Source organism: Sceloporus undulatus, chromosome 1, assembly GCF_019175285.1.
Source record: "Sceloporus undulatus isolate JIND9_A2432 ecotype Alabama chromosome 1, SceUnd_v1.1, whole genome shotgun sequence".
Taxonomy (NCBI): Eukaryota; Metazoa; Chordata; class Lepidosauria; order Squamata; family Phrynosomatidae; genus Sceloporus; species Sceloporus undulatus.
Genome location: NC_056522.1, coordinates 169,229,503 through 169,517,860, shown reverse-complemented (window position 1 = coordinate 169,517,860; position 288,358 = coordinate 169,229,503). Strand labels below are relative to the sequence as shown.

At 41.3% G+C, this 288,358-nt stretch overlaps 7 protein-coding genes and 1 long non-coding RNA gene across 18 annotated transcripts in view; 5 read left to right on the top strand and 3 right to left on the bottom strand.

Annotated features, from left to right (window-relative positions):
• The window catches only part of SLX9 (SLX9 ribosome biogenesis factor), a 48,786-nt gene extending 38,325 nt beyond the window's left edge, over positions 1 to 10,461 (top strand). The window contains exons 4-6 of one of the 2 annotated variants that reach the window (XM_042471602.1): positions 3,204 to 3,357; positions 7,182 to 7,247; positions 9,074 to 10,461. In XM_042471602.1, the coding sequence (XP_042327536.1) occupies positions 3,204 to 3,357; positions 7,182 to 7,247; positions 9,074 to 9,200 (347 nt within the window). In that variant the 3' untranslated portion in view covers positions 9,201 to 10,461. Of the gene's footprint in view, positions 1 to 3,203; positions 3,358 to 7,178; positions 7,248 to 9,073 lie in introns of both variants that reach the window. The other variant, XM_042471593.1, reaches the window with a different exon arrangement.
• A 64,455-nt stretch (positions 10,462 to 74,916) lies between these two features.
• On the top strand, positions 74,917 to 157,271 carry ADARB1 (adenosine deaminase RNA specific B1). Of its 5 annotated transcripts, none has more exons than XM_042471285.1 (11): positions 74,917 to 74,986; positions 101,636 to 101,672; positions 102,533 to 102,607; positions 116,429 to 117,357; positions 126,819 to 126,933; positions 129,343 to 129,511; positions 138,330 to 138,478; positions 139,113 to 139,281; positions 147,425 to 147,603; positions 152,600 to 152,778; positions 153,986 to 157,271. In XM_042471285.1, the coding sequence occupies exons 3-11, from the start codon at positions 102,580 to 102,582 to the stop codon at positions 154,160 to 154,162; spliced, it is 2,094 nt and encodes a 697-aa protein (XP_042327219.1). In that variant the 5' UTR covers positions 74,917 to 74,986; positions 101,636 to 101,672; positions 102,533 to 102,579; the 3' UTR covers positions 154,163 to 157,271. The 5 variants fall into 5 exon arrangements, with proteins under 5 accessions (XP_042327219.1, XP_042327251.1, XP_042327208.1 ...); XM_042471274.1 differs by lacking the exon at positions 74,917 to 74,986 and adding an exon at positions 75,779 to 75,916; XM_042471317.1 differs by lacking the exons at positions 74,917 to 74,986; positions 101,636 to 101,672 and adding an exon at positions 75,700 to 75,916.
• Positions 157,272 to 161,370: 4,099 nt separating this feature from the next.
• On the bottom strand, positions 161,371 to 182,087 carry POFUT2 (protein O-fucosyltransferase 2). 2 transcript variants are annotated; one of them, XM_042471486.1, is made up of 9 exons: positions 182,058 to 182,087; positions 176,328 to 176,578; positions 174,883 to 175,027; positions 172,512 to 172,619; positions 170,312 to 170,378; positions 166,945 to 167,070; positions 165,167 to 165,347; positions 163,894 to 164,017; positions 161,371 to 162,554 (listed from the first exon to the last, which is right to left on the bottom strand). In XM_042471486.1, coding segments are annotated over exons 1-9 (1,158 nt in total). In that variant the 5' UTR covers positions 182,060 to 182,087; the 3' UTR covers positions 161,371 to 162,400. The 2 variants fall into 2 exon arrangements, with proteins under 2 accessions (XP_042327420.1, XP_042327410.1); XM_042471476.1 differs by lacking the exon at positions 182,058 to 182,087 and adding an exon at positions 179,864 to 179,932.
• A 4,166-nt stretch (positions 182,088 to 186,253) lies between these two features.
• YBEY (ybeY metalloendoribonuclease) lies at positions 186,254 to 195,998 on the bottom strand. The gene is given in 4 exon segments (XM_042457834.1): positions 186,254 to 186,324; positions 186,511 to 186,583; positions 191,970 to 192,269; positions 195,820 to 195,998. Coding segments are annotated over 3 exon segments (354 nt in total). The 5' UTR covers positions 192,180 to 192,269; positions 195,820 to 195,998.
• An 81-nt stretch (positions 195,999 to 196,079) lies between these two features.
• LOC121930369 (minichromosome maintenance complex component 3 associated protein) lies at positions 196,080 to 238,852 on the top strand. 2 transcript variants are annotated; one of them, XM_042466594.1, is made up of 29 exons: positions 196,080 to 196,168; positions 197,296 to 198,559; positions 198,758 to 198,981; positions 200,770 to 200,848; positions 202,943 to 203,090; positions 203,735 to 203,931; positions 204,917 to 205,056; positions 207,718 to 207,915; positions 209,178 to 209,446; positions 210,155 to 210,317; positions 211,557 to 211,717; positions 213,433 to 213,674; positions 214,125 to 214,288; positions 215,155 to 215,255; positions 217,246 to 217,377; positions 218,113 to 218,226; positions 218,952 to 219,104; positions 220,370 to 220,567; positions 222,249 to 222,317; positions 224,825 to 224,959; positions 226,390 to 226,543; positions 228,107 to 228,365; positions 228,613 to 228,710; positions 230,005 to 230,395; positions 231,168 to 231,425; positions 232,602 to 232,731; positions 235,804 to 236,007; positions 237,229 to 237,379; positions 238,335 to 238,852. In XM_042466594.1, exons 2-29 carry the CDS (start codon positions 197,377 to 197,379, stop codon positions 238,476 to 238,478), a joined length of 5,859 nt encoding a protein of 1,952 aa, XP_042322528.1. In that variant the 5' UTR covers positions 196,080 to 196,168; positions 197,296 to 197,376; the 3' UTR covers positions 238,479 to 238,852. The 2 variants fall into 2 exon arrangements, 1 of the variants encoding a protein (XP_042322528.1); XR_006103923.1 differs by lacking the exons at positions 235,804 to 236,007; positions 238,335 to 238,852 and adding an exon at positions 236,308 to 236,631 and having other exon boundaries at positions 237,229 to 237,357.
• A 12,901-nt stretch (positions 238,853 to 251,753) lies between these two features.
• Positions 251,754 to 282,091, top strand: LSS (lanosterol synthase). The gene is given in 22 exon segments (XM_042446887.1): positions 251,754 to 251,795; positions 251,797 to 251,836; positions 255,659 to 255,735; positions 255,737 to 255,768; positions 259,120 to 259,241; positions 262,526 to 262,622; positions 263,211 to 263,346; positions 264,212 to 264,320; positions 265,560 to 265,678; positions 267,235 to 267,332; positions 267,937 to 267,964; positions 271,335 to 271,391; positions 272,295 to 272,366; positions 272,789 to 272,839; positions 273,329 to 273,478; positions 273,755 to 273,851; positions 274,977 to 275,082; positions 275,422 to 275,487; positions 278,602 to 278,682; positions 279,399 to 279,569; positions 280,477 to 280,555; positions 281,445 to 282,091. Coding segments are annotated over 22 exon segments (2,043 nt in total). The 3' UTR covers positions 281,658 to 282,091.
• A 139-nt stretch (positions 282,092 to 282,230) lies between these two features.
• On the bottom strand, positions 282,231 to 286,428 carry LOC121919770. Its single transcript, XR_006101580.1, has 3 exons — positions 286,370 to 286,428; positions 284,010 to 284,374; positions 282,231 to 283,380 (listed from the first exon to the last, which is right to left on the bottom strand). It is a non-coding gene; the product is annotated as an uncharacterized LOC121919770 (long non-coding RNA).
• A 987-nt stretch (positions 286,429 to 287,415) lies between these two features.
• The window catches only part of SPATC1L (spermatogenesis and centriole associated 1 like), a 9,099-nt gene continuing 8,156 nt past the window's right edge, over positions 287,416 to 288,358 (top strand). For all 4 annotated transcript variants that reach the window (XM_042446673.1, XM_042446672.1, XM_042446671.1 and 1 more), the window contains exon 1: positions 287,416 to 287,721. In XM_042446673.1, the coding sequence (XP_042302607.1) occupies positions 287,526 to 287,721 (196 nt within the window). In that variant the 5' untranslated portion in view covers positions 287,416 to 287,525. The remainder of the gene's footprint in view (positions 287,722 to 288,358) is intronic.

The following is a 288,358-nucleotide window of genomic DNA, read 5'->3' as shown; positions in this document are numbered from 1 at the left end:
GAGCACCCTTTGGGTTCGTCCGGTCAACCAATTACATATCCACGGAACAGTTGCCTTGTCTAGCCCACATTTTACAAGCTTGTTTGCAAGAATGTCATGGGGAACCCTGTCAAAGGCCTTACTGAAATCAAGATATACTATATCCACAGCATTCCCTTCATCTACCAAGCTAGTAATTTTAGCAAAGAAAGAGATCAGATTTGTCTGGCATGATTTGTTTCTCTGAAACCCATGTTGACTTTGTGATTATGGAATTGCTTTCTAGATGTTCACAGACTCTCTGTTTAATGATCTGCTCTTGTGCTGGCCAAATGGCCGTAATAAAATTATTATTATTATTATTATGATCTGCTCTAGAATCTTTCCTGGTATCAATGTCAGACTAACTGGCCGATAATTGTTTGGATCCTCTTTCTTCCCCTTTTTGAAGATGGGGACAACATTTGCCCTCCTCCAGTCTGCTGGGACTTCTCCTATTCTCCAGGAGTTTTCAAAAATTATTACCAATGGCTCCGATATTACATTTGCCAGTTCTTTTAATACCCTTGGATGTAGTTCATCTGGTCCCGGAGACTTAAATTCATTTAGATTAACAAGGAATTCCTCTACTATCTCTTTACTTATTCTGTGCTGAAATTCCCCTGTTCTGCCCTCTGCTCCATTATCTTCAGGTTGAGCACCCTTTGCCTTTTCTGAGAAGACTGAGGCAAAGAAGGTGTTGAGTAATTCTGCCTTTTCGCTGTCCTCTGTTAGCATTTTGCCATCTCCACGCAGTGGTCCTACCGTTTCCTTCTTCTTCCTTTTGCTGCGGACATATCCATAAAAGCCCTTTTTGTTGTTCTTAACCTCTCTAGCAAGCCTGAGTTCATTCTGTGCTTTAGCTTTTCTGACCTTATCTCTACACTTGCTAGCTATTTGTTTGAATTCCTCTTTGGTGATTTCCCCATTTTTCCATTTCTTATACATGTTCCGTTTAAAATTTAGCTGAGCTAAAAGTTCCTTGGTTATCCATCCTGGGTTCTTGTGACACCTCCCATTTTTCTTTCTCACTGGAACTGTTTTAATTTGTGCCTTCAGTATCTCCCTTTTGAGAAACTCCCATCCATCTTGAACTCCCTTCTCTTTTAGTATTCCTGACCATGGGATCACCCCCAGCATTTCTCTAAGTTTACTGAAATCCGCTCTCCTAAAGTCTAGGATGCATGTCTGACTATGCCTGGCTTCTCCTTTCCACTGTATAACAAACTCCAGGAGAACATGGTCACTTCCACCTAAGGATCCCACCACTTGCACCCCATTAACCAAATCATCCTTGTTGGTTAGGATCAAATCTAAAATAGCTGACCCCCTTGTTGCCTCTTCCACCTTTTGGACAATGAAATTGTCTTCGAGGCAAGTGAGGAATTTACTAGATCTTGAGGATTTGGCAGTGTTTGACTTCCAACAAATATCAGGGTAGTTGAAGTCACCCATCACTACTACATCTCTCCTTTCTGAGTGTGTGGTCATCTGTTCTAGAAAGGCATCATCCAATTCCTCAGTCTGACTTGGGGGTCTTAGTAGACTCCCATCATAACATCCTTGTTGTTTCCCTGCCCTTTAATTTTTATCCAGATGCTCTCCACCTGGGTTCCAGGATTGAAGTCCTGGATCTCTTCACTGGTGTAAATGTCCCTGACATATAGGGCTATTCCTCCTCCTTTCTTTTTTGGCCTGTTTCTCTTAAAAAGGTTATAGCCTTCTATTTCTACATTCCAATTATGAGACTCATCCCACCAGGTTTCAGTGAGGCCAATTATATCATATTTGCTTTGTTGTACTAGGATTTCAAGTTCATCTTGCTTATTTCCCATGCTCTGTGCATTAGTGTAGAGACATTTAAGACCATTTGTTCCCTTTACTTGCTGCCTGTGCAAGTTTTTTTGCCTCCCACTTTTGGGTCCTTGCACTGTTTGCCTTGTTCCCTCTATGACAATTTGACTATTTTCTCCAGCCTTTTTGCCTTCCAGAATACTGTCTCCCCCCCTTTACATATCTCAGTTTAAAGCCCTCCTGATCAAATTCTTGAGACTACAGTATTGGCAAAAACGTTTCTGCCAACTGGCGTGAGATGCAACCCATCCCTTGCCAGAAGTCCTTCCTCATGGAACCACAGCCCATGGTCCAAGAATCCAAACCGTTCTTGGCGGCACCATCTACGGAGCCAGTTGTTTACATCCGCTATTTTCTTCTCCCTTCCTGGCCCATGCCCTTCGACTGGGAGAAGAGAGGAGATGACAACCTGTGCATCCATCTCTTTCAACTTCCTACCCAAAGCCTCATAATCCCTTATGATATTCTGAAGGCTATGCCTTGCAGTATCATTGGTTCCCACATGAACCAAAAGAAAGGGGTAATGGTCAATAGGATTGACAAGTCTTGTCAGCCTCTCTGTCACATCACGGATCTTTGCCCAGGGAGACAGCACACCTCCTGAGACATCAGATTACAAAATGCTGGACAATTAGAAGGACACTCGATAGGGAGTGGGGTCTTAGTCTGGTTTATGCACTGAGCAGGCCTTCAAACAAGCTCCCTTGGGAAGCTGTTTTTTAAAAATCTTCCTTGTTTTGCTGCAGGGATGTGTTCCTCGGGGGAAATGCAGCAAAGGACAAATCCCATTTCTTTGCAAAGCCAGATGGGGAATAAGAAATGTGTGTGCTTTTGATTGGCAACCCTGTATTCCTCGGAACAGTTCTTTAAAGGGGGAGTTTGCTTTTGGCTTGGCTTTAATCCAAGATGGAGCACAATTTGCAGGGGATTCAAATGCTCACCCCTTCTTTAAATAGAGTTTGGATGGTCATCTTTCACATGTACATCCCTGCATGACTGGGGAGTTGGACTAGGTGGCCCTTCCAGCCCCTTCCAGTTGTGATTCTTTATCAGTATGTCTAATGGCACCACATTGAGGAAATGTCAGTATTTCTTTAGTAATGGCTATATTAAAGCGAGGTATGGCAAAGGGGGCCTTAGTGGCCATTTTAAAATGAGATATTTTATTGTTAAAATATAAGATATTTATGTACAGAATAGAGTTTTATTTTTGTTTTGTTTATTGTTAAGAGTTATAAGAGTGCAAATTCCTGCCTTGGACCCTACTGTTAAGTAGAATGAGGTTGCCAAACTTTGTCTAATCTTCTAACAGTTGTTTCCTTCTCCATTAGAAATCGAAGGCATTAAGGTGGCAAAACAGCAACAAAAAGCAGAGGCAAAGCGAAAAGCTACCCCAATTGTTGGAGATATGCATCCCTTGATGGATGCCCTGCCTGAGCTCTCAGACCTGGTATCCGTCAGCAAGTTCCCCAAACATTGTAAAATGTAAGTATCTGGCATGGTCTGTGACTTTGCACCTAGCTGATTTGATGGAACTGCAGTGGCAAACTAGAAGGCTTCCAAGTCAATCCTTCCTCAGTTAGATCAGCTTTATTGCAAAGAATGTTGGCTTATACTGAGTCAGATTTTTGGTCTATTTAGCCCAGGTATTGTCAGTCTGACTAGTAGTATGTGTCCAGGGTTTCAGCAGGATTCTTTTCTTGTCCCACCTGGAGGTATCTGGTATTCATTGGTGGTTTTCCACCCAAATACAGTACTAACTAGGCCTGACCTTGTTTCAAAACCAGACAAGATTGGATAAGTTCAGGATTTGTTCAGATTTGTTTTCTGTATTAGTTCTTGATCAGAATTAAAAACATTACTGTTTCTTGCCCAATTCATTGGGTCACCAGAAATTGGCAGCTGACTTGAAGACATGCGTACATACACACATAAGGTAAAATCTGGGAGAAAGCTTCCTTCCAGTTTTGTCTAGGTCCTGCCAAATTCTGTTTTTGTTTCAAAGGAACATTTCCCACTCACATAGCTTGCAGAAGAAATGTGAGAAGATATCTCTGTATTCATGAAGAATCTTGTTTCTGAGTTCTTGTTTTACTGAATAGTCTTGGTAGTCATACAAGTCACCATAGAAAGTCAGGAAAAACTCAAGAAAATTTGTTCTTTTTCCTGAGATGACAAAGAAGTTTCTTTTTGAACAAATATCAGGCTTGAATAATGAAGTTGCACTACTTCAATATAAAATGTAAGATTTTCATTCTATAAAACTTCATACACTTGAGGGAGCTTCACCCAGGATGGAAAGGACCTTTAACAATGTAGGAGCTCTATAGACCGGCATGTTGTGCCGGCCTGTAGGCATGGTGAAGGCTGGGTGTCCGGATGCTCTGAGCCCTCATCGGATGCCATCTTGGTGCGCCTCATCTAGATGCCGCATACCACGATGACGCTCATCGAGCACAGTGCCTAAACAGCACTGCGTACAAGGGGTGTCATCATGGTGCACGAACGTGCCTGTGGTGCTCCTTCCGGGATGCAAAAAGAACCCCCTTTTGGGCTTCTTTTTGCTCCTTCCAGAGGCCGCAGCATGCGGTTGCCACAGCCTCCATTCGGGGTGAAAAGGGATGGCTGCAAACCGCCCCAAAGGGGTGGTCTGATTTCTCCTTTTATCTGACACAGGGATAGAATACATAAATCACTTCAGAACATCTGGCGGGACATATGATTCTCATCTTGATCTAAGGACTAAACATTTTATTGGGGACACAGCATCCAATGAGCATCCACAAAGCAGTTTTTGTTGTGGCTCGTGTGTTGCACCCATAACCCTTGTTGGGACCTATGGAAATGACGCTCAGTGTCCACCACGACCACCTGCAGAATTCAACCACGTCGACAGGACGCCAAGAAGAAGGAGTCTGTGAAGATGTCTTCAACTAATAATGACTCTTACAAGTCTTCACTCTAAACGAGGACTTTAATCTTCCTTTGCAGTATTTACAATATAGACATACACAGTGTATTGGGCATCCGTCTCTAATACACACTATTTACACCAACCAACAATAACACAACTTCTGAGGCAGCCACATTAACACACAACCATCTCACTGCCTCTCAGTAACAGGCACAGCCCACTCTCTGAGGCACCAACTGTCTCACTCTCTCTCAGTGACAGTTGAGAACTGACAGTTGACAGTTGCATCAACATTCCAATGATGCCCTGTTTGAATGCTGACACATTAGCTGCCACTGGAGCTCCAAATTATCTGCACAGCAGCTCCCCCTAGTGGCCACACCAATGTCATTTCCTGACAGTTTGGTTGTGATCTGTTAGCATTTACCATCCTTACTGAGTGATGGCCCCACCATTTCCTCCGTCATTGTCTTCCTTAAAATGTTTACTGATTCCCTATCAGTCTCAGCTCATTCTGAGCTTTAGCATTCCTTACACTATTTCTACAATCTTGAGTACACTTTCTTGGTGATTTGTCCTTTCTCTTTCTTTTCTTTTCTTTCTTGCTTTCTTTTTACATACTATTTTTTATTTGCAATTCCTTCTTGAGTTTGCTATGCCGCCACATTGGCTTTTTCAGATGTTTCCCATCTTTCTTCTTCCATTTGTGGATTATTTGTGATTTAAATTAAATCAGTCATGAAAGAGTTAAAGCAGTCATTAAAATGACTATAGATGGCAAAGTGAAGTGTTGAAAGGAAGGACCAAGGGAGAGGCTTCTGACAATTATGATATTTAAGGTTCGCAGTGGTATGTATTAATTATATACTGTATTAATTTATATCGAAGCCAAATACATTTATTGTGTTCCATACTGAATTCTGGAATTATCTGCTCAACAGTTCATGGCTTTATCCCTTCTATTGGTTAACTTATTTTATGACTCAATCTCTCTCTTGTACAAGGGTTTTTTTCTGGTTCTTCACAGTTTGAACCTGTTGCTTGTGTGCACACAGCTATTTAATGAGAATATGTTTTTATAAGATTAGCACAATTGCATACACGAGGCATTATGCCCCCAATGGTTTGCCAGCTTTTATTCGTAGAAGATTAGATTCTCTAGAAACTTGATCCCCTGCTGGGGATCAGAGCATTCAACTGAGGTTTTCATTCTGATACATAATGAACGAAGTCTTCAACATGTAATGAAACAAGGGTGCCATTCATTCGGAATCACTAAACTTGAGAGCACTAGCATCCCAGCAGCATGTCACTGGAGCTGGAAGCAGAAGTTTCCACAAGTTCTGTAAAGCATTTATATAGTGGAATAAATTTGCATTCCTTGCATTCCTTATATGTCATATGCAATTTTCTCATACTAATTTTTTAGCATTCCTTAATCCTTGAGAATCCATTCATTCAACATAATGAGAAGGTTAAAAAAATCTTTAGAAGTTAATTACAGAGGTCTAAATCAAATAGTTATTCCTAACTAGAGGAGATCTGTTGAACCAATTGGAGCTTGGTAAGAGAGCATTTAGGTAAGTTGTATTGATGCAGAAGGTCTGCTTCAGTTGAGACTAACAATTGGATTTATGCCAAAGATAATGGGTGGTGGATCTGGCATTATTGCATGAACATTGATGTTTGATATTCCTAGAAATAAACTGAAGGGAGATTTGTGATAAGTCACCACTGCCCTTAAAACATTCAGTTGTATCTGTTGTTTCTTGCTGTCAGAAGATTTATCACTAATTAAGCATAAGATGATGCTTTTTTCTTACTCTTTTGTTAGTTTGGCCATCTTCCACAACATCCTTAGTACTTCCAGCTGACCTGTCAGGTCTATCTTTTACAGGTGCATATGAAAAATATGAGGCTTCTGTTTGAAAAGAATGGCTGTCTATTGATGATGCTGAAAGAAATAAATCTAACCCAGCAACTTAAAAAGAGCAACCACCAGTTATAAGCTGCCCCCTCCCTTATTTGAAAAATGCCAAGATCTCCTAACAACATTGATACCCATTTGTGAGAGGCTGTATATCATCCATAAAAGCAGGATGTTCTCATTTGAAATGCAATTCTCTTGGTGCTGGTGCCACGTTCAGGCCAAAATGCATCATAGACACACCAAAGGGGAGCTATTGGCATGCTTGGAGAAGCTCGAAAGTTTGCTAAAGTACAAGATCCTCAGCAGACACAAATACAAATACAGATTGCTGAGGAAGAAAGAAACTTGACGTGATGGGAGAGATACAGGAGTAAAGCAATTGAACAAGACTGCAAGATTTATTTTTTGCAGGCTCTGGCGCCAAATGCATATGTTCAATGAACCATTCTTTTTTGTTTTCAGCAGCCAGATAAAGAAGAGGGTGCCAACAAACTTCAACCAGATGAAATCAGCCCAGAAAAGCAAAGTCATGTAAGCATCAATGGCACAATCACAGGAGATAAGTGCTCTTGGGCAGCAAAACCTAAAACCAAGTTTCAACCCAAATACCTACTGCAAAAAGGAAACCAGGCCCATTCCATAGTTCTGATATACTGGCAAATGCCACACCATAGTACCACTGCCATCATAGTCAATGATCCTTATGCTTGACCAGCAGCAGAGCCAACAGGGCAACACTGACACGCATCCATAGCTTCCTTAGCAACTCTGCCACTGCTCATCAATCACTTGTTGCCATTGACAATGTCCTGCAGCAAGACATGCACTGAGGGGAATAATGAATACATAGTGACAGTGGGAATGCCACAGTGTTCCTTGCCAATATGTATATAATGCAGACCCATCCTATGGCATGGGATTGCTTCCCAGGAACAGGCAGTAGTACCTATTCCACTGAAGGTCATACTTGCTAAATACGTGAAAATTATATCCCTCAAAAGGACACCACCACATTATTTAAGGAATGCTTCTTCTACACTTCCTGACCAAATCTGAGGATCACGGCCTGTAAGCCACAAAATCCTTGTTTGAAAACAGCTGCTTGAAGAGGCACCCATATTGGTCTCTTGAGCACTGGGGTGGCAATCAGCTTCTTCGGGCTTCACATTTGGCTGAAAGAATTCTTCTTGCCATGATATTGCAGAAGCTAGGGTAAGTCAGGCTGTCCTTGGGAGATTCAGTTTGTGTTCCAGTGATATGATGAATCATTTGCCTTGAGGCCAAACACTCTCCTTCATTATGTGGGTGTTACTAATACAAAATTTGGCACTTGGCTTTTGTTACTCTTGACTGTTTTGTTCTCTGGCTGCAGGGGGATATGGGTTGGTACTTCCTGAAAATTCACCCAAGGCAATTCTAATATCCTTTTGTTATCTCCCCCCCCCCCCCCGGCAGCCCTTGTTTTCTGACCTAAAGTCCTATTTGTGCCATAGAAATGTCCACAAGTCAAGCAGACACTTGTGTGAGCCATTGCAGCTCTATCCTGTTTACTCAAAGGATCTAATTTAAGAAATGTTAATACTGTGCATGAGGAATAAAAGCTGAGAATTAACAGAAACAGAGAAAGGAACTTGTGTGCTGGAGAGGGCTGGTAGATTTTGAGGCACTTAGAGAGTTCTGGAGATAGCATTCTGATTTGGTTTCTTTCTGTGAGGAGTGCTATTGCCAGATGCATGGAGCACTTGGGATTTTTCTTTCTTTCTCTCCCCTCCCCCCCCCCCAGCCTGGTTTATACTGTGTCATCAGGTAATTAATGTTCTGAGGAATAAAGCAGAGGTCCTGCATGCAAACTCCTGTTTGCTTTGGTATATATAAATGAATGGAAAGGGAGCACTCTAATTCAACTTAGAGGTAGGACATATAATGGCATTTTTTTTTTTTTTGGCATAGGATGAAATTTGAGTCATTCAGGGGAATGCAAGGGGGGGGGGGGAGACACACACTCAGTCACAGCTGCAACAGCCAGGATATAAGGTCCAGTGTTTGGAGTCCTGTGTCCCCAAATGGTGTTTCCTGAAGGGGTCTCTCTCACTGATCCTCTTTGTCTTTATAGCTGATGGGGGGAAATGTAGACTAATGAGTGTGCATGGATGGCTTTGTGCCGTACATGGCTTTTTGTGCTAGCAGCTTGCTCAGAGCCATGGTAAATGAATGTATGCTGAATACATTGTTACATTAATCAAAATACTAAGAATACTTATTTTTATTGGGAGATTTTTGTCTTTCATGGCTTTGCATAATTACTTTACCTGCACAGCGCCAGCAAATAATCTTTTTTCTCTTTCCTTTTCCTCCAGAGTGGAGGAAGTAGCACAGTTTCACAAGACAATATCTGACCCTTTCTTCAAAGCCAACCCGCTGGCAGTCATCAGTGAACAACTTTCCAAAAGACTGATGCAGGAGAGGGAAGGAAAGCCACTGTAACATCATCATTGGAGTGGTTTTGAAAGCACAAAAGACGGAATTCACAAGACACACTGCCCACTAGGCCAGCGTAACTTTCAAGTGTTTGCAGAATCATGATATCCAATAACCTTGTTTTCTGTCAAAAGAAATATTGCTGCCATCACTGATGTTTATGCTACAAGTGCTAGCTACAGTTATGCCCACTACAGTATTTCACTAGAAGCTCTGTAGATCTAATTGTTTGCATTTCTCACTCTGTGCTAAATCACGCACCAGATGTTACTACTTCTCTCTCTCTCTCTCTCTCTCTCTCTCTCTCTCTCTCTTTTCCAGCTTTTTCTTAAACTGAAGTCTAAACCACCATCTTCTCCACTAGGAGGAATATAGCATTTGCATCTACATTTTCCATGGGCGGTAAAAATGCTAGTTTGAGGGGGATTTATTTTGACATGTCCAAATAATTTTATTATTGTATCAAAGGCTAGAAAACCTCAGTATTTCACAAGCTATAATTTATCTAATAATTAGTGGTTGTCTCCTTGTGAGGCTACTGTTATAACATAGCAATAAAAGAGACAGTCCCATCTAAACCATTTCAATGAAAATATGATGAGGGACACTAATCAAAGAGCCTCATTTATTTGAATACACAGCTTTATTAATTGCAAAATTACACTGATTTGTGCAATACACCGTGAGGGCCCTACTAACATAAAACATGCCAAGAATTCTATAGAGAGATGTGTTACAAAGGTTTAAAAATGCAGGGGTAAAATCACAAAGCCAATTCCATAAAACAAACCCAAGATATGTTCAAAGGCAGCTCCACATAGGAAACATTTGAATAGTCACTTTTGGATTTTATTAAGACTTTGTTGATGGTAGCTAGCCTATCTTTCCAGGGGGTATATTAGCTTAATGTGGTAAAACATGCTTTTTTGCCAAAGATGCCAGTTGGTCATCAGAAGGTAAATCAGGTTATAACAGCATCCTAAAACATATTTAAGAAAGAATGTGAACTCTCCAGGCACCTCCTTGTTCAGATCAGCCACCTATTGGTAATTAAGCTTTCATTTCTTAACTGAACAAACCAACTGATAGCATGTCATGTGTCCAAATGCCTCAGTTGTGTTGACTGCAAAAGAAAAGCATTTGGTGCCATGCGCATAACCATAATGCATCTCTGTGGATCTCTAGATAACCTCATCTAGCATTTTCATTTTTCTCGAATTTCAGATGCTTGTGAATTTTTGATTGCCTTAATAAATCAATTTGGGTATTTTGTTTTGTTTTAAGTATCAAAAAAAGCTTGTGTATAAAAGTGTCCAATTCTACTCTTCAACCTCACTTGTGCCCAAAATCTTCCATAGAAACATGCATGTGTGTTGAAATGTCTTGAAGTTCACCATTTGCTCCTTTTCTATGGCAAGTTCAAGACTGTGATGGCAAGCAAAATTGTTTTTGAACAGTCTTCTTCTGGGAGGATCTCTTCATTTACAGGTGGCTTGGCATGTGGTTTCCTTAATTCTCATTTCCCAACAAAATATTTCAGATGGATACCATGAGGGAAAGTGTTAAAAGCCACTGAGAGATCCAGAAGAATGAGCAAGGTTGCAGTCCCTTGCTCTTCTCCCATCTCAGGTGATCCAGCAAGTTCACCAAGGCAGTTTCTGTTAATTTTGATTACCTGATGAGACAGAGAGAATAATGTTTTGAGTTGTACAGCCTCTGCCCACTCTGAGAACTTTGGCCAGGAAAAATCAGTGACTGGCTGAAAGAATAATCTTGGGTGACTACAAAATTTTCTTTGTCAGAAGTAGTCAGGACTGTTTCTTTTCAAATGGGGTGCTGTTAGTTCTCTTCCAAGATGTGGTAACCCCAAGTGAGGGGAAAAGTCAAAAGCTGCAGCGTTTCAAGCACCTTCTCCACATCCTTGGGATGCAGGAACTGAAAGTCATCCAAACCACAATGAATAAATGGGTCTGTGGACATCCTGTAGCTGAACTGCCAAAATAACAGAGGACAAATCGAATTTGAATGGTTTTATTTATTTTTTTATGTGCTTTGCAAATGAATCGCTACAGGCTAGTAAGGTTTTGAGCTGTCATAGATTTCGAACCATGCAGAATATTTCTACCGGACACCATTTGAAGAGACACAGTGGTGGCATGAAAATGTTCTTTGTAGCCACAGCTTAGGCTGGTAGTTGAACTCTCACTTTGGTTCCATTGGATTCATTCTCTGTCTTGTTTAGTTTGTGTTCCAACCATTATCAAACCATCGCTTTCACTGCCCTCAGAAACTTCTCATAATACTGAACACTTTAATTAGCAAGAGAGGGTGCCTTTAAATAATTGTGCTTACAGGCTTCAACTAAAGCAACCATGTCCATGGGAGCACTAGTCGCATCAATTACAAGCTTCACAAACACCAATAGGATCTATCCATTTATATGGGGAGACTTTCATCAGTCCAACTACAATGGATTTCCCAATTTTCTCCCAATGGAGAAAACAAAGTTATTTGACCATGCCAATTAAGTCAATAAGGAGCCTTTCGATTGAGTTCATGGTTATTGCCGTTCAAACCCACCACATTAACGATGTAACCTGCATAGCTTAGAATGCCAGAATTTGTTTACTTGGGTCCCAAAGCTTAATATACAAATAAGAGCAACAAGCTGTGTGAAGCCATGAGAGATTACTGCCTCATTGTAGAACAGATTGTGGAATATCCATTTACTGAAGCCCAGTTGGCAAAACTTGGGTTTTTATTAAAGCCTTTGAGGCCTAATGATTTCATCAAATTCTGTACACTTCCAGGGTTTTAGACTGTTTTAACCTTTTAATCAACTTTTAAATTATGCAATTGTTTAATATGTTTAACTGATTTTATTGTAAGCGGCTTAGAGATCTTATGATACAGGGAGGGATACAAGTAAATTAAGGAGCCAACCCATGATTTAGTGATTTGAGCGTTGGACTAGGATTCTGAGAGACTTGAATTTTGAATTCCCACCCAGCCATGGAATTGACTGCGTGACCTAGGGCAAACCATACTTTACCCTAAGAGGAAGGCAACAGTCAAACATGTCTGCTGGGTTTTTTTTGGGGGGGGGGGGGTTGTAAAAAAACAACCCCTACAATACTGTGAATAAATCAGACTTCGTATTATCACTAGTGAGGAAATTTTCTTATTCATTAAATTTTGAAGAAATTCTAGGAGAAAATTACTTAATATAGTTACTGTTGTCCTTTGTTGTGCCAATTTGTTTGCTTGATTAAATTGATCTTTTTTTATAATTTAAGTTGCTTTCTTTGACTTAGCCATTTCCTGCTCTTTTTGACTATTCATCTCAGGTTTCTTGCCTGGGAATTATTGGTTTTGTAATCCAAGACATCTGGAAATGACCAGGTTGGGAAAGGTTGTCCTTAAGCATCATATCTGTCATGACCCCAATTACATTTTAGCACTGATCAGCACCTTTCCTTTTTCACCCAACATGTCTGCTCTTCTCTGATCCATTATTGTTTTTTCCAGTGAGTCATGCCTTCTCGTGATGTGTCCAAAGTATGACAGTCTAAGTCTTGTCATCTTGCCTTCGAGGGATATTTCTGGCTTGATCTGCACTAGGATCCATTTGTTTGTCCTTTTGGCTGTCTATGGGATCCTCAGCACTCTTCTTCAGCACCACATCTCCCTATCTTCTTTCTTAACTGTCCAGCTCTCGCATCCATACATGGTAATAGGGAATACGATGGCTTGTACGATTCTTTTTGTGCTGAGTTGTATATCTTTGCATTTTAGAATCCTTTAGAATCTTTTCTTTCATAGCCACCTTCCCCATTCTTAATCTTTTTCTGATTTCTTGACTGCAGTCCCCGTTTCTATCAATGTTTGATCCCAGGTATGGGAATTCTTTTACTATTTTTAGGTTGAAGTTGTGAAGGTCCTCGATAGTCATTATTTTTGTTTTCTTTATGTTCAACATTAAGCTTGCCTTTGCACTTTCTTCTTTGATCTTCCTTAGTAGATGTTCCAGGTCTGTGAGGTTTTCTGCTAGTACTATGGTGTCATCGGCATATCTTATGTTGTTGATATTCCTTCTTCCTATTCTCACTTCTCCTCCTGTGTCCAAGCCTGAGTTTCTTATAATATATTTACCAGAAGAATCCTTCTTTTGTTTGTATTGATCAACACATACAGATATTCAAACCTGTAGATGACAAGACTATAGCAGCACAAGGCTGACCCAAAACATTTTACTGCCAGCTGCAAAAGACAAAATAGTGCTTCCTACTCCTAGCCCAAATTCCATGTACAGAAGCCAACCAGTGGCATACAAATGTTCTTTTCATAGTGATAGGAGAGTAGCCTCCACAGCAGCAGAGAAAGCCAATGCTTCTTAAGCTATCTAATTTAGTGAATCAGCAGGCTTCCCCCCTCCCAATATACCATGGGCCAACACCATGTTTGTGCCCATAGGCTACAGCTGTTTCTTCATGGAAACTTACCACAGACTGGCACTGGCCCATGGACCACCACTTGGAGTAGCACATATGTAGAAGACACAGAGTACATATACAGTCACCCTTCTAACTTGCAGATCTGGGATCTGCACCCTTGAATATCTGTGAAGGGGTGACGTCCGCTATTTCCAATAGCGCTTGTACCCAGGCCATATGCACAGGGGCACACCCCATGCAAGCCTATGAGGCTAGAATATCTACAAGCCTCCATTTTTGCAGTGGGGTCTGGAATGGATCCACCGTGAAAACGGAGGGCCAACTGTAGTACAGTTCATGCTGCAGAGCCATGTTGATGTGCTTTTTGTTAGGCCAGGCTTTTGGTAAATGGTTGGACGTTGAGGAAGGAGCTTTTAATTGAGGGGCCATGTTATGTTTTTAAAAAATTATGATCTTTACAAATTGATTTTAATTCATTTGTATTTTACTATTGTAACATGCCTTTTTATTTGTGTCTTTAAAAAAATCTTGTTATGAACCACTTGAATTCTAGCCATGGGAGAAAGGCCAGTGTTTAATTTTTTAAAATGTATTTTCCCCCCATTAGTTTGTCCTCTTGTTTTAGATGCACTTAGCACAAGGCAATTTATGTAATGCAGTAAGAACACAACTTCTCCCCTAATTAATTTTTGGGGGGAACCTTTTGAAAAATTCCCAATCCATTATTGCTCCATTAATTCATTTATTATACTTTATTTATCTTGCGTACATATTCTGTTGTTGCATACATATACTGTCATTCCCTCCCTTTCTTTGTAATCCCATATTAATGGTTACAATTTTCAAATTAGCCCCTCTTGTAAAGCAAGCAGGGCACCATGAATCTGCACTTTTGTCCTCTTCTGTCCTAGCTTCTTCCTTGGCCCTAAGTAAAACAACAAACCCTGATCCTACTACTGTAAAATCTAAGTGTGATACTTAGTCTGCCATGGCCTTTCTTCTACCTAATGCCCCTTATTATCTGTTCTATTATTCTTTCTCTTCCTATTCTTCTCTTCCTACCCTTCTAATCTAACTGCTTCATCTCCTTCCTATAGTCCCTGCAGTTTTTCTGTTGTCACGTCCAGAGTTTTGGGGTGTGCAGTCACCAGTATGTGGATGACACCCAACTCTATCCTTTCTATCTGATTCCAAGGAATTATCTCTGTGCTGAACCAGTGTCTAATGTCAGTAATGGACTGGATGAGGGCAAACATTGAAACTCAATCCAGACAAGACAGAGGTGAACCTGATGAGTCAGGAAATGAGACGTTGCCTGTGCTGGATGGGGTTACACTCCCCCTGAAATGTCAGGCTTGCAGCTTGGGTGTGCTCCTGGACTCAGCTCTGAGCTTGGATGCCCAGATTTCAGCAGTGTCCAGGAGTGCGTTTTTACAGCTAAAACTAGTGCACCAGCTGCACCTGTTTCTTGAGATGTGAGATCTGGCAATGATGACACACATCTTGCTGACATCCCATTTGGACTACTGTAACACACTCTACCTGGGACTGCCTTTGGAAACTTCAACGGGTCCAGAATTCTGTGGTGAATCATCAGGCTTCCCCCTCCCAATATACCATGGGCCAACACCATGTTTGTGCCCATTGGCTACAGCTGTTTCTTCATGGAAACTTACCACAGACTGGCACTGGCCCATGGACCACCACTTGGAGTAGCACATACGTAGAAGACACAGAGTACATATACAGTCACCCCTCTAACTCACATATCTGGGATCTGCACCCTTGAATATCTGAAGGGGTGACCTCCGGGGTCCTGTTCTCTGGAGCAGCAGAAAACAAGCTTGCTCCCTCCGCAATATGACATCCCTTCAAATATTTAAACAGGGCTATCATATCACCTCTTAACCTTCTCTTCTCCAGGCTAAACATCCCCAGCTCCCTAATATAACTCCCTTGCTGAAACAGCTTCACTGGCTACCAGTTCGTTTTCCAGCACAATTCAAAGTGGCCTTTAAAGCCCTACATGGTTTAGGTCCAGACTATTTGAGAAACCATGGCCCATTACCAACGGGCCATATAGTACGCGCAGAGCTCATACTAGGGTTAGGAAGGGGTGGTGTTTCCGCACCCCCCTAACCCTAGTACGCGCTCTGCACGCACAAAATGGCGGCAGCCGTTCCACACGGCCGCCGCCATCAATACGTCACGACCACGCCGCCTCCAAATGAGGCGGCGCGGTTGTGACGTATTGGGGCCACGCCACGGCGCCTATGGCGCCCTTTGCGCGACCCCGGAAGGAGCTCCGTTTCGGAGCTCCTTCCTGCTTTGTGTCGCTGGGTACAGCCTTCAGACGGCTGCGCCCAGCGACGCAAGGGAGAAAGGGGCCAAGTGGCCCCTTTCTCCTCCTCCCTGCCGCCGCGGGGTGTCCTTGGAGCTTGAAGCCCCAAGGACACCCCTTTTCAGGCTGCGGGGAAGCGGCCTTTTGCCGCTTCCCCGCAGCCTGCAAAGCGGCGGATCGGGGCCTCAGCAGCTGCCATTGTAGCAGCTGAGGCCCTGATACACCAGGGAAAGCAGTGCCTACAGGCCGCCTCAAAGGGGCGGTCTGTAACGCACCCATATCTCCCCATAGGAACCTGCTAGATTCCTAAGATCTTCAGGAGAATGCTTTCAGTCCCACCACCATCACAGATTCACTTGGTGAAGACACCAGAGAGACCCTTCTAAGTGGCTGCTCCCATCTTCTGGAATGCCCTTCCATGGGAAATGAGTTGGCCCCCTCCCTGCTTTCCTTTCACAGGCAAGAAAAGGACAGGCTGCTTACCTGTAACAGTATTTCTTCGAGTGGTCATCTGCGAATACATACAAATGGGTTTCACTGCGCCTGCGCAGTGCTGCTCGGAACCTACTGGAATCACTGGGCAGAGTTCACTCTGCAACATATTGAAACTTTTTGGCGGTAACTCCGCCCACCCGTTATAAGGCCCCTGCCTTCCCGCTCTTTTCCCCAGTTCCGCAATTTTTCCGCCAAGCAGGCGATGGAGAGAGAGCCAATGTGAGCAGGACACTGAGGGGACGGACGGGTGGGATTTGTATGTATTCGCAGATGACCACTCGAAGAAATACTGTTACAGATAAGCAACCTGTCCTCCTTCTTCGTGGTCTCTGCGAATCATACAAATGGGTTTAGACTGACAAGCTAAGGTATGCGGCGGAGGGAGTGTCCTGAAACCATAGCTATGGTAAAACAAAGGTATTTTTATTACAATAAACACCTTGAACCATAAGAGTCAGTCTTTTTGTTCGTGCACAGATCACATAGCAATAACTTTGCTAAACCTGAGAAGGGAACAGAGGTCATGCAAGACCGATCCCATAGGAATTGTGCAAATCAACATTCAACAAAATGTAAACAGTGTAAACTGTATAACACAGAAAACATCAGTAGCGCAATCAATGCAACCCTGAAACCAACACAGCCCTCCCAAAAGCTGCGTCTCGGATGGCCCTGGTGTCCAACCTGTAATGCTTGATGAAAGTCAGAGGCTGGGACCAGACAGCAGCCTTGCAGACATCCTCTAAGGGGATCCCCGACAGGAATGCAGAGGATGCTGCCATTGATCTTGTGGAATGAGACCGAACCCTGCCAGGGAGAGGTTTGCCTATCAGCTCATAGCAGAGGTGGATGGTACCAGCCACCCATTTGGACAGCCTCTGCGCAGACACAGGCAACCCCTTCTTCGGTTCCGAGTAGCATTGGAAAAGTCTCTCGGACCGACTGGAGGCAGCAGTTCTGTCCAGGTAAAAGGCCAGCGCTCTCCTGACATCAAGAGAGTGCAGGCGTCGCTCCTCATCCGACGTCGGGTTGGATGCGAGAGTAGGCAACACAATGTCCTGGCACAGGTGGAAGGCAGACACCACCTTCGGCAAGAAGGTGATATCCGTACGGAGGACCACCTTGTCCTTGTGAAACCTCAAGAATGGCTGGTCTCTCCGCAAGGCACAGAGTTCGCCCGCACGGCGGGCAGAGGTGATGGCCACAAGAAAAGCGGTTTTCCAAGTCAATAGTCTCAAGTCCGCTGTGGCCATCGGTTCAAAGGGCTTGGATTGGAGGGCGGACAATACCGACTCCAAACTCCAAGCCGGCGTTGGCACCGACACAGGAGGATACAGGTTAGCACAACCCTTCAGGAACCCCTTCACCAAGGGGTCTTTGAAGAAAGAAACCCTCCCCCCGAACTATATTTGGCACAGATGGCAGAAAGGTAGCACTTGATGGACGTTAGGGACAGCCCTCCATCCAAAAGTGCCATCAAAAACTCCAGCACCACTGGAGTGGACACCTGTGCAGGAGACAAGCCTTTTTGGTCTAGGAAGAGGCAAAATCTCCTCCATTTCAGGGCATAAGAGCGCTGGGTGGAAGGTTTCCTCGCAGCCAGGATCACCGTCCTCACTGCCTCCGGCAGGGCAGTCAGGGCTGAATTCTCCAGGCTACCAGCGGCAGGCTGTCGATGTCCGGGTGGAGAATCCGTCCGTCCTGGATCGACAGCAGGTCCGGGCGTGGGTCGAGGCGGAGGAAGCATCTCCTGGAGAGGTGGAGAAGGGATGCGAACCACGGCTGTCTCGGCCACCACGGGGTGATCAGGATCGCGTGCGAGCGATCTGTTGTCATCTTGGACACCACCCTGATGATGAGAGGGAACGGAGGGAAGGCGTAGAGGAGGGTCGCGAAGAGGTCGATCCGGGGGGTTCCCCACCGGTCGAAGAGGTCGCTGACCGTCTCGGGATGGAGCCTCCACTCGTGGCACACCGAAGGAGACCTGCTGAGGCGGTCTGCCAGCTCGTTGTCCTCCCCGGGAAGGTGAATCGCCTGGAGGAGGACGCGTCTCTGTATGCACCAGTCCCAGATGCGGAGCGTGAGATCGAGCAGGGTCCTGGATCTGGTACCACCTTGTTTGTTGATGTAGTACATCACGGTGGTGTTGTCTGTCCTCAGGAGGACTACTCTTCCTGTGACAGCACACTCGAACGCCCTCAAAGCCTTCTCCACTGCGAGCATCTCCAAGGCGTTGATGTGGAGAAGCTTGTCTTGTGCGGACCACCTGTCTTTGACGACGAGGTCGAGCAGGTGGGCGCCCCATCCCTCCAGGGATGCATCGGTCGTCAGCGTCAGTTGTGCCTGGGGCTGATGAAAAGGCATCCCGGTGCAGACGTTGGAGCTGTCTAGCCACCATCTGAGAGAAGCAGCCACCGGTCTCGGTACCGTGAGCCACTTTGAAGGAGGGTCCTCCAACGGAGAGAAGACGGAGAGGAACCAAGATTGGAGAGGTCGAAGACGAAGCCTTGCCCAGGGGGTGACGAAAGTCGTCGATGCCATGTGGCCCAGGGCGACTTGGACGTCTCTGGCTCTCACCCTTCTGTGAGAGATGCACGGCCTGAGGGACGTTGTCAGGGCCTGAAACCGATCCGGAGGGAGGAAGGCTAAGCAGTTTTTGGAGTCGAGGATGGCCCCGATGAACTTGACCTGTCTGGTCGGTGTGAAGTGGGACTTTTCCCTGTTGACGACCAGCCCGAGGGAGTCCAAGAGGCGCAAGGCGAAGAAGACTGCCTCCTGCAGCTTCGTCTTTGGATTCGGCTGCGAAGAGCCAGTCGTCCAGGTAGGGAAAGACCATGAAGCCCTTCTGATGAAGGTATGCCACCACCGGTGCCATGCACTTTGTGAAGACTCGTGGAGCCGTGGCCAAGCCGAAAGGAAGCACGTTGTAGTGGTATGAATCGGCGCCGACAGTGAAGGCGAGGAATCTCCGGTGGGGCTCCCGGATCCCGATGTGGAAATAGGCGTCCTTCAGGTCGACGGTCGCAAACCACAGGCCCTGGTGGAGCAAAGGCAGAATGGAAGCCAAGGTTACCATTCGAAAGCGACGGTAGTCCAGGAACAAGTTCAGTTGTCTCAAGTCCAGGATGGGCCTTATGCCCCCATCCGCTTTCGGTACCGTGAAGTACCTGGAGAAAAAGGCCCGAGGGCATTCGTCGGGCGGCAAAGGAGAGATTGCCCCTTTACCAAGCAAGGTGCGCACTTCGTCGAGAAGGGTGTCCGAGGGTGGAGTGGACATGAAGGCTCCAGTTGGAGGGAGCTCTTGGAACTCGAGGGCATAACCCCTACGGACGATGTTGAGAACCCACGAGTCCGATGTTATCGAGGCCCAGGTGTTAACATAGGGCCTCAAAATGTCCAAAAAGAAGAGAGGTGGAGACGAAGCGCGCTGCGTCCCTTCAGGCTCTCTTCTTCCCCTGGTCGGTGTCCTGCCGGCGGGACTTCCGGTACCGGGGCGGGAAGTTGCGACGGCCAGAGGAGGAGGAAGACTGCGAGGGGTAGCGCTGCCTCTGGGAGCCCTGCTGCTGGGACTGCCGGTCCCGGGGGAAGGTCCCCTGTGACTGACCTTGCGGTTGCCACGGGCGCTTGCGCTTCCGGAACGGAGAGGCCGGTGTTGAAGACATGCCATGCTTCTTAGCTGCCGCCTTCATCCTGAACTTGCGGTTCAGGCGATCGTCGGTCTCGGCGTGGAAGAGCCCGGTCCCGTCGAGCGGCATGTCCTCGATGGCAGCTCTGACCGTAGGGTTGAGGTCGGAGGCCCTCAACCAGGCGTGTCGTCTCAGTGCCATGGATGCTGACATGGCCCTCCTGGAGCAGTCCGCCATGTTCCTGGAAGTGGTGATCAGCCAGCTTCCGATGGAATGGGCCTCGTCCCTGATCTCCACCAGCTGCCTCTGGATGTCATCTGGGACGTCCGGGACCAGGGGGGAGATCCGTTCCATGAGGGTCTGGATGTAGGCCCCCATGCAGGCGGTGTAATTGGCGGCCTTGACCCCAAGAGCCGACGCCGAGTAAGTCTTCTTGGCCAGTCCGTCAATCTTTTTCGCCTCCCGGTCGACAGGGGAGGTGGCCTGCTTCGGGACGAAGCTGTGCTGGGCTCCCTCTACGATGGCCGAGTTGGGTCTGGGATGTTCAGCCAGCCAGGAACAACTCGCCGGGGCCACCCTGTAGAGCGACTCCACCTTGCGGGAGGGTGCTGATAGGGCGGCCGGAGACTCCCAAGACCTCTTGACGATGGTCTGGAGGGAGGGAAGGAGGGGAAGGCACGGCGGGGTCGGGACCCGTCCATGCACCCGACGCTCAACCGGGTCCTCGGCGTCGTCCTCCGCGGAAGCGAGCTCGATGTCGAGGGCCCTCGCCATCTTCACGACGTGCTTGGTGAAGGAGCGGACATCGTCCGATGGGGAAGAAGGCTCCGGGTTATGCATCCTCTGGGGAGAGGCAGATCCCGAGAGGACATCCTCGTCCGAGGGCGCCTCCGAAGGCAGCAGCGGCTCGTCGTCAGAGTCCAGGTCGGAGGAGAGGGGATCCGTCACCCTGACCTGGGATCTCGGGCGGGCTGGTGTGAAGTCGACCGAAGACCGGGAGCGTCTGCGGGATGGAGACGGCAACCTCTCGCGTCTTCGGGGTGGAGACGGCGACCTCTCGCGTCTACGGGGTGGAGACGGCGACCTCTCGTAGACCGACACGGTCGGGACCGATCTAGACGGGTTAGCCTGGTCTCCAGGATGAGGGTTCAACTTAGTGAACTCCCTCAAGGCTCTGTCCTCCGGGACCGACATGTAGTAGCGGCGCGACTGCATGTCGTAAAAGAGGTCCGGACACTCCTGTCCACGGGTGGGGTGTTCTTCCTCGTCGGATCGATGGTCAGAGGAGCGACCCGGTACGGTGTCATCCGTCCCGTGGATGAAGTCCATGGTCGGAGGAGGCAGAGGTGTATCCGGAACCGGGGTCCCCCGGTCTACCGGCATCGGCTCCTGGTCGCAGGGAACAGCCGAAGTCGCGGCGGGAGCCTGTTTGGAGGAGGAGCGCTTCTTCTCCTTCGCCCTCGGTGGGTCGGTGGTGGGCCGATCCTTGGAGGGCTTTTTGGAGGCAGAGTCACGACCCGCCTCGTCGTGGTGCCTCTTCTTCCCATGCTTGGGAGGCTCCTCCGATGGGAAGAACGGGTTGTCCGGGAGGTCCAAGGGGACAGCAGCCGCTGTCGATGACGAAGGCCTCGGCTCGGTGCGGTCCTTAGGTCTCGCATGATGAGATCCCTTGGACGCCTTGGATGATGGGGGCGAGGCGAGATGGACCTCCGGCTCGGTCGCCTCCTTCGAGCGGGAGCCCTCCGATCCCTTCTTCGGCTTGGAGGCCCGCTCGGTACCCTCAGTCCCCGATGGTTTATGGGGGCGCTTGGAGGGTTTGTCGGTGGCACTGGGCGGTTTGGAGCCACGGGCCACATCGGAGGTGGTGGAAGGGGTCCCGGCCGGGACACACACCACGCTGGGGACGGCGACTCTCCCCGATCCCACACTGGAAACACTCGCCCGAGATGATGAAGCGGGGGGCGCCAACGGCGGGACAGAGGAAGACCGCGAACCTCCCTCCTGCACCTTCCCCAGGGCGATCGCCGAAGTGAGCCGGGACTCACGGTTCTTGCGAGCCTGAGAGGAGAGGGATCTGCAGAGCTGGCAGGCCTTGGGATCGTGGCTCGGGCCAAGGCACAGCAGGCAGGAGGAGTGCGGGTCCTGAACGGGCACCTTGCCCTTGCAAATGTCGCACTTCTTGAAAGCCGCAGGCATTTCCGAAGTCGTCAAAGCCGATGGGGAGATCCAAAACGAGGTCAACAGTCCGAAAGTCCGAAGTTACCAGGGGCGGGAGACAAAGAATGGTAAAAAAACAGTCCGAGGTCAAAAAGCGAAAGTGATTCCAAGCAAGCAAAGCAAGCGAAAGTTCCTCTGAAGCAGCTAGCACGGCGGAAAAAAGGAACTGGGGAAAAGAGCGGGAAGGCAGGGGCCTTATAACGGGTGGGCGGAGTTACCGCCAAAAAGTTTCAATATGTTGCAGAGTGAACTCTGCCCAGTGATTCCAGTAGGTTCCGAGCAGCACTGCGCAGGCGCAGTGAAACCCATTTGTATGATTCGCAGAGACCACGAAGAAGAAGACATTTTTTATATAATTGCTATTTAATTAATATCAGAATGGTTTTTATGGAACAGGTGGGTTTTAGTTATGCTATTAACTTGTATATTTTTCTGTGATTTTATATTGTCCAGGATGATTTTAATTGTTTTGAATTTTACTGAGATTTTTTTTAATGTTTTATCTCCCTCCACCATATTTAACATAGATCTGTTTAAAACTAGTTCAGTGGTTGTGGAGACCCATGTGCAGGCAAATAAGCTTATTTGGAGGAACTATAGCCATGAAAGCTACAAATCTACCAACTTAGCTGGGATCTCATTGAGATGCATGGCCTTGCTATTGTCAATTAAATCACTAATCCACTAAAAATTGAATTTTCTAAGGACCTTAAGCTGGTTATGTGTGAAGTTTTGAGGAAACGGAAAAATAGAAAATGGTTGTGCAGAAGACAATTGGCCTGTCAGATATTTCACCCACCGGTGCCAGTCAGCCAGGGTTTCTTTTAGAAAAGGATTTTGTATTCTGCTTAAAGCTGTTAAGTTTTTGTTTAATTTGATACTTTACTTTGCATCTTTTCAACCCAGTCATCCTCTACATCTTCTCTTTCCAGGCTACTGACAGTACCATCAGCATAATCTTGTTCCCATGCCTTGTGTTGCCTTCGCATTACCCATTGACCTATGGTGACCCCATACATTTCCCAAGGTTTTCTTAGGCAAGTAATGCTCAGAGGTGGTTTTGCAAGTTCCTTCCTCTGAAATATAACCTACAGCACCTATATTCATTGGCAGTCTCCCATCCAAGTACTAACAAGGGTATTCATGTAAGTACAAAGCCATGGTTTTCTCTGATTTCTCAATTCAGTTGCTGGTGGTGGTTTATATGTTAGAGGGGTGATGAATCTATCCTCAGTTTCTGTGTAAATGGCAAAGGAGGGATCTGAAGTGCTGATCCTGTCCACCAAATAATAGTTTCAGCACCTTGACTATTTCCTTTAAAAGTCAGACTAAAACCTGGGACAGGTTTATTGCCCAGCCAACATGGATGGCACCAGCCTGTCTTTCTTCCTCATATTCAGTTTGTAGCCAAGTTGGGGATACTACCCTTTTACAGTATTGGAGAGATAGGGCCCTCTCTGGTTCCCAGCAAAAACTCTGGTGCATGCCCTGGGTCTTTTCACACCACACAGTCATCGCACTATGACATGATTATCATGCCATGGCAACTTTCTGTGGACTCTTTGGATTATCCATTGAGAGAGGGAGCTTTGAATAGACAAAGATTTCTTCTTTGGGGTCCCTGACCAAATTATACAAACCTCAAGAAAATTCCATAGGGGGCTGCCATGGCTGTTCAAAGGGAATCATAGTACTATAATTCTATAGTAAGAAAGGACCCCTGGTCAGTTTTCACCTGGTTTGGTCAGCTGTCACCTGGTCTGTTGCATTCTTGTCGCTAGTTTTCCATTTTTCACCTTTGTCCATGCCTTTTCAGCACTCTGCTGCCAAAATCATCCAAAGGAGGGTGACTAAAATGGTGAAGGGTCTGGAAACCATGTCCAATGAGGAACGCCTTAGGCAGCTGGGGATTTTTAATCTGGAGAAGAGAAGGTTAAGGGGTGATATGATAGCCCTGTTTAAATATTTGAAGGGATGTCACATTGAGGAGGGAGCAAGCTTGTTTTCTGCTGCTCCAGAGATCAGGACCTGTAACAATGGATGCAAGCTCCAAGAAAAGAGATTCCAGCTCAACATTAGAAGGAACTTCCTGACAGTAAGGGCTGTCCAACAGTGGAACACACTCCTTCCTCAAAGTGTAGTGGAGTCTCCATCCTTGGAGGTCTTTAAACAGAGGCAGGATGGCCATCTGTCAATGAGATGCTTTGACTGAGAGTTCCTGCATGGCAGGAGGTTGGACTGGATGGCCCTTGTGGTCTCTTCCAATTCTATGATTATATGATACTTTCTAACACTTCTTTAAATTTTTCGCGCTTGCAAGAAGCTAACAACAGCTTGTTCTTTGGCAGTCTCAGATTTTAATATTTTTAGAACATCCCACAACATTCCTCTCTCTCTCTCTCTCTCTCTCTCTCTCTCTCTCTCAGTAAATTGAGACTGCTTTCTCTCTGCCTGGTGAAGGAACCTTTTGAGTTTCATATTGTTCCAGACCCACTTTCCCTCATCATTCTTATTTGATGCCCATGAATGATTTCTAATAGACTTCTACAGACTCTTCTGGCGTCATGAATGGCCTTTTCTGGCCACACAATCAGGCAAGACTTGTAACAGATGGCTGACTTGGGGGAAGGTGTGTGTGTGTGTCTGTCTGCCTCCTTTAACAAATTATTATCATTCCTAAATACAGCATTTAAAAATCTGGAGTGTGATGGGTTGCCTTTTCCCTTCTGTGACCTGTATTAACTTTGCCATTCTTACAAGTATGCAGCAGTCTCAACCTTTCATAGGTCTTTGGGTGCTATTCATAAAAAAGTATTTCACTCAGCAGCTATCAACCACACATTATCCTTGATATTTTGTTCAGATATAGAACATGTCTAAAGTTCCATAAGCACAGTTTATCTATAGTGTGTTTTACTACATCCTGAAATACAATAGGAAAATAAGTACTGTAGAACCTGCAGTTTTACTACGCTGTCGGTAAAAAAAACTCCAAACAGCTTGCAGTTAGAATATATCTTTCAAAGTGGTTCTTCTACTTAAAAATATTTCAATGAATGGCCTACAGAGTTCAACCATCCAGTCAAAACAAATAGTTTTCTTACATCCATAGAAGAAACACCACAAAACAGCAAAAAAAAAAAAAAAACATGCAAAATGTTTTGTGTGTTCTTGCTGCTGGAGAGAAAATAACAGACAGGAAAGTCCAGAAATAGCCATGGCTAGGAGAGAAATGAAGCTTAGTTGTGCATTGACCCTGAAGCTTCAACGAACGAAAGGGAGTCTGTGGTCCAAATCCTGATTTCAAAGAGCATAATAATAATAATAATAATAATAATAATAATAATAATAATAATAATAAAAATGTGGAGAGAGTCGTGCTTTTCTGTGAGCATTATTTCAATGAAGTCTATCCATATTGGGGTAAGAATGCATAAAGACTTTAGTATTTTTCCTCCCCTGTAAAAGATGGGAAATGGACCTGTAAACGCCAGCGCTAACATTCTTCAAGAGAGGAAATAATATCTAAATCATTTCCCCCTGCTCTCAGAGGCTCCTTGCGACTGTGCGAGAGGAGAGTATGTGCCCCTGAGTCCTCCCAACTAAAAATAGCGAAATGCCATCCTGCCTTAGTTTCTATAGAGACAACCAGTTGTCGTGCTCCAAGTTCAGCCAGGCAGCCTGGGTATCTCCGGCTGCCACAATGAAGTGCTGTTGCTCAGACAGTATTATCATGATGCGCTCATAGGTCAGGAGGAAACTGGCTGCTAACTGAAGTCTTGTTAAGCCCCTGCGTAATGAGACCTTTGGCTTAATTTCCCAATAACTGGACAGTGTGGCTATTGTTGGTCACAGTGGGATAGCCTCTGTGCCATTCAGATGGAGTGGGCTGAAAGGAAGAGGGGCTGATTAGTGTGGCAAAGAAGTAGCTGGGAATCTGACTGTACTGTCAGGTTAGGTTATCCTCACACTGTTTAGCAATTTTATAGAATCATAGCGTTGGAAGAGACCTCAAGGGCCATGCAGTCCAACCCCCTGCCATGCAGGAACTCACAGTCAAAGCAGCCATGACAGATGACCATCCAGCCTCTGTTTAAAGACCTGTGGAAAAACACTGAGTTTAGGGGAGAATGAAGCTAAAAAAACTATAATTTTATTAGAACAATATGTTAAATACTAAAATAAGAGCTAAAACCTGCTGTGAGGCTTATTCTGGCTTATAAGCCACCTCCCAGTTTCTTTCTGTTTAAAGACCTCCAAATTCAGGATCCTTCTAACAACAACAACAATAATAATAATTTATATCCCGCCCCTCTACAAGATGAGATCGGGGTGGCTTACAAAAATTTAAATAACATACAGTCCAAATTCCTCAAAACCCCCCCCTTTAAAATACAATTAAATAATATAAGAATTAAAACATACTTAAAAATAATATAATAAACAATAAATCGTGACTGTGGTGAGGTCAGAGTTCAACCGTTAGATTTTTCTTCTAGTGGCCGGGGAACTATTCAGGAAAGGCTTGCCAGAAGAGATCTGTCTTTATAGCTTTTAAAAAGCTATTTAGGGTGGTAATATGATGGATCTTGTCCAGCAGGCCATTCCACAATCTGGGAGTGATAGCTGAGAAGGTCCTCTGAGAGGTTGAGGACAGCCTTGTTTTGTAAGGCTGTAGCAGATTCCTCCCAGAGGATCTAAGTGTGCGGGGAGGATTATATGGAAGGAGGTGGTCCCGAAGATAGGTTGGACCTAAGCCATTTAGGGTTTTAAAGGTAATCACCAACGCTGTGTACTGGGCCCGGAAACTGATAGGCAGCTATAACTGAGTGGTGTGTGGTGGAAAGACTATGGCACTTGACTAGCAGCAGGTGCACATAGCCTTTCCTTCTGAGGGCTCCCTGGGTGGAGGTGCCTCTTGGGGCAGAGACCAGGGCTGGAGTGAGCTAGTTCTGTGGGGCAGATGGAGGCAACCCCTGAGCCCCCACATCCCTAAAGAGGCTTCATTTTTCCCTGGAGATTCCTGAAGCAGTGGTTCCTAAGAACACATTGGAAACTCCTACAAGATACTGTTGTGTGTACACAACACACCACTTTGGTTAGAGTTGTATTTCATGGTGTTTAGAATCCTATATAGCATGGGCAGGTAACCAGGTATCATTCAAATCTTTTGGATGGCAACTCCCTGATAGTTGTCCATCCTGGCTACAGTTTTGGGGGAGCTGCAGTCAGAAAAACTACACCTGCTTTATGGAATGAGAGAAAATCTTCAGAACATAGAAGAATTTGGCCGTACTTTGCAAAAGAGGGTTCTCTTCAAGCTTCCAACAGAAGGCATTAGGAACTTGAACAGGGGGCAAAAGCCTGAGCTGATGTCCTCAGTTCCTACCTTTCTTTACTGTATCAGATCCTGCAAAACCTGAAGTCTTTGAAATAAATTGTCATCTTCACCACACACTCCATGTCACCAAGAGAGAAAGTAGCAGTACTTCAAGTCTGTGGAAAGTTTAATTCACTGCTTGTCTTTCCTTCTTTGGTAGGCATGCCAGTAACAAGGATGGACAGTTACTACCTTCTCTTCCTGAAAACAGAGGGCCCTTTCCTTCTCTTGATCATGTGTTCTTTTGTGGACAGTAGGTTCTTTCTGAGAGCTTTGGATGCTTCCTTCTTTGGAGGCTTTTGGATAGCTCTCTTGGAAGTACTTTAGCTGTGGACTTCTCCATTGGCAGGGGGTTCAACTACATGGCTCTTGCAATCCCTTCAAACTCTATGTGCTACCACAATGGTGGTACCTAATAAACCAGCAGAAACAGTAGGCTCCACTGTGGGAGCATGTGTACTGGAGTGGCGGAGTCTTCCTACCACACATCATTTCACGTCATTTAGTTATAGAAGGATCCTGAATGGGACTCTGTAGACACAGAACCTATATGTGCAGATTCATAGTTGATCATGCAAAAACAACTACCATGTAGCACGCAACATGTTTTTCTACTAATGCAACCTAGAATTGCATTAGCTCTTTTTGCAGCCGTATCACACTGCTCCCTCCTGTTCAGCTGGGGACTGACTGGAATCCTGAGATTTCTCTCATACATGTATTAATGCCAAACCATGTGTCTCCCATCCTATACCTGTGGACTTGATCCTCCCAGGGGATGTTCCCACTTGCCTATAAAGCGGATCATGAAGCAAATTAAGAGGTGTTGTTCCCACTGATGCCCGAATTAGTTCCTCAATGCCCCGGAATAATTTCCACTGCGATTTGATTCAAAATCGAATTATATTCTATAATTCGAATTAGACGCCTATAAACCGGTTTAAAAAAATAGTAGGTTATAAAGCGGGTTATTTTTGAAAGCGGGGTATGATTCGCTGTATCCGAATGGGAACGACAAGGGTGTCTGATGCAGGAACCTGGAGATGGGAGGAGCAGCACTCAAAGGGCTGGCCTGGGGGTGTCACCTTCTTTATTCTCTTTCTGCATCGCCAACGCCATTTTCTTCCATTCGCATAGCCTTTCCCCTGGTGGGTTGCAACCTCCCCTCTGCTCCACATTCATAGATCGATGTGTGAGAAGAGCCATTGAACACCATTTTAAACTTTTCTTTTTTCGCCTCTGCCTGAGCAGCAGATGGGCTTTGCAGAACATGCCTACTTGATCGCCCCCCAGACAGCCCAGGGAGCAATGGGGGAGGCAAAGTGATTTGGGGGAGAGCCTGGATGCCCAGGAATCTGAGGGGGGGGAGGATCGGGCCTTATCTTCTCTCTTCCCCAAAGATTCTCTCCCCAATAATGAAGCCCGCTGCCTTCTCCTCCTTGATTCGATTTGCCAAGCCTCCTTCTAGTCTGGGGAGACACAACAGAAGAGCCTTGGATGCAGCCAATTTTCATTGGCTGCCCTAAAAATAAAAATAAAAAAACCTAGACTTGTGACGTCTGAAGCCTACGTGCTTGATTGACAGCTTGTGGACACAAATGGGAACGGGGAGCAAGTTAATCCGCTTTAAAATAAAGTGATTTAAAATAAATGGGAACGAAAGCAGGGTCTAAATGAATAGAGGTAATTTGCTCCTTTTGGTAATGGAAACGATGGAAAAAAATTTGAATTATTCCCGGAACATAATCTGAATCAGAATCGTGCCAATATAATCTGTTTTATCTGCCAAGTGGGAACACCCTCCCCCATGCTCTTAAATGCTGAACCATTGCCATTTTCTCTGTTGAATTTCATCTTGTTACATCTTGTTCACATTCTCTGAAGATGCCAGCCACAGATGCTGGCGAAACGTCAGGAATAAACTCTTCTAGAACTAGGGTTGCCATAAGTCTGGACCTCCAAACCAGGACAAATGTAGGACAAAATTTTCAAATGGAGGGCACATTTTTAAAAAATGGAGGACACACGAAAAAATTTGATGGTTTTAAAAAATGTTGATATAAATACATGTTTCTTAGGCATGATTAAAATGGAGGACATTTGGACATTATTCCTAGACAGATGGCAGAAATGGATTTCCCTTTCTGGCCACACACACACACACACCCCCCATTCCAAACAGCACATTTGGGCATTGAACATGGCAATCTCTTACATATTTCAGAGGCTTATTCCATAACCAAACTCTTTGGGTTTCACACTGAATATGTCAAGGTGGTTTAACAAGAAGTGGGTTTGCCCTCGGATTCAACTGTTCTTCTCAGAAGTGTGTACTTGGTCAAGGGACTTTGGTTTTTTTCCACTGTGCATGAGTTTGTAAAAATGAGAGTAACTTACATTGGTCGTGCCTCAGAAGCTGGCTCATTTCATCATCATCACTATCCTCTTCCTCCTCCTCCTCCTCTTCTTCCTCCTTGTCCTTCCTCCTTCCTCCCTCCTTCCATCCTCCCCCTTCCTCCTTCCTCCCTCCCTCCTCCTCCTCCCTTCCTCCCTCCCTCCCTCCTTCCTTCCTTCCTTCCTTCCTTCCTTCCTTCCTCCCCCTTCCTCCTTCCGTCCTACCTCCTTCTCCTCCCTTCCTTCTTCCCTCCTTCCTCCTTCTTTCCTCCCTCCTTACTTCCTCCCTCCCTCCTCCTCCTCCCTTCTTCCCTCCTTCCTTCCTTCCTCCCTCCATCCTTCCTCCTCCTCCTCTGCCTCCCAGCCCAGGCCCAAGTGGAGGAAGAGGTGGGTGGCTGCCTTGACGTGCTCCCCCCGCCTGCGCGCCAAGGCAGGAGGCAGGCAGCCACCCACCTCCGCCTCAGCCTCCTCCTCTGCCTCCGCCTCCTGGGCCCAAGGAAGTGCCCAGCGCAGAGGCGCGCCAGGCGGAGGAGGCGGTGGGTAGCTGCCTGCCAGTGCCTGCTGTCTTGGCGCGTGCGCAGGGAGCACCAAGCCAGGCAGGCACCTCTGCCTCCTCCTCCACTTGGGCCTGGGCTGGGAGGTAGAGGAGGAGGAGGAAGGAAGGAGGAAGGAGGGAGAAAGGAAGGGAGGCTTGGAACGGAGGAGGAGGAGAAGGAGGTGCGCCTCCTGCGCACACCCACGCCCCCTCCCCACCTCCCCGCCACCCTCCCCCCCACGCACTGCCTCCTCCTTTGCTTCTGAACGGAGGAGGAGGAGGAGGTGGGTGGCGCAGCCACGCGGGGAGGCAGGGGAAGGTGGATTGGCGCCGCGCGGGCCCCAAGCCAGGGGCAGGGGGCCAAACTGGACCGTGACCGTGACGGGCCCCCCAAAAGCAGGTTTGTCATGGGGGCCACCGGGTTATGGCATCCCTATCTAGAACACGGTCACATAGCCCAAAAATCCAACAAAAAACTATGGATGCCAGCCATGAAAGCCTTTGACTTCACATTCATCTTGTTAGTTTGGGCTCATTTCTCATTCAGCAAGAGTCATGCTTAATTTCATTCCTGTCTTCTGAGGATATCACCCTACCAATAGTGTTATCTGAAAATCTAATAGGGATCCCTCAGCCCCTTCATTTGATAAAAATGTTTGTGTACAAGGCCCAGAACAGAGCTCTGCAGCATCCCTCTCAAAACACCCTCTGGTTTGAAGAGGAACCACAGGTGAGCACTCTGAGCATCATTTCCCAATGAGTTGTGAATCTCTTCCATAATGTTATTCTGTAGCCTGTATCTGCCACAAAAAAGACAGGGAAAGGGAAATGAGCAATAGCCAGAGGAGATTTTTACACACCTGAATCATAACCCACCATGCCTTTCACTTGGCGTTGCTTGTCCTTTAGCTGCTTGACTAATTTAAACAGCGCCTGAGCTCCATGGCTCCTTTTCCACTTGTTCCCTTCTTGGAGTCTGGTCATCAGTTGTGCTTCCCACTGTTTACATTAGCTGAGGCTAGATGTTAGGAGGATAAATATAAATGAAGTTTAATGTGCACCATAAGTCACGTGTTTAGTGCTTTGCTGCAGAGGTTTCTTGGCAGCTGTTCCTGCTGTTCGCAAGTAGTTGCAGACATGGAACTCACTATGAGGCTTTGGCAATCTATTTTCTCACCAGCTCCAGCCTGAATTTGTTTATACATTTACTTAAGATTTTAATATACCATGACTTCATTCCCAAATGGAATTCAGGGTGATATACATAAACATTAAAAATTCAATAAAAAGACCTCAAATCTAAACATAAATGATAAAAACAAGAAGGATAAAACTGATCTTTTTATTTTAAAAATTAATAATACAAATTTAAATCATTTAAATTTAAAAGCACCTGTGCCAATAGAAAGTTTTGACCTCAAGAAGAAAAGAAGATAGCATGGCTGTATTCAACTGGCAGAAGCAATCTCAGAACCATTGGCAATAATCTTTGGAAACTCTTGCAGACAAGGAGAAATCCCAGCAGACTGGAGGAAAGCAAATGTTGTCCCTATTTTCAAAAAAGAAAAAGAAAAGAAAGGACCCAAAGAATTATTGCTCAGTCATCCTGAAATCAATACCAGGAACGATTCTAGAGCAGGTAATTAAACAAACAGTCTGTAAGCAGAAAGGAATACCATGACCTTTAAAAGTCAACATGTGTTTCTTAAAAGCAAGTCATATCAGACCAATTTTATTTTTTTTATTTTTTTATAAAGTCGCAAGCTTGGTAGATGAAGGGAATGCTGTGGATGTAACATATCTTGATTCCAGTAAGGACTCTGACAAGGACCCCCATGATATTATTGCAAAGAAGCTAGTAAAATGTGGGCTAAACAATGCTATTGTTAGGTGGATTTGTAGTTGGTTGACTAAACCCAAAGGGTAGAGAGAAGTGACTAGTGGGGTGCCACAGAGTTCTTTCTGGGCTCAATACTGTTCAACATCTTTACCAATGATTTGGATGATGGAATACATACTTATCAAATTTGCAGATGACACCAAATTAAGAGGGGTAGCTAATACCTGAGAGAGGACAGGAGCAAAATTCAAAATGACCTTAGCAGGTTAGAGAGCTGGGCCAAAATTGAAGAAGAAGAAGAAGAAGAAGGTAAGGTACTACATTCAGGCAGAAAAAAATGAAATGCATAGATACAGGTACAGTACATGTGAAAGGGATCTAGTAGTTTCCATAGAAGCTGAACATGAGTACACCGTATGATGCAACAGATAAAAAAGCCAATTTGACTCTATGCTGCATCAATAACAATACAGTGTCTAGAATCTAGATCTAGGGAAACAGTTGTGCCACTCTATTTTGTTTTGGTTAGACTTCACCTGGAATATACTGTATCCAGTTCTGAGCACCACAATTCCAGAAGTGTACTGACAAGTTGGAATGTGTCCAAAGGAGGGTAGAAGGTCTGGAAACCATGTTCTATAAAGAGTAGCTTAGGAAGCTGGATATGTTTAGCCTGGAGAAGAGAAGGGTAAGGGTTGACATTATAACCATGTTTAAATATTGAAAGGGACATCATATTGAGGACAGAGGAAGCTTGTTTTCTGCTGCTCCAGGGCAGGACCCGGAGCAATGGATTCAAACTGCAGGATCATTTCACCTAAACATTAGGAAGAACGTTCTGGCAGTAAGAGCTGTTCAACAGTTCTTGGACCAAGTGTACTTCTCAGAAGTGTGTACTTGGTCAAGGGACTTTGGTTTTTCTTCACTGTGCATGAGTTTGTAAAAATCACAGCATTTTACATTGGCCTTGCCTCAGAGGCTTTCTGATATCAATATCACCATTAAAGAACCAAAAACACACAGAAAAGGCACTTTGGAAAGTCATACTCTCTCGGCTTCAGAAACAGTGCATGCATGCCCCTGAAGCTGACTCATCTCATCATCATCATCATCACCACCACCACCACCACACTATCATTGTCAAAACAAGGGAGACTTGTTAGCATTAAAAGCACCCCCCCACCCAAAAAAATAAAAACACCTTGAGGCCTCTGGCCACTCACTCACTCACTCACTTCCTCCTCCTCCGCCTCCTCCTTCTCCTCCCCCCTCTTCCTTTTCCTCCTTCTCCTTCTCTCCCTCCTCCATTCGCCGCGCGGCCTGGGGTGGAGGGGGCAGAGGAGGAGGTGGTGCGGCCGCGCGGGGAGGAGGAGGGCAGCGAGGCCCCGTGGGTTGTGGCAACCCAACTGCAACCGGGGTTGTCCCGGTTTTTGGTGGCACCCAGGACGGGAGGGGGACGGTGCCGCCAAAACCGGGATAATCCTGGTTGCAGCCGGGTTATGGCAACCCTACCTTCATCCAGCTGTTTACTGAGAGGAGGTGATGGTGCAGCCTCAGAAAGCACCCCTTACAGTCATTCTGATTTTATCTGCAGAATTGCTCTCACTCACATTTGCCATTTCAATCGGTTGGCATCTCATAGCAGAGAACCCAAGATTCTCCCCATTTGCCACTTGTTTCCCTATCTGCAGAAGCATGGGAGGGAATAAAAGTTGTATTTGGAGATGGGGGAGCATCTCCTGGCACTCTATAGCCTGGAAGTTTCCCTTCCTTTGATAAATGGATGCCTATTCAGAGACTTCAAAGAGCACTGCAGAAGACTGCACTCTTTCCTTCGATCATGACCTTCCCCATCAAAGAGGACAGACATGGGGAGGAGATGCAGATTGTGCCAGCTGTTCCTGGCCTGTTTCCTCCAGGATATATCCCAGGAAAGGGTTGATGGGGATCACATCCTATGCAGATATAATATATCACATTCGATGTCTACCGTTTCAAGAAATAAAAATGGAATTATTTTAAGTGCCATTGCTTCAAAACCAAGTCTGCGTTCATACTTTTATTTTCTGTAGCAGCGCACAGTCTGTAAGTTTCCCCCCACCTTGCCTAAAAGCCTGCCATGACTAATCATTCAGAAGTGGTCGCCTGGCAAGCAGAGAGGGTGCTCACAGTCATCCTTGTCAGTCCTTGGAAGGACACTGACAGAAAAGGTGAGGACAGAGAGAGGCTTTTAGAAGGAAGCTGCTTTATACAGAATAATCTCTAGTTTAAGTCGCCCTTTTGGAGATTTTCCCCTCGTTGCTGCATTATAAGAAAATGCAGTGTCATGGCAAGGTAATGCTAACCTACATATTTGTAGATAAGTATTTCACTTCAAACCCAAACTCAGCTGAAAATTAAATTTCAAACTGCATTGAAAATTAAGCACACTCCTTGCATACATCTGTCATTCAGAGATTTAACCTAACACAGAAAGGCAGCAAATTGCTGGTGATTAATTTATTACTGTATTTTTACTGCCAGGTAAGAGGAAGGGTGTTTGGAAGATCTACTTAGGTACCAATTTATCTTGGCTAACTAAGCTTGAACATATACATGACCCTGTACAGCTCCATCCCAGTTACTGTGGGACTCATCCAAGTTCAGTGGGCTAATGAACCAAGGCAGCTGGTAAAATGCCACATAACTTTGGACCTTATTACACATGGGGGGGGGGGGTTGCAGCTCAGATCCGCAGTCACTCCTGTTCTAGCAATGCAAAACGTGATGCTTTTCCACACCAGATCCAGAGTCACTCCTCTCTAGCAATGCGGATTGAGGTTAAAATGTCATGTTTTTCCACACCTGGTTGTCTTTCTGTTGTCCTTCCGAAGTGAGGGGCAAGCGGAAGTCAGTTAGATTCCAAGCAAGTCACGTGCTGCGGACTCAAGCAAAGGGGAGTGAGTGCACATTGTATTACCACACCAGAGCATACTGTGAGGGGTCAACGATTCGAATCTGCCCCCTTGCACATGCTCAGTGGGGCTCTGGACGCTGCCCTCCTTCCCTGCCCCCTTAGCTGTCATCCTTCATCAGGGTCTAGGAGAAGGCAGGGGATGATGGGATAGCTCTCTGGGGGTTGCTGGGGCCAGGATCAGGATGCAGGAGCAGTCAGGGGCCAGGACTCGGGCACTCAGGTCGCACTGGGGCGTTGCTCGGGGCCCGGCATCAGAGATTCAGACGCAGTCAGGAGATGATGGGATAGGTGGCTGGGTGTTTTGCTGGGGCCCAGGATACCCACTCCAGCGAGACTGCCAACCTCGGCCCCCAGGCAGTCAGGAGATGTGGGATAGGTGGGGGTTGCTGGGGCCAGGATCAGGATGCAGGAGCAGTCAGGAGATGATGGGTTAGGTGTCAGGGTGAAGGAGAGGAGCAGATGGGGGTCTAGGAGAAGGCAGGGATGATGGGATTGGTGGCAGGCTGAAGGAGGGGTTTTTGCTCAGATTTGTCCAAAATGTCAAATTCCAAGTCACTTAGAAATGCCTATTCAGTTTATTACAAAATACAGTTTTATTATATTGGCCCACAGTGTTTCAGTCTATTTTTCAAGGTCTTTTGCTTTCCAGAGATGTTTCTGTCAAATAAGTTGAAATGCTTCCAGCTTTCTCCATTCATATTCATATTCTCCCTCCTCTCTCTCTCTCTCTCTCTCTCAATTTTCCTTTTTTGGCGGGGATATCTACTTATATTCCTTTAAGTCAAACAGATTGTGCTTGGCTGATTCATCATTGCTTTCTCTTAGCACCAGTTCTCATTATAGTTACTTGGTATAAATTGCATGGTGTGATCTCACTTAGTTTTCCTGTGTTAAGAATTGCACATGAAGAGAGCATTCCTGTGCTGTCTGATGCTCCAGTCTGAGAACATAGCCCTGAGTTATCCTATCGTTAGGTAAACTTAGGCTGTTGCCTCAAGTAGCAGACACTGGAGGGTAGGCAGCAGGAATGTGTCTCCTAAGGTGGCCTGTTATCTTCAGGTTGTGTGGTAAAGACCACTGTCCTCTTGCTAGTCATGAAGTAAGTCTCATCTGACAAAGTGGTTGACATCTGTACACAATAGTGCACATGCACAGGTGTATGTGTATCCAAACAAACACACATAAACTCCATCTCTCCTTTCTCCCTCGGCAGGGACGTAGCTAGGATTTTAGGAAGGGGGGGTCCAGCCGAAGTGCCACCATTATAATGGGGCTTGGGTGCAGTGGTGAAGCAGCACACTCCATTCATTTTTCTAATGGAAGGAGGGGTCCAGACCCCATGAACCCCCCCCCCCTTGGCCACGTCCCTGCCCTCGATTTGGCTCTCTTGATGGAGTGTGCTGCCATGGCTGAAGAGAAGACACATTGGCTTTTGGGTCACAACCCTCTGACAGTCCATGAGACTTTTGCTCTAGAACAAAAAATCATATTCCAAACATTTATTTAAATCAGCTCTATAGCAGTTATAAATGTTATCTCATGCTAGGGACATTTTAGCAGCATAAATTAATCCAGCTCACTTGAGCACAAATACATGTCTTACAGTTACTGAGAATAAGAAACTCTTGTGTGTGTCAGAATCTAAATTTCCTACCAGACTTTAAAAATCATTTGTAAAATACAGAGATAGAATCTATTCATGGTATTCCACTACCTTTTTTTATTCTGCTTACTATGAAGGTGATCTAAGATAATAGCTAAGAACCTGGCATGACACAAACACAAGTCATGCCAGACTAATGTTATCTTTCTGGTTTTGATAGAGTTATAAGCTTGGTAGTTCAGGGGATACAGTGATGTAGATAACATGTATGTTGGCTTCAGTAAAGCTTTTGACAACGTCCCTCATTATATTCTTGCAGACAAGATGGAAAATGCAGGCTAGACCATGCTATTGTTAGATAGATTTCTACAAGATTAATAGGCCAAATCCAAAGGTTGCTCAAAAATGATTCTTCTTTATCTTGGAGGGAAATGACTGGTGTGTGTGTTGTGGCATTCCCTGGGAGACCCAGGGGATGCGCCCCCTCCCAGGATAGCAATGTTTACTGAGATTGAGATGTGATAACCCCGCTGGCAAACCATGGGGCTATGACTCACCTTCTGGTTGACAATGCTTTATCCATAATTGGATAAGCCCATGTTGATTCGGCTGAGCCAGTGTACACATCCTTCTCCCTTTGCTAATTGGAATTCTCCTGAATACACATTGGTCCCTGATTCCGCAAATTGCCTTTTGATGTACTATGAGATAATGTAAACCTGATGTAACCCTGATGTGAATAAAAAGGGCTGGCCAGGACCTGGCCAGCTAAGTTTTGCACCCCCATTCCTGTCTCTGCGTCTCATTGCCGCGACAGTGTGTGTGTGTGTATGTGTGTGTGTGTGTATGCTGCAGGGTTCTCTGCTGTTTTTGTTTAACATTTTTATATATTACTGGAATGATGGGATAGATGATATGCTTTCAAAATTGTAGATGACACCAAATTAGGAGGAGTAGCTAATACTCCAGAGGACAGATTCAGATCTCAGACCATAGCATACTGGAGTGATGGATGAAACTAACCAAATGAATTTCAACAGAGATAAATGCAAGGTTCTCAAATTAGGCAGGAAAAATGAGCTGCACAAATGTGGATGGGTGGTGTCTTACTTGATAATAGGACAGGTGAAAAGGATATAGGCAACAGTATTTTTTTATTATATGTAGAGAGTATTTATATCCCACCCTATATCAAGAGATATCAGGGCAGCTTACAGTAGCATTAAAACAGGTCATACAGGCTAAAAACAGTAAGAATATTTAAATAAGTTTAAAACATATTAAACTATGTTAAAACAGATTTAAAGTTGTTAGAAGTATAAATACAATGGGTCCTCCGTACCCGCTGGGGTTTGGTTCCAGGACCCCCAGTGGATAACAAAATCTGTGGATGCTCAAGTCCCATTAAAAACAGTGGCATAGTAAAATGGTATCCTTTATATAAAATGGCAAAATCAACCTTTGTTTTTTTTTTGAAATTTATATTTTTGGGGAATATTTTTAAGCCATGGGTGGTTGAATCTGTGGATCAAACATCTATGGATATGGAAGGACGACTGTAACACTCTTTGGGTTCCATAAATGGGGTCCAAAGGCTTTGGTGAACAGCCAGCTTTTAACTTGGTGCACAAATTATGAGTATCATAGGAGAAGCATTCCATGGTTGGAGTGCCATGACTGAGAAGGCCCTGTCCCACATCCCGACGCAGTGTGTTGATCTCACTGGTGGGACATAGAGAAAGCCTGCCACAGCAGCTCTTAATCATCAGGCAGGTACATAAGGGGAAAGTAACTCCCTCAGTTATCAAAGTCCCAAGCTATTTAGAGCTCTAAATGTCATCATGAGCCCCTTGAATTCAGACCAAAAATGTATCTGCTGTCAGTGTAATTCTTTTAAGACTGGCATTGCATACTGTCTATATGCTATTCCAGGCAACAGTCAAGCTACTGCATTTTGTACTAACTTCAGCTGAGTCTTCAAGGGGAGCCCCACCTAGAGCACATTACAGTAGTCTACTCGAGGTTCCCAGTGCATGGACTATTGCAGCTAGGTTATCTCTGTAAGGAAAGGCCATAGCTGGTGCACCAGTCGAAATGGCTCTCTGAGTCCACAGAGTCCACTTGGACCTCCAGTGGCAGGAGCACTTCCAAACTACATAGGTGCTGTCAAAGGCTTTCATGGCCGGCATCCATAGTTTTATGTGGGTTTTTCAGGGTATGTGGCCACGTTCTAGAAGAGTTTATTATCTCCGAAGATGCCAGCCACAAATGCTGGTGAAACATCAGGAATAAACTCTTCTAGAACATGGCCACATATCCTGAAAAACCCACATAAAACTATATATATAGGTGCTCGTTCAGGGGAATGCAATACCATCCAGCAGGCAGTTTACTCAATTCCTTCATCCAGCCCATTACAGCATCCAGGCACAGGTTCAGCACCTGCACAGCCTTAGCTGACTGCAATGACAAGGAGAGGTAGAGCTGAGTATCATAAGCATACTGATGGCACCCCACTCCAGTATGATGAAATGGCAAAAAAACTAATGCTAATCTAGAACCATTGGTAGATATATAGTGTCCAGATCAAGAGAAGTAATAGTACTATTCCATTAAGCTTTAGACAGACCTCACCTAGACTACTGTGTCCTAGGCACCACAGTTTAAACTATGAAGGAATTACACATCACCATGGGGCATGTCCGGAGGATGGCAAAGGTTCAAGGGGGAGCAATCATCTGGACTTGACTTACAGGAAATATGCTGATAGTGAAATATAACAGAAAAATTAAGTCCATCAATCATGGTAAAACATTACGATTGCAAGTTATCATTAAAGAAATTTGACAGGAGAAGGAAATTTATCCTATATTGGTTCTTAGTTGCCTTTGAAGAGAATAATAAAGTTATTTCTTTAGGGAAAGACAACATGCCATTTTTAAAAGAACACTTGGGTTAACTTTGGAGAAAATGTGTATGGGCCTTTCTGTTAAAATGGTCTGCATGTACCTAGCTTTACCTCTTGAGGAAGATTTCTGTCAGGCTGAAATCTTTAATCTCCAGATCTCAGTGTGTAATGTCACTGTTCCTTTTTCTTCCTCTTCTTATACTGATACTCTGGTGTGCTTCTTCTACTGATATGATCTGACATAATCTTGCTGACACAAACAGGAGCAATAGCAAACACAGGAAGAATGTACAGATAAAAGAGTTTATCAGACGTGAGTTTTTGGACCCTCAATTCCGCTAAGGAAGTGAAACAAACGTTGTGCAATGACCTTATAACGTGATGTTCTACTACATTGCTTGCTTTTCCGTCAATCCCCCGAAACGTTATGTTAGCACTACAATTGTGTAAAAGTTGCGATTTGCGTGATGCGAAACCATGCATAGTGGAACTTTTTACTACACCAGCGCCTTCCTTTTGTCTTGAACATTTCGCATCAACATATTTGCGCATGCTCCTTGGAGGTTTTGGTGGCATCCTGACCTTTGTGCTTCCAGGGGAGACAGGGGAGAGGGGAGAAGCTCCTTCCAGTTCCTAGCCTCCTATGTATTCCTTCAGGACAGAGTACGGGGCAGGAGTGGAAGGCTCTTTGGGGCTCCTTCAATTTCTAGCCTCGTAGGTGTTCTTGCAGGGCAGAGGAACGGGGCTGGAATGGAAGACCTTTTAGGGTCCCTTTAATTTCTAGCCTCCAATGTTTTCCCTCAGGACATAATAAGGGGCTGGAATGGATGACCCTTTGGGGTCCCTTCAATTTCTAGCCTCCTAGGTGTTCTTGCAGGGCAGAAGAATGGGGCTGGAATGGATGGCCCTTTGGGGTCCCTTTAATTTCTAGGATCCTATGTATTCCAGCAGGTCTGAAGAAGGGGCTGCATCGAATGGCCCTTGGGGGAGTCCCTTGCATACATTAGTTGTACGTACCCCCCCTCTCCCACCCACCCCCCTCCCCTGGGGTTGTCCTGAAAAAGGAAGGCCACTGGAAGGGAATGGGGTGAAAAAGCAGCTCAGCATCATGGGAATTTTGCAATCAGTAACATTTGTGTCGCTTTGCGTTGCTGCCTACCACACCAAACCATTTCGCAACGCATTCACAAGGGTAACGGGAGACAAAAGCCTATTTCCCTTTTTTCCTGTAGTGCACAAAAAGGGGAGGAATGACGCTTAAACTACGGGAGCGTTGCACAACGGGCTCCCATAGAAATGAATGGCATCTATGAATATATCTATGTACAAAGCTGCAAGTAGCTGGAAGTGCATTTAATGTTAAATGTATTTTACAAAATGTCGGAGGGACATGTAGGTATGTAAGTGTTGATGGGAGGTGGGATGGGGGAATGGAGAAGGTGTGTAACGTAAGTATATAATGTTATGTTATGCTTTGTAATGTAATATGTCATGTGGAAAAATTCGAAAAAGAAAATATTAAAAAAAAAGAAAAAAGAAATGAATGGTGTCTGGAAGAACATCACGCTATCACGTTATTGCTCAATTTTGGTGGTGCAAACATTGCATGATAGGCAGGAAAAATCACCAAAAACTCACGTCCAAAGTGTTCCTGATCACTTCTTCAGATGAGAAATGAAGGCAGCCAATGCTTAGCCTTAATTTCCCTACTTGCCTATTTTACAGGCTCTTGAGGAAATATCTTTCCTCCATGCTCTCTCTAGATTGTTAACAGAGTAGGCTCTTTGCCTCACTGTTGCAGGGAAGCATTCTTGGGTTTGATGTGGTTAACCAGCTACTACCATCTTTCAGACTGGGGCTGGTTAAACTTAACCTGTGACATTTCTGAAATGTCTGGAATGTGTATACATTGTGTGGAGAGTGTAAACAGGAATCCGTTTTGTTTCCAGGGCATTACTATTGCTGATTTTTCTCCTCACATGCAGTCGCTGGTCTGTAGTTGCATCTTACCATAAATCTTTCAAAGAAAATCACAACTCGATTTCTGCAATGCACTCTACATGGGGCTACCCTTGTGCTTAGTTTGGAAACTTCAATTAGTTCATAACATGGTTGGTTACTGGTAAAACCAGAAGCAATCACATAACACCTATCTTAAAATTGCCCCACTGGTTGCCCATTGGTTTCTGGGCGCAGTACAAGGTGTTGGATATGACCTATAAAGCCCCTAAATGGCTTGGGTCCAGCCTATCTTTGGGGCTGCCTCCTTCTGTATAATCCACCCCACACACTCAGGTCCTCTGGGAGGAATTTATTACAGTTCATAAAACCTAGGCTGACCATAACCACCCAGAGGACCTTTTCATCAACCGCTCCCAGATTATGGAATGGCCTGCTGAAGGAGATCTGTCACATTACCAGCTTAGACAGCTTTAAAATTGCTGTCAAAACCTATCTCTTCCGGCAGGGCTTTCCTGAATTGAACACCTGTCCACCAATTGGAATCCATTACCTCTCCAAATCCGCTACAGCCGTTTGTTTGTTTAATTGTTTATTTTAATGTATGATTTTAAATTGTTAATTGTTTAATTGATGTTTCAGGGGAGGGTGGGATATTGGGACATGGGATTGTATGGAATTTTAACTTGTACGTTGCCCTGATTGTCATTGACAGAGAGGCGGAATGTAAATAAATTTTTATTTATTATTATTATTATTAAAAACCTAAAATAGGGTTGCCATAAATCAGAGATTGCTTGAGGAAATATAACAACAGTGTTACATGTTAATCAATATAGTACAGTGCCTGCAATACACAATCAAGAATCACAGAGAAGTGGAAGGAGTTTGAAAGGTAGATTGCTTTATCGTTTGTGTTTGTAATGTGAGCATATGCTATTCTCCACTGCAGTATTGCAACTGTGGCAAAAGCAGGAGGTGCTTGTGTGGTATTGTCTGTCTTCCTAACAGGATACAGTATCACAAAACTATGGTTAGTTGTGTATGGTATTACTTATACTGTGTAATAATACACCCTAATACAATATAATTCAGTATAACCCTATGTGGTGAGTCAAAACATAAACTGATACACAGGTTGAAATCTCCTTGATCCAAAATGCTTGGGACCACAAGTGTTTTGGATTTTGGATTATTTTAGAATTCAGAATATTTGCATATACACAATGAGATATCTTGGACATGGGACCCAAGTCTAAACATGAAATTCATTTATGTTTCATATATATCTTAAAACCTAGCCTGAAGGAATTTGATAAAAAATATTTTTAATACTTTTGTGCATGAAACAAGGTTTGTGTACAAGAAAGTAAAAATGTCACTATCTCAGCCTCTCATGTGGACAATTTTGGATTTTGAAATTCTGGATAAAGGATAATCGACCCATAAAGTGTTTGTTTGGGTGTTAGTTGTAGACAACTGAGAAATGCATCCAGGGATCGTGTGTAGTGTTTAACCTGAGTTACTATTTTGATATTGTGACAAATACTTTAATGTAATATCATTTTAAATGTATAAATGGACAGTGCCAAAAAGTCAAAAGATCTCTAAAAGGTTACATGCAGATTAAATATAGGCAGCCTCTTCTTCTTCAGACCCTCTCACTCTCTCTTTCTCTTTCTCGGTTGCTGTCTCTCTCTCTCTCTGTAACTGCAGTCTCTTCTGGTTTCCGATGTCCTATTTCAAAATGGAGCCTGCAGCTATTGCACAGTCACTGGAGCTTTATTTTTGTCTGGCTATTTTAGTTGTCAGATCTCTCCTGATAACACTGTATACATATGCTGATTCAGAAATAATAGTTTTCAGAGAGACATAGGATCAGAATCATTATAATTAGATGTTAAGATAGGGGAACTGAATTTTCTCTCGCTTACTGAAAAGCAGTGGCATGTTGGTTGAAAATGTTTTGCATCGCTGATAACCCCAAAGATGCATTGTTAGTGTTGGGTGTTTCTTATAGTTCACAACTGGTAAAAGAACTCTGTTCTTCATTTTCTTCTATCAGTTTAGAGTGAGAAAAAAGGATGTGATATTTTGGTATGACCAGGAACATTCTGTTTGAAATTATGTCTTGTGTGATGCAAAGGGAGAAATGACACTCATCTATCACACGTAATGACATCCCATAACACCCTGAACACATTCAGTCTCATACACAGGAGGAACATGTTTGTAAAAATGCAATTGTACAATGGAACTAAAAATGGGGAGGGAGGAATACTGTCTCAGAAGTCTAAAGAGAAGAAGAAGAAGAAGAAGAAGTTTTATTTATGTTTTCCTGCCTCTACTACTGACGGATCAAAGTGGGATTACAGTCAATTTATGCCGTTCAACAATAATTCTAATAATAGTTATTTCAAATCACAGTATAAAACCATATACTATCTAAAAACAATTACTACAATATAAAAATCCCATTAACATCCTGAGGTAGACTCCCATTTGAGAGGTAGAATTTTTCTTCAGCTCTATAAAAGATCAGGAGGGTATACTTTCCAGAAGAGGTAAGTTTTCAATGCCTTCTTAAAGGCATCCAAGATAGAACTGAGTCAGACTAGCGCATGTGGACAACCAATATGATACTGTTCAAAGATACATCCATGTTTGCTTCAATGTAAAGCAATGTAAAATAATCCAGTAGCACCTTTGAGGTTGAGAAGAAGAATGTTCTAGCAAAAGCTGTTGTGGACTCTAGTTTGCCTATTTCAGTGATGGCGAACCTATGGCACGCGTGCCAGAGGTGGCACTCAGAGCCCTCTCTGTGTAGGGTTGCCATAACCCGGCTGCAACTGGGATTATCCCGGTTTTGGTGGCCCTGGGCCCCTCCCATCCCGGGTGCCGCCAAAAACCGGGACAACCCTGGTTGCAGCCGGGTTGCGGCGCTTGACCGTGCTACCCTCCTCCTCCTCCACTGTGCGGAAGGGGAAGAGGAGGGCCGCGTGGCCTGGGGTGGAGGAGGCGAAGGGGGAAGCCCTGCGCCGCCCTCCCTGCCTCCCCACATGGCCCCACGCCACCCACCTCCTTCTCCTCTGCCCCGCCCCCAGGCCGCACGGCGCATGGAAGAGGGAGGAGGAGGGGGAGCAGAAGAAGGAGGAGGAGGAAGAGGAGGAGGGGGGAGCAGAAGGAGGAGGTGGTGAGTGGCCAGAGGCCTCAAGGATTTTTAAATTTTATTTTGTGTGCTTTAATTGCTAACAAGTCTCCCTTGCTTTGACATTGATAGTGTGGTGATGATGATGATGATATGAGTCAGCTTGAGAGGCATGCAGGCACTGTTTCAGAAGCCGAGAGAGTGTCACCTTCCAAAGTGTGTTTTGGGTGCTTTTAATGCTAATAAGTCTCCCTTGCTTTGACAATGATAGTGTGATGATGATGATGATATGAGTCAGCTTCAGAGGCATGCACACACTGTTTAAGAAGCCGAGAGTCACCTTCCAAAGTACCTTTTCTGTGTGTTTTTGGTTCTTTAATGGTGATATTGATATCAGAAAGCCTCTGAGGCAAGGCCAATGTAAATTGCTGTGATTTTTACAAACTCATGCGCAGTGAAGAAAAACCAAAGTCCCTTGACCAAGTACACACTTCTGAGAAGTACACTTGGTGCAAGAACTATGAAACCACCTTGACATGTTCAATATGCATAGCCATGTTAAACCATGCTAAGTGTTAAACCCAAGGGGTTTGGTTATGGAATAAGCCTCTGAAATACAGGGCTCCCCCGGGTTACGAAATTAATTCGTTCCGCGGCGCCATTCGTAACCCGAAAAGCATTCGCAAGCCGAAGCCCCATAGGCGCTAATAGCGAAAGCCGCGATTTGGTGCGAAAAAGCGCCGAAAAGCACCAAAAATTTCTTTCGTAACCCGAAATAACCTTCGTAACCCGGAACAGTTTTTTTTAATGGATTTTTTTCGTAACCCGGAAATTTCGTAACGCGGCGCATTCGTATCCCGGGGTACCAGTGTATGCAAGAGGCCATGTTAAGTAAAGCCATGTGAAATGCCCAAATGTGCTGTTGTGTGTGTTTTGGAATTGGGGGGTGGGTGGGTGTTTGGCCAGAAAGGGAAGTCCATTTCTGCCATCTGTCTAGAAATAATTCCCAAATGTCCTCCATTTTGATCATGCCTAAGAAACATGCATTTATATTAACATTTTTTAAAAAGCACCAAATTTTTTTGCGTGTGCTCCATTTTTATAAAAAATGTGTCCTACATTTGAAAATGTTATCCTACATTTGTTCTACATTTGTCCCGGTTTGGAGGTCCTGACTTATGGCAACCCTATCTCTGTGGGCACATGTACTGTCGCCCCACACAGAGTTTGTCAGTGTTTGTTACTAGAAAGCCAGAGGGACATGGCACTTTGCAATAAATAAGTGGGTTTTGGGTTGCAATTTGGGCACTCCCTCGAAAAGGTTTCCCATCACTGGCCTATCTGATAAAGTGGACTGTAGCCTCTGAAAGCTTATGCTGAAAAAGTTTTCTACTCAGTTTGAAAACTTGCAGGACTCCTTTATATCTCATCAGCCAATATGATGATGGCCTTGTGTTTCACTTTATTATTAATATAATCCTCGTGCATACATTAAAAAGAAAGAAAGAGAAAATAACAACAGCAAAAATAGGGAGGCAGGGATCAATATGTTTAGCAGAAATCAAGGAAAGGCAGAAGATCTATTATATTTAGAATATTAAGGAACATTATGATCTGCCTTCACTTGTCTGAGACACATTGATTCAATGGGTCCCCTTGAGTCACAGGGATAACAAATTGAGTTTGTAATATGTAACTTGCCCTTTCTCCTCTCCTCCGCTTAGGCCATGAGAAAATGCTTGACAAGTACACATCAATTCACTGCATCTATAACATAGGTGGCCACCCATACAGTACTTGCATATTGGAAATATGAACGCACTAGCTGGTCGTCATAATTCCAGGAGCCTTCACGTAGCCAGCCAACAAAAAAGGAAGAATATTCCCAATTTCCCATAGAATTTTTCCAGGTCACTTCCTGTTCCTGCTCTAGAACCTAGAATCTTTTTGATATTAACGCCTTGAGAAGGTGGTAAGGAATGATCTTGGTTAGCTGGCTGGCTAACCAAAAGCTGTTATTTCTCTCCCTTTATTTCACTAACCTTTCTGCAAGTGCTGTAACCCTTCTCTCAGGGGTTTTCCTTATCCCCACAACATTATGATCGAGATTAGGAGTATAGTAAATGAAGTTTAACCCTAATTTCTTAGTTTATTTATTGTACAGTAAGTATTTATTGTATTTACTTGTACAGTAAGTACTTACTGTACTTGCTTGTACAGTGCCTTTAAGTCGCCCATTGATTTATGGCAACCCCATGACTTTCACTGGGTTTTCTTTGGCAAAGAATGCCCAAGAAGTAGTTTTGCCAGTTCCTTCTTCTGAAATACAGCCTACAGTACCTGGTATTCCTTGGCGGTCTCCCATCCAAGTACTGACCAGAGCAGACCCTACGTACCTTCCAAGATCAGAAGGGATCTGGTGCCTTTAGGGTATTTAGGCCCTTTGGAGAAAACAGTATGATTATGGAGAGTTATTCTGTCCTCAAGAGTCATCATGATGTAGTGGTTTGAGCAATGACTCTGGAGACCAGGGTTCAATTTCTCCCTTTGGCCCTGTGAAGCCACTGGGTGACCTTGAGCAAATCACACACTCTCAGCCCCACAAAAACCCATGCCATATGTTGAGTGTCACCTAGTGAGGTCCACACCTCCCACACACCCCTAGTGACACCACTGGCCCTCACCCCAGTCCTTATATATGATTCAGTCTTAACCAAGTTTCTGTGTATTTATGGTGCAGTTCAGAAAACTATGAAACTCACAACCTGAATCCTTCCTGTTTCACAGGGTCAAAAAGTACTTGAGTAAGTCAGTTGCTGTCTTCCCCTGTCAGCTCTTTTGTTCATTCTGATTTATAAGGAGATAATGACATCCTGTACAGACATTTTATTTCAGGATTGTATAGGAAGAGTAAGGAAGACCATTTTATCTGTGGTTAGCCTACAATAAGTATCAGACGGTTAGAGTAGATGAATTTCAATGTCAGTTCCAACTTTCAAAAATGAGAAACTCAGTGGAAAAAGAAACGAATGTATGGACCTTATCACAGGGAGGCATTTATGTGGGTAAAACATTGCTGAAGTGTTGCAGAAGTGCGAAGGTGGGATCGTCCATCACACTTCTAAAATGTGATTGAGGCTTCCCGCTTTCCTTTCGTCTATGAAGCGTTCATGGAGAAGCCATTTTTTGAATAACGGATGATCCCATTATTTAAAAAATGGCTTCTCCTGGCTTCTCCGTGAACGCTTCAACACCAGAAGGAAAGCGGGAAGCCTCAATTACGGTTTAGAAGTGCAATGGACGATCCCACCTTTGTGTTTCTGCAATATTTTATCCACATAAGTTCCTCCCTGTGATAAAGGCCAATGTATGTCTTAATTATCAAGAACAGCTTTCATGAGGGCAAGAATTCACTATCACCTTCTGCATTCTGATTTATTAAATCAAAATAAAGAGTAAAAAATCTGATAAAGATGTCAAAGATAATTGACAACATATTTGGGAAAGTCCAAAATGTCTTTGCATTCCTCTATTGCTAGTTATTCCTCCTCCTCTTGTTATTCATCATCCAAAACTACAGGAAATACAGTTTTGTCCTGTTTCCCCATGAAAATCTCTTAAATTATATTCACTGTTTGTGTTTATCTAACTCTTTCTATTTCTATCTCTCTGTTAGGAAAGTACAAACGAACAAGGTTAGCAGGCAAACAATGTCTGAGTCATTCAGTGGCCAAAAAGGAAGAGTACCTCAAATGGCATGCACAGCTCTCTGCACTGCTGAACACAGAGTACTGATAAGATGGGTGAGTTTTTGGTAAAACAATAAAATCAGGTATGAATACATTCTGCACATGTTCTATATAACTCCCCTCTCTTAATAGTTTACTTTGTTAATTTTCATCTGCAAAATTATCCTGTATCCAGACTCTGTCCTCATCCATTTCTTTTGACATGTAGGTAGGTAAGTAAGTCAAAAAACCAAAGGCAAAATATTCTTTTCCAGTATGGAGATTAAATTTATGAGGCTGATGATTAATCTTGACATTACTAGAGCCACATATCAGCCAACTGAGGTACTAACCAGTTCTGTCTTTCTCCTCCCCAATGTCCTCATTTTACCACTCTGGACACTCAGCTCCTTTACCTGAAGTTGTTGCTCCAAGTTGCAAACAAACATGTGCCACAACTAACTCTATAACTTATCGTAGGCTAAAAAAAGGCTGCTGAAATGTATTTTTACTTTTTTAAAAAAAGGTTGTCTATAATGTTGACATGGAGTTTCACTCCAGATGATCCTTACTTTTCCTCTTCAAGTTCTATCTATTCAATCGTTGCATTATTACTGCCTGCCTGATAACTTTGAATATAGGAATAACATGAAAGCTATAGGAAAAGAGATTTCCCCTCAACATTAGGAGGAACTTCCTGACAGTAAGGGCTGTTCGACAGTGGAACACACTCCTTTCTCGGAGAATGGTGGAGTTTCCCTCCTTGGAGGTCTTTAAACAGAGGCTGGATGGCCAGCTGCTGGGGATGCTTTGATTGAGAGCTCCTGCATGGCAGGAGGTTGGACTGGATGGCCCTTGGGGTCTCTTCCAACTCTAGGATTCTATTATTCTAACTGTCCCGATTTCGCAGGAACAATCTTCCTGTCAATTATCGGTTAATTCTCTGTCCTCCCACTTTTTCAGCAGATTTTAAAATGTCTCAATTTCTCTCACCTTCTCTCATTTCTCTCTTTGTCTTTAGCTTACTTCAATTGCTGAAAAGTGACCTCAAAATGGAGATGTAATTTGCACTTAGTTAATTCAGCAGGGGAAAGAGGAGCAGAGCGGACAGAGTCTTTCCCTTCTCAGTAGGATCAGTCAAAAGCAAAGTGCTGCACCCTCTCCTAGCTTGTGTGTTCTTTCTCATTAATAACTTTTGTCATCTTGTCCACGCTTGGCTGTTTCTCAGAAGTTTGAGTGGATTTTTCCAGGAGGAAGAATGGCCAGAGCTGTATGGATATGGCAGGGCAGTCAATTTAAATGCCTCACACAAAGAAGTGTCATCTCTACAGGGAAGTGCCCTTTGATTCCCAACCTTTTGGGAGGTACCTGGTGCATTGCCCAGAATCACAGTCCTATGTGAATGGAATATCCAGATCCCAGCCTCAATGGACCTGTCTTATCTATGTGCGCTAGCACTTCCAAGCTGAGCCCACCAGATCACTTTCTTTGGGCAGACTATTTTCTTGCATTGGGTGCCCTCAGTGACTATGTGACCAAAACCTCCCTTTTCATAGCAAATCAATATCAAAGGTCGACTGGGGTGACAGTAGCACCAACCTTGAGTGAAGACAGTAGCACCAACCTTGAGTTGTATTACTCTTACTTGATTTGTAAGAGTTTGTTTGTTTACCACAAACAAACTCTCAAGAAAAAGGAGGGAGTAAAGACAACAAAAGGTATTAAATTGATTAGGAACACAAGTAAGGAGCATATCACACAGGCTCTGGGGAACGGGTCTGGCACGGAACAGAATGGAGATATCACCCATTTTACCACACGGGAGAATGCCGCCGATGCCACTGGGAGTCCTCGTTCCATTCCCCAACCGTCCCACAGAGGCTGATTTTCAAGAACTGTTCTGAATTGGCCTCTGTGGGACAGTTGGGCAAAAGAACAGGGACTTCCGGCGGCATTGGTGGTGTTCTCGCGCCGTTCCCGTGCGGCAAAATAGGTGATATCCCCGTTCTGTTCTGTTCCCGCCCCCTTCCGCTCTGCACCGGACCCATTCCCCAGGGACTGTGCAATAAACTCCTAAGACTGACAGAGTATAGTGGCCAATGGAAGATGAAGCCAAAGATAATAATGGATGGAGACAAATAATTCTGTTTTGTTGTTGTTGTTCCCTCCTCATCCCTGCTGTACAACTGTTGACCATTTAAAATCTCCCTCAATGGAAAATTGTTCACACAGCTTCCACAATATCATACTTCTCTGCTAAGAGCAGATGTGAGGCCAGTATCACAATTTCTGTTGTTGTGTTGTTAGCTGCTTTTGAGTTGATTTTAACTCATAGCAATGCCATGAATGACAACACTTCCAAGTTCCTCTGTCTTCAGCCGCTCTGCTCAGGTCCTGCAGGCTCAGGGCTGTGTTTCCTTGTTTGTTTTCCACTCTTTGTACTGCTCCCCACGTATTCTAGCATTATTGTCTTTTCTAATCAATCTTGCCTTCTCATGATGTGGCCAAAGTACGACAGTTTTTGGTAAAACAATAAAATCAGGTATGAATACATTCTGCACATGTTCTGTATAACCCCAAAAGCACCATATCCTGTCTGATCTTGGAAGAAAAGCAGGGTCAGCCCTAGTTGTACTTAGATAAGAGACTGTGAACAAACTTCCAGCTGCTGTAAACTATAATTCAGGGGAAGGAACTGGCAAAACCACCTCTGAGTATTCCTTGCCTTTTTCATAGCGTTGTTATACGTTGGCAGGAGATTTGAAGGCACATACACACACAATACATCAAAGACATGTGTTATTTTCACAAGTGCAATTTTCCCAGAGAATGGGTGGTTTAATTCACTTCACTCATTGAGCATATAATATATTTCTCTATATAGGGACATGCAATGTAATTTTATGAATTGCTTTATGGTTTTCGGTATGTGGACTCCTAGATATTCAGTAGCCTTCTACTATGTTGGTATATTTGAAGAACTGTAGAATTTTGTTTGTTCATTCTTTGACAGTGAGACATCCCCAATGGTAAGAAAGAGCTAGGTGATCTACAAACAGATGGAGTAGCATGGGTTTAGTATTCATTAAGATCTCTTTAGCTGAGCTTATTTGCCTCAGAATGTTTGATAGATATTCCAGGAGAAAAGCAAGCAAAAATGGGGATAGCTACCAATCCTGCCTTGTTTAATTGGTTTGTTTAACCGAGCTAATTCAAATTCTTAAATTCATTTTAATAACAGCATAATTAGTAGTATATATTAAATGTTATGAAATTTTGTATCTAAATCAACCAAATTATTTATTTAGTCATTTTTAAAAAATCCAATTTATCAAAAGCTTTGGTGGCATCCAGTAAAGCAGCTATTTTTAAAAAACAAATTTTGGTTTCCATTTAATTACCAGAACACAGCATATATATTTGCCTGAATATTGGGCCTGCTGTTTGGCTTTAATAAACCTAAATTGGCCCTTCAATATGTATTTTGGTGCCAAGCTACTGATGCCATTGTTGAGCTAAAATTCCAATTAAATTTTTGAGTTGAGTAAATGTATTTGGCAAGTATTTATTTATTTATTTATTTATTTGGTGCAATAAATATATTGTTATTTATTCTCGCTGTATTAAGTTTCTTGAAGCCAACTCCATCCTAGACCCCTTCCAATCTGGCTTCCGCCCATGGCACTCTACAGAGACAGCCCTCACCAAGATCTCAAACGATCTCTTGCGGGCCAAGGCAAACGGCCTCTACTCTATTCTCATTCTTCTCGATTTGTCTGCGGCCTTTGATCACTGTCTCCTGGTCGATTTACTTTCTGACCTTGGGTTCGCCGACTCTGCTCTCGACTGGTTTAAATCTTACTTGTCAGATAGATCTTTTGCAGTGGTCACGGGTGGTCAGACTTCATCCTCTGTTCCGCTATCAGGTGGAGTTCCCCAGGGCTCTGTCTTGGGTCCCCTTCTGTTCTCTCTATACACACTGTCTCTAGGTAAACTCATCAGTTCTTTTGGTTTCTCCTATCATTTGTATGCCGACGACACTCAGCTGTATCTCTCCACCCCTGACCTTTCGACGGGGCTTGAACAGCAAGTTTCTTCTTGTCTGACTGCCATCTCTCAGTGGATGCGGCTTCGGCGCTTGAAGCTCAACATGTCTAAGACTGAGCTTCTCGTCTTTCCACCTAAACCCACCCTTCATTATTCCTTTTCTGTTTCTGTTGACGACACTTCTATTCAACCGGTTCATCAAGCCCGCAGTCTTGGCTTCATTTTTGACTCTTCTCTGTCATTTATTCCCCAGATCCAGGCCACCGCAAAGACCTGTAGATTCTTTCTCCACAACATTGCCAAGATCCGTCCATTCCTCTCAATCTCTACTGCCAAGACTCTAGTCCATGCCCTAGTGGTTTCGCGACTAGATTATTGTAACCTCCTTCTAACAGGGCTTCCTCTTTCACACCTCCATCCTTTAATCTCTGTCCAGTATTCAGCTGCCCGTATTGTCACATCTGCTCGCCGCTTTGACCATGTTTCTCCTCTTTTCTCCTCCCTTCATTGGCTCCCCTTCCCCTTTCGCATCCGGTACAAGCTTTTGTTACTGACTTTCAAAGCCCTCCATGGGTTGGCCCCTCCTTACTTATCTGACCTTCTTTCTCCTTACATTCCTACTCGCACCCTCCGCTCTGGTAGTCAGGGTCTCATGTCACAATGTAGGACTACCACTGCCCCCTCCCGAATTCGTCCCTTCTCGCTTGCTGCCCCTTACTTCTGGAACCTTCTTCCCCCACATGCACACCTCATCACTTCTCTGCCCAGTTTCAAAACTGAATTAAAGACTATATTGTTTAGAGAAGCATTCCCAGAGGTGAGCCCCTCTCTGACCCAGGAAGCCTCCTTCTAACCATCCATCAAGAAGCCAAGCCCTTCCTCCAGTCCATCTGCCTTGGTCCAGGCCTCGGAGGTGGAAAAGATCTGCTGGACCTGATCCTATTCCCCACCCTTCTCCTTTTGTGTCGTGTCTTTTAGATTGTAAGCCTGAGGGCAGGGAACCGTCTGACTAAAAAATTGATGTACAGCGCTGTGTAAACTTACAGCGCTTTATAAATAAAGGTTAATAATAATAATAATAATAATAATAATAATAATAATAATGTTATGCATGAGTCTGGAACCTGTGGATTTTTACCTTGTTTGCATGGAAAGATAACCCAGGAAAAAGAAAAATCCTAAACAAGAACTATTTTTCAACTTTGCACACAGTGGTAGTAGTTGTTCTTCTTACTATCTGCTTTAAAGTCATTTCCAATTCATGGTGACCCTAAAGTGAATCTACCACGGGATTTCCTCCCACATTATCCATTCAGAGGTGGGTTGCTATTACTTTCCTCTGAGACCGAAAGAGTACTTACATAGTACACAGTACTTACATATAAAGAACAAGCTCAACCTACTTCCTCTGTCATAATTTTTGAAATTTTGAAAAATAAAGGAATCCAGAAGCATCTTTCTTTGAAGAATGTTTGATGCAGGTTTAACATCAGGAATAAACTCATCTAGAACATGGCCACATAGCCTGAAAAACCCACAAAAAACAATCCAGAAGCAGTTTTAACTGGGTGGAAGAGATTTCTAGCATATAATGCCTTACTTCACTACCCCTTTATACAACATTAATCCACTCCAGCCATTTACTGAAGAGTTGCTGATTGTAGATTAACTTTATGGCACCTTGGCACCTTTCTTCAGTAATCTTACCATTAGCACACTCTACAAACAGATTTCTTTTCCACAGTACCATGCCATAGTTCCTTCCCTATCCTGACCCTCCCTTCACAACTGACCTGGGTTTTGGAGGTTTCGATTTTTTTCGTGGTGGAATGATGTCCTGCTAACACTGGGTGATGGAATAAATCCTTTCTTGCAAGAGGCCAGACAGGAAAAGAAGATGGACACGCCACCTCCTGCCATTTATTTCCATTCTTTTTTTATTAAACTAAGTTTCAGATTTTTTTTTCTTGAACATATTAACATGACTGAGGATAGAGAGTAACATGACAAATATTCAAGTCTTAAGATGTAAGGCATTAGGGAGTCTGCCTCTTTGACAGCCGAAAGGAATTTTTGGGGTAGTTATCTGAGATGGGAGGAAAAGTGTTTATTTCAGTCCAGATTAACCTCTTCTCAAGTAGAGCTTGGAAAACTAGTTTGAAAAAGCTACAAGTTATCCTTGTAAGTTGATGCTAATAGGTACTATTTTAAAAAAAACAACTCTATACTTCTCCATTTGCAAAAACAGCTAACAGTTACTTTAACAACCCATCTGACTGCTACAAGCCACTGGCCTACATTACAACATACACTCTCCTTGGCCCGTTACAGATGGGCCTTAAAGTACGTGCTGAGCACGTACTAGGGTTAGGAAGCGGCGGCGCTTCCGTACCCCCCAACCCTAGTACGTGCTCAGCACGTACAAAATGGCGGCGGCCGTTACACATGGCCACCGCCATGACTACGTCACGACTGCACCGCCTCCAAATGAGGCGGCGCGGTTGTTACATAGTGGGGCCGCACGAGGGCGCTTAGTGCACCCTTTCTGCAGCCCCAGAAGGAGCTCTGTTTCGGAGCTCCTTCCAGGTTTGCGTCGCTGGGCACAGCCTTTAGATGGCTGCACCCAGCGACGCAGAGGAGAAAGGGGCCAAGCGGCCCCTTTCTCCTCCTCCCCGCCGCCGCGGGGTGTCCTTGGGGCTTGAAGCCCCAAGGACACCCCTTTCCAGGCCGCAGGGAAGCGGCCTTTTGCCCCTTCCTTGTGGCCCGGAAAGCGGCGGATCGTGGCCAGGAAAGCGGCGGAAAAAAATCCTGATGGAGTCAGAAGTGTAGTAAGTCATCTAGCATTTTCCCTATTCAGAATAACATATCCTGCCTAACAGATACTTTTTCTGTTCATAGATCCACTTAGAAGTAACTGGCAAATGTCAGGTCTAGTGCACAGTCACTTCATGGGTTCAGGGCTTTCCAGTCTCTTTACATTCCCTCCATGGAACAGTAAGAGTCATTTCATATTTCCATTCATCTCCGATCACTCCAAAGAGAGATCACAGACAGATGACAAAAAAAATGACAGGTTTATTGAGCTCTTTCGTCTCGCTCTTCCATATCTCATTAGCAACTATGCATCTTGGAGTCTCTAACTTGGGATGTGTATACAGCCAACATGTCACTGGAGTGGAAGGCCCATCTTGAAGGGCAATTATGCATTGATTGTGGCACACACAGCCATTCTTAGCATGAGGCTTCATGAACTAACACAACACATAACATTTTGTTTCAAATCCAGGAGATGCAAGAGATCTTTTATATTTGAGGGCATGAGCCCGTACAACACTCTTCTGAGAAACACTAGAAAACCAAACTGAAAAACACACCATCTCATTGCAAATAGCAAAGCCTGCTACTGTTGTCATTACCTGAAATAAAACACACATCTTCAAAAGATGTTGTTTATACATATTGATTGCTGTTGCTGTGTGCCTTCAAGTCGTTTCTGACTTATGGCAATCCTAAGGCAAACATATAATGGGGCTTTCTTACATAATATTGTGGCAGGGTGCATGTTTTAGTTATGTTTTGGTTGTTTGTATGTTTTTAATGTTAATTTTATATTGTTTTAATTAGATGATTCAAACTCTTTTTAAATTTTTACTGTAAAGTTTTAAAAAACGATTTTCTTTTGTGAGCCATCTTGGGTCTCTTTTGGGGGAGAAAGGTGGCATAAAAATGAATAAATAAATAAATAATAAATTTTCTTAGCAAAATTTGTTTAGAGGAGATTTGCTATTGCCACCCTCTGAGGCTGAGAGTGTGTGACTTGCCCAAAGTCACCCAGTGGGCGTCAGGGTCAAGCTGGGATTCGAACCCTGGCCTTCACAGTCCAACACTCAAACCACTGCACCACACTGGCTCTCTTACATAGTCATACTATCTTCTATTTGGTTTAATTGAGCCATGTAACCAAAAACTGAATATTATTAAATGTTTAGTTCCATACATTTGCTAAACTTACATACTTGATCATGATTATAAAAGTTCATATTTTATTTTATTGAGCAATGGTTTGTTTACATTAAGTTATGCAAAAAGGAATAGGTAGGGAAGACCTACTTATGGAACTCTGTGTTAATGGATACAAAAGAGCAGGATCTATAGTATGGAGCGTTGGGAGAGAGTGGCACGAAATAAGAAATCCTCCTTTCTGATCGCTAGAAGTCTAGTCTTCAGTGTCTTAAGCTCTCAATATGAATTGTTCAACCAGCCATGAAGAATGAAAGCTAGCTGTTATTTTGAAAGTTACTATAAACCATAATGATCATAGAATCATAGCATCATAGCATCGTAGGGTTGGAAGAGACCACAAGGGCCATCCAGTCCAACCCCCTGCCTTGCAGGAAATCTCAATCAAAGCATCGCATGGCTGCTGCCAAAGAAGGCCATACTGCATGATTTACATATAGTCATATGCAACTACCTTTAATCCCAGTTTGGGAGAAAGGAGGGATATAAATTCAATAAACAAACAAATAGATTTATATGAGAGAGGTTTTAAATTTATACAAGAGAAGTTTTGGAGGCTCAGTTTTGGGTATTTGGTCTTCTCAATAGCTTGAAGACAAGGATATTTATCTGGGAGTACCTTGTTTCAAACTAAAACATATAACATTTGAACAAGAAATGCAGCATGTGAACCAGAAATGTATTTATTGTAGAATTGTGAATAAAGATGTGACAGGTTTACAGGTTATGGAGAAGTACTGTATATACTCATGTATATGTCTAGAAATATTAGTCAAAAATTTGACCCCAAAAAACTGGGCCAACTTATTCATGGGTCAAAAAAAGGAACCACTTTCTTTCTCAGAGTAGAGTGGTGAAAGGCAAGAGCTTAGTCCATTCCAGGAGCACCTAAAAGAAGCATGGTTCCACTTCTGAACCTTTTGATTGCCTGGACTGGAAAAGCACAAATAGTTATCCCTGCTAGAATTTTGTAAATTCTTTGGCATCGTTTTCCTTAGCTTCATCCTATCATTATCTATCTATCTATACCTTGTTTTGTTCCTCTGAGTTTACCCTTGACTTATCCACGGGTCAGATCAAAATAGATAATTTTGGCCCCAAAACCTGAAGTCAACTTATACATTAAGTCAACTTATAGTCGAGTATATATGATAATTGTGTATTAAAGTATTTGTATCTAGCCCTACATAACACGCTTTCCATTCAGAACAACTGAAAATAATAAGAAATAATTCAAACAGCCTAAAAAACAGATTAAACTATTTTAGCAATTTAAAACAAAATCAAAATCCAAAACAAAATCAAATACAGCTTGTTTTTATTCTTTAAAATAGTCGGTGATTACTTATATGTCATTGCTGTATCATCATGTAGTGGTTTGAGTGTTGGATTATGACTCTGGAGACCAGGGTTCAAATCCCCACACATCCATAGAAACTTCCTGGGTGACTTTGGGCAAGTCACACTTTCTCAGCCTCAGAGGAAGGCAAGGGCAGCTCCCTCCCCAGAACAAATCTTGTCAAGAAAACCCTGTGATAAGATCACCATAAACTGGAAATGACTTGAAGGAACACAATAAAAAACCCCTTTTTTATAAGTAAATAAACAAGTATAGTAATTCAGTTTCTTACATTTGATGGCTTTATTGCACCGTTTAAGATGTATATAAATATTTGAAGAGACATTGTTGTGGTTAACCTTCATTCAAACTGATGGGATATTTTAGCATAAGGTTTGATGCAGGAGTCATACAGGCATACAAGACCTACAAAGCAGGTATTTTATGACATTGTCACCCGAAGGTTGAGCATGTATACCCAAGTTTCAGCCACCTTAACATATATTGTTATTTAAAACAAGTAAACTAACTAAAAATGGCTGGGACAAAAATTGTCCCAGAAAACCTATTATATTAGTTTGAATTAAATTTCTGCCAAATAAGAAATTCTAACCGCTGAAAGGAAACATTCTGCCTTGTGTAGACATATATTTTCTGGATCTTTACCCTCAATTATGCACTTACCCCTGTGGATCTGCGGCATATTTATACCTTCCAAAAGACTGGAATTTTCATCTGGTTTTAAAAAAAATCTCTGCCTTAATTATGATTAATCACAATATATTAGATAGCCTTATATATTCTGAAAATTTAATCTAGAGCAGACACATTAGGATTTTTACAGATAAACACAGTATGTAATTCTCAGCATTCTGAGATGTGGTCTTTCCCATGGCTGCTTGCAAAAATATGCTTCCCGGGTCCCCCCCATCCTTTTGCTGAACTAAGCCTGGTGCCACATTTTTTTGGTTCTGTTATTTCTTTCCATATACCCCCACTTCAACTCTAGGCAGCATATTATGCAAATTATAATTATGCATATTTTAATTTGCATTCTAATTATGCACATTCAGCACATTAACTGCTGTATTCCTTGCTTATCACTCTATTGCAGTCTTTGTGCCACTTTTTTGATTACAGCTCTTTGGAAAGAACTAACACAATATGCTGGACTGGGAACACAAGAGACCTAATTGAAAATTCCTGTTTGGTCATGGAATTTGCCATGTAATCTTGGGCCATCACTAACTTTCATCAAATCTACCTTTCAGAATAGTTGTGGAGATTATCAGCGAAATAAGAACAATGTAAAATGGCCATGTATGTTTCTGGTGTAGGTCATCATTCTCATCCATCCGTACCAGACAGAATATTTGTATTCCACAAAATGGCCTGGAATACCATCTTTCCAGATAGTTAGAACCACCAAATTCATCAGTTGCAAAAGACTAGGTTAGAGAGATGCTCCACAAGAACCATTTTATACTACCAGGCAAAACATCTACATGCATATCTTAAGGGATATACAGATTGCCCCTAAGGGGTGGCATGTAGCCACCCCTTTCCTGGTTGGATAGGGGCCACAGCAACCTCACGCTGCAGCCCCGAACTGGCTTCTGGAGAGTGCAAAAAGAAACCACAAAAAACAGCTCCGTTTTGCACCCTCCAAGGGGCACCATAGCCATGGCAGCGCAGCTTTATGACACTCCTTCGACACTGCATCATGTGGATGCAGCACGGGAGGTGCGTCATGATGGCGCACACCATGTGGACCAGCGCGCACCAAAGCAGCATCAATGGGGCAGAGTGTGAGGATGCTGCGTCCTGACTCTGCCCACAGGCCACTGCTTTCTGCTGGTTTGTTGCATAGGGCCTCAGTTAATAAAACATCTGATAAAGTAACTCCTTTTTATAACATCTTTTTATCCCTGCTCAGCCCCGTTTTTATCCTTTGTCTATCTGGAAGCTTCTTAGCAGCAGCATCACTGGGAGGGTAGTGAAGGAGGGGTAGAGAAAAACAAATTTTCAGTGTTGTGTTGCAACGCCATGTCCCAATAAACAGTGCAATAAGGCTTGAGATGGGAAAGGGTAGGATTTTGCTCTAACTGATCCTACAATACATAGCTGTGTGTGCCTGCATACCACAGGCAAGGTAAACAGTAACTGACTCCAGAAACCCATACTGAGCATGCATAAACAGCAAAACAGAAGGGAGTTGTAGGTAAGCCTGTCTTGCCCAGGGTGACCAGATGGCCGAACAAGGCACTGCAAAGGGTAGGGCTTTTAAGAAAAATGGAGGACATTACAAAATAAAAACCAAAAACACTCATAAGAATGTAAATTCATGCTTCTTGGTCATGCTCAAAATGGAGCACATTTTGGAATTCTTCCTAGAAAGAAGGCTGAAATGTAGGACATGTCCAGGAAAAGCAGGATGTCTAGTCACTTTGCTCTTACCAGATCCTCTTACCAGGTTAAATAAAGCACGGCTGTATGTGTTTGGCTACTAGTATGAAAATCATAAGAAAAGTGAAAGAAAAAATTATCCCAGGAAGAAGTTTTCAGGTGGACGCTAGAAAATTCAAATTTTTGCTATTTATGCAAGACTTACCTGATCTGGTGGTTTCATTTCACATGTTCATATTGTTATTTTGAATAAAACATTTGCTAAAAATGTTCTTTTTTATGTTTCAGGAATCTGTCCCATATTTCTGCCTCTGGTACCAAATTTTCTGATAAAGAAGTTATGTTTAGGAACACACCTGCTTGATTAACTGAGATAGGTCTGTTTATTCCAAAAAAGAATAACACAGCACTAAATTTCCATATAGCTATACCCGCTAAATTCATAAAGATAGTTTCACAAAACTAGATGATAGTGATACAACAGATCACAAATTAATGACTACAATGACGGAGAAGATGATGCTGCACACTGTGAAATTATAATAATATAGACTGTGAAAATAATAATAATAAATAATAATAATAATAATAATAATAATAATGCCTGACAAATTGACCAGTTGCACAAGACTTGCTTGATAGCAGAGATGCCATAACAAGCCACAAAAATTCAGCAGGAACCACTTTCCAGGCAAAACATTTGTATTACAGGAAAAGGCAAATCGGAAAGCTTCTAGCTTCGGAATAAGGCTGCCGGATCTCACCTGGGACCTGGGGTTCAGCCGGGCTCTTCTCACACAGTGGTTTTGGTGGCAAAATCCTTCGGCTGCCTCCTGATTTAGGTTTGAATTTGGATGAGGTAAGTGGAGCAATAAGCTCCCTGTCAACTTTTCAAACAGCCACACTCACCAAATTCGTGACTCATAGAAGACTAGTTGCGAGAGATGGAAGAAGCCACACAAATTCGACAGAAACTACTTTTTTTGTAACCATTCTATATAAAACATCTCTATTCCAGAAAATATAGCCACATCCACTTAATTTCCTAGTTGCACAAGACTAGTGGGAGTAATGCAAGAAACCACAAAAATTTCACACTAACCATCCTCTTGTATCAGGTCCAGGCAAAACATCTTATTCTGGAAGGCGGCCTGGAGAAGAAAAGTGAGGATGTTAAAGTCACAGGCCAGTGAAACCTCAAAAGCTTGCATAATGCATTGTGCATTTTGGACGTCAAATAAAGGTGAAGGGGTGCTGAAAGATTCTTGGCTCAAACAAAAAAGGAATGACCTAGAGCCACGAAACCTATATGCTATTCCACATATTGATCTTGATGTTGTTCAATGTACTCAGCACATCATTTCTCAAGTTTCTTTAACACTTCAAAAGAAAAAAAATCTGCTCTGCTGCTGTTATCACATCAGAATCATTTGAAAATTTCCTTCCTTTCACACTCTCTTTAAAGTTTGGAAACAGGAAATAGTCAGATGGAGCAAGATCAGATGAGTAGTATGGATGAACGTGACCTCAAACCCTAAATTCTTCAAAACATTCATCATCTTGCCAGTTCTGAGAGCAGATGCATTGTCCTTCAAAAGAGAACACCTTTCCAAGCTGCCCTTCAATGTCTTCTTTAATTGACACAGCAAGTTAGAGTAGTATTCTGTATTGATTGTTTAGCCCTTCTGAAGACAGTCAGTCATCAAAATATCTTCCTTATTCCCCCCCCCAAAAAAAACAAAAAACTGTGGCCATGAACTTTCCTGCTGACTTTTGAGTTTTGAATTTCTTCAGCCATGGAGAACCCAAGTGCTACTACTGCAAGGACTGTTGTTTGGTCTCCAGATCATTATGATGCAACCATGTTTCACCAACAGTGGTTAAATTGCTCCAAAAAATGATCACTAGATCACTCAAAATGCTGCAATGTAAACTTGCAGGTATTTGTTGTTGCTAATTGCCCTCGAGTTGATTTTGACCCACGGCAACCCTGTCGATGAGACATCTCTAAGACTCCCTGTCTTCTGCTCAGTTCCTTCAAACTTATACCCATGACCACCCTAATAAAATTCATCCATCTAGCATGTGGTCTTCCTCTCTTTCTACTTCCTTCCACCTCTCCTATTATCTTTTTTTTTCCAGAGAGTCATGCCTTCTCATGATGTGTCCAAAGTACAACAGCCTGTTTTGTCATCTTGGCTTCCAGGGCTTGATCTGCTCTAGGACCCATTTGTTTGTCTTTTTAGCTGTCCAGCACCACATCTCAAATAAGTTGAATTTCTTCCTATCTTGTTTCTTAATTATCCAACTCTCACATCCATACATGGTAACAATGGCTTGTATGATTCTAACTTCTGTGCTTATTTGTATATCTTTGCATTTTAGCATCTTTTCTAGTTCTTTCATAGCCACCCTCCCCATTCTTAATCTTCTTCTAATTTTCTGGCTGCAATCCCCATTGCTATCCAAGTTTGATCCCAGGTGTGAGAACTCTTTTACTGTTTCTGTTTCTTCATTGTCTAGGTTGAATTTATGTAGATTCTTTGTGGTCATTATTTTTGTTTGTTTTTTATGTTCAACAGTAAGCCTGCCTTTGCACTTTCTTCTTTGATCTTCCTTAGTACAGTGGGCCCTTGTTATCCGCTGGGGTTTGGTTCCAGGACCCCCGTGGATAATAAAATCCGTGGATGCTCAAGTCCCATTCAATACAATGGCATAACAAAAAAAGGTGTCTCTTATATAAAATGGAAAACCAACGGTTGTTATTTGGAATTTATGTTTTTTTCTGAATATTTTCAGGCTGTGGATGCTTGAATTCATGGATAAAAAATCCACTGATAAGGAGGGCTGACTGTAGTTGTTCCAGGTCTGGGCAGTTTTCTGATAGTATTATGGTGTTGTCTGCGTATCTTAGATTGTTGATTCTCCTTCCTCCTATTTTCACTCCTCCTTCTTGTCTGAGCCTGCTTTTCTTACAATATGTTGTGCATATAACTTGAACAGGTAGCGTGATAATATGCAGTCTTGCCTGACCCCTTTGTCAATGTGTTTTCCCATGACCTGTTCTGACAGTAGCCTCTTGTCCTGAGTACAGATTCCTCCTCAGGATTATCAGATGTGTTGGCATTCCCATGTCTTTAAGAGTGCTCCATAGCCTTTCATGATCCATGCCTGTGGTGGCAAAGCTATGGCATGCGTATTGTCTCTGGCACACGAAGCCATTTCTGAGGGCACATGGAGAGACAGAAGGGCAGGGGAAGAGTATGAACAGGCATGCACTTGTTCTTCCTCTTCCCCCCACCCTCCCAGGTCTTCAGCTGCCTCCAGGGAAGTCCTTCCCCCAGAAGACAGAAGTCCCGTCCCTGGAAGTCCTGTTCCCCCCGAAGTCCCACCCCCTGATACTGGGTAACACATGGTGCGGGAACACCTTTGAATTTGGGCACTCGGTCTCTAAAAGGTTCACCATCACTGATATGCAGTCAGAGGCTGCTTTTCTTACAATATGTTCTGCTATAGTCTATAAAGCACATGCTGATTTTATTTTGATATTCATTTGTGTGCTCCATTAGCCTTCATATGTTTGCAGTGTGGTCCCTAGGGCTTCTTCCTTTCCTGAACCGTGCTTTGACTTCTGGGATTTCTCTCTCCATATATGGTTGGAATCTATGTTGGAGAATCTTGAGTGTGATTTTGCTTGCATGGGAGATTGGTGGTATGGTCCTATAGTTGCTGTAGTCCTTTGTGTCTCCTTTTATGTGTATGGGGATGTATATTGATTCTTTCCAATCTTTTGGCCATCGTTTTGTTCTGCTGGTATTCACTCAATCATTTCTAATCAGCATTCATACATTTTGGCACCCACTTGACTGACAGCTTCTGCATAACCAATTGCTCATGAATTATAAACCCTATTCTTGGGATATCTCCAGTGATTCAGCAATTGTTTTATCTGAGTTTTACCAATCTGCCAATATCAGGTAATGAGCATGCTCAACAATTTCAGGAGCTGACACTATCAAAGATCTCCTAGACCTTGCTGCATCTTTGGTCTCAAAATTTACACACTGAAAGTTAGCACACCACTTTTTCACAGTTAAATGTGATGGGCACCTGTGACTCAGTGTTTGCACCATACATTCATAGATGTTCTTTGCAGTTTTCTTTGATGGCCCATTTCTCCACTTGAAAATTCCACACTTTTCATTGGAATGATTCTATCTATGTAATTAGAGCTACAATCCCGCAAATTGGCAATTTACAATACAAAAGAATACTCATTTCAAGCTACAGGGACAAAATTACACCTAGATTTTGGGATTTATATCAGGACACAAAAATTTCAGCTCCCCTTCATATTGCTATTTTGTGGATTTCGGATTCTGTTTTATTTTGCTGTAGGCCAACATGGCTACCCTTGAATATGTTTTCCGGATTTAAAGGTACAGGATTTTGCTGTAACAGGGGAAACTTTAACAAGAGGGGGCTAATAGTCTAACCTCTTTTCTGTGGACTACCATTGGCACATAAATTGGACTACACAGCACATAAATGTTTTTCCAGATGTAACAGTACAGAAACTTGTTAAGAAATTATTAAATGTTCTCTGCCTAAGAAAGGGGCAGTTAATTTCTCACAGCACAGAGACAGCGTGGCTCTCAAAGGAAGTTACTTTTCTGGTGAAATGTAGTTGAACTTTTATTGTGTGTGTGTGTGTGTAAATGTGCCTTCAAATTGCCTGTTGACTTATGGTGACCCCATGAATTTCATAGGGTTTTCTTAGGCGATGAATACTCAGAGGTGGTTCCTTCCTCTAAAATATAGTTTACAACATGTGGTATTCATTGGTCCAAAATTTTATTAGCTGCATTTTATTGTCTTTGAACCCTAGTCCCCACATAGTCATGAAGAGAAGCGGCCTCTGCCTGCAAATCCATGCTATATTAACTAACTACAGAAGTAACATCTGAGCCTATGAACAACATTACCACTTTTCTTCTCATGTATGATTTTTAACATCTTTTCCTGATGAAGAGGCCAGGGAAGCTTCCAATGTTTGCATGATATACCGAATATACTCAACTATAAATCAACCTCAGGAAGACGGCAAGGGCAGGTTTGGGGGCTAAAATTATGGATTTTGATATGACCAGTGGATAAGTCAAGGATAAAACTTAGAAGTTTATCAGACAAGGGAAATTGGAAGTATAATCCAGTGGCAATCTGAACGCAATCATGGGGCTTCATGTTATTGCGTGATAGACTACCACACGCAATTTCAGGCAATGGCAAGCTATTTTCGGGCAATGGGAAGTCAGTTCGAATGCAATTCGAATTCACGTAAATTTGATGAACTAGCGAATTCACGTGAATGCGTTCTGGCCCCACTTTTCATTCAAAATTAAGAGAAATTTCTCACATGTGATAAACTCCTTTGAGTCATGAAACAAAGGGTGTAAAGAATATAACAAAGGACAATGATGCCAAAAAACAGAAAATTTCAGCCGCTATGACTGTGTTCACTCTAAAGGCTGGGTGGATTAGGAAGAAACTATGGCCACATAGCCCGAAACCCTCACAAAAAACTATGTAATCCATGGCTGTGCAATGTGTGGGGAAGGCAACCAGGCACAGGCAAGGCTAAGAAAACACACACAATCCAAAAAGGATGAAATGACAAATTAAAGAAAATGGTGACTTTGGGCATGAACAGACAGGCCAAAATAAAGCTTCTTCAGGTCGCTTTGGAGGTATGCCGTTTAAATGACATATGCATCTTAAGAGGCCAGAAGCTGCACCTTTAAGTATAATATGATAACTTGCTTGATTTTAATTGAGAAATTGAGGGTAAGCACCAAAAAGCTTCTGCTGCTGCCATTTTCCCACCCAGGCATTCAAAAAGGTCAGAAATGTTGCTGCTGAGGAGGGTAGAGTGCTTCTTATGGGTGCTCCTGGGATGGACTCCAGCTCTTGCCTTTTGCCACTCCACTAAGAGAAGGGGATGATTTCTTTAAAAAAGAGTTAAAGTACAATACTTACATTGACTGGTGGATAAGTCAACCCAGGTTTTTTGGGTCAACATTTTGAGTAAAATTTCTAGACTTGTTTATTGGACAAACAAAATGCACAAAATATGTATATGCTCATATACACACACACACATATACAGCATTTTGTTTGTCCAATAAAGTATTATTGTTTTGTGGATTCTTTGTTTTGTTGTATTTTGTTGCCTGGGAAGCACAACTACCCTTGAGTATGTTTACAAGACTGGATAGAACTGATTCCGTGAAAACCACCTTCTTTTACTTGTTGCAGGCAAAATATCCATAGTCCAGAAAATTGTCCAGAATACAAATTTTCCAGGGAGCGACACCCATACAATTCACCAATCACTCAACTAGATGTGATGATTTTAAAACTCTGTCAAGTTCATATAGGGAGATACAGCCTTTCAAATAGTCTGGACCTAAGTTGTATAGGGCTTTATAGGTCAAGACCAGCACTTTGAATTATGCCCAGAAATGAACCAGTAGCCAGTGAAGCTGTTTCAACAAGGGAGTTAGGTGCTTCCTATAACTAGCTCCGGTCAGCATTCTTGCTGCCATGTTTTGAACTTGCTGAAGTTTCTGAACTTTCATGTAAAGTTGGCATTATAGGCCATATTCTGTAATACAGATATTTTGTTCTGAATGAGTACTCAGAAGTGGTTTCTCTGAATCTTCTTCCAGCTTACTGCATCCTTTCCACCTGTTCTTCTGCACCTGATCAGTTTGGTGACTCCCTGAAAAGCTGGTGTTACTGGACATTTTCTGGAATACAGCAGGATACAAAACAGTAGTTTTTGTAGAATTTTTGTGGCTTGTAACATTTCTCCAACCTAGTCTTGTAGGGGTGGTGAATTTGGTGGCTACTTCCATGTCAGGCAGTAGGCCAAATTGGGCTAGTGCCATCAAGTAAAAGATAATGCCCAGTGAAACCTGTTAACCTTTAAGCTATCAAAAGCTTTTTTGTCATTTTTCCTGTAAAGCCTAACGTGCCTAATTCCCTGTATGGTTTTAAAGGTGTTCTTTTGTGTAAGAATATAAACATTATAAAATTTCAAAACAAGAAACAATCCAGTATGGCAGACCTCTGTTTTCCCCTTAATACTTCTTTTTTATTTCCACCTCTTAAAATAAACCCTTCCAGTCCTATTCACATTGCACTAGGGAATTATATTAGATCCTAATTAATACAAAATGTATAACTTGTATTTACTTTTGACTAAGGCTGCATTTGCACTGTAGAAATAATCCAGTTTGACACCACTTTAACTGCCATAGCTCAATGCTATGGAATTCTGGGAATCTGTTTGTCTGGGTTCTCTGTGCAGCAAAAAAACAAGGCTGTGGAGGATATCACATGACTGAAATTGAGAGTATAATCCAGTGTCATCCTGAACACGATCGTGTGTATTCACGTTATTGTGCGAAAGGTTACAACACGCAATTGCTGGCAATCTGAACGCACTCCGAACCACTCTGAACGCAATCACGCGTCAATCCACATTTAAGTAAATTCGGTGAACTAGCGAAGTCACAAACTCTATTCCTAGGCAACTTCGCACTCAGTGCACTATTGTTTGGTATGATGTGCATGTCTCCTTTGATCCTGGTTCAACCCCCCCAATCCGGAAGGGGGGTTTCCCAGTAAGCCATGCTGCAATTCCAATTTTGCTTCCGCTTGTCCTTCAGCATTGCTGAGGGGGGCTGCTGCCTGTTAATTAAGAGGCATGGACCGGGAGCTACTGGATAGCCATTATATTCACATTTTAACATGACAAGAGTGAATATATGCTCATTTTAACGTGAATAGAGCATGTTCTTTCAACCATTCCTCCCGCCCCTCCTTCAACCTCTTTTTTAAATTGTGGGGTTCCTTGGTTCCTCTCTCTCACTCGCCTAAATATGCTATGCTCCAGTCATCTGGAGTCTCACTGAGTATGTGCAAGGGTGCCAATCCGCAATTAAGAACCCACCGATGTGATGGCTTACTTTGCACAGAATATGGGTCGTGTTTGGGGAGGCCATTACAGCAAATTTAAGGTGTGATAAGTAATCACGTAATTGCGTGAATTTTTGAATTGACCTCGCTATCTTCTCTTTCAAAATTGAGAGCCTCCCTTCCTGTGTGAGAAACTCCATTGTGCATGTATATGTGGGTGTGTGAATGTCTGAAAGTTGGTGATACATTACAGGGATTCTCTTAGTGTGCGACTCACCCTAGTGCTCTACAATCAACCTTTCTTCTAAACGGATATTAAGAATAATAAATATATTAAGCAATAAGTATATTAAATCTATCTTATATAAATAATTAAATAAGTGTCAAATCAAACTTTCTATTAGGCTTTCTCTAAGAGCTAAGGCCATAATTTTACCCTCATAATGTGGGATTGCTTAGAGTCTAGTCAATCAAATAACTATGGATAAAATGGTGGTCAGACAAGCAGTCCATAAACTACAAAAGCCAGGACGTAAAGGACAACTTTCAAGGTATTTAAGGGCATAGCCTAGTGGAAGATTTTTTTTTCCTGATTGAACACCAGATTGCCATGCTGCTATCACAGTTGACTTTGCTGTGTTTCAAAATGGACTTGTCATCTAACCTGGAGTGCTGTTGTTTGAGAAATGTAAGCCAAGTGGCCTTGCGCCATATAACTAGTTGAGGAGTTCTTTGGATCCTGGCCACATGTGGAAGTAAGTCCAATTGATTTAATGTGTTTAGAATCAGAGAGCCTCCTGGGTGTATTTAAAAGTACAGTAAGTACGCATAGCAACTACACATTATTTATCAGCCAATAAATACACTGCCACTGACAAGGAGTTATTTATTTATCTGGAATCATATCACATAATAACTCTATGATAAGGACCAGTTACATAAACATTTACAATTCCATATTAAAAAGCAACATAGACAGCCAGAAAATGTTCCCATCATGATCACAATCCTAGGACATTACCACACAATCCCCATTCTCACCGCAGATTAGTTAAAGAAAACAGAAAGACACTGGTTTGGGAGCAGTCATTATCACACATCTCTGCAATAGTGCTACTGGGTCTTTTTCTCCTGTCGCTGGTCCCTTGTGCTTGCTTTGCACTCACCCTTAATTGTGCCCTATGCCCTGCCCAACATGCTTTTCATGATTTTTAAAACATTTGAACAGAATCCTGGAGTTATGCTAATACGATTTAAGTTAAAGCAGTAAAAGAAAAGAAATAGATATTTTTGGAAACGAAATCAGCCTGCTTGGGAATAGTGAGACAGAGAGGGGATGGAGAGAGGAGGAGATACTGACATCACTTGAATTGCAGTTTTGGAACGGCAGTGGCAGCAATGTTTTGCACCTGAAGACTAATGGGACTGCAGTGCAATTGGAAGCTTATTGACAAGTTTTACTTGGCAATGAAAAGGGACACTGAAACAGTGGAATAGCTTTATTTTTCTTTCAGATGATCAGATATGTTTCTAGCTAAGCAAGAATATGAATACATGCTCCCCTCCTACACAAGCTTTCTGCCAAAAGCAAGACATTTAATCTAAATATGTTTTTTAGCTTTGTTTCTGGACTGGCTCCTATGCTGTTAATAGCAACATGACACACAGATTAAAAGAAAAGGTTCACCTGTTTAATTTCTCTGCAGCAAACACTGTTTAAAAAGGACAAGCACACCTAGGAGCAAAGTGTGCAACTTCAGTCCTAACCTATTGTTTTATAAACTCAACTTTAGTTTCTGTTTTGTTTTCAATATCAAATGCAGATTAGTTTCATAAACATGAATTGTAAATGCTACCTTAATTTAAGGTAAAACTCTGGCAATAATTGCAAGTAGAGAGAGATTTTACGAACCGTAAACCATTGTTTAAAAGTTAAATCAAAAGCATGGAATCAGGTTCCTTAGGATTCTCTTGATAGAGGTCCAAAGCACACTGCAGAAATAATCCAGTTTGAGACTGCTTTAACTGCCCTGGCTCCATGCTAGGGATTCCTGGGAACTGTAGTTTATTGTGGCAGCAGAGCTCTGTGACGGAGAAGGCTAAATGTCTCACAAAACTATAGTCCCTAGAATTCCTTAGCATGGAACCAGGGCAGTGAATGCAGTTTCAAACTGGATTATTTCTGCAGTGTGTTTTGGACCACAATCTAGTCTGCAATAATAGTCCTGAAAACCAAAAAGCCTTTCCACACTAGTTTTGGATTGTGGCCTTCAGAGTTGGTAACAGTTCTGAGGATAAAACTAAACACTACAATGTATATTAAGCTCTGTCATTTGCATTTTTATTTATAACATCGCCTCTTCCTCCAAGGAAGCAAGCAGGAAAAAGTCCCCCTAACAGGATAAAAACAAAACAAAACTTGAAGGAAATAGCCAAAATTGTGAAAGAAAAGGAGATCCTTTCGTTCTATGACTCTTGCCCAAAAATAGAGAGCTATAATATATTGTTTTTGGAACACAAAACAATCTGGATAGCAATCTGCAACTGTCCAGCAATTTCAAGATTATTTTGAATCCCCAGAAACATTAGTATCTGGATGTGTGTGGAATCCTTATGTAACTCAGACCTTACCAAAAAATAACCCCAACAGTCATAATTTAGTAGCTATCATAATTGATCTGGCACCCTGTTTAAAAACACATTTCACTGGCAATAAGTCTCACTGCTTGCCAAGCAGAAAGAAAAATAAATCAAAATTGTGAGTTGTTTGATTTAGGTCAAAACAAAGCTATTGCAAATGTTGACTGCTTAGGGGTGATGACATTTCCAAGCATCAGTAGAAATTACTTTAGCAGCAGTAGCAAAACACTTAGGAAAATGAAGTATTATCAAAATAAAAAGGTACGCACAAAGACTAACCATGGAAGAGACCATATCAGTTTGCCCAAAATACTGAGACAATAAAACGTGACTTATAGGCATAATCCATCCAAATTAAGTACTTTTCTCTTGTTGACTTCAACAGGAGACATCCAAGCCTGTTTTTAAACTAAAGTGGTCAGCTTTGATTGAGGCGTATCCTACGGTTTCTTACCCAGCAGATTTGTCGTTGACCCAAGCATGAATATAAAGTGGAAATATAAATAGGAAAAAGTGTCTACTTATGTACACACATGATTACAATCTGCACTATTAATTATCCCATGAACTAAAGGGATTAGGCCAGGGGTAGGCAACCTGCGGCCCGCGGGCCAGATGCAGCCCGGCGAGGCCTTGGGACCGGCCCCAGCCCTGTCCTGCCGCCAATTGCCACCGGGGCCTTTGGCCCCTCATGCGCAGGGGCAAGGGGGGCAATTGTCTATAGAAACCTCAGAAACATGCATTTATATTAACATTTTTTAAAAAATCAGCGAATTTTTTTGCGTGTCCTCCACTTTTTAAAAAAAACTATCCACCATTTGAAAATGTTGTCCTACATTTGTCCTGGTTTATTTATTTATTTAAATTTTAAAAAAATTATTTAATTATTTATTTTTTGGCTTCGGCCCCCCAGTTGTCTGAGGGACAGCAACCTGGCCCCTGGCTCAAAAAGGCTGCCTACCCCTGGATTAGGCATATGAAGCAAAAAGGTGTTAGAATTTTGTAGTTCAGTTAATTTTTTTTACATTTACGTCCTGCTTTTCTTTCATTATAGATATCAATGTAGCATGCATGCCACGTCAGCCAATTTCAGCATCAAGCAAGATGGCTGTGTATCATGTACCTTAATCACTACTTGATGGAATAATCAAATGCCACAGTGCAGGCGCCAGAAGCTCTCACGTTCAGAGAGATGGATTAGGAAAGTGCTAATTGTAAAAAAACAATTAGCACTTTCTTGACAACAGTCAAGATTGCACTCTTATATCAATCTTAGTGCAGCCACAACATTGTGAGTTCAGTCCTGCAGGGCCCCAGGTTAACTCAGCCTTCCATCTTTGTAGGTCAGTAAAATGGGGGCAATTGGCTAACACATTGTAAACCGCTTAGAGTATACTTAGCACTATAAAGCGGTATAGAAATATAAGTGCTATTGCTATATATATTTAATATAAAGTAAGTAACTCTGCAATCATTTATTTTCTTAAATGTTACATTTTATTGCTGTTATAAAAAACTAAAGTACAGTGGTACCCCGGGATACGAAATCACCGCGTTACGAAATTTCCGGGATACGAAAAAATTAAATAGGAAAAAACTGTTCCGGGTTACGTTTTTTTTTTCGGCTTACGAAAAAATTTTTGGTGCTTTTCGGCGCTTTTCGCACGAAATCGCGGCTTTCAGCGCTAGCGGCTATGGCTTTTTCGGCTAGCGAAATCTTTCGGGTTACGAACGGCGCCGCGGAACGAATTACATTCGTAACCCGGGGTACCACTGTACAAGTTATTGAGCCTGATGGTAATTATGGTGATTTATTGTCTTGAGTATTCCTGTTTAGGACAGGAGCCAAAGAGGGGAGGGAAGCCCCCCCCGACAAAGGAGAGAGGCCTACACAGGCCTCTCTCTTTCCCCTGCCACCGCTGTTGCAGACTTTGCAACAAAGCCCGGGGGCGGGGGAAATCCCAGGACAAAGGGTAAACCGGGGCGGGACCGTGTGGACCCGCCCAAAACTGGGAAAGTCCCGCCCCCAGGTGGGATATGGCAACCCTACTCCTGGACATAAATGTAGGATGTGTCCTGGCAAAGGATGACCTCTGGTCTCCTTGAACTCAATGAGCTTCTTAGGGATGCTCAACATGGCAGACATTTGGGGATTCCTCCTGGACATAAATAGAGGATAGGCCCTGGAAAAGGAGGACGTCTCTCAATGGTCTCCTCAGTGATTATCATAATGGAGAACATTTTGGAATTCCTCCTGAACAGAAATGGAAAACTGGTTCTGGAAAAGGAGGATGTGTCTGGTCACCCTGTACTCAATAGTCCCTTCAGTAATCCTCAAAATGAAGGACATTTTGGGATTCCTCCTGGACACAAATGGAGGACAGCCCCACTGTCAGTCCTGTACTCAATGGTCTCCTCAGAGATACTCAAAACGGAGGACATTCACTGCCAGTAGTACCAGAATTATTCTTGTTAAATATAACAGAGGCAGTTAATGATTATCTAAACCAGGAAGATAAAAGCATACTATTATATATGATAACAGCTGTACACATGGTATATGTGAGGTATTGGAGAACTAGAATAGTGCCCACGATTGATGAATGGAAAGCAAAACTTCATGAATTAGCTGTAATGGGTAATCTTTCTATGTTCGCTAGTGGGAAAACAACACAACAATACACAAAGAAATGGGGAAAAATAACAAAATTATGGACCAAAGAATCAAAGATTGAGTGTTTTTTTTTAGAGTAAAGGGTTTAATGTAGTATCTGTATAAGAAATAGGTTTAGATCTCAGATAAATTAGTTATGAAAAATGGATATTTATGAAAAAATCAAGCAAATATAACAACTGAGTTAAATTTAGAAAAAATATGTATGGGAAACTGTTGAAGAAGAGATAACCTTAAAGGAATTGGAAGATGTAAGGTCAACTCAACTGTTATTTGTTGATGTAAATATTTTATATATACGTATGAGTATGTGTGTGTGTGTGTGTGTGTGTATATATATATATATATATATATGTAGGTATAGTTATATCAATTCATATATTTGTGGGTTTTTTTATTTAAATTGCTGGAAAATAATAAAAATTAAAATGAAAAAAATGGAGGACATTTTTGGGATTCCTCCTGGCTGTAAATGGAGGACAGGCCCTCTGTTATGCCTGTACTGAATGGTCTCCTCAATGATTATCACAATGGGGGACATTTGGGGAATCCTCCTGGAGAGAAGGTCCAAATGAGGACCTGTGTGGTCATCTTGAGGGGGAGGGTTATGGCTAGGGATGCCATATCCTGGTGGCCGCTGGGAAAATCCCGCTTTTGGGGGCCCCTCCCGGTCCCGATCTGGTTTGGCCCCCAACCATGCATTTGTCCTGGTCTGGGGCCCGCTTCAGTGGCCATTGCTGCTGCGGCTAATGCGGCTGGCCGCGGCGCCAACCCACCTCCTCCTTCCCTTCCTTGACTGATGGGCAGTGCCAACCCACCTCCTCCAACGGCTCCGCCTTCCTCCTCCTTCTCGGCGGCAGCAGCGCCGCCACCACCGCCGCCGCACCTCCTGCGCCAGGGCTTTCCCGCCTGCGTGTGCAGGGGGCTCTGAAGCAGGAGCTCGTCCCCTGCATTGGCCAGCCAGCCATTGGCCAGCTGGCCAAAGGGGACGGGCTCCTCAGCATGTGCCGCCCAGGCCTCAGCAGGGGCCAGCAGCAGTGCATGCTCCTGCCCCACTTCCCTGCATGCGGGTGCCTAAAGAGGAGGAGGAGGAGGAAAGGTGAGTCAGTGGCCATTAGGTCTGCCTTGGGTTTTTTAAATTAATTTTTAAAAATATAAGATACTGATTTTGTTTTATTAATTTTATTATTGCTTGTTTTATATTTTATATCATTAATTTTAATTATTTCTTGCTTTTATTTTATTAATTTTTATTATTGCTTTTTTCATTATTTTTATTATTATTATATATATAAATATGGCCAGAAAGGGAAGCCCATTTCTGCCATCTGTCTAGGAATAATGCCCAAATGTCCTCCATTTTGGTCATGCCTAAGAAACAGGCATTTAGATTAACATTTTTTAAAAAGCATCAAATTTTTTCGCGTGTCCTCTATTTTTATAAAAACGTGTCCTCCATTTGAAAATGCTGTCCTACATTTGTCCTCCTGCTTTGGAGGCCCTGGCTTATGGCCACCCTAGTTATGGCAGTGCTTTAGTGAAACCATGAATCCATCCTCCCTATATGGGTGCTCTCTTCCTGCCCATACACACACTGAGAGAGAGCAGGTATAGAGGGAGGGAGGGAGGGAGGAGGAAGCAGCGTCCCTCTCCTGAGGGCTCTGAGGGGAAGCGCGGAGAGAAAGAGGAGAAGGCCTCAGCCGCCTCCCTCCTCGCGCACGGAGACTGTCTGAGTGAGAGAGCCCTCCCGCGCATGCGCAACGCGGCCTCCTCCTCCTCCTCCTCTCATTGCTGCTGCTGGTGCCGCTGTGCGCGAGCCTTCCTCCTTTCTGTCGGCGGCTCCTCCTCTTCCCTCAGTCGCCTCCGTCCGTCCCTCCTCCGCGCCTCTGCTGCCAAAGCGGTCCCTCGGAGTCCGCCCGGGAGACGCCGCCGCCGCTGCCGCCGCTCTTGGCCAGAGGATCCCAGGGAGAGGGAGGAGGAGGAGGAGGAGGAGGGCCAGCGGCGTTGGTGGAGACTGGAGCCCTGAGAGGTAGGAGAGAGAGAGAGAGAGGCCCCTTCCCTCCCCTGCGTCTCCTGTCTCCTTCCTCCGCAGCCCCGGGAACAGGAGGAGGGAGGGAGGGAGGGGGTCCCTACAGGCGACAGGTGCAAGGGGAGGAGAGAGGAGCCACAGCCGCCCCTCCGTTGCTCCTGCTGCTCCTGCTGCTGTCCAAGGTCTGCTCTTCTGCTTCCCTGCAGCCCCCCCCCCATCGCCGCCCTCTCCTCCTGCTTCAATGAGGGGCCAGGAGGGAGAAAGGCCGCCTCAGGGCTCCCCGGAGTCCCCTGGCAACGCTTCTCCGCTTCCCCCTCCTCTGCTTCCTCCTTTGCTTCCTCCTCCTCCTCCTCCTCTTTTCCTCCTCCTCTGCTTCCTCTTCTTCTTCCTTCTCATTCTCCTCCTCTGCATCTTCCTTGTTCTCTTCCTCCTCCTCCTCTTCTTCTTCCTGTGCTTCCCCCTTTTCCTCCTCTTCCTCCTCTTCATCTTCTTTCTTTTCTCCCTTCGCTTCTTCCTCTTCCTCTTTCCTCTGTTTCCTCTTTCTCCCCATCTTCCCCCTCTTCTTCCTTCTATTCCTCCTCCTCTTCCTCTTCCTTCTCCTTACCTTCCTTTTGCCCCTCTTTCTCCTTTTGTCTTCTTTCTCTGCTTCCTCCTCATCTTCCTCCTTCTCCTCTTCCTCTTTTTCCTCTTCCTCCCCATCCTTGTCCCTTTCACTTCCTTTGCCCAGCTTGGCAGTCCTCCTGCCTCCCTTTTTCTCTTCCTTCTATAGTGACCAAGTGTCCTCACCACAAAGGAGGACAAGGCACTGAAAAAATGTAGGACATTCAAGAAAATGAAGGAGATGACCAAATCAAAGCAAACACACACACACATACAGAATTAATATTAAATTCATGCTGCTTGGTCATGCTCCGGATGGAGGGCATTTTGGAATCCCTCCTGGACAGAAGGTTGAAATGTAGGGCATGTCCTGGAAAAGGAGGACAGCTGGTCACTTTGCTCCTTCCATCCCTACCTGACAGCCCCAGTAGAGGCGGTGCTTTCTGGACGCTGGGGTGCATTGGGGGTGAATTGTCCTGCTTTCACACTGCTATTTTTAATGCTTCCCAAAGTAAACACAAACCTTTTACAAGTAGAATAGGATCATCACACACCCAAATATATAGGGTCTGGGGGGCTGCTTGGGTTGAATAAAAAGAGAGAGAGAATGAGGCTTGGCTGTAATATCCCCCTCCTCTCTGCAGCACCTGGTATACTCGACTCTGGCTGGATCCACACTGCAGAAATAATCCAGTTTGACACCACTTTAACTGCCATGGTGCACTGCTGTGGAATCCTGTAATTTGTAGTTTGTACAGCATCAGAGTTCTCTGACAGAGAAGGCTAAATGTCTCGCAGAATTACAATTCCCAGAATCCCACAGCATGAAGACATGGCAGTTATAGTGCCAAACTAGATTGTTTCTGCAGTCTCCATCCTTTTAAGATTCTGCCTGTGTGAAGGAGGCCTCTCTTGTCGGATGTTTCCCTGGAACAGGGGGGGAGCCATTCTCCTTGCCTCTGAGGGGTGAGAAAGGCCATCCTTGGCAGTAGACAATGTCTTTACAAGGTGACAGTTTTCACGCTGTCTGCTTTGAAATTATTTTACACAGTTTTGCAGTTCCGTCCTATAGAGAGGCACATCCCAGTGAGTTCTTTGAGGCTTCCTCCCAGTAACTGCACTGCAGCCGCACTGCAGAAATATTCTGGTTTGACACCACTTTAACAGCCATAGCTCAACACTATGGAATCCTGGGAATTGCAGTTTATGAGACATTTAGACTTCTCTGTCAGAGAGCTCTGGTGCCACATTAAACTACAATTCCCAGGATTCCCTAACACTGAGCCTGGGCAGTTAAAGTGGTGTCAAACCAGATTTTTTCTGCAGTGCAGATGCCTGATGCATGTGTAGCATTGCAGCCTGAAGCAGTCAGCCTGGTCTGTATTTCTTGCATTCCATTTTCCTCACTGCTGCCCAGTTTTCCCCTGGAGCTGCCAACTGAGAATGACGCCTCATATATTTGGTGGAGTTCACAAAAGCTTGCACCATAGTCATTAAGATGCCAGAAGGCTCTGCTTCAAACTGAGTGTGATATAGTGACTTGATTGTTGGACTACAACTCTAGAGACCAGGGTTCGATTCCTAACTTGGTCCTGAAACCCACTGGGTGACCTTGGCAAGTCACAGTCTCTCAGTCTCAAGGGAGGGCAATAACAAACTACCTCTGAACAAATCTTGCCAAGAAAACTCTGGCCTTAGGGTCGCCATAAGTCGGCAACAACTTGAAGGCACACAACAACAACAAACTAAAACCACTCTGGAAAGTGTTTTGTTCTTAAAGTCCATTGTAGGCTGAAAAGGTATGAATCATATCCTTAGGGATTTAATGGGCAGACCATGCAGTTTAGGGCAGACAGTTGACTGTTTACTTCTGTCCTTTACATATATTCTTCCAGTCACAGACCAGAAATCTTTGTTTTTACATATGCAGGTTCACTTCCCCAATTTGAAGCTGGTTTTAGCATTTAACCTTGATAGATACCGTATATACTCGACTATAAATCAACCTCATGTATAAGTCGAGGGCAAGATTTAGGGCCAAAATTATGGATTTTACTATGACCTGTGGATAAGTCAAGAGTAAAACCTAGGGATATATAGCAAAGGATCTAAAAGCAAAGCAAAACAATGTCAAAAACTTACAAAATTCCATCAGATATAACACTTTGTGCTTACTCTTAAGGCTGGATGAATGAGAGACTAGAGGGGCCAGTGCTTCCAAGTCAGATCATACTCTTGCTTTTCATCAGGGGATGGTTCCTTCTTTTAAATATGAGTTAAGATACAGAACTTACATTGACCCATGGATATGTCGACCCGGGTTTTTTGGGTCAATTTTTTGCCCAAAATTTCTAGACTTATACATGAGTATATACAGTATATCAGAGAACTAATGACTTTTTATTTACTTACCAAACAACAGCATGTTTGCAATGTGGATTATAAAAGAGTAACAGTTGGTCAGATTAAACCTCAGACGCAAAAAAGATCAAAAAAGCTTAAAATTACTTATACTTTGTTTAGAATAGGATTAAAAATGAAACATGGGTTTAGTTGACTTCCATGGTGATAAGTTCAAACATAAACTCTTTGGTTACTTACTGAAGTGTCAGCTTCCAGTGAATGGAAGCTGATAATCATTTGCTTTGAGGCAAAGAGAGTTACATACACAATTTGCTGCCTTTAGTTTCTAAAAACTTTTGTTGGACACCTGCAGAAATTTCCATGGTTGATAGGCTGTTTGGCAGAGAGAGCTCATTCACAACAGATTACAGAATTGTTAGAGAGGGTCCTGAAGTATAAGTAAGGCTCTTTCAGTAGTTAATTAGGAAATTAATTAACAGGACTCTATTTTGTGGAGATTCTCAAACTAGCTGGTCAGAGCATTAAAGGTTTCAGGTTAATTGGTGACTGATGGAGTCTTCATGGAATTACAGAGAATTTCTTTCCTTTTTTTCGCCCTCGAAGAATGGTAGGGCAACAGCGATATAAAATAGGAATACTTAAATAGATATTTTTTCTAGAGAAATTGTGGGATCACACTGTTGACTGTAGTTTAGAGACCATATGTTACTGGTGTAGAACCAAGTTGCTTACACTTTGTTCCAAACATCAATTCAGCATGCTGGCTTGGATTTACAGACCCCTTAAAAGCCATGGGTTAGATTATCGGGGGGGGGGGGGGGGGGTCCTGCCACCTTCCATAAGCTTCCCTAGAATATGAGATTCTGGAAAAAGGCCCTGCTCCATGTTGATACATGATTTCTATAGAAGGCACACTCTTAAACATGGCATTGTGAACAGAGGCTATATGACTTATCCCCCTGCTGACATAGGTCCAAAACACACTGCAGAAATAATCCAGTTTGAAACCGCTTTAACTGCCTTGGTTCTGTACTAGGGAAGCCTATTGCGACACCAGGGCTCTCTGGCAGAGAAGGCGAAATGTCTTCCAAACTAGTTCCCAGAATTCCCTAGCACTGAGCCAGGACAGTTAAAGCTGTCTCAAATTGGATTATTTCTGCAGTGTGTTTCTGTGAATTTGAAGTTTTAAAGTTGAAGATAACCAATACCTTCCTTATAGCCCAGAATGGCACAGTATCAGGATATGCCGAGTGACAGGAATTACATTTGGATATGAAAATCTGTATTTTTGGAACCTCAGCAAGGGAAAAATTTAAATGAGAATGTGAGATTGAAAACATTATTCTGGCAATCTGTTTAAACAGGATCCCTTTTTTCCAGTAATCTTCTTGCTTTTAGTCTAGATGCAAGTGAAAATCCTTCACACTCTTAATTTTAGTGGATCAAATGATCTAGATCTCACAGTACTTCTCTGTATTACTGTATTACTTTATTACTGTATTAATTTAATTTCCATTGTGATTATGATGAGCCATGCCTGAGAGGAAATTACTTGTCTAAAGATCTTTTTTTACATTTCCTTAATCCTTGTTTTACATTGTTTTTAATTACCTAACACTTAATATTATGGGATGGATCCAGACTTAGTTGTAAGAAGATTGGTTTCAGTGTCTGTCCTGATCGTCAAGTCTGGATCGGGACTCATGGTTTACTACTTAACTGCAGCATTTAGTACATTTACCAAATATTGTAAGTGCTCTCCCATTTGGGAGAAAAAGAGGGATAAAAATCAAAGAAATCAATAACCCTGGCACAGATTTATTAGGAATAAATACTGTGGCCTGTTCAAGGAAAAGATATACAGTGAATAGTCTGCATTAAATAGTCTGAACCAGCTGGCCTTGTTGTAGATGCCCTGGTTATGCTCACAATCATTGTTTACATAGGTTGCAGTGTATTCTGCTTATTGCTAAGTGTATAGTCCCGTGCCTGTTTTGCTTTTAGAGACAAGCCCCATTGTATTTAGTAGGCCATATTTATCAGTTACAATTCTATCTGGCCTTTCTTCTAGTAAGCTCAAGGCAGCATGCATGATTTTGCTCTTTCCCACTTTATTCTTGCTCTTTGAGGTAGATCCAGCTGTGAAAAGTAACTGGCCCAAGGTCACCCAGGGAGTTTTATAGCTCAGTGAGAACTAAAACCCAGATCTTCCAAATTCCTGTCCCTCACTCTAGCTACCTCATCTCATTGGTTTTATAAGAAAGTGAGCATAGGATGATAGCCTAATTTTCTCAAGTGTTTTTCTCCCTAAGACATCAGGGGCCCTTCTGTTGTACTATGTGAACATCTAAGCTATCTTGGTATATAGTGTCTACTTGCTCCAACTGGGTTTTGAAGCCAAAGTATATTTTTGAAAGGGTGGGGGAATGCGTACATTTGTTATTTGTGTGTGTTTATAAAGGCACAATAGTGTCCTTATTAGAAATTGATTTGTCCAGAGTTATTACTTGACACGGAATATAGAGGATCTTGAATTCCCATTTATTAGATCGTAGAGAAAAGCAAGACTGAAAAGCAATGACTGTACAGTATATAGACAACCAAACAAAAGGTATTGTGAAGCTTTCATTTAAAGGCTTCTGAAACATCAACAGTAAATAAACCTCTAAAATGGATGGTTTGATAGTTATTGCTACCTTATTGCCAGCCTCGTCTGTTTCTAGGACCTATCACAAATCCTGATTATTGGAACTTCCAAACTTCTGGGATGGATTCTTGCTATCTTTAGGGAACAGGCTAGCAGTTGATGATGAGACACACAGTTAGAACAAAATTTTCTTAGTGCTCCTTCATTTAAGCTTATGACGTTCTAATGAAACTTTCTATCAAGCAGAATAGGAGATTTTCATAATTCATCTGTGTGGGAAGAATGCTTATCCTGCATTGTAAACAGCACTGTTGTGTTGCCCCTGCTGTTAGCTACTTACATGGAGGCTTTGCTGACAAAATGTGCAAAAGTACCAGTAACAGTTATATCAAGCATCTTTAATAATAGTAGAAACAGCAAATGTGCTTACAAAGTCAAAGTAATTTAATGAAATCTTGGAGCAAGTTTAGTAGGAAGAAAGTTTCATTCAGTGGGTTTTAGTTAATTCTAATAAAGAAACAAATGGAATTTCAGGTAAAACACCAGTCATGTTCACTTTGGGAGTTTGGGAGTCAGCCCCATTGAACACATTGGGATTTAATTTGTTATAAGTATTGGATTTAGCTGCATGAGTTTTTGAGATTAATAGCATGTTAAGTTTTGTTTGCTGTTAATATGTTATATTGGTGACCCTAAGTCTTTGAAACGAAAAATCTGAAATTAGGGTTCAGTGATAGTTGTTAGTACATGGACATGGATGACCTAGGCTGCATCTGCACTGCAGAAATAATGCAGTTTAACACTGCTTTAATTGCCATGGTTTAATGCTACATAATGCTGTGAAATGTAGTTTGGTGAGATAGTTTGCCTTCCCCGTCAGAGAGCTTTGGTGCCACAGCATACTCCAAAATGTTTATTTTATTTACTAGGAGCACCTATGGGAGTTGTGATTTACACAAAGCAGTGTTGTTCCCATTCTGGCACAATTGTACCCCACTGTGAGGGACAGGACCAGGCTTTGCATGAGTTTACGATTGACTGTTCCTTCTTCAGCCTCCTCCACCCCTATTTTTGTCACTCTTACTAGCAAGGTTGTGCTGGAGTTGGGATATGCAATGTAACATTTTGCAGGCTGTGCCTTGTATTATTCTGATCAAACACTCTCTAGTGGCATGGTTACTGCTGACGTAAGGAGTCCTACCAGCACCTAGAGAGTTCCCATTGATATAAAAAGGAACAGAGATTTGCACTTTACAGATCACAATTACATCACAATATGTTGTCATGTGGGGGCATGGGGTGAGAAAAGTGCCAATGGCCCATATTTCCCATAATTTTTTGAGACTAACTGAAAGAAAGAAGCTGGCAGCCTGACCTTCTGTAGACTCGAGTCTACTTCCTCAGATGCATGAAGTGGTCCAGGGGCAGACCATAAGGAGGCTGTGTGTGAGAATAGCAGTAGAAATACAAAACCTATGGAGATGAAGTGACAAGTTAGGGGATAGGTCAGGAAGATGGATGTTGCCTAAAGCCAAGGTGAATACATAACCAAATGAATGGTGGTATGAGCATTGGACTGCGATTCTGAAGACCAGGGTTCAAGTCCCTGCTTGTCCATAAAAACCCCACTGGGTGACCTTGGGCAAGTCACACTCTCTCAGCCTCTGAGGATGGCAATAGCAACCCCCTCTGAAGAAACTTGCCAAGAAAACTTCATAATAGGTTCATCTTAGGGTCACCATAAGTCAAAAATGACTTGGAGGTAAACAACAAATACTGGGATATAGTAAGGGAACTACAAAAGAGTTGTGGCCAAAAGAGCCTTCATGAGGCTGGAGAGTTAGCTAGTGTTACAATGTGTGTAGTGTGCCAGGAAACCATCATCTCTATTCAACCCTCTGTTGCTAGACTGGAGTTTGTGGATATGTGTTCTGCTATTTCTCTTTATTTTATTTTATTTATTGGATTTATATCCCACCTTTCTCCCAAATTCAAGGCAGCTTTCCAATCTTTCTTTGAAGTTTTGTTGTTATTGTTAGTCAAGGACTGCTGTTCTGAGATCCAAGATGGAATTCCCAGGAAGATTGAAATGTTCTGCAACTGATTTTTGTGTATTCCCTTTCCTAATGTCCCTTTCCCAATTTAGAGTGCTGAAAGGCATTGCTGACAGAGTATGGCATATATAACATTGGAGGATGAGCACATGAAAGTCCTTCTAACTTTCTGGGTGATTATTATTGGGTCCTGCGATGACATTTCCTTAATAGATTCTGTGCAGAATTGGAATTCATCCATAAATTACAGTCCCTCATCAATGGACTGAACAGAGAAAGTGGCTTCCTTACTCACTCACACATTTCAACACTATCTGACCCCATCCTCAGGGGATCGTCCTATTGTTAGGGAAACATTCCCAACATGTTCATTTGAAAGGGGAGTCCTTGAGTGAAGACACAGGAGACCAAAAATGTCCAAAGCAAAACGCAGTTTAATAATAATAATAATAATAATAATTTTTATTTATAGACCGCTATTCCGCAATGATCATAGCGGTGTACAGTAAAATTGCAAAACAATACAAAAAATTGCAAGGCCTCTCTCCCCCTCAGGATGGTGGTTGGAGGAGGGCTCTTTGTCTTCCAGGCCAGGCCTCTCTCCCCCTCAAGATGGTGGTCAGGAGGAGGGCTCTTTGTCTTCCAGGCCAGGCCTCTCTCCCCCTCAAGATGGTGGTCAGGAGGAGGGCTCTTTGTCTTCCAGGCCAGGCCTCTCTCCCCCTCAAGATGGTGGTCAGGAGGAGGGCTCTTTGTCTTCCAGGCCAGGCCTCTCTCCTCCTTAAGATGGTGGTCAGGAGGAGGGCTCTTTGTCTTCCAGGCCAGGCCTCTCTCCCCCTCAAGATGGTGGTCAGGAGGAGGGCTATTTTAGTTTATTTGGCCAAGACGACAGCACGCCAGTAGATGGCGATGAAATTGCTGCCACAACTCTTCTCATTGTTCATTGTCATTTATACACCGTTATATATTGTTACAAAGTTATTCAGATGCAACTCTCATGACTAACCTTTCATTGGCTTATTGAATGGCAGCAGTTAATTGGTTGCATGCACTTTACACACGTTGATCACACCACTTTTTCATTGCTCATCATCTCTAAGCACATTCCGGATTTCCTTGCTACCTTATTTGGTCCGTTAACCTCTAGGCCTTAAAGCAAGCGGGTTACAGAAGCAGAAAGCAATAGTTACTCCATTTTGACTCCTCTCACTATGCTCATCTTTTCTCTTAACCTATAGGCTAGTTTCCATTGCAAACTGATCTTGCCTCCTTATTTCCATACACATTGGCCAGTTCACTAACAACCATAGTTAAAACTGGACTTCCATACACAAAGGATTTTGAATTGACATTCTCACATGCCAGTGGCATATATATGTCTGTCCCTGGTTTCCACTCCACTAAATGCATCTGAGGAAGTATACTGAAGTCTACGAAAGCTCATGCTGCCAACTTCCTTTTTTCAGTTAGTTTCAAAGGCGCTACAAGATCTCTCTACATACTGATTCTACAGACACTAGCCCTTATCAGATGAGTGTGGAACTGGGGGTCTTCCGCACTGGGTGGTTCGAAGTCACGTTATTTCGCACAATACCATCATACCAGCATTCAAATGGCCCAATCCACACTCACGTGAATGCGCGAGCTGCCGAACTGAATGCGTACTGGCTCCTCTTTTTGGAGCGTGTTGGCCAGTGCGCTGATAAGGGGATTGGCAATATCCTGGATTGGGGCTCTGTTCGATCTCAGTGCGAATGGGTCTGGTGTGACTACCCAGTCCTGAATTCCATCGCAAGACCCCCAGATTCCAATTTTTACTTCCGGTGGGTCTTTCCTCTTGCCGGTTCCAGGGAAGCGGGGGGGGGGGCGGTTCCAGCGGCCTCCTCCTCCTCCTCCCGGCTTGAGAGGCATCCCTGGCTGCATCCCAGGCAGGGAAGAGGCGCGGGGGCCGCTGGAATCGTGGTTCCAGCAGCCTCCTCCTCCTCCTCCCGGCTTGAGAGGCATCCCTGGCTGCATCCCAGGCAGGGAAGAGGCGCGGGGGCCGCTGGAATCGCGGTTCCAGCAGCCTCCTCCTCCTCCTCCCGGCTTGGGAGCCAGCCTAGGCTGCCTCTCAAGCCAGGAGGAGGAGGAGGAGGACGTTGGAACGGCGGCGATCGCCGCGATTCTAGTGGCCCCGCGCCTGTTCCCTGCCTGGGATGCAGCCCGGGCTGGATCCCAAGCCGGGAGGAGGAGGAGGAACTCTTAATCAAAGCATCCCCATTTACTTAGATGGCCATCCAGCCTCTTTGACAGCCGCTGGAACTGCTCCTCCCCCCCCCAGAATACATACTCACACACTCACACACACGTAGAACCGGGCATTTCATTGCTAATTTGTTGCAAGGGAAGGTCATGGTAACATTAAAACCAAGCAGGAATGTAGAGAGGAAACAGTAATGGGCACGTTGTATCGCGATTGTTAATGTGCATGAGCTGGCTCTCCAGCTGTTTACCGAGCTGTCATGACGGGACCTCCCCTTTCACCCCGGAAGCGTTTAAGGTCGCAACCCATGCAGGGCACCACTGAGCATGTGCGAGGGGGCCGATACGAATCGGCCAATCCTCATGTTGAGCACCGGTGTGACAAAACATTCTGCACTGAATGCACTTCGCGCGAATGCGGATTGGCCAATTTGAATCATGCCAATGCGGAGGGACTCCCAGGTATGACAGTACTTTGCGAAATAACGTGAATTCGAACCGCCCAGTGCAGAAGACCCCCAGTTCCACACTCATCTGATAAGGGCTTAACATGGCTGTATCTTTGAATTTCCTGAATAGATGTGTAGGTAGAATTGGAATCTGGGTTTGTGGCAAGGTCTCGTGCCTGTGTCTACATCTGTGTTGTGTGTCCCCCTGTAGGTAAAGTAACTGTTTGAGGCTGTGAGGCTGTTGATAGGTGAGTAAAGGTCTGCCACCAAGAGTCCTTGAGAGCACAGCATTATTGTCCAGATGAGTTGTAGTTCATTGATAAACTAGTAGTCTCAGTTGGGAACTGTATGTCATCACTACTGAGGTTCTGTTGTTTTGTGTCATCAATGTAATAGATTAGTCCTGGGTACAAATCTTGCCTTGTTTATTTGTTGTTGTTTTTTTACTTCATGTGGTGGGTACTATAGCTTGAAGAATACGTGTTGTAATTCCATGAGTTTAGTGTCCTGTCTTGTGGGTCTGAGAAGATGTGATTGTATTGGAGCGCTTGACTGTAGACTATGGATCTAGTAGTGTGTTCAGGGTGGAAACTGGAGGCATGTAGGTATGTGTAGTGGTCAGTGGGTTTGCAATATAGTTTGGTGCTTAAATGTCAGCTGTGCAGCTGTACAGTTGTGTCCAGAAAAATGAATTTCTTCTATTGATAGTTCCAGGCTGAGATTGATGGTGTGATGAACTCCAGTGGAATGTCTTGGGTTAGTCCTGTCCATGTGTCCAAATTATGAAGATATCATCAATGTGGCTCAGGTAGAGGGGCGGTTTCTGGCTGCAAGAGTCAAGGAAGCATTGTTCTTGGTCATCCATGAAGATGTTGGCTTATTGTGGTGCCATGTGTGTGCCATTAATTTTAAGATATATGTTATTACCAAAGGTGAAGTACAGTCAGCCCTTCTTATACAAAGATTTCTTATACACAGATTCAAGCATCCATGGTTAAAAAAAGTATAAATTTCAAATATCAAACTTTGATTTTCCAATTTTTATAAGGGACACTATTTTGCTATGTCATTATATTGAATGGGGCTTGAGCATCCACAGATTTTGTATGCAATTTAAGTATGTGAACAAAGTGGGAGATCTTGGTGACTAGAATTGGTGTGTTCCCATCTGGAATGATAGATAATAGCCAAGTAGGAGTGAGAGGATTTTGTTTTGTTTTGTTTTGTTAATGGTGAATGGTAATATTTTAATGGATTTAATATTTCATGAAGAATTGTTCTCAGAGGGGCGGGATACAAATAAATTTTATTATTATTATTATTATTATTATTAAAATTACTTCCAACTAATTTTAATTTATGAACCAGCACAGTGTAGCAATTTGAGTGTTGGATTAGGACTCTGGAAGACTAGGTTTTAAAATCCCACTGCATGACATTGAGCAAGTCCTACTCTTTTAGGCTAAGAGGAAGGTAATGACAAATTTTCTCTAAGGAAATCTTGGCAAGAAAACCCTATGGTAGGTTTGCCATGTATCAGATTTGATATGAAGGTACATAGCAGGAGCAGCATTTTAAAAATCTAATTTATATATATATCTAGATGACTTTAATGTATTTTAAAACTTGAACCTGAACCAAAAAAAGTAGCCCCTGAGCACTTGGCCACCCTGAAAAGTGGTCCCTTGTCAATGGTATTTCCTCACCCACTATAAGGGTTATTTTGTTCGTATGTGCATTTATTTTAACATGTAGGTCATGAAAAAGAGGTAGCAACCCAGTCCAGTAATAATTTGGATTTCTGGACCATATGTGTAGGCTCACTTATACCAAGAGATATGATTGTTTCATGTATCTCAGTACAGGCTACATAGACTGAACGCATGCATCCCTCCAAGATTTCAGATGGAGTATTTTCGGGTGATTCCTAATTATTCTGGGCACTGAACCTGGACTTTCGGAATGCTGAATGTGAAAGACAGCCTCAAAAAGCCTTTGAGGAACACTGTAATAGCTTGGCAGGTTTCTGTGGAAGAATACAGTCCTTAAGAAACCCTGGCCCTGAGCCATTTAGATTGGATTAAACTAGCACTTTCAGTTGTGATCAGAAATATAGCAGGAGCTTAAATTAGGCTGGGGAAGCTCAGTTATTTTCTTCATTTTTTGATGGATGGAGAGAGATAAAAATCTTCCTCCACGTGTGTTTTTTTAAATCTTCAGGTTTTGGAGAAATTGTAATATATTGGGGGGCTCAGATTAGTGTGTTAGACCATGTGGCAGAGGGTTTTATATCATTTTATTCAAAAAGCATTGGTCCCACTTGAACCAGTGGTGCAGTTCTACTTGATAACTGCATGATCTGATGAGGCAACCTTCTCTAAAATGTTTATTTTATTTATCAGGAGCACCTCCTGGAGTTGTGATTTACATGAAGTAGGGTTGTTCCCATTGGGCCATTGCTGGCAAGAAGAAATACCATTGTGCTGCTACTTATTGCAACTGGTGCCAGTGGAACCATAGGTGAACCTTTTTTAAAGGTAAAAGACTGAGGGCTACCTTCTGGTAAGCCATCTGTCTACCTGAAAAGTACTAGCATTTCTTCCAATACACTTTCTTTTGTGGGGAAACAAATGTTGTTGCAAAAGTATGGGAGGGCATTTTCAGTTCAGAACTGTTTTTAAGACTAGTATGGTGCTCATTTCGAAGTAGCTATTGTATTTGGTTGTACTTAGTGCGATTCTGAACCAATTTCAAGAGGAGACCCACATACAATGCAATGGTGATAACAAATTACAAGACTCCATGTCCTGGTGGATCAATCTTGTTCATTTATGTCAATATGCCATTGACTTGCAAATGACATTTTGCTGAAACAAAGCACCCTCATTCAGTAGGACATTGTGTATTGGCAAATATTAGTGTAGTGGACAGGCAGAACAGATTGATTTATATTCCTGACTCCAGTCCTTCGATCAGTGCTACAACTTGCCAGATACACTAATCAATTCTGCTTGGTAATTTAAAGTTTTCCATTTATACTATGTTGATTTCTCATGGTCCCAAAAGTAGCCCTTGAATAATTAAAATACGTTTTTATAATGCTGAACTAAATATAGCATTCTCTTGCACTTTTTGTTACTACTGAATTTCCTTGTCAGTGAATTACAGAAAAGGGACTTGGTCCAGAATGTTTTGAAATGTCTGAGGAATCCCTTAAATCATCGATCACTATGGTTATGGGAGCAGTTTCTCCCTATATTTTTCCTGCCCAAGCTATTTCAGACCTTTATATAACTATAATGTAAACCAGAATTTGACTTCTTGTTTATTCCCTGGTTAATAAATGACTGCTCTTGGCCTACAACAGCCCCAGGAGTGTTTAAAAAGTGGCAGAATCCCCCCCCCATACTCCCTAGGGGCTGTGGGCAACATGTAAAACCATTTCTATTTCTTTTTTTTAAAAGGGGGGGGGGGGGCTGAAACACCAGGAAAGATGTTCTCCTCTGAATTGTGTTTCGACCAGTCTGCTGTGACCCTTGGTGTGTAGGAAGACTGTCGCTGGCAGTGAGAGTTAGTGGTGTTCCAGGGAGGAATGGCAGGGTAATTTCACTTCGACCTTATATGTGTGGCCTTATATGTTGACTAATTTATACCAGCATCAACTGAATAATTTCTGACCAGCCTCCAGTTTGCTCTTATAGGGCAGGTTCATGAACATGAACTGGCATCTCAGCTCCACAGGTTCTTGAATGATATGCAAAAGGGGATAGAGTTGTGTCAGTTGTATAACTCATCTGTTGCCTTTCCTTCATAATCGGATTTGGGACTAATGTCCTCAAAGAAGACAGTGGACATATACCTCTATTAGCTCTGCTGGGCCTTTCAGCCATGTTTGATATCATTGACCAGTTCCTCTGGACTGTCTGGGAGGCATGAGTTAGTTAAATACCATTTTATGATGGTTCTGGACCTATATGGAATTGCTCTAAGAGACCATCTACATTTACATGGAATTGCTGGAAGAGATCATCCAGGTTTCAGATGTGTTGGTGTGAGGATTTACCTCTAACTCGCCAATGCTTTGCCACCAGGTGTGAGGCTCAGCCTAAGCCTTCCTTCCACAAATCCGATGGTTACCACCAAGAGTGAAGGTTTTCCCTTGTCTACCACAAATATAAATATCATACTGCTGTGGCCACCAACTGTGGGGATCTCCTATATGCCCACAAGGTACCTGTGGAAGATATTATGCAACTTATGGTCTCATTGGACATCACCCCTCTTTATTCACTGCTGCCTCCACAGACATCTTGTCTGAATCCAAAGCCAAAAGTATATAAATACAAAACAATACTGTATTAACAGAAAGTGAACATAACAAAACCGAGTAATTGCTTAATACATTTAGAACACAGCTCACATTCTCTCACACTGTTCCTAGCTAATTCAGATTCTTAAATACCACTGATTAATTCCTAAACTTGACTGACTCCTCTAACCCTAACCCTAACCCTCACTTCACTCATTCCTTTCTCTTTTCTAACTGCCCTAACTACTCTAATTGACCACATCGACTGTCATCCCAGTTATCATTCACCAACCCAATTCAAATCCACTCAGACCAATCACCACTTGGTCTCAGCATTTCATTCTCTCACCACGTCTCAAGAGCTCCTTACCTTCTTACCTCTCAAACACATTGCATACATAACAAAATTACCTTAATATATATACTGAATTAAACAACATTGACATCACAGTTGGTACCAGCATGCAAACAACATGTAACTCTATTTCCCCCCTTTTTTATCTAGGAAACTTTAGGGGCCGCCACCTCCAGGGTCATTTTGCCTGTGCAGATTTGAGAGAATGCAGGATTGGTGTAACTCTGTTCCTCCCTTAGCACGCGCTGGACTCTGACATAAGTTTCTTATTTTGAATTTCTCTGTCAGGAGAGCTGTGCTGACATCATACCATGGTATTCAGTGTCACTGGCAGAGATCAGAACTAGGTGGTAACAAACTTTCTTTCCCAGGTAACAAGGATAACTGCTTCAGTGCAGTGATGCTGTTAGAGACCTTTCCAACTCTGTGATTGATGATTATTTCCTCTTAGTGTAAATGTGTGTATTTGTATGTGTGTGTAAATACATTATAAATATATGATTACATATTTGGGAAATGTTTACAAAGTGGGCATAGGAGTAGCCTTTGGCACCCACACATTCCCTTTTAAATTGTACTAATGGTAACAGCAATCAATGAATTGCTCTGCTGAGGCCCATAACAGTTTGTGGAATTAATAACAGTTTTAAAGTAACATTCCAAGTTCTAACAGAGATGAATCTCAATTTATGCTAGTGCAGGGCACTTTTACCAAACCCTAAGTCTTCTCATCTGATGTATCTGGAAAAAAATGAGTGTGGCTTTAGATATGTATACATTTGGCACAGTTCGAAACAGTTGTTCAAATGGGAGGATCTTTGCTGGTTCCAGACAAGATTGGATGAATTTGTGAAGTAGTAAAGTTTTAAAATTTGCTGTCCCTCTTGCGGGTGATATGTGTCTAACAGTCTGTTGCTTGAATCTAAAATTTCAGTTCTGTCAGCCTTCAACTCGAAGTCATTGGGAACCATTACATTTTTTTCCCATGAAAGGATTTGATGAACCTCTGCTTTGAATTCAAGATAAAAGAGCTAGTTGATGCAACACTGGGGTATTTTGGAGGGGGGGGGGTTGTTGGTAATGTTTTCCAGAATGTCTGTCTGAACATTCTTGTCATGACTGCAAATTTTGTTCCCCTAATCCTCTCTATGTAGTATGGTGGGTGTTCCTCACAGAGTGTTGAATTCAGAAAAAGTATAACATCTGCCTCTTCAGAGAAGAATCCTGCATCATGATTGACAGATTTATCTAATGAAGAGGGATGTAGTTTATTAAATGTTGTGCCCTAATAATTTGTTTCTGGTGTCACAGGACTCTGTGTAGTTAGAATAATTTGGAATTAATAAATACTATGCATTTAGAATATGGTAGTTTGGAAAATTATTGGAATAGTGTTAAGTACCATATATATGAGCTCATGTATAAGTCGAGGGCAGGTGTGGGGGCCAAAATTATGGATTTTGATTTGACCTGTGAATAAGTTGGGGGATAAAACTTAGGTGCATGTAACAAAGGATCTAAAGAATTAAGCAAGGGAAAATAATGCTAACGTACTTACAAAATTTCGGCAGGCATAACTGTTTGGGCTCACACTAAAGGTTGAATGGATGAGATTGTAGAGAGGGTCAGTGCTTCCAAGACAGATTCTATTCTTGCTTTTCACCATGAGATGTTTCATTTTTAAAAAATATAGAGTTAAAGTACAGAACTTTATACAGTTTATAGAGTTAAAGTACAGAACTGGATAAGTTGACACTGGTTTTTTGAGTCAATTTTTTGACTAAAATTTCAAGACTTTTACATGAGTATATATATGTGTGTGAAATTGTGTGTATTTGTATGTACTTAAAATACTTTAAAGTAATTATTTGTGTATTGCAAATACTGTTTGCAATGTCTTGGGATAGTGAAACACATTAAACTTATTTGAGACTTGGTGGTCTTATTTGTCGTGTTTCCACCTTATTATTTTAAATGTGTGTTTATATCTCTTCCTCTGCCACCACCTCCCTTGCCTTTTTAATCACAATATACAGTTTATTTCTAGCCACTTGTAATAGAAAACATTGCTTATTATCTGTTGCCTCCAGAAGGTCAGCTGCAGAATAGAGATCCTGGAGGGAAGCAAGTGACTTCCTGACTGCTGAATGTCATGTCTGCCTTTTCTCTTCCTCTCTCAAAACAGGAAAAAAACCTATTTGGAATAAAACAAGTTTTTATGTTTCAACTTAGTAAGACATAAACATACAATGGAAGAATGATGGGGGGTGTTGAAAGCTGTGGGTATATGGAAACTCAACATTGTGGGCTTTTAACATATCAAGAAGAAAGGATTTCATTGACAGAAGAGACAGTGCAGTTTTCATGCTGCTCTGTTTCATTCAAAGTACTCAGCACCTTTTTCCAAATTCCTCCCAACTTCTTTTTTCCTAAACTGTTTATTTAAAACAGAGGCGGGTCTTTAATTACTGTGGCTGATGGTTCATCCAGCTTCTTAAAAAGTTTATGCCTTTTGGGCAGGGCCACAGTCTTCAGCTGGGAGTAGTGGAGGATAGCAAAGATCTCTCTTTCCTGGTAGGGAGCTGCTGGGATGAGCAAATAGTGGAGGGTTGATCAGTAAATCAACATGGAAGAGGAAGTCTGAGGAAGCTCCAAGGAAATGGCAGAACCATTTGGGCTCTTTCACACTACACAGCCATAGTACTGTACTATGATTCCACTTTGACTGCCATGGCTCCAACCTGAGATTTACAGTTTAGAATTCTCAGCCAGAGAAAAGCTCTAGTGTCTCTGACAAAATTACAAGCTCAATAGAAGACAGCCATGGCAGCTGAAGTGGAGTTCATAGTGCTGTAACTGTGTATTGTGAAAGGGCCCTTGAAATGCCTTGCATCATTGCTGCTAAAAGATGTATTCCATTGACCTGTAGAGTGGGAATGTTTCTCTTCTTGTGTGAGGATAACAGGAACTACATCTGAAGCAAATGGAAATTAGTAGAAGAGAAGGTGATGGGAATGTCTTTATATGTTTCAACTGATCAGAGGGTGGAAATTTATTTTGGATGAGAGGGAGCAGATCTTCCTAGCACCAAAGGATGAGGTTTCCAAGGAAGAGGAAGAAAACAAAAAGCAAAATGTAGGAGGGTGGAAGAATGTGACACATAGTAACAACAGATTCAGGAGTCGTGTTGATTCATGTAGGTGGGTGGGAGGAATTTAGACACCAATCCAAGGAGAGCAGATGTGTTGTAATGGCTGCAAACTCCTACTGAGAGAGTCAGAGATACACAAAAATACTGTTTTTGAGGCTACTGAAATTCACCTGATCAGCTGTCAAGTTATGTTTAATGGTGCTGACTGATGTGGGAACGAATAGGCAGCCAAGAGAAGTACTGATTGAATCTCTGAAGAGTATGATGCTCTTGGTAGGAGAAGGAAGGAAATGGCATGGGTATGTGGTAAGGACAGTCTTTACTGTTGAAAGTCAGGGTGCTGATTAGGAAAACAGGAATACTCAAATTGAACAGCTGGATATGCAGCTGGTGACATCAGAAAGGTTTGTACAGTATTTGTGAATTATCACACATGGCAACATTATGAAGGATCTTTTCCAGTGATGAGGTGTTCTGGTTGAGGACTAAGAAGGTTTTTTGGCAAGAGTCTCACAACCCTGATCAAGAGGGTTTTAAACTGATTTCCTACAGTGAAATATGCTGCAATGGAGAGTGGTGGAGTCTACTTCTTTGGAGGCTTTTAAACAGAGGCTGGATGGCCATCTGTCAGGAGTGCTTTAATTGTTTATTACTGCATGGCAGAGGGTTGGACTGGATAGCCCTTGTGGTCTGTTCCAATTCTGTGATGCTGTAAATAGTGGCTGATGGTTTGATGCCTGTTGAAAGACGTAGCTTTTGTTCTCCAGGGACTAAAATATATAGTGCTACCTAGCTCTGAGTGCTATGTCAGTGTGTGGAGGTCAGTAGTGCTATTCACCCCAGTGAGCTCCAAGGAACCTTTGAAGGGGGCAGCATTTGAAACCAACACACCATCAGCAGGTGAGCAATACAGTATGTAAGTTCTGATGGGTGGACACCTTCTATCATTGGTCTTCCAGAGTCTTAATTTGGAAAGAAAAGGAATTTATGTGTTAATAATAATGATGATGGTGATGATGATGATTTGTTTATAGCCCACCTTTTCATGGGGAATCAAGGTGGGTTACAACATCTAAAAACAATGTATTACATATCAAATTTGGTTAAAATTAATCCCCCGCCCAGCCTCCCATCCCTGATTATAAAACTGAATTAAATAATTTACAATATAAAAACATTGTGATGATAAAATCAACACAGTTGGGAAGAGTATGGGAAGGACTCTATATAGGAGGGAATAAGCTGCATCGTGCTCGGGGAGGGGAGGCTAGTTTGGAAAGGCCTGCCAGAAGAGATCTGTCTTAATGGCCTTTTTAAAGGCCGCCAGGGTGGCAGATTTCCTCTGGCAGGTCATTCCATAGCCTTGGAGCAGCAATAGAGAAGGCCCTCTGGGAAATGGTGGACAGTCTGGATATTTTAAACTGACAATATGGAAGAAGGCACTCTGATAAGTAGTCAGGACCCAAGCCATGTAGGGCTTTAAAGGTAATAACCAACACCTTGTACCGTGTCTGGAAACTAATATGCAGCCAGTGGAGAGATTTCAAGATCAGTTCTTGATGAACCCGCAACCAATGTGGCTGCCATGTTTTGTACCAGTTGAAGTTTCCGAACTTGGCATGAGGGTAACCCCATGTAGAGTGCGTTACAGAAGTCGAGACGAGAGGTTACCAGAGCATGTACTACTGTTTCAAGGTCTTCCGTAAATTATCACTTATTGAAATGGGCTTAGCAACAGAAGAGTGGGATGGATTTATTTAAACCAAATATATATACAAAATTCAGTCATTCTGTACATGTATGAAAGTTATTGAGGTTTCTGTTTTCAAAATCTTTGTGTATGTTTGTATTAAAAAAAAACCTGTGTGGAATCTGTTAGGCAGCTATTTTGACTTTTAGACCCATTGTCCCCAAACTGTGCCCTTAAAGAGATTTTGGACTTTAGCTCCCAGAAGCCTCAGCCATGATAGCCAATAGTCTGGGATTCTGGGAGCTGAAGTTCAAAATCCCTTAAAGAGCACACTTTGGGGACCACTGTTTTAGACAGCTGTGTACTTTCACACTCCATGTATGTGAGAGAGATGCTTTATTTCTAAAATAAATCAATCTATTTGTAACTAACTGTGACGACACTTTCTTCTTGTTTACTTGGGATAACAGCACCTGGGTCTTCCTATTCTGCCGCTGTCCCAAATCAAAATAAACCCCCTTTTGAAAAATCTATTAAAAATGGGTTTTAAAACGGTAACGTGGGTGTCAGTAAAGACGTAGGCAAGCCTTGTCCAAAACAAAGTCAAAAATTTATTGTAAAGATGGTTTTAACAAAAGTGATTAAAATAATTGTAAACAAGCAATTTCTGTTACAGGTGCGTATATCTTAGATGGTAAAGTTTCTTTCTTAAATCAAACTACTATCTCTGTCTTCGGACCAACTGTAACCCACAGGTTAACACCTAAATAAAACTCTCTGACTCAAGAGTTTCCCTTCAGGATCTAAATCCTTTCTCTGGACCTTAGCCCTAAGATTCCCTCCCTGGAATCGGCCTGGGAGGGAGAGAATAGGCTGGCCCAGCTCCATCAAGGGCTAGCCTGAAGATAGAAGCTCCTCCCTCCAAAACTGTCGTCCTTTGGCCTGGGAGGGTATGAATAAGCTGGCCCAGCTCCATCAGGGGCTAGCCTGAAGATCGAAGCTCCTCCCTCCATAACTGTCATCCTTCGGCCTGGGAGGAAGTGAATAGGCTGGCCCAACTCCATCAGGGCTAGCTTGATGAAAGAGACTCCTCCCTCCACAACTTTCATCTTCCGGCCTATGAGGGAGTTGACCAGGCAGGCCCAGCTCCGTCAGGGCTAGCCTGAAGAAGAAGAGACCTCCCTCCGGTCCATCTGCCTTGGTCCAGGCCTCAGAGGGAGAGAAGAACTGCTGGACCTGATCCCCTCCCCCCATCACCATTCCCTTCTCCTTTTGTGTCGTGTCTTTTTAGATTGTAAGCCTGAGGGCAGGGAACTGTCTATTATCCCCTCTGTTGTAAGCCAACCGGATTCCCAGTGATTGGGGAATCCAAATATAAATATATAAATAAATCATACTATTATTATTCTGGAACCTTTACAAGATCCTCTTGCTCTGACTATCAAGCCCTATCTGACCATCTCTGTCAGCACCAGATTTATTTATCCTCTCCAGCCTTTTCTGTGATTAGCGGGCACCAGCTCTCCTCCGATTGGTTGACTCTGTCTCTGTGGCTCAGAGTTGCTGTTGCTAAAGCTAGGCTAATCTATCTTTTCTCCACACTAACCTTTTTTTGTTTGTTTGTTCTCTTTGAATGTGAAGCCACAAGCTATGGTTTATCCAAAGAAACCAGCATCAGAAACTATAGTGTGATCTGGGTTTGTGCCGGTTCATGCAAAATAACAAATTCCAGTTACAGTAGTTGAGAATTCCTTCTCATGGGTGTGCGAGATAAGAACTGAGTTGTTCATGAGATCCATCCATGTACCCCATTATGTCTGCATGTGGTTATAGTGAACCATGAATCACTTTGCTAGACTGTATTGGAACATCTGACCAAAATTATAATAAGTACTCTTGACAGCGCAATCCCACGTTTTACTTGTCAGTCATAATGGGTTTTTTTCTGCATCAAATGTAATATTATTCCACTGTTTCCTTTTTTGCATTTTTTTTTTCTGTTTAAATCTCAGTTGCTCAAGGTACAGCTGTTTCTGTTCTGCTTGTTTCCTGTCTTACAAGTATTCTAAAATTTCACTTGTTTTGAAGGAAGCTGCCACTGGTCGGTTAATTTCTTGTCTCTGAAGTTTTTGTCGTAGAGTCTCAATTGCTCTAAATGGCTTCTCCAACCTGGCTGCTGCTCTGTGGTCTCATTTGCTTTTTGTGCAGCTTTTGTTAGTTGCTTTTTGGGTGTGTGTGTGAAACTTGTTTCCTGTAGAATTTGTTCTTTTAATAGGAGCCATTGTCCTGAATAACAGATATGTTCTGTTCAAGGCAGTCTGCTATCTAGTGAGTGAATATGGTACAGTAGGCAACAGACATATTTAAATTGGTTAGTCTTCCCCATAGTGATTGAAGATGGTACTGCGAGCTACAGAAATATTTAAATTGATCAAACTTAAATAATATATATATTATTGTTGTTGTTGTGTTGTGTAGTGTTGGAGCTATTGTGGATGCAAGCTGCTGACACAACCTCCATGTATATACATTTTCTTTTATTATTACACATGCTATGACACAAATGAGAAACAGGAAAGCTTTTTGGGTAAGGTAGTGTGCTTAGTTGAAAGAAAGTGACTGCATATTGAAGATGTTCATTTAAAGGGAGTTTTCTGATATTAAAACATTTTTAAAAATATAGAATTTTTTAGTTACAGTTTTCTTTGCTTGAAAATGTCCCCCAAGCCCTCTATTTAGAGGGCATTTCTGCCACATTTGAAAGCCCCTTGAGTGCCGTAGGGACCAAATAAAAAAATTTATGAAAGTTTTTTGGGGGGAAACCCTTTGGGCGGGGATTTCCATCATATTTTGGGCCCATCCAGGCCAATTTAAGCCCAAGAGAGAGCTATTTGAAACAGGTAGTGAACAGGAAGTGATTTTTGCTCACTTCTTGTTTTCTTTCTCCTTTTCTTTCTTTCTGTTGTTTTTAAGGCATTTCCATGATGTATAATAGCCCATGAGGAACCCAATACATGGTGAAAATACCCCCTTGTCCCTTAGAGGTCATTTGGGGGGCAAAAAGTTTATCAATTTTTGCAGGAGCATGTGTAGTGCAGGGTGTGTGTACAGTCCTCAAAGATCTCTTCTGGAGGGTTAATGTGGCTCCCTGCCTCCCAAGGCTGCCCACCCCTGTTATAAAAGAATAACTGGAATGTCATATTCTATGTTTATCCCATATAATGTGATTAGTTGTGATACAATACACACACATACATGAGAACAATAGGAAATGCAGTATGAAACATTTTCAATGGGAGTGTGTGTGTGTGCGTGCGCACGTTCATACACCCTCCTCCATTGCTGGTTCCTGCTTTTTGGTTTGTCTCATTGATTTTGTTATCTTGGAGTAAGCATCTTAAAATAATATTTGAATCTTAATTATGGACAATGCCCCTTGGTATGGTAAGCTGCTGCAAAATCCCAGCCACATGTAGCTCACAAAGGCGCTGAATTCACAGGGAGAAAGAGGGAAGATGGAAGCCTGGCTCCTGCCATTTTAACTATATGCCTGGCTTCATCATTTTATGTGAGGAGCTACAATCTGTTTAAAGCAAAAGAGAGATAGACAAAGATCCACCTGCAAACTGTCAAATTGCTGCCTGCTATTTGAGTTCCAGAATTGGTCTCTGCCTTGTCTTTTTAGGTGTATTGAGGCGTACAAGCATTGAGATCCAGCACATCATGCTTTTCCATGTAGACCTTTATTTTTAGATAGTGGGAAGGAGGCAGGTGTTCCTACTCATCATCACAACTATCCAGGCAGAAAAAGGTGGGTCATGAGAGTAACAAGAAGAAAGGCAACTAGAGATGATATAATTCTGTGAGAAGCTATAAGAAAATGTCACTTGAAGGGTTTTTTCTTCATATCTACTTTAAGCTACATTGCTGCCTTCTTACTATGAACAATTGCTGTATACTTTTCAGACATTTAAGTTATAGACTGGCAGGTCTCCATTGGGGACAGTGGGACAAGTCCTCCCCTCCCCCTGGGCTTAGCTTTGTTTTGGGGGCTGGGAGGGGGGCCTTCCTTCAATCTGGGAGGGCAAAGAGAAAGAGAGAGCCACAACCTTGTAGGGTCCCTTGGAGGGGTACTCTTCCTGCCCCCCCTTTTGGGGCTCTTCTCTGGCACCGACACAAATGGAGCAGCCGCTGCAGTTTTCTTCTCCACTGAGGAGGAGAAGGAGAAGGAGCCAGGTGTGGAAAGAAGTCTCCTTCATGCTTGGCGGCCTCCTTCCTGAAGCCCCTTGGCTCTCTGGGCACCTGGCGGGAATGAGGCAAGGTGCAGGGGCTGCTGGGGCATGTAATACATGCCGGCCACCATCGGGACTCGTTTTGCCAGTAGCGTGCGCATGCCCCACCCCTCTGCCGCAGCCAATGGGTGTGCAATATTGCAGTAAATGGATACACCTGACCCTCCATATCCACAAATTTTTTTATCCATGGATAAAACTATCCATGTCTTGAAAATGTTTTTTAAAAATATAAATTCCATTAATCAAAAGCTTGATTTTGTTATTATATATAAGGAACACTATTTTACTGTGCCACTGTATTTAATGGGACTTGAGTATCCATGAGGGGTCCTGGAACCAAATCCAAGCAGATATCAAGGGCCAAGAGCTTTCCCTTCTGTTGAATCAAGTGGGAAACTATGGCAGATTGTTGAGTTCAGTCAGTGTACCACAGCTGAAATTAAAAAACAAGTGAAAACAAGCACACTAGTTAATAAATCTAACTATGAAGTTATTCTATATCTCCCCCAATAGTTCATTAAATAAGAATATTCTTAGTGGTTTAGAATTACTCAGTATAACTTCTTTATCAGTATTCCTTAATAGTGCCCTTAATTACTGAGATTTTTACTAGAAGACCAGCACCATCTTGTGGACAAAAAAAAGTCATACTCAATATGATTCATAAAACTTTTAACTATTTTTTGTTTTTTGAATAAGTGATTAAAAAAGGACCTTAATATTAGTACCTAGAAGTAAAAAAAACCAGGGGCATTAGAGGAGATAGGCGGTTGCACTAATACGCAGGATTAGGATAGTGTGCATAGAAAACTAGTATGTCAACAAGGTTAGCCTTTTCCCTGTTATGTTAGTTTTCTTGTGAAAAGAGTTCTGTCAGAGCAGAACATTAAACTGTGTGAGTATGAGGTCATGTAGACTAGCCACAGATTTATTACTTCTGGAAGAACTCAGCCACAGACTCACAAGAGGGAGGGAGGTTTATTGTATTAGAGACCCTTGGTAGGTTCCAGCTATGTGTAGGGTGTGGGATACAGTAGTGGTGCTCGTGCTGGGCCTGACCCCTTCCTCCTTTGACTAGTAGTTTGGGAACCTGGATACTGTTGAGCCTAGTTCTTGCAAAGAAAGAATTTCAAGGGAGAATTGCACCTCCTTTGCTCAACAGCAAAAGTATGGAACAGTGATGGCAGTATCTCTGATGCCACTGGGGTGGTGAACCTGCTTTGCGGGTTAGTCCAAACTTCAGAGTAATTATCCAAGATGCTGAATTCTCTGCTCCAAATGGATTATTCTGAATATTTTAAAATTCAGAATAAAACTCAGAAGATATTCATAACCCTGCTGACATCAGGACTGGGATAAAGATCTGTCACTGGCAAAGAGATACAAGTGCCTGCCTGTCGTGACAGTTTGCTATAAAAGCATTGCCTGTAAAGACAAGGAAAAAGAAAAAGTCCAGTAATTAATTATTTAAAAAATTATCATGACACAAACCTGACTCATTTATTTATTCATACATACAATGTGTCTTGTATTTTCCTGTATTCTAAAAGTAGTCCATTTTTTATAGGTTACAAGACTTGTGTGGGCATTTAGACTCAGAGAAGGTAAGCATGATTAGGTATGTTCAGTACTGTCCTTCTGTAAGGGAAGCTTTAAAAAGAGAAGTCCATATCAGAGACCCCTTGCCTTGAAAAGCCTTCAGTTGACCTGAGAAAGTTTGACTTGTAATTTTTATAAGATTGGTTTGGTTCAGTATTTTACATTCTAACACTTTCAGGTTGTCTAGGCAGAAAGACAATATGTAAATGTAATAAATAGGTAATGTTTAAATTGTAGTACAGTTACAGTCCCTTCATCATGAATCAGCCTTACCTCAATAGGAAGGTTATACAATCTGATTTGATAAATTGAATTACAAATGGAATTGCAAAATTTCTAGGAATGGGAATAGACAGTGCTTGTTTTGTTCTTTTTGTACTCTAGTTTTGTGCAAAGTTGGGGTTGTGTATTAACTTTCTCCCTTAATGTTGATCTCTTTTAATTTTGCTCAGAAAGGAGAGGAAAAAAAATCATTTTTACTAGTAAGAATAAAATACCCTGCGATTTGCATACCTGCATCTTCTTGCTCTGTTCTTTTTGACCATGGCAGTATTGAACAGACACATTTTTTAGAAACCAAGCAGTCTTGTACCTAAGTAATTTTTGTTCTAGCAGTTTTAACTGCTGTTTCATTTTGTACTGAATTCTATATTGCTTTTGGTACAGAGGTTTGAAAAAAATCCGCTATCTTGCATGATGATCACTTATGTCTTCTGCTGAAAACAGCTCTGAATTTAAGTAAGGAAATTGCCACTTTGATCTAATTCTGAAACATTTGAAAGTACATGTAGTTCACTACCATAATCACATGAGCATACATATTTAATGCCACTGTGGAAATGAGATAACATTTTTTTTCTTTCAGAAAGAAACAATCTTCACAACTGCAGAAACCTGAAGAATTATTTCACAATGGACATAGATGATGAAGAGAACATGAGTAAGATGTGTATATTATGTGGTACTAAAAACCATTACCATTCCTGCCATGCAGTTGCTTGTCCTTTCCTAGTCCAATAATCATTTGCTTCAAGCCAGAGTGAAATCATTCATGTTTCTCTCATTTTGTTGTATGAAATATAATAGTGAGACCATATTAAAATGTTTTAACAGTTAAAGAAACATTTACACAGTCCTATGGAAAGGAAACTTAAATACCATTAAATCTGATGGAATTTAAATGTTTCATTTTATTCCTTGGTGCCATTTGTTTCAATAGATCTACTGTGCAATATGTGCATGTATGTTCAGAAATATGTCACACTGAGTTCAGCCTAATGATTCAGTGCTTTACACATGTATCAGAGGGTAACTCCAGTGATGTTTATTTCTAGGTAGTCATCCATAGGATTGCAATATTAGTTTTGTTTAAATTTCTGTGATTGAATAAGTCACAATTGTGATTCTTACAGATCCTTTTCAACTCTGCTGCCCCTGGTTTTCTACTTGCTTTTTCAGTTCTTTTTCAGATTTCAAGAAAATACTGGATATAAAACCAATGTAGTGCTAGATCACAATTTGCTCCTGTGAAACTAGCCAGAATCCATTAATATGAGTACCATTTGTAATCATGAGGTGGAGGTTTTTTTTACTGGTATTTTCTTAGTGGAATTTGGCTGGCCTCAGCAAATTTTAATTTGAACAGCCGTGATTATTTTTTACCACAATTGGTTTTTTCCATTCTATTGATTTTAACTAGAACTTTCATTGCTGAGGTGGTATTTTAAAGCTCTGAATGCATGTAAAGAGAAAGAAAGGAAATACATTCCATTAAAACATGTAAGTTCCTAAGAGGTAACCTTGGGGATTCATGGTACATCATTATGCTTGGGCATGCTAAAAGTTTCTAGAAATCATTCTAGTGCATTCTAGTACTTTAAGTGGAAGTAAGATTGAAGGCAGATTACATCTAAGAATCCAACCTGTGTGGGTGGCTACTCCACTCATGCAGGGAAACAACATGTGGAAATTCCTGTGTTACCTGGAATGCTCCCTTCTAAAATTAGGAAACCTTCTGGATGGGTTACCTTGTATACTCCAAGCTTTATTTAAAAAAAACAACAACAAATTAATATATACGGTGAGGAGTGGCATATTATGCACATTAAAACCTTAGTTTGAAGGAATTTGAATAAAGTCATTAATTGCATATCCGTTTTTTCCTACACTATGTCTAGTAAAACAGGTCTTTGAAGTACTACAAAGCTGTGCAGATCTTGTTTGTCACAAATAATTGCTGTGAGTGGCATATAGTAGCATGGCATACTAGCATATGATGCTGTCTTCAATTCTTTGGAAGAGAAATTGTCTGTCTCTAGTCCTTAGTCTTTTGCTTCAGTTGGTCTTGTGAGTCATGCCCCTTATTGCCTCATATTTGCTTGTATACAACCTGACAGCACAATGATATATTGAACAGGCTCCAAAGAACCATGCAACCTATTCCACTCACCCTAGTGAATTTTAAATAATTCTTTTGAAATGAAGGAAGTTTCGAAATGAGTTTGTGATGATGGTACGAAGTCCAACTGTTCAGGTCGAAACAACAAGAATAGCAAAATCTTTGGACATGTCACAAATACTGTACTTCTTTGTATCCTGGCTACTTCATCCATAATATTGCACATTTAAAAAACTAGAGCTTTCAATACAGTTAATACTTGTCAGTTTGTTTTATGTGGTGGCAGAGAGGCCCTATGTGAGTGTGTGTTTATAATATTCTTGAGATGCTAAATTGAGAAATAGTAAAGCAAATGCAAAACCCAGACAAAACTTCTTCCATGCCATATTCCTTTAATGATATGATATTGCTTCTGAAGTGAGAAGATCTTTATCCCCTTTGCCTGACGTGAGTAGCAGAATCACAGGGCTTATTGAAGGGAAGGCTCTAGGCAGCATAAAATTATCAATGTACACTTTTTGTGGTAAATCAGTAACGTTGGTAGCATGATAACACCACTGAATGTTCATGGATTTTGTCTGTTTATGAGAACAATAATATACTGAAATACTTTTAATTTATGTGTACTACCAAGATTTTACTTTTCTATAATTAAGCTGTGAGCAACCTTGTTAACTATAGTAATTTGTCTAATTTCACTGCTTGATCTTCATGTATGCAATTCCAGAAATGAAAACTGTTATTTAATAATTGCATTTTTTTTGTCTAATGCCAGTTCTTAAAATATTGGGTGAGAAAAATACCTTTATTGGGACTAAATAAAATTCACATATCAACAGAGCTACCTGCTTTTTATTTTAAAATAATGGTGTTAATGTTGTTTTTACAATGGAGTTTTACAATAATGCTGCTGTTAATCACACCTTTTGGCAAAAAGTACTACTAGAAGTGCCAGCTTCTAAATTATTTTTTCCAACCAAATTTTAATATTTATCCTGAGCTGTAACTAAATACAATATATTGATTATCACTTAGCTTCTGTTTAAGGCCCAGTCGTTGACTCTTGGGGAAAGAGGAAACATTCATGATGGAATATACCAAAACAAACAACTTGGCAGAGGTTGAAAACATTACAGTTTATGCTGACATTTAAGTAACCCAGCACATAAAGCTCAGATAGCTAAACAAACACAGGTGCTGGATGTAAATGAAGCAACCAAGAGCATCGAATTGTGATCTTTAACATTTAAGAAGTAAATAAAGTAGCAGTACAATTAAAAATTCTGAATTTATAGTACATAATTGTACATTTTTAGAGGGAATGTTTATGCTTCAATGAAAAAAATTACAACATTTACAAGACTGAAAATTGGAGCTTTATTTTTCTTAGTTTCTTTCAGGGATTAGTATATGTTGCCGCTTTTGTTCTGTTAGCATCATTTCAGAATTGGTTTTCTGAACACCTTTCATAGAATGTATTCTGTGAATTTCAGTGAATATTTTTTTTCACTCCCTTCTCAACATGAATGCTTTTTGTGTTGAATGTTTTTTCATGTTGAATGCCACACATGAATGGTAACCTCCATGTAAGTGTATCATTAGGCACCATCAAGCAGTCTTTGGGATTAGCATGGAGAGCTGAAGGAGGAATGTTAGCCCAGTCTTTACATCACAGGGACTAAATACCTTAAAGGGATCATATCTCATCTGATCTTGGAAGTGAAGCAGGTTCAGCCCTGGTTAGTACATGGAAGGAAAGCCACCAATGAATTCCCGGTACTTCAGAAGAAGGATCTAGCAAAACCACCTTGAATCCTCCGACAACCCTATGAAATTCATGGGGTTGCCGTAAGTCAGCTGGCGACTGGAAGACACATGCCCCCACACACTTTATACATCTCTTCTAAATACACTGATCCCAAACCCTAGACCCTTTTGGAATAAATCTTCACATTTATGTGAAACAAAACTTACCAACTGAGTTCTATATAAATTGTTTGACTTGCATGTAAAAAAAATCAGCATATAACTCCCCCCCCCCCATTTTTTTTGCATAAATATACCAACTGGGAATGGTTTCATATATATCTTACTCTGTTCCTCTCATGGACAGCTATAGGGCACAACAGCTGATATTGGGCCGCTATATTAGGCCAAAGTTAAATCTTATTAGAGTCTATTGGAACTAATTATTCCCTTTTCTGATACAATGGAGCACATCAGATTCTCCTCGACTATATTCATCATGAAAAACTGATGTCAAAATAGTGTGCAGCAAAGGGAGCGTGGTAGCTTCTGAGAAACCTGTATCACATACACCAAAGGGGCACAGATATTTCCCTGTGCAAAAAGCACCCTCACCTGTTTATGAAGGCTATAAGCCTGAAATGTTCTAAACTCAGCTCTCTCATTGCCCTCTGAATTTTCTCATGTTTTTTTTCCCCAATTTTTCCTGAGGGTCGAGGAGGAGGGGTCGGTATACTATTGTCCAATTCCTGCCAGTTTCAAGTTCTTTCTTTCCCCCCCAGCTATAGTTTCTCTTCATTCGACTCTTTTTTCCTTTACAGCTCCGAGTTGCTGTCATCTATCGCCCTCCTGGTTCTGCTACCCAGTTCCTATCTGACTTTGAATCTTGGCTGACGTTTTTTCTATCTGATACAGTCCCTTCTCTGATCCTAGGTGACTTTAATATTCACCTTGACAATCTCAACAATCTGTCTTCATCTCGCCTTAGCTCCCTGTTTGCTTCTTTTGGCCTTCAGCCTCATTCTAACTCCTCAACCCATTCTTCTGGTCACTGTCTCGACCTAATTCTTGCTGCTAAGTGCGTCATTTCCAACTACCTGGCATCTGATTTTCCATTGTCTGACCATCATTTAATTTCTTTTACTTATATCCCACCTCCTCGTCGTACTGTTCAGCGCCATTTCCGCAACCTTCAGTCTGTTAACTCTGACCATCTCAGTAAGACTTTGAATTCATCTCTCTCTTCTCTTGATCTTGGGGACTCTGCTGATTCAGCAATGTCTTTATTTAATTCCACTCTTTCTTCAACTCTCGACAGCTTTGCTCCTGTATCTGTATGCATGTCTTCCCCCATGACTAGGCCTCATCCCTGGCTCACTCCCACTATCAGGTTCCTCCGGTCCTGCTCTCGAGCGGCTGAACGTCTTTGGAAAAAGTCTAGGGAACGGGCCGATTTCATTCATTATAAATTCATCCTTTTATCTTTTTCACGTGCTCTGTCTATGGCAAAACAGAACTATTTTAAATCGCTGATATGCGCTAATGAGAGGCGTCCGCAGCGTTTGTTCTCCTGCTTCAATACACTACTAAAACCTTCCTCTCCCGCTGTCTTCTCATCATTTTCCCCCACTGACTTCGCCAACTACTTCATCACTAAAGTCACTACTATTCGATCTGAAATAGTTCCTCCCAACTTGGCCCCTACCACTAACCTCCTGGTACCTTCTACTAATAAACTCTCTGGGTTTCCCCCTGTCTCTCTGGATGAACTCTCTACGCTGCTAAATTCTTCCAAACCTACTACCTGTTCTCTTGACCCTATTCCCTCCCATGTCCTAATCTCTATAGCCCCTTCTCTTCTGCCCTCGCTCCTCTATTTACCCACTGCCCTGTACTGCAGCCATTCACTCAAGACCACAAGGTTGTGAGTTCAAGACCAGCAAAAGGGCCCAAGCTCGACTCAGGCTTGCATCCTTCCGAGGTCGCTAAAATGAGTACCCAGACTGTTGGGGGCAAATTAGCTTACTTGCTAATTAGCTTACTTGCTGTTCACCGCTCTGATCTTTGGAATAGCGGTATATAAATAAAACAAATTATTATTATTATTATTATTATTATTATTATTATTATTATTATTATTATCTCTCTCTCTCTCTCTCTATGGGTTCCTTCCCTTCTGACTTCAAATATGCTCTCGTTTCCCCAATTCTGAAGAAACCCTCTCTTGACCCCTCTTCTTTGTCTAGCTATCGTCCACTTTCTCTTCTTCCTTTTCTTTCTAAGGTCCTAGAACGGGTCGTTTATTCTCGCTGTATTAAGTTTCTTGAAGCCAACTCCATCCTGGACCCTTTCCAGTCTGGCTTCCGCCCACGGCACTCTACAGAAACAGCCCTCACCAAGATCTCAAACGATCTCTTGCGGGCCAAGGCAAACGGCCTCTACTCTATTCTCATTCTTCTTGATTTGTCTGCGGCCTTTGACACTGTGGATCACTGTCTCCTGGTTGATTTACTTTCTGACCTTGGGTTCTCTGACTCTGCTCTCGACTGGTTTAAATCTTACTTGTCAGACAGATATTTTACAGTGGTCACTGGTGGTCAGACTTCATCCTCTGTTCCCCTATCAGGTGGAGTTCCCCAGGGCTCTGTCTTGGGTCCCCTTCTGTTCTCTCTATACACACTGTCACTAGGTAAACTCATCAGTTCTTTTGGTTTCTCCTATCATCTGTACGCCGACAACACTCAGCTGTATCTCTCCACCCCTGACCTTTCGACGGGGCTTGAACAGCAAGTTTCTTCTTGTCTGACTGCCATTTCTCAGTGGATGCGGCTTCGGCGCTTGAAGCTCAACATGTCTAAGACTGAGCTTCTCGTCTTTCCACCTAAACCCACCCTTCACTATTCCTTTTCTATTTCTGTTGACAACACTTCTATTCAACTGGTTCATCAAGCCCGCAGTCTTGGCTTCATTTTTGACTCTTCTCTGTCATTTATTCCCCAGATCCAGGCCACCGCCAAGGCCTGTAGATTCTTTCTCCTCAACATTGCCAAGATCCGTCCATTCCTCTCAATCTCTACTGCCAAGACTCTGGTCCATACCCTAGTGGTTTCGCGACTAGATTATTGTAACCTCCTTCTAACAGGGCTTCCTCTTTCACACCTCCATCCTTTAATCTCTGTCCAGTATTCAGCTGCCCATATTGTCACATCCGCTCGCCGCTTTGACCATGTTTCTCCTCTTTTCTCCTCCCTTCATTGGCTCCCCTTCCCCTTCTGCATCCGGTACAAGCTTTTGTTATTGACTTTCAAAGCCCTCCATGGATTGGCCCCTCCTTACTTATCTGACCTTCTTTCTCCTTACATTCCTACTCGCACCCTCCGCTCTGGTAGTCAAGGTCTCCTGTCACAGTATAGGACTACCACTGCCCCCTCCCGAATTCGTCCCTTCTCGCTTGCTGCCCCTTACTCCTGGAACCTTCTTCCCCCACATGCACACCTCATCACTTCTCTACCCAGTTTCAAAACTGAGTTAACGACTATATTGTTTAGAGAAGTGTTCCCAGAGGCGAGCCCTTCTCTGACCCAGGAAGCCTCCTTTTAACCAACTATTAAGAAGCCAAGCCCTTCCTCCAGTCCATCTGCCTTGGTCCAGGCCTCGGAGGTGGAGAAGATCTGCTGGACCTGATCCTATTCTCCACCACCACTCCCTTCTCCTTTTGTGTCGTGTCTTTTTAGATTGTAAGCCTGAGGGCAGGGAACCGTCTGACTAAAAGATTGTATGTACAGCGCTGTGTAAATTTACAGCGCTTTATAAATAAAGGTTAATAATAATAATAATAATAATAATAATAATAATAATAATAATAATAATGTTGCCAGATTTGACTGGTTATATACTATTGTGATATCATTGTCATGCTCACATGAGTCTTTTTTGTTTTTGCTTGCTCAGGGAAATAGGACAATGGGGCAAAAACGGTGAAATAGAAGCAGCAGAGAAGTACAATCCAAGATACAGTACTCAAATGCAGTATTCAGTGTAATTATGAGAAACTGATGCCAAATTAGTGTGTCACTAAAGCAATATGGCCACTCTTGGAAGCCTATTTGCCATACATCTGAAGGCCGCAGGAGGGGTGTACAGTCATTACAAAAAGATTATTTTTAAATTGAATTTAGAACACTACGAAAGAGGATTTTTTTTTTAAAAAAGAAGCCTTTATTGCTTAAATCATAAAATACTTTGGCTGTGTACAAATGTAACAAAATGACCCCCCCCCAATGATTGGCTCCAACCCTATCCCTTCTTCTGTAATTGGAGGGGAAGCTTTGCTTCAGGGAAGATAGCCAGTGTAGGAAAAATATTTGTTTCACAATTCAAGAATTAAACTGCAAATGTGGAGATGTAAACTGTAGTGCTGGAAAGTGAGGTAAAATGGTGAAGCTGATATGGGAGTGGTTAAGCTAACCTTGCTTTTATTTCTTTCAACAAGGCACATGTATTTAATCTATCTCAATGAAAATATTTTTTTTAAATAGCCTTGCCAGTGTAGTTTTGGATTCAGTGAGAACAGTATTTCATTTTTGCACTGAGTTCAGGGATTCTGTTTTTGCAAGTTTGACATGAAACAAATGGAAAATCTCCAAAACTGGCTTGATCATAGCTTACAATAGGACCAAAAAAACAAACCAACAACCTACAAACATGCATATAGTAATGATAATAACACTTTCTGTGGATGTAACTACTCTGAATGTGTTCTCTCTGTACACAGATTAACTGTAAAGATTTCCATTTGAAAGGAAATTTAGGATTTGATTGAATATGTTTCTCAGGAGCTAGTTCTTAGAAATATGGAAATGTTCATTGCTTTTATTTTGTCACTTCTTGTCAATTTAACCTGTATGTTTCTACCCAGTCTCTTCTAATTTTTTGTTCTTTTGAGCACCGAAAGGAGTAACCTATCAAGCTTTTGCTGGAGGATGTTATAAATGAAAATTTAATAACCATTCCATCAGCTTTGTCAACTGGGCAAAGTGGTGTGTGTGTGCTTCTAATTACCGAGTTTAAGACAAATTTAAACACAATCCAGAACAGCATTTTGAATTTCAGTCATGCCACTTTAAATGTTTTAAATGTATTCCAGGTATCTGAACACTTCTAGTGTAGAATTTTATTTTGCATTCGATTGCTTCATGAGGAACAGGATTGCTTCATGAGAAATGTATTTATTTAAATAAATTCTTTGCTATGCCATATTACTTTTAAGGCTTCAATTTTGAAATATATTGTATTGAATGTAATATTCAGTTAATAAAAATAGAAGGTATTATAATAAAAAAAGACATTTGCTGCCTTCAGTAATTCTTATTTTGTATTGTGAACATAAATTTCATGTAAAATTTTGTGTTACGTTTTATAGAAAGCCCACAGTTTGTTGCTAGAATAATTAGGATTCAATAGTTTATGGGTACGAAAGAATTTGAAGGTTACCTGTTCAACTTCACTTGTTGAGGTGTAGTATATTATATATTTAGTGTAAATCTGGGGAATAGTGTGGTTCCTTAGATTTTTTTAGACTGCAGCTCTCATCATCCCTAATCGGCATAGCCAGCAGTGAGGGTTGATGGGACTGCAATCCAACAGCATTTGGGGGGATTCACCAGCCCTAATTTAGTAGATTGTTAACCCACTTCAAAGGAGCTCAGATCAATTTATAAAATGCAGAATGTACATTGCAAAACAAAATGGTACCAGTCCTCCTGGAACAGTTGCTTTTACTTGCCTAGTCCTTCCAGTATGGGCAGTTGATGTTAGATTACCCTGTGAAGTGAGAGAGGACAGTTCAGGTGGGGCAGAGATGAAAATCTAATGATGTGGCATCTTCCACTAGACCTAGTTCTTGATTTTGAAGGATGCTGAACAACCTGCCCTCAGGGCCTGCCTTCCAGTATTAACCAGACCTCATCAGTGGTGGTGGTGGTGGGGGGGGGGGATGCTGTGCTTGCCAGTCTATTCCTTATGTAGAGTTATGAGTTTTCCTGACAGAAGCAGCCCAGTGTTGATCTGGGGAATTAAATAGATATTTTGTCTCTGGTGATCATGAGTGGGAATCTGGTGACAAGAGTAAGGCAATCAGGGTTGGGCAGGATGATGTTGTGTATTGATAAGGTAGGTAAGGCACTACCTTTCTGAGGCATATTAGATGACCTGGGCCTTAGCAATTGCCACAGTATGATGGAAACTGACCCCAGGTTTGTTTCTTCCCTCCTTCTCTCTCTTCCCTATCCAGGTATGCCTAATAGTGGTGCTCATATAATCAAAAAGTACAACCAAATTATGTTGGTCTAGTTCAGGAGAACAGTTGAAAAACCTCTTGGTTTTATATAAATTGAAGTTATTAAAAGGCCTAACCACTCCATATTTACAACTTTTTCCAGAATGATCAATCCTTCTGTATGAAAAATTGTACATGCCTACTCCCCATAGGTGCAACTAGTTCTAAGTTCTCTCTTCCCCTTCCCTCCAAATAGCAGGAGTGCTTCCAGAGAGACTGGTAGTCAAAAGACATAGTTCTTTTTTTTTTTTTTTTTGTCTTTCCTTTCTTATGGAATTTTTTCTACTTAAGATAAAGATGGAGCAATTGCTGGTAACACCCCTAGGAAGGCTCCACATAGATGACATGTAAAATAGCATTCATGAGGGCAAGGTGATTGCCCAGTAGGAACTGTGTTTGGGGGCAACTTCTGCTATGCACTATTAGCATTATTCTTCTTTTATCTTTTTTAAACGGAGGGCTACTTGTTGTTATGTACCAGTAGCTTTAATTTACATAAATTTAAAAACAGCATTTCAGCTACCTGACTTTTAGGATATATGTATATTTCTTTCTTTCTTCAATTTATAGGATGCCTTTCTCCCAAAAAAGGACCCAAGGTGGCTCATGGATAAAATGTATATAGTAGGACATGCAGACCTTTTCCAGAAAGAGAAGAGGAGAGCTAAATTCTTGGCTCCTTTTTCTTCTTCTTCCTGGAGCTTCTGTTCTTTGCTGCCCCAAAGACCAAAAGCATAGGATTAATCACAGGATTGAGAAATCCACTTAAATCCCAACATCACAATCTGCTAGTCCATCACAATTTGCTAGTCCATCAGAGACGAGGGGGAATTTGGGGCAGTTTTGTGTGGCTGCTTCAGATCTTGAAAAATTACTTTTAAGAAGGATAAATATAATGACATACTGAAGCCACTGCACACTTAGGGGTGGCATTGCCATATCTCTGTATTCATTCACCTTGAAAGTAACTTTCCAAGCTCTGTGTTCTGCTGCTTTAAAAAGAGACCCCTTAGTCTAAATAATCTTAAGAGCTCTGGCTTCAGCAGAATTCCTTGCAAATAAGATGTAAGCTTTCTCTGCACCAAGCTTGGATGTACAGCATTAAACATCTGGTGGTGCCAGCTGTTCCTCAGACATACTCTGTCACCCCAACACTTGCCTTTTTGTCCAAGTTCCAAGCTCCCTGCTTATGTCTATTTGACATCTGTCCTAATTGTTGAATCCATTGTTGCCATTCTGTAGTGTTTCTGTGTTTTTCCTTTTAAATGTTTTCAGTGGTCAGATATTTAATTAGCTAAATTCTTGACACTATTGTCCTAAGCAGTTTCTAATGACAGGATTGCTTGTGACATAGCATGGTTTATGGCTGTGTAACGGTGTGTATCACCATGCCTTCATGCACTTGTTTGTCAATGTTGAGAGGATTCAGCGTTTATAAAAGCCATTCCCATCACTAGAAGGGCAGCTGAAAATGAAAATGAGGCTATGTCAAAATAGATCTATTCCAGATCAGCTGGCCCAAAATGATTTTCATTAACCATTTCTCTGCTATTTTCCTGCAAGTAGGCTATTCTTATTGCCTTCACTGTACCCAAGTTCCTAGTACAGTATTTTTATGTTTTGGTGCTAGTACAACAATTTGAACCATTATCTAAGAAGAATAGCAATATTAATAGGAACTACAATTTTGGAAAGAAATATTGGTCTGTAGGAATTCTGGTTTTTTTGAGGGGGAGGGGGGTGTTTTGTTTCTTTCATATCTTTGATGCAGATGCTATTTTACTCCCACTATATTTTAACCATAGCTTCAGCTCCAATACATTTCATTCATTATAGCATATCCTATAGTAGTGATTCATGTTTCCATGATGTTGTCTAGAACCTGATGGCCATGTGTTCCTCTCCTAATGGCATTGTAGGTGGGACAGTATTTCGGTATTTTTCCGGCAATATATTTGATGACTGTTGTCCATGCCATGGACAATTTATAATATAGGGAGAGCAAGCCTTAGATATATTTCTACAGTATATACAGCCTTATGTGTCTAAAACTATAAAGAGGAAGGAACATGATTAAAGGACTCATTTTCATTTCTTTCCTCTCCTACTTTTTTCTTCTGTAGTAAACCAATAGTTTGGCAGCAAATGAAAACCCACTAAATAGTTACAGCACTTTGATACCACTTTAACTGCTATGGTTCCACCTTATGAAATCCTGGGATTTGTAGTTTCTTGACATCCTTTAATTCTCTGCTTAGACCGCTCTGGTGCTGTAGTCCTACGGATTCTCTAGGATGGTGCCGTGGAAGTTATAGTGGTATTAATTTGCTATAACTTCATAGTAAACATATATTGTAACAAACTGAAGCAACCAGGAATCGAATGGTCCAAAGAATAATGCCTTTTGTGAACCCAATTCCCCTTCCCTCTTACAATAGCTTCACATTTGGTCAGAGACTCCTAAGGAAAATTTAGCACTAGATCAATTGTTTCTTCCTCAGTCAGCAAGATTCCCAATCCTTGAAAGAAATGTCCATCTACAGAGTTGTTGTTTCCCCCCTACAACAGTTTTGCAGGGACCCTGAGGCATCTCTTTAGTTTTTCTGCAAGGATAAGACTTCTCTATTATTGGAAATGACAGTCTGCTACCCTGCCTTCTCTTACGGTGAGGTATCTTCAGCATTGGTGTTTATCACACTTAGATTTATGCAGCTCAGATCCGGGGTGACTCCTGGTTCAGCAAAAAGGTCTGTGTGATATACTCCATTCTTAGATAGATGCTGGAAGTTATGGAGTAGATTAAGGTTAAGTTGAAGTTTAATAGATGGCTGTAGTTGAATATCTTGGGGAATTTGTTGAATGTCTTGGGTAAATTGTTACTTTGAAAATTAGTACATTTGGGGACATGAAAAATATATTTATGAAGTCTGATAATTCAAAAATGTACATTGGGAAAACTTTACACATTGCACAGTGGTGGGATTTTTAAAGAGATCTCTACTGCCAATTAGAAAAAATTCTTTAGGGCCTGTTACAGACTGCCAAAATAAAGCTGCTTTGGGTCTCTTTGGAGGTATGCTATTTAAATGATGCATGAGTCCTAAGAGTCCGGAGGTCGCCCCAAAGCCACACTCCATTCCTAAGCACTGGAGGGCAGCTTTGGTTCAGCTTCCGGATTCTTAGGATGCATGCATCATTTAAACAGCATACCTCCAAAGAGACCTGAAGCAGCTTTATTTTGGCAGTCTGTAACAGGCCTAGGAGTGTTCAAACAACCTGCCTCACGCATTCATCAAATGCTTAAGAAAGAAGTAGGTTAGGACATGCTGGTTGTTTCCCCACACCCAGATACCAGTATATCCATTAGCTACATCTTTTGGCTCCGCAGTTAGTGTGAAGAGGGAAAGAGCAGGAATTATCCAGAGATCCCACTTGAATGGAAGAGTCACTGATGCACTGGCATACTCCATATGCATTGGGTGTTTTCAAACTAAAACCAAATGCACATTTGTGATGGATGGGGGTAGGTTAGTGACCAGTCAATGTAGAAGATATGACCAGGTCAGTCTCCTACTGATGTGTAAAGTGAACATGTGAATGCCCCTTGTGTCCTACACAGCATGAGTTTATTCTAGGACATACTGCTAGAACACCAGAGAAATCAGGCTGCCAGATTAAATTTACAGCAGATGAGATGTTTTTCATTTTTTGAAGCTAGTGAGTGTTTGTAGATGAGAAGCAGCTTAATTTTTTTTTCTCAGCAAGATTTTTGAGACAGAGCCAGTTCATGTTCCTGTTTTCTTGATGGGGAAATGTTAATGGGCAAGTCTTTGAAGGAAAGAATATTATTCCTTGAATACAGATAAGCATATGACTGGTACATGAATAGACTAATGTGGTTGTCCTCTGGATTCTGATGCTTAAGGGAAATCATATATTAAATGAACAAAAAGGGAGGTAGCACTGTTTTCTACTACTTGCTGGTTTGTTTTCATTTTAGAATTATGAAGGTAACGTAGTATATAAATTCTAATAACCATCCTTGAGTGCAAAATGAAAACTTTTTATCAGCATGTATAAGTATCAAATGTTATCTAAATACTTAATCCATGTGTCTATTTGAGACATATGATCTATAATTAATATATTGAATACAGATATAAAAACATGAGCACACATCACTTGACCAGTTGCAAAGATAGATAAAGGAATCTGTAAATTTTACATTTACAAGGTCCTGCAACGAAGGCATTGTAAGTTACTCTTTCTGGGCACCACAGGTTCAGGCAGCACTGATGTTAAAGAGAACCGCAACATGGACAACATTTCATCTAAAGATGGGAGTATACAAGGTACCGGGGAGGGGAATCAACTTTCCAATGGTGGTGGCTCTGGCAGCAGGAAGCGACCTCTGGAAGAGGGGAACAATGGCCACTCCAAATTCCGTGCAAAGAAGAGGAAGAAAACGCCTGGTCCTGTCTTGCCCAAGAATGCCCTGATGCAGCTGAATGAAATCAAGCCTGGTTTGCAATACAAGCTGATTTCTCAGACAGGGCCAGTTCATGCTCCTGTTTTTGTGATGGCGGTAGAAGTTAACGGGCAGGTTTTTGAAGGCTCTGGCCCTACAAAAAAGAAAGCAAAGCTTCATGCAGCTGAGAAGGCTCTGAGGTCTTTTGTTCAGTTTCCTAATGCCTCTGAAGCACATCTAGCAATGGGGAGAACTCTTTCCATCAATACAGACTTTACCTCTGACCAGGCAGATTTCCCAGACACGCTCTTCAATGGCTTTGAAAACCCAGCCCACCCAGATCATTCTTTTTATTTGGATTCCAATGGAGATGGTTCATTTAGCTCCACTGCTGATTATGGCTTGTCATCTTCTGGGGTTGGTAGCCTTAGCCAGTCCTCTCTCCCTACCCCATCGTCATATCCATCAACAAGTGGAAAGAATCCAGTCATGATACTGAATGAACTCCGGCCAGGACTGAAATATGAGTTTCTTTCCGAAAGTGGAGAAAGTCATGCTAAGAATTTTGTGATGGCTGTGTCAGTGGATGGCCACACTTTTGAAGGGTCTGGAAGAAACAAAAAACTTGCCAAGGCCCGGGCAGCTCAGTCAGCATTGGCATCCTTGTTTAACATGCAGCTGGATCAGACACCTTCTCACCAGCCAATTCCTAGTGAGGGACTTCAGTTACATCTACCACAGGTGAGAAAACAATCATTTACCTTTACCATGTTCCTTTATATATAGAACATCTGTTCTCATTGCATGTATGTAACAACACTGCATGTATAGTTGTTGTTGTTTTTTTTTAGTTAATTACTTCGGGCAAAGCTGAAACTTACGTAAAGTTGGAACTCTTTATCTATAGATTCCCTATCCACCGTTTCAATCTTCCCCAGCTTGAAAATATTTTAAAATTGTATAAATTCCAAAAAGCAAACCTTGATTTTGCCATTTTATGTATGGGATGCTATTTTATTAGACTATTATATTTAATGAGATTTGAGTATCCATGGATTTTGGTATCAACGGGTGCCCTGAAACCAAACCCCAGCAGATACCAAGGGCCCACTGTACTTTAAAGACACCTGATCCTTTTAATTATATCACTGGTAGATGCTGTAAAAAAAGTAGGACAGTTTATAGTTTTTAAAAATAGGAATTGTGTCATTGAGACTAAATAGTCAGTGTGCTCCTGGAGGTGAGAGGATAGGCATTTGGGAGAGAGTTGAAACAAATGCTGTGTCAGTGCTTTGTACTGGCATTATGAGCTAGTTAACATGGTTATTAACAAACTCTCTATATAAACAATATCATTTCAAGCATAACATGCAGCACAAAATGATGAGGGTGAGCCCAAGTCATATAGGATATAGTATACTATGGATATACCATATATATTCGATATTAGTCAATGTATTATTATTATTATTATTATTATTATTATTATTATTAGTAACTTTAATTTATAAAGCGCTGTAAATTTACACAGCGCTGTACGTACAATCTTTTTAATTGGACGGTTCCCTGTCTTCAGGCTTAAAAAGACACAACACAAAGGGAGTGGTGGTGGGGAAGGGGCCTCTCTAGTAGGATAATATATATAAAATACATAGCAATACAGGAAATGATTCAATAAAACAGGCAACAAAAGAACATCAAATAGCAAGTGACAGTTATGCGATGCCTGGGAACGCTGCCCTGAACAGGATGGTCTTCAGCTCCGTTTTGAAGCTGGTTAAAGAAGTGATGGCCCTTGCTCGTGGGGGAAGAAGGTTCCAGGAGTGAGGGGCAGCGAGTGAAAAGGGGTGAATCCGAGTTGGGGCAGAGGAAATCCTGGGCTGGGACAGCAGACCTTGACTACCAGAATGGAGGGCCCTAGTGGGAAGGTGAGGAGGTCTGATAAGTAAGGAGGGGCCAGTCCATGGAGGGCTTTAAACATCGACAGCAGGAGCTTATGTATAAGTCATGTATAAGTTTTTGAGAGCAAAATTATGGATTTTGATACGATCCATGGATATGTTGAGGATAAAACCTAGGCGCACGTAACAAAGGATCTACAGGATGAAACAAAGAAAAACAGTGCCAAAGAACTTACAAAATTTCAGCAGGAGTAACTGTGCTCACCCTAAAGGCTGGGTGGATGTGATGGGGCGGTGTGTGTGTGTGTGTGTGTGTGTGTGTGTGTGTGTGTGAATGCTTCCAGGACAGATTACACCAGGCTTTCACCAGGGGATGGTTCATTTTTTATATAAGAATTAAAGTACAGTACTTACATTGACCTGTGGATAAATCAACTCAGGTTTTTTGGGTCAATTTTTTACTGAAATTTCTAGACTTATACATGAGTATATATAGTAGCCATGATCTAGTAGGTGAGTTTGACTCCAGGTATAATCTTTTTTTTTGGGGGGGGAGTGCCTGTGTGGCAAACCTCATAGGGCTGGTGAAAGCGAATACAGCTTTTATTGTTTTTCATGTTAAGAGAACTACATAAATGATAAATGGTGCCAATCGGAATGACTTCCAGCTAATGAGCTGGAGGTTTTGTATACTGTAAAACTTTATTAACCACTTCATATGATACAGTTTAATCCTTCACTCCAAATATAGATAATCAGGATTTAAAATACATTATCTAATATATTGTAACTGTTTCTTTTGTACTGTAAACATCTGTAACTAATACAATTACTTTTATCCTTTTAAAATTACTTATGTACAATAGTCCAGAAAAATCGTAGGTAGTTGGCAGTTTATTGCTTAAAGTTAATTCATTTTTGTAGATCTTTAATGAGGTTTCCTTCTCCTGAAGACTGAATTATTAATTGTTTTAGAGCATCTGCAGGAAGTATGCACCAATAGATTAAAATCCGCAGGTCCTATAGTAAAAACACCTATTTTGAGACAGGACTTTGTGAATCTAAACAATTTTTAGAACTAAGCATATTTTTCAGCACTATAGATTCCTGTAATTTTCCTATCCAAGTATTCCATTACTCAAGTGCACTTGCAGAGGATATGATTTTCCTAACTGCCAATTTCTATACCTGCTAATGTATTTTAACCTATTAAGATTATGGCATCTGTAATTCTTCTGAGCTTTGTCTGAAAATATAGGGGAACCAAATTAAGTTAAAAGGCTTTGACTATACATAATACATATCATTTTAGGACATATGTTTCTAATGCTGCAGTTAGAAAATTGGCCACACAAACATCACTGTTTTGACTCTCAGTGAGGATCAGCATTCAAGGATAGCTCTGCAAATTACTTATCATTAAACATCTAAATACAGTATGGCCTCTGTATCTGCAGGACTAGTACCTGCAGTTTTGCTGACCCCCATTCCCCCAATGTTCTCTCTTGGCATTTTTAGGTCCTCCGATTCTATGGTATACTTTTGGTGGAGGCTGACCACAGAGTCATGCTGGAGGACCTAGAAATGCTAGAGGGGTGTTCTGTCTAGGAATCTCTAGGTCTTCCAGTGTGACTCTATGGCCAGTTTCCTCTGAAAGTCATTCATTTCAATAGTCTTTGCTATTTTTCACAATTTTGTGCTTTCATGGTAAGTCTGGGGACATAACTCCCACAGATAGGGGGTTGTACTGTAATAATTTATTGTTTTAATAGAGGAGCTAAAACTAGTTATAATTATTTAAATGGCTAGACAAGGCAACTGTTACGTGGATTTGTAATTGGTTGGCTCAACAATGGCACCTTTTCATCCTGGAGAGAAGTAACCAGTGGTGTTCCACAGGGCTCTGTTCTGGGCCCAGTGTTATTCAACATCTTTATCAATGACTTGGAGGAAAAAATTGGGGGAATACTTATCAGATTTGCAGATGACACCAAATTAGGAGGAATAGCTAATACTCCAGAGGACAGGATCAAAATTCAAAATGACCTGAATAGACTAGAAAGCTGGGCCAGAGCTAACAGAATGAACTTCAACAGGGAGAAATGTAAGGTACTGCACTTAGGGCGAAAAAATGAAATGCACAGATATAGGATGGGGGACACCTGGCTTAAGGAGACAACATGCGAAAGGGATCTAGGAGTCCAAGTAGACCACAAGTTGAACATGAGTCAACAGTGCGATGCGGCAGCTAACAAGACCAATGCAATTTTAGGCTACATCAATAGAAGTATAGTGTCTAGATCAAGGGAAGTAATAGTGCCACTATATTCTGCTCTGTCTCCACCTGGAATATTGTGTCCAGTTCTGGGCACCACAATTCAAAAAGGACATTGAGAAACTGGAGCGTGTCCAAAGGAGGGCGACTAAAATGGTGAAGGGTCTGGAAACCAAGCCCTATGAAGAATGCCTTAGGGAGCTGGGTATGTTTAGCCTGGAGAAGAGAAGGTTAAGAGGTGATATGATAGCTCTGTTTAAATATTTGAAGGGATGTCATATTAAGGAGGGAGCAAGCTTGTTTTCTGCTGCTCCAGAAACTAGGACCTGGAACAATGGATGCAAGCTGCAGGAAAAGAGATTCCACCTCAACGTTAGGAGGAATTTCCTGACAGTGAGGGCTGTTCGACAGTGGAACACACTTCCTCGGAGTGTAGTGGAGTCTCCTTCCTTGGAGGTCTTCAAACGGAGGCTGGATGGCCATCTGTCAGGGATGCTTTGATCTGGAAATTTCCTGCATTGCAGGGGGTTGGAATTGATGGCCCTTGCGGTCTCTTCCAACTCTATGATTCTATGATTCTATTCTATGAAAAAAACACATTTATTTTGTGCAGAAATATGCAATACACTGGTACCCCGGGATACGAACGCGCCGCGATACGAAATTTCCGGGTTACGAAAAAAAAATATTAATTAATTATTTCCGGGTTACGAAGGTTTACCCGGGTTACGAAAAAATGCTGGCGCTTTTTAAAATGGAGCCGCGGCGGAGCCGCGGCTTTTCCCCATTAGCGCCTATGGGGATTCGGCTAACGAAAAACTTCCGGGTTACGAAAATGGCGCCGGAACGAATTAATTTCGTAACCCGGGGGACGAGTGTAAATTGAACTAGGATGGTACTTCTAAAGTAGAGGTGAACATGTTAAACCATTCTGGTGTACCAGTGTTTCAAACCAGAGATCATTAAGAGGTATACCCACACACCCAGATTTGACACTCATAAGAGCTACTGTGTTTGTGTATTTATTTGTCTGTTATGTTGTCATCATCCCATTTCTTGAGATTTCAAGATTAAAAGCTGAAAGATATGGGCAGCCAAGACAGCTTCATTCACAGTTTTAAGATAGTTGGTTTGAGGAGAAAGAGGGAGAAAAAGAGAGAGAGAGAATTTGCAGGTGCAATGAAGAAGCTGAGGGCAATGAATTACTGCAGTGTGAATTTTAACAGCAGCCAGTGCTCTAAAGATTGTGTATGGTAATGAGGAGTATGCTTCTAAGCATGTCTGAATGGCATGCCCTATGGACAAACCTCCAAACCTGTGGCCCAAGGACAAATTCTGCTACTTGGAGGATGAGTCCCAAACCCTTAGGGAAGCAAACCGTCTAACTTGCAAACAAACCTCCAGATCTGAGTCCCAAGGACAAATTCTGCTATTTGGAGGATGGGTCCCAAACCATTAGGGAAAATACTTCTGAACTGATGTAGATAATTAATCTTTGCTTTCATTTCCAGGGTTAAATCTAAATCAGCATTGCTGTTCATCACAATTAAATATTATATCAACAGCAGTGAGGGGCTTGGAGAAGAGAACGCACAATCCTGAATATCATTTCTAAATGCATCAAGGAATTGGTGTTATTATGGCTGCATCCATACTGGAGAAATAATTCAGTTTGACACCATTTTAACAGACATGTAGGGTTGCCATAAGTCAGGACCTCCAAACCGGGACAAATGTAGGACAACATTTTCAAATGTAGGACACGCGAAAAAAATTGGTGATTTTTAAAAAAAATGTTAATATAACATTTGCATGTTTCTTAGGCATGCTCAAAATGGAGGACATTTTGCCATTATTCCTAGACAGATGGCAGAAATGTACTTCCCTTTCTGCCCAAACCACCCCCCTCCATTCCGAAACACACACGAAGCACATTTGGGCATTTCACATGCCTTTACTTAACATGGCCTCTTGCATATTTCAGAGGCTTATTCCATAACCAAACCCCTTGGGTTTAACACTTAGCATGTTTTAACATGGCTATGCATATTGAACATGTCAAGATGGTTTCACAAGAAGTGGATTTGCCGTTTTAGGTTTCTTGCACCAACTACGTCTCAGAAGTGTGTACTTGGTCAAGGGAAAGCACAAAAAATACACCAAAAACACAGCTTGGAAGGTGACACTGTCTCGCTTTCAGAAACAGTGTGCGCATGCCTCAGAAGCTGATTGATATCAATATCACCATCCTCCTCCTCATCATCATCACTATCACTGTCCAAGCAAGGCAGGCTTGTTAGCATTCAAAGCACCAAAAACACACAGAAAAGGCACTTTGGAAAGTCACACTATCTCGGCTTCAGAAACAGTGAGCGCAGGCATCAGAAGCCAGCTGATATCAATATCACCATCCTCATCATCATCACTATCATTGTTAAAACAATGTTAAAACATTGTTAAAAAAAATAAAATTAAAAAAAGGGAAACTTGGGCCCGTTATAGACGGGCGTAAAGTACATCTTGGGGACATACTAGGGTTAGGAAAAGTGCGTGCCTTACGCACGCACCTAACCCTAATACATCCCCAGGACATACAAAATGGCGGCGCCTGTTCCACACAGGGGCCGCCATTACGACGTCACGAACATGCCACCTCCAAATGGGGCGGCGCAGACGTGACGTCTTTGTGCCGCACGAGGGTGCATACAGCGCCCTTTCCGCGGTGCTAGAAGGAGCTCTGAAACAAAGCTCCTTCCGCAATTTGCGTTGCTGGCACAGCCTTTAGACAGTAGCGCCAGTGACGCAAGGGAGAAAGGGGCCAAGTGGCCCCTTTCTCCTCCTCCCTGCGGCCACCGGGTGTCCTTGGGGCTTGAAGCCCCAAGGACACCCCTTTCCAGGCTGCGGGAAAGCGGCCTTTTGCTGCTTCCCCACGGCCTGGAAAGCGGTGGATCGGGGCCCCAGAGGCTGCTGTTCTGGCAGCTGAAGCCCCGATCCGGCAGGGAAAGGAGCGCCTACAGGCTGCCCCAAAGGGGCACTCTGTAACGCGCCTTGGATATTAATAATACTAAAAATAACAAAAAATAAAAAATAAAAAAGGGGAAACTTGGGTATTAATAATACTAAAAATAACAAAAAATAAAATAAAAACAAGGGAAACTTGGATATTAGTAATACTGAAAATAACCAAAAATAAAATAAAAAAGGGAAACTTGGATATTAATAATACTAAAAATAACAAAAAAATAATAAAAAAACAAATGCACACAAACCACACTGACTCTCTTAAACAGGCCTGCCCTGAAAAAATAAATAAAAACCAAGGGAGACCTGAAATGGCCACTCACCTCCCCTTCTCCTCCTGCTCCTGCTCCTCTTCCTGTTTGTATTTGGCGCCAAAGAGTCCTTTCCCCTCCCTCTGGCCCAGAGTCCTCCTCCGCTCCTCTTCCTCCTCTTCTGAGGCTCCGCCTCCTCAGGGGACCAGCTCCCTTTTCAGGCCAGTGCGCGGCCAGGGCCCAGGCATGCAAGTGGGGCGATCGCGTGCTTTGGCTGGCCGCGCCTGGGCAACTGCTCGGCGCAATCATGGAGGAGGAGGTGGGTGGCCAGCTGGCCACGTGCGGCCATGCAAGGGGGACACACGGGGGAGGAGGTCAGAGAGGGAGGCGGAGGCGGATGGGCGGCCGCGGCCAGAGGGAGCGCGCGGGGCCGGAGGAGAAGGAGGAGGCAGAGGAGGAGGTGGAGGGGGAAGTGGGTGGCTGGCCGGCTGCATGAGCGGCCGCAGCCATAAGGAGGGCGCGCACGGGGGTGGAGGAGGTGGGTGGCCGCGAGTGGGACAAATCCCGCTTTTGGCGGTAACCGGACTGGGACCGGGCCAGTAGCGCCAAAAGCGGGATTGTCCCGCCTGTAGGCGGGTTATGGCAACCCTACTGACATGGCTCAATGCTGTGGAATTCAGAGAACTGTAGTTTGTTGTGGCACTAGAGCTCTCTTAGAGAGAAGGCTGAATGTCTCACAAAACTACAAGTCCCAAACTTGCATAGCCTTGAGCCATAGAAGTTAAAGGGGTCTCAAACTGGATTATTTCTGCACATGCAGCCTATATCTGAACTGTTCAGTTCAGATCCAAAAATGTTTCTGCTTTACATCTATTATATGAAGGACTATTTCTGCTCTTTCTTCTGCAAGATAGCCTTCATTCTTAAGTTTCCTATCTGTCTTCTTTCAGACATACCATAAATTTGTATTTTCAGCTACTTTGCCTTATAGTAAAACATTTTTATTAGGCAAACTTTTGACAACAACAATAATAATATTTATGTGTATCCTGCCTCTCCTGGAGGATCGAGGTGGGTAACAGCAGAAATCAAATACAATTATACAAACAAATCATTAAACATTCCCTCTATCCCCCAACCCTTCCATCCTTCTGTAGTCTGAATTCAATTCAGACTAATTCCAAGCAGACCATTAATTCATTGGGATTTAGAGTGCATTGATTATCAATCAACAATTGATTTGCTGTCTATTGTAACTGAGAAAGAGAAGTTAGATTTAAGTCATAGTCTTTGATGCATGGTTTCTCTTTTCGAGGTCAGTAGTATCTCCTCCGAGAGGAGCATTGGACCAGGGTTCACTTCTCTACTTGGTCATGGAAACCCACTGCTGGGTGACTTTGGGTGAGTCACACATTCTTAGCCTCAGAAAGCCCTGTGGCAGGCTCACCTTTGGGTCACCATAAAATCAGAAATGACATATGCATAAAATCAGAAATGACTTGAAGACATACAACAAGAAGAAGTATCTCTTCTCTCTGTTGAAACTGAGGAAAGCGCCCATCAAGTCTTCCACCTGTGTGCATTTCTTATGATAGTTTCATATACCCTGATGGATATCATTAAAATCTTGTCGCTCCTGATTTTTGTTTGAAAGCAAAATATAATTCTTGCCTTTGCAGTGACCACCTTGTGCTCCTTTCACTTGCAGTTAAAGGCCTTTTCGATTAAGGAGGAGTTTGATGATTGTTTGTGTGGAGGGCCATTTAAGTGGGGTTTACAATTAAATTTTGTCTGTCAAAGTACCATATATACTCGACTACAAGTCGATCTCATCTATAAGTCGAGGGCAAGTTTTGGGGCCAAAATTATGGATTTTGCTATGACCCATGGATAAGTCGAAGGTAAATCTTAGGGGCATATAGCAAAAGATCTAAAGGATGAAGCAAAGCAAAACAATGTCAAAGGACTTATAAAATGAACTCTATGTGCTTACTCTTAAGACTGGATGGATGAGAGAGTAGAAGGGGTCAGTGATTCACATATTATACTCTTGCTTTTCATCAGGAGATTGTTCCTTCTTTTAAATAAGAGTTAAGATACAGTATTTACATTGACCCGTGTATAAGTCGAGGCAGGTTTTTTGGGTCAATTGTTTGACCTAAATTTCTAGACTTATACATGAGTATATACAGTATTTGCAGTTCCTTAAAATTGGACATTTGCTACAGATTTCTGTTTACTGCATCTGAGTTATTAATGAGTAATAATAAATTGACTTCTGTAATTGACTACTTTTTACATTTGGTCTGAAATCCAATTAAATGTTTTCCATTTGAATTTGCACTTCAAGTTAACTATGTTTGCATTCCATGGTAATTTCTTCTAATTAGATCTCTGTCATAAAGAAGAGTACCGCCTAATTAAAATTTGAATGTGAGCTGCCTTATATTGTAGATTTATCTGCTCCATGGTGGGTACTAAGTGTTGCCATGGAAATCAGGATGATGTGAAGAAAGTCACATCATGCATTTGGCTTTACACGGTTGAACATTCAATGTTAGTGGAAACTTAAAAACAATTTTGTTTTGTATTGATTAATTCTTGTAAAATTTGCAGGCATATTATACTGTTTTAAACATTCATTGTGAATTTTTTGAAAGATAGGTTGTAAGCTGGACATGTACAGTCAGCACTAAAACATCTTGGTGTCCTCCCCCACTCCAAGTATCCAACATATTCCTATGATTTTTGCAGGTTTTAGCAGATGCTGTTGCACGCTTGGTGGTAGATAAATTCAGCAGTTTGACAGATAACTTTACATCACCCCATGCTCGTAGGAAAGTACTAGCTGGAGTCGTCATGACAACAGGTAAAAACCAAACATTAATGTGTGCAGCCTTGCTGATGTGGTGTATTGTCTCTTATGGGTATACAAAATAAAACTGTAAAGATATATGCATATTTCCCTTTTGTATGTAGTTTTCTTTGATTTAAAACAGTGAAATCTCTACATATGATGAACAACTCGTATTTTTATTTATTTTGTGTATCCTGCTTTCCTCGCAAACATGGGACTCAAGATAGTTTACAATATAGGTTAAAACACCACAGTTTGAAGAGGATGCTTACAAGCTACAGCACATCCAGAAGAGGGTGTCCAAAATTGTGAAAGGTCTGGAAACCATGCCCTATGAGGAGCAACGTAGGATGTTGGGCATGTTTAGCCTGGAGAAGAGAAGTTAAGGGGTGATATGATGTCCCTGTTTAAATATTTTAAAGAATGTCATATTGAGGATGGAGTAAGCTTTTTTTCTGCAACTCCAGAGACTTGGACATGGAGCATCCTAAGTTACTCCTCATAGGGCATTATTTCCAGACATTTAACCATTTTGGTTGCCCTCTTCTGGATGTGTTATAGCTTGTAAGCATCCTCTTCGAACTGTGGTGCTCAGAACTGGACACAATATTCCAGGTGAGGTCTGACCAAAGCAGAATAGAGTGGTACTATTGCTTCCCTCAGTTTAGACACCATACTCCTATTGATGCAGCCTAGAATTGCATTGGCTTTCTAAGCTGCTGCATCACATTACAGACTCCTGTTTAGCCTGTGGTCCACCGATACTCCTAGATCCCTTTTACATGTACTGCTGTCAAGCCAGGTGTAACCCCTCCTATATCTGTGCATTCTGCCCACATGTAGTATCCTACATTTCTCCCTGTTCATTTTATCTGTTAGTTTTGGCCCAACTTTCTAATCTTTTAAGGCCATTTTGAATTTTGACCCTGTCCTCTGGGGTATTTGTTTGCTGTTGTTGTGTGCCTTCAAATTGTATCTGACTTATGATGACCCTATTGTGAAGTTTTCTTTGCAGATTTCTTTGGGGGGGGGGTTACCTTTGCCAGCCTCTGAGGCCAAGGGAGTGTGACCTGCCCAAGTGGGTTTCCATGGCTGAATGGGGATTCAAACTCTGTTTTCCAGAGTCATAGTCCAACACTCAAACCACTGCACTAAACTGGCTCCTAATTTAGTGTCATCTACAAATTTGATTAACATCCTTTCTATCCCATCATCCAAGTCCATTGATAAAGATTTTGAATAGCATTGGGCCTAGGACCTAATCATTTCTCTCCAGAATGAAGAGGAGCCATTGGTGAGCACCCTTTGGGTTTAATCAGTCAGCCAATTACAAATCCATTTAATGGTCACATTGTCTAGCCCACATCTTAGTAGCTTTTTTGCAAGGATGCCATGGGAGACCTTATCAAGATACACTACATCCACTGTATTCCCTTCATCTACCAAGTTTGTGACTCTATAAAAAAAGAGATAAGATTAGTTTGACATGATTTGCTTTTGAGAATCCCATGCTGACTTTTAGTAATCACAGAATTCATTTCTAAGTGCTTCTAGACTGTCCATTTAATGATCTACTCTAGATCTTTCCTGGTATTGGTCTCAGTCTGACTAGGCCATAATTATTTGGGCCCTCTTTTTTCCCTTTTTTGAAGATGGGTACAACATTTGCTGCCAGTCTGCTGTGACATCTCCTATTTTCCAGGAATTCTCAAAGATTATTGACAGTGGTTCTGAGATTATTTCTGTCAGTTCTTTTAATACCCATGGATGTAGTTCCGATAGATGAAACTCTTCAAACCATAAAGGACAGAAATAGAACCAAAACCCTGAGGGTAGGAATACTCTGTGTACCAGGGGAACACAATATGCAACTAAGATGAAATAAAAAGGTGATGAAAACAATACATGGAAGAGTTATATAAAAAAGATGACAGTCTTAATAAGATCTGTTTACACAATTTGTATTACTTTTCAAATTCCAATACTGTGAACTATTAAAACTATAGTTTCAGTCCATATGTGATGTAGTCCAAACCTCAGTTAAGAAGTGACTGTGAGAGGCCAAATATCCAAGGGTGGCATTTTTCATCTACTTAAACAAATGAATGTGTCCTGGCAAGACTCAATGTTTCTCTTTTATTCAAAGCATAGATGACCAGAATTTAGCAATATTAGTTTGAATTAAACGTCCAGAATTTCCCAGCCTGCATGGATTCTGGAAGTTGTGTAGTAAAAAGTAATTTCTCCAAGTTCTATGTCTGACAAGGGTAAAACTGAAGTTCATCTGGGTCAATATTTTCTTAGGCAAAATCTTCTAAGCCATGTTTTCAAGCAAATCATCTCATACAATTGTATTTTAGGAAATGAGGCCTCTGAAAAAATTGTATTTATTTGCTTTTTGTCCTGAAATTTATTTTCTAGGTACTGATGTGAAAGATGCTCAGGTTATAAGTGTTTCTACAGGAACAAAATGTATCAACGGAGAATATATGAGTGATTGCGGTCTTGCACTGAATGACTGCCATGCAGAAATTATAGCTCGGAGATGCCTACTTAAATTTCTCTACACACAACTTGAACTGCTCTTGAGGTACGTTTAAAGGCCAATTGTCTCAGATCAAGGTTTTCAGCACAGAATCATGTCCTATTGACCACATTGTGCTTAGAATGGCAATTATTGACTTGATTGAATAATGTGCAGTGCTGATGCAGTAAATCGTAAGGTGAGTTGCTGCCAAAATAATTCCCTTGTGCTGACACTTTGACACCTGCAGTGGTAGAAGAAAAAAAAGTAACTGCATCAGTACTTCTTCTTACCTTTGGCTTAGCATTTGTATTGTACAAATGCTGCCACTAGATTCACATGCATTAGTACAATCTTGTACTGTTACTTTCCTAGGATTCATAGTATAGGATACACATTTTTACCTAAAGTTGGATGGACTATTGGAAGGATACAATTTGTTTTATATTGAACTGTATGTATTTTATTGAACTTTGGAAACATTACTTTTTTGAGAGACTTTAACTCCGAGAATGGGACTGGTAGTCAAAAAGGTAACTTCCCAAACTTTGGCCTGGTCCAGACGGGCACGATAGGACACCCTCATCACATGCGAGGGGCAGATCTTCTAGTGAAGATCCTTGCACGTGATGAGGGCGTCAAAATGGCGATGCCCTGTACTGATGGGCGCTGCCATCATTACGTGACGGACGCCTAATGTCCGCACATCATGGTGCCATTATGATGTCGCAAGTGCGCCACTGGCGCACTGTGGCGTCATAATTGCGCTACAAGAAGAACATACTTTTTGCGGGTTCTTTTTGGTCTGCAGGGAAGTCCCGCGGTCTGGAAGCTGCAGCTTCCCTGCAGACCAAAGCTAGGCGCCAGGAGACCGTCCTTTTTGGATGGTTCGTCCCGCACCTTTGCTTCAAATTTATAGATAGTGACCTGAAATCTACGTGGAGGGCAGAGAATGCCTTCATCCAAGGGTCATATTTTGTTTCAGATACATTCTGGGGGTGGCATCCAAAGGCAAAAAGGCAGGACCAAAAATACCAGCATATTTTAATATAAAGCTCTAGTAACTAAGGCCCGGTACAGACTGGTGCTTGGGAGAGCGGAGCGTCCACATGTTCCTGAGCCCTACTGTGTTGTCCAGGTGCCATTTTGGTGCGCGAATGTTCACACACCATGCATGCTGATGATGTGCCTCGTGCACCGCATCCAAATGGCGCGGTGCACAAGGGACGTCACCGCGCTGCTCCAGGGTGCTAATGGCACTTCAGCAGTGGCAGAGAAAGGAGCAGTGTTTTGCGGCTCCTTTTTCCGGATGCATCATTGTTGCGACATGTGGTTGCCACAGCAACATTCCGCAGGAGAAAGGGTTGGTGTCTCGCCACCCCTTTCTGCCCAACTGTATCCCCCCTAAGTCTTTCAAACTTTTAGAATAGGGAAAAACCCATACAGAAACTGGGAAATAACCAAATGATGATGTCAAGGGTAATGGTGTGTGGCCATTTGGAGAACCGCAAAGGACTGGAGTAGGATCCTTGGGTGATGAACCCCAGATCCTGAGATTTCTTGCCTCTAATGTAAACCTGCAAGCTTACCTGAATTTCCCCAACTGTTTACTTTCAAGTGACTCCCCTGTATATCCCAGAAATAGCCTTTAAACATGTACACTTTTACTGAAATTTTTACTGAAGTCAAAGGGACTGATTTCCTGTAATGGAGATAGCAAAAATAATAGTCTTATACAAACTGGAAAGGGATAGCACTCTAGCTGAGACTTTCTAAAATCTCAAAGGTAAAAATATTTACATCCGTAATACCCTTTATGATGCTCAAAAGTAGAAGGAACTGGAAACAACCAGTGAAAACTTGTGCAAGAAAGTGACTCACAGGATGTATAAAATGGTTTTATTCTTACAATTAGCCAAATGTGTTTTGGCCTAGAAATATTTTCTGGCCTTCTTTGGGGGCTGTTAAAAGAAAGGAAATGGAATGTGAGCAATACATATGTATTCATAATTAAAAGCAAAGCATATACTGAAGAAGTAAAAACATATCAGTGCTTTTATGGCCCATACTAAACTGCATATATAGTCATCCCTCTGTTTCCATGGATTCCGCATCCCCAAATTCAACCAACCATAGTTCAAAAAAATTAACTTAAGAAACTCCCAAAAGGAAACCTTGATTTTGCCATTTTATATAAGGGACATCATTTTACTACACCTTTATATATCATGGTTTTTGGTATCCACATGCAAGCAGAGAGGTCCTGCAGCCATACCCCCTTGGATACTTAGGGCCTACAGTAAAAGACAATAATTAAGAAATAATATATTGAACAGATGGGCTGCATACAGGAATTTGAAAGTCAGCTTGCAGAAATTGTAACAAAAAATTCTTCCAAAAGTTTATGCTTGGGAACTACCATATATACCCATGTATAAGTCGGCCTCATGTATAAGCCAACTGAAGGTTTTAGGGTCAAAATCATAGATTTTGATAAGACCTGTGGATAAGTCAAGGGTAAATCATAGGGGCATGTAACAAAGGATGTAAAGGGGGAAACACCATGTCCCTCCCTCCTTCTCCTTCTTTGGACCTCTCCTGACCATCTAACACCCCTTCCTTGGTACTGGAGAAGAAGGTGTTAACATCGGATTGAAAAGGAAAAGAAGTGGAGTTAAATGGGGTGTTTGTCTGGTGGTGAGAGAAGAGTTTAACATCAGATTCGGAAGGGAAGGGAGTTAAATAGGATGTTTTTTTGGTGGGAAGAGAAGGGTTTAACGTTGGATTGGGAAGTGGAGGGAAATGGGGTGTTAGGTGGGCAGAGAGAGCCAGAGGAGGAGGAGGAGGGGGAGAAGTTTTAACATCGGATTGAGAAGGGAATCAACTCTTTCACACACAGAGACACACACACTCCTGCCTATGCAGCTCTTTCAGAAATCACTGCCAAGGTACATAGGGTGGTGCTTCTTTCAGGACCTTTCTAAACTATGCTACTGTATTGACTGGTATATAAGTCAACCCAGGATTTTAGGGTTAATTTTTGGACATAATTTTTTTGGCTTATAGTTGACTATATACAGTAATAGTTATCTGAGTAGGTGGCAAGGCATCATATTTTTGCAATTTTTTTCTTCCTGTTTGACTTAGGGCTCAAACAGACAGGCCAAAATAAAGCTGCTTCGGGCCTCTTTGGAGGTATGCTGTTTAAATTACACACACATCTTAAAAGACCAGAAGCTGTACCAAAGCTGTGATCTAGCCTTTCTTAAGCATATAGTGAACTTTAGTCTATAAAACCTTAGGCCATCATACATTTGCTCAAGTGAAATCCAGTCTCCCATTCCATTTGTAAATGGTTTTTGAGAAAGCAGATGTGTGTACTAATATTAGAGAAGGAAAAGTGATTTTGTCCAGTTTTCTCTGTCATTCCCATTCACTTGTAACTGGTGCCCATTTATTGTGGAGCAAGAGGTTCAGGGCAGAGCCACAAACTTGGACTAGGTGCAGACACAAACTGAATCTTGTATGTTAATGGCAAAGTCAGCATGGAAAGTTCAAAGCAGAAGGCTCTGTGTGTGTGTGTATGCACACATGCATCTCATTTGCACCAAGACAAGAGGGCACACACAACACAGTCACAAGTCATATACATTCATAACCAATATCTTCCATGTGAGTACAATGGATAGTCACAGTAACATTGAGGGGACATGGGGCCCAATGCTTTTCAAGACCAGCTAAAGCTCAAGCATGACTGCAGGCCCCAGGCATATCTGACCAGGGATCTTCGTATCAGCCATTCTGTGTGACATCTCCTAAGGTTGGATGGAAGAAAGGTCACCTGTATCTGCTTCTACTACAGGTTTCCCCTCCCTTGTCTTTGTCCCATTGTCCATCCCGGGCTTTCCTCCCCCCTCCCCCAATTCTAACTCTACCCTGATGCTCCCTCTTCCCTTTCATATCTGCCACAGGAGGGGGCCAGCCCTGCTTGGCATCCATCCCCCCATATTATAGCACAAAATAACTAATTTGAGCTCACAAAATACAAACAGCAGTCCTTTGAAATCACAGTTGTCTACTTCAGCAGCAACCCATTAATCGAAAGAACAACTTAGGCAACTTAGTCTCAACGTCATGAGTGCAAACCAGAAGGTTATGACAGTGTCTCCCACTCATACAGCTCTAAAATAGTCCATTAAAACTGTTTATATCTCTCACACATGTTTTCTTCATGCATTCCTGTATCTCTCCCCCCCTCCACATGTGCAGAGGTGCGTAGCACACCTTTGTTTTCTGAGTTGTGAGACACCTTCACAGACAGCACATCGTCCCCAGCATGTGCTGTCTGTGTTGCTGTCTGGTATATACTCCAACACATATATGCACTTTCCAGGGCATCCCCTTCACCTTCGAGAATGAGGACTGAAGAAGTTTCAGCAGGGAAAGGAAGGGGAAATTTGGAAATCATCAAATGATCTGTCCTAAACTGTGATAAAATAATCATATAGGGTGATGTTGGTAGCCAACTGTCAGTTAGATGGATAGGGGAGGTTAACAAAGAATTCTTTACTTCCACATAAATTGTCCATGGGTGTCCAAGTGCCACATCTTTGAAGATTGGATATACTTCTTGGAGTTTTAACACATTGTTTTATACTTCACTTTCATACTCAAGAAATTGACCAAATCCATAATACGTTAATGCTTGAGCCCCAGCTGTTAGAGAGAGCCTCTCCCTCCTTCCGTTTTCTAACTGCCATTGCTCTGACCTCTGAGGGAGAGAAGAGCAGACAGGCACAGTTCCTTTGTGCCTGTATGCCAGCAGCTGTTGACGTCCCTCCCTGACCCAGGGTGACCCTGTGGATGAGACATCTTCGAAACTCCCTGTCCTCCACTTTTCTCCTTAGTTCCTCTAAGCTCATATCTGTGGCCTCTTTAATAGAGTCCATCCATCTAGCATGTGGCCTTCCTCTCTTTCTACTTCTCTCCACCTTTCCCAGCATTATTTTTCCCCCAATAAATCATGCCTTCTCATATGTGGCCAAAATATGACAATCTCAGTTTAGTCATCTTGACTTCCAGGGAGATTTCTGGCTTGATCTGTTCTGGGACCCATTTGTTTGTCTTTTTGACTGCCCATGGTATCCTCAGCACTCTTTTCCAGCACCACATCTCGCTTTTTTTTTATTAAAATCTTCATAAAACATAGATACTTATACATAAAACAACTAAAATACATATCTCAAATGACTTGATTTACTTCCTATTTTCCTTCTTAACTATCCAGCTCTCATATCCATTTTGAGATCATGCAGCCAACAGGAGAACAGCTTAACCCCCATTCCCTACTGCTATCCCCTTTTCTCGTGTGTTCTGTCTTATTTCAGTTGTAATCCTGAAAGATGGGGTCTGACAAATTAGCTATTTGTAAGGCCATCAAAACTTTTTGGCTGAAGGGCAGGGTATAAATATTCTAAATAAATATTATTAAAGGTCATGAAAAACATGGAGAAAAGATACAATATGAATGGTTAAGAAAATGTTTATTTGCTTTCTGAAGACTAAGATGATTGTAAGGTTACTTTAAAAAAATAGAGCTAGTTGGCTCTGGGCATCTACCATAGATGTTTTGCATTACTAGTAAAAATATGGATCTTCCTGATTGGTGGTGGCGGTTGTTGTGTGCCTTCAGATTGTTTCTGACTTATGATGACCCTATCATGGAGTTTTCTTGGCAAGTTTCTTCAGATGGGGTTTGCCATTGCCATGCTTTGAGGCTGAGAAAGTGTAATTTGTCCAAGGTGACGCAATGAGTTTCCATGGTTGAGCCAGGAGTCCTGTGCTCAAACCACTCCACCACACTGGTCAATTCTGATTGGTAGGGGACATGCAAAATCCTCATGTCATTACTTACAGGCAAAGTAGCCCATTGGGATGTCTTTCCTGGAAGCCTTTCCCCATGTCTTTGCAGGGAAACATGCCATAGGTATGCAGTGGACAGGAATATGCACTTAAACCAGCTAGCATTAAGATACTGGATTCCTTACTGGGAGAAAACAGAACAAGGCTGTGTGTTGCTATACAAATCAAGAGGTGTATCAGGGTGGTAATCATCAGTACAAATATAGTCTGTGTGTGTCCCATTGTCTTTCTCGCCCATTCATTAAATTTGCTGCTGCCTTCATCCCCTGAAAATCTATTCCAGGGAATTGAAGGACTTTCTGGAATACTTTACTTTAGAAGGTGTTGCGGAGTAGGGGGCCTTAGAAGGAAAGGGGTGTTGAAAGAAAATAGCTTCCCTTTCTTTTACCTTAGCAGAGGCATCTGCTGAACCACAGACCGTTCCATGAATGGAACAGCAGCACTGGATTCCCCCATTACTTCTTAAGGTACCACAAGAATCTTTGCTGTTTTTGCTACATTAAACATAATAGGACTGTCCCTCAGGAAACTGTCTGAAGCATGTTACCCCGTTGCTTTCATAGATTCCCATATTTGGGAAAAGTACCCTTCATAGTAATCTGAAGACAGATCCTATCTTGCTTAGAAGATGTTGCCTCTTGTAATTTTAGCCCTTCTATTGTTTTTAACTGTCTTATCTAAATGTTAAAGAAAGATAGTATGAACTACTTTTAAGATGATAATATGCTGCAAAATAAATTCTGACTTATCAAGAAACATTGCTTCGGTAATACACAGTGGGGTAAGCATTATGGGAAAATCTTTGTGTTCTTCTGTTGAACCATCCAGAGGAACTGTGCAAGAGTTTTTGATTAGGCTGATTTGGCTTTTTATTGATAATTGATTATTGATTAAAATTACTTCCAGATAAAAATTTGGAAAGTTCCCATATTTTAGAAACAAATTACAACAAAAAGTTAGAAATTGAAGGACATGAGGTAAAAATTTTAAGGCAATTCCAACTGAAATACTGAAGAAAAGAAAAAAAAACCTATCTAATCTTGACAGAACATTTAAGACAAAAAAAATTAAATACAAATGGGAAAAGGCAGAAAGAATCTCTTTCACAATAAGGAAAAAGAGCTATTTGATAAACACAGAGAAAAGATTTTCTAATTAACCATAAAGATGAACAAGGATCACAAAAAAGAAAAGAAAAGAAAGATGGAGCCAGAGAAAGGGAAAAGGAAAGTAAGATTACAAGGATGAAAACAAGATCAGAAAGAAAAAAATAAACCTGATAAAATGGGTGTAGAAAAAGAAAGTCCAGAGGTCCAGAAAGTACAGACGTCTGAAGAAGAAGAAAGAGAGTGGTGAAGGTATAAAGCCTGCTCTTCCTTACCAAAACAACTCCAAGGCAGCCCCAGTGGAGAAAGACCTCCTGGCTCCAGCTGTGTGTGAGAGAGAATGGTGAAGGGCAGGACCCAATGTGACTTCCAAAGACAACAAAAATGTTTACATTTTTTTAAAAAAGACCACCTGAAGCCCAGTGGACCTGAGGCAGCTAATTGGGAGACGCCCTCGGAGAGTGGCACCTTTAAAATGCCAGCTCCTGGGCCCCCTCCCCGGACCACCTGGCTACATTGCCCCAGAGAAGGATGTGGAGGAGAGCAGCAGAATATTTTATGCCAGCTCCAATGCACCTGACACCTGGCTGCACCAGCCTAGAGAATAACTATTTTAGACATGTAATTGTTAATAGATTGTTGCTAGGAGAGAGTTGGGGATTGTTGTTTAGATTATTATGCTATATGTTTGCTGTGATGTAATTTGTGTGGTGTACTTTGTATTTTGCTCCCTTTGCTTTGCAATCCGCCATGATTCTGCAAGGAAAAGGCGGAATATAAATAAATCATATTATTATTATTATTATTATTATTAAAGATAAGGGTTAAAATAAGGTAAGGGACTGGAATGGTGTCTGGGACCCAGATATAGATAAATCAACTAAAAGGGGGGGGGTGGAGGGAAACTTCCTATGGTAGCATTTGATTTATTGGAAAACCTTAATTTGTTAGATATATGGATATCACTACACGGGTCAACTATACGTTCTACTCAGAAAGATTTAAATCCTGATCAAGGATTGACATGTGTATATCAAAATCTCTATGCAAAGAAATAAAAAAGCAGAAATATTATCTGACCATAACCCAATCACCTTGATATTTAATCCAAGAAAAAAGGGGAAAAAAAAAGAATATTCATGGAAATTGAAAGCTTCCATCAGTTAATAGTGGTATCACAGCATACGTAGTTCATTAAAAATGAAAAATTTAAGATAGTTTGAATACTCATGTGTTTCAATTTCTTAAATAGGTATCTTCATTTTGTATATTTTAATTAATCTGAAAATTTTATTTGTAGGTCGTCATTTAGATTATGCACTCTTGTTGTTGTTGTTTTTTACTGAGCCCGTGAAGATCATAATGAGATGGTACCTTAGTCCAATATTAAAACTTCCTTCTGTTGAAAATGAAAATGTCATCCAGTTGATGTCTTACTCTATTTTCTGTGTTCATTCGCTTTGATCTCCTTTGGAAAAGCGGGCTATAAATAAACAGTATTATTATTATTATCATTATTATTATTATTCATCAAGCCTTTCACTATCTTGTGTACTTAATTCTTGCTTTTTGTGTTTTTGTCCTTTTCTTCTTTGTTGAGAATGGTTGCTAAGTGCTGTACAGTATTTAGAATTAGAAAAAATATTTCTGCACAAACATCCAACTATGTGGGAGGGAAGGTGATCATTAGGCCTCTAAATTAATTAGGCCTTTTAATAGGCTCACAACAATAAAGCAGATAACACTTGGTCTCAGCATCTTAAATCCTGTTGTGCTAATTATTGGTTCTTACTTTATATATATTTTTTCTTTTTAAAAAAGCTCCCTGTCAAATAATATTTCTCTCTTTGTTCCAGTAATAAGGAAGATCAACAAAAACTTATTTTTATCAAGTCAGAACAAGGTGGCTTTAAATTGAAGGAAAATGTACAGTTTCATCTCTATATCAGCACCTCTCCTTGTGGCGATGCTCGGATTTTTTCACCACACGAAGCAGCCCAAGAGGGTAGGATCCATTTTCCTTACCAGTGAAGATGTCTGAGATATAAAAATGATAGTGATCACTTCAGTAGTTTATACAAATCTGCTTTTCCTTTTTTAAAAAAACCTTAAATGAGAGCCGGACTTTATAGAAAGATAGGTATCACTTATAGTCCTTTAATGGGTGATAAAAATTGTGTAGGAATGAATGTGTTATGCATATGTAGATCATAATCTGTAGCCATGTACACTATGTACATGGTAACTTGTGCTGGTGTATTCATTCCTGCATGACAGTGATTTCTTGTAGCTCTATCTTTGCTTATAGGCCTCTTTGGAAAAATTTAAAGTGCAATTTTCTTTTAAACAAGTTAGAGTTTGTCTCAGAGAGGAATTATAGAATGTGTAATGGAAGAATTAGCAAACAAGTCTCAGATGTGAATTTGTATGGATGAGATGTTTGTGAAGTTTCTTAATGCACACGACTGCTCTCCTAATTCCTCTCACCTCTCTGTTATTTCTGCCGCTCTCGTGTGCCTATCTCCTGTGAGTAGCAGAAAACAGTAATAAACTTTCATAGAAAGCATAGTCACCACCATCGCCATTAGTACTCATCTTCCATTTTATGATCAGTAATGTTGGCCACTTCTGTCACTTAGATCAGGGAGACAGACATCCCAATCGAAAAGCAAGGGGGCAGCTACGGACGAAAATTGAATCTGGGGAAGGAACAATCCCTGTCAGATCTACAGCTACTATCCAGACTTGGGATGGAGTACTGCAGGGAGAGAGATTGCTTACTATGTCATGCAGCGATAAAATAGCCCGGTAAGCTGTTTCTCTTCTGCTGAACTGACAGCTTTTGCACACTGCTGGATCCTAGATGATTGAGATTCTCAATTAATTCTGTTTGTACTGGTTTCTGCTGAATGGTTTACCCCTGGTAAGTTGAATGGCATAGTGCATTTGTTCATTTGAACATATTATTTCCTTTTTGTAATGCAGGTGGCAGTGAGTGTAATATTTTTCAGTTGTACATATGCAAATTAGGAAAATTCAATTTAAAAAACCAAACTAAACCAAATACCCAGTTTTAGTGCTAGTGTTCATAATAACTTTTTAGCAGGAAATGTGAGACTTGCATGCAAAACACATTGTCCACCACTGTATACCATTTATTTCAGCAAATCTTAAACTATTAGTAATCCCCAAGCTGCTGTATAAATTCAGGAGGGTTTATAGAGCCGTTCTTGGGTGTGAATGGAATGGAGACATTCAGAAGCTGCTTCTTTCTCTAAGATGTAAAAAGCTAGCTGCATGTACAGTCCTTTCTAGCTTTAAAAATGACATATATGTTTTATTCTGTACAAAGAGAAAGATGTGATATTAAATAAATAAATAAATAAATTACCCCACCCCACCCCCAACTTTTCCATGTTTTGTTGTGTTACAGCTTGGAAATGAAATGGATTAGGTTCGCATTGTTACCATTTGATGCACCAAATATATTCAACACTATCCAAAATATTTTTTTTTTGTGGCAGAAAAGCTACACCAAAACAAACAAGTATTATTGGGTGTACTCCCTCAGTCGACAGAAGTACCTTTGACAGCAATTGAGCAGCAAGTCTCGTTGAGTAGGCTTCTATCAGCTTTGTGCATCTGGATCTTACCATTTTTGACCATGTCTCTTGCCAAAATTGCCCCAGCTCTGTCAGGTTGGTGAAAGGTAATTTATAAGTCTTGCCACAGATTCTCAGCTGGATTGAAGTCTGTCTGGGCTTTGATTGAAACATCCAAGGCATTCAGGCTCTTGTTTTTAAATCACCGAAGTGCTATTTTGGCTTGAGTGTTTAGGGTCATCATCCTGCTCAAAGATGAACCTCTAATCCAGTCCCATGTCTATTACAGACTGAAAAAAAATTCCTCTAGAACTGCCTTACATTTCGCGCCCACTGTCTTGCCCTCAATTCAGACCATTTTCCTAGTCATTGCCAAGGAGAAGCATCCCCATACCATGATGCTGCCACCACTGTGCTTCACTATGGGGCTGATGTTCTCAGGGCAGTAAGCACTGTTGCATTTGTATCACATGTAGCATTTTGTGGCAAGGCCAGCATTTCAGTTTTGGCCTCATGATACTGGAGAACTTTCCCCACATGTTTGTTCTGTCTCTTCCTTGCCATTTTGCAAACAGGCTGTGATATGGTTTTGTTTCTGCAATGGCAATTATCACTTCTTCTTGCTGTGTGCCTTCAAGTCATTTCTGACTTATGACAACCCTGTCATAGGGTATTCTTGGCAGGTTTCTTCAGAGGGGGTTTGCCATTGGCATCCTCTGAGGCTGAGAGAGTGTGACTTGCCCAAAGTCACCTAGTAAGTTTACATGGCTGAGCTGGGATTTGAACCCTGTTCTCCAGAGTCTTAGTCCAATGCACAAACCACTATACCACACTGGCTTTCTCAACTATCACTCTTGCACAAGTTGGGCTCTGTTAGACACAACTGTTGTACATGTATGTATGAACATACAAAAATCTAATGCCTGCTTTTTGATTTCAGGGTATGATCCATCAGTTAAGTGAAATGTGTCCTCACCCCTCTATAAAATAGACTTCTGCATCACATTAAATATAGCCTCAAGATTTTAAAACTCAGACTGGTTTGTTGGTTTTATTTGTATCCCACTTTTTCTCCCATATGTCAGCCAAAGTGGTTTACGGTATAAGTTAAAGCAAAATATAGTTAAAACAATATACAGTATGTTATTAAAGTTAAAAACCCATTAAGTAAAGAATCTGATTAAAACATTAATTTCAAACAATTAAAAACAGATAATATGTGTTTTAACCATAATACAAAATGGTTATTATGATCTTTTTGGGCTGGTGCTTTATGGAGAGAATATTGCACAGTTGAGGGTCTGCATCTGAGAAACCTGTCTCTTTTGTTGATGTTAGGCATGCTTGTGATGTTCTGGACTTATGTAGAAAATGCTGTTGTAGTTTTAGGTAAGCTAAAGTAAAATATCATTTTGTATGTAATGTGTAGTCTTTGTTTTAAGGTAAGGGTCTGTTGGGATGGGCGAGGGAACTGAATATTGGGAATGACTGGTGATTGGCTGGATGCTTGAATGGATTTTTAAAATGTAACAGAAGAAGGTCCTCACATCATTGGCAGAGGTGGGGATAAAGTAGAAACCCTCACAGTTAGTAGCAGTGGTGGGATTTTTGAAAGCAACACAAAATTGATGGTAGTGCTTGGGATAAGAGGAGGCGCACAAGTGCTCTGGGTAGATGGAGAAGAGACTCCCTTGGTGATCTTAAAATTATGTTCTGGTGTTGGATGAGGAGGCTTAAATAAATATCCAGATCTTGTCTAATCTTGGAAACTAAGCAGGGTCAGCTCTGGTTTGTACTTGGATGGAGACTGCCAATGAATACCAGGTGCTGTAAGCTATATTCCAAAGGAAAGAACTGGCAAAAACATTCCGGAGTCTCCCTTACCTAGGAAAATCTTATGAAATTCATGGAGTTGCGATATGTGGACTGGCAACTTGAACACACACACACAAACATAGGATGATGATAGAGAATCTCCTGCAGATATTTGGAGCCCAAGCCAATTAAGACTTTAAAGCATGGTTAGGAGTCACGGGGCTTGCAGATCTTGGTTTAGAGCAGCCAGAATCCTTCACTATTGACTATTCTGGCTAGGAGTGTTGTGACATGTAGTCCAACAGCATGTACAGAACAACATATAAATCCTATGCGTATGTTAAAGGTAAGCACCACAGCACTGAGTTGGGTTTGGAAACAAAGAAGCAGCCTATGCAGCTGTTTCAGAACTGATGCAGTATGAATTCCACCTTCTTCACTCAATGCTTCTCTGAGTGTCATTCCAGCACCAACTGAAGTGTTTTCTTTCATTTGCTTTTATGCTGCTTTGTATTTGTTTCATCTTTGTGGATTGCATCTGTGCTGCTTTTAAAATTATCTTTGTTTTTTCATGTTCCTGTTTAAAATTGCTTTTATCATAATGCCAGTTCCTTGTAATCTGGCCTGAAAAGTTGTTGAAGGGAAGGATAAAAATCTATATACCACACTACACAAATAAATATATTAGATCTCAGATTTATCAGCCTTTTCTGTTTTTGCAGGTTTTGGAGCACTTAAACAGTGCTGCAGATGAACTGCTTCTTTGATGTTTTTTTATTATATTTTCCAATCTGGTTTTCAATTGCATATGCCCATTATGCCCACTAAATATGTAGGCAGTCACAACCTCCCACCAATCCTGAATTTAGGCGGTAAAGCAGAAAAAAGGAGGAAGCAAAGTTTTTATACACACACACACACAAATATTGGACATACAACATTTAACACATATTTACCCATACCCCTTATAAACCTAACAAATTACAAACATATACTTTACATACATCCAAAAGATACTTTAATCTAACTTTACATCTCCATATACCTTATATGTTTACTCTTACCATAAAACCAAACACATATCTCTTCTTTAGAGAGAACCACACACGAATCTTTCAATTGATAAAGCTTATATATTTTCTATCTCTTTTTGTACTATTGATGTTATATTTAATAGATACATTTCTGGTTTCATGTAAAAAAATACTCCAAGTATTTTTGTACATGCTGTATGAATCATTTCCCAATACTTCTTAGCTTTTTTACAGTTCCACCACATGTGTATATAAGATCCCTCTTTTCTCTTACATTTCCACCATTTTAAATTTAAATTCTTATCTTTATTCATTTTTGTCAACTTAAGTGGGGTCAAATTCCACATATATAGCATTTTGTAATAATTTTCCTTTAAATTCTGGCACATTGTAAATTTGTTAGTTTTTTGCCATGTTTTCTCCCAAGTTTCTAGATCTATATTACGATTTATACACTGGCTCCACTTTTCATTGGCCTGTTACAGACTGCCAAAATAAAGCTGCTTCGGGTTTCTTTGGAGGTATGCTATTTAAATGATGCATGGGTCCTAAGAGTCCGGAGGTTGCGCCAAAGCTACACGCCATTCCTAAGCACTGGAGGGCAGCTTTGGTGCAGCTTCCGGATTCTTTGGATGCATGCATCATTTAAACAGCATACCCCCAAAGAGACCCGAAGCAACTTTATTTTGGCAGTCTATAACAGGCCATTGTTTCCTTTACTATTTCTTGTTCCAATTCTCTTTCTAATAATAATTCATAAAATTTTGAAATACTTTTCTTTGTCTCTCCAAAAATTATATTTTCTAACTTTTTCGGACTCTCTTCTACTCCTATATTCTGTAGCTCTTTTTTTGCTATTCCAATTAATTGTCTATATCTAAACCAGTGTATTTCTACGCCTGCATTCTCCATTTCTTCTCTTGGTTTTACCTTTATTCGATCTTCCCCTTCTTTTGTTATCTTAACTAAATCTTTGAAAGTAATCCACTGTTTTTCTCCATCGCTAAATTTTTGCAACAAAGCTTCTTCGGGGGATACCCATAAAGGTATTTTCTGATAGAATCTTGATTTACATTTTGACCATATTTTCAACAAGCTTTTTCTAATATAGTGGTTATTAAAATCCCCTTTCTCATTCACTTTTCCAAAACAGGTGTATCCATGTCATCCAAATCTAAGGTTATCATGTTCCAAATTTAATATGCTCTCATTCTGTAGTGTACACCAATCCATGACCCAAGATAACCCACAAGCATAGTAATATAATTTCAAATCAGGCACCCCCAATCCTCCTCTTTTCTTACTGTCAATTAAGATATTCCATCTAATCCTGGGGTTTTTACCCACCCAAATAAACTTAGTCAGTTCCCTTTTCCACTCCATAAAGCACTTTTCATTAATAATTATTGGCACATTCTGAAATAAGAATAAAAATCTGGACAATATATTCATTTTAATTGCCGCTATCTTCCCAGACATTGAAAGTCTTAATTTGTTCCAATTTGCTAAATCTTTTTTTATTTCTTTCCAGACCTGGTTGTAATTATCTTCAAACAAATTTACATTTCATTTTTATATTACTATTCCCAAATATTTAACCTTGTTTTTAATTTGGAAACCAGATTTCTTTTGCAATTCTAATTCCTCTACTTTATTGAGATTTTTAGTTACTACTACAGTTTTTTCCATATTTAATCTAAATCCTGCCAATTTACCAAATTCCCTTATTTCCTTAATTAATTCTTCTACATTTTTTAGTGCGTCCTCCAAAAAAAATCACCAAGTCGTCCGTGTATGCCCCTAGCTTATAATTCTGTCCCTTTATTTTAGGTCCACAAATTTTATGGTTTTTCCTAATATTATTGTTTAAGATTTCTATAATTAGTACAAACAAAAGGGGGGACAAGGGACACCCTTGTCTAGTCCCTTTTTCTATATTAATTTCTTTTGTTTTTTTCCCCATTTATCCAAATTTGCGCTGTTTGGTCTTTATAAATGGCCTCCACCCAACCCAAAAAGTCCTTTCCTATATTTATATCTTTTAGCATCTCCACCATGAATATCCAATTGATGTTATCGAACGCCTTTTCTGCATCTAAAAAGCACAGTGCTGCTTTTTTTCCTTTATTCCTTTCATAATATTCAATAATGTCCAAGACCATCCTATGATTATTTCTAATCAATCTTTCTGGAATAAATCCATTCTAGTCGCTATGAATTCTATCTTTGAGCACTTTTTAAAAACTTTCTGCTAATATAGATGTTAATATTTTGTAGTCATTATTTAATAATGCTATTGGTCTAAAGTTAGTAGGTTCTTTTATATCTTTACTTTCTTTTGGGGTTAAAGAGATCATTGTACTGTTCCATGAATTTGGCTTGTTTTCTCTCAGTATACTGTTATATAATTTTTCCAAAGGTTTGATCAACACACTTTCCATTTTTTTATAATATGAGGCTGGTAAGCCATCCAAACCCAGAGTTTTTCCATTTTTCATTCTTCTTATACTTTCGGATATTTCCAATGGTGTTATTGGTCCATTCAATATTTCCTTCTGTATCTTTGATATTTTCTCCAATTCCAATTTTTGTAAGTATTTCTTTACTTCCTCGTGATGTTTTTCTTTTTCTGTTTTTTCTTTATAAAGATTCCCATAATATTCACCAAATATTCTTTTTAGGTCCTGTTGATTATTATATATTTTCCCTTTGTATTTAATTTCAGTTATTATTTTCCTTTCTCTTTCTCTCTTCAATTTTTGAGCTAACCATTTACTTGATTTGTTAGCACATTCAAAAAAGTTTTGTCTCCCAGCTCTTAATTTCCTCTCTATTTCTTTAGTTGTTTCCAAATCTAATTCTTTTTGTAGTAATTTGATTTCTAATTTGATTTTTTTATTTGCTGGTTCCTTTCTTAACCTTTCTTCCTTCTCTTTTATTTCCTTCAGTATATTATTTTTTTTTTCCTCTGCCATTTTTTTCTTTTCTTATTCCCATTTTCATAAACAGTCCCCTTACTACTGCCATACATGTATCCCATACAATGTTAATTTTCATTATCCCATCATCATTCTCTTTAAAAAAATACTTCAATTCTTCCTTAATTTTATTCACCTTATCTTCCTCTTTTAACAATTCCTCATTTAGTCTCCATTGAAATTCTTTTTTTCTGTCCATTATTTTTAATACTATGGGATTATGGTCTGATCTAATTCTTGGTAGAATATCCATTTCTTGTATTTTAGGTAATAGGGTGTTACTTACCATAAACATATCAATCCTTGACATGGTTTTGTGGCATTCCGAATAGTACGTATACCCCTTAGAAGTTTTTTAAAATGTATTTTTCTCCCCCTTCTTTTTGCTACTGCACTTTCAAAATTTGGTTACAGTGGTAGATGCACTTTGTAACGGTGTGTGTGTATGTTTCCCGCTTTGATCCCTCTTTTAGTCTTGGGAAAAGGGATGCGAATGTTCAGTTGCCTTTGTTGCATGTGCTGTGCAGAAGCCAGAGACAGGGTTATAAATCTTTCATAACCATATTGAAGTACACACAGCTGGAGAGTTCAGAGCTGTACAAAAACAACTTGGAGAAGGGCATATGCGCAACGTATTTGTCCATGGTGCTGTCTCCTAAAATTTCTTCAACCTGTACCTGCCTATCCAGTAGGAGTATACATCAATAGATCTCAACACATGCAGTATACCTAGATAAATTTCACTTCGAAATGCATGCAAAAAATAATAAGAGCCATGGAGGAATACTTTGTTTTCTGATGGTAGGCATGTAAACTGGCTATGTTTGCAAGTCCTTAGGTAAAACAGTGTAAGAGCAGGGAAACACAATCTTTTGGCCTAAATTGTTTGGCACAGTTTGAACTGCAGGAAAAACTGAAATGACAGAGACCTCTTTTAAATCAAAATTGGGTGTCATATGTTCTCTCCAGGTCACTGCACTCGTTGTGCAGTGTAGCAGTGGCATGCACCTTGTTTTGAAGTCAGATTACTTTCCTGCAAAAAAATGAGCAGGGAGCATTTTGCTGCTGGCTATTGAAGTTTGGTAGTGGGCTTAGGAGTGTGGCGCGAAAGCAACCTTCTCACTCCTGCTTTAAACATACTATAACGCATGAGCAGGTGGAGCCAAAAGAGTCCATCATAGAAACAAGTTCTGTTCTCTACTCTCTGTCTTATATAAATTCATCTGTGGCCTGTTACAGACTGCCAAAATAAAGCTGCTTCAGGTCTTCTTGGAGGTATGCTGTTTAAATGATGCATGAGTCCTAAGAATCCAGAAGCTGCACCAAAGCTGCCCTCCAGTGCTTAGGAATGGAGTGTGGCTTTGGTGCGACCTCCGGACTCTTAGGACCCATGCATCATTTACCTAGCTGCCTCCAAAGAGACCCAAGCCGCTTTATTTTGGCAGTCTGTAACAGGCCTGTTTGTCTGTTCTGCTGGCAAAAATTATGTATCTAATTCAAATGGTCATTTGTTTCACTTTAGATGGATGGTGCTTGGTATTCAAGGAGCATTGCTTAGCCTCTTTGTGGAGCCAATTTATTTCTCTAGCATCATCTTGGGGAGCTTATACCATGGAGATCACCTATCCAAGCAGTGTATCAGCGGATGCAGAGATAGAGGACCTACCCCATCTCTACATCTTAACAGACCTTTACTCAGTGGTAAGTATGGTGTGAAAAAAAATTGATTTTTTTGCTGACGTATTTTCAAGTCATACGCAGATTGATAGGTGTTGACTTTAGCAGCATTCAGGCTTTGTTACATTCAGCTATGATCTGAATGGATGTCCTATACCACATTCTCTGAAATATAAGCAGAACCCTCCACTCGATTATGGACAGTTATAAGGCAGGATTGCATACTACACTGTTCTTGTGGTCAAGTAAATATGTGCTCAGCATAGCAAGTCCTGATGGGGATACAGTGTGCCTGAGGCTGGCAAATAAATATTTAAGAAATTAGGTAAAAAAACTGACCCAAAACCTGGGTCAACTTATACATGGGTCAATAAGGTATTTTGCCCTCAGCCAGGCTCCCTCCGTGGGGGAAAGCCCAGCTGGGGGCACACTGGAAAGGGACGACGTCGCCCCACAGCCTGTCCCCAGCCAGGCTTCCTCTGCAGGGGAAAGCCCAGCTGGGCCACACGCTGCAAAGGGCGATTAATTGCCCCACAGCTCTCCTCAGCTGGACTGCCTCCTTAAGTCTGATCCTTGATTTATCCATGGGTCTATAAAAATGTATCATTTTGCCCCCCAAACTGACTACGACTTATCACGAGGTCACTTATAGTCAAGTTATATGGTAAATGATGATGTTCACATAGGCTAGTTCCAGGGCCAAGTCAGGCAAGTTTAGGCCTGTTGAAATTCCTAGGCATAAGATTCCTTAATACAGTCTACCCTCCCCATACACAGGGATCCGTTCCGCCCCCCCGCCCCCCACGTATGGGGAAAGAGCATATGCTCAAGCTCCATAGCAAATAATGGGGCTCATGCTTGTGGCAGGCCATGGGCGTGCAGAGCGAGTACGTGTCCCTTATTTCTGCCTGGGCTTGCCTTCCGCATGAGCCCAAAGCGCCGGAAGGCAAGCCTGCCTATAGAACGGCCAACTGTACTTCCCTTGCCTATAGCTAGTAATCTTAGTACATTTTAAAGTGAAGTTCAATATTAGAATTCAAGTTTAGATTTGTTTGATAACTGTGGGGCAGCATTAGACATTATGTATAATTTCTGACTCTTTTTAAGAGTCTTTCCAAAAAATAACACCAAGGCTCCAGTTGAAAAGAAAGACTAGCATATAGGGGATTCTTCTACTGCTTCTTTCCTGTTGAAAATAATGTCTCCCATTTGTTTGTACCCTTGGTGCCCAAAAGGTTGGGTATCTATAGGTGGGATGAGCTACGCTAGGGGTTTTGTTGTTATTTTTATTGTGCTTTGTGATTTTATTATTTTCTTTGTAACCAGCCTATTTTTGGATTGTTTAATAACTTTTAATTTAAACATTTTGTGAATGTTTAACTATGTGGTTTATATATCATCATCATCACGTTATTATTATATTATTATTATTATTTTATATTATATTATTATTATTACAGTGTTGGTGGCAACAGCAGCCTGGGTGAGCCAGTGTTTACCAGACAAAAAGCATAAGGGTAAAAGGCCATATAAATATATCCAGACTTACCTTTTAGTCTCAGTAGCTACAGAGTATACATTTTTTAAAACTTTAAAGAAAAAAACAATTACAATTACAACACTACCTGTCAATACATAGATTCATATGTCTTTAACATTATTAGAACTTTAAATATTAAAGATTTCATGAAATACATCAGTTTCAAATTTATTTTTCTGTCTTCCTTATGATTCTCTGAGTTGTATACTGTTGAAGTTACATTTTTTTTACTTCTATAACCATATATGCATTTAAAAAAGGTTTCCAATGATCTTGGAACTACAGTTATATGTACATGTTACCTCAATTAATGAAGATGTGTTCTCGGGCAAGAAACGGAAACATGGAAAGAATAGGGATAGATTTCTACACCACCAAAGAGAGAGCAGTTCAGTGTTTTTTTAGTACATTTTTATTCACAATTAACAGTGTGCACATATGAATGCATAAGTAAACAAAACCACATAATTTAGCAGTGTGTGACAGCTGGTTCACAATTTCTGTATCAGTATCAACTAAAATGGATGGAGAGAACTACCCTGCTGCCATTGGTTGCCTTTTCTTCTTGTCACCTGACTCTTGTATTCAGCTTTGGATTCAATTAGCAGGGCAGGCAGTTAGCCTACATGACTTAAATACCCAGCCCTCAAAAATCATTCATCATGGTTTGCATGATGAAAGCTCTAAGGGAAGTTGGCTCCCTTCCTGATGTTCTATGCCCCTTTTAAACAAACATTTCTAGAGACTGGAACTGCCACAGAAGCTGAGCCAAGTCTCACAAGAAATAAGATTCTAGGGGTGTGGGTTTCCATAACAGTGGTTTATGCCCTTGGTAAGTGCAGCAGGTAACTCTGTTTTTAAGCCTGATGACAACATTGTCCTTGTTCAGGTGACTGCTTGGAGAACCTCTCAACACACTGTTAGAATATTTTAGTCAGACTGTGAAACTGATCTGGCTTACATCTGAAACATTTTTATTTTTTTTGTTTATTTCAAGGATTTATATCCTACCTATCTCCCACAGTTGGATTCAAGGGGGTTGAAAACTGAAATAAAATTTTAATTTATTCTAGCTAGCCTGTAACCATTGCAGCTGCCTTTTGGGGTTCAACTTGCTGAGTCAGGAGGCTTACCTTAAAAAAGAGAGTTGTTCTGTTTGGCAAGAAATGGAACCTCAGTCCTGCCAAACCATCCCGTCCCGCAAGGTCTATTCCCCTCTGTTGTAAACCGCTCGATTCCCAGTGATTGGGCGGTATATAAATAAAACTTATTTTATATTATTTATTAAGGTGCTGAGCTGGAATAAATCCTGAAGCTACCAGAAGGAATGGTCCCAGTTTATTGAGAGCAGTACATTTTATAGAGAAGCAAAAAGTCATACCGCATCTATTTTAACTGTGCATGCCCACACTACGCATACACTATAAGTCCTTCAGCTTGTACAAGCTAGTGCTTTATCTTTGTCTACATCTTTAAAGCTTGCCATGCTGTCTAACAAAGGAAAGGGATGCAATATCAAGACATCCTTGGTTCTCACAGGCATCTGGCTACAATTCCTTAAGCAATCGCTACATTCCCTTTTTAGGGTTCAGTGATCTCAGCAGTTAACACATTTCCTCAAGCATGTGAGCCAAAGAATGGTTTCCTAAAAATAATATGATTGTTATACAGACTAAGCTTACAGTTCAAGTGATGGAATAAATGGTTAAATGGAATGAGTTGATGCAAATTTAAACAATTTACAAATGGAATATATATTAAGGGTCATTTGAGTGCCAGATTCGTTTCTTTAAAAATGAAATAGCCCTGCCTACATTTATCTGTTTGGACTTCTGTCTAGACATGGGTATCAAGATGAGGTGTGGGTTTTTGATGAGTGAGTGTACATTTATTTTAACTAGGGCTTGTTCTACACTGGAAATAATGCAATTTGACATCATGTTAACTCCCCATATCTCCATCTTACGGTATGTAGGGATTTTTGTTTGTGAAGCATGAAGGAATACTGATAAAACACTCCTAAGAGTACTCATCCACCTCTGCTTGAAAAGGAAAGTCGACCACTTTCTGATGCAGTCTGTTCCACTCCCACAGCTCTTTCAACGTTTAGCTGGAATCTCTTTCTTGTAGTTTGATTCCATTGATTTGCTGTGTATATCTTCTTTCCATAAGTTCATATAAATAGTTTTATTTTGAAGAATATTAGTTACCCTATGTAACATCATTTTTCTTCATCTAGTTATTTAACTACACTCAATATCAGATTTGTAATAGCAATAAGATGTATAAGATACTTTCCAATTGTTTTTATTTATGTGTGACTTTTGTGTTACGTATTTTTGTATTCTTTTTTTCTGTTGTGGTCTGCACATACTAGCACATATTTTCAATGATGCTGAATACTTAGAAACACATTCTTCAGGGATGAAAGTAGAATATTTATGACTTAATATCTTTGTCTCAGAACAGGAGCACTGAAGGGGAATGGGTTAGTTTTTCACATACTTTTTAAGGACTGTAAGACAACATTATTATTATTATTATATTTACCTTTATTTATAAGCACTGTAAATTTACACAGCGTGTACATACAATCTTTTAGTCAGACGGTTCCCTGCCTTCAGGCTTACAATCTAAAAAAAATCTAAAAAAATGTAGAGACAACACTTACAAGTGTCAGGTTCCAAAGCAGAAATGACAGGAGGCATTCCCCCCACAATGTACCCAAACAGCCTGGATCCTATCACTTACTGCATCTGAGTAATTCTATTATTTATGCAGCTATCTGATATCAAGCCAGCATTTGCAACATCCAGCATAAACAGTATTGAGATTATGCCAGTCAATTGTATCATACCATGCTGATGCAACCACTCTGATTTCATGTAAAGCTGCAACTGAAGTGTAAATGGAGCAGCAGAAGCAATGAGTTCACATGAATACTTTCTTTTCCCCAACCCCACAGTCCCCTGAGAAACGTTATTAAGAATACTTTATTAGGAAATTTGCACTTTCATTCTTTAAAATAGGTTTCCCGTTTAATAATAATAATAATAATAATAAGTAATATGTATGTAAACCGCTTTCCAATATCAAAGTGTACATGTCGTTAATCAAAAGAGTCTACAGTTCATAAAATACATTAAAATAGAATAAATTCAACGACAGTAAAAACATCAGATAAAACAAAGATCGACGATCTATTAAAACCAAACTGCAGAAACTGCAGTTGCTCCAATGAGCTATAATTTAAGGAGGCAACTGCTTAAAAAATCCAAAGTCCTGACTGTGTCTTGCCTTGGCCGTTTGGCACTAGAGGCTGCATGTGCCCTAGATTTGCTTTAGATCTTTGCTGAAGGGCTGCCAACAGGTGTGTGTGGCCCAAAAGAGCAACACTCTAATTTATCTGGGGATGCAGCCTTTAAAACAGTGAAAAAATTTACTTATTCTTTGAGAATGTTCTTTCTTTTTTTTGTTCAGGTATCAGCAATGCTGAAGCGCGCCAGCCAGGTAAAGCACCTAATTTCAGTGTGAACTGGACAGTAGGAGATGTTGGTCTTGAAGTTATTAATGCTACAACTGGCAAAGATGAGATGGGCCGTGCATCGCGTCTTTGTAAGCATGCCCTGTATAGCCGCTGGATGCGCATTTATGCAAAGGTACTTTTTCAAAAGTGGATGGTCCAGCACTATATGTACAAACATAACCACTGGGGCTTTGATTCTGTCTTTTACTGGGCAAGCAATTCTCTCCAGAGTTGAATGCAGAAGGACTTTGAAATCCAAGAAAGACTAGATATAGAATTGTACACTCAGAGTAGGAAGGGAGCAACAAGGCTATCTAATATTCTAGTCCAAGCCTCTGCCATGTAGGAGGAGTACACAATTAAAACATGCCTGAAAAATCCCAGTGCAACCTCTGTTTAAAGACTGCCAAAGATGTAGCATCCACCATGCACCAAGATGGAGAATCCACCCTCCACTGTCAACTCACTCTTATGATGAAAGAGTAGATGATCAAACTGAATCTGTCGTACATGGGCCACATTGTGAGAAGGCATGAATTGTGAGAAAAAACAATAATGCTAGGAAAGGTAGAAAGAGAAGAAGATTGCATACTAGATGGTTAGACTCCATTAGGTAGGTCATGGTCTTGAGTCTGCAAGACCTGAGCAGAGCAGTAGAGGATCAGAGGCTGCTTGGAGATCTCATATACAGGGTTGCCATGTGTCAAGGTAGACTTGAGGGCCACTAACAACAAACAATGTTTAGGTAGTGTCTCTTGTAATTTGAATCTTGTAATTTCTGTTGTTGTTGCAACTGTGAATCTGTTGCTGTGAATCTGTTCCCTTGTTTCAGACCAAATGTTCTCATACTTCAGCCTGGGATATAGCTATGCTGTATCCCTTTCAGGGGAAGCATATGGGATGGTAGACTTGAAAACTCCTTTCTTTCCAAACCCACCTTTATGTGCTTAAGCATAATTCAAGTAACCCCTTTGAAATTGTTCTGTTCTCAACAGCTGCCTCTAAAAGGATTCCGATTCCTTCTAGGCTCTGAATTGAGAGATACCTTGAGGGTTGTCTTTTAGCCCAGATTACTTTTGTGTATGATTTTTTTAGGCTTCAGAGCCCTACAGTTTCATCTTAAAAATGCAACTGGGAAGAGAGGAGATGGGAAATTGAGATTTTGATTGCTTTGGGCAGGTGATAAAACACAGGAAAAGAATGAAACAGCATTTTGTTTTTGTTTTTTCTTGGCAATGGTTGTATAGTTGGACAATATAAGAAATCATATACTGGAATAATAATGAATTTGCTGTGGATAACAGAAACTCTCCTTTTTCTCCTCTCTTTGCTTTTTCCAGCTTTCTGCCAACCTACGTTCACAAGTCAGTAAACCAAACATGTACCATGAAACTAAGCAGGTAGCTGCTGAATATCAAACTGCCAAAGAATGTTTGTTTAAAGCATTTTTGAAGGCGGGGCTTGGAGCCTGGGTGGAGAAACCCATTGAACAGGATCAGTTTTCCCTCACAGTCTGATCTCTGGATTGCATTTCACTTGGACAAGGGACTATAGTGGAAACAACAATGCCCAGTATCAGCACTTCACCTATACAACTATAACAGCAGCTTTTAAACCTTCTTTTTTGGTGGGGGGACTTTTGACCAATTTTTTTCTGTTGTTGTTTCACAGAAGTATTAAAACTAATAGAAGTATGAAGATACAAAAATTAGTTTGGAATCAAACAAGGTTGATTACCTTCTCAAGAACTGACGTCTGCAGGGGAAAACACAGTGCGACTCTCTTAAAATGATTCATCTGGAGAGTTTACAAATTATTTTAATACATTGTTGCCAGGTGCATGATTAATGTAAATCACATAGGATGTTACACTACAGTTTGACTATGTGGTTTGAATTTGTGTTCTTTTAGAGTCTAAAAGACAGCTAATTTATGTGCTTCTTTTAGATGTTTATTTTTTAAATTGATTAAAAATATAGGAAGGATACAGAATAGAAAACAAGCCTGGAGACTGGATAGCTAGTGTTCTCTGCTTCCTTGCTCTTTAAAAACAGCTGCTGAAAACTTTGTGTCTTTGATGTATGTATTTATTAATCTGTGATCCAATTTTTAACATGCTACTTTTTATTCTAAAGTACCTGTCGTCTCTTCCCACTTACACACATTGTGTAGTTATTTTTTTACCATTGTAAACTGGAAACAAAAAATATTTGTAATCTAACACATTTTAGACTTCAGTGTACAAAAAACAACTTAGATGTAGATGGTTTGTTTTTCACAGGAACTCTATGGAGTACAACAGTAATATTACCAGTGATGTGGCAATTTCAAACATTTGTTCATTTGTGAGGAAATACGCTGTCTTGCCAAAAAAACCAACACAAACACCACAACTCCTAAAGGTTATTCCACAGATAAAAGCAATTTTAAACTGTTGGCTCTTCTGAGTCTTAACATATTTTCAGCCAAACTGTTGTGTCCGTTTGAGGCGACATTGCCTGACATGAATTTAAAGTGTTTGAAGTTTAGTTTTGTTTGATCCTCTAGTAATAGGAGTAAATATTGAGACCATCATATTGGTTTGCATTACCTTTGATCCACAGGCATGTTTATACAGGTCTGGATCTCTCTCTGCAGAGGATCCTCTGGTCATACTCATGGCTACTGCATCCACTGCTTGTGTTGCACAGACCATTGGCTACAGAAAGGTTCACTCTAATGTGCAGTGTGTAAAGGTCATAGTGTTGTAGCTAGCTAATCTACAAAGCCAGTACTCACACGTGGCTCTCCTGTACACTGCCAGTGTTTCAGACAGTATTATCTCCACTCACTTGGCATTCCTCTGACTGGTAAGTAGGAGGTAGAGGATGACCACAGAGTTTATTAAGTGGGCAAGCATAATACCTCAGCTTCTATATAATGCCCCACCAGAGGAAGTTAGACATAAACATGAAATCTTATTAGGAAATTATTTGAGCAGTTAATCTAATTATAAACGAAAGAAGAAATTCATAGAAATTTGAGCCTGATCTTATCAGCTCCATTCCACAAAGCATGTTGTGTAGGTTTAGCAAACTGAATAATTCTCATTTGCTTAGAGCTGAATAATGCTTACATTTTGCTAAGCCAGTGGCAGGAAGTAAAGTTGTAATACTAGATGTATATCACATATATATTGGGCTCTGCTTGATGTGATGTTCATACTGAAAATATCACATCAGCTAAAAATATTTCAAATATCTGTGTGGCTATGTGTAGTAGATAGAAAAGGTAGCTAGCTCCTCACTTTTCAGTATTTTCTGGGTACTACTGCCTACATAGTATTGTGGTGATAGATGCAAAAACTATACAAAGTTATATGCATGTCCAAGAAAGTCCTATGTGTAATTGGTTTACATCTTTGTTAAAAAGGAAAGAAAAATACGTTCAGTTTTTTTTAAAAAAATGGCTAAAAGGCATGATAGCAATAAGTTAATTAATATAGACATTGATAGAATAAATCAGAGTTTTATTATATGAAAGCAAATGTATATGGCATTTTTAAACATTAATGAACAAATTCACACAGTTCTGTGGCTTAAAAGATATATGACACAAGAAACACACCCATAGTGTTGACCCCACAAATAGTCCCATTGAAGCATATTCTAGTATAGAGGATCAAGGGCGACTTATGGACCACTTTTAAGGTAAAATAGATTGTTGCTAGGACTGACAACTTATGGATTGAAACCAAATACTTCGGTAGCTGGGTATGACTTGGGCATCGAAACCTCTGGTTCATGGAGTGAAGCCCAAGATGGGGAGGGGGGTTAAGTGCCTTGGGAGGGGGCTATGGGCAAAGGTGTTTGTTTGGTAGGTTGGCGGGGGCAGAGTTTGACAGACAATCCATTGATTCTTGTTAAAATATATGTAGTTTAAAATGGGTGGTGAGAATCAGCTCAAGCAGAAAATCAATGGAATAACTTTGCCCTTTGGTTCCCTGGATGCTGGCTCAAAAGCATAACCAAAATAATAATAATAGTTGGGCTATTATTGATTGATAACCCTAATTGTGAACCTTCCTATGATTCTCGCTGTCGTGGTTTAACAGGCAAAATGCACTGAAGTGTGAAAACAGCAGAATATTGGACTGGATGGCCCTTGCGGTCTCTTCCAACTCTTATGATTCTATGAATGTGTAGCTTAGAACATGTTGCACGCTTTTCTTAGAGTGGTCAGTTTAGGACATAATGCTGAATCATATTTTTGTGTGGTGTGAATCAGCAGAATCAAGCTGTGGGCTCACCACCTGCTCTCCTATGCGTGGTTACAAGGAGATCAGAAGTATATGCTTGTTTCTTCACCCAACCAGAGTTTACTACAGGGGTGGGCAAATTGTAGTCCTCCAGATGTTCTTGGACTCCAGTTCCTATCACCCATAACCAGAATAGTTAATGGCATGAGAAGATGGACCTTGCAGTTCATGACATCTGGAGGGCCAGCCTTTGCCCACCCACTTTTTTATTGTTATATCAGAACTGAAGTAAACTGTGGTTAGTTTAAACTTTGTTTAAGGATCCTGGCTTGATAACAAATCATCCTGGTTTGATAACAGATCATAGTTCAAACTACTCATTTTTTTTTTTTTAAATCTGGACACAGCAATGAATGTTTGGTTCAAAATATTAGTTGAAATGAAATTGTTTTTTAAAAATGTTTTTAAAAAGGCATTTCCCCGATATCTATGCCATTCACATTGCACTAAGAATAATTTGGTGGTAAATCCAAAACAGTTCCTTGCCTCCTCCCTGCCAGTGTTTGGTATTAAGTTCACAGCCCATTTCTGTACCTCACAGCCCTGTACTGTCATAGGCAATAAAAATGTGACATGGCAAATTGAAATTTAATGAATGCATAATGCATTATGACTGATGCCATGGCCGTGTCACAATAAATGTCCTACGTAGATCAAAGCATGACAGTGCATGGTAGAAATAAAAATTCCAAGATAGCAACAGCTATCAGTATTCCTGTTCCATACCAGTTATTAAATGTGTTGATTTAGGCTAGCCCATTGCTCTCATTTTATTTTGAGACAGTTTCTTCTTTTGCATGCTGATATTTCTAGCTGGGATAATGTGTGTAACTGAATTATGCTGCGGCCCAGTTTATATGAATAGTGTGAGCAAAATGTTAATTTATTGTATAGTTCACTGCAACAGGACTGGGAATTAAGCACCTATATTTGTAAAGAGAAGCCAGCATGGTTTGAATGTTGGATTACAGTGGAGACCAGGGTTTGAATCCATGCTCAGCCGTAGAAACCTTCTGGGGCAAGTAACACTATCTCAGCCTCAGAGGAAGGTAATGACAAACCAACTCTGAGTGAATTAACCCAAGAAAACCTGTGGTAGGATCAACTTGAAGGCATAGAACAGCAAACCTGTAAAGAAAGGAATTCAGGAGGTAATGTCTACTGAAAGGTCCTTTCAATTAGATTCTTATATAAGCCAAATGCCTTTGTTGAATTGGTTGAATGACTCCTCTAAGTGTACCTGCTTTCTATTTTGATTTCCCTGTAACTGACAAGATAAATCTCAGTATCACTACGAGGTGCTTTTTACATCACAGGCAGAAGAGAACAGAATTCTTTTGCTTCTCTGCCCCTAAAATCCTAGTTCTTTCCTCCTACAATGAAGACTGAATGACTGGACATACTTAGTTAAGGATGTTGCTATAAAAGTGGAGGTTTATTTTTAGTTTATTTTTTTTAAAAAAAAACTTCTCCAGATTTTGGAAAATCTCCGCCTTCCCTCAAGGGAAGCTCCTTTTATGTCTTTGCAGATTAAGCACAAATGGTTGGTTGTAAAAAAAAAAAAATAACAATTTCCCGATATTGTTTGAGAAGAAAGATATGTGGTTGAAATCCAAATGTTTCAATGAAGTGGGTCCTCCAATAAAATGGATACAACTATCCTTGGAGCCTGGCTATTGTGTTTTAAATATAAAAGGCATTCTAAAACATCAGCGGGATAATTGTAAGTGTGTGTGAGGCCATTAGCACTCCAGTGAGGTACTGTTATTGAAAGGAGCTTTGTAACTTTCCTCTTTGCATTGAGTTTTCAAAATGACTGGTGGTCGTTCAGCTTCTGCTTGACTGTCTCCAGTGAAGATAAGAGCATCCCTTGCAACTTCAGAATGATTCTGTTCCATTTTTGTACTAACTTAGGATGTTTGTGATAATGTCAAGTTGAAAATTGCTTCCCTGCAATTCCCACCCAAGTTCTATCCAGTGAAAAAGTCTGAAAGCTGAAATCAGAAAAGCTTCTTTGAGCTTATGCACAACAGCTCTTCTGATCTGTGAAACCTGCTGTTATCTCTCCCCTTAATCTTCACATCAGATCTAAACACCCCTCACATTTTCAACTGTTCATCAACGTTGTTTCCTCAACCCTCACCATCCTGATTTCCCTCACTGGCACATGTTCTGATTTATTAACATTTTCCTTGCCACCCAAAATTGGGCAGTGCTCCACATACATCATGACCAGCATAGTACAGAATCGAAGGTATGCCATAATATCCCAGCCCCCAGGGGCAGAAAATACTTTCAAATGAACTGACAGACCTCTTTGCTGCTGTTGTTGGGATTAACCACCATAAATGCAATAGCTTTGGTAAGATCACTTTTATTCCTGTCTTTTTTCGTGTGCCCAACCCCCTCAACTGAATAACAAAAAACCCATTACATGGGAGGTGGCTGAAGCTTGTTTATAACTTTTTAGAAGATCCTAATAAGTGCTATAGGAGAGTGCTTTACCCATGTGTCTCTGACTGGGTGTTCAAACTTTTAACATATAAAAGTTTGAGAAAGTCTCTGTCTCAGACACTCATTCAGCTATGTATGTGAAGGACAGACAGGTGGAAGAATAGCCTTTCAGATTTTAAGGCTGGGAACATGTGACACCTCTAATGCACAAAGGTTAGCCCTCTAAATGTTAGACCATTCCCAGCATTCCCGACCATTAGCCATGGTACTCCTCAATTCTGCTGATCATAGTGGCCAGCAGAATGCCCCTGGCCACTCCCCAAGATAGACAGTACTATATAATAGGGAGAAAAAACTGAACAAAGCCCACTTTCTCTCTTTGAGATACAGTTTTATAAAATCCTGTTTTCTTCCCCCTTTTTAGTTATGGTCCTAGAACAATCCAAGCACTTTGGTGTTTCCTTACAGGGAAAGAGCTCCAGCCTCTTGATTTGGATTATCCTGATCTACACCTTTTCAGCTCCATTCTACCTCTAATATGGCATCTAAATGAAGATAAAAGGGATGCTAGGTGAGCTCCCCCCCCCCCGGGATTGCACATGCCACCACTGAAAAAGCTTTCTCCTGAGTCAGTAACTGCTCACGTCTGCTAATCTGGGCTCCTAGAATAGCAGCTCACATGAAATTTATTTTTTTAAGGCAGGTTGGCGTAAGTGATGGTGGTCAAACAAGTATCTGGGTTCTGAAGTTACAACACCACCACTCAGCTCAGCGGCAGACTGGACACCAATCACATAGTGTAACAGGAACCATAATATGACCAGGCCATTTCTCATGGGCAGCCCTATGTGGCAACGCTGTTGAGTACAATCATTATATCCTGAAAGCAAGGGATGCAGAACAAATCTCATACTATCAGCCCAACAGCCAATGCAAGGTAAGGAACAGCAGGAATGGTAAAAGAGACAGTTGCCAGTTGCAGTGGCCTAGATGGACCCTCCAGCATTTGTTATGTAAACCAAAGCCATTGTTGCACACCAAATACTGTTAAATGTACCTAATGCATCCACTCCTCCTATTCACACTATATGGCTTAAACATATGGTTCTGTGCATCCTGTATAACATGGACACGGGGTAGTTTCTTTGGTCCCTAAATAAGGGGCTTTCCCTATAAAAAAACCGAGCTGTCCCAAACCCTAAATACAAGAAAAGCTTCTCCACTCTCTGTACATCACACATAATTTTATGGACCTCAATGTTGTTATATGGTTTCCTTCTAATCTAAAATCATCCCAAACAATTTTGGCTGGCTTTTTTCTGCACCTTCATTTGCTGTACAGCCTCTTTTGAAGCGCAGTGACAAGGACTATATACATTATTGCAAGTGGGACTGCACTACGGATAAATTCATTACAACTGCTTGAAAGTACTCTGAGAATTGTACTTGCCACCATTTGGAGAGATTCTTCTAGAGTTTTTTCACTTTTAACTATTCTGAACAATTTAATGGAACATGCTCAATAACATTTCAGTATTAATTTAAGTAGTTTGGAAACTTGCAGGTGGCGGGGGTGATAATGCTGGCAGCACCAATCTTGATACCAGTCCAGTCTTGTAACTAAACCAGCTGCCAAACACCTGGTATATTTCAAGCAACCTCATGGTCAATGGTGCAATGGCCTTCGACTTAATGAAGCGAAGTGACTTGAGTCTGCTATCAGATGTAGCTAGCTTTTCTCACTGGCCTTGTCTTTTCTGCCTGCCTGCCTGCCTGGTGAAAGAGACTATGCTTATAGGATTTGATAAGGAAACTGTCCCTCTAAGAAAGAAGATACAGATCACGACTATCCAAAAGTTGCTAACTTGCTATAATAAGCATGCTTGCAGAAAAGACACAGTCTCCAAGGCATAGAGACAAGAAGGCAAAGACAGAGACACAACTAGAAAAAAAATACACTGTTGACTTTATAGCAAAAGTATCCAGACTTTTCTTTAATCATCCAAGGGATGAAAATTTTGCTTTCTCTCCATCATCCCACTGTTGAGAGTGATGGTAACAATGACAAAAGAGCAGAATGTCTTTTTCATATCTTTTTGCTGCTCAGTTAGAAAGAACGTCAGGATTCCTGGGAAATGCAGAACAGAACAACTTAAGTGTTTCAGATATGACAAGCACAGACATTGTTTTGGTAAACTACTGGCCAAGAAGCAGAAATGTGCTTACACAGTATACGTTGTACTAGGAAACTTGCAATTAAAAAAAAGAACCCTTTTTATTCATAATCAGCTCGTAAATCTATTTTTGGTTACAGCAGCCAACCTTTGGAAAGTGTGAACAAAAATAAACCAATAGATTTTTAGCTAGCAATGTTATGAAAAAGATTATGCAAATGAGCAGAATATTACACAGTCTAGACATGTAAGCTTCCCCACACAACCACCTTGATCAGGAAAGCTACTTTGAAGGCTACTATGGTTGATCTGTTACTAAATTGGTTGCTCTATGATAACACTTATCTTGACTGTCAGAAATAAAATAGCATGTGATTTTTAAAAATGGTTCAAAAGTAAAGTTGTCCTTATTTGTTTTTGCACCATTCTTTTTGAATCACCCTGTATAATGACTTCATGAATATCTGGAAACTTTGTAAACAAGACCTCACAAAATCAGGATTACAAGTAAAAAAAAAATCTTGTAAACATACAAAACAAACCGCAAACAAGAGCAGACTTTCTCTTGATCTGAAGAGGAATATAGAAACTGATAATATGTTTCCGGTCAAATTAAAAAAGGAAGGCATTTGGCATTTTCTCAGAAAACCTGTCAGTAGTAATAACATACTGAACTAACTGTGTCTGGGTGAAGAAGGAATCTGTTACCATTCATTTGTGCTTAACATCAGAAATGAAAAGCAAACTAGCATTAAAAACAACATGCACACCCATGATTGTATCACTGCTTTGGTGAGCCCAAAGACTGCAGTCCCAGAGGGTAAGATATTTTAATATACAATCTTCCAGTGAGTTGGCTGTTCGCAGGTTTTCTCTTCATCTCCACAAAATCTGTTGTAAGTTGTTTTGGGGTCAAAACCTAGAATCTCCCTTTCCTCATGAATGCGGAAGGAGAATGTTGAGACTGAGGTGCCTATAAAGTATCTGAAATACAGAAAAAAAAAAGTAGGGGAAGATTTGAACAGATTCTAAGACATATATGATATGAAACCCAAATGTTCTGCATAAATGTTAACACCAACTATCTATGCATGCAGATGGCCACAAGACCAGTACAAGTTTCATGCAAACCAGTATTACTACTTCATATCATTTGTAGAATTCCTCTCTCTACACTATTTTGCCAGAGAAATTTGATTTTACAATCCTTAGATAGGACAATTGGGTTACTTTCACTCTATTAGAATCTTTTTATCTTGTTCTCATCTGTACTCAGCATAGCAACATGTGAAGTTGAAGGCTTTCATGGCCAGCATCCATAGTTTTTTGTGGGTTTTTCAGGCTATGTGGCCATGTTCTAGCAGAGTTAGTTTCTGACGTTTTACCTGCATCTGTGGCTGGCATCTTCAGAGAATGCTAGCCACAGATGCTGGCGAAATGTCAGAAACAAACTCTTCTTGAGCATGCCACATATCCCCCCCACCAAAACTACAAAAAACTAAGCATAGCAACACTTTGTAATGCTGAAATTTTAAAGGTATTCTTTCTAGATCTAGTAAGTTTATTTAATATATGAGATTTGTGCTGACATGCTAGGCTGGAGACAGCAGAAAGCTTTGTACAGTTGCACTCACACTGATCTCAGTATGGTGATCCATTTGTGGATGAAGCTTTAGAGAATGCTTTCCCACTTTAGTTAGTTTATCCCTCTCCTTTGACTCAAAGACCAGACTGATTATTAAAATTAATGGTCTTGAAGGAGAAAACTACAAGTAGACAGTTCCATGCATACTGTTCCACAATTACAATGGAGTGGATTTAAAAAGTGAAGCCTTTCCAACTGCATATTGCCTAATACTTTAGCAAAAGTTTGAGAGATTTGTCTTATAAGTCTGTCAGATATAACTATTAGTATATTGATGTGAAAGGCCCACCTACCCACCTGTAGCCAGATGTGACAAATTCAGCATGACAGTGTATCCACACTGTAGAATTACAGCAGTTTGACACCACTTTAACTATTATGGCACCCGCCTATGGAATCCTGCAATTTGTAGTTTGATGTGGCATAAGAGCTCTGACAGAGGCGGCTAAATATCTCACAAAACTATAAATCCTGAATTCCATAGCAGTGAGCCACGGCAGTTAAAACAGTGTCAAATTGCATCATTGCCGCAGTGTGATAGGTGTGAAAATCTGATCCCTGTTTCATGAAAGGCAGTCACAGCATAAATGCACATAACTTGTGATCCTCAAGGAGACAAATATACAGATATGCATGAAGACTTTCTAGAAGAAACCAAACAAAAAGCAACATGGTTACCTGGCGTGTGCACATATCCATTGGTCAATAATTGCTATTCCTCCATCTTTGTAGTGTTCCACCTCCTCCCAAGTAGGTTCAAACCTCACCATCTGTGGAAGCAATTTCTTCAGCTCTTCAGTCTCTGAAAAGAACAGTAAATCAATGGTGTTTTCAACTGATAGGCTGTACCCTACCCTAGCCACCATTTTTAAAATTCATCTGAGCTTTTTATAAGAGAAGACAGAGAAAAATAAGCAAAGGAGAGAAAGAAAAGGAGAAAAAAAGAGAATAAATGGGCATATATAATTAAAGAAAAAGAGTTAGAAAGAATGAGGAAAAAGAGTGAGTCCAATGTCATAAACTGCACTCCCTCTGGAGACTACTACAGATTATTGTCACTTAAAAACTGTAGGTTTGCTTACAAAGTAGACCAAGCATGGGAACAGGAAAAGATAATTTGCACAGGCAACTGGTGAAACACTGAGGGTTAAACTCATACACCAGGATTTGCTCTAAAGCCAGATGAGTGAGAAGCTCTACCAGTGCAAGGACTGTAAGCTGTTGCAGGAGGACTGAGATGAACAAACAGTCATATTCTAATATCTGCCTGGGACATTCCTGGTATACCTTGCATGCCAATCACTGGCTGTTTTATTCTTGGATGGGTGGATGGGAACTCTCCCTAGGTTCTGGCCTTGCTTCCTAGGTGGGCCACTGTGATGCTGGGCAACTCGAAGAACAGCTTCCATGTGCACTGGAACAATGCTTCACAACTTCTGGTCATAGAATTCAAGACCTCCCAGTTTCAACAGTACATCAGGTCCACCATGAAAATAAGGCCTAGATCATCACAAGATGCCTTGTCCTAGGCTTGGGGAGGGGGGACAACTATGGTGGTTGATAACTTTTGCCCCCATTTAAATCCAACCAGCCACAGTTCTAGAGGCTTTCAAGAGCAAGGGCAGACTTTTGGGGGAGATGTTTTCACCCGGGGGCGGGGGAACGCTTTTGGGGTAGTGCTGCAAATAAACACAGTGTAAGGCTACATGAGTACTAGACCATGGACATTTATACCATACTCCATAGATGTGCAATATGCAGTCTGTACAATCGCTTCTTCCACTGTCCTAATGGAAGCAGGAGAAATGGGGACAGTTACTTTGCAGTGAAAGGGAACTGAAACATGCAACTAGGTATGGCAATCTCTCTTCCAGACTCGGCTTGGACACAGTTCTGGCTTAATATTAAAGAGGTTTTTATTGGGGGGGATACAAAATATTAAATTACATACCCTCCACAATGGCATCAGTGGCTACATAAACTCTCTCAAGTTTGTGCAACTTCAAAAGGCTGTGGATTTTCTTAACTGCTCCCTGGATGCTAGGCACATCACTTCTGTGACCCCAAATGAAGTCTTTCCGTCTGAGATGAACTGCAAGGTATGGGCCACCTATGGCCATGCCCAGCTTTACCTAGCACAGAAGAACATGCTGAAACTGAAATAAAATGGCATGGATTCAGTGAGAAAATAGCTCTGCACAAAAGCTCAATTTCTCCATTTGCAATATTCACTGTGAACTGTCAATTAGCATATTTAATTAGTTCTCCTCAACAGCTTTAATTAGGCATAATTAAGATAACTTAGTTTACAAATATATACAAATTTGGAACCCGGGCACTGTACACAAGATATCATTCTACATGGATGCTCTCTATTGGGACAATATATTTATAACATCAGCGAAACACACACGAATCTACTTCAGTGTATGTACGCTGGAGTTTATGTGGAGATTACAGACAAAGAAGTGGTAAAACTGCATGTGGAACAGACTTCAAATTGTCTATTATGTTAGATTTCCTATCATATGTGTAAATTCCTTTCCTCCTATTGATCTTTCTAAATGACATTTTAAATTCTTAGATAATTATTCTTGAAAATAATTTAGTTCTTCAGAGGACTTGTTACTACAGCAATTATAAATTCCCTCTTAAAATACTATCTAAGTAACTTTATAGTTGTTATAAGAAAAGATTTATGTGGTCTAAGAGTGCCCAGTTTCAGATCTGTTCATGGGATAATTATTTTTTTTTCAACTTTTCTTGATATATATTGGCAATTTGCTTTGTTTTTGCTGCCCTTGTAAGAGATATAAGTATCATCTGATGTAGATGTTTGTTATTACTGCAGGTGTTCATGCTTACCAAACTGACTAATTTTTGCTTCATTACTTTTGCATTATTTAAACTGCACTGAGAGGGCAACATAAATTGGGACCTAAAATTATTTTAAATAAAAAATAAATTGATTTGGGTATTCGGAGGGTGTTCTTACTTTCGTTCACTTCAAAAGTACAGCCATGCAGATAGGCAAATGGGATAAAGGCCTGAATCAACTGGACCTTTTTATGACTTAAAGGCAGGATGGAGGATACAGAATAAAAGACAGACAGATAGTAAAAAATAGGAGTCTGATTTGAGCACTGCACTGTTGTCAATAAATGTGCAAGCTCAGTCTATCAAATTTCAGATTTTCCTTATAATTCAGTAGCTACTGCCCAAGCTACTTTTGTACCTGCACATTTAGACTGGCTATCTGGTCCAGTGATGAGCCACTACATATTATGGCAATCTTAACTACTTCTTCCAGTGCGACATTTGGAGACAGGATTTCCAGGAAAAAACTTTTAACTCCTTTGATCAGCAATGTGTCCATGCAGCATCTTAGGGTGGTCACTCTTTGGTTCCCAGAAATGTCAGTGAATAGTAGTTTGAGTTTTTGGTGGGTCTTTCAGGCAATGTGGCCATGTTCTAGAAGAGATTTCTGCTGGCGAAATGTCAGAAACAAACTATTCTAGAACATGGGCCCATAGCCCGAAAGACCCACAAAAAATTATGGATGCCGGCCATGAAAGCCTTCGACTTCACAATAGTTTGAGCCTTCAAGTTGACTTATCATTTCCTTCACAGCTGTGGTTTCTTCATGGTTTTCTTTAAACGAAAAGCAATCACAACAAAAGTAAAGCCTTACAAGACAATTGATGAAATAAATCTTCAACATTATTTTACCTTCATTTTTGTCCAGTCCTCAACATACTGTGTGCTGTCCTTCTCATCAGTAGAGTTTAAGTACTGGTTTCTAAACAAATCCCCCACCACACGGAGATGTTTAGCAAACACCATACTTCGACGAGTCTGTTAAAAAAGAAGAAAAGATACCAACTGTGGTGCTCGGAATCTTGAGTCAGCCAATCAGGAGCCAGAGACTCTGAACCAATCAGAGGCCGGCTGGAGCTGTAAAGATTCTGAGACAGTGGAGAAGAGAGTGTTAGAAGTCGGAGGGGGTTGGTTGAGGGAGGTTGGGAAAAGACTAGTCCTGAGAAGGGCTATAGTCTTGAAGTCTCTGTGGGGACAGTGTGTGAAAACGAGTAAATTTGATCTTTTAGACCAAGGAAAGGCCTAAAGATTAGGAAAAGGGTCGCATCGGATATAAAAGTTTCTGTAACCCTCTGTAACTAATTTATTAAGAGACAAGTTCACAACAGCTTATTATTGACAATCGTTTATTCTGTTCTGTTTCTAAAATAAACTTATTTTATTGATTTACACTCAATCTGCTTGGCCTAAGTGATGAGTTTTTGAACACGCTACCAACTACATATTTGAGGCTAGAGATTTGTAATTTTGCTACCTCATCATATAGAAGAAAGATTGTTACAAAATTTGGTGGCAGCGGTGGGATAAATAAAGCACAAGTGCCTGCCATCTTTAAGAGGGGTCTGTTACACCAACAAACGAGATTAGATTAATTACAGGAATAAATCTCTTGGCAAATATACAATTTAACAGCAATGATAACACTAATGAAATGTGATAAAATACAGTTGGCCCTCTACATCTGTGGCTTTGACTTTTGTGGATTTGATTATGTAATATATTCTCTCTAGGAATGTTTAGATGGGCCAGTGTAACTCTATGGTCAATGTCTGCCAGAAATCACACTGAGGATGTAGAGATTATATTGCTTTAGTTCAGAGCTCTGCATGTTACTTTTGTGTCTAAAATTCCCCAAAATTGCTAACCTGCATGCTTACATGGGGATTTGTGAGTAGTTTTTTATCTCTCTCTCTCTAACATTTATATAAATAGTAATATAAAAATAGATAGCTTTATGAATACAGTGGTGCCTCGGGTTACGAAATTAATTCATTCCGCCATTCCTTTCGTAACCCAAAAATTTCGTAACCCGAAACACTTTTCTGTTAGCACTGGAAAGCCTATAGCTGCACTTTGCAGCATTTGAATTTCGCGCCGAAATGAATTTCGTAACCCGAAAAATATTTCGTAACCCGAAACAGTTTTTGCCAATCCATCTTTTTCGTATCCCGGAAATTTCGTAACCCGATCATTTCGTATCCCGAGGCACCACTGTACTGAAAGAGATAGGTACTGCAATGAGGAACACACTCTCACTGGCTAAACAACACAATCACAGATTAAAATAGTATTTATTAATAACTTTAAAAATTAACATGATTATTCCAAAGTCACAGTGGCAGGTATATATACATCACTGTTGTTGTTAGCTGCCCTTCAACTCATGGTGACCATGTGGATGAGACATCTCCAAGAATCCCTATCCTCCACTGCATTCTTGCCCAGATCCTGCAAGCCCTTGCTCATAACCTCCCTGATTGAGCTATCCATCTGGTTTGTGGTCTACCTCTCTTTCTTCTACCCTCTACCTTTCCTAGCATTATTGTTTTTTCTAGTGATCCGTGCCTTCTCATGATATGGCCAAAGTACAATAGACTCAACTTGATCATCTTAGCTTCCAAGGAGAGCCCTGGTCTGATCTGTACAAGAACCCATTTGTTTGTTTTCTTGGCTGACCATGGTATCCTGAGTACTTTTCTGCAGCACCACATTTCAAATGAGTTGATTTTCTTTTGGTCTCCTTCCTTCACTATCCAGCTCTCACATCCATACATGGTAATTGGGAATACAGTGGCCTGGACAATTCTAGCTTTAGTGTTCAGTTGTATGTCTTTGCTCTTCAGTATCTTGTCCAGTTCTTTCATAGTTGCCCTTCCCATTCCTAGTTTTCTTATTTTTTTACTGTAGTCTTCATTCTGGTTAATGTTTGATCCCAGATATGGGAATTCTTCTAACTATTTCAATTTCCTCATTGTCTAGACTGAATTTGTGTATTTCTTCAGTGGTCATTATTGTTTTCTTTATGTTCAGCACCAGACCTGCCTTTACATTTTCATCTTTGACCTTACTTTGTATTTCTTTAATGACCAGTCAAGAGGCAAGTCTAAAAGGTGAGGCATAAAACCAGCATGTTCTTTCTAAAGTGTTTTCCCGTTTATTCTTTTAGAAGTTTCTTCCAGAATTTCCAGCGAGATAGAGGAATACCATATAAAACTCCATCTTTCCAGAAAATTCTTCTCCTCCTCTCTCATAACCCTGATTTTGAAAATTAAATTCTCATTTAAAGCTAGATCTAGCACTTCATAAAATCAGGATACTCAATACTCAAATTTCCAAATCTGAGCAATCAGCATCTGCACCACCATTAAAATTTGTGATATTAAATGTTATTCTAAGTCTAAAATGTGTAGGCATAAAACCTACACATTTGTTTATGTTCATAAAGAAAAGAAAAGAAAAGTAACTCATTCCTCCATGCAGTCTTTTCTCTGGTAACTTCTATTAACAGCTAAATTTCAAAACTGAATACTCTAGGCAGGGCAATGAAACCACACGCATACAAAAAGTTCCTTGTTCTCCACACTCTCTCTGGTATAGGGGCTAATATTTTTGCTAAATAAAGACAATTTTGAGGAGTTGCAATACCATCTGTAGATTTGTATGCCCCTTCACTTATAGTCACTGAAACTGATCTAAGCTTATTAGGGATCTGCACATCTAAATCAAATCCCCAAACAATTTTCACATTATTCCTAACACTTTTATCCTCTTCTGTAAAATTGTTATATATCCTAGTTACAAGATTCTTTGGATATCAGGTTAAGAGTGGTACATTCCCTTTCAAATTCAGTCATTCATTTGGGTGGCCCCTGTAATGTTAGCAGCATGACATAATCTAAAGATATCTAATATGTTTAATCAATATAATATTCTGGAATTCTTATTACAAAATAAATGCTTATGAAATAGATGCAGTTAATGTGGTACAAGTAAGGTGGGACAATTTCATACAAGGAGGCCACCCAGAAAAAGCATGATTACAGACTCTCTTTTTTCTAGTTTCTTCGTGTTAAGCATTATACTGAGGGATTCATAAAGCTGAAATAGTATCTACATAATACAAAATACAGTGGGCTACAAAACTGCTAGCCTTGAGGAAATTTTTGCCAAGTGACAAATTATAAGTGGATCGCCTGGAAAGGACTGCTAAAATACTTACATTCCAGTAGTCTTTCCCTCCATAGTGGTCATGCAGAAGATTTTCAGCTCTGTCTAGCATCACTGACCTACCAAAAATGATAAAAGAGTCAGTTGGTCTAATAAAGTTGCTGGCTGATAAAGCTGAGTGTACACTGCCAAACAGTCTTAAATGGATTGATGGATTGCAGTGATGCTATGACCCTGAGTCTGCAAGAACTGAGCAATACTGTTAGTAACAGGGTCTCTTGGAGGTCTCTAGTTCAGAAAATCATCATAAATCGAAGGTGACAATGACAAGTGACAGGATGGGCCTCACAGGAGAGGGATAGGCAAAGAACTGACCCTATGGTTTCTCTCTATTCTAACTGGTGGTACTGTCTGAGCCCTGGCTGACCTTTGGAACAGGAAAATGACCCAGGTGGTTCACAAAATTGTGCTTAAATCTCTTCTCCAGAGTGTAATCTGCCAGAGATTACATTCCTCACTTTTCTAAGACCTGGTGGTGATGAAATGAATGGGAAAATGGATGTAGCAACTGAGGAGACTGGCTGGGAGTGGATGAAGATAAGCAGCGAGACTGACTGAGGTTTAGTCTATGGAGGTGATGATGGAAAGAATTCCTAACTTCTCAGTCAAGACTAAGGCCTGTTACAGACTGCCAAAATAAAGCTGCTTCGGGTCTCTTTGGAGGTATGCTATTTAAATGATGCATGCATCCTAAGAATCCGGAAGCTGCACCAAAGCTGCACTCCAGTGCTTAGGAATGGAGTGTGGCTTTGGCGTGACCTTCAGACTCTTAGGATGCATGCATCATTTAAATAGCATACCTCCAAAGAGACCCGAAGCAGCTTTATTTTGGCAGTCTGTAACAGGCCTAAATCAGCATAATGTTGCTCACTGGAGTGATTCTGTACAGTAAAAGGCCTGTTTTACCCTTTGAGGGAGATGAGGCTTTCATGGTCTGCTTTGTTTGATTTGTGCAACACTTTACTATTAAAATCACTTGTAGTTCTTATATAGATTCTGCTCTGCTGTCAACATGGCTTGGAAACATCTACGCTGGATTATTGTAACTCATTGACTTTAAAATAGTTTGTAATGTTCTGTTACCTCAAATGAAGTAGCCAGATTGTTGTCAGGATCTATATATGGGAATACATTACACTAAAGTTGTGCAAACTATCTTAGCTTGCAATTCATTGCAGGTTCAGTTTAAAGTGCTATGATAAGCCGTAGCTGGTTTGTGCCCAGGCTATTTGAAGAACCATTCTCATATCTTCAGGTCTCTGCTTTAAGTGTGCACCCCACTGCTACAATTGGTTTATTGCTGGTTTGTTCACACTTACAGTTATTTTGTATTTTATGCTGACTCTGTTCTTATTTAGTTGAATATACTTTTTAAGCTAACTTGTTGCCAAGCTAAGACAACCCGCCAGAGCAGCTTTTTGAGGGAATGTGGCTGCAATGAAAACTGGCAAAACTGGATTCCCCTTTTCCACTAGGGGCATCCTATGAGCAGAATCCCACTTGATCCAGTCCAGAACTGGCATAGTTACTGATTTCAATGTAACATAAAGTTCAGCTTAAGAGTGGGTAACATATGGCCCTCCTGCTGTTGTTGAGACTCGCAATACCTGATAGTTCCAGCCAGTATGACTAGTGATCTGAGAGATGTAGGCCAAAACAGCTAGAGGACAACATATTACTTACATTTAATGCAGATGGTCCCTGATGAGTGTCCATTTTTATTTAATTAATACTTGAACTAGTATTTGAAAGTCAATTGTCCTAAAATTATGGTAGAGCTTAGGATAGATTCTCAGGCTGTGTGGTATGATTTGAACTTGATAAAACTGTAGGCACACCCGAGGTAAGATTTTTATATTCTAATGGTAAGTGTCTGAATAGTGTCATCATAAAATTCAGAAGTGAGACCAAAATATCTACATTAAAACTGTTTACGCTGCAGAGTTTAAAATGTTTCTACAATGAAATAAATGGGGGGGGGGGACAAAAGCAGAGCTCTTCCCCCTACCGCCAACTGTGCCTGCATCCCCTTTCTGTGAAATATTTGAAACTGAGATCACAAAAAACTTTAAATTATTTGTAACTCTCTACATATGTGTGAGAGAATAAGAGACTCACTTTATTCTCTTTCTATAAATTAAAAGGAATCCAAGATAACATCCAAGATAAAAATTAAATACAACATGTCTCACCGAGCAGAGATGTTCAAAAGCAATGGTGCTATGACAGAGGCAGAGCCCTGGACAGATAAACAGGTTACATTCAGTCCCCGAGTTTCTTCATAACCCCAGAACCAGCCCCTACAAATTTAGATGAAGATATTGAAATATTAAGTATATGCAAACAACTACAAATAAAAACAACAAGCACTCAACTGTTAGTGCCTAGGTTTTTTTTAAAAAAAAATCTATATGATTTTTTAAGAAGAAGAAGTAATATTTTTATTTGACTGTCAACAATAATTTGATTTTCAACAGTCTTTCTTTGTATGGCAATAATGTGACTGTGGTCCAAACCACACTGCAGAAATAATCCAGTTGGAGACCGTTTTAACTGCCCTGGCTCAGTTCTAGGGAATGCTGGGAACTGTAATTTATTATGGCATCAGAGCTCTCTGACAGAGAAAGCTAAATGTTTCAGAAAGCTACAATACCAAAAATTCTCTAGCACTGAGCCAGGGCAGTTAAAGCAGTCTCAAACTGGTTTATTTCTGCAGTGTGTTTTCAACCAGTGACTAATAGCTCATTTTAGTATGAGGGCTTAAAACCATTCACTGGGATGAAGGTACAAGCTAAAACGAACAGCTATACAGCGTAGTTATCTCTTTCTTTTACAGAATTACAGGCCATCCTAAGTTTACTGGGTAGACCATAATTTTGTTAAATTAAATAAACAGATGATTTCTGGGCAGGGAGTGAGGAAGGCATCAAAAAATAGTATCACGTGACAATTCACAGGACTACTTAACAACTATTAGCATAATAAATTCAGCCTAACTCTACATAGAAGTTTACAGACAGAAAACAAACAAGTCAAGAAACAGTACAAACAGCTGCAAGATGCAAAAAGTGAAGCTGAACAAGAAAAAGCAGACTTTAATTATATCAAAGTGTATCTTTCCCTACGATAACCAACTGTGGTAGCCAAGTAACCAGAAGTAGCTGTTGATGAACTCCTAGACAACAAATTGTGTTCAGTTCTCATGCAAAACATTAACTGAGGTATCATGTACTGGTGAGAAAATCAAGGGTGTATTTAAATATTAAAAATTAGCTTTAGAACCAACAGCTGCCTAGATTTAAACTGCATTGTACTCCATGACTGATGCTTATGGCACTGACCTTCATGGGATGGATATTTCTCACTAGGATGTCATGATCATAAAGAGAAGCAGCAGGAACATTCTTAACACATTGGGTGGAACACAATTCCATTTTGCCATTCTCTCCAGGGAGCAAATCACACCTGTTATCTGCCCAGGTGAGCCCTCCCCTAAACAATGTCCAGGACGTGGGTACACTGCCCTTAGTGGGGTGACACAGGGTTGGAGATGTCTGCAAACCGAGGTAGAGCCTGTTGTGAAAGACTGGATTCTGCTCTTGGCATGTGCTTCTATTTTGGGTGGATTCTATTTGGAATGTTTTCTTTATTTATAAAACATTTCTATAACATCCTTGGTAAACCACCCTGAAGATAGGTTACAATAAAATATCAATCCAAGAGTATCAGCTGGAAGAAAATAGGTAAAACAAACAGACAAAATTAAGACACATTAAAAACCTGGTGAAACAAACATAACTTAACTGTGCCTGCATGGCAATGGGTTGGACTAGATTGACCTCGTGGTCTCGTCCAACTGTACAATTCTATTATTCAAACCGACAACCTAAATAGTGCTAATCAAAGTGTTGGACAATGGACCAGTGTCAGTCAGTCCCTGAATCATCTGGTCCCAGTCCCCAGAGAGCTTCTATGGAAGAAACAACCGTAGCCCAGAGACACAAATATGGTATGCGTTCCTGGCACACTAGGGAAAAAAGTTGCTGGACCTTCACACCAAAAAGTTTAAGATGCACTGACCTAAGTGCCAACAGAGAAAACTGATACATTTATTGGGCCACCCGAAATGTGCAAAATATATTATACTAGCTTTCAAAGCTCACTGGCCTCTCCACTAGATAAAGATGTTAACTATCATACAGGAGAAGAAATATAACAGTGACAGAATCATAGGACTGGACCTTGTTTGAACTGTTTGCTTCAATCGTTGTTTATGGTGCATTCTGGCTTTTCTTTTATTTAACAGAGAAATGGGCAGTGTAATCATTCAGTCTAACTGATCTTGTTAGGAGGGTACAAACATCATTAGGACTCTAAAGATTTTGAGGTGCAAAGAAAAGTGTGCAAAGCAGCATTAGTTGTCAACCACTGGAGATACAAGTCCCTCAGTGCTGAAATTGAAATCTTTCCCCCTAGCTGACTAAAGAACACTGAGTATGCCAAAAAGTGAGGCACTTTAGGCCCAGTTCTAATCTTAATACAACTATTATCACAGAAGATTACCTGTAGTATTTATGTCTGTCTGTTGAATACATGAGTTGGTCAATGCATGGTCTTTCATCTATTTTCTCTTCCCAAGTCCCTTCTTTCCATCCTTCAGCATAGTTTTGTAGGACATACACCTGGTCAATAAAGGGTCCACCAGCCTCTGGATAACAAGCAAACAAATATCAGACAGTATTATATGGATTTCATTTTATATAGTAGAATCATAGAATCGTAGAGTTGGAAGAGACCACTAGGGCCATCCAGTCCAACCCCATTCTGCCATGCAGGAAATCCAAATCAAAGCATCCCTGACAGATGGCCATCCAGCCTCTGTTTAAAGACCTCCAAGGAAGGAGACTCTATCACCCTCCGAGGAAGGAGTGCATTCCACTGTCGAACAGCCCTTACTGTCAGGAAGTTCCTCCTAATGTTCAGGTGGAATCTCTTTTCCTGTAGCTTGCATCCATTGTTCCGGGTCCTGTTCCCTGGAGCAGCAGAAAACAAGCTTGCTCCCTCTTCAATATGACATCCCTTCAAATATTTAAACAGGGCTATCATATCACCTCTTAACCTTCTTTTCTCCAGGCTAAACATCCCCAGCTCCCTAAGTCGTTCCTCATAGGGCATGGTTTCCAGACCCTTCACCATTTTTGTCGCCCTCCTTTGGACACGCTTCAGTTTCTCAATGTCCTTTTTGAATTGTGGTGCCCAGACAATATTCTAGGTGGGGCCTGACCAGAGCAGAATAAAGTGGCACTATTACTTCTCTTGATCTAGACACTAGATATGAAAGAAAGTCCTACAACGTAACTAGTTGTAGTCAATTGCAGCTACTTCCCAAGCTTTGTATTTCCAAAAACTAGCAGGGCAGTAACTGGAAAGGGACTTGAGCGAGAGGCTTCTGTGTGGATCACTGCATTTTCAGAAAAAGAATAATACTATGATGAGAAGTCATATTATCTGAAAAGTTGATGAAAACTACATTTAAATGTTATAATTAAATATTGTGCAAGTATAAATGTGCATTATCTAAAATGCTTAGTCTTTGACTTTGCTGTGACTTCCAACAGGGCAAACTCACACATATATGTATTTAAAAGGGCATGGCCATGGTGAGAAACTTAGCAATTATAATTACAATTCCACTTTACTGATGGTCTGCATTTTACTGTAATAACACAACTTAACTGAATGAACATCGACGAGACCTGGGATGATACTACTTCAAGATAGCTCAGGTCCTGGAAAAGTGTACTTTATTTTTCCATTGCAAAAATGCAGCTATTCTTGTTCTCCTCTGCCTGAGTCAGCTGTAGTTGTAACTGTTACTGCGGCATTCTACATAACTCAGTATTTTTACTGAGTTGATAATTCTCATTTCTCATTTGTATGTACATTTTAAAAATAAAAAATTATATCAAAAATTCATACATATAATTAATTTTTTTAGTATATTTTACCTGAAATAAATTCTTCATACTCAATGACAGGTATGTTTTTATTGAGACTTGGAACATCAAAAAATTCAAACCAAGGTATTTGAACCTGATGGATGTCAGGACTCTGCCAGTGATAAAGACGTCCCCAGGGAGGCAAAACCAATACCCATGCTTCACTTTTAAGCAAAGTCTTTATAAGAGAGGCAACTCGGATATAGACATCTCTACGAAGGTTAAAACCTTCCGGTGGGTTTACATCATACAAAAGATACCTAGAAATAACAAACAAACAAATAATATTACTTGTAAGCCATGATGCTGAATCGCTTCTGTGTACTGTATTTCTCATTTCTAAAGGAGACAAAAGGATTTAGTATTTGATAACAAATGATAACAATATCAGAAGAGAATTTCAGAACTCAAAGAGTATCAGTTACAAAACTTTATTGTACGTGAAAGTATTCCATCCTTCCATTAATTATGATATATTGCATCCAACTTTTACAAGTAGCATCTTTTTTGAAATGTAAAACTCACAACCTGTGACATTTTTTGGCTCCAATTAAAGTACTAAAGAAACTATTTATTCTTATTCTGATTCTAGTCACTGTTGTATTTCCCCAGTGAGGAAAAGTATTGTCTTATGTGAAGTCGAAGGCTTTCACAACCGGAATCCAGAGTGTTTTGTGGGATTTTCAGGCTATGTGACTGTGTTCTGGAAGAGTTTATTCCTGACGTTTCGCCAGCATCTGTGGCTGGCACTTTCAGAGACTGCTGGCGTGGAAGAGAGTGGGGTATAGACCCTTGGTTGAGAGGAACTGATTTACATGTTAATCTCTGTGTTGGTTTGTTGTTGAATGGCAAGGCCTCAGGGTGTCCATTTAATTAATGATCCATTTTCTGCTGGGAAATCCCCCTGACCCCTGACATGGGCTTGGTCTTGATTTTGGTGTTTTTCAGGACTGGTAGCCAAATTTTGTTTACTTTAAGGATTTGTTATTTCCTGTTGACTATGTTTCTGAACCATCTGAACAACATCCACCTGAACATCCAATTCATGGTGGGGGGAAAAAGGAAGGAACATTGCCATACTTGGATGTCCTAGGCAACTGCAAATCGTACCAACGTTTGGACTATGGACTACACAGTATATAGAAAACCTAAACACACAGACAGATACCTAAACAAGAACTCCAACCATCACCAAGGACAAAAAAAGTAGCACAACAAAAACATTGTTACACAGGGCAAAAAGGATCTGTGAACCCCACTTCTTGGCAGATGAACTGAAGTACCTAGACTGGGCTCTACAGGCTAATGGTTACTCTAGCTCAGACATCAGAAGGGCTGCCAGACCCAGAAAAACCCATAGGAGTGAAGACAAACAACCACCCAAAGGGAGGTATTTTTTTTACCATACATCAAAGGAGTCACATAAAGAATAGGGAAACTGTTGAGGAAACACAACTTCTAAATGGTCTACAAACCGATCAAGAAAATCAAGCAAATGCTGTGCTCAGTGAAGGACAGGAGAGACCCTCTAATGGCCGCAGTTTACCGCATACCATGCAGCTGTGGACAAGTCTACATAGGGACCAGCAAACACAGCGTTCAAACACAAATCAAGGAACACAAGAGAAACTGCAGACTGGGTCAGCCAGAAAAATCAGCAGTAGCAGAACACATTATAAACCATCCTGGGCATACTGAAAATACTGAAATTCTGAACCATGCCAACAACTATGCCCTCAACGGGAAAGAAGAAACCCTAGATGAAAACAGTAACACACTCTTAATACCCCATTTTCCAACCCAGGATCACTGGCTGAGTGGCTCTCCATAACCTCTTCCTTGCTGAAGCGTCTTCAATGAAGGTTCCAAACGCACAGCACAAAAAATCCAGATGGAGACCGCTTTAACTGCCCTGGTTCAGTTCTACAGAATCCAAGGAACTGTAGTTTATTGTGGCGCCAGAGCTCTCTGACTGAGAAGGCTAAATATCTTACAAAACTACAGTCCTCATAATTCCCTAGCATTGAACCAGGACAGTTAAAGTGGTCTCAAACTGGGTTATTTCTGCAGTGTGTTTTGGACTGAAATTAACAACTCTGTGGGTGAATATACACCAGTGATTCCCAAAGTTTGGTCTTCCAGGAGTTTTGGACTTCAGCTCCCAGAACTCCTGACTGTTGACCAAGGTGTCTGGGCCTCCTGAGAGTTGAAGTCCAGAACATCTGGAAGACCAAAGTTTGGGAATTACTGATCTACACTGTCAAAATGATGCAGTTGAACACTTCCAAGCGCTGAAGTTCCATCCTATGGAATCTTGGGATTTGTAGCATTACAAGGTCTTCAGCCTTCTCTACCAAAGAGTGCTGGTGCCTCACAACACAACTAATCCCAGGATTTTGTAGGATGTTTACTCTCACAGCTGATGATCTCCTTATACCCTCTAAGTGGCAGTTCATGGACTGGTGCTGATCTTTCCAATGAGGAGACACAGAACATTCCAAAAGGGACAATAAAAGCGGTCCCTCGTAAACAAGTGTTAAATTGGTGGGTTGGCTGGAATAGAAGCTGCACCTCTGAGGCTGCATCCACACTAGAGAAATAACCCAGTTTGACACCACTTTAACTGCCTTGGCTCAAGGCTATGGAATTATGGGAATCGGAGTTTGTTGTGGGCCCAGAGCGGAGCAGAGCCGGACCCCACTACAAACTCCGACTCCCACAATTCCATAGCCTTGAACCAAGGCAGTTGAAGCGGTGCCAAACCAGGTTATTTCTCTAGTGTGGATGCAGCTTGAATGCCCCAAGGCAAACCACTCCCTGTTCCAATGCAGATTAAAAATAAGACAGCGGCCATTTTCCCACTCCAACCAGGGTGACCACATGTCGCAAAAGGACAAGGCACTGCAAACTGAAGGACATTCAAGAAAGATGTGAGGCATTGCAAAATAAAAGCTGAAAATGCAGTTAGAAATGTAAATGCATGCTTATTGATACCCCAAATGGAGAATATTTTGGAATATCTCTTGGACAGAAAGTGGAAATGTAGGGCATGTCCAGGAAAAGGAGGATGTTTGGTCACCCTGACCCCGACCCACAAACTGCAGAGTGACCAGGTTTCCTCACTGCAAAGGAGGGTAAGGCAACGCAAATTGTAGAATATTCAAGAAAAATGGAAAACACTCTCAAATAAAAGCTTGAAACACTCGTATTAACATCAATCCACGATTCTCGGTAATGCTCCAAAGGGAGGACATTTTGGAGTTCCTCCAGGAACAGAAGGCTGAAATGGAGGACAGGTCTTGGAAAAGGAGGATGGTCTTTGGTCACCCTGTACTCAATGGGCGCCTCCAAAGGGAGGACATTTTGGTATTCCGACTAGAGAGAAGGTGGAAATGGAAGATATAAACTAGAAAAGGAGGATCACTGGTCACTCTGTACACAATGATCCCTCAGTGATGCATCCACAAATGGAGGACATTTGGGAATGCCTCCTGAACAGAGTTGGAAATGAGGATATATACTGGAAAAGGAGGACTTCTGATCACCTGGTTCCCAATGGGCTTTTATTGATGCTCCAAATGGAGGACATTTGGGATTCCTCCTGGTCAGAAGGCTGAAATGGGGGCACAAACTCTGGGAGAAGGAGGCCTGTCTGGGCATTGGGCCATTTTCCTCTTGCAGGGGAATATGGAAGAAGGCAACTTCTGGGAGCCCTTTCCCAAATGGCAGTACATCCACACTGGGAAAAAACCCGGTTTGATACCGCTTTAACTCTTTCGGTGACTCTTTGCTATGGAATCTGGGAGTTGGGTTGTTGTGGAGCCCCACAACAAACTCCAACTCCCAGAATTCCATAGCAAAGAGCCAGACAACAGTTAAAGCGCTGCCAAACCGAGGTTATTTCCCCAGTGTGGATGCAGCCTTCGCAGACAGAAAGAAGACGGAAGAGAAAGACGAGAAAGAAAGAAGAAAGAAAGAAAAGAAAGAAAAGAAAACGAAAAGAAAAAGAGCACGAAAAGAAAGAAACGAAAGGGGGGCGGTTGCTGTTGTTGTTTCCAAGGGGTGCTGTCTCTCTTCCATCACCCCGTCTGATGAGGAAGCTGCTGCCGCCGGGAAAAGAGCGACCCCATGCCCGCCTGGAACGGCCTCCAAGGGCGGCTGGCGACGACGGGCGAGGCAGAGGGGAGCAGGAGGAAAGGCCGAGGGCCGGGAAGAGGGCCCCCTGAAGAGGAACCGGTCCCCGGCGCCATCTGCGGCCTGTAAGGAGGAGCAGGAGGAGGAGGAGGAGGAAGGCGGCGCCTAGGCTAGGCTTCTCGGGAAAAACTCCTCCTTAGTGGGCCCAGGCGCCCTCTTGTACTCCAGAGAGCATGACAGAACACTTGGGCAGAGGGTGCCTCTCCAGGAGGAATTGCAAAATGCCTCCATATTGGGAGCTTCCCTGAGGAGCGCCATCGAGTAAGGTGACCGAAGGTCCTCCTTTCATCCAGGCTATGTCCTCCATTTCTGGCTCCTGTCAGGAGGAATTGCAAAATGCCCTCCATTGGGAGCTTCCTGAGAGCCATCGAGTAAAAAGGTGACCGAAGGTCCTCCTTTCCAGGCGGCATATGTACCTCCATTTCTGGCTCCTGTCCAGGAGGAATTGCAAAGTGCCCTCCATTGGGAGCTTCCTGAGGAGCCCATCGGGGAAGGTGTAAAAGGTGACGACAGGTCCTCCTTTTCCAGGCTATGTCCTCCATTCTGGCTCCTGTCAGGAGGAATTGCCAAAATGCCCTCCATGGGAGTCTTCCCTGAGGAGCCCATAGAGTAAAAGGTGTACCGAAGGTCCTCCTTTCCAGGCTATGTCCTCCATTTCTGGCTCCTGTTCAGGGAGGAATTGCAAAATGCCCTCCATTGGGAGCTTCCCTGAGGCGCCATCGAGTAAAAGGTGACCGAAGGTCCTCCGTTTCCAGGTATGTCCTCACATTTCTGGCTCCTGTCCAGGAGGAATTGCAAAATGCCCTCCATTGGGAGCTTCCCTGCGGAACCCATCGATTAAAGGTGACCGAAGGTCCTCCTTTTCCAGGCTATGTCCTCCCATTTCTGGCTCCTGTCCAGGAGGAATTGCAAAATGCCCTCCATTGGGAGCTTCCCTGAGGAGCCCATCGAGTAAAAGGTGACCGAAGGTCCTCCTTTTCCAGGCTATGTCCTCCATTTCTGGCCCTGTCCAGGAGGAAATTGCAAAATGCCCTCCATGGAAGCTTCCCTGAGGAGCCCATTGAGAGTAAAAGGTGACAGAGGTCCTCCTTTTCCAGGCTATGTCCTCCCATTTCTGGCTCCTGTCCCGGAGGGAATTGCAACAATGCCTCCATTGGGAGCTCCCTGAGGCGCCCATTGAGTAACAAGGTGGACCGAAGGTCCTCCTTTTCCAGGCTATGTCCTCCATTTCTGGCTCCTGTCCGGAGGAGGAATTGCAAAGTGCCCTCCATTGGGAGCTTCCCTGAGGAGCCCATTGAGTAAAGGTGACCGACAGGTCCTCCTTTTCCAGGCTATGTCCTCCATTTTCTGGCTCCTGTCCAGGAGGAATTGCAAAATGCCTTTGGTCCAAACACTGTTTTAAGAGCTTCGTAAATCCTCCGGAATCACCCAGATCTGCACCAACGTTGTGTCTTTTGTGGCTACGTTGATCCACCACTTGTTCTGAATGTCTCGAAGTTTTTGTTGGAGTTGACTACATGCGAGGCAAAAGGCTGCTTTTCTTACATGGCAAGATGGCTGGGCGAGGTGTGCTGGTGAGCAGTTCTCTTCTTGCCAAAGCTCCGGATCTCTGGTGTTTTTTATCAAACCAATTCTCTTGTTGTTTTATTCAACCAGTCTTTATTTTTTTTGAGGGAGAACCCTAAGGATTTTTGCAGACTGCAGAAGATATGTTGCCAAAGCACTGTAGGAGAAGAATCTACAGGATGGTCTTCCAAGTTTGTTTGCAATTGCCTGGAATTGTCTCTCATGGTAGCTGTTGAAGACTGGTTGGAGTCTCTCTTTAGGATGCCACCCTCTTAGGTTTAAACTTAAAATGAAGATTTAGTTTGCATCTTACGAAGCGAGTGATCTGTTTGACATTCTGCACTGGGCTCACTCGGGTATGACGGACATCGCGACATTTTCTCTGGCACACTAGGATGTAGTCAATGAGGTGCCAGTGTTTGTGGACTCGGGGATGCATCCAGGTGTCTTCAAGCTATCTTTCTGCGAAAGATGGTGTTGTCATAATCAGCTGCTGTTCTTGCCCCAAAAGAGCAGAAGGTGTCCGTTATCATTACAGTTTCCACACACCAGCTTGCCTAAAAACACCTTTCCAGGCTTCGACGTTATTTCCTCCCTGGCATTGAAGTCACTAAGGATAAGATTTTGTCTTTTGCAGGGACTTTTATAAGTAGCAGGTCTGAGTGAATTTGTCTTTCTCTGCAGGGTCAGCTTGCATAGTTGGGGCATATATACTGAGACAGAACACAACACGTGGGGGAGGCGTAAGGAGATAATGCGATAGAGTGTCTGTTGGCAAGGTTTCGAGTTTGAGGCAATGAAAGTTTTGATCATGAAGCCTACACCTGAAAGTTGTTTTCAGTTTTGGGTTGCCAGACCAGTGTGTGTAGCTAGCACCGTGTTCTTTTAACGGCTGCCTTTCTCGTGGAGACGGACTCACTAAGAGCAGTGAGTGTCGATGTTAAGTCATGACAGTTCATAGGGCTATTAGCGAAGAAGACGACTCAGGACGGTTCACTGTCTGCAGAACTTGCATGGCTCTGATGTTCCAGCATGCAAGCGTTAGTCTATTTGCACCTTGGAGGCTGGTGTGTGCCTTTGTCTCTTGTCTTTGTTTGACCGCATCAGAAGATGCCCATTGCGTGGCTAGCCAATAGGCGGTGTTTTTGGGCGATGAGCTTTCTTTAGGCCACCTTTTCTAGCCCTCTGCCATATGGAGGCAAGCAGGCTCTCCTTAAAAACCGCTGTGTGGTCATTCAAGATGCTGCCGAACAAGACTGTCAACCCTGAGTCAGTCTCAACGACCAAAGTCCAGAAACCACCTGCATGCAGGTTGGGTCTGCGGGCTTCCAGTGCATCTTTAACACCTGCCGTTTCGTCCCTCGCTATACTACAGGGCTTTTTCGGAAGTTGTGTATCCTTCACAGCCGGTAAATGGATTTTCCTGGTGTGAACACAGCTTGCACGAACTGCCTCACCCTTTAAACAGAGTTTGACTGCTGAGGCCTGACAAGACGGACGGCGTGGCAGCAAGGTCCTGTGGGTTGTAGGTTTGATTAGAGTTCCCTTCTCTTAGATGGTTGACCTTAAGGTTGTTAGCCGAGACCATTGTGCCCGGGTTTGGGATGATTAGAGTTTTCCTTCTCCTAGGTGGTTGACATAAGGCTTAGAGAGCCATCCTGCCCTTGGTGCGTTTGGTCCGACCATTCGGTTGTGACCTGTCTGGCATGGGAAGCCCTACCGGTGGCTATTATTACCACCGCCAGCCTGCTCACAATTCATTAGGATACGCAAGCCTCTCCCCCAAGACAAGGGGCATCCATGGAGAGGCTCCATATGTAGACAAGGATGAGAACTGGGATGCATGGGTTGGCTGATGGATGCTGGCGCACTCAACCCGCCTCTTTTTTCTGTACTCAGAGCCTACACACAGGGGGAAAAGCACCTGGTCTGTTCTAACATCATACTATTTATGAGGAACCAAGCCAGGCTTCAGACTCTTTCTGACATGTAGGGAATGAGGCGTGTGTAAAAGAAGAACCTTTTGATCAACAGCCAGGATAAAAACTTGTAGATACTTTAGGATTCTGGACTTCAAAGACCGACCATCAAAAGCAAGCCATATGCTATTCATTTCAGACTTTTCATTCCCTCACCTTTGACTCTCAACATTTCACACCGAAAATATTACATGATTTCCCTGCCAAGCAGAATGAAACAAAAGTGGCTGGCATGTTTGTTTTCCCTAATTCATCCAAACATTTCTTCCCACTGACACATGCCAGCCACTACTAGTGGAATTAATAGAGGGAATGTGGGAACCACTTTCCCCCTTCAGTTGCTGCAAACAGGGTTCAAAGTGGGGCAGAAGGGCAGGACAGAGCAGGAGCTGGAGAAATTCCTCTTTGGCCCAATCGGTCCTTTCTATAGTTCGCAAATGACCAAGAGGTGCTCTGAACATACACAAAAAGTCCCTTCCAGCTGACGCCCCAAGATGTACACCACCCTGACTTTTTCCTTGGGATATTTTGCAGGGACGGCAGTGACTCTGGTGTCATACCTCTTCTAGTTGGATTCCGGTGTGCATCGTACTGTCAAATGATGCGTTGGATACCACCAAGCAGGGTCCAGCAATACAGAATCCCTGTCATGTGTAGTTTGGTGAGGTATCTTGGCAGAGGAATAGGCGTGTTTATGCATTGATGGGGCTTTCTGCCATGGTTTGGGATTGACAATTTGCCCCCATATTGTTCTGAATGTTTTTTTAAAAATTGGGCTCTGGGCTATACTGAAGGTGGAGAGTGTGACTCCCCAAAGTGAATCTCGGGCCTATTTTTGCCCTACATTTGGCCTAAATTTTGTTGCCTACTTTTTTTTTACATTTGTCCCGATTTGGAGTAGACAGTTATGCAACCCTATTCATATAGGCTGCATCCACACTGCAGTAATAATCCAGTTTAACTCCCCTACTGCCATGCCCAGGAATCCTGGGATTTTAATTGTTTTGGCACCAGGCTGACAGAGAAAGCTAGATATCTCACAAAACTAAGCATCCTCAAATTCCATACCACTTAGCCTGGCGTTTAAGTGGTGTCAAAGTGGATTATTTCGCAGTGCAGATACCGCTTGAGTGATGAAGAGGAAAGATAAGAATGATGCTAATAATAATAATAATAATAATATCATAATAATAATAGGATTAATGTATATGCCACCCATCACTGGGAATGTCTGCATCTACAAAATAATATCAGAGAACCTTTATAATTTTTTTTTAAATAAAGCAGGCAGGTACGCATCCACATCCAAAATGTGTTGTACATGTATATCACAACACATCTGAAGTTCTGAAGCATTAATCTTGATATTAATTAGTCTATATCACAAAGAGACGTGAATGCTTAGGACAACTGAATAAAAGCCATAGCGGGAGTAACTATGACTCTCATGGTTACGGGGGTGATGCCGTTTAATGATGACACCGCCTCCACGTGGCCCCGCCGGAAAATGAGTGATACTGACAGTACACTCGGCTAGTGTGTATTGCATAAACGCCAAGTAACATCTCATATAGGGCACCAATGCCTATAAATACACCAGGTTCCTTGTAGCTACTACTTGGTATGCATTCACTCAGCTGGCGAGCGGGGGCAAATCTTTTAAGTTACTGCTAGGGCTCCAAAAATGGGCTACCCAAATTGGGGTATCATTGTGACAATCCTCCGAAAGCAATCGACTACCCATGACGATAGGACATTGAGTGGACAAGCAGAGAGAAAAAATAACTACCGATTTGTGAATGAGCAGACAAGTATACAGATAGACCTTTTGAAGGATCAAGAAACCATCGGATAGACTTTGAAGGTCTTTACCTTTGGATGTGGGAATCTTGTTGTGTTTACTACCATGATATCACATATAACATCTCTTGTGGGATCAGGGTCATCGATGTCCCAAACATCAGACTATAAAGCATCTGCAGATGGGTTGCATGAGGCTTAGTCTACCCAGATAACTCAAAAAGGAAACTGTCCTGTCAGTTCTCCTAAATCCAAGATTAGTTGAAGTTGGACAAGGTTACTTAATAAAAATAAGTAGTTAACAAAACAGCTTTTTCTTTCTTCTTTTCTTTCTTTCTTTCTTTTTCTTCTTGTGTGGAACTCGTTTACAGTACAATACTATCGAAGTGGTTTTTGTCAACGGCCTGAAAGTTTTGTACCAGACAACCTGCTTAGCTCCTGGAGGATTTGTGTTTCTTTTTATACATCTGAAATAAAATGAGACCACATGAATGAATACCTTTACTTCCAACAACATAATTACATCTGATTTACAAGCTGAATTGTCAGTTACTCATAGTGCATTTTTAGGATAACAAAAGATCAATGTTACTATGTTGATCTTTTGTGATTCAAACCACAATGTATTACTGTTCTCTAGGTCAGGAGAACACCTACCTCTTCCCAATCAGCTTTTTGGCTATGCTTATATCCAAGCAAATGGCACATACCCATGAGCAACGTCACCTGCCCAAGCAGAAATATTAATTTGTGATTCACATGATTTTATAGGCTGCAGCACAAGTGTTACAATAATGTTACAAATAAATAGTTTTAAAAACGAAAATAACCAGGGAGGACAATCTAGTATATTACAGTCGGCCCTCCTTATATGCGGATTTGCCATGTGCGGATTTGAGCATACGCACATGGCAAATCCAGGGGGAAAACGTCCCCAATGGCGGTGCACGGCACGCGTGGCTGCCATTGGGGAACAAAAGTCACTTCTCTCCCCTCCTCTTTCCCTCCCCTCCCTTCCCCTCCCTCCTTACCTGCTCTGTCGCCACAACCGTCGCATCCTGCCTCATTGGCCGCCGCACCTCCGCCACCACGGGAAAGGCCCGAGTGCTGCTCATGGGAGACCCAAGAGGCCTCCAGACTGCACCGGGCCCTTCTGCAGTGGCGCACGAGGACAAGGCCAAACGTTGCCTCCCCTGCCACCGCTGCGCCACCGCAAAAAGGGCCGGGTGCAGTCTGGAGGCCTCTTGGCCTCCACAGACGCACCCAGCCTTCTCCGCGGTGGCGGCGGACGGTGGCAGCGAGCGGGAACGGGCTTGGCCTCCTCACCTCACCGCCACCTCCTCCGCACCCAGGAAGGGAAAGGCTGGGCGCTGCCTGTGGAGGCCAAAGGCCTCCGACCTGCAACCCGGCCTCGCGGTGGTGGCAGGCGAGGCCGACGAAGCTGGCCTCATCCTCCCACCGCACTCGCCCCGCAGAAGGGCCCAGTGCAGTCTGGAGGCCTCTTGGCCTCCATGAGCAGCACTCGACCTTTCCTGCGGTGGCGGAGGAGGAGGGCGGCGAAGATGCGGGGGTGGTGGTGCGGCAACGGAGCAGGTAAGCAGGGAGGGAAGGGGGAAGGGGGAGGGAGGGGAGGAAAGAGGAGGAGAGGAGAGAGACTTTTGTCCCCACATGGCAGAGCGTGTGCACGCGTGCCGCCATTGGGGACAAATGGGACTTGAGCATACGTGGATTTTGGTACAGCGGGGGGTCCGGAACAGATCCCCGTGTATACCAAGGGCCCACTGTACCGTATAGTAATAATCATGTGATTTATGGTGCACATCAGTACCACTAACGTACTCGCATTCAAAGAAGTGGATGCATATCCATGAAAATTAAAACACTAAGTCTTAAAGGTGCTACCATATTTTCTTTTTCTCCCTCTCATTTCCTCCCCCATTTTTCCAGTAATATGGCGCTTCACATGAGAGGCTTTCCATGTTAATTTGACATTCCCTGCCCCAAGCTTTCAATCTAAAATTTATGTATTTTACAGAATAATCTCATGGATTATAGAGGGAAGCTACTGCTGTACAGTGGCCAACTCGCCTAGCAAATTATTGCAACCGGTGCCAGCAGAACAGAGCAAGCCATTGTCTTAAATTCATTATGCCACTTACAGGAACACTGGGAATTTCAGGTTTTTCCACACACTCCTCTGTGGCACACGGATCATGTTCTGGAGGGTCTGTCAGGCCCTCAGTTTTTTACATCCCATTTTGGAGCTCCTGCTCCCAAAAAACAACTTTTACAGGTAGAAATGTAAACAGTTGGCTGGTGACTTTGGGTGGCATGGATAACTATGGTACGGTGCTGACATAAAAGTTACTTATGTTTAGTTGTCTTAATTTAAACATTTCTGGGTAACTTGTCTGGTATCTCACGGCAAGAAACTGGCAATGTGCAACAGGTCTTGGGGAATAAAACAGGAGTTGAGCAGAGAGCTTTTGGGGAGCAAACGTGCTTTAGTATGTTGTTGGCTGTGCAGACTGCCAAAATAAAGCTGCTTCGGGTATCTTTGAAGGTATGCTATTTAAATGATGCATGCATCCTAAGAATCCGGAAAGCTGCCCCAACGCTGCACTACAGTGCTTAGGAATGGAGTGTGGCTTTGGTGCGACCTCCGACTCTTAGGACCCATGCACCATTTAAATAGCATAACCCAAAGAGACCCGAAGCAGGTTATTTTGGCAGTCTGTAACAGGCCATTAAAATCTTGAACTGACATGAATCTGTCACACTACTGCTTTAGATGTAAGGAAGAACAAATGAGTCATAATGTCTTGTAAAATCTTTTGTTGGAGAAGACTGAAAAGTCTTCTCTGTAAGAAAGTTTAGATATCCTTTTTTCCAGGCTAACAAGTTTTATATTGCGGCAAGTCACCTTAGAAAAAAGCAAGACTTCTGCCAGCAAGAGGGTGATGGTAGTGTGGCTGTACATGTCAGGAAACCTTTTTAAAACTATCAATAGCTGAAGACAATATAGATGTACATGCAGACCATGATTTCAGAGCTTTTTTTTTAACAGGTGACACTAACACAAGTAGAAAATGGACGAAGTAGCAAAACATACTTATGTAAGAATGTCGTAATCTTCACTGTATTCTTCACTTGTTGAACTATATTCTACCCCTAGAAAAATATCTCCCAAATTGTATTATCTGGGCCAAATATTGAGGCAGTCTCCTGCTTTCAGATCTGTGAAAGGAACAGGTTCCAACAATAATAAAATGTTACTATATAGAACACTGCAACCTCTTTAGACTGAAGGTGCTTGTTGCTGGTCAGCTAATCTGTATCTGTTTGGTGGTCCCTCTCATCAACTTTTGTTATCTGGGCTACCGCTTGTGAACCACAAGTGGTTAGCTGCGCTGAGTCCCAGTTTTGGGAAAAGGCAGGATATAGATAAATATAATAATAATAATAACAATAACCACAACAACAACCACAGTAAAGTCCAAGCAGGTAGGGTTAGCATCAACACTCCACTTAAGCCCACTTAAGTCCTGGAATCTCAGGATATATAATATGGGAGTGTTAAAAGAGGTCCAGGCAAGCCTGGTTGGATATTTACCACACCTGTCCCTGCACGAACTCAAGACCCACTACTGGTGCATGCTCTTTACCTTCCCATTGATCTTACCCATGTGGCCAGGCACCTTGTGGCAATTTAGGGCATTGAGTAAGAGCAATGTCTGGCAAGGTAGGAGGTGCGGGTGGTTGTCGAACAGCACGGTTTGCTGCAGTTTCCAGGAAACTCCCCAGCCAACCAGTGGTCAAATATGCTGAGGCTGGTTTACTCCCGGATCAGGCTGGATCCACAATCCCCCATCCCGTTTGGCAAGTAGGCCTGATCTCCTCCCCCCAGGTTTTGGCCTGCATTGTCGTATAAGGCTGGGAGGAATAGGGCCTTGTGGCCTGTTCAGACAACCCCTCTGACAAAGCAACAAGTGAAAAGATGACATGATAGATGCCTTCAGGTCACCTACGACTTACAGCCAGCCAGGTGGGACCAAATAGGACCAAATCACCTAATAAAGCACAAGTTGTCTTTATTTGTTGGTATGTGAATTGAAGTTAACTGTTGACTTCTGGCAACCCTATGAATTTCATTGGGTTTACTTAGACAAACGAATATTCAGGGTGGTTTTACAAGTTCTTCCTCTGAAATATACCTACAGCAGTTAGTATGGTACTAACAAGGGTTGAACTGATAAGCTTCCAAGCAGATCACGATCTGCTGCCTTCAGGATATTTATGCTTCCATGCTTATTACCTAATTTTATTTTGTACCCCCTGTCCACTGGAAATGTACTTTTCTCTTGCACCTTTTGCTATTTTAAAGGCATGGGCTATAGAGGGGCATTTGTTTTTACATTACCACAATCCCCCCCCCTTTTTTTTTGAATAGAGGATCTTTGTGGTCTTAAGTTGTATAACTGTGATTCTATCTGCAAGAGGTCTTCAATGATTCATCGTACTGTGGTGGGAAAAATGTGCCCAAATATGGCCACTCAAGCTGATTTTGAGGGCCTTCACCCACATCCCCTGAGGAGCAAGCAAGTATGCTATATTTCCCCTCTGAACTAATCTTGGCGTGTTACAGACGCCCCCTAAAGCGGGCGGTCTGCCACCACCGATTAGCTACACCAAGAAGCCCCGGCGGCCCGACCGCAAGGCTTCTCGGCGCAGCTAAAAAGAAGCACCAAAATGGTGCTCCTTTTGGCCCCGGAAGTGGGCGGTGAGGTGCGCACTCGCAGCATACTTAGCTGCGCCACTCTCGGACGCTGTGCGTCGAGACGTAAATATGGCGCGCCCATGTGGCAGGCGACGCCATTTACTACGCGCTCCGCTGTCCTAGGAACAGGGGTGGTTAGGAAGGTGGACCCTTCCTATCTCGTACGCCCCTTTCTACATTCAGACGCGCGGAGCGCATAGTAAATGGTGGTGTGTAACCGCCTAAGACTGGAAGCTGCCCTCTTTTGAATCAAACATGAATACTGCTCTGGTCAGGCCCACGGGAATATGGGTCCAGTTCTGGGCACCACAATTTAAAAAAAGGACGTAGAGAAACTGAGCAGTTCCAGAGGAGGTGACTAAAATGTGAAGGGTTCTGGAAGCCATTCCTTGAGGAATGACTAAGGGGCTGAGGTGTTCAGCCTGGGAAGAGAAGGTTAGAGGGTTTGATAGCCCTGTTTCATAAAAACTTGAAGGGATGTCATATTGAGGAGAGGGAGAAGCTTGTTTTTTCTGCTGCTCCAGGACTAGGACCTGGCACAGTGGATGCAAGCTACAGGAAAGAGGATCCATTTCCAAACTAGGAAGAACTTCCTGACAGTAAGAGCTGTCCGACAGTGAGACACACTCTTCCTCGGAGTGTAGTGGAGTCTCCTTCCTTGGAGGTCTTTAAACAGAGGCTGGATGGCCGTCTGGGGGATGTTTGTTTGGATTTCCTGCATGGCGGGGGGGGGGGTGGGCGGGGTGACTGGAGGCCCTGCGGTCTCTTCCAACTCTATAGTCTATGATTCTATGGCCTGTACAGAAGCCAATAAAGCTGCTTTGAGACACCAGTGGTTGTATCGTGTTTCAATGCGACGTGTCCTAAGAGTACAGAAGTCGCACCAAAGCCACGTTTCCAGCCTAGGACTGGAGCCTGGCTTTGGTGCGACTCGGACTCTTTAGGATGCATGCATAATTGAAACACCTCCTCCACTGTGACTCAAGCAGCTTATTTGCTGTCTGTAACAGGCCTATGATTTCTTAGTTTGAATCTGACACCTTTTGGACCCTAAATAGACTGAGAGGCAAAACCATGGTAATGTTCTCAATATCCCAAGAGGGTGCAGGGGACATTTGGAATTTACTTTTAATAACAAGTTTAACATTAAAGAGAATTTGGGTTGGGGCATGCAGCCCTCTCGAAGTCCGCGGTGGTGGTGGGTGTGCCCCTGGCTGCAGTCTCAAGCAGATGCCTAATCATATCCCATTAAAAATCTAGCATCTTATTTTTGCTCTTAGGATGACAACAGAAGACTATTGCTGACCTGGAAAAAAGTAAATAAGCAAAGCTTACCTCATGAAAAGGAAAAGACAAGATGTCAGTGGGGATGTTCTTCTGTTTGTAAGTTCTATTGAGTTGCTGTATGCGCCTGTTACTAACACAGATAACACCGAGATCAAACTGCTGCACACCCAAAACGCAACGTAATTGTTCTACATTTTTGCGAAGTGGCACTCTCCTGATGGGGATGGCTCTCTGCAGGTTACGTATGATCAGGCTCATCTCATTACGAAGTGAAGACACTGCAGTGTTCTGCAAAAGAGGCTTTTCCCAAAATGACCACCATTAGACATGGCTGACAGCTACCAGGACCTAGAACAGCAAAGACAGAAATTAACAACAGTACTTAAAATAATGCTACTTTTGAAAAACAGAAAGGAATTTCAGCAGAACTGATCAGTCTCATCCAGAGTTATAGCTCTTTTACACTACACAATTCCAGTGCTATGTCTCCACTGTAACCGACATAGCAACATCCTATGGAATCCTGGGATCTATAGTTCAGAGGGACCTTTTGAATCAGCAGTACATCTGATGTCTTTGACCACAAGCATAAATCCCAGGAGGATTCCACAGGCAGCAGCCATGGCAATTAAAGGGGAATTGTGGTGCTATATAATTATAGATTGTGAAAGGGTCACCAGAGGTTCAGGAACAGAGGCGTGGTACAGAGCGCCAAAAAGAGGCACCGGGGAGGTGTCTCTCCTTGTTCCGCAGCAGCACCGTAGCAACCAAATTGTGTGGTGCTGCTACGCAGCAAAAAAGGAGCGCTTGGAAGTGGCCCCTTTTTTGTGGTGCACTTGTGCTGCGCCAAAGCGTCAGCGACGATGCAATGATGTGCCAGCGGCGCAGTCCTGTTTGGACGCTGTGCTTCTGGCACGTCATCGCTGCGCTCACCATGTGGATGGTGCTACGCAGTTGCGCCGCACCCATGACGTGCTAGGGTTGTGGGGCATGTGCATGCCCCACCCCCAAGCAACCCTAGCATGTCATGGGCGCACCGCAAAGGGCCTATCTGCACCGGGCCAGAGTTTCAAGGGACACAGCCCACGTATTGGAAAACAGCATCTGCTGAATCAGAGAATGGAAGCACTCAAAGTGTCTGAGGAAAATCTAACTGGAGAATTTCTTTGGGTGGAACTTTGGAGGGTGGAAAAGAGAGGAGTGGAGAAACAGCAAAAATTCTCCTCAAGCTTTCAAGGGGATGCAGTTCTGCTGTTTTCACCACTTTCAGTGTCAAATCATACTGGTTTACCAATAGTCTTCCACACTAGGCTGCATCCGCATTGCTAAAATCATCCACTTTGACACCATATTAATGGTTATGGCTCAATATGATGGAATTCTAAGATGTGTATTATTAAGCTTTATTTATAAAGCACTGTAAATTTACACAGCACTGTACGTACAATCAATTAAAACAGATAAAATAAACCTTCGTATAGCGTACATTCTATGACAATAATTAAACATAATACATATTAATACATCTTAACATTCGAACAATAAAATATAGCAGACAACACATTAAATTAACATTGGTAGTTTAGTGAGACCTTTATTATTCTCTGTCAGAGGACTCTGTTGCCACAACTAAGAATTTGATAGCACAGAGCCATGGCAGTTAAAGTGGCGTCAAACTGGATTATTTCTCCAGTGCGGACACAACCCTAGAGATGCTTGTTTAGACTGAAAGCTTCAGCTTTTATTATATAGAGATACAAGTTGGAAAGTCTCAAGGCTCACATCCTTTAGGCAGTGGTATAAAAAAGAGAAAACAGTTGGTGAGAGAAAGTCATACCCATTCTTTGCTAACTTTTTTTGCTAACTTAAGTCTTTCTTTCATGTGCATATAAGTAGTTTTTGGGTGGGTTTTTTTGTTTGTTATTTAAACATTTATAGAATTGCCTTTCTATGCAGTCCTTGAGTGTGGATTCTCATCTTTGGCTGAGGAAGTGGTTTAGGTTTAATCTGCACTGCAGAAATAGTGCAGTTTGACACCTCTTTAACTGCCATGGCTTGATGTTATGAAATGCTGAGATATATAGTTTGGAAGGGCACCAGAGCTCTCTGACAGGGAAGGCGAAATTTCTCAAAGAAATCCCAGAATCCCATAGCATTGAGTTATGGCCGTTAAAGTGGTGTCAAATTGCATTATTTCTGCAGCATGGACCACCCTGCCATCAACTTAGATGGCTCTTTCAGAGTGTGCTTCTGGACTTATGCTCATGCATAAAATGCTTAAAAGCATGTGAAGTCAAAGGCTTTCACGGCCAGCATCCATAGTTTTTTGTGAGTTTTTTCGCACTAAGTGGCCATGTTCTAGAATTTATTTTTGACGTTTTCCCAGCATCTGTGGTTGGCATCTTCTTAAGATGCCAGCCACAGATGTTGGTGAAACATCAGGAATAAACTCTTCTAGAACATGGTCACTTAGTCTGAAAAACCCACAAAAAAACTATGTTTAAAAGCTTGTTGCTGTGTGCCTTGAAGTTGTTTCTGACTTAATGGCGGCCCTAAGGTGACCCTGTCATGGGATTTTCTTGGCAAGATTTGTCCAGAGGAGGTTGGCCATTGGCATCCTCTGAGGCTGAGAGAGTGTGACTTGCCCAAGGCGACCCAGTGGGGTTTCTATAGCCAAGTATGGATTCAAACCCAGGGTCATCATCCAGGACTCAAACCACACTGGCTCTCATTATGCGATATAGTTGTGGTATAATGGTTAAAGCTGACAATTTTACTTATGCTTAGGAGCTGAAGATTATAGTGCTGAAAATGCACTAAGAGCAAAGGTTGTTATTCTAGGTCATGTCAAATGCGTAAACAACTCTGAATGGCTCCAGACTTTAAGTAGCTAGCCCAAATAAGAGGAAGTACTGCATAAACAGTGTGATGACCAAACGTATGTTTGGTCCTCATGAGGGATGGAGACGTACGTTAGGTGTAATATTTGAACATCCAATGAATATACAGGGGTATAAATGTTCAATTCAATGTAAGCAATGAAATGTGGTTTCTAGTTTTCTTTGTTCAAAATACTATAAAAACTTGGTCCATTTTAGAATCATGGGCCCAGAAATTTGGATGCATTTCCTTCTGAAGAGAACAGCTGCGGCTAAAAATGAAAATGTTTCCTTTCCAATCAAGTGCCTGGTTTCCCTGCAGATTTTGGGTTAAAATTCTGGTTTTAAAACAATCTATAATCAATAATCTATAACACAGTGACATATTAAAATCTTTACAGGGAATGTTAAAATGTATTGCCTTGAACCTACCCAGTGGAGTCCCACATCTAATCTGATAAGTGGGTTTTAGAGGGGGAAATCAACTATTTTAAGAACCATTCTCTGTGAAGAAAGCTTCTGTAGTTAGGATCCAAAACAAACTGCATCAATAATCCAGTTTAAGATTGCTTTAACAGACCTGGCTCAATGCTAGGGAATTCTGGGAAGTGCAGTTTTCTGAGACATTTAGCCTTCTTTGCCAGAGAGCTCTAGTGCCACAACAAACTACAATTCCCAGGATTCCCTAGCACTGAGCAAGGGCAGTTAAAGCAGTCTGAAACTGGATTATTTCTGCACTTTCTGCTACTGAATCCTCCCCAAGACTCATAAGACATTGGGTTGTTCATCAGCCTGAACAGTGAAGAAGGGTTCCCAATATTTGCTGCTCCAGGTGTTTTGGACTTCAGCTCCCAGGATTCCTTGCTGTGGGTCAAAATGGCTGAGGCTTCTGGGAAAAGAAGTCCAAAAGACTTGGAGCAACCACTGCCTCCCAAACAACCCCTCCCTCTCAGTTTCCCTAGAAGAACAAGAAAGGAAAGAGGGAACAAGGGAAGGTCTAGGGCCTGCTGCTTCCTTACCAAAGAAGGGAAGCTGACGCAGGAAAATCCCTGCGCTCTCTCATTTCTTCAAAGGGGTTTAGTTTGGACACAATCCGCCCGCCCACTCTCCCTGGGTTGCTGTTTGCGCATGCGCACAGTACTGTAAAACAATACAGCACCCCAACCGTGTGGAAAGGAATGGGGGCCATCCCTTCTCTCATTGCGCATGCGCCAAGGTTAAGCCACACACCCCTTCACTCGCGATACTCAGGGCCGCGCGACGTCACTTCCTCTCTGGCACAACTCGGCCAGGGAATCTCCTTCCGGTCCTGCGCAGTTGAGCTTTGTTTATGTCCAGGAGGGCCTTGGAGGCTCAATGCTGGGGACGGTATGTTGTGGTTGCTGCTGTTGCTGTGTGTGCGCTTTCAGGTCGTTTGCAGCTTAATAGCCACCTCGAGGCGACCCTCTCCTGGGGTTTCCTTGGCAAGGTTTCTTCAGAGGGGGCTTTGCCATTGCTATCCTCTCAGGCTGAGAGAGTGTGACTTCACCCAGGTCCACCCAGTGGGTTCCCTCCCCAGCTATAACAGCCCATTGGGAAACTGGAGCCATGTGTCCAAAGGAGGGCGACTAAAATGGAGAAGGGTCTGGAAACCATGAAGCCCTATGAGGAAGGACTCAGGGAGCTGGGGATGTTTAGCCTGGAGAAGAAAAGGTTAAGAGGTGATATGATAGCCCTGTTTAAATACTTGAAGGGATGTCATATTGAGGAGGGAGCAAGCTTGTTTTCTGTTGCTCCAGAGAACAGAACCCAGAGCAGGAAATATTCTTTGTGGAAGGGATTTGCTTTGTATGGAAGACCAACCCATCCCCTTTTTGATCACTGCCTTTTTTGCTTTTCTGTCTTTTCATGTAGGTAACAGTGTTTTAAAAGAGCTTATTTGAAACAAAATAGGATGAAGGTTGAGGGGGAATAAATCCTTGTCAGTTAAATTGCCAACCCTAGATTTCCCAGGGTTGGTGTGTGTGGATGTGTAAGAGATACGTAATGATAGTTTGAACTCACCTCAGGCATCATTGACTAGTCTAAGAGTGGTTTTTATTGTAATCACAGGTTTATTAATAATATTATTCTCCTTGTTTTTCTCTGCATGTTATGCCTTCACAGTCAGTCAACACAAATAACTATGACATGGCACTTGGAATCAAAGTTATTTTTAATAGTCAATACTATGTTCAAACTGGTCTTGACTGACACATAATAGAAACCAGTGTTTCCCAGGCTGCTGTACAGTCAGATCAAGAGCAGAGAGTAAAACCTACTTTAATGGGATGTGTTGCTACAGATGATAGCATACATTGGGATGGAATTATTTTGTGACTATGTGGTATCTTTTGCTACTGATGGGGCAATAGACTGATAGAGAATATGTGAAGTATTTATTTTGGGGGGGGGAGGGATTTACTAAACAGGATTGTTTTGCTTTTCCAAACAACTACTTATGTTTCATTTTGCAGATTTGCAGGATGTTGGGCTAATAGTTGGAAGCAGGCAGATCTTTAGTGTAGAAACTATTGAGTAAATGCCTAGCTGTGAAAATGAACTCAAATACTCCTTTCAGTGGACAGCAACCTGGAGCTTTCCAGCCGCCACCTGATGCTGCATCTGGGATGTTTACTGTTCAGCCGCCATTCCAGTTTGGTCAGCCACCTCTTTTTGGGCAAAATAGTGGAGGGTTGTTAAAGAATCCTGGATTTACACACCTGCCTGACTTCACCGTAACTTCAAGAGATCGTAGTTCTTTGGGGTTTGGGCAGTCTCATGGATTTACACAGTCTTACCCTGTTGCACAGACTACATCCTTTGCAGCTACTGCACCAACCAGCTCTTCTGTTCCTAGCAAGCAGACATTCAGTTTTAAACCACCTACAACTCTTGAGACTTCTCAGAGTCTTCCTAGCTTTGGGACTACAACTGTAGAAGCAGCAGGAAGTGGTTTTATGGGACCAGATTTCAGTTTTAAAACTCCTGAGAATGCATTATTCAAACCTATCTTTGGCACTGGTTCAGAACAAGAAAAATCAGCAAACCCAGGAAGCGAAACTCCTTTCACATTTTCCACTCCAGGTAATAGTGGATCTGGAAGACTAGCTCCATTTGTCATTTCTCAAGCAAGCAGCAGCAGCTCAGTCAGTACAAGTTTCAGTTTTTCAAAACCAGTAAGCAGTAATATTTCAGCTCCTTCATTCAGTGTTGCTTTACCAAGCAAGGCAATAGAGGATGATAAAAAAAGACCTACAGTCTTTGCAAGCCCCAGTAGTAGTTTTACCTCTTTTTCAAACTCATCTATTGGGTCTTTGCCTTTGGGAGAAAATTTCCAAGTGAGTAAAACAAGCAAGACAGAGCATGAAGTCGTAGTAGTTCCAAGTGAGCCACTTTCTATCCTTGGAAAGGGAACAAAGCGGAAAGAAGAACAAGAGCTTTCCCCAAGACGACATGAGTATGATGGTGTGGATGAGCCAGAACTTTTGTCAAGGAATGATAATTCTTCCAATAAGCGACCAGTCAGGCTGAATTGGCCTCCTAAACGAGGTCTGTTTAGCAGGACATTGCTAGATGTGTTGAAAAGCAATAAGAGAGAGCCCAAAATGGAAAAAGTTTCTGCAGAATCTGGAGAAATGGAACAGACAGGTACCGCTGGGGGAATGCAGACTGGTTTTGCAATGGCTAGGCCAGCAGCAGCGCTGAGAAAGGAAGAAAGTAAGGTCAACTTTAAGCCGTGTAAGTATCAAAGCTTGAAGCAATTAAACTGAAGGATGAAAATGTTGCAATTAGTTTAAATTGTACCTTTCAGTATATTTATAAAATATTATTTTATATTTTGCATCTAAAATATACTTCTGTTTCATTTTTAAATATTAATATCTATGCCCTTTTTAATAAGTGATAGTTGATACACTGAAAAGACATTTCTTTCAGGTTCTGCCAACCCAAATCCTTTGCGTCGAAATCGTAACAGTGGAAGCACAGAGAGCCTTGGAGGGCTGCCTTTGAGTGAACTTACAGTCTTCCAGTGCAAAAATATTCCCGACTTTCTAAATGACAGAACTGTTCTTGAGAAACATTTTAGGAAGTTTATTAAAGTCCAACGAGTCCGTACCAACCGAAACAAAAAGCTGGCTATTGTACACTGCTTTGATCATGTGAGTTTTAAAATTTTAATGGAAGAATAATATAAACATTTGCATGTATAGTCTTCATTCAGTTGTGTATTATATTGAGGTTTATTTGATATTCTCATTAGTAAACTTCTTAAAATGGCGAGATTTACCTGTAACATTAAAAATGTTAGTAGTAGGGCAGTTTTGGCAATTCCAGCTTGCAGTTAGACAAGTCCTGTTGAAATTGTTGAGGCATCAGTGCTAGTAACTATGTGCTTCAGTTCTTGGCCTAAATTTAGATGCTGAATTATTGAATCTATTTGCTGACTTATGTCAGTCCATTGATTCAATGAGTCTTTGGACTAGCAAGTTCAAGTCCTGGTAGCAACTTTTGTTGGAATGTCTGAGAGAAATTCTTATAGGAATTGGCAGTATCTTGTCAATTCCCTTTACATTTACTGTAGAAATTCTATCTTTTCTAGTAGAACAGACCAGCAAAAACTAATAAGTTTTTCAACAGATTTAGGTAGGAAAACATTCACACAACCACTGTCTTGCTACAAAAGTTAGTAGTACTGAAAATGGCCATCTCAGTTTTCTGGGTTATTGATTTAGCAATAGACCATCAGTTTCAACAGATAGATTAAGGATTGGTTTGGATAAGTTAAACTAATTCCATTATTATTATTATTATTATTATTATTATTATTTTCAAAATTATTGTTTTCATTTATATCCATCCTTTTATTACATACTAGATTAATGATGGCATACAAAAATCAAATGACATACAGTTGACATACTTCTGAAGTAATCTTATGAAGTAATAATAAAATCATACAAAAATATTATTAAAATGCAACTACATTATTGATAGAAAATAAAATAAGTTAAAATGTTAGAAACATTAAGAAGCATTAATATATAAAAAAGAGCCCACTGTTAAAAACCCCAACAGTCAATTTATAAAATCTTGTAGGAGCAGAAGAGTTTTCATTTAATGATGGGAGGAGAGCAAGGAAGGAGCCACCCTTGCCTGCCTTTGGAGCGAGTTTCAAAGTCTGGTACCAGCCACTGAGAATGTCCTTTCTTTTATTTGGCTCATGTTATGTTAGCTTCAGGGACTCTACTATGTTCAGTAATTCCCTGCTAAGGACTCCTGCAGTTCCCTCTGCCCTCATTTATATTTCAGATATCCATGGCCTATATTTTCTTTGTGTTGATGAAAGCTGTCTTTTGAGCACGTTGGATGAGTCTTTCAACTGTATCCCAGTGACAGTTTGTGGGATAGAGAAGCAGACAAGAAAAACTTTTTGGAGACTTTTCTCAGTAGATTTTGGAAGCAAGGCCTAAAGTCTCAATTGTTTTCTAGAGCCCTTCTGTGAAAGGCTCTTGCAGATTCCTTTTAAAACCTGTTTCCTTACTTAGAACCTCTTGAGAGGCAAGCAATGCAGCTTGGCCATCTCTCCATTTCCTGATAGCAGACTCTAACACGTCCATTAGGTAGATTAGGTACAGTTCCCATTTTTAAGTCCTAACATGAACCTTGATAATCTCAGAAAATCAGAATCTCTTTACAGCTCAGTCAGGAAAGCTCAGAAAAAACAGCTCTTTTCAAATACCAGTCATATTTCTAGGGCTCCTAAACATAACTCCTAAATACTAACCCAAATGGTACTAGGTCAGTGTGGGGCTGCAATGTTTCTTCCTAGCCTGAGAATCCTTCATTTTGGTTATGTGGCAATAAAATATTGCCTATTGCTTAATATACACTGTATGATGTTTTATGTACTCTTCTGATTCTAAATCACTCTTCCATTTCCCCCCAAGGCATCTGCTGTTTTAGCTAGAAAGAAAGCAAAAAACCTGCACAAAGATATAGTGACATTTTGGCATAAGAAAAAACCAAGTGAGTTGCTACCTGTTATTTTTTTTTTTAGTATTGCAGTGTGATTGTTAGGCATGAAATGCTTGTGTTTCAGAAAAATTGTCCCTCACGTCTTCTGAGAAAATGCATTGACTGCATTTGAAGGACATGATAAAGTGTCTTCTGAATAAGCAAGACTTCCTTTGAGTTGGCATACATGAGTGTTGGTGCACACACATACACAACTTTTCTCCATCCCAGCCTTGAGGAAGAAGTGTTCATTCCCATTTTTACTTAATGGACATATCATCTGAATTCCATTAGTTCAGTGTAAACAAATCATTTTCGAATGGTGATTTACACAGTTTAAAGTAATGATAATCCCATGTTTGTGTGATACAATTTAATCACAATGGCAAAACACATCTGGTGTAAGAAGGAGGCTTGTACACATGTGTACACACTCACACTCTCCTCCCTGCCTCATATTGCACTCCACAGTTCACTGTGCATGTACATGCATACCTTTAAAGCCACTCCTGTCTCCCAGCCCACTTAGAAACTGGGGGATAGAGTGTTTCCCTTGTAGCCCAGCTGATGAACTGGGGTTTTGGAGAAAAGTGGCTGAAGTCTGAATAACTTTGGAGGCCACACAGGAAGTGGGCTTGTGGCTGCAGCTTGTGTTTTTTCTGAATTAAGGTACTTTCAAGCATTGTATTGAAATTCCCAGAAATCAGTAAAATATATAATGTTTTAAAAAGTTAAAATCGGTGGAAAAGTTTTTAATGTCTTTCTTTTTTTAAATTTTTTATTTAGAATAATATATAACAATTAAAGAATAAAGAAAGAAATAAGAAACCATCTAGTTATACTAAACATTAAATATATAAACAAACTCTTAACATACAAACATATATTTACACAAGATCATTGATATCATTGTCTTTCTAGTAATACATTTGGGTATTACTGCATGTTGTAAATTTATTTGTTTACTCCTATTGTATGACCTGTCATGCTAGGTTCTCATGGTAATTTTTAAATTCTTCCATTTAGTATCAATCTTTACTGTTATTTAAGTATGTATTATATCCTTTTCCTCAAAAGTTTTTAAAACACACCACTCTTTTTTCCAAACTTTCTTTTGATTTTCCTTTTACTAAAGCAGATAATATGTCCATGTTTCTGGCTTCGTATAGTCTAATCAGCCATTCTTCCATAGATGGGTTATTCAATGTTTTCCAATATTGTGCAAATAATATTCTAGCACATGTAACCATGTATAAAATAATTCTATTGTACTTTGCATTTTTTACATTGTGGGTCATGTTCAATAAAAATAAATGTGGTTCAAAAGGGATGTTTATTTCCAAAATGCATTCACTTATTTCATGGATCATTTGCCAAAATTCTCTAGCTTTGGCGCATTCCCACCACATAGGGTAGAAATTCCCCTCTGGTTTCTCACATTTCCAACACTTGATGTTGCCAGTTTTATAGATTCCATGTATCTTTTGAGGTGTTAGATACCACCTGTATAACATTTTAAGGTAGTTTTCTTTATAATTTTGGCAAAGTGTAAATTTATTGGTTCCTTTCCACGATTTCTCCCATTCTTCTAATCTGATTTGGGTTTTTTTTGCATCCTGTGCCCATCTTATCATACTATGCTTAATGATTTCGTTTTCAAGATCTCTCTCTTTTAGTATCTTATAATACTTAGCTATATGTTTCCCTTGTTTATCCATCACTATTTTATCTATTTCGTTCTTGTCTGTGGTCAGACCAGGTGTTTCATTATCTATCTTAAAGCGACTCTTTAGTTGGTTATATAAAAACCAGTCTTGCATTTTTCCTTTCTCATTTAGTTCTTCATAAATTTTCATAGTGTATTTCCCTTCTGGTGTTTTGTTTATTAGTTTTCCGTATCTTAACCATTGTGTATTTTTGTTTTTTGTTCTTCCGTAGTATTCTTCTTGTAAAGACACCCATGGGGGAATCAACTTATAAAATTGTTGCTTCACTTTGTACCACTTTCAAGCATTGTATTGAAATTCCCAGAAATCAGTAAAATATATAATGTTTTAAAAAGTTAAAATCATTACTAAAGTTTTTAATGTCTTTCAATTTGCAAAGGTCCTAATAAGAAAGCCTATCTGTCCAAGGAAGAGAAGGCAGATGAAAGCAGTGGGAGGCAAAACAGTGACCAGCTGAGTCATCAGCATTCTCCACATGGCAAAACCTTAATCCATTCTACTGGTAGTGGAAGCCTGTCAAATAAGAGGTCTGCTTTAAGTTTTCTTTGTATTAACAAAAAAGAGGAAAAAGTATATTAACAGAGAGAAAAAACATGACATTATGTTTAAAAAAGGGAATGTGACAGAGTGTATCTGCAATGAATGAGACACTAGAGCCTAGAAAAAGTGTTACCGGAGCATGTTATGAGGTTTTTGGCCAATGTTTTTAAACTGGAACAGTTACAAGGGGATTCTCCCACTCTATACATTCTGTTGCTTATGCATTTTTGCTGTATCTTCATTTAATTTTTAATGTAGAAATGTTAAAAAGTTTATCAGTCCAAAGAGTCATTGTATTTCATTCCTAGACTTTGGAGAATGACAACACCCCCTCTCTGCCATACTTTTTTAAAAGTGTAGTTAAAAGGGGATAACATTTAGAACAATCGCTAATTACTGCAGTCATTGAATGATTCACTCCTTTCCAATCATAGCACCCATATGTAGTTGGTATATCAGAACATATCCTCTACCTTTACTCTCCTGGAGATTTATTTGTGCATATAGGTGCTGAGCATTCCAGGCCATGATGGGACATAAGGGTCTCATATTGTGTCTCCTATTTCCTAGCAACCTGTCCTCTTCATTCGAGAAATGTGTACTTCTTTAAAGCAATGATTCTTGTTTACAGTCCTCCAGCTAAGAAATCTGGCCTTAAAAAGTCTCTGCAATTTGAGGCATATATTTTCGATTCTACACCTGAAGGACACAGCACAGAGAATGTAGATGTATTGCCATCCTCCTTCAGCAGCCTCATTGGCATGGTGGCAGAGACCTCTGAGGACAAATACCGCCTTCTAGACCAGAGAGATAAAATCATGCGGCAAGGTAAGAGTAATTAATGAACTTGGAAAAAGATGTTTGGGGAATTGGCTGGGACTGATCCCTCACATCCTGACTTGCCACACGCCCTACTGGTATGTAACTCTTGGTACAGAGCAATGATGAGAGAATTCTCATATTGAATTGATAAATTTTCTTGGACTTCCCCCTCACTATCCTAGAATTTATTTAGTTTGCTTATTTATACACAGACAGAATGTGTACATCAATGTCACAGCTCTTTCAACTGTTCCTCAAAGGGCTCAGTTTACAGCTCCCTCCAGAATACCTTGGGTGGTGCAGTAGATTACAAGAATTCTCCCTAAAATGTGGTGTCCAGATCTGGGCACAGTGTTAAGAATGTGTCCTGAATAATGCAGTGTAGATGGAACTGTTTCCTTCCTGATATAAAACACTGGGCTGTTTTTATGCACCACTAGATCGCATTAGTTTTCTTAGCAGGTACATCACATCATTTGGCTCATAGTCTTCATGAAATTCTCTAAAATATCTAGATCTTTTAAATATATGCTGTTACAAAGTAGAGTCGGATCTGTCATATTATGCTTTTTCCCCCTACATATGTACAAGACTGTATGGTGATCTCTTCTGATTTTCATCTTGTTGTTGTGACACAGTATACTAGTCTCTCTAGATCCTTTTAAAACTTGATCTTGTCTTCTCTGGTGTTGGCTATCCCTCCTAGATTCGTGTCATCTTAACATTTGTTAAATCTTCAGCCCAGTCTAGCCCAGTCTTCTACATTCTCAGCCCAGTCCCTTAAGAAAATGTTGAACACCACAAGGTCTGGGACCTGCAAGGCTGCAACTGAGACATTCCTCCAGGGAGATGCTGAGTCTTTATTAGCAGTCATTGAATACAAGCTGCCATCCTGATGTGAATTCAGTATTAGCATCCAGTGTCTTGTTCACATGTTTCCTAATATGATCCCTTCCCCATTTAATTCTTGATTTGTCTTAATTTTTTGTAGCTCGAGTAAAACAAATGGATCTTGGGAAAGCTAAAACCTTTGTTGGCACATGCCCAGACATGTGTCCAGAGAAAGAGCGTTATATGAGAGAAACAAGGAACCAGCTTAGTTTCTTTGAAGTGATTCCAGGAACTGACAAGGTATTAGTGAACAAATATTTTCCATTCCTGTCACTTACTAAAAGAGACACATTCTCAGAGCAGTTTTGTCACTTACTTTTGTTTGGATACAATATGTTTTTGAACTGAAATTTTCAAGCATTACTTGGAATATCTAGGTTCTGTTCTTTCTGCGCTGCAAGCCTGTAGCATGATTTTAGAGCATATGCCGTCATCTGTGTTTTTGGTTTCTTCAGGGGGCAGAAATGTATACACAAGGATAAATTGATCCTTGTTTGTGTATTCCTCCAACACACACATGCACACTCGGACACAATAGTGAACTGGCGTTTCTCTGTCTATTAGCATGATAGTGAAGCAGGACTACTAACAGACTATTAAGGGCTTCTGTATAGGGGACGTTATTGGTGTACAGAAAATACTAGACTGTAAATTGTACCATCCAGCCTCCTTCTGCTTCAGACAACCTCTTAAGAAACATGTGATGTTGAAGTTACTTGGAAGTTAGTAAGGGGGAAAGGAAGATTAAGCCCCTAAGAACAGAAAACATTTGGTGTGGGAGGGATTAATGGCAGGTGATTTGTGGTGTTTATTTTCTTACCCTAATTATCTGTGGTGGAGGTAAAATTATCCATTCACTGTTCTTTCTGCTGAGATTCATGACTAGAATGGAAAGTGACTTAAAAATCAGGAGACATAACAGGGAAACAACTTCCTGTTTGCTTAACCTCAAGCCTTACTTTCCTTCTGCTGTAGGGCAATTGAGCTATAGCACTCTTGACGTTTAGGCTGGGTGAACAAGAACTCAGTGGTATCCAAGAATTTACTACCCTGGTATCTAGGGATTGCCCTGATATTTAGAAAAAATATGCGTTTGCAGACTTAAAGTTATTTTCTTTTAACAGGAAAAGGTCAGAAAACTCAGCAAGGATTGAGCATGTTCATTGTCCTTCAGGAGCCAAGGAGCATTAAGGGCATTTGAGTCTTAGGTTGTGCATGTCTGTGTGATGTATGGATTGGGAGCAGGGGTTAAAGGAAAAGTGAACTTCTGATAGATAATCCTGATAGTTTAGGCCAGGGCGTGTCCTGTAAGACAATTGCACTATTAGCTCTTGGCTGTTGAGGTTTAGGACTGTGGAGAGGGATCTGTTCATCTATCACCCTGCATATGTTTGCTTTGTACTGTTGCAAGGGGGGAAAGGACTTTTTATAGTTACCCCTCCCCAAAATTCCTCATGGCCCCTAGACTTCATAATATTGTTCAACTTTATTTTGTGCATACAGTGTGTCAGTGCTGTACAAAGGATACAGTAACTGACTTTGCAAAATATACTAGTTAATCTGTCCAGATGGAACTTCCATGTTGAGAGGTAGCATGGTTCTACCTGCTCTTGAGAAGATTTGCTGCCTTCATGTCTTCTTTTGTGGGCTTCTTAGTATCTGGCTGACTGCTGTAGGGAGGGGAGGGATGTTTCAATCTAGCTGCAGAAATGTGAAAGAACTTATTCTATGCCTTAATAAAGTAGGTTAGAATCTCCACTTCTCCCAAAAGTAGAGTCTGAATGGATAGGCAAAAGTCATGCACAACTGAGGTATGTTACTAAACAAAATTGTGCTTTCCACCAGGATTCCTAGATAGAGATTATAAAAAATTGTTTTAACACCACTCCTGCCATAAATTATTTTTAATGGGCTTAATGGACAGGCTGGACAAGGAAATGGATAGGAAAACCAGCCTTTCTGGGCAGAGGGTGGACATAGTCTGGAAAGGCAACAGTTAGAGTCACATGAGAAGTTCTATTTTCTAACCATTCTGGTCAAATGTTTCTGTAACAGATAGACATTTGGGGTGGAACAATGTGACACAATAGGATTAAATTGTACAGTGGACCCTTGTTATACGCTGGGGTTTGGTTCCAAGATCCCCCGTGTATAACAAAATCCGTGTATGCTCAAGTCCCATTACATATAATGACATAGCAAAATGGTGTCCCTAATAAAAATGGAAAATCAAGGTAAATTTATACTTTTTTGGAACATTTTCAAACCGTGTATGCTTAAATCCATGTATAAAAAATCCGTGTATAAGAAGGACCGACTGTATAGTGGGTTTACACATGATTAAGGCAAGGGATGCTTCTTTCTACAGCTTTAGGCTGTAGTTTGTTGGCCACAAACAAAATTGGCGATTTTGGACCTAAAACAAACCAGAGTTTTAGTATTGCATCTGAACACCTGTATTAAAATAATAATAATAATAATAATAATAATAATAATAATAATAATAATATCCCGCCTCTCTACAAAATGCAATTGGGGTGGCTTACAAGGTTAAAATATACAATCTGAAGCCTCAACCCACCCCCCTTAAAATACAATTAAACAATGTGGAATTTAAAACATAAAACATACTTTAAAAACAGTTCAGTAAACTGTGGTGAGGTCAGAGGTCAGCAATTTGATTTTACTTCTGATGGCCAGGGGACTATCCAGGAAAGGCCTGCCGAAAGAGATCTGTCTTTATAGCTTAACAGTTATACGTTAGCTGTCTCATTGAAGATTAAGAGGTCCAAAGATATAACCAGTGGCATATCTTTTTCACTGTTTTGCCTTGCAAAGAACATAGCTGAATATGGCAGGAATAGTTGTACTGAAGAGTTTGTTCAATTTTTCTTATCTCAGGTTGACCATGCTGCAGCAGTAAAAGAATATAGCAGGTCTTCAGCAGATCAGGAAGAACCTTTACCACATGAACTTAGGCCTTCTGAGGTGTTGAGTATGACCATGGACTACTTAGTAAGCCAAATAATGGACAAAGGAGAAGGGAGCTACCGGGAGTGGTATGATTTTGTGTGGAACAGAACTCGCGGCATAAGAAAGGTAACCATTTGGGGATGAGGTCTTTATTATGACAGAATAGAACAGGTTATTAATGATAAGCCTGATCCTAAGGGTATAGCAGTTTTAAAAATGAAAACAAGAAGTGTCATTTTATTCCCCCCCCCCCAACCAAGAGGTATGATTTTGTTATGTGGGAGAATGCAGGGTTGCAACATAGCAGTGTATTTTAAGAACACTTGTAGTTGTTTCGATACCTCTTTGCAATGCAGGCATTTTTAAAAACTAAAGAGATTTGATACTTGGGATTATCACCCAGATATTTTAATGTCCTTAGGAACAGTCACATGTGATTGGAAATAGAGGGGGCAGAATCATCCCACAGTACCTCTAGGAGTCAGCTAATCGGGAGTGGGCATAATTTTTAGATTGTGCCAGTATTTTTTAAAGTTTTTTTTAGCAAACTTAATAAATAGAGGCAACTGGAGGAAACAATGTGAACCTGTACAAGCCTCTAGAATTGGAAAGTAAATTGTGAAATGGTCTCCAGTTATGAGCTCTCTCTCTCACACACACATACACACACATTTGTTACTTGAGATAATGGACACTGAAATGCAAAGTACATTGGACCCTTAGTATCCACTGAGGTTTGGTTCCAGGACGCCTCCCCCTCCTGGATAACAAAATCCACGGATTTGATATATACAGTGGGGTAGTAAAATGGTTATAAAAATAGCACAATTAGGTTTTGCTTTTTGGATTTTATTGGGGAATATTTTCAGGCCATGCGTGGTTGAACCCATGGGAGCAGAGAGCAAACCAGATCTAACTTGCTCCCATCCTTTCAATATGGTTCTTCAGTTATCTCTTGGCTGTGTATCTCCAGTCCTAATATCTTTGCATTGTTTCTAGTATATGCTCTGTTCTTCAAGGACATTTCTCCATCTTCAAATGGCATGTCTAAATTCTTTTTGAAAGTTTCTTACTCATGTTCATCTATACTGTGTACCACACTTGCTTTCCAAGGGGCACCAACTTTTTTTACGCTGCTCTTGGTCATGTATGGGTGCTTTCCCCCTGACTTCTTCATCTTTAACTGATTTAATTGGAACCAATAAGTATCTTAAAACAAATTGCTGTTATGGAGTTAAGGGTTGTACTAGTAGCTGCATTTGATTTTGCAGTGTTTTTGACATTTGTGAAATGAGAGAAATCTATAAAAGGGGCAGTTTAAAGCATGTAAGAGGAATTAAAGATGGCTTTGTTACTTTGTCACTTTTTGTACTTCCATGTTCAATCAGGATATAACCCAGCAACATCTCTGCTGTCCTCTGACTGTTTCCTTGATTGAGAAATGTACCCGTTTTCATATTCACTGTTCTCATCATTTATGTGAAGAGCCTATGTCGTCTTTTGATGCAAAGATCAACAATGAAAACATGACTAAATGCCTACAAAGTCTGAAGGAAATGTATCAGGACCTTGCAAACAAGGGTGTTTACTGCAAGAGTGAAGCAGAATTCAGGGGATATAATGTCCTCCTGAACCTCAACAAAGGAGATATTCTAAGGTGAATCTTTAAATGGTTACAGAAATGAGTTGGCCCCCTCTGTTGCCAACATTTTTAGGATTTGAATGTAAATGCAAAATTTACTTTCTTATGTAGCAGTTTATCATTCAGTGATACTGTCATTCTAATCTTTCCCATTGCAACATGTGTATATACAGTCTTTGTGATGGATCTCTTTGGAATCAAAAGCATAGCTAAATTGGTTTTAAAAGTACTGAGGGAAATTAATTGGCCAATTTTATAGCTCCTCAGATTAACTGTTTAATTATAGTATGATTTCATCAACCTCTTCCCGCTTTATCAGTGTTGAAGTATTACAACCAATCAGAAGCAAGACAAACAAAAAGAGCAGGAAAAAAGAAGATGATACATTATAGATAAAGTTTATAACTTTTGTCTCTCATGACATTTGAGCTAATTTACAAACATATTCTTGGTCAATGTGCATTTGGCAATCCATGATAACTCTTATAACTTAATGAATCTATTGTTTGCTATACCACAAGGTACTGTTTTTGCTACAGCAAAGTAAGGCAGCTTTTCTCTTGGAATGAATTAAGAGTACAGTATACAAAAATAATTTGTTTCATTCAGATATGGGGTAGTCCTAAAATTTAAATCGATGTTTGTGTGAATTAAAGCTTCTGTACCTATGAGTATCTATTGCACAACATAGCATAATTTGTATCCTTTTTTTGGTTTCAACAGAGAAGTGCAACAATTTCGTCCTGATGTCCGAAACTCTGCTGAAGTTAGATTTGCAGTTCAAGCCTTTGCTGCATTAAACAGCAATAATTTTGTCAGGTTTTTCAAACTAGTGCAAAAAGCATCTTACCTGAATGCATGCTTGTTGCATTGCTACTTCAGTCAGGTAAGAAACCGCACTTACGAATTGCTTCTAGGGAAGGAAAAAAATGAAGAAATTAAATTTCCTTAATTTCCCAAGATACTTTAGTCAAATATGGGCATTCAGTACCTTCCTATACATAGAATCTTGCAAGGAGGAGGAGCAGCTGGTTCTGCCTTTCTGTCATGTGTTTGGCATGGCTGACTTCCATCCTTTGGAAGGCAAAGGATGCCTGTCATGCTTGTATCAAGCCCCTCGGCCCTTTAAAACCCAGAAGACTCCCCTCCCCTCTCTGCCAAGGATGATGAACATAAATGTATGAAAGCTTGCAGGGGCAGATTACTGACAATTCATTGGATGCTGCAGGGAACAAAAGGGTCCATCCCTACCCTTCCCCATCTCATAGCTGAAACTGTGTGTTTTTGGTGGTGGTGAAAGTTGGGTCATTGAAATTCCCTCACCAAAAAAAATCTATATAATTGAAAAGGCAAGCATGCCTTGCTCTTTAGGTACTGGTGGAAGTAGCATACCAAAGGTAGCTCAGTTCGTGGTCAGTTGGACATTAAAGCAAGCTGCTAAGCATTAGTTTCTCCTTGGCACTGTTTTTCTTTCAGCAGAGTATGAGGCCAAAACTTAACTTGATTTTTTCCTGGAGAGGCTCAGTTTTTCACAGCCCTTCTGTGCTATTTCTGAACTTGGGAGTAGCTGTTAGGCCCTGTACACTGTGCCTTTGTCCTTCTTCCTCCTTGCTCTGTTTGTCCCTTTTCAGAGTAATTAAAGAGGGAAGATATATTGAGACAGATACTCAGAAGTACAGGTACTCAGGTACTTCTCAAAGATGCCTGCAAAGTTCTGCCTCCCCATGCAGTTCTTATGCTGCAAATGTTCCATTTCCTTTCCCTGTGTCATTTCTCCTCTCCTGTATACTGTCTTGTTGTTGTGGGAAGGTATGCAGAGTTGGCTCTTCATCTTCCACTGGTTGATTGTAGATGGTGTTCCTCATATGAAAGACCTTCCGGTTGTGTGCTCATAGTCAGCCTTAAGGGGAAGGAAAATGTGCCCCATGCTCTGTGAGCAGCCTTTCAACTCCACTTCCATAGCCCCTCGACCACCATGCCAGTCCCGCAAGCCCCTCAAATAAAAAAAAATCCCATTGTAAGCCCAAAACTGAGCAGAAAGCCCCTAAAATGTAAGAAGCTGAATGGTTTTCTGAAAGAAAATGTACACATAATAATTAATTAACAGTAACAAAATATTTTTCAGATTCGCAGAGATGCCCTGAAGTCTCTCAATATTGCTTACACTGTGAGCACTCAAAGATCTACCATCTTTCCACTAGATAATGTGGTTCGCATGTTACTGTTCAAGGACTTTGAAGATGCAATTGATTTCATAAGTTATTATGGCTTGAGTGTATCTGATGGGTAAGTGTTGGGTGCTATTCATCCAGAAGGAGGCTTAGTAAATTCCAGACACTATAAAAAGAATGAGGAAAAAAAATCTAGTGTGATATTCAAGTGGTTGAAGTCATTCATCTCTGACAGCAAATCTATAGTCTTGTTTCCCCTTCTCCCCATCAATGAAATTTCTATGTTCCCTTGCTAAACAGCAATCCAACTGAAGTAAATTCCAGACAATGGTGGTTGTAATGGCTGAAATCTGCGATTCATACTGCTTTGCTTTCATATATACTAGAAGCCATTCAGTTGTGAATACCACTCCCCAACTAGCCAAAATGGCACCACGTACTCACAAGAGGGAGGTATTGTTTGGGGATGTACAAAAAAAACTTTAAGAACCACCCACCCCCAGCACAACCAACCAAATGTGGATTGAACATGTTTAATGGCCACAGGATGTTGACAGTTGGAAGAGAAAAAATGGAAAACAGAAGAGAAGGAAAGAGAATGAAATGGAGGAACTGGAATCCTGAACAGGCACCACTTGATGCCCCTACATTTTGTTGCAGATCATAACAAATGGAGTTGTGGTTTTGTTGCGGTTCTTGATAAATGTAGTTAAGTTTCACTGTTACCATTTGTATTCATAGCTATTTGGTACTCTGCTAGATCACTGTACCTTGACATAATTTAGGTCCCATACAGACAGGCCAAAATAAAGCTGCTTCGGGTCACTTTGGAGATATGCTGTTTCAATTATGCATGCGTCCTAAAAGTCTGGAAGCTATGCCAAATCTGTGCTCTAGTCCTTAGGACTGGAGCATGGCTTTGGCATGGCTTCCGGCCTCTTAGGACACATGCATCATTGAAAGAGCATACCTCCAAAGTGACTTGAAGCAGCTTTATTTTGGCCAGTCTGTAAGAGGCCTTAGATAGGCTTTAAAGTCTGTTCAGAATTTGTAGCTAGTACATAGCTGGCTATGTTCATTTTGGGAACACAGTCATACTAGTATTATAATATTGTTTTTACTTGCCGTACTTTTCTAGGCTTAGGCAAACCATCTGTTTTTGAGCTAAAATAATCAAAGTAACAAGCTTTGTATATCCAAAGGAATTCCTTTTTCACTGCTCCATTGATACAGTACACTGATTTAACATCCAATGAATATTGGGGGGACACACAGGAAAATTGCTAAAAGAAATAGACTACTGTATTTCAATCACTACAGTATAGGACTTTACTAGTCAAGATCCTGTGCACCTTTAGCATGGTATAAATATATATGTGCTTATCCCAGTGTTAGGCAACTGGTTGTGGAATTATTGCAAAGACCTTGAGCTTACCTGTTGCACAAAGGTCCATCAGCTATCCACTTACTAAGTCAAAAATGAAAGAGAGGGCTCAGTGTAATCATGGAACACATGGGCACACTAGGGATCACATACACCCCAAAAAAGTGCAATCACTTGCTCATTTGTTTTTCCACTACCATATTTCCCCAAAAGAATGTGGGCCATTATGTTTTGTAATGTTCACTTAATGCTCAATTGGTGTGCATCTTATCTTGGTTTTCTTTCTGACTTCTCCAAACAGCTCCCAAATAGTGAAGATGGGTAGAGAAGATAACCTCAAGAAGTTGCTGTTCCTTATTGTAGTTACATGTGCTAGAACTGTATCCGTAAACACCTGTAATAGCTTTTATTATAGATCATGTTTTTGTTTTGTTTTGTTTTTACAGTTTTGTTGAGCTGAATCGATCTGCATTTTTGGAGCCAGAAAGTTTGCCCAAGCCAAAGAAATCACTGTTTGTTGGACAGAAGCTAACTGTGTCGATTGGGGAAATAGTCAACGGGGGACCTCTAAAATCTGTAACTCGCCATGTACCTGTGTGTAGCTTTAATGCACAAAGCAAGTACACAGGGGAGAATACTGGGGTTGATTCAACCACCAGTAATCAGAAAGTCAGTGTTGATGTTAAAGGTGAGCCAGAACTTGGACACAGAAAATACAGAGGTGCGATAGGAACTGTATTCACAGAGCAAAGAGAAATTGTCACACCCCCACTCTGCCCCCATGCCGGCTCTTTATGCTGGTCTGTAGAGGGCCTGAGATACATTTACCCCATGTCCAGCTGCAGATTCATCTTAGTACCATCCATTTCATCTTGCAGTGGCTCTTCTGAGTCTCAGTGAGAAGTCTTTCCAGCTTAGCTCCCTGAGATCATTAATGTAGATACCAGGGCTTTGAACCTGGGCCTTTTTGCAAAGTATTTATCTAACTACTGAATTATGGGTCCCTCTCTTCAGAACTGGTCCTAGCTAAACCTGATCTCTCTTGGAGGGAAAAGAAGGTTTAAATTTTATGTTTAAAAATCTATTTTTTTAATTTTTTTTGTAGTTGGGTATTTTAACTCTTGATTTTTCTGTATAGAACCACGAATGGAAGGGAACAACATGGAATCCGAAATGGTTCGATCTCAACTTCCATCATTACTCCCACCAGCACCATTGCCTTCCATTGTAGCATCCACATTCCAGCCTACTGCACAGCCTTTGCCTCCCGCACCAAAACCTCAGCCTGTTTACAGTGACATGGTAAGGATTTTCAAGGGTGCTTTCTTTTTTATCATTGGCTTTAACAGAAGAGTTCTCCAAGTATTGTCTAAAGGGGAATATGATACATTGCCAGTAGGATAGCATCACTGAAAAGTTGGACAAAGACAAAAAGACACAGGATTATGTTGGCTGGTAATGAAACAAAGCTATTAATCTGTCATGAAAGAAAAGCTATAGTGATTTAAAAAAATAAAGAAAAATAAAGATCCAGAATATAAAACTGTAAGGTCACTTCACTTGAGGGAATTGATTGCTGTCATAGAACACTAAGCCCCCATCCACATTGCAGAAATAATCCGGTTTGATGCTGCTTTAACTGCCATGGCTCCATGCTATGGAATCCTGGGAAACTACTACCATTCGCAGAATTCCATAGCATGGAGCCATGACAGTTAAAGCAGTGTCAAACTGGATTATTTCTGCAATGTGGATGCAGCCTAAAATGCTGTAAATAAATGCACTGGCAGAGGGTTGGAATAGATAGCCCACAGAGTCACTTCCAGCTCTTTGATACTTAACTGACTGACTTATTTAGCTGACACTTATAGATGCAGTATAGGTAAATGTGGCCTGTTACAGTAAAAAAAAGAACTAAAATCCTTCACCATACAGATATATGCACTTGCCACAAACATTACAGTGAGCGAGACTCATTTTCTGCTACTACATGGATGATTCTGGTTAAGGCAAAGTTTGTATCAAGTGACCTTCCAGCTTTATAGTTGAGAGATTTAATATTACGTTGCCATAGTATATGATTTCTCTTGCTTTTCTAAGTACTAGAAAGCATAAGTGGAATTATATTGAGCTGTGAATACTACTTCCTAATTTCTGTTTCTTCCTAGGACATTGCACAGGTGGTTGAAGATCTTGTGCATAATGTGTTGGAGGTAGAATGTGGAGAGATCAGCAGGGCAGGAGCAGCCTATATAAACTCAGCAATATGGTAGAGAAACTACTGCTACACTTGTTTTTAATTTTTTTATATATCAGAAGTACAGCATACACTGAAAGCCGTGCGGTGAGGAAGGGGCGGCATGTCTCATAGGGATGAACGGAGTGTGCGCCTATGGCGCGTGCACGCTGCCGCACCGCCACATGCATGAACCCCATTCATTTAAATGGGTCTCGAGCATACACATTATTTGTTTTACGCGGGGAATCCGGAATGATTCCCCCGCGTAAACAAAGGGTGCACTGTAACTGTTGCTATCTGTGTGCTAATCCACCTTTGAAGAAATTGTCCAAACACTATAGTAACAATGTATAGGTCAGTGGTACTCAAATGGCTAATAATAATAATAATAATAATAATAATAATAATAATAATAATAATTTATTTATAGCCCGCCCAATCACAAGGAATCCAGGCGGGTTACAACAGTAAAAATAAAGATAATAAAATAAAATACAATAAATAAATAAAATACAATAAAATTAAAGAGAGTGAAGTGAGTACATTCAGAGTTAGGCCTGATGGAAGATGGGCCTCTCTTTTTCACTCCCTCCCAGGTCTGATGATGATGTCATGGAGGGAGGGCTCTTCTTCTTGAGGCAAGGATTTTATTTTAATTAATTTTAATTTAATTCTTCTCATTAAATTTAAGAGAAGAATTGGTGGACAGAGTGACATAAGTCACAGTAAATGGGGAGTAGAACTAGGTAGGGAAGGCCTGCCGGAAGAGATCCGTTTTAAGAGCCTTCTTAAAGGCTGTAAGAGTAGAAATGTCACGGATCTCCTTTGGCAGGTCATTCCATAGCTTCGGAGCTGCGATGGAAAAGGCCCTCTGGGTGACTGAACTTAGCCTAGATTTTATTGGCTGAAGTAGATTCTTCCCCGAGGACCTTAGAGTGCAGGACAGACAGTATGGAAGTAGGCGATCTCTTAAGTATTCTGGACCCAAGCCATGTAGGGCTTTGAAGGTAATCACCAACACCTTGTACCTTGCCCGGAAATTAATTGGCAGCCAGTGAAGGGATTTCAAAACCGGTGTTATGTGATCGGTACGACGAGTACCTGTAATTAACCTGGCTGTCATATTTTGTACAAATTGAAGTTTCTGAACTTGGGACAAGGTTAGCTTACCCTTCAGCCCCTCCTTTACATCTACATGCAGAGGTTGTGCCGCCCCCCCATGTGACATAGTATATGAATACAAATAATTTGTTTATTTAGTGTGAATATTTTCATTTGGATTTTCGTGTGTATTCATATTTTAACATTTTGTAAGAAAATAACATTGTTCAAATTTGAAATTCAATATTTAACATAATGAATGTGTAAATTTTACACATAAAAATGTTTGAGAGGAAGAGGAATCAGAACCTCCAACTCTCGCACATTGAGCACATCTTGTGCCTTCCCCCAGGGGTCCCACCCCACAATTTGTTAACCACTGGTATAGATAAAAGCAAAAGCTTCAACTTTTAACATATCCAAAAAAGCTGTTAATTAACTTGCTCTTGCTGACAGTTGCAGCATATTATCTGTAGTTTCTTCAAAAATCCCTTTGAACAATGAAGAAAAATTGACCAGTTGCCATAGGACAATTCAGTGACCCAGTATTTCATCAGTCTATTGTATTTTCATGGTCGTAAGCCAGGAGAGCTGTAGTGAAGTTTTGTGCATATGTGCTGTGGTTTTCAGATCACCAGTAATCAGATAATGGGAACTGTGCTGCGTCTGCTGTGAACTAATGTAATAACTGTGGCAGTTAGCCCAATTGCTTAGTACACTTATGTGTTAAATAATTAAACTAGTACAGTAATGTGGTGGTGAAACTCTAATATTGATTTGGTCACAAAAGTAAACTTAAGTATAGGACTGAATAAAAGCACTCCTATACTTTACTGGATAGGGGATATTTTCACAGTGCTGTAAATCTTTGTCATATTTTTTCAGTGAAATCTTAACTATGGTTCTCACACTTTTTCAGGGTCTCTGATGTTACTGCAGATGAACTCATGACAGAGGTGGTGCTGGGAATGTTGAGGCAAATTGCATCTGCTGTATTTAATGCAGAAAGAGAGAGAGTTGAAGAGGAAAAACGTCAGGCTGAAGAAGAGAGGTAAACGTTTTTGGCATTTATCATAAAAGCTAAACAAGTAGACATTGTTTCTGAGTTGGCCATAATAGTGGAAGAAAACATGAACTTTGCATTACTGTAAATTACTGTACGCTACTTTACAAATTTAATTATTGAATACTGAAGTCATATGGGGTGTAGAGGTTGGCTGTATGGGCTGGCTCTGCCTGCTTCCTCTGCACTCAGGGCTCTCCTCTTACTATCCACCGTTTTGGCTAGCATTTGAACTAGCTTCCCATGTGTATATTAGCATGCATGTAGAACTCTTTCACACTTGAGGAGTGTGCCTGTTGGGAGTGGTAGGTATGGGATTAGCCTACATAACCCCTTTATATGTGATTTCCATGGGTGAGAATTGTTTGGATCCCTCCAGTTAGATGGCCTTAATTGGCAAATGCCATAGTTTAATGCTAGAATGTGTGTGAAAGATTTGAGGTTTAGTTCCTTTATCTTTAGAGGGACCAGAAAGTATTTCTGTATGAAACTTTGGACACCCACTGCCAATCAGTGAATTGGCAGTGGGTGTCCAAAGTTTGCTCAGTATAAAGTGGACTAACTATTTGCTCAGTATAAAGTGTTTCCATTATATTGTTGTCATTTTTTTACACAGAATTATTTTTTTACACAGAATTTGAGGGGTTTTTTTTTGCAAGAAATAATGTTGCTTGATTGTCATTGCATTTGTCAGTACTCACTGCAAGTTTTCTTTCTTACTAGGCAAAAGCAGGAAAAAGAACAGTTAATAAAAACATTGAGTGAGTCATTGGGTGCAGATTTGAGTGATGAGGTCATAAAAGAAATGATGCAAGAAATTACAGCGAAGGAGTTAAAGTAGGTGGTTCCCGACTGCTGGGAGGGGGGCGGGTGTATACAAGGAGGAGTAGAAATTTTAGTCAAAAACATGACCCCAAAATCTTGAGTTGACTTTTCCACAGGTCAACGTAAATCATTTACTTAATTCTTATTAAAAAAGGAACCACCCCCTGGTGAAATGCAAGAGCGTAATCTGTCCTAGAAGCACTGACCCCACTCCCTCTACTCTCATCCATCTAGCCTTTAGTTATGCTTGTTGGAATTTTGTAATTTCTTTTGCATTGTTTTCCTTTGCTTTGTCTTTTAGATCCCTTGTTATATGCCCCTAAGTTTTACCCTCAGTTTATCTATAATTTTGTCCCCAAAACCTGCCCTCGATTTATACATGAGGTTGACTTATAGCCAAGAAAATACAGTAATCAAAATATAACTTGGGTAATTTTTCTCAATGCACTTCTTTATTTTTTTGGAAAAGTATACTGATAGTTCACCAGATACAGAAAATAAGAATTCCCACTTAAACCCTATCCAGAATGGTGTCTGTTCAGAATATAATTTCATATGCCATGACATTTATTTTTAAAAGGATTTCCATCACTCAAGGTTTTGAGGAAAAAGGTGACATCTTGTTTGAGAGAAATCTGGAACTTTTCTAGTTTATTTTTTTCTGTGAATGCTTGCTTTGTTGTTTGACTTTTCACTTTAGAAATGTGTGCCAATTCAACAGTGTAAATTTGCCCTAGGTATGCTGTGGCGAAAGACAGAAAAGCACGCATTGCACGGTGTTCAAAGGAAGTTTGTACTGAAATAATGAGTCTATTTCTGGAAGATGAGATCTTCCAGAATGCTAAGGAAACCCTGCAGGAACTTCAGTGCTTTTGCAAATACTTACAAAGGTAGGTTAAAAGAAGCCTTCCTACAGCAGAATGATACCCTACTTCTTGTTGTCATTCTTCCCTAACACTTAGACTAGACCAAGAAATAACTAGGGGCATGCTTCTCTTGCAAGCTCCTCTGGGACATACTATGAACCCAGTGCATGTATCCCTATGTATCTCAACAAGCTGAGCTGATTTTGCAGTGAGCTATTAGCAGCAGAAGAGGAAAGTCCACACCTGCTCTGACTGCTATTTATTGAGCTGCTCCATTTTTTTTGCTTGGAAGCACACCAGACAGAGATCTTTAAATGGCCTCTGGAGACTGTAATGCTGATACTGCATTTCTTCAAACAGTTGCTTTTGGCTTTAGCTCTTTAACTACACATCTGAGCAATGTGGCCTTGCTTGTATATGGCAACCTTGGAGAGCAATCAGTTGAATAGCCTTTTTAAAGAGATGGACAGATGACATTTGCTGACATTTTTTATTGTTATTGAGGCTTGGATTTTTCATTTTTCATTTATCCAAAGCTAGAACTTTTAACTTTAAAAATTTCACAGCATGGCTTATTGCAAGCCTGTTACTAGATTTAGTTGTATCCCTGTGTAATGAAGTCAGAGCTGTGCCACTGATTTTGTATACAGTATTAAGAAATCAACTCATATTGTGTTGATTTTTATACAATTTCACAATATAGAAATCACCCCTATCTGAATTTGGATTAGTAGTCAGGAATGTTAATAAACTGTAATATTGGCACAGGACAGACCGTCCAAAAAGGACAGTCTCCCGGCACCTTGCTTTGCTCTGTGGGGAAGCCGCAGCCTCCAGACCGCGGGACTTCCCCGCAGAGCAAAAAGAACCCGCAAAAAGCGGGTTCTTTTTTTGGCGCCATTATGATGCTGCAGCATACCAGTGGCGCACTCACGGCATCATAATCGTGCTGTGAGGTGCGGACGCTAAGCGGCCATCACATCAAAATGGCGGCGCCCATCTGTTCAGGGCGCCACCATTTTGATGCCCTCGTCACGTGCGAGGGGTGTCTGGAAGCGCCACCCCTCGCACGTCATGAGGGCGCCCTATAGTGCCCATCTGGACTGGGCCATAGTCTATCTGTCTTTTACAGTACTCTGAGCAGGGAACATACATGTCTGATTAGTGCTGTTGATGGATTTAATGTCAAACCAGAAACATCCAATTCTAATCAAAAATTTCGATTGAGGGTTCTAGCATGTAATACTCAATAGCACTAACTTTAATGAAACATTTGATTTCTTCTGGAGATGGAGGGAAGCTGTTGCAGCTCGGAAGAAACTGAGGCATCAGATGAGAGCATTCCCAGCAGCCCCATGTTGTGTAGATCCAAAAGATAAATTGAAAGCACTGTCACCGAGTGCAGAATGTCCTATTGCCAGAGAGCACCTGGCTAAAAGGATTGTAAATTTGGGACATGCAGGGAACATTGGCACCTCCTGTCTTAGGTAAGTACATATTCATGAGAGGCTACTCCACATGTTATAGACATTGGCAGGTACTAATGTGTACCAGTTATATCCCCTGTGCTAAGAGAGGGACACATCTCTACTGTCACACTCTCCTGTCTTACCTTGTGCTTTTCATATGCACTTACAGTTTAGGGCCCCGTGATCTCCAGTGGCATATACAGTCAGTATGTTTGAAGAAAAAAAATATTTTATTGCCTACATGTCCAAATACTATGAACCATTGTGTTCACTGTGTTGGGCATCTTTTTCTGTAACATCTGAAGCGACCCTGACAGAGAGGGTTAGTTCCTTGAAGAGTATGTTCAGATTGTTTTTTGTGTTTTTTTTGGGCTATGTGAAAATGCCAGCCACAGATGCTGACGAAACGTCAAGAAGAAACACTTCTAGAACATGGCCACATAGCCCGAAAAACCCACAGAAAACTATAGATGCCAGCCATGAAAGCCTTTGACTTCACATATGTTCAGACTGATATATTTATAGTGTCTGCTGTCTTAGTAATATTTGGGTCTTTGCATATACATAGCACAGCAATTAGAGAAAATGCAGTTGAACTCCAGAGATAGTGCATTTAGACTGAAATGAGACATAATGTATGCTGTTGTTATGATTGTTACCAGATATTGGTTTATTGTGGTCTCTGAAATGGAACGGTGGGTCACAGACACTAATAGCAATTATTGTATTAGTTTTCTTTGTGGCATGGAGGAGACATTTTGAGCGTAGGTTAATTTGTAGGGCCACACAGATTTGGTAGTGATCCTTTTACTATAAATTAGGGCTTAGATCACTGTCATATACTCCATGCTTGTACTGTGCAGTTAACAAGTATACCTTAGTTAGCAAAATATGCGTTCCTGAGCATTACTTTAACAGAAAATTCAGTACCAGAGGCAGTAGTAACATGGAATGAATAGAATAGTTCTTGCAGCACAAAAAAAGAAGAGCAGTTCAACATGTTTCAGCAAACATTTTATTAAAACTTGCTGCCATATTGTTTGTTGTGTAGATAGCAGAGTCTGCATTGTTTCTAGTTGAACTCTCTTTTCCTCCTCATGGCTGAACCCTGTATTAAAGACATAGGTGTTTTAGTCTGGAAAACCAGTATGTAAAGGGATCTTATAGCACCTTTGAGACTAACTGAAAGAAAGACGTTAGTAGCATAAGCTTTCGTAGACTTGAGCATACTTCTTCAGGTGCATGATTGACTTATGTAATTACTTTTCGAGGTGCTCTAAGAATGACTGCTGGGATCCCACACTCTTATTTTCCCCTCTCCTTGTCTGTGGAGAAAGTGATGTCCTATATGAAAGCATATATGAGAGGAGTGTTTAAAACAGAATGTTCTCTGTATAGCAGACTTCTTAGGAATGATTTTTTTTGTGAAATTTGCTCTCATATATAATCAACTGTTTTATGCTCTTATTTATGGGCATGCTCTTTTCTCAGATATATAGGCTTCATATATGCAACTGTTTAGCTACATCACACCTGGAGTTAGGTAACTCTTCTCTGACTTGTCTTTGGAATCTGATGAATGCATCCTCTTATTAAAGACTTGTAAATAAATACCTGTTCACCCTGCAGCCTTGTAAGTAAGAAATGAATTGGAAAATGACGTAAAGCCAAAGTATTAATGGCCTCTGTTTATTTACAGGCTTGGATGGCTACGGAATAAGACAATCCATCAAATGAAAGTACAGCATTTTTATCAGCAATTGTTACGGTATGTTGTAATTTTGGTTTAGCTGCATTCACAGAAATGCAGCTAACTCTAGGATTACTACCTGTGATGTTTTTAAACATAATTGTAAAATGATGAATTCCTGCTATTTAGTTAGATTATTAAAAGTTAAAACAGACTCTTGTCCAAATGCTTACAAACTTGAGGACTGAATGCTTTTGTAGAGTCCCTGTTGTAGTTAAAAACTGGAAGTGGGTTCTTCAGAACTGAACCAGAGTCACAACTGGGGTAAATGGAAACTTTCTCCCCAGTGTAAACAGCTAGTATGTGAGTCTTGATGTAAATCAGGATCACATCAGGAACAAAGTGTTAAAAGTTCCTGTACACAAAAGCCAGGATCCTGGTCCAGACTCCAGGTTACTTTTAAAATGCAATTCATGCAACTGTTAAGTGTGAATGGCATCATGTCTAGCATGGCTCTGAGTTTTACACTTTTTGAAGCTGGGTTGATCAGAATTGATTTTAAAAAGACAACAACAACCCTCACTTAACTTGTTTGGCCTCTTTCTAGGAAATGATTAATCCTGGTTTAAAAAGGAAATCAATCTATTACAACCATTCATATTAAGGCTTATACATTATTTTAAATTACTACAGGCTGCTTTGGGTCTTGGACTAGGAGAGAGACTGGGTACACATTAATTAAATAAAACAAAATCTTATATTTTGAACTGTTTCCTCATGGTTTATTAAATAACTAGCAGAAGTACCTTGCTTTACAAAGGTTAGAAAATCTTTCCCACTCCCCTGAGTTCTGTTCCTATGTCTAGATAGTAATTTTCTCCCTTCTTTTTTGCACTCACCGTTCTAGGTGTACTCTCTCCTCCCCAGTGCTTGGAATGTGATTTTTAGAAGTAATTTGTTACTCTAGTGACAGAGGGGAAATAATACCTTATTATCATTTCCTCCTACTGCTGTGTTCTTTTTTAGCTTTTATTCATTGCTTATAAAAATGCTTTTAGAAATATGAAATGGCCTACAGTCCCTCAAATGACCACCGCCACCACCAGCAACATTTTAGAAGTTACAAGTAAATGTTAAGTAACAATGGCTAGCATCCTATTGAGCAGTTACAAAAGTGTAAGCCAGACTTACACATTCATGATTATTCAGTAGCATGTGTGTAATCATGGCACACAGTCACAAATGTTCCCCGAAACAGCCGGCAGCCACACCAAGTGACAGTCATCTGTTCTGTTGCTAATGGAGGTTTTGGCGGTGTCAAGAAAATCCTATAATAGATTTGCCTTAGGGTTGCCATAAGTTGGAGACAACTTGAAGACACGCAACAACAAACGGATTATGTTTCCTACCCTCTCCCTTCTGCAATCTCTGAAACAACAATCAGAAGGAGGACCCCTGTTGCAACTCCTTGTTGCACCACAGGTCACTGGCAGGAGGAGGATGGAAATGTCATCATGGTACACCCTGATACCCAGCATAACAGACCTCTGTTGCTTTGTGTGAGTGCCAACTGTTATGGTAGCTTTGAGAAGTTAGGAAGGAAGGAAGATGTCTAGTTTCTCATTCGTAATTGCATCTGTAATTAAAGATCTTGGCCAGTGTTTTAAAAAATAACAGCGCGGTTACTCCAAAGGTTATACGTTACAGATAGCAGCATTACTTTTAAGATTACTTCCAAGCTGTGTTCTTCCCTCCCACACACATATTCTTTCTATCTCATGGAGGTATGTGCTCTTTCTCTTACCTTGTCAACTCAGGTGTTCTTTCTTACTCCTTATCCAACCAGGTATTCTGCCTTGTTTCCCCTCAGCTACCCTCAAGCACTGAGACTTTCCTGGATATTATGGTGGGCAAACTGGATGTTAAACCCCCTCTGTTTAGCCTTCCCACACCCCAAAAAGGGAGAGACTCCATGTGAGGAAGGGGAGCATGTACTCACTAGGTCCTGCTAGAAGCAAGTAGAAGCTGAGGTGGAGATGCCTCAGGGAGCCTCCACTTTGAATCCACAGATCCTGATTCCCTGGATACAGTGGCCCCACATTACTTACATTGATCCATAGATAATTTGATCCATTTGGGTTGATATTTTTTGAGTAAAATGTCATGATTTATAGATAAATAGAGAGAGCCAAGTGTGGTGTCGTGGTTTGAATGTTGGACTAAGACTATGGAAACCAGAGTTCGAATCCTGGATCACCCATGGAAACTGTCTGGGTGATCTTGGGCAAATCACACTCTCTCATCCTCAGAGGATGGCCATGGCAAACCCCCTCTGAAAAAACCTGCCAAGAAAACCCTGTGATAGATTCGCCTTAGGGTTGCCATAAGTCAGAAATTATTTGAAGACATACAACAACAATAACAATAGATGAATATATAAGAGTAAATCACAGCTGCCATCACCTGTGTTTACCGGCTACACCTGCTGGGACTGATGAGACTTGAAGTCTAATAGCATCTCTAGGGCTACAGGTTCCCTGCCCTGACTTAAAATCATGTATTTTAATTATATTTTCTTTATTTAGGGATGTGGTGTGGACTCCACTGGATCTGCCATCATTGGTTGCTGAAAACATACCAGTGCAACAAAAAAATATATTTTGGAAAGTACTTTTGGTGTTGCCAAGCTATGAGAAATACCCAATTGACGACCCCAGCAGGTATTTCCTATATTCCAAGTAGGAAAGAAAGCCAAGAAGGTTGGGTACTGCCTGTGCCATCTTCACTACTGCATATGATGACACTGCTGTAGTGGTATTGCTGGTTATTATATTACATTCAGTTTTATGCTAGTCACCCAAAAGAGGCAAGGGACATGCATTGCTTATCTTGTCTACCCTGCCCTCAACTTCTTTGGGCTACCTGACCACCTATTTATTTATGCCCTGTCTTTCTTCAAATATGGGATCCAAGGTGGCTTACAACATAGGTCAAAACAAAATATAGCTAAAAGCAATCATAATAGAAATAATAAAAAACCACCACCTTTAAATTATCCTATTAAATCAGCATGGATTTAAAATGGTTTAAAAGGAGCCTGTGTGGCTTAGTGGTTTGAATATTGAACTGCAACTCAGGAGACGGGTCCAATCCCCACTCAGCCATGGAAATCCACTGGGTGGCCTTGGACAAGTCACACACTCTCAGCCTCAGGGGGAGGCAAACCTCCTCTGAACAAATCTTGCCAAGAAAACCCCATGATAGGTTTGCTTTAGGGGTGCCGTAAGTTGGAAATGGCTTGAAGAAACACAACAACTAAAAGATTTTAAATATGACGAAAGTGTAGCTTCCCATGCCACATTGAAAGTGCCTTCTGCAGCAGTCAGCTAATGGTCAACAACCTGTTTAAATAAAAATATGTCAGCTGAGAGTGAGCCAATCTAGCCTTCTATGGAAGAATACAGTCCAAGGGCAGCCACAAAGAAAGGCCTCTCATGTGTTCTCATTAAATGTTCCCATGATTTAGTGAGCTGCACCCTTGGCAAGCCTGTTTGACATATAGCATTTCTGAAAAACAACTCATTTAATTTAACTTTCAGAAAAGAGACAAACAAGTGAGAAAACTAACGTATTAGGACTATGCAAATTATTTCTAGTTCTGATACAGATACATTAAGGGATGGGGTGTGTGTGCATGCACCCACTTGCTTTTGCTTACGTAGACAATACCATCCACAGACCAAGAAAGATAGGTTTGCAAAACTCCAAATAATAGATTGGGTGAGTGGGGGGAAACATTGTGAAGGACGATCCCAGCAACAGTTCATTGAAAACTGAACATGATTAATGGGAACAGAATGCTGGTTTGTTTGTGTGTGAATGGAAAACGAAAGCTGGAATACTGAAGATGAGCTTGGTTGACTGAAATAATAAAGAGACACCAAGTCTCTTTTGCTTATTCTTATTAATTGTCATGAATAAATCAACTGAATGTCTGATAAATGTTGTTTAAGCTTAATGACACACACCGAGTAGCTTATCTGTGCTTAATCCTTATAATTTAGAATATTTGACACTTTTAATTCTAGATACTGATATCTTTTGAGTTTGTGTGTGATGCTCTGCTGAAAGTATTTTCTCCTGTTTGCAGAATTCTAGCAGATTGGTTGAAAACTAAGTTTGCAGTTGATAAAAATTTGAAGGAAGCAACATCTGCGGTGAATGGTGGAATTGAAACACTCGCATTACATACCTCTCTTTGTACACAAGGAAATCAAGATATTCATGTCAGCACATGTATAAAGGTTTGTTTGAAGTGTGCTTGCCACATTCCCTTTCTTGATAGATATTGCAAAAGTTTTGTTACCCAAGCACATTCTATATATGGGTCTTCCTTCTGAAAAAGCATTCAGAATGCAGCAGTTGTAAAGTGAAGCTAGTGTCACTGAACATACTTTATTATCTCAAGCACTTCAAGTTTGCTTCTAGTTGAAATTCAAATTGCTAACAGCATTATGTAAAACCCAAAAAAGCCTAGGGTGTCTGAAGGATGACCTCCTCCCAATGTACTTGCTTTGTGATAAGACTTCATGTTCCTCTTTCTGTTCTGAGAGCCTTCAGGGGTGATGTGGAAGATTACAAAGGACATTCTGCCTTCTTAATATGAGGAAGCCTCCAGTGATGGGTTTGATTCACCTGTGGCACATGAAAGAAGAACTACATGATTTGAATTGTTGTTTCTAGTCCTGTTGCTGCAGGACTCCAGACCATTTATTTTCCTTCTTTTCCCTGAACAGGGGGCTCCTCTCGCATTCAGTCACTAAAAGAGATGCTTTCATTTCCCTAATCCATAGTTTCTGATGTCTGAATTTCTCTATGCTCTGTCTTTTAGAAAGAATTTTTCTTCATTTTGTCTCTTTTCTGTGTCTCTGCCCATTTCTTGAATGTCAGAATATACTATTCTTTATACCTATACCTCCAAACAAACAGAGGAAAAGCAGATCAGCAAAGTAAGCTCTGGATCTGAGTTTTCAAAATCAAAAGACAAAGTTCTTAAATTTGTGCTGTTTGCTTATCCTTTTTGTGGTAGCTTCAAGGAGTGGCAATTTAAATAGATTACAGGGGCCCCTGTCATGAACATAAATGAATACCAGTGGACTTCCAGGGATTTTTGAAATTTTCGTAGTCTGTGCAGCCCTTAAACAATTTTAGGGACAGGAAATTGGTCCCAGACTCTCAAGAGTTTCTTTAGAAATGATTAAAGAAATAACTGAAAATATTACAAATACTTATAATTATTGCAGTTTCTCCAAAGACTCTAGTAATCAGGCTTTTGGTTATTGCAGGGTTAACCCCTCTGAGTCTCGCACCCAAGATTTTATGTTATGTACATTAGAAGAGCAGATCATAAGAAAAATTAAGCAAGCAGCTATTGGTGATTTAGGAGAACAGTTTCCATCAATAAAGGCATTCTCAATAAAAGTGTCTATTTGAGCCTGCTAGCCATGTTTTTTTTCAATCTTTCTTTTTGAAAACATTTCTTTTCAATGTACTTTCCCAGTCCTGGGAAAAGAGTGGGAAATAAATAAATAAATAAATAAATAAATGTTGGTTGATTAAAGCTTTCATGTTCAGAGGCAGTCTGGATTCTGTGTGCTGTAGTGAGGTCAGTGCCAGCTGCAGGGGAGAGCTGTTATGTTCAGGCCATTCCTCAGGTCTTCCTGGGAATGTATGGTTGGGCACTTGCACAGGAGAGTGGACTAGATTATGCTGGTCTAATCTACCAAGGTTACCCTTTGTTTTCTTTCTTGTTCCTACCTTGTTCTTTCCCTGTATGTTGGAATGGGTTGTTTGTCTTTTCTGTATAGATGACCCATGGGACACTCAGCACTTCAGAGACCGAAGACCCAGGGACCCAGAAAAAGCTTCTTGGAACTAGTGGGCTTATTCTTTTGCTCTCTCCTCGAGTAAGAAGTGATGATGTGGCAGAGGAAGACATTTATTGGCTTTCAGCCTTGCTTCAGTTGAAACGGCTTCTTCAAGCAAAACCTTTTCGACCAGTTGTACCTCTGGTGGTTCTTGTCCCAAGTCATGGAGATGAGGCCACAGAAAAGGAAGTTGAGGAAGGTGCTAGAGATTTCTTTACTTGAAAATAATTGCTATTGCTTTAAAACGTTGGTCAAGACTGAAAGTGTGGGGACAGTTGGTATCATCCATAGTTCTATAAACAGTATAATCTGTTTTACAGCTTTGTGATAAGCTTAAATCAATATTTTCACTTTGAACGTTTGTGTGGTTGCTATACCTTCCTTCTGTGTGTCTCAAGGAATAAGGGAATAGTATTACTAAACTTGTAATGCCCTTCCTTCTAAAGGATTGATGCTGCCAGATTTGATTTCGGCTAACCTTATTTCAAGCTACAATGTTGTTGAAATACCGGATTCTGTGAATGACTTGCAAGGCACCAAAAAGGTAAGAACAATCTCTGCAGAGAGATTGTAAGTCATATTTTAACACAGTTAAGTAGAGAATGTCAATGAATCTTACCAATGGGAACGTTAGAAAATAAACTTATTTACATTTCTCCTAAGGCTTTGATGAAGACCCTGCTCCACTCTGCAGTGTTCTCTCCTCTTGTGCTTTAGGCTCATGGACCAGCCTGTGGTGAAATTTGTAAATAGCAGTGGAGTTTATTTAGGGAAAGACAGCATCTTATGTATTAAGAGTCCTAGCCTGTGAAGGAGTCTAAAGAGTAAAAACCCCTTTAATTGAGCCAGACGTCCAAGCAGCTACAGCAGAATATATCAATTTTTTATTGGTTGGAAGATTTATAGCCCACCTTTCAATCCTGAAAGCAGTTCACAATGAATTGTCGTGAACATCAAGAAAATGCACTCAAAGATAACATCTGACTTATAAGCTTAGCATTTCAAAAAGGCATGTAGCTATTCACAGGGCCAGTACAGTCCCCTCTCTCTTTCCTCAGCACAACTGGAGGAGAAGATCTGAAGTTGCTGCTTCCATTTTAGATTTTTGGCATATTGTCCAAATTTTGAACTGTGCTTAAGCGTAATTGTGGTTAGTGAAAAAAGCTGCATAAACTGCGGTTTGAAGTTGGCTTATTTGTACTAAGAATGGCTAATGTTAACCACAGTTTTCCTATGTTTGAATGACAGAGCAAGCAGCAATTAACCAAAAATGGAAGCAAAACTTTGTGTAGCTACTTCAGTGGAGAGGGAGCACATCTCATAAACAGACATTTCTCTGTAGCAGCACTTTTTCCTCTTTTGGTCCTGGACTACAGAGTGGTCTTGAGTTGATTTTTCTTGAGTAAGATGATTGAGAAGGTGGTGGCCCTGCAACTCTAGATAATTCTGGATGACACTGATTATAAAGAGAAATCTCAGGCTTCTCCCTAAGACTGTGACTGTTTGGGTTGGTAGGTACCTGTGTCAGAGACTGGAGGAGAGGAGCACAGCCCCATTTGTTCTCCAGGCTCTCTCAGTAGCTGTTGATATCATCAAGAATAGTATTCTTTTGGCCTACCTGTCTGGGTTGAACATTGTGGGGTTGAAGATTTAACACAGAAAGGAGTTCCTTATGGAGTTTGTACTTAGAAGCCATCTGCCAGGGTAGCTTTAGCTATGGATTTCTGCATTGGCAAGGAGTTTAACTAGAGGATCCTTGGAGTCCCTTACAGCTCTATAGTTCTATGATTCTCTGTGTCAGCTAGTGAATTTGTTGTTCTCTTTGTTGCTTTTCACAGCTATCTGAAGCAGTACGGTGGCTGGTTGCTCAGTACCCTAGCTCTGGCAAGCTTTGCTGCCAGACACTCACACAGTATGTGGAAGATGGCCTTGAACTTCTCTTCAGCCAGCAGTTCTACCAAGACAGGAAGGAAAGACATATGGCGGGCTTGCAATCCCAAGACCCTAGTGCCATAATAGAGCTGTACAACAGTGCGGTACAGTTCTTGGCAGAGGTTGTCTCTTCAGAAGATCTCTTTGAACTCTCCTGGCCTGTATCTGAATTTGCAGAGCCTGGGGGTAGCAAGCTGCTTCCGCATCTCCAATGGAACATCCCCAACCATTTGGCTTGGCTGAAGAAAGCTGTGCTGTCCTTCCAGATCCCACACATGGATCTTCCTCCTTTGGGTGGTAAGGATTTCTAAGCAGGGAGAACAACACACCTGAGAATATTATCTAGCAGTGTCTTAGAGGCTATTCTGTTGAAAATAAGGAATGTATTCTGAATTTTAATTACCTTAAGTGCAAAAGGTATGAATGAAAATAAGTTTATTTCTTTGCAAAAATCCATATAATCTCTTTCTGTGTATGTTTCGTGTATATTTTTTTTAAAAAAATTATTATTAAAATATTTTATTTGTATTTACATTGTGTATGCATAACATATAGTGAAAAAAAGAAAACAACCATGTTTTTCATGTATTTTAATGTGCTACTAAAGTTGTCAGCTATCCAAAGGTTTTCTTGGTCTTACACCACTAAATGCTGAAGCAAGAAACTTTGATGCTCTTATATTTTCTGAATTCACTTTAACAACATAGGCCTGATAACAGGTTTTTATTTATTTTTTAAATGTTTCATATTTTCTCACAAGACATGAATTACAATTTTTGACATACGCTTTTATATATTTTCAGAAAGAATGATACTGGGCTTAATCACAGTTTGAATTCACAATTGAATTAACTAACATTGTTCAAGAGATGTCAGACTTACCTCTGCATATTTTGATTCTAGCCCAAATTATGTTGTGTGTGCCTAGCAGTTATTACACACATTTGGATTTTCCCACATGCTGATGTTTTGGACAAATTTTGGGTGATGGAAAAGATATTGAGATACATTAGCCATGGATCTTCTTTTCTCACATCAGGGTGTATTTTTTCTTTCTCCCTCAAACCAGCTCCCTGGCACCCTGTTTGTGCTATGATCTTCCAGTATTTGTCCCAGACTGCCAGTTCTCCTCAGACCCAGGAGATACTTCAGTCTCAAATAGAAAATTTGTTGAGCAGAACTTACCTCGAGTGGAAGGACAAAAGGTCTGTGAGTTCAAGAGAAGATGGCCCTTCTGTAGAAGAGATTCCTTGGGACAGTGTGTTGGCACTTTGCATTAACCATAAATTGAGAGACTGGAAACCTCCTTGCCTACCAATAGCACCAGGTAATGCTAAATACTGTATATACTCATGTATAAGTCTAAAAATTTTAGTCAAACATTGACCCAAAATAACCTGGGTTGACTTATCCATGGGTCGATGTAAGTATTATACTTTAACTCTTATATATATTAAAAAAGAACCATCCCTTTTCTCTGAATAGAGTGATAAAAGGTGAGAGCTTAGTCCATCCTGGGAGCACTAAAAAGAAACATGGACCCCCTCTACTCTCTCATCCATCTAGCCTTTAGGATGAGCACAAACAGTTATGCCTGCCAGAATTTTTTAAGTTCTTTGGCATCATTTCCCTTTGCATCATCCTTTACATCCTTTGTTACATGCCCCTAGGTTTTACCCTCGACTTACCCATAGGTCATATCCATTACTTTGGACCCAAAATCCGCCCTTAACTTATACATGAGGTCAGCTTATAGTCAAGTATATATGGTACTTTGGGCACTTTCCTTATGTTTTGCTTTTTCCTCTTGTATTAGCACATATTGATTTTCAATCAGCAGAGAAGGAGCCTTCCATTTTGAGAACCAAACAGTGCCAGCCATTTTGAACAAAGAAACCAAATACTTCCAGTGCTTTTCTTGCTTTCTGTGCCTCTACCTATGCCATTTTTGATCAAGTCTCAGTTTCTTTTTTGTCCCCAGGGAGGCCCAAGCAGGATCCTCCCCCAGGGATCATTTACTTCCAAAAAGATCTCAGAGGAACACATGTCCCAGTCCAAACTGACAATGAGACTGCAAAATCATACCTCCTTGGGTTGGGAGTTGTACATCAAGCACATCAGTCCCTTTAGGAGATGGGAAACACTCTTTGTCTCTCTGTTATCCACCTTCCTAGGGAAGAAGATCTCTCTCTACTCTAACTCAGTAGATAAAAGTGTATACCTTCATCTTTCCCTGCTAGATCTCACCTGAGGCTGCTCAGATAGTCCAGGTTAGTAAAGCTAGGAGGAATTCTCCACCATCACCAGCCTCGTCGAGAGCCTGGGTAACAGTTGTCTTTCTATGCACATAGCCAGGAAACAAGGGCAAATGGTTGGGAAATTATTTGTAGCTAGTTTGCCATCCTGAATTAGCAGTGTTTCGCCTGTAGTGGATGGCGTTAAAGCTGGAAAATTCATGCTACTCCTGATTTGACTGTGGTGGGTTACTTTTTGCATCTTACAGAAGCAGTGAATGAAGATGGACAGATATATGTATATTTCTTTAAGGAACATTTGAGAAAATTCACTTGTCCTTTCTTATGGGAAGAAGCTAGTTTAAAAACTCAGAAAATGATCCAAGAAAGTCAGGGAAGGTGAGTTTGTCTTAAGAAATGTATGACATGCAATGCTATACTGTATCATAATTGATTTATATCCTTTTGTACTCCTCCTTGTAGACCTTTGAAAGCGAAACAATATGGCTGATGAGATCAGTGTAAACAAGTTTTAAATGACGCCAACTTTGTATATATACAGTGTTAGGCTCTGAAATGGTTGTGAATGTAAGGAAAAGTATTTTAGGGTTGTGGTCATGTGGCTCAATGAAAAATGTCACCTTGGTGTGCAGAAGCAATGAAAACAGCCAATCCCCTGTTTGTGCTGAATGGACACTAGCAACAGTTTTATAGGGATGCTGTATTCAGTTCTAGATCCCCATCTTAAAAAAAGGAAAAATTTGCAACCAATTTGAGCAAGGAATTGGATTGTCTTCCCACATGAAAAGCTGAAGTATCTGGACTTTTTCTTACATTATTTATTTTATATCCTGCCTTTCTCCCAAAATGGGATTCAGCTATCTTAGAAGAAGTATAGCTAACACAGAAAAGGGGGCAGAGGTTAAGACAAAGGATTGTATGATTAAGTATGATTTGAAGAAAAATAATAGAAGCTTACACTGCAACTCTGATCAGGGAAACTGATTTACAGTAGATAAAGGATGGACAAAAAGTGCTACATATAAGACATGGTATTAGTCATGATGTATTTGTTTCTCCATGATGGCTAAATGGGACCATGATTTAAAATAAGATCTTCAAAATATTAGGTGATAGAATAACTTTTTTTAAAGTATGATCTTTATTAAAGTCTTGAAAAAACATACAACATTTTATAATACATACAACAAAATAACACATAACAAATAAACAGATACACTGTATATCCACGACTAACAGGTATACTAACATTGACACATATAGTACATAACCAACATCATGTACTTTCTAGAGGAAATTGAGACATGATAAAGCCAAGATAACGACCTTAATACAATCCAGTCCATCAAATATAGCCACTTCATGCACGATTAAAAAAACTACATTCTCAAAACTCTTTTTCCCTTCTTATGGATTTGCTCTGTGTTTAAGTTCTATCCTTCATTGCCATACCTTTGAAGAAAAACCATAGTTACCAAATGAAATTGAAGGATATACCTTCAGTTTTAATAAATGACATTAAGGGGTACCAAACTTTCTTTGTCTTTTCCCAGTCAAGGCTTTTCACATAACAGGCGAGTTTATCCAATTCCATAAAATCCAAAGTCTTCATTATCCATTTATTCCATGCGGGTTGCCCTGTCCCTTTCCAATAGGAGGCATACACCATTCTGGCGGCTGAAATCATATAGAACAACAGTTTCCCATGCGTATTTTCAAATTTATCATCCATAATCATATTTAACAAAAACATTTTAGGGTCAAGCATGAATTTATGATTAAGTATTAACTGCATTTTCTGATGTATCTGGGTCCAATATTCCTTGGCATATACGCAATGCCACCTCATATGAATAAATGAACCCAAGGTTTTACCACATTTCCAGCACATGGGATTTTGATTTTTATAAATCTTTGAAAGTTTTAAAGGGGTCAAATGGTTCTGCATTTTATAATAATTTTCTTTAATTGCTACACAGGCTGTATAGTTTATGCGCTTGCGCCAATTCTTTTCCCATTGCTCTAACAATAAGTTTTCGCCTAAATCTTGCGCCCACTTTATCATTGATAGTTTTATCAATTCATCATGCATATCAAGTTTCAACAGGAATTTATAAAATTTAGAAATTCTCTTAACACTTTTACCGAAAATTATTTTATCAAACTCAGATAATGCTGGCTCTATACCAGTAGATTTATAGTCCAAAGTAAACCTTTCCTTAACTTGTCTGTATAAAAACCAATTCATAGCAAACCCTTCTTTCTCTAAAACATCAAAAGTTTTAATGGAGAGTATATATAAGTATTCCAGCGTCCAGGGATTATTATATCATTCCTATGGAAAGTCTCATTTATTGAGGTCCACAGTGGGAGCTTCGGGTATTTGGTCCAAGTTCTCAATAGGGCTTTTCTAACAAAGTGTTGTGAGAAAGCGTTATTAGCTTTGATCTTATCATAGAATAAATATGCGTGCACCCCAAATACATTCCCAGCCATCTCCAAATTCAAAACATGCTTATCTTCCAATTTAAACCACTCCACCAACCATTCAAAACAACATGCATAAAAATAAATCTTTAAATTTGGGAGACCCAGACCGCCACACCTCACGTCATCCTGCATGATCTTAAATCGGACCCTAGGTTTCTTGCCTCCCCATAGAAACTTACTTATGTTTCTATTCCATTGAATAAAAGGTGTTTCGTTGACCAAAATCGGGATAGTTTGAAACAGAAATATCAGTTTGGGGAGAACCATCATCTTAACGGTTGCTACTTTTCCCAACCATGACAGACCAATTTTATCCCAGCGTTTTAAATCCTCTTTAATTTTTTGCCAAACTTTGCTATAGTTGTTTTTAAACAATTCAGAATTTTTTGTAGATAGCCAAATTCCCAGGTATTTAACTCTATTGACAATTTTGAAACCTGAGCCTTTCTCTTCTCTCTCAGACTCATTTAAATTCATTACCAACATTGCAGTCTTGTCCCTGTTTAAAATTAAATCTGAGACTTTTCCGAATTGTTTCAGTCCTTGATTAATTTCATAAATATCATCAATAGGATTTGATAGGGACAGGACCAAGTCATCAGCGTAAGCCCGCAGCTTCATTTCTGCCCCTTTGTTTTTAATATTAGGTGATAGAATAACTAATGAGGAGAGGCGCTTGCCTTCCTGCTCTCCTTATTGGGTTTCCTAGAATTGGCTAGCTGGCCACTGTTGCACATAGGGTGCTGGACCCGAGCAAGAAACATGTGTGTCTCCAGATGCTGTTGCACTACAGCTAATAGCAGTCCTAGCCAATGGCTGGGGGTTGCAGTCCAACAGCTTCTGAAGGGCCTATAGAGATCTTGTTATGACTACTATGTTATGACTACTATGAACACACTGATGTTTCATGATTCCGACCAAAAACAGGGTTGCTTTTCCTTGATATTTCTTCTCCTATAGTTCCAAAATAAAAGCTACATCTTTTGTAAAGCTATATCCACCTTCATTATGTCCAACTGAAGATTGTGCCAGTGAGGAAATTACAAGGAACACAGAATTGACTATTCCCAGTGGAGCAGACCTAACAGTGGCTGTTTCAGAAGTGGATGTTCTCCCTGAGTTACTTTCTGCTAAGCTGCAAGAGGAGAAAGCAGAGAGCAGAAGGTACAGCTTTTGTTTGTCCCTCCTTCACAAGGTGTGCTGCTAGAAGTGTATGTGAAGTGGTAATGGGTATCGACATCCACTTAATAGGGCTATGAGGACAAGAGGAACAGTTGAAAATGGTACAATCCCAGGCATTGTGTGATTGTTTGTCTGATATTTAATTTGATGTTTGATGTTTTTAATTTGTTGCTTGCTTATTTTATCTATCTTGTATTATTATCTGTTGTTTTATATGTATTTTGTAGAATGTATGCTATTGGTAGGTTTCATTTTTATTGATTTTATTGTTTGTATGTACAGCGCTGTGTAAATCTACAGCACTATATAAATAATAATAATAATAACAACAACAACAATACAGCAATGGGGCCCAGCAACGCTGGCTGAATATCAGCTGCCAACACATAGTAACTGGTGGGATGTGCTGGATGGAAAGTAGGCTGATAGCTGGAGGCAAGATAATTTAAAGAGAGCCTTTGAACATGGAAAGACAGTTATAAAGATGGCAATCCTTGCAGCGACTGGACAGAGTGTGGTGATATAAAAGAAACTGGGAGGTATTAATATATACAGTACATCCTTCTGAGAAGGCTCTTGCAAATGGGAAGGAGAAATAAAAAAAATGTAAAGAGAGAGATAACTTCCTTATTTACGTGTCTTTGTTTACTTTCGCTACCTTTTTCTTTTCTTTTCCTTTCCTGTCCTTTTTCCTTCCTCTTTTTCTCTTCCACCTCTTCTTGTCTCTGTACATAATGTATGATAATATAGTAAATTTGAGCACTAGAACTAGAAGACCAATATTATATTAATAGACTACTGCTACTACTTTATGAAATATAATTAAGCAATCATGTTTCCATGGTCTCTGTGCAAACCTTTAATATAAAGATGTTTAAAGTAATATAATTTTTATAGGCTAACAGGAAGTATATTTAGTACAAAAATTCAAAAATATATGGGAAATTATTTATACCTACATTATAAGGTTAGGAATTTTATCTCGGAAGAAGAAGAACATTTCAGTAAAAATAGTACAAAAGGCAGTATGTTATACTACCTGAAATGGTAGTATTATTTGTACATATGTGTGTATGTTTATGTTGTTATTTGTAAATACACGTCTTTGTATGTTTAATAAAAATTTATTTAAAAAAAAGAAAAAGTAAGTGCATCATGTACGTTTGCAAATTATTTTTCTTTTTTTCTCCTTATTTGGTTTAGGTTTGATGATCAGCTGCAGCAGTTGCTAATCAATGACTCTCAGTTATTCCAGGATTCTCCATCTCTTCCTCTTTACCTTCCTGAAACGCTCGTGCATGTGCCTCAAATAATCCATCCACTTGCCAAAATGTCAACATCAAGAAGCCCAGAGGTAAAATCTATAAGAACATAATAGAACTCTGTAGGAAGCACAGAGAAGAGTGTGCTGGTGTGTTGTTGCTCTGTAGTTTAGATGCCTAATTTCCAAGTAGAAACAGTAAATGAGGCCAATTTTCCAGACTTGTTGTGAATGACAATGCTAGGACTCTACAGTAATTTACCCTGGAGAAATGTTATCGCCCCCTGATCAAAATGCGTAGAATTATCTTGAAATGAAAAATGAAGTCAAAGAAGTATCTACAGAGGAAACTGTTGTAGTATTGTCTAACTTCAGTTGCATTTGCATCAACTAAATAAATATGTGTTTTAGTCAGAAAAAAAGCTTTTAGATGTTGTAAACTGGTACAACTTGACTAGTTGTAGATAAGTAATCTATGATTGTCCATTGTGTCCAATGAATGCTACAAATTTGTGGTACTCCTGGAGAAGGGCAGGATTGTAACCATACCTGAACATAACACAAGACTAAAAACAAGTGTGTGCAAGAAATGCAGGGCTGTGCATGTAATCTCCACCCCAATTATTAAGTGGATTGATCAGATCCATTAATTAAATGGACTGAGTGTCCTCTTTTGGCTTCCATTCACATTCACTTCAACAAGTAAAAGCTTCTGTCCAGATGGGAAACTTGCTTTGTTGACAGGTTTTCCTAATGAAGCAAAGCCTCTACTTGCATTCCATTGGCCATAAGTAGAATCCCCCCCTCAGATCTTCCAACTGAACAGAGAAAGGCCAGACTATGATCGTGTGGCTGACACAAGCAATGATGTTGGAACAGGACTGTTCTGTATGTGCCATGTCCTTCACACATGATGATGTACTATGTTCAGACATAACAGCAGAACCAGGCTTCATTTAGTCTGGTCAGAGGTATACTTTTGCTTTACTGCTTTTTGATTCAAATTCAACAACATTTTCTGATTTTGTTTCCTCCTTTCCCACATCAGCCTGGAAATAAAGAACTGAAGGACCCAGATACCTCTCTGTCTCACAGACTTAAATATTTGAAACAACTGATAATGGCAAACAGAGAAGAAGAAATGGCTTGTGAACTCCACCTGTCTACATTGCTAGATGTGATTGATACGTGATCATGCTTAATCTAAACGTGTAAGAAAGCTCAAAAAACTCACATTGGATCACAAAGATATGTGAATAATCTGGATGGAAATCCATGTAAGAACAACAAGGACTTCTGTGAATGAAGTTTTCTGTGACTCCATTTGATAATACTTCTTTGTGATTGTATCATACTGTTAACAGCTCCCCAGTGTTGAATTTTGTGCTCTAATTTTGGCCACTTTCCTGTGTGCACTTAACCTGGGAGTAACCCTTATTTAATTCAGTAGGATTTACTTTCAGATGAGCCTGTGTTTGTACTGAATGTCGTTGTTTGTACTGAATTTCACAACTTCGAAGAGTTGGCAGTCTGTGATTTGTCATGAAATAAAATGGAAAAAAATGATTAGTTCCCAGTTTTATCTAGGAAATCAACTGTGTGGAAGGGGCAACCCCTTGTATATCACAAGGTAAGGGCTGGGCACTGTTTGAACATTGTGTTTCCACATCAGTGTAGGTGATGTTGGAGGCAGGGAAGATGCACTGATGGATGGGGAAGTAAGTTGCACTGTCTCTTAGGTGGGTTACACACCGCCAAAAAGTACGTGCTAGGCACGTACTATGGTTAGGAAAGGACGTCCTTTCCGGAAGCCCCTAACCCTAGTATGTGCCAAGCACGTACAAAATGGCGGCGCCCATTCTCCATGGACACTGCCATTTTGACATGGCATACACTTAGCATCCGCATGTTGCGTGCGCGGTTATGACGCTGCAAGTGTGGCATTGGTGCCTTGTGGTGTCATAACCGTGCCACAAGAAGAAGCCGCTTTTTGCGGCTTCTTTTTTCTGTGCGGAGGAGCCGCGCAGTTGGCCGCTGCGGCTCCTTCGCACAGCAAACGCGGGCGCCAGCAAACCGCCTTTTTGGGCGGTCTGTAAAGCGCCTTAGTTTCCCAACACATTTAAGAAAGTGAAGTACTATACAAAGTCTTGGATCCCATGTAAGCTAATTTAAGATGTTCGTGGAATGGAAATTTCTTCCCTCTTAATTGACCTCAGTTTTTACCAAGTATTGGAAGGAACTCTACCACAAAGCAGGGTGGGGAGCTTTTCTATCATGGACATTCTTACATTGACTTACAGAATGATTCTTATTGGAATCCAAGAAGAAATGAACTGCGTGCACGTTCATGTAGAATTTTCCATTCATAAAATGGCCAATATTTTGCATTGCAAATGGGGTTAGAGTTAGTCATGAAGGAGCACCATAGTGGAAATTTGAGTGACTTGTGCTTTCACAACTTTCCTCTTTTGTGGGTTATGAGCAGAGCTGACCTATCCATATGATTGTGTACAGCAGAAAGTGGAAGTCAGAAAGGCTGAGACCCCCTTTTATACAAATTAAAAGAGATGACTAGTCCCAAAAGACAAGTACAGTATTTCTGGTGTTGTCATTTTCATTAATGAATGGAAACACACCCATTAAGCAGACAGTAATGTGCAGAGCAACTGTAAGAATTGCTCTAGAAGTATGAAAACCTATGAAAGATATTGCAACAATGTGAGGGCAGTATTCTTAGTAATTTTACCAAAGCAGTCCCTCTGATTTTGTGTATGTGTTGTGAGTAAAAATGACAATAATCTGCCTACTCTAACATTGGAATAGTTACGTTCCAATTTTGCTTCGTTTTTAAAGGAGGAATTTGCTTTAGAAGAACAAAGAATGGTTGCTATTTTTTACTATTTGGGGAAGCATTGCATTTCAAATTATTTTTCCTTTGAGTAGACCCTGCTGATACAACGTTTGTAATGTCCAAATTCCTGTTATCAAGAATAAAATCATAGCTTCCCCATAATAATATCCTGAAATACAGAGATTGTAAAGTTGGCAATATCCTCTTTACTCAGGAATCAGAATCTTGATACTTTGCATATTTTAAAAAGAACATGTGTTCTCTCTTTCAGTGTACACTTTTAAAAATATATCATTCACTTTTTTAGTTAAGTGTAATGTTTGATTTTGATACTAGTATTTGCACTGAGAAGGTAGCATGATGAATGTCTTGAAGTTTCCTTTGCAGTATTTTTCTTAATATAATGCATACTATCATGGTTGGACTGTAGCTCATCGTCTAGAATAAATCAATTATTTATACACTTTTAAATTAATACTTGCAGCACCATCTGCGTACAGGTTTGATAGGTCCCTTTTACAACCTATTCAGAAGGAAAATGGTGGGGGTCAGGAAAGGCACAGATAAATAGAATAATAAGTAAGTATTTGAAATAAAGTATAGTTTTGCTTAGTTTTGCAAAGATATTGGACTAGGTACATACTGTGAGCCCACATGGTGTAGTGGCTTGAGCATTGGACTAGGACTCTGGAGGCCAGGGCTTGAATTTTTCTTGAGTCAGAAACCCACTGGGTGACCTTGGGCAAGTCATACTCTCTCAATCTTAGAGGAAGGCAAGGGCAAACCTCTGAACAAATCTTGCCAAAAAAAACACACGATAACTTTAAGGTCACCAAAAGTTGGAAATGACTTGAAGGCACACAACAACAACATACCCTGAAGACTTCCTGAGAAAGCTGTTTTTTCAAGAGTCTTGAAAAAATGAGGCAGATGGTTGCAAGGAGGCATTCAGTGAGGCAGTTCCAAGCTAAAAGGAATAAGATGGAGATGGATTGCAAGGGATGGAATGTATCATGATACAAGAGTTCAGAGATAAGTAGAGGGAGGCAGGTGGTAAGGCCCTGGAGAGGTTTGAAGGAAAGATTAAGAACTTTGTGCAAGTCTAGGAATGAACACTGTAGGGTCCCAGAATGAACAGTGAAAGGCATTAGGAGTGCACTTTGGGCAATGATATGGGAACAATGAGTGCTGAATGGAGAAAATGAGATCCCAACAAGAATATTGCAGAATAAGGCTAGAGATGATCGGAATGCAGGAAATAATTTTAAATGAGGGACATTTCTCAAGAAATTATAGCATATCATAGCAGAATCATTGTATTGAATTGTTCTTTTAATATTGTGAAGCTACTCTGAGTCCCAGTTCTGGGGAAAGAGTGGGATACAAATAAATATCATCATCATCCCACAACCAACTTTCACCCTTCTTTCTCATTACCCTTTTTCCTTACATCTTAATTCTCATTAATTAAGCAGCCTGAGAAGGAGTGATCAGGCAGACCCAGCTCCACCAGGGATAGCCTGAAGGAAGAGACTCCTCCCTCCTTAAATGTCATCTTCCTGCCTGAGAGGGAGTGATCAGACAGGCCCAGCTCCACCAGGGATAGCCTGAAGAAAGAGGCTCCTCCCTCCTTAACTGTCATCTTCCGGCCTGAGAGGGAGTGATCAGGCAGGCCCAGCTCCACCAGGGAGAGTCTGAAGGAAGAGACTCCTCCCTCCTTAACTGTCATCTTCCAGCCTGAGAGGGAGTGATCAGGCAGGCCCAGCTCCACCAGGGCTAGCCTGAAGATAGAGGCTCCTCCTTCCTTAACTGTCATGGTGCAGCTGGGGGACTGTCGTTCCGATAAGAGGGCCCTAACATCTGGTGTCCCTCAGGGAGCGATTTTGTCCCCCATACTATTCAACATTTACATGAAGCCACTGGGAGAGATCATCCGAAGACATGGGGCGCAGTGTTATCAGTACGCTGATGACACCCAAATATGTTTCTCTATGTCTCCGACTGATGCAGTGACTAGGGATGGCATCTCTCCTCTAAATGCCTGCTTGGAGTCAGTAATGGGCTGGATGAGGGAAAACAGACTCGGCCTGAATCCAGAGAAAACGGAAGTACTCGTGATAGTACTGGGGATGGCCTGGGGATGGATATTTGTCCACCTGTCCTGAACAGGGTCACGCTCCCCTTGAAGGACTCAGTTCGCAGTCTGGGGGTGCTTCTGGACTTGTCGCTCCACCTTACATCTCTGGTGGATGCGACGGTCAGGAGCACCTGCTATCAGTTTCGGCTGATACGCCAGCTGTGACCCTACCTGGGCCGGGGAGACCTGGAAACGGTGGTACATGCTCTGGTAACCTCTTGGTTGGATTTCTGCAATGCGCTCTACATGGGGCAACCCTTGTACCAAACCTGGAAGCTACAATTGGTTCAGAATATGGCAGCAAGGCTGGTCACTGCATGTTCCAGGACTAGCCATATAACACCTATATTGCAAGATCTACAGTGGCTGCCCATTCGCTTCCGGGCACAATACAAGGTGTTGGTAATTACCTATAAAGCCCTAAATGGCTTGGGCCCCGGGTACTTGGAGGACCGCCTCTCCCCATACAGTCCGCCCCGCACTCTCAGATCAGGCGGAAAACATTTGCTAAGAGTTCCAAAGTCAAGGTATTCTTCATCTTCTCAGAGGGCATTTTCTATCTCGGCCCCGCAGATTTGGAACTCTTTGCCCGATGAGCTCCGCTCAGTCACCTCTTTAGACCTATTTAGGAGAAATTTGAAGACCCACCTTTTCCGTCAAGCTTTCCCCCATGTGCCTTAATATTTTTCTCTCCTTCCTTGATGCACATTATTCGATCCAGCTATTTTGTTGTATGGCTTTTAATGATGTGGTTTTAATTGACTGTAATATAATGGTTTTTTAGATTCTTTTGTATAATTTTTTAATTCGGTATGGGTAGTTTGTTTGCACTGTCAGGGATATATGTTGTTGCTATTGTTTCATTTTATGTTGTAAACCGCTATGATCTATGTAGGAATAGTGGTATATAAATAAATTTTCATTCATTCATTCATTCATTCAAGAATTCTCATTCTACCTTCTTTTCACATCTTCCTTTTGTTACTTTCCTTCCTCCTTCCCTCACTTCCCTTTCTGCTCCCCAAACATACTTCTTTACACTTATTTACTCTCTTGCATTTTCTCATACCCAGTCCAACATTCATTATCTCTCTTTACCTTTCATACCTAGTTAATTTAATATTTCACTCCTACCAGACAATGTTTTGAAATCCCTGTTCCATGTGCGTGGGTTGCAGTGGTGGTGTATCATTGGAGTTGGAAGGAGGGAACAAACGGGTTTAACTGGGTTCCCATTCATAATTTTATTATCCGTTCCCCCTCTTATAGATCAGCCACTTGATAATAAAAGGTGCACATCTAGTCAAACCACAAAGTTTATTAGGAGCACGCCTTTGTGAGAAATGCTGCAGGTTCCTTTGAAACGGAAGAAATGATTGTGCAGCTTACTTAGGCCTATGGATTCCGTCAGGTGTGCATGCATTGCACACACACGTGCTTTTCCTTCTTTGGTGAAGGATGTCCAGCTCTTAGTGGCTTCTCCCATCGTAAGAAATGTAGGCAAAAGAGGGTGGTATGGCAGTGGAAAGTTCAAGCAGAGGTATATAAGTATATAAATAAAGTTTTCCCACTTTTCATTCACATCATGCTTGCATTGACCTGTTTCTGCTCCCACCCTCTCAGTGCTCTGCAGGCAAATTGCTAAGCAGAAAGGAGGAGCATTGCTCTTGCATAGGCCAAGCATACATACCATTTTAAATGGGACAGTGCTGCACTTTTTTCATATTTCCAGACTGTCCCATCATTTTAATATAAATGTCAATTGTGTCCCATTTTCAAGGAAAATGCCCTGTTCTGTTGCAAAATGGTTGGAAATTGTGGTTGTCAAAGAAAAAAAAAGTGTAATGGAGTATAAGATGTTTTATGATGAGGTGTGGAAGGATCAAAATTTGTTGCGTAAGATTACTTCATCATAGTACGATCGTGGTGAAATACATCATCATCGTAATCTTTTATTACGATCGACAGATCCAATAAGAGACTTAAGCATGAAATATGTACAAACAACATCGAAAGGGAATAAGCAGTACAATAAAACAATACAACAGTTACTATCAGCTTTCATCTAAAACACAACAAGCTTTAATCCTCTTTGCCTCTGAAGGAAATTTAGCAACAGCCAGTGTTGCATTTAGGGTCTCCTCCAACAGGAGCCTGGTATTGCTTCTTGCAATATCAAGAGTTTGACCTGCCCCACATTCACCCCCGTGGGTTTCCATGGCTGGGAACTGAACCCTGGCCTCCAGACTCATAGTCTGATGCTCTCAAACCACTAGGCCACACTGCCTCTCTTGTAGTGGTCCCCAAAGTGAAGAGCATTCTCTTGAAGAGAATTTTGGACTTCATTTCCCAGAAGCCTCAGCCACGTTGGCCAATGGTCAGGGATTCTGGGAGCTGAAGTCAAAAGATCCCTCCAAGAGCACAGTTTGGGGACCACTGTTGTAGATATTGAGAGAGATATATAGCTATGTATAGGGGTGTGTGTGTGTGTGTATGTATATATATATACATACACACAAACACACACATATAGTATAGATATGTGTACGTGTATATATAGAGATAGAGCAGTGTCCCCCAAACTGTGCCCTTAAAGAGATTTTGGACTCCAGCTCCCAGAAACCTCGGCCATTTTGGCCAATAGCCTGGGATTCTGGGAGCTGGAGTCCAAAATCCCTGAAAGGGCACAGTTTGGGGACCACTGTCAGCAGAATCGACAGATAATTATATAGCCAGATATAGTTATTGGGTGTCTGCAGAGAGATATGGATATGTATCTTTCTCCACACATTCCACATAGGGATTAATGAAGAACAGGCGAGTGTATAGGACAAACTCAGGAGTTACAATGGAACTCCACTCCCCGCCGTGATTGGCTGGCGCCTTTGTGGGCCCCGCCCACAGCCTCATCAGCGGCCGCCGTGATTGGCCGGCGCCTTCGTGGGCTTATATCAGTCCAGATCGGGCGTTCTCTGATTGGTCTCCTGGGGGATGTAGTTTTTTCCTGGTCATGCCTCGGCCAAGGAGTCCTATAAAAGACTTCGCGTCCCAGCATGCCTCTGTACAAAGGGAGTTTGCAGGTGTAGGAGTTCTGTCAGGGCTGCATCTTTCCTGAGAGGCACATCTGTCCAGGAGAAGGAGAAGGAGGATGGAGGGGACGTGAGTATGGGGTGCTTCCTTCCAAATCTGGGGGGATATTGTGAGACACTCCCTTAATTTGGCTGTTATTGTGAGACACTCCCTTAATTAATGCAGTCCTGGGAGGAATCTCTGAGCTGTTTTACTTGTGAAGGCAGTCAGTGTTCACTTCACTTGTGAATGCAGTGTTCATTTTACTTGTGAATGCAGTGTACACAATCAGTGTTCAATTTTACTTTGTGAAGGCAGTGTACAACTTGTGAATGCAGTGTTCATTTTTATATGTGTGTGTTTTTACTTGTGAAAGCATAATCACAGCGTAACTCGTCAGTGTTCATTGACCTTTAAAGCAGATTTACTTGTGAATGCTTGTTGTTTTCACTATTTGTAAAAGCAGTGTTTCACTTTAATATTGTGTGTGTTTGTACTTGTGGAATCAATGTGCACTTGTGAGTGCAGCCAGTTGTTCGCTTGCTGGTGAAAGCAGTGGTTCACGTTTATTATTGTGTGTGTTGAACGTGTGAAAGCCATATTCACTCTTATCAGCAGTCATGTGTTCATTTACCTTTGTGAAAGCAATAGCCAAACTCACCGAATGGAGCGTTCAACCATCATGTCGATAAGCCGGACACAGTCATTTACGTTGTGAATGCATGGTCCCAGTTTTAAACCCAGTCACAACTTGGCGAAATGCAAGTGTACACTTGGATCTAAAGCCAGTGTCCCATTTTACTTGTGAAATGCCAGTGTACACTGAGAAACGCGTGTGTCATGTTACTTGTGAAATGCCAAGGGTCACCTTGACGAAGCGCAGTGTTCATTTCACTCTTGTGAATGCAATGCAATACACTTAGTAGAAAGCATGATATCATTCTACTTTGTGAATGCACCACTTGTTCATTTTACAGTACTTGTGAATGCAGTGGTACACTTGGGATGCAGTTGTTTCATTTTCCTTACGTGTGAATCAGTGTACACTTGTGAAACAGGGTTCACTTTACTCTTGCGAATGCAGTGTCCACCGTGCAGAAAGCAGTGTCCTCATTTACTTGTGGAATGCATGTAACACTTGAGAAATGCATGAGTCTTGTACTTGGTGAATGGCAGTTGTACACATTGTGAAACGCATTGCATTTTACTTGTGAATCAGTCACGTACACTATGTCAGACAAACGCATTACGGAATCTAACTTAACACTTTCTACTACTTGTGAATCAGTGTACACTTGAGAAAGGCAGTGTTTCGTTTTCACTTTGTGAAATGCAGTTGTATCAGGTTACAGTACTTGTAATGCAGTGTACAGCTTGGGAATGAATGTTCATTTTACTGGTGGAATTGCAAGTTGTACACTTGGGAAAGCAGTGTTCCACTTTAACAGTGTACCAGCAAACCTGCCAAACCGTGACACCTCAACAACTTGAGAACCAGGGTTCAGTTTACGTGTGAATGCAGGGGGTACACGTTGTCAAAGCATTTCTCTTCATTTTACTTGTGAATGCAAGTGTACACTTGTGAAACAGACCCATAGCATTAACAACTTTTACAACGCCAGTGATCACCCCGACACCAATTCAGCATGTACACTGAGAAAAGCAGTGTTCAACTTGTAACCTTAGTGCCACAAAATGCCAAGTGAATCAAACACGTTGTGAACGCCAGTGATTCAACGTGACATTGTGAACATGCCCCACGTGTAACACTTGATGACTGCAGTGTTCATTTTACGTGTGAAGGCAGTGTCACACTTGAAAGCAAGCCAGTGGGTTACATTAATAATATACACTCTGTGACATGCAGTGTACCTGAGAAAGCGTTCGTTCATCTTTGACGTTGAATGCAGTGTAAACACTTAGAGAAAGCCAAGTGGTTCAGTTTACTTGTGAATGCAGTGTACACCTGCAACCATGCCCAACAGCACACGACAATGCCGTTCATTTAACTTCTGAATGCACACTGAAACAGTGTTCATTTTAACAGCCATCCTTACGATAAGAATGCAGTGTACACTGTTTGAATGCAGTGTTCATTTTACTTTTGAATGCAGTGTACACTGGTGAAAGCCAGTGTTTCACTTTGGCTTATGATTGAACACAATATTAACTCGTAAACATAAGTAAAATAATAATACAGTAATCAATGCATTGACTAAAGAAGCAGAAATAAAAGCAGACAAAAACCTGCAGCAGAAAATCGGCAAGTATTTTAGCATCTAAAACCAGACTTTAAGGAGGACATTGACAAGGACCCTTTTCTGGACAGCGACCGGGAGCTTGCAGCCATGCTATGTCATGGTCTTAGCTTGGTAAAGCTAAGCAATCTTGGCTAGTTCACCAGTAATGCAGCTGGTTTTCCTTTCTTCGTTTTTTGCAATGCGTGGAGATCAAAATATCCTCTCCTCATCCCCCCATCGCCTCCTGTGTGACCTACCTAGCACAGCCCGGTATTTTCAGTGGTTTTCATAGTGTCATTCAGTTCAACATGTTGGTCTACCTTCCGCAGTTCAGAAGCATGTGACTCTCCACCTAATATGTTTCCCCGAAGATCTATACAAGAAGGTTCAGTGGAGCTCCCTAACAGCGTTCCCAATTTCCGGGGAATTCCCCTGGAATCCAGGGAATTAATTAAGTACTTTCCTGGGATTTTGACTGATGTCCAGAAATACTGGGGAATTCGGGGATTTGGGATTTTGGTAAACACCCCTGGGGAACATGGGCAACACTGTCCCTTAATCAAAAACTGAATACCGCAAAAAACCACAAATATCTTTTGTGGGTGCTGAGATAGTGCACTTTACTCTGTAATGGGTGTTTGTGATCAACTTTGTTTCACGCACAACACTTATAATATTCAGTGGTCCCTCCACATTTGCCGGGTTACGGGAGAGGACCCCAGGAAGTGGAAAACCAGCAAATAAAAAAACCACTGCAGTTGGCCCTCTGTAGTACAGATTTTTTTTTATCCACGGATTCAACATCCACAGACTCAAAATACTTTAAAAATATAAATTTGCAAAGCAAAACCTTATTTTATATAAGGGACACCATAGCACTATACCATTGTATTAATGGGACTTGAGCATTCCATGGATTTTGGTATCTATGGTATTCCTTGGAACAAAACCCCTGTGGGATACCAAGGCCCACGTGTAACTTTTGCCTGGAGAGATACCTCTCAAGGAATCTCCAGGTCCTCTAGCACAACGTTATGGTCAACAACCCAACAAAAGTTGATCATAGAATCATGGTGGGAAACCTACAAATGAGTAGAGAGTGTTTTCTCTAGGGACTTCTATACACAACAAGCAGGTCAACCCAGCCAGAATGCGCAGAGGAGCTAGAGATTCTTCAGAGAACATATTAATCAATGTCACAAATAATCAGTCACAAAAGGCAAAAACCTGCAGATGCAGCAGGGCCAGGTGTATATGGATGTCCAGACAAGAAACCTGCTCTCCTTTCCATTCTGACTGCAAGTGGATGGATCTATGAAACTCGGGACTTATAGTTGGGGAAGGTGCTACAACTCCTACCGGAGAATCTAACAACCTTGCCAAACTATGAGCCGGTTACAGACTGCCAAAATAAAGTCTTCCGGGGCTCTTTGGAAGTATGCGTTTAAATGATGTATGGGTCCTAAAAGTCTGGGGTCGCACCAAAGCCACACGACCATTCCTAAGCACTGGAGTGCAGCTTGGTGCAGTTTCCAGATTCTTAGGATGCATGCATCATGAAACAGTATACCTCCAAAAGAGACCTGAAGCAGCTTTATTTTGGCAGTCGGTAACAGGCCTAAGACTCCCATGACTCCATAGCATGCTGCCACACAGAGTAGAGCCATGCTGTTTTAGAGTAGACTGTTTCAGTGGTATGATGAGGGAGTTGACTCAGCGACCGCCCGTCCGTCGAACCCTAATTAAGAACCAACAAAATACTGCTGTGGACTTTAATAACTTTTCGCAGATAAAATCTCTCGGATAAGGGCTGATCTTGACGCTGGCATTAAAACAGAAACAATAGAGAGGTATCCAGAGCTTCTGTGGACTCTATAAGCTGGATCACTTTGAGTTTGTTAACAACCGATGAAGTGGACAAGTTCCTTGATTAAAGAAGACAACGTTCACTCTCAATCCCTCCCTTCTGGTTGACCGCGCCAGGGAGAGATGCAGTAAACTAAAATTGTTACGATTAATAATTAATGCCATCCTTCCGGGGAGGACAATTTCCATCCAAATTAAAACTAGCAGTATTTAAACCCGCTACTGAAAAAACCCCTCGCCTGGACCTCCTGGTGAGAAACAATTATAACTGAGACCCGCTGGCCATTCTTGTGGCAAGATAACTGAAGAGAGCGGTAGCCTTCCAACTCCAAGCTGTCTTGGATGAAACTGATTATCTGGACCCATTTCAAACCGGCTTCCAGGGGCGGATAATACGGAGATGAGATGGCCATGGTCACCTTATCGATGATCTCTGGGCATTGACAGGTTAAGTTGACCTTGTTTGGTGCTCTTGGACAATCTCAGCGACTTTCGATACCACATAGACCATGTATCCTTCTGGAAACACCTGAGGAGTTTGGTTATCAGGCACGCACTCCAGTGGTTCCGATCCTACCATTCAGGCAGATTCCATATGGTGAGCTGGGAACACTTGCTTCTCAAGAGGGAACGACATCTGTTGTCCCTCAAGGAGCTATTCTGTCCCCCATGCTGTTCAACATTACATGAACACCGACTGGGAGAATCATCTGGAGACAGGGCGCAGTGTTTATCAGTACGCTGATACACCCAAATATGTTTCTCTATGTCTCCGACGACTAGAGCGCAAATGGCGGAGAACAATCAAGGACTTAGCCGACAAGGCACTCCTTTAAAGCACTACAATGGCTTGGCCCGAGTTACTTGAGGGAATGCCTCCCCTACAACCATCTGCCCCGCACTCTCCCAGAACATCTGGGAAGAATCTATAGTATTATCCCAAAGGTCAACTAACAACAGCTTCCCATGAGACGTACACAGCCATGGTCCCCAAGTTATGGAACAACTTCCGGAAAGATATCCGTCTCATCAACCACTTTAGATGCCTTCAGAAAAGCACTTAAGACGGATCCTTCCGCCAGCCTACTCATCCGACCTCTTGAAGAACATAAGGGAAAAAAAACCCACCACCGATTTTCAACGGTGCATTTTAAATGATGTTTTTAATGTTTTGAATTAAATTTTAGGTAACTTTTTGTTTTATTGTGTTAAATTGGATGTATTGATGTTTGTGACTATTTTATTGGTTGTAATCCTGCCTTGATCCATCAGAGAGTCGGAGAAAAATACAAATAAAAATCATATTAAGTATTATTAGTATTATTAGTAAAACCCAAATGGGTCCAATTGGTTTTTCATAATGGCAGCTGCCTGTCATGATGGGAAAAGAGCCCAAAAGGTAAGGGGTGAATTGGTCCAGAATCTACTCTGGACAGCCTGGAATATTCTGACAAATGTAGGCAAGCCCAGATTGGTGAAAATCCCCTGCCAACTTATCTGTACAAGTGCACCCAAATCTAGTAATATTTTATTTTAGGATAAAGCAAAGTTTTCTCTCGAGAGCATCAGCCATGTGAACAACATGAAATTAACAAAACAAGGAGAGAGATGGTAGCAATAAAGTTTGGGTAACTTGGTGACTGCAGCAATTTGAAGCTGAAGTCCTGATCTATGTAGGTTGTGTGGCTTTTACTCTGAAACAATTAAGAGGATTCCATTCTGAAACTGATTTGTTTTTTGGGTCACTCATGAATTTTGCGGAGAAGACAGTGGTCCATATAAAAACAATCCTGCTACAGATTTAAACAACGCTGGCATGTGAGTAATGAGAAGGACGCAAGTGCTGGCAATATCTGGCAGATGGACAATGATTGTGATAGGGAGCAAACTGGACTTGAGGCTCACTCCCTGGGCTGGACACTGTAAGTGGGCTGATAATCCCTGGGTTACGGTGAATGAATGTGGAGTAGAATGCAGACATGTAGAGAGAGTGAGCCATGCTTAAGAACTGTGCTTCTGCTGAGCTGGTTTTGTCAGAGAAGGGGCTTTCAACTTTCTGTTGCTGTGCCACAAAAGCTGCTGCCTACATTGTGTTGGCAAGGCTGATTAAGCCAAGAGACCACCAAGGTACTCCCTTTGAACATATTAGTCACTTTCTTCTTTTCTGTATTTTTTTAATGAATATTAATCCTGTGGCAGAGTTTATCTCGTTATTTCTTCCCCATTCCTCTTCTTCATTGTGTTTTGGCAGATTAAGTCTTTCCAGTCTTGCCTAAAGTCTACAGCAACAGAGGCAGCCAATAAATGGGGTACAATTCTACGCAGCTGCAAGCAGAGGATGGCCATTTGGGCTGGGGACTATGGAGGACCGCTCTTTCTGTTGCCAGGTACAATTTTTCAGACAGACCTCAGACACCTTCTTCCCAAGTCAAATAAACAGGGCAGCCCAGATGGGGGAAACATAGCAACTGCTTCTGCTTTTCTCTCATGTTGCCAACCCATTTGCCACGGTCTTTGGACAAATGGGTGGCTGTGGTGGCTGGGATGGAGAGTTCATGGAACAGTGAATGATAAGATGCTAGAAAACACTTGCTGAGATGTCCCGCCAAAATCATTTTTAGTATCTGTAAAATATCCATAATGGATGGTTACATTGGTGAAAGGCCTAAAAATGCATATATGATGGTTCGCACAGCAGGGGAGGAACGTCTTGGAGGTGTATTTAGCTGAATGCGAGCCTCCCAGACGGCCCGCCCCGTGGCGTTCTTCAGGTGTTGGAGCTTTCACAGCGGGGGCAGTGAAGACGCTCACCTGGGTCCGTTCGGACCCGTAGCTTCCATACCGCCTCCACTCGGAGGACGCTGCAAAAAGAGAGGCAGCTTCCACACGGGCGCCCAAAACCGCGCTTTTTTTTCTTTTTCCGCAGGAGAAGTGCGCAGCTTCGCACTCTGCAGCGTCTAAGCACGGCGGCAGAAAGCCTGTCTGCGCATTTAAAAGTGCCCAAGCCCCTTAAACTTTCCCCACCTCTCTGCCCAAAAACAATGTTGGTCTCCTGCCAGCTGGGGATCAGCTGGTGTGGCATCCTTGTCCACTTGCACGTTTGCCAATGTCACCAGCATCATGGACCCTCCTCTCCTTTGGCCCCGCGCTCCTCTTGAATCTGCATGCGCAGCCACAGCTGTATCCAGCTGCCACCGCTGTCCCCCTCCATCTCCCCCACCTCCTTTGTACAATATTCAATATTACCAGTTTATAAAAGCGTTTTTAGTGTTAGGTGAAAATGGCAGAGGAATGTGTGAGGGGTGCACTTAAAGTCCCACACTTTCCAAGCAGCGCAGGCGTACGGATGGCTCTAGGGTTAGGTTAGGGTACAAGGCTTAAAATGCGCCGCAGCTGTCCTCAGCTTCCACAGCTGCATGGCAGCGACGGGATGGCAATTAAAGCCTGACTGCAAACTGCGCAGTGTTCCAAGACCCCAACTCACTAGGACGAGGAGCTTTTAAATGGCAACTTAAAGTAGCGGCGTAGCAATTCGGGTGATACCGGTGCAGCAGCTCTCATGGCTCTTCCTCCCCTTCTCGATATGTGTCCAGCATTCAGAGGGAGGACCTGCCCAGTTTCTGCAAAATGTTTGGCGGGACCATATACTTATCAGGTCAGCCGTCTCAGTATGAGACCAGACTTCCCCTTGCCTTTTGTCGGGGTGCTGTTGGGATGGCTGAGCCATCCGCCTGTGGCAAAGGGGAGCCCCACACACTGTGGCCAGTACAGCCGACTGACTTGCCCTTTCCCAGGTGAGAATGGCGCAGGAATGTGTTAAGGGTGTCACTTTAAATCCCAAACTTCCCTTTCACTTTCTACAACCAAACAATCCGCCGCGCAAAACCTTACAACTTCCCGCGTTCTAGGCAACGCAATGCGGCACAAGATTGGGCTCGAGGGTTAGGGTTACGAGGCTTAAAATGCGCCGCAGCTGTGCCGCACTTCCCACAGCTCCATGGCACGGACGTTGCAATTAAAGCTTGACGCAAACCACGCATGTCCCGGTACCCGACCCATTATCGACGCAGCTGACACGGAGCTTTTAAACCGGCAACTTATATTTGCGGCGTAGCAATTCTGACGTATCGGTGCAGGGCTTACAGACGGAGCTGCGCAGGTACACCCGCAAATCAAAAAGAAGCGGAAAAAGCAGCACCCTTTTAATAATGCCGCTTCTTCCCCGCTTGGGGGTGCGGGGGGCGTGTTCATGACGGCATTCAGGTAAAGCAGCGTCTGAAGCCTACCTTCATGCGTCATGAGTACATCCCTTTTTGCCCGTCTGTAACCCGCCACTGTAAAGAAGTGGTTTAGGCCAAAGAAATCCATGAGTGTGAAGACAGAAATTGTAGTAAACACCAGATTGTAACTTGTTGATACACTACACTAGCATAATGGTTGGTTACATTAACAGCGTTGCAGTTTTTTTGGGGGGGCACAGTGGTGGAAGGAAATGCAACAAATTGCCATTGTCGTGTAAGTGGGAAAGCCCAACCCCCACACATTCTGGCTTTAAACACAAAACCCCGCAAGGAGTTAGCTGATTCAGTGCACAACTTTGCATGTTCGACTCTCTGTAATAATTCAGAAAGCCTCACACCCTCCCATATAAATTGATACAATCTACTTTTACCATTCCCTGTAGTGTGAGGTTTGGCTGTTTGGGTCATCTGGAGGAACTTCTCTGGCAAATCTTTCTGCAGTGACCTTTGTCACTGGTGGAGAGATGCAGTGCTTGCTTTAGATACCATAATGGATCTAGGGATGGAGATTGGTTGATGACCAAGTCCAAGCAGGCAGCTGATTTTTTTCTACCTTGGTAATTATAATTACATCAAGAATGTGCTTTTGGCTTCTCAGATTATAGAATCAAGAGTTGGAAGAGAGCACAGGGCCATCCAGTCTAACCCCGTGCCATCAGCGAAATCTAAATCAAAGCATCCCCAACAGGTGGCCATCCAGCCTCTGTTTAAAGACCTCTAAGGAAGGACCTCCACTACACTCCGAGGAAGTGTGTTCCACTGTCGAATAGCCCTTACTGTCAGGAGTTCCTCCTAAGTTAGGTGGGAATCTCTTTTCCTGTAGGTTTGCCATCCATTGCTCCAGTCCTAGTCTCTGGAGCAGCAGAAAACAAGTTTGCTGCTCCCTCCCAGTGTGACATCCCTTCAAGTATTTAAACAGGGTTATCATATCAAGCTCTTAACCTTCTCTTCTCCAGGCTAAACATCCCCAGCTCCTAAGTCTTTCCTCATAGGACATGGTTTCCAGACCCATCATCATTTTAGTCACCCTCCTTGGGGCACACTCCATTTTCTCAACATCTTTTTGAATGTGGTCGCCCAGAACTGGACAAAAATTCCAGGTTGGGGCCTGACCAGAGAAGAAATACAGTGGCACTTATACTTCCCCTTGATCTAGACACTATACTTCTATGATGCAGCCTAAAATCGCATTGCCTTGTTAGCTGCCAAATCGCACTGTTGAGTCAGGTTCAATTTGTGGTCTACTTGGATCCTAGATCCCTTTCATACGGAGTTTCGTTCAGCCAGGTATCCTCCCATCCTCATATCTGTTGCATTTCATTTTTTTTTTCGCCCTAAGTGCAGTACCTTACATTTCTCCATGTTGAAATTATTAATTTTTTGCTTGGCCCAACGTCCAATCTGTTTTAACTTTTGGTCATTTGAATTTTATCCGTCCCTGGATATTAGCTACTCCTCTAGTTTGGTGTCATCTGCAAATTTGATAATTATGCCCCCAATTCTGTCATCCAATGTATTGATAAAGTGTAGAATAACACTGGGCCCAGGACAGAACCCTGGGGGACCCCACTGGTTGTCACTTCTCTCCTCCAGGATGAAAAGGGAGCCATTCTTGAACACCCTTTGGGTTTGGCTGGTCAACCAATTACAAATTCATGTAACAGTTACTTTTTCTACGCCCACTTTCACTAGCTTGTTTGCAAGAATGTCATGGGGACACTGTCAAAGGCCTTACTGAAATCAAGACAAAACTATATCCACAGCATCCCTTCATCTACCAAGCTGGTAATTTTATTAAAAAAGAGATTAGATTTCCTTTAAATGTCAGCTCCCATTCTTGTGAAAAGTTCCCATCCGTGCTACTTTCATGAATGCTTGTCTCGCCGTGCTGATCTTTTTTTTGAACAGGGCTCCTCATCGCCTGCCATGTTGCCAGGATCCCACTACCAGAGGAAAGCAAGAAGGAGATGGTACGCTACTTGCACTACAGTGCAGCTCCCAGATGGAGGATGGGGCCTGTGAGTAAATGAAAAACCCAGTGCCTTAGCAGGAAAGCAAAAGAAAATTCCATCATGTTTAAAAAATGCCATGTTAGATGGCGTATACAGTAGGTGACTTTGAGCCTGCCATGTTTCCTACGGACACTTCCATCTCATGAGTCAGTGTGTGTTGTCTCTGAAGGTATGGAAGAATATGACAGTGGTACCCCCGGGATACGAATTGATCACGTTACGAAATTTCCGGATACGAAAAAGTTAGATTGAAAAAACTGTTCCGGAGACGATATTTTTTCGGGTTACGAAATTTTTTTGGCGCAAATTCAAACGCAAAGCGCGGCTAGCGGCTTCAGCGCTAAAAAAAGCCTTTTCGGGTTGCGAAATTACTCGGGTTACGAACGGAGCGGCGGAACGAATTAATTTTCGAACCCGAGGTAGCACTGTATTTTAATTTTGATGGTCCATTTATAAGCAGAGGTTGATTTACACAGTATATGTCTTTGTCTGGGATTCACATGTTATACTGCTTCATTCATTTGAAAACCACTTCCCTGTATTAGAAAGGTTGTAGAATGGCAGTAAACATTTTTCATTAACACTGCATTTGCACATTGGTGCGGTTGGTGGCTTTCCTACACTTAAAATATGACGTAACAGTATACCACCCTGCTTGCTCCATCTCCTGTCCCATGATTGTTATTTAAAAAGGAATGACAGTGTTAGGGAATCACCTCCACTCCTTGCCTGATTTGAGAAGATGAACAAATGCACTAACACCACTTCCACCATTATTTTCTACTGCTTTCCTCCACACAAATTAACACACGGTTCTGCTTTTGTGTTTACTTTTTTATACCCTTGTATGAATTTTACTCCTTTATTTTACGCATTAAACTTTCCTAAACTCTGTAGTTTGTCTGGGCATTGGATTACATCAGAACGTGCTATTGCATTACTTGTATATCTTTAAAAGTAAAATAATATTTTAAAAAATACTGAGGATAGAAAACAAATTACACACTTCTTTTGAGAGTCCTTGTGTCTCCCCAGTCCAGTCCAGCCGTCAAAGGGAGTAAATTAACACACAACACACACTGGCCCCCTATTTCTCATACAATAGAATATGACATTGAATTAAAATTCCAGGCAAAAAGGTTTGCTGGCATAGTGCGGTTGTTGTATAAGGTGTAGTGCAGTGTGATAACCCTCCTAACTGGCTAACAGAAATTAAAATAAAGCAAACTTTTATATGTTTTCTTTTTGAAAGCATCTGCCCTGTCATTCTCTAGTTTTGTTTCTGAATAAAAGACTACCTCTCTTAGGACTTCTAAACCTGAGCTTAAGTCCTGTTGCTCCTAAGATGTCTTGATCTGGAGACTGGATCCAGACTTGAGTTGTGTGTTTGCCAGAAATGCCAGTGAGTGGTAGGACAAGGAGCCCAAGATTTTCTTATCCTGAGACAAAATACAGAATCTTTGGCCATCTCTCCCCCCCTTCCTCAGTTGCTGCTCAACATCTAGGACGTTAAGTATACATTTAACATTGGCGGACTGATCACCAGGAATGTGACTTGAACAGCAGAGATAAAGAAACAGGCCATCTGCCTGAGGCCAGAGCTAATGCACTAGGCAAATTGGCTTGTGTACAGAGTTGAAATTCAGAGATTACCAGACATCTAGTAACGCTGGCTTGGCTCTCATCTACTTTGTCTAAAAAGCTAGAAGCCTAACAGTATTATGCACCTGTTATCTCCCACCTCATCCACTCTGCCTTCTCCAAACTTCATTGTGTTGTTTTTTTATTACCTAGAAAAATCGGAATTTACTCCCAATAACATAATATTCCTAGTAAGGAGTGAATGAGAAGCAAATAGCTTAGATATTGCTAGTGCTGCTGTGATGCCCAGACATTTTGACCCTTAAATGTGCAGAAAGGGTAGAGTTCAGGATGTGTCATTTCGGATAAGTGTTGGTGCAAACTAGCCCTCATTCATCAGCAGATGCAGGCCTTCTGTGAAGGGAAACACCACCTGAAACTCCTAGAGTCTACATTTTGTGAATTCTGAATACAGCCTTCATCATTATTTCCCATAAAAAGCTCAACTCATGTCCTCTTTGGGCCCGAACAGACAGGCCATAATAAAGCTGCTTCGAGTCACTTTGGTGCTGTTAAATGACATATGCATCTAAGGAGCCAGAAGATGTGCCAAAGTTGTGCTCCAGTCTTTAGGACCGGACGATGGCTTTGGCGCAGCTTCCAGCCTCTTAGATGGATGATCATTTTTATTTTTATATATTAATCTGTATGAATATTTCACAACATAAAAAGGGCAATACCAAAACATTTCCAAATTCTTACTCCAATATCTTAAACCCCCCTCCCCCACCCCCTCACTTTCTATTTCACTACTGCTATTTATTAGCTATAAAATCTCTATTTCTCAAAGATCTATCATCCTTACTTTCTTATCCTCACGTCTTTCATTCTATTTTGCTTAAATCCTAAGTTTATACAATAATAACTCTTTAATCTTAATACTAACACAGCAACGGTATTCACTCCTTATTACCTATTTAACCTTTCCCTTTTGAAAACATTCTTTTATTCTCGACCAAGTTAAATTATCTCTTCTCGCATTTCATCTTTTAATTTCAAAGTTATGGTATCCCATGTAGATTTCTAACACACTTCCTACCAATCCCCACTTTTGGCACTTCCTTATTTCTCCAGACTTTGGCATTGTTATTCTGAAGCGGTGATTAAATATAATAGTGGTTTCATTTTGGTCTTAAATCCTTGTTTTCTACTATGTTTAAAAGACAGAGCTCCAGGACCAGAGGGAATTCCAATTGTAAAATTATATTCAATTTTCTTGTGACAGAATTTTTTTATCAAGGAGGATGGATGTACATTTAAACAGCATACAGTGGTACCCCGCCGGGATACAATGCCCGCCCTTAAGAAATTCCCCGGGTTACGAAAAATCCATGAAAAAACTGTTCCGGGTTACGAATTATTTCGGTTACGAAAAATTTTTGGTGCTTTTCGGCGCTTTTTCGCACGAAATCGCGCGTTTCGCTATTAGCGCACTATGGCTTTTTTTCGGCTAACGAAGATTTTCGGGTTACGAACCGGCGGCGGACAAACGAAGTAAATTCGTAACCCGGGGTACCACTGTACCTCCAAAGTGACCTGAAGCAGCTTTATTTTGGCCTGTCTGGGTGGGCCCTTTGATAGCAAGTGAGTAGTATAGAAATTAATCCACAGCACTGACTCCAATAAATCTTGCTCTGCCTGAAGCTAGTAAAGACAGACTGCATTTGATTGCATGGACATATGTCTCTAACCCTTTTCTTATTTAATGTTTGGTAGGCATGTTGAAGACAAGTCCAAGGTGTTCTCTACTGCTCTCAACTACATTGCCATGAGAATCCTTGGGGTCAGTCCTGATGATCCAGATTTGGTGCGGGCTCGGAACAACCTTCATAGCAAAGGTAACTGACTAGCTGAGCATTTGAAGTGGTAGTGGTCTTCGTTTTCTATCGTTATCTTAAGCGAAGGGCCCCCTTTTGTCATTTATAGCAGGCCTGAACCCAGGGGATAATGGTGTGGGACAGGTGTTTGTTCTGCTCTGAATTGATAAAAGTGATGAGAGCAGTAACTGATTCATGTCTGCAACTACACTTTGAATATTTTAGCTCATTTCTAGTCCTTCTGGCTGCTTAAAACATTAGTTGAGCCAAACTTTACTTGCCTGAAATGTCCCGTGCTTTCAGTTTGTCAAAGTTCCTAAGGGAAATCTGGATGACAATAAAACAGAGTGATCTTACAGTCTAGTCATAGAATAATGTTGAAAGAGACCATAAGGGTCATCCAGTCCAACCCCCTGCCATGCAGGAACTCACAATCAAAGCACCCCCTACAGATGGACACCCAGCCTCTGCTTAAAGACCTCCAAAGGAGGAGACTCCACCACTTTCTGAGGGAGTGTGTTCCACTGTAGAACAGCTCTTACTGTCAGGATATTTCTCCTAATGTTGAGGTGAAATCTCTTTTCCTGTAGCTTGCATCCATTGTTCCATGTTCTAGTCTCAGGAGCAGCAGAAGACAAGCTTGCTCCATCCTCAATGTGATACCCCTTCAAATACTTAAACAGGCCTATCATATCACCTGCTAACTTTCTCTTCTCCAGGCTAAACATACCCAGCTCCCTAAGTCTTTCCTCATAAAGCATGGTTTCCAGACCCTTCACCATTTTGGTGGCCCTCCATTGGACATGCTCCAATTTGTCAACATCCTTTTTGAGTGGTAGTGCCCAGAACTGGACACAGTATTCCAGGTGAGGCCTGACCGAGGCAGAATAGAGTGGCACTATTACTTCTCTTGATTTAGACACTATACTTCTAGGTACCTCCCATCCTATATCTATGCATTTCATTTTTTCTACCTAAGTGCAGTATCTTACATTTCTCCCTGTTGAAGTTCATTTTGTTAGTTTTAGCCCAGTTTTCTTATCTATTAATTTTGAATTTTGATCTTGTCTTTTGGGGTATTAGGTATTCCTCCTAATTTGGTGTCATTTGTAAAATTGATAAGCATGCTCTCTATTCCTTCATCGAAGTCATTGATAAAGATGTTGAATTAGCACTAAGCCCAGGAGAGAACCCTGTGGCACCCCACTAGTCACCTCTCTCCAGGATGAAGAGGAGCTATTTTTGAGCTCCCTTTGGGCTCAGCTGATCAACTAGTTACAAATCCACCTAACAGTTGTATTGTCTAGCCTACATTTTACTAGCTTGTTTGCAAGAAAATCATGGGGGGGGGGGACCTTGTCAAAGAACTTAATGAAATCAAGATATGCTTTATCTACAGCATTCCTTTCATCTACCATGCTGGGAATTTTATCAAAAAAAGAGATCAGATTAGTCTGACATGACTTGTTTCTCAGAAACCCATGTTGACTTTTTGAAATAATGGAATTGCTTTCTAAATGTTCACAGATACTGTTTAATGATCTGCTCTAGAATCTTTCCTGGTATTGATGTCAAACTAACTAGATGATAATTGTTGGGATCCTTGCCCCCCCCCCTTTTTTTTGAAGATGGGGGACAATGTTTGCCCTCCTTTAGTCTGCTGGGACTACTCCTGTTCTCCAGGAGTTTACAAAAATTATTGCTAATGGCTCTGTGATTATATTTGCCAGTTCTTTTAATACCCCTAGATGTAGGTCACCTGGCCCTGGAGATTTAGATTAACCAGGCATTCCTGTACCTCCTCTTTACTTATTCTGTCCTGCATTTCTCCTGTTGTGTCCTTGGCTCCATTTTCCTCAGGTTGACCACCTTTTTCCTTTTCTGAAAAGACTGAGGCAAAGCAGGTGTTGAGTAATTCTGCCTTTTCTCTCTTTCTTGTTAGCATTTCACCATCTTTTCCACGCAGTGGCCCTATCATATCCTCCTTCTCCCTTTTGCTATGGACATAGCCCCAAAAGCTCTTTTTGTTGTTCTTAACATCTCTAGCAAGCCTGAGCTTTTGCTTTTTTGACTTTACCCCTTGGTGAGTTCCCTTTTTTTCCATTTCTTATACATGTCCCATTTCAAACTTAGCTCAGTTGAAAATCCCAGTTTTTTGAGACACCTCCCATTTTTCCTCCTCGTGGAAATATTGCTGCATTTGAAAGTTTCCCACTAACACAGTTTTAACTTCAAGCCGCTTCTGTTTAGGGAGTGGGAGACAGTCTATGACCACCACTGAGTGAATGCTCTTCCCATCCATCTTGTCCCATAGGAGAGGCTGAAGGAGATGGCAGGAAATGTATTTTGAGGCTTGGTTTCCCCCTCCCTGATGAACCCAGCTCCCTTGTTTCTCTGTGCGGGTTGCCTTGCCTTGGCAGTTTTAATTGCATAAATGAAATTAAGATTAGATAGACGCTTATCTCTGGAGTCCTGAGACAAGAATATTTGTCATACTTCTCAGATGGGACAAGTGCTATCTATCTGTTTGACCTCTGATGTCAAATGATCTCTGGTGTCAAATGCCCTTTTATAATGCTTCCTATTGCCACTTTTGTGCTTTAAATATTCTAGACTGGGGATTCCAGAAAGCGTTATGGGGAGAGGGGCCTGGAGCAGATCCCTGCGATTGACTAGTGGGGCTTAACCCCTCTCACCTTCTTCCAACACCCAAGATCACATCAAAAGAGCTGCCAGTGTAGTGAAGACTGGCTGATAAAGAAGAGGGGAAAGTGAGCCTGATCCTGTGAACCAGCAACCAGCTCACTGTGCCTTAGGAGCAGAGGGAGGAACCAATCTGAGTTGAGTGAGGAGTTGGGATGGGGGCTATGTTCCAAATGATGAATTGGTCTTATTTGTGTTCTTTCATATTCATGAACTGTCAGTTTGTTTTGATGTCTATGTGTAAAGTTGTGATCTCTTTTGACTTGGAATTTAGAAGTAATAATTGGGTAAACCTGAGTGTCTCTTGAATATCTTGAGACATGGTTGCTTTATCTCCATGCTACACATCTAAATGTAGCTGGCTTGTCTTTACATATTTGTTGTTACAGTTTGGTTGGCCATAGAGAAGTTGCTGAAATCCTCTCATGGCATTATGGCGAGTTACCCGCACCTGTCGTCAGTGTAGTGCGCGTGCAGCCTAGACCACTTCTGTCTGCTACATGTGCACACAGGGCCTTAATAATAAAACAGTGTGGGGGGGTAAACATTAGTATCCTCAAGCAGACTAATTTCCCCGAGTTCTTATGTGTTTGATTCCTCAGGTGGTGCTGTGGGAATCCCTTCCTGGGGTAAATTTTGGTTGGCTGTTTTGAATGTCTACAGCTGGGAAGGAATGAATACACTTTTTCCTGAGATGTGGTATGTATAATTTTAGAGTGCTAGTTGTAAAATATGAGTTATATGCACACCTTCATACAGATTGGCTGGTATTTGTGTGAAGTCCCAGGTTCAGTTTTTGGCATATCATCCCAGTGATGAGCACAAAAGGCTCATCACAGGGCCTAAATGGGTAGAAGCTGGACTCATGGTAGTAATTGTTACACTCCCACACCTTTAGTAAATGCAGTATTATATCTTGTTTCTAGATATTTTCCTTACTCTATGCTATAGTCTTAAGAACTGTTTAGTATACAGAGGAAGCAAGGGGGGGTCTGGTTTCTGTTGCAGTCTCTGCCTGTTTTGCTTCACTGCACTGTATAGTTCACGTTGCTCATGGTGTCCCATCTCAGCTTGTTACAGATAGTACAGGATACATTCCCTTGGTAGTATAATAGCCAGCCACCATACAGCTCCAGTAATGTATGGTGGCTGGACCCCCTACACCTCCAGTAGTATTATAATACCATGTATTATGTGCCCCTGTTTCTAGAGTTCCCATTTCCCGATCTCCGAATACCTAGCGTCTACTCATCCTGTCTCACAGGTTTTCTCACTGGTTTGTGGTAGGTTGTTTCCTTCCTGGATGCCAGCACATCCTTCCACTCTGTGGTGCCATTGCCGTCAAGTTTACCTCCCCATGGCCTACTGCTATGGCACACGCCTGACTGCAGAAGAGGATGAGCTTGTCCTGAGCCTGCGGCAGGTAATTCCTGAAGGTTCCTTTTCCCACTCTCCTCCCCTCACTGCTAGTTCCCACCCCGCAGTAGTTCAGTGGTTACTGCACTGGGGCAACTAATAGGAAATCTCAGAGTTTCTTACGAGACACTAACTTTCATGGTGGGAAAGTATTAAGCCAGTGTTGCCAAAGATAATTAATTTCTTTTGCTTACCAATATTTTATTCCCTGGTTAATGACAACCCTGATGCCATACTGTTGCTTTGAAAAACAAAGCTAATAATAATAATTCATCTGCTCTTCCTCCCCCACCTCCCTCAAATATTGTGGCAAAAAAACTTGCACATGTTTAAACAGATTCATCTCATACCAGGAATCTGACCGTCTTTGCTTCGTTGTGAAATAATTTAGAGAAGTGCCTCAGTAGTGCTTTACATTAAGATTTTACTGCAAAAACAATTGAACTTTGGTTCTTAAGTTGCTTTAACTTTTATATGACTTTAAAGAGATATAGTGTCAATGGAGTTTATCACACTAGGGAGATCCCAAAGAAAAATGGGATTAAAAAGAGATTTAAAGCCTTAAAGCAGAAAAACCCCGCAAATGCAGGAAGTTTATCAGATGATGTCGCAGGTAAAATGAAATAATGTGAAGTTAAACTGAACACAAAGCACAGAAAACAGGCAGCTTTTTACTTTCAGAACTTCCTAAAAGTAAAAAGCTGCCTGTTTTCTCTGCATTTTTGGAGCCAGAAAGTTTTCAAGTCATTTCTGATTTATTGCAATCCTAAGGTGAACCTTGGAAATAGATGTCTGGATATTTTTGGTTTTGATTTTTTCTGGGGTGTATGTAAGTTTTATACATTTCTACCTTATGATCCGTTTCTTACTAGGAGCTTTATGTACAAGACTATTCCACCATTGACTGGCCAGCACAAAGGAATAATATTGCTTCGGAGGATATATACACCCCACACAGCTGGCTCCTTACAGTTGCCTATGGTGAGTAGTGTGCTGCTATTACCCCTGGCAGCATGACCTCCTTGCTTGTTTTACATGTTGATACTTGTTTATCTTGCCCCGTTTTCTAATCAAAACAGTACTTTTGGTCAAGCAGAGGCCTACATCTTTCCTAAAATGAACTAAGAGTAGTATGTGAAAAGAAACTTTGCTGGCTGTATTTTTTACTGATCTGCTGAGAAGCAATGGAGTACTGTATCAGTTGGTGGGTTATGTATGGGAGAATATAATATGAAGCTCATGTTTATTTGGGTATATGGCTGGGCAAATATTTGTTTGCAAGAGAAGGAGTGTTCAGCTGCTTGTCTTCTGTCATTCTTGGTGGCTTTCTTGCATGTCATGGATTTGAAGTGAGAATCAAGACTCTGTGGCAGTTCACTACACAGCTATGAGGTGACACAGTTCCCCATGTATTAGGTGCTGTTGTGGTGTCCAGTTCCTTACTGACTAGTACCAACTAAGCATCCAATTTGTGACAATTTAGCAGCACATAGGGTGTAGACCAGTGAAGGCAAATGTTTTAGAGACTGAGTGCCCAAACTGCAACCCCAAACCCACTATTTATTTCAAAATGCCGTTTCCCTCTGGCTTTCTAGTAACAAACTTTGGCAAACTCTGTGCTCTGGCATGTGTGCCCACAGAAAGGGCTCTGAGTGCCACCTCTGGCACTCGTGCTATAGCAGGGGTAGGCAACCTTTTTGAGCCGGGGGCCGGGTTGCTGTCCCTCAGACAACTGGGGGGCCGAAGCCAAAAAAATAAATAATTAAATATTTGTTTAAAAATTAAATATAAATAAACCAGGACAAATGGAGGACAAAATTTCAAATGGAAGACACTTTTTTAAAAAAAATGTAGGACACACAACAAAATTTTTTGCTGATTTTAAAAAAATGTTAATATAATGCATGTTTCTGAGCTTCTATAGACAATTGCCCCCCAAAAGTCTGGTGGCAATTGCAGCAGGGACCGGCTGGGGCCGGTCCCAAGGCCTCGCTGGCCGCATCCGGCCCGCGGGCCGCAGGTTTGCCTACCCCTGTGCTATAGGTTCGCCACCACTGGTGTAGGCCAAGTCCCATTATTGGCAGTGAAAGATTGTTCAAGGAGTGACAATGAGAGGAACCATTGGCAAGCTGGCTGTGGCTCACTACCTACCCTTATTAGCTTTGGGTTGTTCAATAGACAATGGTGACAACTCTGTATGCCTTCCTGCTTCTGTTTCAGCAATACTGAACACCTATGAGAAGTTCCACAGCAAGAGCCTGAGACACCGAGCCATGGAAGTACTGTATGATCACATCAAGGCTGATGACCAGTTCACCAAGGCCATCAGCATTGGCCCTGTAGGTGACTTTCATCCTTTGCTTAGAACTAAGTAACTCTGGAACTGAGCTTCTGCTGAAGATACGACAAAGCATTGCTATGTTTGCTTGCAACTTTTAAGCCAGGATATATGTTAGCCACGATTATTCAATGTAATCATGAAGCCCTGTGTGAGTGACCAAGGAAATCTCCATTCCTTTTGCCCACTCATGGCTTCTTTCCCCATCACCTCTGTGTAGGTTCCCTCCTAGTATCTCACATGCCATTGCATGTAGCTTCACTGTATTAGCTATTCATTCAGCATTGTGTAGAAACGGGGTAAGGAGTTGTCCCCCAGCAATACTTGGCTATGCTCAGAATGTGACCAAATAACAAATTTTCATTCCCCCCACAATCACACCTCACAGAGTTTTTTCCTCTGGAGTTTTGTAACCCTTTTTAAACTACAGTCTGCCTTGCTTTGAAATCCACCTGAATCTGCAGTGTATTGTGTTGCATCCCCACCACCAACTAGGTGGCATATCTCCATGCATTATGCCCCCCCCCCCCCAATTCAGGAGCTATACAGTATTTATAGGCTTGCAGAACATGTTAGCAAAAATGTTTACAAAGTAATCAATTCAGCAGTTTCAAAAATTCTCACATACACACTCCTACACTAGTCAATGTACTGTGTTTTACATTACTTTCCCTACTGGGAGAAACTTCCCTGTCTACATTATCACACTGGAATCAATATTAAATATTTTGCACAGGTAGCACCTCTTGAAACCCACCCCTTCAGTAACACAGGTTGTTAAAGCAGTCACCAGGTAAATGGCATGTCAGAGTGTGACAGGAATATGTGCGTTAGCAAAAACATGGCATGTAATTCTGTAACTGCTTTCAAACAGTTAAAGTACTGGAGTAGTCATGGGTCATAATGGTTCCTGATGGATTTGTTCAGATCAGTATTCCCTTGCCTTTGAAACTGTCCTCACCTTCCACAGAAACAGCATTTTACTCAGCAACTATTTAGCATTATGATGTGAGTGACATTTCCAGGTTTACATTCAGCTGCAAGGCATATTTAGAACAAACTGGGATTCATAGCCCAACAGGAAAAAACTCCACAAGCCCTTGGTTTCAAATTGGTTTTTGGTAGGTTGGTTGGTTGGTTGGTAGGTAGGTAGGTAGGTGTGTGTGTGTGTGTGTGTGTGTGTTTGTGTGTATATACATATATAATTAAATAGTGACTTGTACTGAGGTTTGGGTTTGGGTGTTCAAACCAAGTCATATCTTCTCATTATATGTAAACATATCCATCATCGTGGCATCTCTATGATCCTGGTGATGCAGTGACTGGTAAAATAAAAGAAATGTGCACAGGGTTAACTCAGGTATTTCTCTGTGGCCCTCACAAGTTCTTAGTTGATGTCTGTCCACACTGTGGTTGAAGAGGGGCCATGGCTGTCTCCCAAGGAGCCTTGTGTTCTGAGAGTTTGATGTGGGATCTGAATCTATGAAGTGGCACAGATAATAGAAACTTATAACTGTTTTAGGATTAATAATTGCTGGCATTTCTATCTTCATGTAGATTTCTAAAACAATTAATATGTTGGTGCGCTGGTATGTGGAGGGTGACAAGTCTCCTGCCTTCCAAGAACATATCTCTAGAATCCCTGACTACCTCTGGTAAGGTTTTGTTGTAACACAGACCTGTGCATTCATATAGCTTCAAGTAATGGCAACTCTCCCAAGTCTATCTCAGGAGAGAGTCTGCTCTGCTCAATGCATGGGTAGAAACTGCACTAGAGCATGTCTTGCCTGTTGTAGGAGAGCACTAACTTTTTTATTTAGATCCCAGTGAGAAGGACTTGTAAGGTTCATCCATTTGTTCATTCTTACATTTGTATTGTGTCCTTCCTCCAAGGATACCCTGGTCTGAGCAGCAGCCCAGTGAGACAGGCTGGGGTGAAAATAACCCTGTGAATTTCAAAGCAGAGCAGGAATTTTAACTTGGATCTCTGAGATCCCAACCCAGTCGTCCAGCAATTGCTACAAAGGAATATGTCTAAAAGCCTAATGGCTTGGAATACAGGGCATGTCAGTGATGGTACAGGGATGGTAATTCTGATCACCATTCAGAATCAGAGCGTCACTTTGGGAAACTACTGTTTGAACCTGTGATGCTATTGCATCCATCTTTACTGGAGTCACTTGAAACTGGGTGAAGCTAGTGTTGCACAGGGCTGCATTCATTTGGTATGCAATAACAGCACTCTTTGTCTCCTTGCAGGCTGGGACTTGATGGCCTTAAAATGCAGGTAATGATTTCTAGTACAAAGAGAAGCAATTTATTTTTCTCTTCTTGTTGAGGGCCAAGCTAATGGCACACACCTGTGCTTCTCTTGAACCTTGTGAAAGAATGAGTGTACTGTTTTAATTGTGGTGATTTTTAATGTTTTTGAGTGAATGTTTTAAATTTAATACACATTTAAATTTAATATCATTAATACTTTAATTCTGTTGTAATGTTGATCTTTTGTATGTTTTCATCTGAACTGTACTCATTTTAATTTGTAAACTGACTTGTGTCTCATTTTTGGGAAGAAGGCAGGCAGGGTAAAGAAGGTGATGGCAGTGCTAGCACTCTGGGTGAGAGGAAGGCTGCATCTGCACTGCAAAAATAATGTAGATTTGGCACTGCTTTAACAGCTGTGGTTCCATCTTATGGAATCTAAGGATTTCTAGCTTTTTGTGGCATCATAGCTGACAGAGACTGCTAAATATCTCACAAAACTAGAAATCTCAGAATTCCATAGCATGGAGCCATGGCAGTTAAAGCAGTGTCAAACTGCATTATTTCTGTAGTGCAGATGCAGCCAACAAGGAGGAACAACAACAACAATGGGAAAACTGCTTCCAGTGTGTCAGGTAGGATCAAAGAAAGTATGTAAGGGACCAGCAACCACTATTTCCCAATAGTTTTTCCTTCTGCAGGTGCCCACTTCCCCAGAAGAACAGAGCTCTAAATGTGGGGAAATATGCTTTTAAAAACTCAGTGCAGTGAAGCAGTTTGGGGGATGGCTTGCACCAAGGATGGGCAACTGTGGATGGCTAGGGGACCATATTTGCCTGCAGGTGATCTTGGAGAGCTACACCTGTTCTGCCAGACAAAAATGCCCCGAAATGCCTCTAGGGATATGGGGCAATTTGTACCATGTTTTGGGCTTCATAAAAGGTTTCTCCTGACTTCCATGTCCCAGTGGATATTTGGAGATTTTGGAGCAAAAAACATTGCAAACCTGTTTTTTTGCAAAAATAGTTTTTGACCTCACGGGGGGGGGGGGGGGGGGGGGACATCCAAACATGATGGAAATGCTTCCTGCACCTTTAGGCTGCATTTTGGCATTCTGGAGCAAAACAGTTTTTTTCCTATCTCTAGAGGACTCTGGGAGCTGCAAAAACAGCCCTGGAGACTGCGTGCAGTTTATTGGCTGCACTTTGCCCACCTTTATTTTCCTCCTCCCAATACAATCCAGAAGGAACAGTGCAGGTTTTGTGGGAGCAGCAAAACAAGGGGGCATTGTGGGGGGCCACCTGTGTCTGTCCATTATGCCACCTTTGTCTGTCCTTTTGATGGACAGATATCATTGAAGTTCACCCCAATATATTTCACTTAGGCACATTCTGAAGAATGCTCCCCACTGGCAGAATTAATGTAACAGCTTAGGGCTTTCTTATCGGTGGCACCCTAGCTATGGAATAATTTCCCTATATTGGCTTTCATTTTATTATCTTAGGTTGCTAGGCTAAAATGTGTTTATGTTCTGGCTGGGGTAGAGGAGCAATCCACTAACCTTGTGTCGGCATTCCTAGGCAGAAATCCAGTGTTCCTTTTCACCTGGAGACTCCTATATAATAATAATAATAATAATAAAAAAATTTTTCTATACCACCCTTCTAGAAATCAGGCCGGTGTACAACAAGCAATCCGTACAATCAAACATATTAAAACATATTAAAAACATTACAATAAAAACAAGCAAACTCATGCCAGCTCAACCAGCTGACGAAGGAGGGGAGAGAGAGTATACTGGGGGGTAGAATCGGGTAGGCCCGCTTGAAAAGATATGTCTTCAACCCCTTCTTAAATTGGGTCAGGGAGGTGGCCGAGCAGAGCTCGGTGGGCAGCAAGTTCCAGAGGTTGGGGGCCGAGGTGGTAAAGGCCCTCCTGGTGGTAGTAACTAATCTGACCTCTGGAACTCTTAATAATTGCTGCCCAGTTGATCGAAGTGTGCGGGGCGGATTGTACGGAGAGAGGTGGTCCTCCAAGTACCCTGGGCCCAAGCCATTTAGGGCTTTATAGGTAATAACCAACACCTTGTATTGTGCCCGGAAGCGAAAAGGCAGCCAATGAAGGTCTTTAAGCACAGGTGTTATGTGACTGGCCCTGGAAGTACCGGTGACCAGTCGTGCTGCCATTCTGCACTAATTGCAGCTTCCGGGTATGGTACAAGGGTTGCCTCATGTAGAGTGTGTTGCAGAAGTCCAATTGAGAGGTTACCAGAGCGTGTACTATATCCCTTCAGTTTTAAAAATCCTGCCTTGCCAGGAGAAAAAATGGATGTGCATAGAGAAGTACAGTTTTATGTGAATAGAACAAGAAACGGTAGACAAAATGACATACTCTTCCTATCTTTTCATCTATAGCGGTAAAGCCACAAAAATGATGATTTCAAGGTGGATAAGAGCACATACTCATCAGTGTAATGACTTAGGGAATAAACCAAGGCCAGTGAATGTTTGGGTTCATTCCACAAGATCCATGGCAACTATACATGCATATTCTTTAGCAACATCATTAGAGGATAGTTGTGAGATAGCAAGATGGAAGGATCTCTGCACATTCTTTAGGCACCATTGAATAGACTAATAGAGACCAGCAGAAGTGGCTTTTGGCTGCGAAGTTCTTCAGGCAGTTGCTAATTAAAGTTTCTTTAGGGCTTGATTAGATCCTATAGGCTATTGCATTGCTCCTCTACACCAGATAGAGAAATGAGAGGTTGGTACTTATCTTAAATGCTCAACCTTGAGGGTGTAGAGGAGCATCCATGCTAATCCCACTGCCCCGCCAAATGGAAGAGAGAAACTAATATCTGTTTCTTTTCTCGAGTACTGATCTTGCTTCAAACTATTAAATTTACAGCAGTTTCTGAATTAAACATTTGAGATAAATGTAATATGGTTCAAAGCTTTTTAACTAAATTAGAGGTAGATAAGAGTCTTATGTCTACCTGGAAAGGAATACTGGACTCCTGCCTAGGAAATCTGGTGTGAGGAAAGCCCAAAGGTTAGCGGAGAATGAGAATACACAGTAAGTACTAACTTCTCATTCTTTGCTAATTAGCATTGCTAATTCAAGAGTTTTTTCATTATATTTATTCATTGCTGTTGCTGTTTTTCTTGTGTGAGTTGTTTTTGGATTTTGACAGTTTTTAATTTGTTCACAAATGTTGAGAAAGGGGGTATAGAGAAGTACTTTATATGCTATCAGAAGGGATGGATATGAGTGCAGAGAGAGCTGCTAGAATTAGAGGTGTGCTTTTTGCTGTCTGAAACATTTGCCAGTCTGAAACATCTGCCAGCCAGACTGAAGAGGGGTGTTTCAGAATTTGCCTTTGTTTTCTCTAGGGTACCAATGGATCACAACTTTGGGACACAGCATTTGCTGTCCAAGCTTTCCTGGAGGTAATCTCTTTTCCCTTCAAATTGTGTTTATGACTGTTTATTACATAAATACAGTATGACTTAGAAGAACATAACTCCCTTTTTCTTCCTTTTGGGCAATCAGACTTACATCCAGTTGTATTGTATTTAGAGAGGCTGTGGCTGACTGTGGTCACAAGTCAATGCAAACTAAGCAGCCAGATTTTTAATTTAAATTCAGTATAAATCTACAATAACATCCAAAATCCACAAAATAGCAATATCTTTATTGGGCTGCCCAAGATGCACAAAATACATAATACAAGCTTTTGAAGCTCCAATGACTTCTTCAACAGACAAAGGTGTTAGAAATTATACAGGAGAAAGAATAACAACAGGCACTGCTGTATAGTGGATTTTGGATGTTATTTTACTTTGCTGTATGATCAACACAGTCACCCCTGGATATGTTTAGTGTAAATCTAAGCATTGCTCATCAGCTTCCCTTGAAATGCAGATAGCATTTCTGACAAACAGGCTTTGTCAGAAAGAGAGGGAATTACAACATACACGGAGGGAGAGAGAAAGCAAGTTCAAATGTTCCCCTATGACTTTTATTTGCATTTTTAAAAGTGTATGTTAAATAGGTAAAAGGTAAAGGTAGTCTCTTGACATGAATGTCTAGTCGTAACAGACTGTAGGGGGCAGTGCTCATCTTGGTTACTAAGCCAAAGAGACAGAGTTGTCCGAGGACTACTCTGATGGTCGTGTGGCCAGCACTGCATGTTGTACATTAATTACATGTGTGCAATTAGCCAGACCTTACAGTGAGTTAAATGTCCAAGTGTGCATATAATTTCAGGGACTGCCTTAAAGTACACATAAAATAAATAAATAAATGCCACACTGAGTGAAATGCTTTAAAACAATTTCTGTTTTTCAAAGGCTGGTGCCCACAAGAAGCCTGAATTTGCCTCTTGTCTGCTACACGCTCATGAGTTCTTCAGAATCACTCAGGTAAAGACCAGGCACACTCACTAGTTAATGTCTTGTAATCTAGATCTGATTTCATATTATCCATAAGAATATATATTTCATCCTTTCTGAATTCATGTTTTCAGGACATGTGCTATCTGTGTATCGAATTTGAGTAATATAACTGGGGCAGTTTAATCCTGACCTTTTCTCTGTCATTATCAAGATGCTACAATGGCCGTTGCGGAAAATGTTCCAGATTTCCACTGGGTAGTTGAAATACATGTTAAATATATTTTATGCTAACAAGTACAAATACAGTCATTATGGTAGAAAGTATTGCTGTTGCAGGCTATTTTTTATGACTACTTTTTACAACTTACTCTGAATGATTTGAAAACCTTCAGTATGTTATTGGTTGCACCTGCCTGCCGCATTTGAGTGTAGTTTTGTATCTTCTCCAGATTCCAGACAACCCACCTGATTATGAGAAGTATTATCGTCAAATGAACAAGGTACAGTAATAAAAAAGAGTGATACAAATCCTGATGGCATGGATGTCAGTTTTCAACCCACCCTGACAGATGTCCATCTAATCCATTCCCCCTATCTAATCCATTCCCCTGAAGGGGAAGGTATCCCAGCTTCCCTTAGTAGCTGCCAAAGTTGGGATAATTTTCCCAGTCACCTTCCTATAACTGAAAACTGGCCTGAAGCTTAAAGAAGAGACATACTTGCAATTCTTCAAATTATTTTGAATTATAGATGTTGGTTACATTTTTAATTAAACTACACTGAGATTGATTTTTTAAAAAAATCCAAGTGTTTAAATAAAATTTGTTATCTAAATCAGTTTATTTTTTATATTTTCCCTGTACCAACCTGCCAGAATTACATTGGCTAGAAGGATAAGGTTGCCTGAAAAGCATTTTATGGTCTGTCAGGAAATCTCATTTTGCTTTTCTTCTTCCCCATAAATCCTTCAAATTTCTAAAAACCTCCAGGGTGGATTTCCCTTCAGTACGCGTGACTGTGGCTGGATTGTGGCTGACTGCACAGCAGAAGGGCTGAAGTCAGTGATGCTATTGCAGGAGAAATGCCCTTTTATAAAGGACCACATTCCACCCAGCCGCCTCTTTGATGCTGTGAATGTGGTGAGTAAGGGGAAATAGAGGCAGCAGCCCACCTAACTATACAGAGTCTTGTTCTAACCCTCCTTCTCACCCCCTGGTGTCAGCTACTATTGGTTAGCCAGTAGTCTCAGATTAATGGTATTTGCCCTGGGCAGTGGAAGACAATGTGGGTGGGAGCTGACAAATTCAAACAGGGCACTATGGGAGCTTCTGAAGTGTTACTCTGAACTCCCCATCTTGCACATGCATCCATCTTACTCAAGTCTGGCTATTTTCCCCTTCTGTGTCATTCTTCAGTTGCTGAACATGCAAAATGCTGATGGTGGCTTTTGTACCTATGAAACAATGCGTGGGGGCTGGCTGCTAGAGCTACTGAATCCTTCTGAAGTCTTTGGTAAGAGTTGTGGATTGTGTTCTGTCCCCATTGGCTGTGCAATCATTCACCAGGGAGATTTTGGGCCAAGTGAGCAACTGGGATTCCGCATTGATACTAGTTGCTGGAGATGAGGCCAGTACTTTACTAAATGTCAAAAGTGTCATTGTTTGTCACTGTCTCTGTAGAATAGAGATGGTCCAGATTGTCTTCTCACAAAGCAGTTTTTATGTACCTTTTTATGGCCTCACCATATTTTTATTAAGTTGTGGTAGAAAAAAAGAAAAGTAACAAAATGATAGTATTTTTACTTGAAAGGAAAAGAAAAAAGAATTTGTGTTACAAAAGTTAGATATTACACAGGAATGGTTTTCTGGGGGTTTGAATGTAATAATGTAAGATGTGTACTGAACATGCTTGGAAGTGAAGCGGAACCTGACAGTATGTCCCACACCTGTGAAGCTGAATGGCACCAAATTTATCATAGAACATGGGCAACCTTATCAAGAGAAGTAATAATGCCACTGAATTCTGCTCTGGTCAGGCCCCACCTGGAATATTGTGTCCATTTCTGGGCACCACAATTCAAAAAGGACATTGAGAAACTGGAGCGTGTCCAAAGGAGGGCGACTAAAATGGTGAAAGGTCTGGAAACCTTGCCCTATGAGGAACGACTCAGGGAGCTGGGGATGTTTAGCCTGGAGAAGAGAAGGTTAAGAGGTGATATGATAGACCTGTTTAAATATTTGAAAGGATGTCATATTGAAGAGGGAGCAAGATTGTTTTCTGCTGCTTCTGAGAACATGACCTGGAACAATGGATGCAAACTACAGGAAAAGAGATTCCACCTCAACATAAGGAAGAACTTCCTGAGAGTAAGGGCTGTTCGAGAGTGGAACACACTCCCTCGGAGTGTAGTGGATTCTCCTTCCTTGGAGGTCTTTAACCAGAGGCTAGATGGCCATATTGGGGATGCTTTGATTGGATTTCCTGCATGGCAGGGGGTTGGACTGGATGGCCCGTGCGGTCTCTTTCAACTCTATGATTCTATGATTCTAACCTGACTTCTAGCTCTCAGTCTACCATCTGTGCCCACATGTTGACTCATACCAGTTGGAAATGTTTTTCTTTTCCTGCAACCTGCAGGTGATATCATGGTGGATTATACTTATGTAGAATGTACGTCAGCAGTGATGCAAGCGCTGAAGCATTTCCATGAGCACTTCCCTGAACATAGGGCACTGGAAATCAGGTAAAGGGAGCAACAACGAGAAAGAGGAGGGTGAAGGATAATGATAGAAATGTTATTTGTGGAGCTTTCATTTCTGAGTTAACTTGTGAAATGAAAATTCCCTCAGGTTAAGCCTCCTTTTATAATATAAATGTAGCAGCCCTGTTGTACATCTGGCTTTTTTGTGGAATGGGAGGGAATCAGAACTTTGCAGCCCTCTTAATGTGAACTGTGACTACAAAAACACTTTAATCACTTTTAGTATAGGGTAGACATAGTGCTGCAATGGTGGAGGGATCATGAATAGTCATGGACTGAAAAGCTTTCTTACTGTTTCTCTCCTCCATCTCTGTTTTTCAGAGAGGTGCTCCAAAAAGGCTTGCAATATTGTAGGAGACGACAAAGAGCTGATGGGTCGTGGGAAGGGTGAGTGTCTTCATCCTCAGCAGTTAGTGGGCCCCCAGTGTCTTTATTGTTAATATCAGAAGGGTTTCCATCACAAATGGCAGGTTCCCCTGCCAAATTTTAAGAATCTGGAGTAAAAATCCAAGTTTTAAGTATCAATGTAAGGTTCAGTTTTAATTTTTGGAGAGAAGCCAATATCTTATCTATGTCAGCAGTTTTACTTTTGTTTCTTTGAAAACCAGTGTAGCAGAGTAGTTGAAGAGAGCCAATGTGGGATAATGGTTTGAGTGTTGGATTACAACTCTTGAGACCTGGGTTCAAATCCCTGCTCAGCCATGAAAACACATTCTGTGACCTTGTGCAAGTCACACTCTCTCAGCCTCAGAGTAAGACACAGACAAATTTCCTTCTGAACAAATCTTACCAATAAAACCCCATGATAGATTTGCCTCAGGGTTGCCTTAAGTCAGAAACAACTTGAAGGCACACAGCAATAACAACAGTAGTAGTAGAAACTATGAAGCTGAAAATCCATTGTTCAAATTTTGACGCAGCCATTCTTGCAGTGTTTAGTCAGGCAATTGGCTCTACTCCCTTAGTACAGACGTACAGTGGTACCTCGGGATACGAAATACCCAGGTTACGAAATTTCCGGGATACGAAAAAATCCCATAGGAAATAATTGTTCCGGGTTACGAAGGTTATTTCGGGTTACGAATAAAATTTTGGTGCTTTTTTCGGCTTTTTCGCACGGAATCGTGGCTTTTCCCCATTAGCGCCTATGGCATTTCGGCTTACGAAGGCTTTTCGGGTTACGAAAGCGGCCGCGGAACGAATTAATTTCGTAACCCGAGGGAGCAGTGTACTAAGGCAATGTTCTCGTGGGCTCTATACAGACAGTCCAAAATAAAGCTGCTTTGGGTCACTTTGGAGGTATGTTGTTTGAATGATGCATGCATCCTAAGAGGCCAAAAGCCGCACTAAAACCACAATCCAGTCCTAAGGACTGGAGCACAGCTTTGGCGCAGCTTCCGGACTCTTAGGACGCATGCATCATTCAAACAGCATACCTCCAAAGTGACCCGAAGCAGCTTTATTTTGGCAGTCTGTAAAGGGCCTTAGTCAGATGTAAGGCAATTCCCTCTCTCCAAAGATATAGCTGATAGTCTATTTCAACTTAAAAAAGAAAAAAGAAAGAAAAAAGGCAGGGATGGAGGGGGAAGGATTCAATCAGCACCTTTGTTTCATTTCAGCTTGATCTTAATTGGCTCTCATCTCACTGGACTGAGATTGAGACCTACAAACAGAAATTCTACACTTTTAGGGAAAGTGTGGTTCCTGTAGTGATAACTGCTATGGGAGCAATTCAAACAGACTGACAAAACATCTGAATGAAATTCCCATAGATAAGTTCTCAACAGCACAATTACACAAAGTGGCACAGCTTAGAATGTGCCACAGTATCCAGCAGTGCTCCACTGATTCCTAAATTCTTGGGCGATCTGATTAATTGATGGTCCAAAACTCCATCAAGTACAGTTTGCAGACTGTGAACCCAAGATAATAATCTGAAATTAGAAAATAAAATCTAAAGTTTTCACTAAGAATGTAATAAATAAATATAACGCACAGTCTTGACATTTTCAAGGAATTTGGAAGGAACTGTGATAGCCCTGTTATTATTATTATTATTATTATTATTATTATTATTTCTTACCTGCCTTTCCCCAGCGATTGAGGCAGGGAACGACAACAATGAACAGATATGCAACATCAGATAAAATAAACATCATGTTAAAATGACAAATAACATGTAAACATATTAAAACGCTCCACATTTAAAATTGATAATTTAAAACTCACAATTTAAAAATAATTTAGATAAGCCTGCCAGAAGAGACTGGTCTTCAGTACCGTTTTAAATTCATATGTAGTACAAATTCCTAGGAACCAAATTCCAAAAGCAGCTGCATTTCAGCAGCAGAGGGATTGAAGGCATATGGTGGGAACAAAGCAAACTAAGCAGACACAGATGTAATTCTCAGAACATCTCCACACCAAGCATGAGATGCTGTGTGCATTATCTACCCAGGAATTCAGTTGTATGTATAGGAATACTTTTTGTGAGGATATAGAGGACAGCCTTCTCAGTGGCTGCTCCCATGCTATGGAATTCTCTGTCATGCGAGATTGGTTCCCTCCCTGCTCACTTTCTTCCAGCAAGTAAAGACATTGCTATTTGAACAAGTGTTTGATGACTAAGGATGGTCTCAAAATATTGATATTTTAATATGGTAGCTTACTTTTATTTATCCCCGCTCGGCTAAGGAAGCCCACTGCATGATCTTGGGCAAGTGACACACTCTCAGCCTCAGAAAAAACCATGATAGGGTTGCCTTAGGGTTGCCATCAATCAGATAGGATTTGAAGGCATACAACAACAAACTTTTAATTATTTTTTTAACTTTTTGTTACTAGGTTTTAATTCATGCTTGTTGTTGTTAACTGCCCTCAAGTCAACTCCAACTCATGGAAACCTTATTATACCTAGTCTTATTCATGTTGGTTGTTTTCGTTGTTAGCTACCCTTGAATCAACCTCATGGCAATCTTGTGTATGAGACATCTCCAACCTGCCTCTCCTCCATTGCTCTGCTTACCTAGCCTTTATTCAAGTTGTGAGCTGCTTTGTGGTCACATTTGGGAGAAAGGTGTGGTATAAGTCCAGGAAAGAATGAAATAACTTGGAGGTGGCAAGTCTACTTAGGGTAAAAATCTTTGATCCAGGGAAAGTATCTCAGGAGCCAAAGAATATAAGCAGAGCATGGGAGGAGGTGGGAGTTCTGTCATAGGTTTCCTCCCACCCAACCTCATAGTAGTCCATAGCATAGTTTTTTTTAAAAAAAGCAGTTCAAGTAGAGGACATTATAGATATTACAATTAAAATTAGAGAGAAAGCACTTGCCATGCATTATTAGGTAGTTACCCATGAGAGGTGCTACTTTCATGTACTGTCCCTTCGTTTGGTGAGGGCAAGGCTCTTCAAAAAGCATTGTTACTTGTCAAGAAAGTATGGATGAGATGCCTTTCCTTAATATGTACATTAATTTGCTGGCTGATTTTTCTTCCCTATTAGGTGCTGGGGTGTGTGCATCACCTATGGCACATGGTTTGCGTTGGAAGCATTTGCTTGTATGCAGCACACCTACCATGATGGGTGAGTGAATGCAGTTTACCAGTTTTGTAGTGAAATTCTGCTGATTAGGAGAAACTGTGGAATGAGAGAGGCCTCTCTCATAATTACCTTGTTCTCTCTGAGATGAGTCATGTATGTGCTTCAGATTGCTTTGGAGTTGAGCTGGATTTTAATTTGGCCTGGTTAGCTAAGGCAGTAAAAATAGTGCCCACACCTTGGGATTTTGTTTTCCTGGTTGTCTCCTGATACAAGATAGGAAACAGAGGTATCACTGCTGGACCAGACAACCCCCCTCCTTTTCACCCACACATTATTGATGATTCAGTGGAGGCCTTCCTCATAAGCCTTGGCCTACAGCTATTAACATCTGATCTGATTTCCATGTATTGCTGTTGCTTCTGTGGCAGCAGTGGTGGTGACACCTTCTCAGGCCCCATCAGAAATAGGGTGAGCTAGTCCATCACACATTGGAGCTGAGCCTCTTGCAGATGTCACTTTCATGACACTTGCAGCGTGCAGCCAGCAGATGTTTTTGCATGCATTTTGGGGAGTGGGATGCATAGCAACCCTGTTTCAGGCCCTCCTAGAAGACAGAACTATCTTCCCAAGTTAGGTGGAGGGATGAAATACACCTTGGTTTAAATAATATTTGGCTTTCCTGTCACAATATTCTGTGCCCCCATGAAGAACTAGTTATAAGGAAATAGCTTGTTCCTCTTATGTATTTTTTCTTTCAGAGTGGCCTGTAAAGAAGTGTCCTGGGCTTGTGAGTTCTTGATCTCCAAACAGATGGAAGATGGTGGTTGGGGAGAAGACTTTGAGTCTTGTGAACAGCGCAGATACATTCAGAGTGCCAGTTCCCAGATCCACAACACTTGCTGGGCTCTCCTGGGGCTCATGGCTGTTCGGTAAGAGCTGGAAGTGACATATTCTCTCTCTCATATATCCATGCAGTAGTGGATACCACACTTTCTGAGATTGCCATTGTAATGTGGCCATGGAGCAGCTGGCTGTCATAGCTGTGGCCTTAAAGTGGCAAGTTACCATCTTGTCCACAGCCTGTGACATACAATTTGGGCCAGGGGCAGGGATCAGATAGTTTTTGTTAAACACTCTTGCACCCAGATCCACATTTCAATTTTGAATGTTGTTTATCCGTCTAGTGGAGCAATGACATCTATGAGGCCAGAGTTGAGAAAGATCTCTACCCAAAATGTAGAGAAACACCGCAAATCACTGTTGCATCTTCCATTTGTGGGCAATACAGTCTACACAATGAGCAAGTCCACGTTGTGTCTATGTTGTGTTCCTTCAAGTCATTTTCAACATATGTTGACCCTAAGGGGTTTTCTTGGTAGGATTTGTTCAAAGGGGGTTTGCCTTTGCCTGAGAAAGTGTAACTAGCCCAAGGCCACCCAGTGGGTTTCCATGGCCAAGCAGGGATTCAAATCCTGGTCCCCCAGTGCTCAAACTACTACTCCATGCTAGCTCTCAAGTCTGCATTAGGTCTTGTTAACCAAAAAGACTGGTGGAAGCATCTCACACACACTTCTGTCTTTCAAGGTGAGAAATGCTGCACCTAGTACTCAACACTGGAGCCATCCAGGAATATTCTTAGCCACTTTCTTTGTTTTGCTTTAGAATATGGGACCAGCCTCATAAGTCTGACTGATGTACAGAAGTATGACATTCCTGTCTGGGACACTGTAGCACTTGGAAGAAGATTTTCTAAATGTGGAAATTCCCTATTGTAGCTTCTCCCTCTGAACCTCTTATTAATACATTTCTGACAGAACGATTTCTTTTGCTTTGCAGGTATCCAGATGTCAAAGTCTTGGAGAAAGGGATCAAAGTTCTGATTGACAAACAGCTGCCTAATGGGGACTGGCCTCAGGTAGAATGTCATTTTTTTTCAGTGCATCCTATGCTTAATTAAGGAGATCACCAACTTGCGTGTCTCCACAAATTTTGAAATCAGCAGGTCTCTCCACTTTCATTCATTCTCTCTGTCACACATGCCTGCTTAGCTCTTTAGTAGAAAAAGTCTCCTGATTCTTTCTCATACCAACATACAAACATCAGCAAGGACGAACCTTTGTTTGGCTAAGTGATACTTCCTTTCCATCTGTTAGAGACCATTGCCTATTTCACCCTGCACAATTAGAACAGTTGGATACCACTTTAACTGCAGTGGCAACATTGTATGGAATCCTAGGATTTGCAGTTTCATCATGTATTTAGAACTCTCTGCTAGAGAGCTGGAGTGCCGCACTAAACTACAAATCCCAGGATTCAGCCATGCCAGTTCAGGTTGTATCAAAGTGCTCTAATTGTGTGATACCCTGAAAAAGTTTCTCAAAATCCCATCTGCACTCTCTGAACTTGATGGTACAATTCCTAAACATGGAACATAAGCACTGAGAGCAGAAAATAATCTGTCACTCAAAGTACAGTCTATCAGCATATGATTATCATCTGCTTCACCTTTATGTTATATTCAATACCCTTTTCAAAAGCATTGAATATGTTCCTCCTTCCCACCTTATTCTTAAAACGGATAAAATGCCTTTTCAGCATTTCTAATGAAAACACATCATGCTTTCCGATGTCATTGCAATATTATGAGGTGATGTATGTAGTTGAGGGTCATCTAGTGACTCTTTCCTTATACAAAGACTTGTAGCTGGTGTGCTTTTTATATCTTCATATTTGTTTCCTTCTAATTGGCACTGGAAAGACAATGAAAGAATAATTTTGGATTCTATCTGTTATTTGCTCTGCAGGAGAACATTGCTGGAGTATTCAACAAAACCTGTGCTATTAGCTACACCTCCTATCGCAACATTTTCCCCATCTGGACACTGGGACGCTTTTCTCGTTTATATTGTACTAGCCCTCTTGCTGGTAAACTCTCAACTGAGACATTAAAGAATGGAGAGAAGACCCTGGCTGGAGGACAGACAAATGGGCATAGTTTGCCATTTGCCTCTTCCTAAGTTGGGACTTGTAACTACTATTCCAAAGACATGTGAATGGGCTGTCTCCCTGAGGATTTCAGAAAATAATTTCTAAATAACATGGCTACCAAGGGATAACTAGAAGGCCCTGTTTCACAGAAACAGTGAGGAGGATGAAGAGAAGGCATGGAAAGTTTCCAGATAATTTATTGTCCTCTTGGTTCTTGTTGTAGACCGGTAGAGTATACAAGGAGGTGTTGACTCAGGAAGAGTGGGGCCAGGGAACAAGTGGCTTGCCCTCGGGCTTCGGGAGAATAAATAGCTGGCTACACTATTCCACTACATTTATCGTTATTTTGTAAACAGTTGTCCTTCCATATTCGCTAGGGTTAGAGGAACAAGACCCCCGTGAATATGGAAAAACCGCAAATAACAAAAACACTGTTTTTACCTGAGAGGACACCTCTCTAGGAATCTCTAGGTCCTCCAGTGCAACTCTGTGGTCAACATCCAACATACACTGACCATAGAATGGCACTGGAGTAGCTACAAATGGTCTTTCAGTTAAAGTTGGCCACAGAGTTGCACTGGAGGACCTATACAGTCCCAGAGAGAACATATTAATGAAATCCGTGAATAATCAAATCCACAAATATCAAAGCCGCAAATATGGAGGGATGACTGTAGTTTTTAATCTGCGTTTTATGTTGTTGGCTGCCTTGATTCCCATTGTTGGGAGAAAGGTGGGGTAATAATAATAATAATAACAATAATAATAATATAGAATATAGAATATTGTTCACAAGTGAGGCCTTAGAGCTCACAGGTAAATGGGCAGATGTGTCAGCTGGTGGAGTAGGTTGCTTACCTAGTCCCTCAACCACCAGGTTCCACTATGTGTATGTAACATCAGACTAACATAGGTTTTAAATGGTGCATTGTTTTGTTTTAATATATCCACATTTTAATAGTTCTAATTCCATAGATGAATTACTTTTAAAGATAACATATATTTTTACTGATGTTTTGTATGTTTAAATCTGTTCCTAATATTTTGTCAGCTGCCTTCAATTCATTATTGGGGAAAAGGAAGAATATGAGTGACTAAAATAAATATAATAAACGGAAGGTAGAAGGAACTGGCAAAACCATCTCTCGAGTATTCCTTGCCTAAAAACAGCCCTATGAAATTCATGAGGATGCCATAGGTCAACAGGCAACTTGAAGGCACATAACACACACACATACTGATCAAACATAGAATAGATTTAGGAGATTATCACACCAGCAAAGACACGGGAGCATAGTGATATGCGACTGTCAGTATTGTGTGGTGACGTGAAGATTATCACATGATGTCGTGTGATAATCTTCACATTGTTGCGCGATACAGCAATAACAATACAAATAATACTGTACAAAGTAAAAGAAAAAACAGCATACAGCAGTAACAATACAAACTGAAAGACAAATACAGCACAAGGAACATCATTGGGTGCAATTTTTCTTCCATCTTTTAGTTCCACTCTGCCTTAAAATAGTTTTCAAGCTCCTGGTGAATATGGAGCCTGTGATTCCACACTTTTTTGGAACCTGCCTCCAATTACTGGCTCACTGGGACAAATCCTGCCTAGCAGACATATGATCTCCCTTCTCAAAGTGCCTTTGTTCCTGTAGACTGCTGCTCTCTTGGCGGTAGGAGCCACTGCCACATTCCTCATTCTCCTGGGACTTTTTCACATGGGGGAAATGCGTCATCATCCTGAAAAAAGAAGAAAGTGGTAGCATCCCGAAAATGCTTGAAGTTGCATGATTGCTTATCACATGCATGAGCAACACAGTTGTTCCCAAGGGGGGAAGGAGCGTGAATGCAAACTTAGTTATCAGACGAGTACGTACCCATCAGGTTAGTGATTTCAAATTAGCATTTTTGCACGTGCGATGGCTACCGTACCTCCCTTTTGTGATATCTGCCATAGCTACCAGCATGAAAACTAACTCAAAGACAGTGAAGTCGGGGGCCAGCCTTGTGGCATTTGTTGACAGCAATTTGATTTCCCCCCTTTATATATGTCTGCGCCTGGCTTCCATTCCACCAAATGTATCTGAGGAAGTAGACTAAGGTCTATGAAAACTCATGCTGCCAATCTCTTTCAGTCTCAAAGGTGCTTCAAGATCTCCCTATGTACTTCCCCCTTTATGTGTATCACTGTGGAAATGGATTTGACAAAGGATGGAGCTGCTTTACACAACTGCTTATTTAAAATATTTTACATCTCAGTTTTCTTCCTGATGACAATCCACCGAGGTAGCTTTAAATATAAAAACACACAAGCACAACAAACATAGTTTATCCTAAATTAATAAGGCAGAAGTAACTGGAAAATCTACCTTTCCTTTGCTGATACCTTTTAAAGGTGGTGCAGTGGCTGGTCTCTGATTTTTATTTGTGGATATGGTGTACTTCTTTTTGGGCAGCAGGAAGATACTGGCGAATGTGTTTAGAGATGAACAATGATGAAAGATGTGGAGACCAAGATGTGTGACATGGGGTTTTTATTGTACTGTTACCCCTTCACATTTAGCAGTTTTCATAGTATTGTAGAATTAGACGAGACCACAAGTGCCATTCAGTCCAGCCCTTTGCCATGCAGGAACACAGAATCAGAGTACCCACAGCAGATGGTCATCCATTTTGTAAAGTGGAGATCCTCCATTTTTTTTAACCCTGCCATTGCTTCCATAAGTCTTTTTCCCTAGAAAAGGGAAAGAAATATTTACAGAAGGTTCACTAGGGCACAAAAGGAGACATATCACACATCTTGGGACTGGAGAATATCTTGACTCCTGCTAGCTCATCCCAGCAGCTATAGCATGAATCACACTGCACCACAAGGAGAGGATGTGGTGGTGGATGAAGTGACTTCTCTACTCCATCAGATGTCCTCAGATGTTGCAGCTCCAACTGCAACCCTTTCAATTTTCCACAGTGACCCCGAGGGAGAATATTCCCCCCACAAAGAAGTGAGGGAGCTGCCTAGCAGCCAAGTCCCAGGTAAAACCAACTGCTTGTATCATCGGGGCTGGTCTACCTTCACTTGGGTGTCCTTCAATTCCCAGCTCAGCTCAAGGGCAGCAGTGAGTAGTGCAATTATGTTGATCATTTCTCCAAACATTAGATGCTACTGTTCTAAAGAACATGGGAGAGGGAGGGAGGGGAGTGCTACCAAATACAAGAAAACACCTTGAGATGGACCTCAAAATGATGGTGAAAAAAGTAACACACTTAGTAAAATAGTAGAATGCCCAATAGGTTTGGGTGAAAAGTGCAGTATTGGAAGAACCACCATGAAAATAAGCAAACCATCACACATATGGTATATACATTCTCATCTTTATATGACAAATGAGTTAACAGCTGTTGGCTGGTATATTACATTGTAGTCATAACCTAGAATTACAGAACTTTAACTGCTCCACATTCAGCTATGCTCTGAATTCATGAATGTGGCACTACAACCATGCTCACAAATGCTTCTCTCCGCACTATTTTAACAGCTAGCAGTTGCATTGATACAGAGATCTGTTTTGCTTAAAATCAGGGTGTAGCAGGATGAAGTTTCCAGCTTCCTCTCGCTAGCAACAAGGGATTTCCTAGCAAAAAAACAAGCAGTATCCCGTCACAGCTCCTGGTTGCACTGCAGATCACTAGGGGGAGAAGGCTGGGAACATCATCCTGACTGCCAGAAGAACAATCCTCCATCACCCAACACAGCTTCTGGGCTGTTAAGATAAGTAAGGTCAGGAAACAAGACCTATACATTTGTAGCTGATTCTATGATGTGGGATTTTGATGTATAGTATATTTGTTAGCAACTATTACTTTTTAAGCATTTTACACATAAAAGGGAATTATAACAAAGATTAACAAATGTTAATTTGTATTATGATACTTGATTTTTTTCAGAAGAGTATGTTTTATGAGTAATTTTTTTTGGGAAAAAACCCTCTATTTTTACAGATTTGCTCAAAGCGGGAGGAATTAAACAGCAGATGATCCTTTCCAAGCCATGCCCTAGCCAGGGAAAGGGTGAAAGGTGTGGTGTGTCTCCTTTTGTGTCCTAGTGAAGCTTCCTTTCCTGTTTTTACTTCTGTTCCATTGGTTCCAAATGGGAAGGAAAATACCCACATTTGCTCCAATCTGGAGTAGGTATAGAGCTAGATCAAGGGGAGCAAGGGGGTTTGGAACTAGTGGATGCCCCAGTTTTGCTCCTGCTGCCAACAGCAAAACCACTGACAGTTCTCTTCTTGCAAGACTTTCCAAATACATGCCAGGGTTTTGAGGCAGAGTGGGCAAGTCAAAAAGCCTCTTCTGAGTTACCCTAACCACTATCATGCCCAGTCTTTGCCTATGCCTGTTTATATAATATGTAACTTGCATTAATTGCTGATGTGTAGTGGAGCCAGGGGTCCCAGGATCAAAGCCCACTGATTTTTTTAAATAGCAGGATCTATGGTATGATGTGTTTTGTCCCAAGAGCAATACTATGGACTTTGGATGTAGTAAGGCCTCTGGCTCTTGGGGAACACAGCCAGAACATAAGACTTGTCCACAAATTTCTTAAGTTTTAAAGGTTTTACTGATTATAAACACAAAACATGAAACTGATCTCCTTTTTCTCAATAGTCCTTCCTAAATACCTTGCTCTCTCTTTTTGGTAGATTTTATCTTTCTTCTTCTGTGGACTTACCTTTTTTCTTTTGTGGACTTATCTTTTCGTCAAAGGAAAATACTCTCTCCAGGTCTGACTTGGCTGAAATCTTACTACACACTGAAAATAACTAGAGGGAGACAGTAAGAGACCCTGGGATTTCCCACAATCCTTGTCTTTCTTAAAGCTGTAGAGCTCTATTTCCCCTTCTAAACTAATACATATAAAAGCTAATATAATGTCAACTAAATATATGTCTCAAGAGCATCAAAGATGCTCTGGAGGCATGACAAGCCCTCTCCCCAGACAAATCTGTTCCCTATGAATTTAGCTGCAATCCCCACAATAGCTGGAGCAGAAATGGATCCTCTCACTGGAAAACACACCAACAAATCATTGTTATGAGTGATTCCTATTGTAACCCAAAGTATTTTGAAATGGTTGTGTCTTGAGTTGGCAAGGCATAGCTTGCAACAAGACATGCTGCTGTTGGAGATAGAACACTGCTAGGTCCTTGTTTTAGATCAACATGGCATTTTTGGAACTGCTATGGGGTATTGCTGTAGAGACCATGTTAGTGAAAGCCTGCACTCCAAAATTTACTACTACACTACTGGCTATGGGGTAGCTGGTTCTTTCAGGACTCATGAAAGTCTTTGTTAAAACATATAGAACATTTTAGAGTTTTATTAATGTAATCATAAGTGTGCAAACATGCCTGTGGATATAGTTTTTTGTGGGTTTTTCAGGCTATACGGCCATGTTCTAGAAGAATTAATTCCTGACGTTTCACCAGCATCTGTGGCTGGCATCTTGATAGATGCTGGTGAAACGTCAGGAATAAATTCTTCTATAACATGGCCGCATAGCCCGAAAAACCCACAAAAAACTATGGATACTGGCCATGAAAGCCTTTGACTTCACATGCCTGTGGATGTTTGTGGAGTACCCAGTTTCATTCAGTATGCATATTATAACATGAATTCCCTGAAGAAAGTCCAGGATTAGTCCAAATAAATTATTTAGGTGGAGCAACAGCATTCTATTAAGTGTTCTGGTGACATCATAATGTCGTAAAAACATTCTAAGCCTGTTGAGGTTTCTGTGAGCCTTTCAAAGCACTGGGACAAGTGACCTGTCCAGCCAAGGCCATCTCTCATAAACTGACCCTTCCTCACCAAGGAGGGAGAAGAGGATGACTGAGGAGAGAGAGTGGATGAAAAGAATTCAGGAAGAAAATGTACACCTGAAAAATCAGATCAGGCTGCTTAAGGAAAACTATGAATTACGCTTATTGTTGGGACAGCAGTGTAACAACAGCAATCAGGTCCAGTTATCAGCACCTCATGTTTCTTCTACGTACCCTGACATGGGTTCATTGTTAAAAGGAGGTAAGAAACAACCTTTTCCCTCTCCCTATTTATTCTGAAAACAAAACCTGTCAAGCTAATAATTTACAAGACAAGCAAATATGGAAACGGTGGTGGTGCCATTACATTATCACACTGGGTAAGAGGGATTGCTCCTGTCCTTACCCCATCCTTGTTGCATCTATACTTATCCCATCCTTCTCCCATCAGTGGCCCCATCATTGTATTAACAGGAGTTTCCATTAATACCTGGTGATGGAGCCATGCCGCTTCACTGATGGGAGAAAGACAGGGTAAGCATGACATTGTTTGAAAATCTTATCGCAATCACACAATAAGAATGGCAGAAGGATGGGATAACAACAGACTTCATGTGATAATCTTCGTGCGATCATGCCATATTGATGGGGTAAGAATGGGAGTGTTCAGTCCTTTTCCCCATGTGATAATCTCCTAAAGTTTAAATATGATGACCAACAGAAGTTATAAATTATTTAAATTATTTATTTAAATGCTGCAATGCTTGACATACTGTCTAGGTAATAAGTCCAAAATATTGGATTGAGCTGTAAGGTTTGAAGGATCATTGCTCACTTTGGACATTATGGGCATCAACTTTGAAACGATTCTCTGCACGTGGAACTGTAGGTCACTTTTT

Coding starts and splice junctions, on each gene's coding strand:
- ADARB1 (XM_042471285.1), top strand. CDS start 102,580: ATGGACATAGATGATGAAGAGAACATGA. Junction 147,604..152,599: donor TAACAGACCTTTACTCAGTG/GTAAGTATGGTG, acceptor TTTTTTGTTCAG/GTATCAGCAATGCTGAAGCG. Junction 152,779..153,985: donor GGATGCGCATTTATGCAAAG/GTACTTTTTCAA, acceptor TGCTTTTTCCAG/CTTTCTGCCAACCTACGTTC.
- POFUT2 (XM_042471476.1), bottom strand. CDS start 179,907: ATGTCCTCCATTTGGAGCATCAATAAAAGCCCATTGGGAACCAG. Junction 165,348..166,944: donor AGGACTGGACAAAAATGAAG/GTAAAATAATGT, acceptor CTTCTGTGCTAG/GTAAAGCTGGGCATGGCCAT. Junction 164,018..165,166: donor CACTGATGCCATTGTGGAGG/GTATGTAATTTA, acceptor TGTTCTTTTCAG/AGACTGAAGAGCTGAAGAAA.
- LOC121930369 (XM_042466594.1), top strand. CDS start 197,377: ATGAACTCAAATACTCCTTTCAGTGGACAGCAACCTGGAGCTTTCCAG. Junction 198,982..200,769: donor TTGTACACTGCTTTGATCAT/GTGAGTTTTAAA, acceptor TTTCCCCCCAAG/GCATCTGCTGTTTTAGCTAG. Junction 220,568..222,248: donor ATTGGCACCTCCTGTCTTAG/GTAAGTACATAT, acceptor GTTTATTTACAG/GCTTGGATGGCTACGGAATA.